Source organism: Theropithecus gelada, chromosome X, assembly GCF_003255815.1.
Source record: "Theropithecus gelada isolate Dixy chromosome X, Tgel_1.0, whole genome shotgun sequence".
Classification (NCBI taxonomy): domain Eukaryota; kingdom Metazoa; phylum Chordata; class Mammalia; order Primates; family Cercopithecidae; genus Theropithecus; species Theropithecus gelada.
The window spans coordinates 18,544,601-18,832,958 of NC_037689.1; the positions used below are offsets into that span (position 1 = coordinate 18,544,601).

Here is a 288,358-nt window from a genome sequence, read left to right on the forward strand (position 1 = left end):
CCACGCCTAACTATTTTTTTGTATTTTTAGTAGAAACAGGGTTTCACCGTGATGGCTAGGCTGGTCTCGAACTCCTGACTTCAGGCGATCCATCCGCCTCGGCCTCCCAAAGTGCTATGATTACAGGCATGAGTCATCACGCCCAGCCCAAGAAACACTTTTTAGATAAGTGGCACTGGAACAACTTGATAGCCATATGGAAAAAGATAAGATCCAATTTATTTCTTACACTGATAAATTCCAGATAGAGAAGAATTCTCAGTGTGAAAAATGAAACTACACAAATAATAAGAGAAAATATGGGTGAATCCCTTGACGTCTGGGAGAGGGAAAACATTACTAACTATGATTCAAACTCCAGAAGCAATAAGGAAAAAGATAAATTTGATCACATAAAAATAAAAACATTTTGCATGTCAGAAAACATTATACAAAAGTGAGAAGACAAATGACCAATTGGAAAAAAATATTTGCAACTTACATAATAATCAAGAAGCAAACGTCTTTAACATATAATGAACTTCTTAAATTGAGAAGAAAAGACTAACAACCCAATAGAAAAAGTTGTAAGAGAAATGTATAGATCATTCACAGAAAAAGAAATGAAAACAGCCTTTAAACATGTGAAAAGATATTCAACTTTACTTACAGTAAGAGAAATGCGAATTAAAATGATACAGAGATAACGTTTCTCACTTACGAGACTGACAAAAATTCAAAAGTTTGACAACATATGCTGTTGGCTGGCTGATCTCCCAGAGCAATCGTCCATTTTGAGGGCTCAGCATTGGTACCTACTGCTGGAAGGTTGGGCATTTAGCAGAGACAGTAGTTAGATCAGCCATGATGAAAGGGAGTACATGTTGTTGGGCCCATACACAGCTTCCATCACTGCCACCATGACTACTCTGTTCACAGGAACTAGGGTGGCCGAGGAAAGAGGTTGGCTGACATACACAAGATGGATCATGCTGTGCACCTATGTGGATGCTCTCTGGTGGTCATTAATACGAAACACAAAAGTCCCCATGCTCTGTATCCTCTCCTATAGGTTCATCCATATTCCTGTTCCTCAGACGAGTGTGTGTATCTTTTGCAACCTTTTCCTAAGCTGGTATTTACAATTCTCTTACAATTCTCTTCTCTACTTAGTTATGGACAACAGGTTCATTCCAGCTAGTTTAAGCAGAAAGAGATTGGATATGACTCAGCCAGAAATGCAGCCAGGAAAATGTAGTAGTAAAAATACACAATCACCCCACGGGAAAGTTTCACCTGAAATATCACCAACGTTAGAATAGGAGTTAAGTGAGCCATTTTACAGTGTTTGCCTAACAGTCATGATTTCCTTTTTAGTATATTTAAAGAACATAATTAAGTATATACATCCCACTGAAGTTTCTAAATTAATGTATCATAGTTACCAACTACTCATATAAAAATTTTAATACTTATAATGTGATATCCACTACCTAGCATCTTGCCTGGCATTTAATAAACAATGAATACTTGTTGAGTGACTGAATACGGATCTTTTAAGAAAAAAAAAAAAAAAAACTGCCTAGGAATTTCTCCACTGAAACATAGAAGATGGGTGACACAGGTGGGACCAATTCCTAGTGAGCTATAAGTTCACATCTTGTCTCAGTGAGGGAGAATGGCACTGTTCACAGGGTAACTTTGGATTTACTCTAACTCATACTTACAAAGGAAATCATTCACATATTTCAGTATTTTTAACATACTTCCTGACTGATCTTGACATCTCAGGGTAAAGTAGAAACCTTGGCCTAGGCAGAAGTTGTGAGTTCTGGCCTTTAGAGAGACAAGGTAGTGTTGTAGTCAGCCAAGTTTCCTTATGCAGATCTTGAGACAAAGTTTTGGAAACAAGTAGTTTATTTAGGAGGTGATCCCAGGAAGCACAGTGACAGAGTGAGGAAGTGAGACAAGGAAAGGAGGGAAGCTTGTAAAGGGTGTGTCAGTGGGCAAGTTATTACTCTGGGCAACTGAGGCTCAATTCCAGCAGGAGTCCTCTGAGACAGGGAGTACAAGATGTCTCAGAACTGTGCCACTGGGGGTCAAAGAAGCTGGCGTACAGTAGGTTCTCCAATAACACTGTTTCATTCAACGCTGTTTTGTTAAAAGGTTGATGAGAAAAAGTAAAATCGATCCCTGGGTGGGGCCAGGATCTGTGTGGAGTCTGTGTGGGTTTCTTCCAGGTACTCCAGTGTTCTCCCACATCCCAAAGCTGTGCACATGAGTTGAACTGACTTGTCTACATGGCCCCAGTCTGAGTGAGTATGGGTGTGTGAGTGCCGCTCATGATGAGATGGCTTCCTGGTCAGGATGGGTTCCTACCTGGTGCCCTGAGTTGCTGTGATAGGCGCTGGCCACCCGTGACCCTGAACTGGAATAAACAGATTGGAAAATGAATGAGTGAGTACAAATTATTGTCAAATAAATATTCATAAAGTCCACAACAATCAATAAAAGATGTGGTACAAAAGCGCTCAGTGAGCCTGCTCTATTTATGAGTGGTTTTGAACTGCGTGGTGGTAGGAGACGCTCCTTACAATGTTTGCTTTGCAAACATTTATTCCTTGATTTAACCCACCACCACCACAACTGTCATCGCTCGCTAATGCGCCAAAAATTGGGTAAATAATTATCTTACTGTTTTTTGTTAATCTTTGTTAAATGTATGTATGGTTCATATTTATTTCAATGTTTAATATTACAAGTGTTTTGGGTCTTTATTTAGAAGTTTGGTCATGTTTCGAAGACCAGAAATATGCTACAGGAACTTAACTCTTGTTTATATCAATTAGCCTATGGGAAAATCAGTTTTGTTATATGTTGCTTGCTTACAGTGGCAGTTTCTAAGAACCTGTTGATGACATTAAGTGAGGATTTATGTATTTATTTATTCTTATCCCTCATAAGTGGAGGTCCTGAGTATTCTTCCCGAGGTTGTTAATTCCCAGACATTTTCAGCATGCTTAGTCATCCAGAAAGCACAGAGAGATGCAGGAAGCCACCAGTGTGCATGGGGAGTGTCCACAGTAACCTCTGGGCTGGAAAAAGGGATTAATTGTGAGACTGCAATATTATCTGCTATAGTAGTCCAGTTGAAGAGGTTAACGAGGCCGGGTGCAGTGGCTCATGCCTGTAATTCCAGAACTTTGGGAGGCTGAGGCGATCAGATCACCTGAGGTCAGGACTTTGAGACCAGCCTGGCCAACATGGTGAAAACCCACCTCTACTAAAAATAGAAAAATTAGCCAGGCATGGTGGTGCATGCCTGTAATCCCAGCTCGGGATTACTCAGGAGGCTGAGGTGGGAGAATCTTTTGAACCCGGGAGGTGGAGGTTGCAGTGAGTGGAGATCGTAGCACTGCACTCCAGCCTGGGTGACAGAGCCAGATTCTGTCTCAAAAAAAAAAAAAAAAAAAAAAAAAAGGAAAAAAGAAAAGAAAAGGTTAACAAGATGGTGGGAGGTGGGGAAACTAAGAAGAGTACATTGGAAAAGCGCCTCTTCCTGCTTGAGCTATACTTGGGACACTGTGTCTTGGAATTTTCTTTCTTTTCCTTCTTCAACCTTTACAGCAAAAGGAAGCAGTTGTCAAGAGCCAGGGAGATTGAGGGCTCTCTTGCCCTCTCAATGATCAACTCGAACTACTCATCCAAGAAGGAAGAACCATTTGAGGCAGAAGAAGGAGAGATAAGGGAGTTTTCACTCTGAGCAAAATGTGGAAGACAAACTTCAATATTTCAACATTTAAGAGAACAAATTTTTACTTTCCTTTGGGGACTTGGAGTTAGTTAATAAAGGTAAAGCTTGACATTAGTGACAAAGTTGCCATATGAAACCTAGATGTTGAATGCTTTCATACCTTTATATAGGAAAAGTCTGGAAGCATATGAATCAAACTGACAATAGCTGTCACAGCTGAGGTATGGAGAAGATATTACATATATTTAATATATTTAGTAGATATATATAACATACGCATGCTTGATATATTACTTTTATAATTTATATATTATATAAATGTATTAGTCTGTTCTCACACTGCTAATAAAGACATATCCAAGACTGGGTAATGTGTAAAGGAAAGAGGTTTAATTGACTCACAGTTTCACATGGCCGGGGAGGTCTCACAATCATGGCAGAGGCAAAGGAGTAGCAAAGGCACCTCTTACATGGCAGCAGGCAAAGACAGCATGTGCTCTCATGAGACTTAATCGCTATCACGAGAACAACATGGGAAAGATCCTCCTCCCATGATTCAATTACCTCCCACTGGGTCCTTCCCATTACACATGGGAATTATGGGAGCTACAATTCAAGATGAGATTTGGGTGGAGACACAGCCAAACCATAGCAATATACATAATATATACTTGATTTTTGGTAGATGTATATACATGTATATATAGTTAATATACATCTACTTAGTTTAGCTTAAAATGTTACTTATAGTGAACAGATATGAAAAACCAGGAGAGGCTGATTATAACGAGTGAGGTAGCAAACAAGCCCTGAATCTTAGTGGCCTGATATAGTACAACGAAAGTCTGTTTCAGTCACCCAGGTACCTATACTGTCAGAGGCTTCAACACCTTGTAACTATACTGTCTGGAACATGCAGCCTCTTTAGTCCCCCAGCAGAGGAAGTGACAGAATCACACATGAACTTTCCACCACCTCAGTCCAGGAATGACTCCTCCCTTCACAGAACATTGACCAGAACAAATCACATGGCTCTGCCTATCTACAAGGGGGCGAGGTGGGGTTGCCATGGAGATTCTGAAGTATAAAGATGGGATTTGCAATTGTTATTTATACTCTCTGATTACAAACATGTGGGTATCTCCATAGAAAGATACAGTTACATTTGACAGAGCTTGTTTAAAAGCAGTGATCACAAATATAATAAAATCTTTCTTTTTCATAAGAAGGAAAACCCATTCCTTGGAAAGTACCAGAAAGTCAGACTTCCATAGGAGATTTTCAAAACGCTTTTCAGAGAAGCAAGATGACTGAATAGAAGCCTCCACTGATCATCTTCCCTGTAGGAGCACCAAATTGAACAACTATCCACACACAAAAGCACTTTCATAAGAACCTGTATTAGTATTAGTCTGTATTAGTCTGTTCTCATACAGACTAATACAGACTAATACTGTGTTCTCACAGTACCTGGCTTTAACTTCCTATCACTGAAAGAGGCACTGAAGAGGGTAGGAAAGACAGTCTTGAATTGCTGACACCACTTCTTTTCCATCCCCCAGCAGCAGCTGCACGGTATGGAAAAAAGAATCTGTGGGCTTGGGAGAAGGAGAGCACAGTGATTGTGGGACTTTGCATTGGAACTCAGTGCTGCCCTGTCACAGGGGAAAGCAGTACCAGGCAGAACTCAGCTGGTGCCCATGGCGGGAGCATTTAGATCAGCCCTAGCCGGAAGGGAATCACCCATCTCAGCAGTCAGAATCTGAGTTCTTTCAAGCCTTGCCGCCATGCATTAAAGTGCTCTGTGGTCCTACATAAATTTGAAGGGCAGTCTAGGCCACAAGAACTGCAATTCCTGGGCAAGTGTTGGTGCTGTGCTGGGCTTGGAGCCAGTAGGCTTGGGAGGCATGCGACCTAGTGAGACACCAGCCGGAACAGCCAAGGGTATGCTTGTGCCACCCTTCCCCTAACCCCAGGCTGCACAGCTTGCAGCTCTGGGAGAGACTCCTTCCTTTTGCTTAAGAAAGGACAGGGAAGAATAAAGAGGACATTTATTGCCACTTGGATACCAGTTCAACCACAGTAGGAGAGGCCATGAGGCAGAGTCCTGGGGCCCCCATTCAAGGCCCCGGCTCCTGGATGACATTTCTAGACACACCCTGAGCCAGAAGGGAACCTGCTGCCTTGCAGGGAAGAACCCAGTCCTGGCAGGATGAATCACTTGCTGACTAAAGAACCCTTGGGCCCTAAATAATCAGCAGTGGCAGTACTTGCCGTGGGCCTTGGGTGAGACTCAGAGACATGCTGGCTTCAGATATGGCCCAGCACATTCCCAGCTGTGGTGGCTACAGGGAGAGCCTTCTTCTGCTTGAGAAAAAGAGAGGAAAGAGTAAAGAGGACTTTGTCTTGCACCTGAGGTACCAGCTTGGCCAAAGCACCAAATGGGCTCTGGGGGTCCCTGATTCTAGGCCTTGGCTCTTAGACAGCATTTCTGGACCTGCCTTGGGCCAGAGGGGAGTCCACTGACCTAAAGGGAGGGTCCCAGGCTTGGCAGCATTCACCACAAACTGACTGAAGAGATCTTGGCCCTTAAGTGAACATTGACTTTGGCCAGGTAGTACCTGCCATGGTCCTGGGGTGGTGGTGGCTACAGGGAGAGACTCCTCTGCTTGTGGAAAGTGGAGGGAAGAGTGGGAAGGACTTTGTCTTGTGACTCAGCTGCCACCTCAGCTGCAGTAGAATAGAGCACCAGGTAGATTCCTAAGGTTTCTGGCTCCAGGCCCTGGCTCCCAAACAGCATCTCTGGACCTGCCCAGGGCTGGTGGGAACATGCCACTCTGAAGAGAAGGACAGAAACCTGACTGGCTCCACCAGCTGCTGATTGTAGAACCCTAGGTCTCTGAACAAACATAGGCAGTAGTTACAGCAGGCCTTGGGTGAGACCCAGTGCTGTTCTGGCTTTGGGTCTGACCCAGCACAGTCCCAGTAGTAGTGGCCACAGGGGTGCTTGTGTCACGCCTCTCCCAGTTCCGGGCAGCTCAGCACAGAGAGAGAGAGGCTCCATTTGTTTGGGAAAAAATAAGGGAAGAGAACAAGAATCTTTGCCTGGTAATACAGGGAATTCTTCCACATCTTATCCAAGAACACCAAGGTGACACCTCTATGAGTCTATAAGAGCCACAGTGTTACTGGACTTGGGTTACCATAATACTGGCTGCAGTGACCAAAAACTTAGATCATAACACTCAAGTCCTTTAAATACATGGTGTATTAGTCCATTTTCACACTGCTATAAAGATATTACCTGAGACTGGGTAATTTATAATAAAAGGAGGTTTCATTGACTCACAGTTCTGCATGTCTGGGGAAGTCTCAGGAAAATTACAATCATGGCAAAAGGCAAAGGGGAAGCAAGGCACATTTTATATGGCAGCAGGAGAGAGAGAAAGTGAAGGGGGAAGCACCAGACATTTATCAAAAGACCAGATCTCTTGCGAACTCACTCACTATTATGAGAACATCATGGGGAAAACCACCCCTGTGATCCAATCATGTCACACCAGGTCCCTTCCTCAATACATGGGGATTACAATTCAGATTAAAATTCGCGATGAAACTTGGGTGGGGACAAAACCAAATCATATCATTTCACCCTGGCCCCTCCCAAATATCATGTCCTTTTCACATTTCAAAACGAATCATGCCTCCCCAACAGTACCCCAGAGTCTTCACTCATTTCAGCATTAACTCAAAAGTCCAAGTCTGAAGTCTCATTTGAGAAGAGGCAAATCCCTTCTGCCTATGAGCCTATAAAATAAAAAACAAATCAGTTACTTCCACGTGAATATATGTCACTATACATTTGTCCAAATCCATAGAATATACATTAGAGGCAGCTCTAAGGTAAACTATGATCTGTGCATGATAATCATGTGTCAAGTGTAAGTTCATCAATTGTAGCAAATATACCACTCTGGTGGGGGATGTTGATAATGTGGGAGTCTATGCATGTATGGGGAAAGGGAGTATGGGAAATATTTGTACCTCCCCCTACATTTGCTCTGAATCTAAAACTGCTTTAAAAAAATAAAGTCTGTTTTAAAAAGGGCAGGGGATACTAGAAGAAAAGAAATGAGAAGATCTGGAAGGTAATAAAGGAGGCAGAAAAAGAAGACAGCTAGCTCTAAATGAGTTTTGGAGACAGGATGGAGGGTTTTGGATAGAGGATTTCTGCCACGTGCATAAGATGTTGAAGTTAGGGATGGGAAGAGAGGGAGAAATGGTGGGGGAAAGATTTATACAAGTTTTCCCATGTAATATAAATAGAACCTCCCTTTGGAATTTAAAAAATGTTTTACCAAAAATAAAAGAAAATTAAGATGATTTATTAAAATTTAAATTACTTTTGAATTTGTTTCTTGAATGTTGAACTGTTTTCTTCGAAAACAGCACTATGTTATGACTGGGCCATGGTACAGCTCAGCTCTATGTGGGTTACATATACAATAATCATTTAAAAAATAATTTATGAAGATTCCTACTTTGCTCCATTCTAGAGGAGTGGGCAGTATTGGATAGTTAATAGCCTGTGCCACACAGCTTCCCTGAGAATTAAGGAAATCTCTTTATAAACCTATAAACCTATGCTTTATGTCAATACTCATTCAGATGATAGATTCAACTACCAGTGAATCTACCAGTGGTTTTTTCTAATTAAAGTACCTTGTGTTTCCTTTCTCTTTCTTCATTTGTCTTTTCTCCTCCTCTTCTCAAATAAAATCCCAAAATAGTTGTAAGTGTGAATAAGGTTGCAAACCTAGGAAGAACATTTCACTATAAATAAATGTGGGGTTAAAATTTGTGTTAAATCGAGCCAGGTGCGGTGGCTCATGCCTGTAATCCCAGCACTTTGGGAGGCCAAGGCAGGTGGATCACCTGAGGTCAGGAGCTCAAGACCAGTCTGGCCAACACGGTGAAACCCCAATACTAAAAATACAAAAATTAGCTGGGCATGGTGGCACATGCCTGTAATCCCAGCTACTTGGGAGGCTGAGGCAGGAGAATTGCTTGAACCCAGGAGGCGGAGGTTGCAGTGAGTCGAGATCGTGCCATTGCACTCCAGCCTGGGCAACAGAGCGAGACTCCATCTCAAAAAAAAAAAAAATTATGTTAAATGATGCAAATTACGTTCTAGATTATATATGGAAAATGTATATTACCATGCTGATGAGAGCATGGCATGTTCAATATGGCTTTTAATACGAGAGTCAATTTTGACATTACCAGGTGTCATGCACTTAGTTCATCTTACACAAATGAAAACCATTATCAAAAATATTACCTACCTTCTAAAATTCTTCTTATACTTTCTACATTCTTGTCTAATTCAGCCTTACACAGCCCACCGGAAATGACTGTTCTCGATGATATTTCTTTTCTGTTTAAAATATCTGTGAATAGGTCAGGTGTGGTGGCTCACTCCTGTAATCCCAGCACTTTGGGAGGCTGAGGCAGGTGGATCACCTGAGGTCGGGAGTTCGAGACCAGCCTGAACAACATGGAGAAACCCCATTTCTACTGAAAATACAAAATTAGTCGGGCGTGGTGGCGAATGCCTTTAATCCCAGCTACTCGGGAGGCTGAGGCAGGAGAATCGCTTGAACCTGGGAGGCAGAGGTTGCAGTGAGCCGAGATCATGCCATGGCACTCCAGCTTGGGCAACAAGAGCGAAACTCCGTCTCAAAATAAAATAAAGTAAAAATCTGTGGAAAATACCTTGATAACAATGAGCATATCTAGTGCCCAGATCTTAGTCTGTAGAGATTATTTCCCACTATAAAGAACCAAGGCTTCTTGGAGAAATAGATGATTCTAGGCTGGAGTGGGGAAAGTATAAAGGGAACTTGGAATATCTTGTGGGACAGAAATATGGAAGTGCAGTAAGTACTCACTTAATCTCATTGATATGTTCTTGGAAACTGCAACTTCAAGCGAAATGGTGTACAGCAGGTCCTTGAATAACATTGTTTCATCATAACACTGATAAGGAAGGAATCTGGGTTTTTAAATACTTTTTAATACTTTGTTTCACTTAAAGTCACAGTTTCCAAGCATCTATTGAAGACCTTAAGTGAGGACTTACTGAACAAAAACAAAACTGATAAAGTCATGCCAAAAAAAGGCAGAAGCCAGCTTAAAAGGGCTCTCACTTGCTAAATATGGGACAGTTTTGAGTATTAAAATAAGGACTGGAACAGATCGTAACACATTAAATAAAGAATTCAAACCAACCCTATTCTTAAAAAAATTAAGAGGTAGGGAGGAGGAGAAGGGAAAGTTGTTTACAGAAGAAGACCAACTAATTAATGTAGGATTGTTAGAATTAGAAAACCAAAATTGTGCAATCACCATTGTAATAATTGATTCAGGCAAGAATCATCAATAGATGTAAAATCATTAAGTAAAATGTTACAGAATAATATATTCACAGTCTCAAAGTACCACTAGTTGTAATCATGAATTATAAAGGGGAAAAGGTACCTCTATAATGGAGAGGTCTGGTGGACACCACTTAAACCAAATGATCAAATTTAATGTCACCAATAATGGGAAAAATTGACATCACGTGCCCTCTGATGTGATGCACTAAGGACACAGATCACACATTAAGTATTCCTGCCCCCTCCTCCCAAAAAAGATTCTAATCATTAGGAAATAATCAAACCAAATTCAGGAACATTATGCAAAACAGCTGACCTGGACTATTACAAAATGTCAATGCTATGAAAGGTTAAAAAAAAAAAAAAGCTCAGGATAATCTTTAAAAGAAAGGAAAGAGGGCCAGGCATGGTGGCTCACCCTGTAATCCCAGAACTTTGGGAGGCCGAGGCGGGCAGATCACCTGAGGTCAGGAGTTCAAGACCAGCCTGGCCAACATGGTGAAATCCCGTCTCTACTAAAAATACAAAAATTAGCCGTGGCGAATCTAGGTAAAGGGTATGTGGGTGTTTATTTTACTAGTTTTACACTTTTCTATAGGATTAAAAATTTTCAATATAAAGAAGTAGGATAAAGAAAATGACGCGAAAAATAAAAGTTTCTTAAAAGATGCTGAGCCAAAAATGTAGGAGGCAAAGTTGAAATGGGCAAAGTTAGAAGTAGAATATGGACAGGAAGTCCAAGTCTATGACTTCTCACGGCCTTATTCCTGCAAGTCCACCCTGTTGTCTGTCGCTGAACATTCTATCATATGCCATATATTTTTCAAATCAGGAGCTAAACACTCTTCCATAATGTTAGGGTCAGAAGCTCCTGATCTCAGGTCACAAGAAAAGATGTATGAGAAATTCATCGCTCTATAGCTTAAACTGTTTCATGTCTTCTTCCTTACAGACATGGTCTCCAGACACTTCTTGCTGAAGGGCTGACTACATTTTATTTTCCTTGCATGTAGGTTTGTCATAGGGATAACACAGTTTCCACAGTCTGAAAGGAGAGCTAGATGCCAGCCCCTCCAGGCATTTAAAAATGCATTTTTGAAGGTCAGAAGACAAAATTTCCAATCTGGTTTGTAATGCTTCCTTCCTCTAATATTTATGTGAACCTTCCTTTTCCCGGGCATATTCTGCGTGACTCCTCTCTCCTTCCTGGTGATTTTCCTCTATCCTGGTGACCCAGCCGAATGCCACTGCTGGTTCTTTATGTGTGTGACTCATGAGCATGTGTGTGTACTCCCTTATCCTTCCTTTATTATTTATTCATCCCTGGCAATTACTTATTTATGTAGGTCACTTTATTTTAAAATGATAGTTTTACAAATGCTGAAGCAGACAAGCATTTATAGTCTAAAGGACAGGAGAGATGAACAAGAGACACAAAATATACCACAGAGAGATGGATTAGGAAAGAAAAAGAAATGCAGGTCTGGAATCTCATCTTTTATTTTTTATTGTATATATTTAAGATGTACAACATGTTTTGATACACATATACATATACATATAGTGAAATGATGACTACAGTCAAACAAATTTACATGTCCATTACCTTCCATAGTTACTTTTTGGTGTGTGGTGTTAAAAGAAAAACCTTAGACAAATTAAGCTTAACAGAGTTTAATTGATCAAAGAACTGTTCACAGTTCAGGAAGCCAGAATAGGTTCAGAGAGTCTGCGATGCTGCGAACGTGTGGAAGAAGATTTACAGGCAGCAAAAAGAAAGTGAGGTACAGAAACAGCCAGATTGGTTACACACACGGTTTGAACAGTTGGCTGCCTGTGATTAGCCAAAACTCAGTGGTTGGCACCAGAGTAGGTTATAGTTTGTTTACACATCCAGTTGGGTTACAGGTCACTCTGTGAGGAGATGCCTTTAGGCTGAACTTAAAATATATCAGGAGGCAGCTTTAGGCTAAACTTAACAGCAATAATTTCTTCTCTATCATCATCTGCCTTTTTTTTTCATTTTAGGAGTTGTCTTATTCTCATGTTTTCGTTGGCTCTTTATTAAATACATTTGTGATGGTATTGGACTCTACTACCTTCAAACTGAAGTAAAGTTTGTTTACTGTGTTCAAGGAACCACAATGGCTATAGTCTTCAATTTAGCTAGCCTGGCCAAATTGAAGACTAGGGTGCGAGAGTTAGTATGGCTCAAGACTTAGCCAGGCTCATGACTGGTCAATCCATTTTAACTGAGCACCTACTATTTATCAGGCACTATGTTTGGAAGTGGAGGGAGAGATTGACTGAGACGCAATGCCCTACCTCAGTGGTTCAAAATATTCCATGTAAGGTTTACACTAGCGTCATCTGAAGAAGGGTATTGAAGATAAGATGATGCCACCACATGGATGTTAGTGCATGCTTTAGGAATTGTGTTCAGCTGCTAGCAATCGACACTAAATAAAGAGTGGTTTAAATAAATTGGGAGGTTATTTTCTATCTTTTGCAGGCAGAGGTAGACAATCCAGTGGTGGCATGCCAAGCCCATGAAGTCATCCAAGTCCCTTGCTCCTTCTATCTCTCTGCTTTGTCCTTCTTAGCACACATTTTCCACTCTAAAGTTTGCCTCCTGGTTGCCAGATGACCACTGCAACTCCAGCCATCATGTCTGTATTCCAGGCTGAAGGAAAGAGGAAGACTGAAGAGAGAAGAGGCAAAAGGACGCTTGCCAGGTGAGTCAACCTCGTTTTAAAAGAGCTTTCCCAGAACCTCCACCCAAAACTTCTGCTTACATCCCATTAAGTAGCACTTAGTCATACAGCCATCCATAACTGTAGGAGAAGATCTCAACAAAATAAGAACCTCACAAGTACTTAGTCATTTGCAAGTACAAGTTCAGGTACTTATTATATTGGCTTACCTGTCTTCTCATTTGGTCCCTGGTACTTTTAAAGTTAACTTTGCTGGTTTCTTTTTTATCACCCAATTGTCTAAAACAATCATCATCTTACACTTAAAATGCATAATTGTTAAAATTCTGACCAAAGAAGAGGGATAGTTCAGCAGACACATCGAATAAGAGGGGTGAATTAATGCTAGGGCAAGGAGAAGAAAATCTCATAGACTTCTGCCGCCCCCACTCAATGGTAGAAAAGATTCTTAGGTTTGTTTGTTTTTTTTAAAAAAATATTGATATACATTAACAAATTGCTTTGCATAAATGTTATGTCAATGTATACTGCTACCAGCACTCTATGAGTAATAGGCTCGGGTCATTTTAAAGAACTTTATGTTCAAAGCTCATTCAACACTTCATAAACTCACTACATTGCTTTTTTTTTTTTTTTTTTTTTTTTTGAGATGGAATCTCACTCTGTCGCCCAGGCTGGAGTGCAGTGGCACGATCTCGGCTCACGGCAACCTTCACCTCCCAGGTTCAAGTGATTCTCCCACCTCAGCCTCCCAAGTAGTTGGGATTACATGCTCCCACCACCATGCCCGGCTAATTTATATATTTTTAGTAGAGACGGGATTTCACCATGTTAGCCAGGCTAGTCTCGAACTCCTGACCTCAGGTGATCTACCCGCCTCGGGCTCCCAAAGTACTGGGATTACAGACGTGAGTCACTGCGCTTGGCCTACTACATTGCTTTCTGAGCACCTCTTACTAATATTATTGCTCTACAATTGTCCAAAACTATTTACCTCTTGCTCAGTTATCCTAATTTTTGCTTGTTGCTATGCTCTGTCATTGATTGATTCATAAACATTCTTCCTTCTTTTTAAAAAAATTTTGATTGATTGAGCCCAGGAGGTCAAGGCTGCAGTGAGCCATGATTGTGCCACTGCACTCCAGCCTCAGTGGCAGAGCAAGACACTTTCCTCTTCCCTTCTCCCCCGCAAACATTTACAATGGCTTTATTGAAATATAATTCACAGGCCATACAATTTCACCCATTTAAAGTGTACAATTTGTTGGCTTTTAGTATATTAAAAGTTTTGCAACCATCACCACAATTTTAGAACATTTTTATCACAGCAGAAAGAAACTGTACTAATTAGCAGTCACTCCTCATTTACCCTCCAAAACCACAAGCCCTAGGCGATCACTAATCTACTTTCTGTCTCTATAGATTTGCCTATTCAGGACATTTTATATAAATGGAATCAATACAGTATGTGATCTTCTGTGATCTGGCTTCTTTCACTTAGCATAATCTTTTCTTTTTTTTTTTTTTTGAGACGGAGTCTCGCTCTGTCACCCAGGCTGGAGTGCAGTGGCCGGATCTCAGCTCACTGCAAGCTCCGCCTCCCGGGTTAACGCCATTCTCCTGCCTCAGCCTCCCGAGTAGCTGGGACTACAGGCGCCTGCCACCTCGCCCGGCTAAGTTTTTGTATTTTTAGTAGAGATGGGGTTTCACTGTGTTAGCCAGAATGGTCTCGATCTCCTGACCTCGTGATCCGCCCGTCTCGGCCTCCCAAAGTGCTGGGATTACAGGCTTGAGCCACCGCGCCCGGCCTAGCATAATCTTTTCAAGGTTCATCCATGTTGTAGCATGTATGAGTACTTCATTCCTTTTTTAATTCCTAATAACATTCCATTGTATGGTATATTAATATTAATACCACATTTGGCAATTCAATGGAGAAAGAAGACTATTCAACAAATGGTATTAAAATAATTGTACATCCCTAAACAAAAAAAGTCAATTTGGGCCTAAACCTCATCTCTTTTCCAAAAATTAACTTGAAATTGATTCCATATCTAAATGTAAAACATAAAACTATAAACCTTTTAGAAAGAAGCACAGGAGAAAATCATCATCATCAGTGGTTAGGCAAAGATTTCTTAGACACAACACCAAAAGTACGATCCATTTTAAAAAAAGAACTTGTATGTCCAGTCCAGGATATACAAAGAACCCTCAAAACCAAACAGTTAGAAAACAAACAGTCCAATTTTTAAAAGGGGCAAAAACTAAAAATACAACCCAGCAATCACACTCCTGGGTATATATCCCAGAGAAATAACAATTTATGTGCATACAAACCTGTACACAGATGATCATAGCAACATTATTTGCAATGTTCAAAACCTTGAAATAATCAAAATGTTTCTCTATAGTTGACTAGTTAAACATACTGTGGTACATCCATACCACAGATTACTCAGCAGTAAAAAGCAATGAACTATTAATATATGCAACAACTTGGATGGTTCTCAAGGGTATTCTGCTGTACACTGAGTCAAAAAAAGCCAACTTCAAAATGTCGCATACTATATGATTCCGTTTATATAATATTCTCAAAGTGACAAAAGAATAGAGATGGAGGCCAGGCGCGGTGGCTCACGCCTATAATCCCAGCACTTTGGGAGGCCGAGGTGGGCAGATCACTTAAGGCCAGGAGTTCGTGACCAGCCTGGCCAACATGGTGAAACCCCGTCTCTTTTAAAAATAAAAAAAAACTGCTGGGCGCAGTGACTCATGCTGGTAATCCCAGGACTTTGGGAGGCTGAGGCGGGCGGATCATGAGGTCAGGAGTTTGAGACCAGCCTGACCAATATGGTGAAACTCCATCTCTACTAAAAAAAAAAAAAAAATTAGCCAGGTACGGTGGTGTGTGCCTGTAATCCCAGCTACTCAGTAGGCTGAGGCAGGAGAACTGCTTCAATCTGGGAGGCTGAGGTTGCAGTGAGCCGAGATCATACCACCGCACTGCAGCCTAGGCGACAAAAAATAAAATAAAATTGTTTTTTAGCTGGGCGTGGTGGCACATGCGTGTAATCCTAGCTACTCAGGAGGCTGAGGCAGGAGAATCACTTGAATCCGGGAGGCAGAGGTTGCAGTGAGCCAAGATCTCTCCACTGCACTCCAGCCTGGGCGACAGAGTGAGACTCCGTGTCAAAAACAACAACAACAACAACAACAACAACGACTCAAAAGGCTACCTACTGTATGATTCTAGTTATAAATGGAATATATATGCTATGTTTGAAAAGACAAAACTACAGTGACAGAAAAACAGATCAGTGATTTCCAAGGATTAGTAGTTGGAGGAAGGTGTGATTCTAAAGCAGGAGACAGCAAACTTTTTCTGTGGAGGGCCAGATAGTAAATAGTTTAGGCTTTGTGTCACATATTCTTTACTTTTGTCTCTGGTTTTTGTTCTTTTTACAAAACTTTAAAAATGTAAAAATGATTCTTAGCTTCTGGGCCCTGAGAAAACAGGCCATGGACCAGATTTGACTCAGGTGTAGTTTGCCAACTCTTGTGACAATGACAGAGTTTAAGGGAGTTGGCAGGGTGGGGAATGAGAGATATAATTGTTCTGTATCCAACTGTGGCATGGTTACAGGAATCTATAAATGTGTTAAAATTCACAGAAGTATATGCACACAGAAAAGTCAATAATACTGTATGTTGATTAGAAAGAAAAACCCAGTAACCTATCAGATCAGTTCATCTCTGTCACAAGATATATCAAAATTGCCTTTTCCCTAAGATACAAGGATCAAGAAATCTTTTAAAAGATATGGTTTCTAACCAGGTGTGGTGGTACGTGCCTATAGTCCCAGCTACTCTGGAGGCTGAGGTAGGAGGATCACTTGAGGCCAGGACTTTAAGGCTACAGTGGGGCATGATGAGACCTGGGAATACCCACTGCATTCCAGCCTGAGCAACATAGTGAGACCCCATCTCTAAAAAAATAAATTTGTAAAATAAATGAAAGATATGGCTTCTATCCATTCTATTTATGAAGTTGTTTACTGCAGTAATTCCCTTGTTTAAAATGGCAGGCTTGTGTGAATGAGATGATGAACTCAGTTGTAACTTATTAGGTTACGATGATGACAACCGTTTCTTCAAGGACAGGAAAAGCAAGTGTTATTCTCTATAAAAAGAGATAAATGTATTTGTCACTTACAATAATGTCCAATTTATTTGCTGAGCAACGATCATTTAAGCTCAAAGCAATATGTGAGTTTCAGCCTTGAAATAGCAATTCAATCTGAATTATTTTCAAATAAGTTACCTTTAAGCATTAGAAATTATAGCTTATGTTATAGAGAATATGCCCTTTCTTACGTTTTGCAAACTACAGGAGAGAATCTGACATTTATTTTATGCTCTGGATAAGAGGGTCACTGTGTCACAGCAGATTCACTTTCCCTCAGGCCTTGGTAACTGTCAGAGAGAATTGTATAACTGTCAGCATATTGTATAAGAATGTCAAGAGAACTGACTTTTGTTGTCTGATCAAGTGAATATGTAATGCTTCCCTAAAAATATCCTTTAAGAAATTAAAAATATTTCATCTTTTGTAGTGATTGTCAGTGCTGGGTGTGTGTATTTCAGGAATAGGGATGCTTTAGGAGATTTACATGGCCTAACCCCAGAATCACTGACCTGGTGAGCCCTGTGGAAAACAGTGTAGAACCCTCCATCTAGGCAGCCTTTCAAACTACTATATTTATCAAGCATATACTTCAGGTAAACACGTGACAGATGATGACACTCTTTCCCTACATTTTACTCTGGATACAAAGGGATTTCAAAAATAAGCATAAAACATGAAGGATAAAAAGACAATGTATTTCCTGTGTCCCCATGGAATGGTGGCTTGCCAATGACTAGTTTAGCATTTCTCTCTGTATTTCTTTAGGCACCATCTCTTTTCATCATCCCCAAGTGCTGCCCCACACTCCAAACTAAGTGGTTGTACTTATATGACAGACTGTTTTTTCTCTTTATGCCCATAAAATATGCTCGTGCAGCAAACGTTTATTGAGCACCTGCTATGTGCTGGGTAACAGCTTGTGCTTGGGATAGATAAGCAAATGAAACAAACAGAAGTCCCTGCCTTCATAGAGCTTGCATTCTAGTGGGGGTAGATAGACGATGAACAATGAATATGATAAATAAGTAAATTATATAGTATGTTAGATACATTTGGATTGCCTAATGTATTAGGCTGTTTTTGTGTCACTATAAGGACACACCAGAGGCTGGATAATTTATAAAGAAAAGAGGTTTAATTGGCTCATGGTTCTGCAGGCTGTTCAAGGAGCATGGTGCCAAGATCTGCTCTGGGTGAGGGCCCCAGGGAGCTTACAATCATGGCCGAAGGTGAAGGGGGAGCCAGCATCATACGACAAGAGCAGGAGTGGTGGTGGGGAGGTGTCACACACTTTTAGACAACCAGATCTCACATGAACTGAGTGAGAACTCACTTACCACCAAGGGGATGGAGCTAAGCCGTAAATAAGGGATCCACTCCCATGATCCAATCATCTCCCACCAGGCCCCACCTCCAACATTGGAAATTACATTTCAACATGAGATTTGGAGGGGACAAACATCCAAACCATGTCACCTAAGGTACTGGTTAGCTGTCTTTGCTAAATTGCCGATAAGTTATAAGTTATTATGTATCCCCTCTCTCTTTTGCATCATCAGTTTTACCCTCTCTACTGGACTATTCCATCAGTGTACCCACAAAGAAGCTATTATATCTCTAATCTTAAAAGGATGCTGATATGGTTTGGCTGTGCCCTACCCAAATTTCATCTTCAATTGTAGTTTCCATAATCCCCACATGTCTTGGGAAGGACCCAGTGGGAGGTAATGGAATCATGGGGGTGGTTACCCTCATGCTGTTCTTGTGATAGTGAGTTCTCACGAGTTCTGATGGTTTTATAAGGGGTTTTTCTCCCTTTTGCTCGGCACTTCTCCTTCCTGCCACCATGTGAAGAAGGATGTTTTTGCTTTCCCTTCTGACATGATTGTGAGTTTTCTGAGGCCTCCCCAGCCATGCTGAACTGTGAGTCAATTAAATCTCTTTCCTTTATAAATTACCCAGTCTCGGGTATGTCTTTATTAGTAGCATGAGAACAGACTAATACAAACGCCCTCTCTTGATTCACTCTGTTCTCATCACAGTAGTCAGGGTGATCCTCTTAAAATCATAAGTCAGATGATGTATTAATATCCATACCACCACCACTGCCACTCCTGCCCAAACATCCTATATCCCTTCCTGGTTTTATTGTTTTCTCTTTAGTACTTAACATTATTGACATAACTCTTTTTTTATCTATATCTGTATTCCATAACTTTACTTATTTATCCTGTTTCAATTGGCTTTTCCTACCAGAATATAATCTTATGCAGGTAGGAATTTTTACCTATTTTATTTAGTCTCAGTATTTAGAATCATTCCTGGCATATAGTAGGTGCTAAGTAAGTATTTTAAATGAATCATGTTGCCTACTCTAATTGTGTTTGAACAGGGAGCTGTTGGCTGAATATTATGCTTTAAGGACTATAATGGTCACTGGGCAAATTTGTTTTGATTTATTTATTTATTTATTTATTTATCTTTTAAGTTCTGGGGTACATGTGCAGGATGTGCAGGTTTGTCACATAGGTAAACGTGTGCCATGATGGTTTGCTGCACCTATCAACTGATCACGTAGGTATTAAGCCCAGCATGCATTAGTTATTTTTTCTAATGCTCTCCCTCTCCCCAACCCAACCCTGATAGGCCCCCAGAGTATTGTTCCCCTCCCTGTGTCCATGTGTTCTCATTGTTCAGTTCCCAGTTATAAGTGAGAACATGTGGTATTTTGTTTTTGTTTTTGTTTTTGTTTTGAGATAGTCGCCCAGGCTGGAATGTAGTGGCACAATTTCAGCTCACAGCAAACTCCGCCTGCCACGTCCAAGTGATTCTCCTGCCTCAGCCTCCCAAGTAGCTGAGACTACAGACGCCCGCCATCACGCCCAGCTAATTTTTGTATTTTTAGTAGAGACGGGGTTTCACCATGTTGGCCAGACTAGTCTCCGACTCCTGACCTTAGGTCATCCGCCTGCCTCAACCTCCTAAAGTGCTGGTATTATAGGCATGAGCCACTGTGCCTGGCCAGCAAATATTTTTGACAAGTTATTTCTTCCACATCCTTCAATCCCAACCTTTGAACAGTATCAATAGGTATAACTCTAAACAATAAAATACAACATTGTCAGATCCTCATTCAATGTGTTTATAGGAGTTGTGAATGTGGGCTCCTCCTTCTTCAGACTGCAGAATTTGATAACGTTGGGTTTTGTATGTTTTGTTCTTAGGTATGTATTATTCTTTCTCCCGTCAGTAATTCCTTTGTGATCTGTTTCTTTTCTTATTTCATTCATCTCCTTTCCCGGTTCTCCACCCTAGAAATTTGAGAGACAGACTGATATCCAGAAAAACAAATCTTTCACTGTAATCTCCTTTTCAGTGTTATCTCAATTTTGAATAGATTTAAGTAAAATAAGTTAAGTATTTCTTAGATACAGATATTAGTAAGCATACAATTTTATTCATCAAACTCTGCTTACTATAAATCTCTATTGACAACATGTACAAATTAAGTTGGAAGGATAAAGAAAGAAGCAGGGGAGGCTTCTGGAACTAGCATCTGTGTTCCTCAAATATTAGAATTGCTTGATGGTGTTAATGAGGCACTTGCCTATTAATTTTAAGTTTGATTTTCAATTTATTTGGCAACATCATCGCTCTGCAATGTATTTTTAATTTTCCTTATTAAAACTTTTAATTAGTCTTCCCAAAATTTTAAAGCAAAACCAGCTATTATGCCATTTAATTGGAATATTACAGACAGTCAGAAAGGTATTTGAAACTAAGTTGATTCAAAAATGAAGATTTAGCTGGAAACATTAGCTCATACATGTAATCCCTCCCTGCTACTTAGGAGGCTGAGGCAGGAGGATCACTTGAGGCCAGGAGTTCAAGACCAGCCTGGGCAACATAGTGAGACCCCATCTCTAATTTTTTCTCTTTTTTTATTAGCTAAGTGTGGTGCCATATGCCTGTAGTCCCAGCTACTCAGGAGGCTGGGGTGGGAGGATTGATTGAGCCCAGGAGTTCCAGGCTGCAGTGAGCTGTAGTTGTGCCACTACACCCCGGCCTGGGCAACATAGTGCAACCCTGTCTCTAAATAGATATGTAAATAAATAAAAGTAAATATTTGCTTTCTAATGCATTTACATTAAAATATTTGATAAGTATGTGAGTTTGCTTCTATGTGTCCTTAATAAAATATAATGACTTGAGAAGTATATCTACTACTTTTTATCATGGAAGCTCAGTATTCAACACAAATGCTTTCTGTTAATCCTTATTGTTTTAGTTACTGCAATTTTTAAAAAGTTATTCTCAGCTAATGAATTGAAGTTACACTTCCACATTTGGACACCATTAAATTACTAAGAGTACTAGGACTTTTAAAAGGTTTAAAATGCATGATTTTAAACATTTGGGGATTTTAAGATAAAAGTGTAAAGTTATTTGTGGAGAAATTTAAGATGTTACATGATGGCTGAAATAAAAGTCTTGGGATAAGAATAGTGTGTGTGGAGGAGGGCTTGAAATATCCAAAAGACCAACATTTTACTTTTTAAAATGGAAATTTCCTGATTTAGTGACTGAGGATTCTAATCACATGGCATGCCAGATTTTAAAATATTTATTTTTAAAATCAATGACCGGGCGCCGTGGCTCACACTTGTAATCTCAGCACTTTGGGAGGCCGAGGCAGGTGACTCACTTGAGGTCAGGAGTTCGAGACCAGCCTTGCCAACATAGTGAAACCCGTCTGTACTAAAAACACAAAACTTAGCCAGGCATGGTGGCACATGCCTGTAGTCCCAGCTACTCCAGAGGCTGAGACAGGAGAATCGCTTGAAACCGGGAGGCGGAGGTTTCAGTGAGCCAAGATTGCACCATTACACTCCAGTCTGGGCGACAGAGCAAGACTCCCTCTCAAAATAAAATAAAATAAAAAGTATCCACCGAGACCCTCTAGATGACTTTTACTGGTTTCAAATTTGTTAGACTTCATTAATCTTGTTGAGTAACACTTGTACTTAGGTCATGAACATTCACTTATTTTATTTGTCTACTGATGGCAGTTGTGAGTAAAATCCACTCTCAAGGTCTCCCTCCTTGAAGAGAGAATCTGCTATAATAACAGGTCTCATTATCTCACCATGATAAAAATGTCAAGCATTTTTTTTGAAGGACTCAAATTACATCTGTTGCAACACCAGTGCGTCAGCTCATTAGTCTCCTTTCTTCCCCACCCATAACTACCTGCATGCAATATGATTCCAGCTTCCCTAATGTAACTCAATTTTTATTAAATTTAAAAAACACAAATTAGTAAGTTAAAGTAGTAGTTGAAGTAATAGAGGTGAAGTGTCACCTTTGTTGTTGTTGTTTTTGTTGTTTGTTTACTCCTTTCCATTCCCAATTATTTCTGCCACCTGGTGCAAAGATGTGATCTAACAAAAATGATTCCCCCTCCCCCGACACACACCTGTCATAGTCCCAGGGGTTGCCATACCTCACTTTCGTTCTTTGGTTTCCCATTTTCATGTTCAAGTTATCCAGCTGCTAGCTTTCTTTTAAAGTAAGAGTTATTTGTACAACAAAGCTAGACAATAAATTGTTTTCCTCAAAACACAAAATATGGGCCTGTTCCCTCTGCTGTGAGACTATCACTCCACCAGAGGGGTCAATTTGTGTGTACTTCAGGTGACAAGATTTGCGGTCACCTGGCCAAAAACTTCTTTGTCTCTTTGGATGACTTAAAAACTCTACCCCAAGATGTCTTTCATGGGGATGCCCCAAAGTTTTATTTGTTTTACTGTAGGGTTGCCTGCCCAGCACCCCCAATTTTTTCTGAGAGTAGAAATGGCCAATTTGGGCCTGCAATTGCTGAACTTTTCCATGACTCTGCTGGGCTGGGTAGGCCTTGTGGCCTGCACCACCATCCTGCAGCGGCAGATGAGCTCATGTGTGGGCAACAGCATCATCACAAGGGACTGTGAATGGACTACATCACGCAGAGCATGGGCTTGATGAGCTGTGAAATGTATGACTTGGTGCTCGCCCTGCCAGCAGCCATGCAGGTCCTTCGAGGCCTTAATGGTGGCATACCTGGTGCTGGGCTTCCTGACCATATGTGTGTGGCCACGATGGGCATGAAGTGCATGTGTTGTGGGGGAAATGATAAAGTGAAGAAGGCCTGTATAGCTGATATGGCTTGGCTCTGTGTCCCCACCCAAATCTCATCTTGAATTGTAATCCTCACATGTCAAGGGAGGGAAATGACTGGATTATGGGGGCAGTTTCCCCCATACTGTTCTCATGATAGTGAGTGAATTCTCAGGAGATCTGACAGTTTTTTGTTTGTTTGTTTTTTGAAATGGAGTTTCACTCTTGTTGCCCAGGCTGGAGTGCAATGGCATAGTCTCAGCTCACTGCAACCTCTGCCTCCCAGGTTCAAGCGATTCTCCTGCCTCTGCCTCCCACGTAGTTGGTATTACAGGCATCCCCCACCACACTCAGCTAAGTTTTGTATTTTTAGTAGACACGGGGTTTCACCATGTTGGCCAAGCTGGTCTCAAACTCCTGAACTCAGGTGATCTGCCCACCTCAGCCTCCCAAAGTACTGGGATTACAGGGGTGAGCCACTGTGCCCGGCCCTGATGGTTTTATAAACGGTAGTTTTTCCTGCTCTCTCACATGCTTTCTCTCTCCTGCTGCCATGTGAAGAAGGTCCTTGCTTCCCCTTCCGCCATGATTGTAAGTTTCCTGAGGCCTCCCCAGTCATGCTAAACTGTGAGTCAATTAAACCTCTCTCCTTTATAAATTACCCAGTCTTGGATATTTCTTTATAGCAGTGTGAAAACAGACTAATACAATAGGCATGGTTAGAGGCGTCATTTTCATCATGGCAGGTCTTGCTGACTTGGTAGCTTTCTTCTGGTATGGCCATCAGATTGTCACGGACTTTTACAACCCCTTGATCCCCTTGAATATTAGGTATGAGTTTGGTCCTGCTATCTTTATTGGCTGGGCAGGGTCTTCTCCGGCCCTCCTAGGAGGTGTACTATTCTCTTGCTCTTGTCCTGGGAATAAGACCCAAACTGGGTACCATGTACCTCACTCTTACTCTAAGTCCAACTCTGCCAAGGAGTACATGTGAGTTGGGACCCCTTTGCCCCAGCCTGACAGGCTATGGGTGTATCTAGATGCCTGAAAAGACCTGGGGCAGAGCTCAATCTGTGGGCAGGGCGCAGGACAAAGGCCTCCTGGTCACGCCATCCCTGCACACCATGTACTGTTCTCTGGGGGGTGGGGTGGGAGACACAAAAAGAGAGGAGAGTGCACATTTTGTATAGTAATAAAAAATAAGTTTTGGAAAGTAAAAAGATATATATGAGCAAGTAGGGATAGACCAGTGATAGCTACAATACCTATAGTACTGACATCTGTACAGAAACATGCTTAGGGAAGCAACAGGGCATCTCACTGACCTGGGAACAACAAAATAACCAAAAGGCACTAACTGAAAGTTTAGAGAGCCAAAGCGAGAACAGGAACTAAAACTGTAGAGGTAAACCTCCATGACAATGGTCTGCAATAAGATATAAGAGATCTAAAATACTCTGGATCATACAAGCTCTTAGAACTAACTAGCCAAAGCATCCTTTGAGGATAAAGATCCACACTGAGGAGACTTGCTGATCAATCTAAATTGAACAGGATAGTGACAATACAGACAAAAGAAAGAACAGGGCCAGAAAAAGTAGGGAGGGGAACAGACTCTGGAGATCTCAGAAATTAAGCCACCATATTTTTTGACACTTCACAAAAACAACAGGAGAGTTCTAGTCATAAAGTTATAAAATCTATATTTCCCTTGTAGAAGTTCAGGAAAATGAAATTCACGTGGAAATGAACATAATAGAATGAAGGGCAAAAACCATGTGATCATTTCAATGGACACAGAAAAATACAAATTCATAATACAAATTCTCAACAAACTTAGAATAGAAGGGAACTTCTTCAACCTTCAACCTGATGAAGAGTATCCACAAAAACCACCAGTGTTTTGTTTTTACAATATGTAATTTTTTGTATTTAGCATCTCTCTCAACTTTGTAGAGATGAACAGGAAGAAGAACTAGAATTGAAGCATGGAGAACAAACTTGGGATTCCCAAATGGGCTAGAGGCAGTATATGTTAGGATTTTGGCAGCAGCCAAAATGGACTATTTTTTGGCCAGGGAAGTCATTTGTAGGGACCTTAAGGTTGGGGTACAGAATGAGTAGGAATGAGGGTGCCCGAAGATTCATATACACCAGGCTGATAGGATGAGCAGCATTGGGGAATCTGAGTAGCGTGTCTGTATTTCTCAGGCCAGCACTGGTCTTGACTTCGCCCTCTGGTATTGATGGTTGTTGAGTTTCTTGTTTTTGCTGAACATGCTCGCATTTTGCTTTCTTAAGTTTTGCTCTGTGGTTCTCGAACCAGACCTCCAGTACTGTTGGATGTATTTCGATTTTCGAAGCCCACTGAAGGCTGGGGTTTGGGTATAGGTTCTCATTGAAAAAGCTGTTCAAATCTTCCAGTAGTTTCTCAGTGAACATGGTTCATTTCCTGTGTGAATGCACCTGGTGCTTGCCTTTGGGAAGATCCTCTGAGTCTGGCATCTTCTAATGCAGATGTGCTCCTGTGTTCAGATCCAATGATAAGAACTAGTAGAGATTGAATCCAGACTTAAATAGCTTACTCCATAGCCACACCTGATTCCCAACCCCTTCCAACTGTTTCTGCCCTATCTGCTTCCAATGTGATTCCTGGATCCTCCAGAGCCCCCTGGATTTCACCTAATTCTGTCTCACGTCATACCTAATCATAAAAGACTGCATGTTTGCCTCCAAGACTAGGAAGAAGGCAAGACTACCCACTCTTGCCACTTCTATTCAACATTGTACTGGAGGTTCTAGTGCAATCAAGTAAAACAAAATTAAAAAGCATCTAGGTTGTAAAAAAGTAAAACTGTCTTTATTTGCTAATGACATGATCATCATGTAGAAAATCCTAAGGAATTTATACACACGCACACACACACACAACTATTAGAACAAATAAGTTCACCAAAGTGATGGGATACTAAGTCAGTATACAAAAATCAATTGTATTACTATGTACGAGCAATGAAAATTCCAAAAGTGAAATTAAAAAATAACTCCATTTATGATTGTATTAAAAAGAATAAAACACTTAAGAATAATTTTAACAAAATAAGTGTAAGACATGTACAGTGAAAATTTAAAAATACTGATGAGGGAAATTAAAGAAGACCTAAATATATGGAGAGACATCCATCCCATGATCATGGAAAACTCAGTAATATGGCAATTCTCTCAAAATTGATTTGTAGATTAACACAATCTCTATCAAAATTCCAACAGTTTTTTTTTTTTTTTTTTTTTTTTAGGAAATTGACAAATTGATTGCTGGGAGACAATTCTCCATGAATATTTCACAGCTCCACACAGTCCAGGTCTTCTGAACAAAGAGCTTGTTTGAATGGCAAAGGCCTTGGAAGCTAGAGATTTCGAGCTGTGTCTCCCCAGTAGACATTTGCTTACATTTCAAGATAATAAACCTAGAGGCCTTCCACTCCCCTTTCCAGTGAAGATCTGTTTACATTCAAGAGAAAAGATGAAGTCATTATCTCTCCCTTCCTAAAGGGGAGGATGGGCAGATGTGCCAGCAAACCTTGTATAAACTTCAGAGCCTCCTAATTTGGGGGGTTTTCTCCTGTGATGAAACCCATTGCGTACACAGGTAAACATCTGGCTCTCATTTGTGTTGCCCTGTGGAGAACTGGGGCATGAGGAAGGAGGCACTAGTGAGATGGTACTCTGGATGCTGCTTTTGCCATGACTTATAAACCATCTGTCCTTGACATAGGGGTCTGATATCTTCTGTCAGCATATATACGTGAAACTGTCGCAAACTAATTTGTTAGTTTGCAAGTAGGGTAAAATCTCAGATCCTTCACAGTTTTTGACTTCATACTGATCCTGAAATTAAATGAAATAGATCCAGTATATCCAAAACAATTTTGAAAATGAAGAACAAAGTTGGAGGACTTTTACCTCTCAATTTCAAAACTTATTACAAAGCTCAGTTACCAATACAGTGTGGTGCTGGCATAAAGACAGACATACAGACCAAAGGTACAGAATTGAGAATCTAGAACTAAACCTTTACATTAATGGTCAATTGACTTTTGACAAAAGTGCAAGGCATTTCAATGGGGAAAGGACAGATAGTCTTTTCAACGAATAGTGCTGAGAAAATTGGATATCTACATGCACACCATACTCAAAAATTGACTCAAAATGGAACAGAGACCTAAATATAAAAGGTTAAGCTAAAAAACTTGTAACAGGAAACAGGAGAGAACAACATGGCAGAATAGGAGGTTCCCTCACTCATATCCCCCCACAACAAGAATTCGGCACCCATCCACAGACAAAAGTGTCTTTGTGGGATCCTTGGGATACAGATAGGAAGTTGTGAAACCCAGTGGAGCCCAAGACCTAGGAGGGTCATTTTGAGAGTGCAGACCCACACCTAGGTGGCAGACCAGCTGACTGCTATCCTGGCTTCATACCTGGAAATAGCCCTGTTCTTCTAAGGGTTTGGCTACGACCCCATTTGGCCTTGAGCCTGCTATCAAAACCATTTGCCAAGGGTCCGGGAGGAATCAGGCACACTAGTGCCTCAACAGACAGGTCTGCCAACATTGGTCTAGGTAGTAAACCCAAAAGCTATTCTGTAACTTGGCCCCAGACCCTCTCAATAATGGTCCCAGATTAGTACTACTTGCACAAGGACCCAGAGGGAAATTTGCCCATATGTGCCACTGGGACAGGCTTGCTGGCCTCCATCCCACAGTAGATCCTGAAGGGGCCCTGTCTCAGTTCCAGCTCCTCTCTGCCACAGCCCAGGAGTATTCCCACCCACGCAGAGAACTGCTGGGAGACTAGTCTGTCTGAGCCACTGTGACAGGCTTGCCAGCTTCCTTCCTACAGCAGATCCTGAAGGGGCCCGGAAGCTTGACTCCAGCCCAGTCTGGGAACAAACCCAAAAGCACAGAGAACTGCTGTGAGACATGCCTGTCTATGTCACCAGGACAGGCTTGCCAGCCTACATTCCACAGCAGACCCTGAAGAGGCTCTGTCTCAGCTTCAGTCCAGAGCTATTCCCCCTATGCAGGAAACTACTGGGAGATGCACTGGGACAGACTTGCCAACCTCTGTCTCCTAGTGGTTCTTAAAGGAGCCCTGAATCTCAGTTCCAGCCCTTCTCAGTTGCAGTCCTGGAGCAATCCTTCTCACATAGGGAACTGTTGGGAGTCTTGCCTGATGGTGCCACCCAGGTTGGGCTTGCCAATATCAGTCACACAGCAGTTTCTGAAATAGCACTGAAGCTCAGTTTCAGCCCCTCCCAGCTGTGGTCTGAGAGCAGTTCTGCCCAGCTAGGATCCCGCCAGGAGACATGCCCTTCTGAGTTCCTGGATCTTGGTCCTGGAGGGAGGCATGTCTGGCAGTGTCCCTGAAGGCTGACTCCTTGACCTCGGTCTCATTGTGGATCTTGAAACAGCCCTATAAATAGACTCCAACCCTACTCAATTGCAGCCTGATAGCAGGCCTGCTCACTCAGAAGCCCACCGGGAGACACACCAACCCCGACCCTGGAGACAGGACTGAAGATCTCAGTCTCAGCTGCGGACCCTGAAACAATCCTGTGTCTCTGTTCTAGCCCCTCTCAGCCATGGACCAGAGCAATATGGCCAGCCTAGGGGCTTATCCAGTGATCCAGCAGCAACTCTCTCAGAATCATGGAGGAAGCCATACCCATCAGTACACCTGTTAATGGGCCTGCCATCTGTGAATCCTGAAGTGGATCCTCATCCTAGCACCAGCCCCACAGACCAAGATCCTGGAAATACTCCAGTCCACTAGCGGACCATATAGGACCCATACTCACTAACTTTGGTCTCCACTGCAGACCCGGCACCAGCAACATGATCTAGATTCAACCCTACTCAACTGGGATCCTGGAGGCAATCTCATCAATCCAGATACCTGATATGGTTTGGATTTGTACCCCCACCAAATCTCATGTCAAATTGTAATCCCCAGTGTTGGAGGTGGGGCCTGGTGGGAGGTGGTTGTATTACGGGTGTGGATTTCTCATGAATGGTTTAGTATATCCCCCTTTGTACTGTCCTCATGGTCATGGTAGAGTTCTCCTGAGATCTGGTTGTTGAAAGTGCACAGCACCTCCCCCCTCTCTCTATTGCTCCTTGCTCCCACCATGTGAGACACCTCATAACCCCTTTGCCTTCTGCCATGATTGGAAGCTTCCTGAGGCCTGCCCAGAATCAGTAGCCACTATGCTTCCTATACAGCCTGCAGAACTGTGAGCCAACTACACCTCTTTTCTTTATAAATTACCCAGTCTCAGATATTTCTTTATAGCAATGTGAGAATGGACTAATACAATACCTAACAGGAGAACACTTTAACTTGCCAAAATTTATCTGTAAAGACTGAAAGAGGGGTTTGTTCCTTCAAATGCAAGCCTACACATACATCACCAAAGGAAGTTATAACAACAAATGCCTACATAAAAAAAAAATAATTAAAAAAGAAATCTCAAATAAACAGCCTAACCTTATGCCTCAAGGAACTAGAAAAAGAAGAACAAACTAAGCCCAAAATCAGTAGAAGGAAAGAAAGAATAAAGATCAGAGCAGAAATACATGAAGTAGGGGCTAAAAAGATGATAGAAAACATCAACAAAACTAAAAGTTGGTTCTTTGAAAATGTAAACAAAATTGACAAACCTTTAGCCAGAACAACTAAGCAAAAAAGAGAGAAGACTCAAATAAAGACAATCAGAAATAAGAGAGGAGATACTACCGATGTCACAGAAATATAAACGACCATAAGAGACTGCTGTGGGCAATTATATGCCAAAAATTTGGTTAACCTAGAAGAAATGGATAAATTCCTAGAAACATAAAACCTAACAAGACTGAATCAAGAAGAAACAGAAAATATGAACAAACCAATAATGAGCAATGAGATTGACTCAATAATAAGACATCTCCCATCAAAGAAAAGCCCAGGACCAGATGGCCTTACAGTGGAATTCTACCAAATATTTAAATAACTAATACAAATCCTCCTCACACTTTTTCCCAAAAAAATGAAGAAGAGGAAATACTTCTAAACTGATTCTATGAGGCCAGCATTACCCTGATGCCAAAGCCAGGCAATAGCACCACCAAAAAAGAAAATTCCAGGCCAATATCCCTGATAAACATAGACGCAAAAATCCTAAACAAAATACTAGCAAACCAAATTCAACAGCATATTAAAAGGATAATTCACCGTGATCAAATGATATTTATCCCTGGGATTCAAGGATGGTTCAACATTTGCAAATCAATGAATGTGATAAACCATAACAGAATGAAGGACAAAAACTATACAATCATCTCAATAGATGCAGAAAGAAAAAACATTTGAGAAAACTCAACATCCTTTCATGATAAAAACTCTCAACAAATTAGGCATAGAAGGAACATACCTAAACACAATAAAGGCTATATATGAAAAGCCCACAACTAACATACTCAACAGTGAAAAGTTGAAAGTTTTTCCTCTAAGATCAGGAACAAGACAAGGATGTCCACTCTCACCACTTCTATTCAATATAGTACTGGAAATCCTAGCTTGAGCGATGAGGCAAGAGAAAGAAATAAAAGACAGCCAAATTGGAAAGGAAGAAGTTAAATTGCCCCTGTTTGCAGACAACATAATCTTACATATAGAAAACCCAAAAAACTCTTGCCAAAACTGTTAGAACTAATAAATGAATTCAGTAAAGTTGCAGTATACAAAATCAACATGCAAAAATCAGTAGCCTTTCCTAACACTAAACGTGAACTATATGAAAAAGAAATTAAGAAAACAGTCCTATCCACAATAGCATCAAAAAATTGAATATTTAGGAATAAATTTAACCAAGGAGGTGAAAGGTCTGTGCACTAAAGACTATAAAACATTGATGAAAGAAATAGAAAAGATACAAATAAATGAAAAAGTATCCCATGTTCATGTATTGGAAGAATTAATATTGTTAAAACATTTCCATACTTCCCAAAGCAATCTACAGGTTCAATGAAATCTCTATCAAAATTCCAATGTCATTTTTCACAGAACTAGAAAAAATCCTAAAATTTGTATGGAACCACAAAAGACCCTGCATAGCCAAAGCAATCTTGAGCAAAAAAACTGGAGCCCAAAGCTCAGAAACAAAAGCTGAAGACATCATACTACCTGGCTTCAAAATCTATTACAAAGCTGTAGTAATCAAAACAGCATGGTACTGGCATTTAAAAAGATGCATTGACCAACAGAACAGAATAGAGCCCAAAAATAACCCCAAGCACTTACAATCAATTAATTTTTGACAAAGGTGCCAAGAACACACAATGAGAAAGGACAATCTCTTCAATAAAGGGTGCTGGGAAAACTGGACATCCACATGCAAAATGAACTTGGACTCTTATACCATGTACAAAAATCAACTCAAAATGGATTAAAGACTTAAACATAAAGCTTGAAACTGTAAAACTACTGGAAGAAAACATGGGGGAAAATGCTCCACAACATGGGGGAAATGCTCCACAATAGCCCCAAAAGCAAAGGCAACAAAAGCAAAAATAAACAAATGGGATTGCATCAAATTAAAAAGCTTCTGCACAGCAAAGGAAACCATTAATAGAATGAAGAGACAACTCAAGGATTGGGAGAAAATATTTGCAAACCATACATCTGACAAGAAACTAATATCCAAAATAATGAACTCAAACAACTCAATAGCAAGAGAAAAAAAAAACCTAGTTAAAAAACGGACCAATGACTTGACATTTCTCAAAAATAGATATACAAATGTTCAACAGATATATGAAAAATACTTACCATCCCTAATCCTCAGGGAAATGTTAATTAAAAGCACAATGGAAATATCATGTTACACCCAAATGTGAGGTGATATGATAGAATATAATGAAATCTATAATAGAATAGAATAGGTGATAATAGAATTACTATCAGAAAACCAAAAGATAACAAGTGTTAACAAGGGTGTAGAGAAAAGGGAATGCTTGTACACTGTTGGTGGAAATATAAATTAATATAGCAATTAGGAAAAATATTATGAATTTCCTCAAAAAGCCCCACAATAAATAGAACTACCATATGATCCAGCAATCCCACTACTGGAATTAAAAGGAATCCAAAGGAATTAAAATCAATATGTCAAAGTGATATCTGTACTCCCATGTTCATTGCAGCATTATTCACAGACGGTAAGATTCCATCAATGGATGAATGGATTTTTAAAAATGTGGTCTATATACACAATGGAATACTATGCAGCCTTTAAAAAGAATAAAATTCTGTCACATGTGACAACATGGATGAACATGGAGGACATTATGTTAAGTGAAATAAGCCAGGCACAGAAAGACAAATATCATACCATCTCACTTACATGTGAAATTTTAAAAAGTCAAATTCATACAAGTAGAGAGTACAATGGCAATTCCCAGAGGAGTAGAGGGGTAGACATGGAAAGGGGAGATGTTTAAGTATTTGAAGTGGTGAATTTGTTAATTTGCTTGATTTAATCTTTCCACAATGTAAACATGTATCAAACATCAAGGTCAGGCAAGGCGGCTCACGCCTGTAATCCCAATACTACGAGAAGTTGAAGCAAGAGGATCACTTGAGGCCAGGAGTTCGAGACTAGCCTGGTCAACATAGGGAGACCCTTGTTTCTACCATTTTTTAAAAAAAAATTAGCCAGGTGTATTGATGCATGCCTGCAGTCCCAACTACTCAGAAGGCTGAGGAGGGAGGATCACTTGAACCCAGGAGTTCAAGGTTGCAGTGAGCTATGATCACACCACTGCACTCCAGTCTAGGTGACCCAGCAAGACCCTGTCTCAAAAGAAAAATAAAAAAAATAAAAAAGAACAATTCTGTTTACCACAGTCTGCCCTCTGGCCCCCAATGATTCATGATTCATATGTCTCCTAAATGCAAAATACATTCACCTTCTCCTAAATTTCCCAAGGGTGTCAATCCCATTACAGCTTAAACTCAAAGTTCAAACTCTCATCTAAATCTCATCAATTCAAAAATCCAACATCTCATCATCAAATCACTTAGATTAGGTGTGGGTGAGACACCTGGCACAATTTCTCTCCATCTGTGGACCTATGAAACTGTAGAAACAAGTTTTCTATCGCCAACACATGATGATGGAACAGGCATAGGATAAGAGTTACAGACATTCCAGTTCAAAAGGGAGAAAAATGGAAGGTAAAAAAGATCGCCAGTCCAAAGCAGTTTTAAAAGCTGGGAAACTCCCTTGGGTTTCAAGACTTGGAAATATTCCCACGTGCCTTTCAGTTCTGCCCTCTGGCTCTCGCCTGTGCCCCCTGGGCTTTCAGTTCCTCTCTCTGAGCCATCCTTTTTTCATGAAAGGTAGAATGTGTTTACAGCTGAGTAGTTTTGTCAACCTCCTTTCTGCCAGAGGAATTCTGGGAGTTTGACAGCTTCCTTTCACTTCAAACTCTGTCACTTTCAGTCCAAGCTGGCAGTATTTCTGCTGATATAAATTTCTCAAGAACCTTGTCTGCTTTGAGTGGATGTCATGGGAATTCACTACATTGAACAGAAGCCATGTCCACAAATCTGGTAGAGATCATTCCTTCTCCAGCTTTGGCTGCTGCTGAGATGGCTCAGGGACACCCTTAAGCTTCTTAGAAGCCACTGATTTGAATGAGATCTATGAGGCACAGCATAAACCTCTTGTGATCAAATACTCTAACCTTTTGTCTCTTAATTTTAGTGTCTTTGTCAATCTTGATATGCTGAGAATTACCCAATTCCTTTGTGTTTACCAGTCCTTTCCTCAGTTTGTCTCTCTCTTCTTGGGTTTTACTAAAATCAGCAAGAAGAAACTAGATGGCACCTTTAACACTTTACTTGACCAATCCAGCGAGACCCCATCTCTATAAAAATAAAAATAAATTAGCCAGGTGTTGTGGCACATGCCTGTAGTCCCGGTTACTTGAGAGGCTGAGGCAGGAGGATCATTTTAGCCCAGGAGTTTGAGGCTGCAGTGAGCCATAATTGTACCACTGCACTCCTTCCTGGGCAACAGGGGAGACCCTGTCTCTAAAATAAAACAAAACAAAACAAAAAAAACAAGCAAAAACAATAACCCACTTTACTTGGAAATCTTTTCAGCTAAATATGCGAGTTAATTGCTTTCAAATTCTACCTTCCAAATAACTACAGGACACAAGTTTCAGTTTTGCTAAGCTTGCTGCCAATATATAACAAGGATCTCACTTCCTCCAGATTCTAATAACATGAGCCTCACTTCCTTCTGAGGCCTCACCAGCAGCCTTCCCACAGTCCATATTTCTACTAACAAGGAAACTTAGGCTGTTGTCATGCTCCACAAAATCCTCTTCAAACTTGGTTCCAAAGACACTTTCACATTTTTAAATATTTCTTATAGCAGCACCACACTTTCAGGTACTAAAATCCATATTAGTTTTCTATTGTTGCATAACAAACTACCATAAACTTACCATATCCTGACCTATATATTATATATTTTGGCATTTATCTTATCTGGCTTTCTCTTTCTAAGGGTTATTTTGTCTGTGCCTTATCCAAGTCCTCTATGCCCCGCTATATTTTTTCATGGCATTTCTTTATGCCTCTTCTCCTCTGCACTCTGCACCCACAGGCTTGCAGCAGAAGACAGATGGCAGGAGCTCTATTAGAATTTGGTTTATTTCTTTACTTACAAGTAATTTGAACATCAGAATATTCTCTTTTAAAAAATACTGATGAAGGTATAAGTCACTGTATTAGACCATTTTCATGATGCTGATAAAGATATACCTAAGACTTGGTAATTTATAAAGAAAAAGAGGTTTAATGGACTCAACAGTTCCACGTGGCTGGGGAGGCCTCACAATCATGGTGGAAGGTGAAAGGCACATCTTACATGGCAGCAGATGAGAGAGAACTTGTGCAGGGAAACTCCGCCTTATAAAACCATCAGATCTCGTGAGATTTATTCACTATCATGAGAACAGCACAAGAAAGACCCACCCCCATGATTCAATTACCTCCCACCAGGTCCCTCCCACAACACATGGGAATTGTGGGAGCTACAATTCAAGATGAGATTTGGGTGTGGACACAGCCAAACTATATCAGTCATATGTTGCTTTATTTTATGAGGTTTATTTGTGGAGAGAGGGGTGAGTAGGGAGATTCAGAATGAGGCAGTATTGCCACTGTCCTCCAAACCCAGAAGGCCAGTTTTTCACAATGGTATAGATTATCTATTCTGAAACGACTTTCTGTGTATTCTAGGATTGAGCAAATAAATATGTTGAGCCAGATTGTTCACTGTCAGAAAAGGTAGTTACAAATATGGAAAGGGGGAAAACTAGAACGAACCTGTGGTGTTGGATTGAAATATGAGGTATCAGTATGAACTTATGGCATATATATATATATATATATATATATATATACACACACACACACATATATATATATATATATATAGAGAGAGAGAGAGACAGATGTGGAAACAAATATGTGTGTAAATGTACACATGTGTGTACACATGCCCATGCATGCACATACACATATTTGCAAGAAGGAAATAGTTAAAGGAACTGACCTGCAATTTATCTGGTCTCTTTACAAGGGGGATATCCCTAGTGCAAAGAAAATAATCCATAGTTATAGTGATTACTGACATATTGGTATTTATTTTTTTCTTAATTTATGCTTTCTATTTCCCATTCTTTTGCTTTATTTTTTCCTCCTCATTTTATTCCAACTATGGATTCACCATGCTTCATTTTTTCCCTTCTTTGTCCTCTTCTGGCTTGGAAGTCATATAATCCATTTGTACTTTTGTAGTAGTTTCTCTTAAATTTGGCATACTTGGTTTGAAATCTAAAGTTAATCTATATTGGCCAGGCTCTGTGGCTCACATCTGTAATCCCAGCACTTTGGGAGGCCGGGGCCAGAGGATTGCTTGAGCCCCGGAATTTGAGAGACCAGCCTGGGCAACATAGTGAGACCCTCGTCGCTGCAAAAAATACAAAAAAATTAGTGGTACGTGCTGGTGCGTGCCTGTAGTCCCAGCTACTTGAAAGGCTGAGGCAGGAGGATCATTTGAGCCCAGGAGGCTGAGACTGCAGTGAGCCGTGATAGTGCCACTACATTCCAGCCTGGGTGACACAGTGAGAACTTGACTCCAAAAAAAAAAAACCAAAAAAAAAATAAATAAATAAAGTTAATCTATATCTTTACTGTCCCCCTGACTAAGGCATGGACCTTGAAATACTCTACCTCCAATTTCTCCTTCCAATTTTTCATGTTATTGCTAATATTTTAATTCCATCTTGTTTTTAATATACTCAATTTAATCATTATTGCCATTTTTCTTGCTTTTTTCCATTTTCTTAGTTTTTTTTTTTAATAGTCAATGTCTATTTAGATTTATCTGCATATTTACTAACTTCTTTCCCACAGGTTTACCAATTTATTTGCTCACCATTGCTTCTTGCATCCTACACTATCCTTCAGGATTCAAAACAGTTCTTTCTAAAGTGAATCCTTTAGAGGTTCTCAGGGTGACAGTCTGTGAATGATAAGCTCCTTTAATCTTTGTCTGAAAATGTCTTTATTTTGCTCTTCTTTGAATACAAAATGTAGTCCCATGGTGTGGCCGCTATGAAAATATGCCACTCAGATCTCTTGCTACAGGAAGCATAATTGACAGATGGCCTCAGCTGCTGCACTACAAATCTACCGCCCGTTAGCATGGAGACCACACTTCACACAGGCTGCTTTCAGTCAATGATTCCACATGGCAGGGATAATAAGGTAGACCCATTCCTATAAGACATGTGACTCCTCTGACAGGCTACTTTGGCTTCAGGATGCCTCATCAACCTGGCGGAACCTTTCTTAGAATCTCGCTGCAGTCTTAGACTCTGCCTATCCAACGCTTCTTTCATTGGTGTCAGACCTGCAGAGTGGCCTGAAGGCTCTTCCCACCTCCTGGGGATCCCTCCCTCCCCTTTTACCCTCAGAGGATTTCTCCAATCAATCCTTGCATATCCAATCCCATGTTGGCTTCTGCTTCTCAGAGGACTCAGACATGGTTTGTGAATTAAACCAATATAAAATGTATACAGTAATACAAGTCTCATTCCCACCCTTGCCCAAATCTACTATTTCCCTCACCACAACCACATTCAAACAGATGTACTACTTGTGTATCCTCTGAATTTGTTATGGGAATATAATAACATATGAATACATATTATTATTTTCCTTTTTCTTACGCCAAAGATAGCATTCTATAAACACTGCTCTGAATCTTACACATGTTATCTTCTAGGTCTTTTTAACTTGTTTAATATTTTCAGTCTTTGGGTAACTCTGTGTCACAGCATTCTGAAAAATTTCCTTAAATCTATTGTAGAGTTTATTTCTTCTCTTTTTAGCTGTCTAATCTGCTTTCTAACTTATTCACTAAATTGCTTTTCAGAAGCAACTCCGAATTTTCTAATCTTTACATTTTAATGGTTATTTTTCCCTAGCCTGTCTTTTCTTTTTTTCATAATGTCTTGCTCTTTTCTTAGCATTTCAATTCTTCTTTTAGGTTTCTAATTGTCTAAAATATACTGATTTTATATTTTCTTTCAAATTTTAGCCTATTATCTCTGGTTTGGAGGGCTCTAATCACTTTCCTCTTATTTTTTTTTTAATGCAGACCTAAATGTTTTCACATTTTATTTATGCCTTTTGATAACATCCAGAGGAAGTAATTTTGGCATGTTTCATAAATATCAAAGTAAAACTAAAATTATAATCCATATTTTCTTCAGGAGCATTGTTTTCTCTCTAAGCTTTACTTTTATCTTAGAATTTGAAGTTTCCTTCCTTTTTGGCTCAATTCTATCTTCTTCAAAAATCATTAGAAATAATGGGCTAATTTTTTTGGAAGTAAAAGTGAATTCTGTACAAATCTTTCCACTGGTTTACAGGTGAGGTAGTCCACCATAGGTCTCAAAGATCTTTGCACAGTCTTGCTAAGTGTGCCACACTAAGGCCTAACCATCCCCTGATACTGAACTGTGCAGCTGACTTTATCTGTGTATTATTCCAGTCTAATGAATGGCTGGACAGATTTCTGTAACACTTTTTCACTCTGAGCTAGGTTGTACTTTCTTAGTCCTTTCTTTTGGCCAAGGGCTATTAAATTCGGACCATAGGACATTATTTTGTGAAATCCAGATGTGCACCACTGTCTGAGTTCCATTGATAGGAAGTCTATTTGGATAGTTGGATTAAAATCAATCCTTCATGTTTCTTTCACTGTAAGATGAACTTTTGAGTCAATTTATGTGACAATGACTGAATAATAGCATTTAAGACTCTGAAGATCACACATATGAACACTGTAACCCAGACAAATACTAACAGAATATTTTATAATCAGACTTTATAGTATACTTTTAGGAAACAAGTGTGTCCAAAATTAAACTAAGACTATAGATCCTATCCCCCAATCTGAAGGGTCTATAGAACTAGCTATCAGAAGAGGGCCGCTGTTCTCCAGCCTCCAGGATGGTAGATCCACCAAAAGCTTGCACCATGAACCTGGAAAAGCCTCAGATACTCAATGTCAGCCTGCGCAGGAGCTGCCGCCCAAGGCTATGGGAGCCCACTTCTTGCATCAGCATCCTCCAGATGTAAGACATGGAGTCAAAGGAGATCATTTCGGAGTTTTAAGATTTAATGACTGCCCCACCGGGTTTCGGATTTGCATGGGGCCTGTGGCCCCTTTGTTTTGGTCAATTTCTCCCATTTGGAATGGGAACATTTACTCAATGCTTGTACCCCCACTGTATCTTGGAAGTAACTAATTTGTTTTTTATTTTACAGGTTCATAGGCAGAAAGGATTTGCCTTGTCTCAAATGAGACTTGGACTTTTGTATTAATGCTGAAATGAGTGAAGACTTTGGGGGACTGTTGGGAAGGCATGATTGGTTTTGAAATGTGAAAAGGACATGACATTTGGGAGGGGCTGGGGACAGAATAATACAGTTTGGCTCTGTGTCCCCACTCAAATCTCATCTCGAATTGTAATCCCCATAATCCCCACATGTCCAAGGAGGAATCCAGTTGGGGGTGATTGCATCATAGGAACAGTTTCCTCCATGCTGTTCTCGTGATAGTGAGTGAGTTTTCACAAGATCTGTTGGTTATGAGGGGCTCTTCCCTCTTCGTTCCTCACTGGATGTAACTATAGTAACAAAGGCTATTATTTAAACTTACTTGTCTCTATATTTTTAAGTGAAATAAATATTAAATTTTTTCTTTCTCATAGACATGTGTTACAATTTACCTACACTAGATATTCCTAGAATATGCACATGACTGAATGAGTTTTCTGATCAATTATATTCAAAATTTCCCATTGCCTAGGGAAGGCCAGGATGGAAGGGGTAGGAGGAATGGGAGACTGGTGCTATGTATCTGTGACAGAATCCTGACAATCTTCAGCCACCCCTAGTCTTTTTTTCTGCTAGCCCTTAGTGCCTGGTAAGCCTGACTGGTTTCATCCTAAGGTTAGGCAACAGGAAGAAGGTGACTGCAACCTTTTGCTTCTGCTATGACTCGGTTTCAGTTGTTGGACATAGAAGAGTACAGGCCATGAGGATAATAGTTGGTGAAATTCATGGGCCCTAGAGTACCCCTACAGTGGCCTACTTGGGCAATGTTAGAGGATGTCATGGGCTGTTGCAAGTTCTACCCATTGTGCCCAGTTCCCATGAGCCTTCATCCATCTGGGTAGAGGTGGTGGATGGCTGGGGGAAAGGAGAAATAGTGGCTACTGATTTAAAACAAATGGACTATATGGAAAGAGCAATAAACCTGGGACCTGGGGAAGGAATACCTTAGTCCCCAGGAGGTGTGGGAAGGGGGAAAACATTTAATGCTTTCTTTGTCCCTAGATGTAGCACTGCAGCATGGCAAAACAATCACTTGGCCCACCCGAGTCAGGCGGCAGCTGCAATTGGCAACACAACGCTGCTGCTGGGTTTACCATCCCCATCCTCATGCTATAAAAACAGAACACCCATGTAGGTATGGCAGGATCTGAACTATTTCACTGCACATGACACTCTCACAATAGCAGCACTGTTTAGCCATACCTGACACCCTCACAATAACATGACTATTTGGCTGTGTCTGACACCTCAGCTCCTTCCTCATATGTGCACCAAGGCAACTTTGATTCAATCTGATGGTAAGAATTAAGGCATGGAGCCCTCAGCCCTGGGTTCCATTAGCTATGGCACAACTCACTGTGCATATAGTCTCCATGCTCATCACAACATTCTGTGAGACTTGGAGGCATTGGAACCAGAGCTACCATGCTCATGCCCCTGCTGTTTGCCATGGTGTCTTACTCTGATTTCATTGTTTATTTTGAGCAGCTATGGATGGCAGGTTTACTCCCTTGCCCCTTCCAGAGGTGGGGGGCTCTTCTCCAACAAACAGAACAAGGCAAGACAAGATTTTTATCTCTTAATGAAGAATATAATAATTCTAAATGGACTCCTTCCCTCCTTCTCCTTTCTATTTGTAGTAATGCCCTTCTTTTTCTTTTTCTTTTGTTCACCCATTATAAATCATTTATTCAAAAGATACTGAATTTTAGCATAGTTAGAAAATTTTAAGATTATAAAATCGTATAAGTTTTTTTAAGAGTTCCTCGGAAACATTCTTTTCAAGGCCTGAAACCAAAACTGTTAAAATATTTGACACTTTTATCTCTTTTATAGGCAATTATAATTGACGTTTCCATGTCGTTTTCTTTTTTATGTTAGACACTCTGTATATTATAATTTTTTAAAACTGAAAACGAATACATATATATTAAAGGCTGCTCATTAGGAAAGAGAAAAGATCTGAGCCTTTAGTTGACTATCCATTTCCAGTCTTTTTTTTTTTTTGAACTTTTTATCATGTATATTCTGAAACACAGAAAACAAGACTATAATGAACGCCCATATATTCATCATCAGCTTTAACAACTGTTAACATTCTGCTAATCTTATTTCATCTAACTCCCCAACATTTTTTTCTGAAGTTTTTTTTTTTTTTTTTTTGAGACGGAGTCTGCACTGTTGCCCAGACTGGAGTGCAGTGGCGCAATCTCGGCTCACTGCAAGCTCCGCCTCCTGGGTTCACACCATTCTCCTGCCTCAGCCTCCCGCGTAGCTGGAACTACAGGCACCCGCCACCATGCCCGGCTATTTTTTTTTTGTATGTTTAGTAGAGATGGGGTTTCATCGTGTTAGCCAGGATGGTCTCGATCTTCTGACCTTGTGATCCACCTGCACTGGCCTCCCAAAGTGCTGAGATTACAGGTGTGAGCCACCGCGTCTGGCTTTCTGAAGCATTTTTAAAAAAATTCCTGAGGCCAGGCATGGAGGCTCACATGTGTAATTCTAACACTTTGGGAGGCCAAGGCAGAAGGATCCCTTAAGGCCAGTTTGAGGCCAGGTGTTCGAGATCAGCTGGGGCAATATAGCAAGACCTCCTTTTTACAAAAAAAATTAAAAATCAGCTGGGTGCAGTAATGTGTGGCTGTAGTCTCCGCTGAGGCAGGAAGATCCCTTGAGCCCAGAAGATAGAGGTTACAGTGAGCTGTGATTGTGTCACTGCACTCCAGCCTGGGCAATAGAGTGAGACCCTGTCCCCCTCCTTCCCCCCAAAAAATCCTGACACTTTATTTCACATAAATATATGTAAGTCAACATTTGGTTGGTTGGTTGGTTTTTTTTTTTTTTTTTTTTTAGACAGAGTCTTGCTCTTGTCGCCCAGGCTGGGGTGCAATGGCACAATCTCGGCTCACTACAACCTCTGCCTCCTGGGTTCAATCAATTCTCCTGCCTCAGCCTCCCAAGTAGCTGGGATTACAGGTGCCCACCATCACATCTGGCTAATTTTGTATTTTTTTTTAGTAGAGACGGGGTTTCTCCCTGTTGGCCAGGCTGGTCTCGAACTCCTGACCTCCTGATCTGCCCGCCTTGGCCTCCCAAAGTGCTGGGATTACAGGTGTGAGCCCATGACCAGCCTGTAAGTCAATCTTAATCCTACAGAAGTAAATGTAATACAAATAGAACTATAGCATATAAATGAAGAAATATTAGGTTGGTGCAAAAATATATTCATCCCATTCATTCATTAAAGCCAGGCAGCTAGGCACTGTGGTAGGTGGGGAGATCAGAAAGATAGCCACATGAGGACAGGAGAAGAAAGTTCATAGGTTATTAGGTGAATAAGCAAATACAAGACTTATTGATCCTAAATGATGATGATCACTTACTGTTTGATCACCAAAGGATAAAGATCACTTACTGTTTTAAGCCCTCTGCAAATGTCAATTCATTCATTCTTCACAATCATCCTTTGAGGTAAGCAGTATTATTACAGATGAAGAAACTGAGATCATGCAAAGTAAAGTAACTTGCTGGAGAGCGTTCAGATAGTGTGTGGTAGAGCTAGGATTTGAATCTAAGCAATCTGATTTCAGAGGCTGTGCCCTAAAGGGAAATAAAAGAGGAGACTACTTTAATATTGTGGTAAAAACAATGCTATCTGTTCATCATACTATTTCATTTCTTCCCTAAGCACACAAGAAGACCATATTTTCCAGGTCCCTAGACTTTAAATGGGCTGTATGACTAATTCTGGCTAATGGAACATGGGTGGACGTAAAAAAAAAATCTCATACAGTGATGGCTTCCCAAAATGGAAGGAGCTTGGGTCTCTGAGTTACTACTTAGAGGACAGTCCCCATCAGGTACATCTTTATTGAGATTCGTGAGCATGAGAAATAAACTCTTACTCCGTTAAGTTACCAAGATTTTGGAGTTTTAATGGCAGCTAGTGTAAATTATACTAATAGAAACACTTTAATTTAAATGTTTTAAAATTATGAAATATTTAAAAATATTGAAAAGTACAGAATGTATTAACAATCAGATCTCTATCCCCCGATTTAATAGATATTAATACTGTCACACTTCCTTTATGTTTTTCTTCCAGAAATCCGTAAGATAAAATAGCTAGTAACCAACAAAGCATCATCTTATCCTTTAGCCCTCCCTAGAAGTAACTACTATCCTGCAGGTGGTATATATCATCCGCATTTATATTTTTTACTTTTACTACAATATACTGAATTATAGAGTATTATTTTGTGTGTTTTTCTTTTTCTTTCTTTTTTTTTTTTTTTTTTTTTTGAGATAAGGTCTCGCTCTATTGCCCAGGCTGGCATGCAGTGGTGTGATCTCAGCTCTCTGCAACCTCTGACTTCCAGGCCCCAGCAATCCTCCCACCTCAGCCTCCCGAGTAGTTGGGACTACAGGTGCATGCCATCACCCCTAGCCAATTTCTTGTATTTTTTTGTAGAGAGAGAGTGTTGTCGTGTTGACCAGGCTGGTCTTGAACTCCTGGGCTCAGGTGATCTGCCCGCTTTGGCCTCCCAAAGTGCTGGGATTACAGGCATCAGCTACTGTGTCTGGCTTTTGTATGCTTTTAAAATGGACACAAATAGTATCAAAAAGTTCGCTTTTTTTCATTCAGTATTGTTTTTAAGATGTATCCATGTTGGTTTACATAGCTGTAATACATTTGAACAGTTACATAAAAATATAGTTATTTATTTATTTATTTATTTAATTTTTGAGACAGAGTCCTGCTCTGTCACTCAGGCTGGAGTACAGTGGTGGATCTTGGCTCACTGCAACCTGCGCCTCCCGGGTTCAAGCAATTCTCGTGCCTCAGTCTCCCAAGCAGCTGGGATTACAGGCTTGCACCACCACGCTCAGCTAGATTTTTTTTTTTTTTTTTGTATTTTTAGTAGAGACAGAGTTTTCATCATGTTGGCCAGGCTGGTCTGGAACTCCTGGCCTCAAGCAATTCGCTTGCCTCAGCCTCCCAAAGTGCCTGGATTACAGGTATGAGCCACCATGCCTGGGCAAAAATATAGTAGCTTACTTATCTATTCTCCTACTGAGAGACAGTTAAGATCATTCATATTTTCTTGCTTCTACAAATAAAGCTGCAATGAAGTTCCTTGTACATGCCTAATGTAAGATAGTCAGGAAGGTGTCTCTGAGGATTTTATCATTAAAACTGATTCTTGAAGGATGAAAAGCGAGCCAGGAAACAATATTTCAAGTATCTGCAACATAATGCAAGATATCTTCAGTGGGAGGGAATGGCATGTACTATGTAACCAGTGAAGTTACAGTGTAGTAAGGGAATAAGCGGCAGGAGATGGGGAGTTTATTGAAATTTCTGTGAGTTGAATAGATATCTTTAAAAATAGAAAAGTATTATTTATGAAAAATAATATTCTAAAGAAAAATAGGGTGAAAATTCAGCAATAGGACTATGAAACTTACTGTGCTTGAATTATTGGAGACCAGAGAGGTAAACAAAAGCTCCTGAGTGCAGTGATATCCCACCTCCCAACCAGATAGTGTTACCAAAATGCCAGGGGTTTGGTCTAGGTCCCATTGCTCCCTGCACAGAAAGCCAATCACTGAGACAACGACTATTGTCAGGGAAGTAATCATTCCATCTCTCTGACTGACTAAAATTGGGGGTTTATATAGTGGGAAAGGAATATAACTACATGTGGGTAAACAGGAATTAGGGAGAGGTAAGGAAATCATGAAGGATGAGGGACCTGGCTTCTCATTGTCTAGATATGGTGACCTGGTTTCGGTTTCTTGAAACTATCTGGGAGGCGTGAGGGTTATTTTCCTGAGAAAGGAACTCAGTTAAGACAAATATAAGTTTCAAGCTTTAAAACTGGAAGGGTTAATATCTATGTTTATTTTAAAAGACTGTAAACATCGGTTCTATGGGACAATTGGGCTGATTCCAGTAATATAGCCACTTGGCAAACATAGGAAGGGCTAGTAGAATAAATTAATGGGGAAAGAACGAAAATGTTAGTATGTTTGGCTGAGTTACTAAAGAAATGACCCATATTTAAAGCACTTTTGGAAAGTTTCCAATTTATCATTTTAAAGCTTACAGTAAAATATTTGACACTATAGTATAGGTACATACTTCTTTCATTCACATTTTTCAGTTGTTCCTCTATTTGGTGATCACATGATTCACACTTCAGATCGTTTCAGAACTAGCAGCATGATATTTTCTCAGCTCTTAAATTGACTGAAATGCTTCAGATGTTTCATGAGATTAATCTGATTTTAACAAAAGGAACAAAAAAGATTGCAAAACATGGAGAAAAAGGGGAATTTCCTTTAAAGCCTTTTTGATGGAAAAATGAAATTATGATACATATGGTTTCATTTAATGTACAGCTGCCCCTCAGACTCAAAAGGGTTGAAAAGGAATTGAAAAGTATTTTTTTCATTATTTCGATAAGATTTGCAATCACTTCTATCCAAAATGGAAAGCAACAGCAGAAACTGCATTCATTCAACAGATGCGGCATTCATAGTCAAGTCGAGGAGGAACCATGGGCATGGTCTGACCAACCTAGAAAAAAATGAGAACATTGTAATGACTTTGCATTTAGAATAAAACCTAAACTTCTTACTGTGGCCTCTAAAGCCATTAGCAGAGTAGCCTTTGCCTGCCTCTCTATGCAAATTAAAACCACACAATTAATTTGTGTAGGGAGCAAACAAATTTTGTTAGAATGTCTATAATCAAAAAGATGAAAGATAACAAGTGTTGGTGAAGGTGTGGAGAAAAGGGAACCCTTGTACACTATTTGATATGAATGTAAATTCGTAGTACACCCATTTTGGAAATCAGTATGGAGGTTCCTTAAGAAACTAAAAATAGAATTACTACAGGATGCAGCAATCTCACTTCTGGGTATATATCCAAAGGAACTGAAATCAGCATGTTGAAGAGATGTCTGCACTCCCATGTTCACTGCACCATTATTCATAATAGCTAAGATGCGGCATCAAAGTGTCCATCAACCAATGAATGAATTTAAAAATGTGGTATAAATACACAACAGAATACTATTCCGCTTTAAAAAAGAATTAAATTCAGGCTGGGCATGGTGGCTCACGCCTGTAATCCCAGCACTTTGGGAGGCCAACGTGGGTGGATCACCTGAGGTCAGGAGTTTGAGACCAGCCTGGCCAACATGGCCATCTCTATTAAAAATACAAAAAAAAAAAAAAAAAAAATTAGCTAGGCGTGGTGGCACGCGCCTGTAATACCAGCTACTCAGGAGGCTGAGGCAGGAGAATCGCTTGAACCCGGGAGGCGAGGTTGCAGTGAGCCAAGATCGTGCCACTGCACTCCAGCTTGGGCGACAGAGCAAGACTCTGTCCCCCCCCAAAAAAAAAGAAGTAGACAAGTAGAGAGTAGAATGGTGGTTACCACCAGAGGCTGGGTAGGGCAGTGGATGGGGAAAGGGGTAATATTAGTCAAAGGGTACAAAGTTTCAGTTAGACAGGAGGAATAAGTTCTGGTGATCTATTGCACAGCAATGTGACTACAATTAACAATAACCTTTTGTATCTTCCTAAATTGCTAAAAGTGGATTTTAAATGTTCTCACCAAAAGAAGTATGTATATCATTTGATAGATATGTTAATAGCCTGATTTGCTCATTCCACAAAGGTTGCATGTTTCAAAACATCACATTGTATGCCATAAGTATATACTATCAACCATTAAAAATAAAAATAACATTTAAAAATGAGGTAGCTGCCTTCCAGCAACTGTATCTGTAGGGGGTATAAATAATCCCAATGCATTTTAATAACTAGCACAATGATATTCTGTTCCAATGTGCTTTAGGACCACAAAGGGAGGGAACAAGTGAGGTTACACCTTCAGAAGCAGATGAGCCGCTTTCAACAATGATAAAGAATTACTCAAGTGATGACAGCAAGAGTATTCTAACCTTAGGGAACATCATGAACATCCCTTACACCTAAGAGGAGATGAAACTGCAAAAAGATGTTTGAAAGGGGTCGCAGCAACGAATGCTTCTAATGGTGAATCTCTACGTTAGCTGCATACTAGAATCTCCTTGGGAAAGTCAAAAAATCCCCAAGCCCAGACCTCACGCCAGACCAATTAAATCTGAATCTATAGGGGTGGAACCCCATAGACCTAAGTATTTAAACAAACAAACAAACAAAACTCAGATAATTCCAAAGTGCAGCCGAGGTTGAGAATTGCTGTTTTAAAGCAGGTGCAAAAAATTAAACGTGGACTTTGATAGGGGGACGGTGGTAGGCATGGATGAACTGAAAAGCCCTTCAGAATAGAGCGGTGACTGCGAGAGCAAGGACAAAAACTGTATGAGAGCCCGTGGCAGGAGATTTAAGGGCCGTTCTTGTGTGGGACTGACAGGATTTGGGGGACGGTGACGCCCTCAGCATACACCCGACTCTATTAAAGTTGAGTTATTCTGCCAGCGGCCCTGTCCCTACCCGCAATCATATTTTCTAGCACCTTTTCCCACAGTTTGAAAAAAAAAAAAAAAAAGGGCGAAAACGTTCTCCCACGTAACGCGCCGTGGACGTGTATGGGAGGAGCAAAGGCCTGAGAATCACAAGCGCGCGGCCGCTACCATTTCTTCGCGATTCCAGAACCAGAATTCACGAACATTTAGAGGAGGCCTCCCTCGGCTGTGTTTGTGCCCCACTTACGGAGCGATGGTGGATTTCTCTGGGCAAATTGTCGCCTTTACAACGCCAGGGGGCGGAGGCGGGAGGGAGAGCGGCAAGGGTAAGGGCGGGGCAACTGCTGACGTTCCCGCTGACGACTCCGACTCAGCCCTCACCCTGGTTTCCGGCGGCGCGCGGCTCCCTTTTCCGCTCTCCCGCGCGCGCACAGGTACCGCCTCACTCCCACGCGCCCCCCAGCGCTGCCGCGCTAGACAGCTGAGAGAACAGACACAGACTTGTCGGAAGGTCCTCTGCAGGTCCCCCTTCCGCTCTGCCGATCGACTTCCGCCTCGGGCAGTCAACATGTACGTTGCGGCTGTCTGGCGAAGCTGCTTCTGAGCGTTTGCGGAGGCGCAGCTTCCCCTCTGCGGGGCCGCCCTGCTTCCCCCCGATCCCCGCCTCCCCCCGCCCCTCGCTCCCGTCCCTGGGGTCGGCGGACTTCTCGCTACATGGGGGCGGGCTTCCGCGGTCGGCGCACGGCTTCCTGTTCTGAGGCGGCCCGGCGGTAGGCGGTGGCGACTCTGCCCGCTCCCGTTTCGGCGCGGTGACCGAGCGCCCGGGAGGCTCGAGGACCGCATCGTGTGCCGTTGCGCCAAGCCCGGTCCTGCGCCGCCATGGCCCCAGTGCAGCTGGAGAACCACCAGCTGGTCCCGCCCGGAGGCGGCGGCGGGGGCAGCGGCGGACCCCCGTCAGCCCCAGCCCCTCCTCCCCCGGGAGCCGCCGTGGCGGCGGCCGCTGCAGCTGCGGCTAGCCCGGGCTACCGGCTGAGCACCCTCATTGAATTTCTGCTGCACCGGGCCTACTCGGAGCTTATGGTGTTGACGGACCTGTAAGTGCCCCGAAACCCCTGCCTGTTCCCCAGCCCCCCCTTCCCGCCCAACCGGCTGAGACGTTTGCACCTCCCTCTCCCCGAGAGGCTGCTGTGTTCTCCGCTGGACTGCTTAGTCTAGAATTTTTGAACTCCTGGGGTTCAGCGGAGGTGGAGAAGCAGCTTTGTATCTGGGGTCTTCCTGGCAACGATGCAACCGAGACTTGTTAATTTTGCGTGTTGTTACACTTCCACTGAAAATTGTATGAAATTTTTGTCCGAGTTCCCAACAGAACTCTCTTGATTTCTTGGCTGGAATACATAATATTCGAGCTTTCAGAAAAAACTCCATAGACGGGAAATTTGTATTACAGCCTCTTGACGATACGTTTTAAATGTAAGCTGTTATTGCTTCTAAGTTAATAGAGGAGCTACATGCGTTGTGTATAAAATACAAATTTGAATTCAAAGTACTTTTTTCTGGAACTTTTGAGTGTTTGAGGTCTTAATGAAGTTAGTGTGAGTAAAATTTTTTTTGTATGTAGTCTGTTATTTCTTGGAGTATGAAGGGGGTTTATAAATCACCTAGTTACCCATGAAATGCCTTGGGGCATGATTAAGTTGTTAATCCCTTCAGAATAGGATCAGAATATACTAATGAATTTCAGTGTGTGAAGAAAAGGCACCGTAACATTTTGGGACTCAGTTGTACATCTTATAACCCAGGTTCAGAAAAAGTTAATCAGAATTTTATTTTTTATCTATTGCAAGACTTCAGATCAGGGTTATCAGTTGAGATACATTAGTATGCAGATATTAGGCTGTAAAGCGTCACAGTAATTCGTTTTTAGAGATTGATAACAGATACTTGTTTGCAGATGGCTGAAAGAATAGGCTCCACTTACTCCTGTAAAACGTCATTCTCAGTTTTGATGTACTGTACTTTTTTGAATGGGACAGAAAAAAGTAGAGTTAAAGAAGCCTGCCCATGGCTAATGAGAAATTTAAATAGCTGTCAGGATTAGGGACTATTGTAATGACATACCTCTCTGCACCATTTATTGTTGGATTTCATAAAAATCCAAGAATATCCATGAGAAAGTTTAACGTATGTGAAGGTCGCTATCCTATATAGAGCTATGGAAAAAAAATGTTGAAAACTGATGCTATCGGTGGTGTAGTTTGCTTTTCCATAGGGGATTTGTAGAAATTCCTTGAATTGTGGTTTTTTGTCTTTTTACTATTTTAGGAGTTGGTGTATGAAGAGAGGAACATCTGTTTTATTGCTGTAGAATAAGTATGTAGTTATAGTCCCACACCCTTTATATGATGATTCCCATATTTGTATCTCCAGCACAGACCTCTCTGATGAACTCCAGACTCTATATCCAGATGCCTACATTTCAGTATCTTGATAGGCGTTTCAACATAGCAACTCCAGGACCAAACTCCTGATTCCACTGTCCTCCCTCCTGCAAAACCTTCTTTGCTATCTCACTAAATAGTATCTCCATTCTTCCTGTTGTTGCTCAGGCCAAAAATTTTGGAGTAACTCCTAGCTCCTCTTTCTTCACATCCTACATACATCAGCAAGTCCTGTTATCTTTGTCTTCAGAGTCTGACCATTTCTCAACACTTCCACCAAGTGTTGGTCCAAGCCACCTAATCCTTCACCTGTGTACTGCAGTAGTTAGCTCACTGGTATCTCTGTAGTTCCCTTGCCCCTTCTATAGTTTCTTCTCCACAAAATAGCCAGAATGATTCTTTTAAAATTTCTCTACTCAGAACCCTTCGATGGTTCTCCATCTCACTGAGATTAAAAAGTTTTGATAATTGCCAGGTGTGGTGGCTCATACCTGTAATCCCAGCACTTTGGGAGGCTGAGGCGGTATCACTTGAGCCCAGGAGTTCGAGACTCCTGTCTCTACCAAAAATAAAAAATTAGCTGGGTGTGGTGGCCCAAGTCTGTAGTTCTAGCTACTTGGGAGGCGGAGGTGGGAGGATTGCTTGGGCCCAGGAGGTTCGCTTGAGCCCAGGAGGTTGAGGCTGCAGTGAGCATGATCGCACCACTGCACTCCAGCCTGGGTGACAGTGAGATCCTTTCTCAAAAAAAAAAAAAAAAAAAAAAGTGTTGATAATCACCTGTATAGTGATCATAAAATTTATGGTCCAAACCGGGACACTTTTGAGCATAGTGGGGCTGATGATAATAATGTCAGAACAAGAGGCATAAACCAGGACTGTCTTGGGCAAACCAGAAAACCAGAACATGTGGTCATCTTACCTTTAAGGCCTTACATGATGTGCCTTCTCTTTTCCTTACCTCTTTTTTTTTTTTTTTTTGTTTCCAACCTCTTTACCACTTTTGGTTTGTCCCTTACCTCTTTAACTGCATGTCCTGAAACTCTCCTCTTTGCTTATCCTGTTCTGACCACATTACCCTTCCTGATGTTTCTTTTTTGAGACAGGGTCTTGCTCTGTTGCCCAGGCTGGAGTGCAGTGGCACAGTCATGCTCACTGCAGCCTCTTGACCTGGGCTCAACTGCTCCTCTTGCCTCAGCCTCCCAAATAGCTGGAACTACAGGCATGTGCCACCACGCCCAGCTAATTTTTTTATTTTTGATAGAGACAAGAGTCTCACTATGTTGCCCAGGCTGATCTTGAACTCTGGGCTTTAAGCAATCCTCCCATCTCTGCCTCCCAGACTTTTTTTTTTTGAGACAGAGTCTCACTGTTGCCCAGGCTGGAGTGCAGTGGTGTGATCTCGGCTTGCTGCAGCCTCCGCCTCCCGGGTTCCAGTGATTCTTGTGCCTCAGCCTCCTGAGTAGCTGCGATTGCAGGCATGCCCCACCACACCTGGTTAATTTTTGTATTTTTAGTAGAGATGGGATTTCACCATGTTGACCAGTCTGGTCTCAAACTCCCAACTTCAGGTAATCTAATCTCCTTGGCCTCCCAAAATGCTGGGATTACAGGTGTGAGCCATCCCGCCCAGCCTCCAAACCTTCTTGATGTTTCTTGTTAGTGCCTAGCACGGTGCCATCTTCAAGCCCTTGCTTTTTCCCTAGAAATCTGTGTGGATTGCTTTCTCATTAGTCCTTTAGGTCCTTGTTTACATACAATTTATCAGAAAGATTTTCTCTGACCACCTATAAAATAGTACTCTGCCCCTTCACTCTATCCTTCTTACTTGCTGCTCTATTTTTCTTTACAGCACTTATTGCCACCTGACATTATTAGTTTGTTGTTCGTTCCCACCCCATAAGGACAGAGATTTTGATTTGTTTATGACTTTCCCTGGGGCCTAGAACAATGCCTGGCACACAGGACTTAACTAAGTATTTATTGATTTAATACATGAATGTTTAGAATTGTCATAAATCAATATATGGTTTGATAGAAGAAATAACTAGTGTTTGATAAATCAGTAGGGTGACTAGTTTGCAAGAATCTGTTGTACACTTCAAAATAGCTAGAAGAGAATAATTCAGATGTTTCCAGCATAAAGAAAAATATTTAAGGTGATAGATATCACAAGTACACTGATTTGATCTTTACAAATTGTATAAATGTATGAAATTATATGTACTGTGAAACCATACGTCTTTAATGCATCAATAAAAATATTGTTCAAAAAGAATTGTAAATCATGGGAAATTTAATAGGAAAAGTTATTTTTGCTCTTGATACACAGGTATACTAAAAAACTTTTTTCACTTTTGATTGTGGTAATTATTAATAAAATTAGTTTGGAAACTTACCATGGAAGTTCCTAAATAGTATATTTTCCCTAAAAACTGTCAGGATTAATATGTTAATGTAGAGCCCCTGTTCTAGCTATACTTTATGAGTCTTTAGGGAAACAGTTACTCATTTCAGTAACAAGTGATGCTTGTGTGTGAACTATCGAAGGTAAAAAGGACAACCTTGGCAACTTAGGTGGTTTTGTTTTGGTCTCAGATTTCTGGGTTTTTCTGCTTGTCCACCTCCCTTCCCCCTCAACATACACGCTCTCATCCTAGAGTTTACTCTCTGCCTTGACTTTTTAGAGACCTAGGTTCTACTCTTTATTATTTTTTGAGATAGGGTCTTGCTCTGTCACCCAGGCTGGAATGCAGTGGCACAATCATGGCTCACTGCAGCCTGAACTTCAGGGCTCAGGTGATTCTCCCACTTCAGCCTTCCAAGTAGCTGGACTACTTGCCACCACACTTGGCTAATATGTATTATTTGTAGAGATGGGGTTGCCGTGTTGCTTAGGCTGGTCCCGAACTCCCGAACTCAAGTGATCTGCAGCCCAACCCCCGCCCCCCGCCAAGCCTCCCAAAGCGCTGGGATTACAGGTATGAGCCATGTACCTGCCCCCCCCCCCTTTTTTTTTTTAACTTCTTTTAATTAAAATCAGAAAATGCCAGGATCTCAGTCATGGCATCTTGTCTTATTGTGCTTTGGTGTAAATAAATTTCTATGCCTTACCTCCCAACATTTGCATTTTAGAGCTTTTACCCTATGTGGTAACTTTCTTATCCATAAAAGAATTTCAAACAGATTAGGAGGAATAGGGGAAAGGGGAGGCAGGCAGCAAAGCCTGTCTTTTGTCCCTGAACTGATGCTGCCTCTGACATGAGATGGTCCTTTTAGGGTCTCTGAGGCAGGTAGGAGGAGTGGAAACAATGATTGCTGTTCTTTCTACCCCCGAGGCTCTACTCCCCTTCTCCCCTTATAGATACCCATCGTTCTCATTCTCCCCCTCCCTTGAGGTGAAGACAGGGGAAGGGCTGTGGATTCTCAAGGAGTGTTCTCAGGAGGTTTGGCATGTAGAGGAACTTGCCAGTAGCTGCCTTTATTTGCAGTCTTCTAACAGGACCTTAATTTCTGCTTCATCCCTCTGGTCTTCATCCCACCTAGCTCTCTTTATCATTCTGACCATAACTTTTAACTTCCATCTCACTGTCTACCCTAAGAATAGCAGGTAACTATAAGCCAGAGCTCATTTTAATATTTTCTCCTCCTTGTACTTTGAACCTCTGGAAGTAGTTTTAGTTTTTCTGTTCCTGTGGCACATGGGTGGGAGACAATCTAAATGGCTGGGTGTGTATACTTCAAGAACTGATTAGCTATGAAAGAGGCATGAGAGTTGTTTAGGCCGTTGAATCTTGGACTGTGGGATAGAGGTTAACAGAATGTGGCAATTCAGGAGGCATTAAGGATCTTTCTAGACATCAGTGGATGTGAATGTTAAATGGTATAACTTCTCTGGGAAGAAGCTGACATTGGTTGCTCGCTATCAATATTGGAGGACTAGCAAAAAGAAATTTAAAACTCCTATTGGAGCTGTTTAAAAGCAATAAAACATTTTTCATCTAACCACCATGCAACATAATTACTGTAAAACCCTTGACATACACTGGCCCTTTTGTATGCTTAGCTTCCAGTTTTGTCTACCATAAGACAACATGGAGGGATTATTGCTTGGAAACAGGTATCCATTGGATACAGGGAGGCTGGCAACAAAGTAGTAAGTTCTGCATCTGTGACCATTTTGGTTTTAAAATAATCTTTTCTCTGTTACCCTATGATATAGTGTGCTAATGTGGGACTTGGGCTTTTTAAATGTTTGAGGTTCATGCAATACGTTTTGAAGTATTTTGAATGGAGAGAAATGTTCTTTGGTTGGTTTTTGCCTTACAACCATGCTGCTGGAAACTCATAAATCTAAAAAAGCGTAGGTAGCCACATGATCCTGTAGTAGCTGTTTACCCAGTTTTTCTGAAACATTAATGTATTTAATAGAGTCAAAGTAAAGACTATTATCACATTAGAATGAAGGTATACATGTATTTAATCAATTTGTTTTTTGTTTTTTGTTGTTTTTTTTGTCTTAGACTGCCAAGGAAATCTGATGTGGAAAGGTGAGTATGAAAACAAACAAACGAACAAACAAACAAACCCTTAAAGTCTCTTTATTGATCAATCTATGAGTGTTGGTGTGTGGGTATGGGTGGTGTAGGGCTGTGGATTGGAAACCTAGGCCCAAAGAGTCTAGAATGATTTTTCACACCATGGGTTTAGGGAGTCCTGGGAAATGTAATTTCCTAACCCTTAACAATAGTTGGTGTGAGACCAGTTCTACATCTTCTATTCTACAAACCTTTATTGAGTGACTGACCTGGTCAAGTCCCTAAGGGTGATATTAAGATGTAGAAGGTATAGTCTGTAAAGGAAGACGCCGAGGAGCAGCAGACTGGCTTTAGAAAGTTGACTGCCACAGGCATGGTGGCATGCGCCTGTAGTCCCAGCTACTCAGGAGGTTGAGGCAGAAGAATTGTTTGAACCCAGGAGGCAGAGGTTGCAGTGAGCGGAGGTCAGGCCACTGCACTCTAGCCTGGGCGACAGAGCGAAACTTTGTCTCAAAAAAAAAAAAAAAAAAGTTGGCTGCTAATTTATCACTTGCAACAATGATGCTATTAAGTATCTTTAGAGAATTGACATTTGCCTGCTGCTCCTACTGTTACATAGTTAACATTTTGGTTCAGTTGGAGCTTGGAGCTTAAGATTTAACTTAAGGCTAAAATGTTTCCAGAGGCCAAAGGAACAAGCTAAACTAAAGTTTCAAAAAAATCATTTGATGGAGATTTAAATTGTAACTACAGTATACGGTACTTGACCATATCTTTGGCACTACTTATGCTCCTTGGTTGATTTTTTTTTTTTTTTAAATACCAAATCACTTGGCAACTTTTTAGCATTTCTTAGTTGCAACACTCCATTGCCAACCCCAGCTTAACTTTTTGATCGACTTAGAGATCAAAAAGGTAGAAGGAAAAGAGACAATTAAGGAAACCTGTGTTATGGTTTGGCTGGTCAGTATTAAAGGGGGAAAACATTAAGTCAAGGATTTGTTCTGTCTCCTGTGGGGTATGAAGGGAAACTGGGCCTTTGGAAAACTCATGTTCCCTATCACTTGGGACGACATGGTGTCAGAAAACCATGTTACTGTAGTTTACAAGGGGGACATCTCCATTCTAGTAGAGGACTGCATTTGGGAAACTGAATTAATAATAGACAAGTGTGTTTGCTCTGTGAGAGGAGCAGAAACATTGCATCCTCTATAAGCCATTGCTGAGTTAGAGTGAAGGTACTGAGGTTCCCAGCCCTGAGATCTGCTGGATCTTAATGTGTGTTTAACATTTCTGCTGTGTCTCAGTCTTGTCTCATGATCCTTCATAGACACTGGCAAAGAGTTATAATTATGCCCTTGATTCTTCTCTTTATAGTACCACTAATCATTGCTGGCCTATCTTTAAGAGAGCCTTTTAGGGTGCTTGTGGGCTATGTGTGCTCTCAGTAGGAGCTAGCCTCTAGCCTTCAGTCAGGATTGTACTTCAGCAAGAACTTTTACTTTGGTGCATTGTGTTATGGTGGTGGTATTGGCAAGATGCAGAGATGTGGATTGGATCTGTAGGTCATTGAACAGCTGTACTAAGATTAATAGGTCAGAGCCTACTTGGAGGGAGGTTGGTGTCCTGCTGGGTCCTGTCATCAGTCCTGGCTTGTTGAATATTTTTTTCAGTGTCTTAGACCATGAAAGATATGATTATCAGTTTTATAGCTGCTATGAAGTTGAGAGATGTAGCTAACACGTTGATTGACATTAGTAAAGCTTTTGGGGCTTTAGGATGAGATAAAAGTACTAATGAGTATTGGGGGAAAAGGAATAATAGTGAGTATAGGATAAAACTAGATATGGACAGACCTTTTATTTTTAGTACTCAAAGTAATTTCTTTAGCTTTGCTTGGATATTTTTTAATGTATCCAAGTTTGTCACTGAAATTAGTTTGGTAAAGAGTTACATAGTTAAGTTCTTTAATTATTCAATTTTTTTTTTTTTTTTGAGATGGAGTCTCGCTCTGTCGCCCAGGCTAGAGGGCAGTGGCCAGATCTCAGCTCAGCTCACTGCAAGCTCTGCCTCCCGGGTTTACGCCATTCTCCTGCCTCAGCCTCCCGAGTAGCTGGGACTGCAGGCGCCCGCCACCTTGCCCGGCTAGTTTTTTTGTAGTTTTTAGTAGAGACGGGGTTTCACCATGTTAGCCAGGATGGTCTCGATCTCCTGACCTCGTGATCCGCCTGTCTCGGCCTCCCAAAGTGCTGGGATTACAGGTTTGAGCCACCGCGCCCGGCCTGATTATTCAATCTTTCATGCTGGTGCAGGATGGGAAATGGTGCCCTTTTGTAGAATGAATACAGTTTCAGGCTTTGGTAATTATCAGTTTCAATTCCTTTCACTTACCAAAAGGGTTACTAATTACTTACTAATTAAATTACTCCTAATTTCAGTTATGAGTTGATAATTCATAACTCTTCATTTAATCCCTTCTGTGAACCAGTTTACTTCTACTGCCATATACTGAATTTAGTATATTTTTGTAAACAACTTTTATTACAATATAAAATCAATTTAAAAATGTGACTTACTGCTAAAACATTCTATTTGGTGTATTGCTCTGAGGTGAAAAAGCATATGCAGATAGTATACAAAATGTGACAATAGTTCATATTTAGATAAATACTTTAGGTGGCTCATTTTGTAGTGGTTTTAAGCAAAGGCTGATTTATTTATATATTTATTTATTTTTTGCTCAGCTGAAATAAATTGTGAAATACTTTTTCTAATATGTTGGTTCTTTAAGAGTTGTTTTATTTTATAGGAAAATAGAAATAGTGCAGTTTGCTAGCCGGACACGCCAACTCTTCGTTCGATTATTAGCTTTAGTGAAATGGGCTAATAATGCTGGCAAAGTGGAAAAATGTGCGGTGAGTTAAACTTTTTATTTTACTTTGTATAAAATAAGTTTTCGGATGTTATGATAGACATTTTAACCTTAACTATCCTTGCCGATTTGAGTGACGTGAATAATCATATTTCTGAATGATAATGTATATTTCTGCAGAAACTTAGTATTTGTTTATGGACACCTGATCAGAAAGAAGAGGAGGTAGCTGGAGACATCATTACATGAGGAGACTTTAAATATGAGACTGGGGAAAAAGGGGGAAAATTGTTAGTTTATATTTGTACGATTCCTTAGAATTTGCAAGGTTCTCCCTTACATTTTGCTTATTAATTCTTGACAATCCTGTGAGAATGGCAGAGTTGGTAATTTTTTTTTCCACTTTTACAGATGATGAAACGATAAGGTTCCTAGAAGTTATATGGCTTCTTCAAGGTCACAGAGGCTGATAACAACATTTTTCTGTTTATCTACTGATTCTCCAAACCTCTAATAAGCACAGGGTATAGGGGACAGAGGATGGAATCTTCAATAAGGAATAGCCCCTGCCTTCGAGAACCTCATGGTCTTTTGACTATTGAATCACTCTTTGGAATGCAAAGTGACATGCAGTGCAGTGTACCAAAGATGCTAAAATCTACCAGAAATAAAGTTTTATGCTATGTTCAAGAAGCGTTAAGGAATAAAAACTTGAGTTTTTTTTTCAGATTGTTCACTGTTGGCATATAGAAATACTACTGATATTTTGTATGTTGATTTTGTATTCTGCAACTTCACTGAATTTATCAGTTCTAATAGATTTTGGTGGGGTCTTTAGGTTTTTCCAAATATAAGATCATATCATCTGCAAACAAGGATAATTTGACTTCTTCCTTTCCAATTTGGATGCCCTTTCTTTCTTTCTTTTGTCTGATTGCTCTAGCTAGGAGTTCCAGTACTGTGTTGAATAATAGTGGTGAAAATGGGCATCCTTGTCGTGTTCCAGGTCTGAGAGGAAGGGCTTTCAGTTTTTCTCCATTCAGCATGATAATTAGCTGTGGGTCTGTCAAATATGACTTTTATTATGTTGAGGTATGTTCCTTCTATACCCAGTTTTTTGAGGGTTTTTATCATGAAGGGATGTTGAATGCTATTACATGTGTTTTCAGCATCAGTTGAAATGATCACATGGTTTTTATTTTTCATTCTATAGATATGATATATCACATTGATTGATTTGTATATTTTGAACCATCCTTGCATCCCAGGGATAAATCCCACTTGGTCATGACGAACGATCTTTTTAATGTTTTGTTGAATTTGGTTTGCTAGTATTTTGTTGAGAGGATTTTTGTATCAGCATTCATCAGATATATTGGTCTGTAATTTTCTTTTTTTGATTTGTCTTTGTCTGGTTTTGGTATTAGGGTAATACTGGCCTTGTAGAATGAGTTTGGAAGTTTTCCCTCTTCCACTATTTTTTGGAATAGTTTAAGTAGGATTGTTATTAGTTCGTCTTTAAATGTTTGGTAGAATTCAGTAGTGAAGCCATAAGGTCCTGGGCTTTTCTTTGCTGGGAGACAAATTATAATTAATATAATGAATTATAGCTTCAATCTTGTTACTTGTTATTAGTGTGTTTGGGTTTTGAATTTCTTCATGGTTCAATCTTCACAGGTTGTATGTGTCTAGGAATTTATCTATTTCCTCTAGATTTTCCAATTTATTGGCATGTAGTTGCTTACAGTAGCCACTAATGATCCTTTGAATTTCTGTGGTATTAGTTGTAATGTTTCCTTTTCATCCCTGATTTTATTCATTTGGGTCTTCTCTCTTTTTTTCTTTGTGAGTCTGGTTAAAGGTTTGTCAATTTTGTTCATTGTTTCAAAAAATCAACTTCTTGTTTCATTGATCTTTTGCATTGTTTTCTTCATTTCAAATTCATTTATTTCTGCCCTGATCTTTAGGTTTCGGGTTTCTCTTGCTTTTATAGTCTTTAAGATGCATCCTTAGGTTATTTATTTGAAGTTTTTCTTCTTTTCTGATGTAGGCACTTATAACTATAACTTTCTTTCTTAGTGCTGCATCCCATAGGTTTTGGTGTGTTGTGTTTCCATTATCATTTATTACAAGAAATTTGTAAATTTTCTTCTTAATTTGTTCATTGACCCACTGTTCATTTGGGAGCATATTGTTTCCGTGTGTTTGTATAGTTTCCAAAATTCCTCTTAATGTTTTCTAGTTTTATTCCATTGTGGTCAGAGAAGATGCTTGATATTATTTCAGTTTTTCTAAATGTTTTAAGATTTGCTTTGTGGCCTAACATATGGTCTATCCTTGAGAATGATCTATATGCTGAGGAGAAGAATGTGTATCCTGCAGCCTTTGGATAAAATGTTCTGTAAATATCTATTAGGTTTATTTGTTCCATAGTGCAGATTAAGTTCCATGTTTCTCTGTTGAGTTTCTGTCTGGGAGATCCGTCCAGTGCTGAAAGTGGGGTGTTGAAGTCTGCAGCTATTATTGTATTGACATCTTGCTCTTTAATAATATTAGTATTTGGTTTATGTATCTGGGTGCTCCAGTGTTGGATACATATATGTTTACAATCATATCCTTTTTCTGAATTGACTCCTTTATCATTAATGACCTCGTTTGTCTCTTTTCATAGTTTTTGTCTTGAAATCTATTTTGTCTAAGTATAGCTACTCCTACTCCTTTTTGGTTTCCATTGACATATAAATCTTTTTCCATCCCTTTATTTTCAGTCTGTGTATGTGTGTCTTTATAGGTGAAGTATGTTTCTTATAGGCAACAGATCATTGAGTCTTGTTTTTTTAAATCCATTCAGCCACTCTGTGCCTTTTTATTAGAGAGTTTAGTTCATTTACATTTAGTGTTATTATTGATAAGTAGAGATTTACCCTTGCCGTTTTGTTGTTTTCTAGTTGTTTTGTGGTCTTCTCTTCCTTTTTCCCTTCCTTCTTATCTTCCTTTTAGTGAAGGTGATTTTCTCTGGTGACATGATGTAATTTCTTGTTTTTTATTTTTTATATCCGTTGTATTTTATTTTATTTTTTTTCTGAGACGGAGTCTTGCTTTGTTGCCCAGGTTGGAGTGCAGTGGCGCAATCTTGGCCCACTGTAACCTCTGACTCCCAGATTCAAGCGGTTCTACTGCCTCAGCCTCCTGAGTAGCTGGGATTACAGGCGCATGCCACCACGCCTGGTTAATTTTTATATTTTTAGTAGAGACGGGGTTTTGCCTCATTGGCCAGGCTGGTCTTGAACTCCGGACCTCAGGTGATCCACCTGCCTCGGTTTCCCAAAGTGCTGGGATTACAGGCGTGAGCCACTGCACCTGGCGCATTGTGTGTTTTTTGATTTGAGGTTACTGTGAGGCTTGCAAATACTGTCTTATAACCCATTATTTTAAACTGATGACAACTTGACACTGATTGCATAAACAGACACGCAAAAAGAAAACTAATGAAAACTCTGCAATTTAACTTTATCTCCCTCCTTTTTAACTTTTTTGTTTCTCTTTAGTTCTTATTGTCTTGAAAAGTTCTGTATCTTCAAAAGTTGTTGTAGTTATGATTTCCTGTTGGTTTATCATTTAGTCTTTCTATTTAAGATAAGAGTAGTTTACATAGTACAATTACAGTGTTATAATATTCTGTATTTTTCTGTGTGCTAACTGTTACCAGTGAGTTTGTACCTTTAGATGATTTCTTCTTGCTTATTAATATACTTTTCTTTCAGATTAAAGAACTCCCTTTAGCTTTTCTTGTAGGACAGGTCTGATGTTGATGAAATCTCTCAGCTTGTTTGTCAGAGAAAGTCTTTATTTCTCCTTCATGTTTGAAGGATATTTCCACCGGATATGCTATCCTCGGGTAAAAGTTTTTTTTCCTTCAGCACTTTAAATATGTCATGCCACTCTCTCCTGGCCTGTAAGATTTCCACTGAAAAGTCTCCTGCCAAACGTATTAGAGAGCTCTGTTGTATGTTATTTGTTTCTTTTCTCTTGCTGCTTTTAGGATCCTTTCTTTATCCTTGACCTTTGGGAGTTTGATTATTAGATGCCTTGAGGTAGTCGTGTGGGTGCTAAATCTGCTTGGTGTTCTATAATCTTCTTGTACTTGAGTGTTGATATCTTTCTCTAGGTTTGGGAAGTTCTCTGTTGTTATCCTTTTCAATAAACTTACTACCCCTATCTCTCTTTTTCTGCCTCCTCTCTAAGGCCAATAATTTTGAGATTTGTCCTTTTGAGGCTATTTTCTAAATTTTGTAGGTGTGCTTCATTCTTTTTTGTTCTTTTGTCTCTTCTGACTGTGTATTTTCAAATAGCCTGTCTTCAAGCTCACTAATTCTTTCTTCTGGTTGATCAACTCTGTTATTAAGAGATTCTGATACATTCTTCAGTATGCCAATTGCATTTTTCAACTCCAGAGTTTCTGCTTGATTTTTAAAGCAATTATTTCAATCTCTGTTAAATTTATCTGATAGAATTCTGAATTCATTCTTTGTGTTATCTTGAATTTCTTTGAGTTTCCTCAAAACAGCTATTTTGAATTTTCTGTCGGAAAGGTCTCATATCTCTGTTTCTCCAGGATTGGTTCCTGGTACCTTCTTTTGTTCATGTGGTGAGGTCCTGTTTTCCTGGATGATCTTGATGCTTTTAGATCTGGGCCTCAAAGAGTTAGGTATTTATTGTAGTCTTTGCAGTCTGGGCTTGTTTATGCCTGTCCTTCTTGAGGAGGCTTTCCAGATATTTGAAGGTACTTAGGCCCCAAGCTCAATAATGCTGTGGTTTTTGCTGACTCATAGAGGTACTGCCTTGATGGTCTTGGATAAGATCTGGAAGATTTCTCTGGATTACCAACCAAAGGCTCTTGTTCTTTTTCCTTAGTTTCTTCCAAACAAAGTCTTGCTCTTTGTGCTGAGCCACCTGGAACTGGGGGTATGGTGATGTAAGCACCCATATGGCCACCACCACTAGGACTGCACCAGCTCAGACCTGAAGTCAGCACAGCACTGGGTCTTGCCCAAGGCCCAGTGTAACCACTACCTGGCTACCACTTACCTTCACTCCAGGCCCTAGGGCTCTATGATCAGTAGGTGGCAAAGCCAGTCAGGTTTGTGTTTTTCAGGGTGGCAAGTTTCCCCAGGCTTTGGGTGAGCCCAGAGATGCTGTCTGGTGGCAGAGATTAGAGTCAAAAACCTTAGTAATTTGCCTGATATTCTTTTCTTACTGTGGCTAAGCTGACATTCAAACCACAATACAATTTCCTTCCTGCTTTTCCCTCCCCTTTCCACAGGCAGAGGAGCCTCCCGCTTTGGCCATCACCGGCCCATGGGAGGGGTTCTGCTAGGCCACCACTGATGTTCGCTTAAAATCGAAGGATTCTTCAGTTAGCTTGTGGTGAATACTGCCAGGCCTGGGACTCATCCTTCAGGGCAGTGGGCTTCCCTCTGGCCCTGGGGAGGTCCAAAAATGCTGTCCAAGAGCCTAGGCCTGGACTTGGGGACCCCAAGAGCCTGCTTATGCTGTACCCCACTTTGGCTGAGCTGGTACCTAAGGTGCAAAACAAAGTCCCCTTTACTTTTCCCCCTGCTTTTCTCAAACAGGAGTCTTTCACCATAGCCACTATAGCTCTGAATGTGCTTGGTCACACCTGAAGTCAACACATCTCAGAACCCAAGGTCCATGGCATACTACCTGGGTATCACTGCTGGTTATTCAGGGCCCAAGGGCTCTTTTATTCAGCGGGTGATGAATCCTGCCAGGACTGGGTCCTTTCCTTTAAGGCAGCAGGTTCCCTGCTGGCCCAGGATGTGTCTTTGTCATCTGTGAGCTAAAGCCTGGAATAGGGGCCTCACTACTCTGCCTGGTGCCCTGTCCTACTGTGGCTGAGCTGGTATCCAAGATGCAAGACGAAGTCCTTTTTACTCTTTGCTCTCTTCCTCAAGCAGAAGAAAGGAGTCTCTTTTATTGTCACAAGCTGCGCTGCCTGGGGTTTGTGGAAGGGTGGTGCAAGCACTCCCTTAGGCCCCCAGCTGGTGTATCCCTAGGTCATGTACCACCTAGTCCTCTGGCTCTGAGCCCAGCCTAGCACTAGGAGTTGCCTAGGAATTGCAGTATTTGTGTCCTAGACTGCCTTTCATGTTTACCTAGGACTCCAGAGTACTTTGGCCCATATTAGCAAGGCTTGCGGAGAAACTCAAGTTCTGACCGCTGCGATGGGCAATTCTCTGGCCAAGGCTGGTTCAAATGCTCCTTCTGGCCAAGTACAACTTTGCTTTCCACTATGACAGGGCAGCACTGAGTTCAGTGTAAAGTCCCCCAATCACTGTTCTCTCCCTCCCTTAAGTGCAGGGCCTCTGCTGGAGTAGCGGGGGAGGGGCAGTGTCAGCGATTCAAGACTGCCTCTCCTGCCCTTCTCAATGCCTCTTTCAGTGATATGAAGTTAAAACCAAGTACTGTGATGGCTTACCTGATTTTTGGTTTTTGTAACAGTGCTTTTCTGCGTGCAGACAGTAAAAATTTCATGTTCCTGGAGAGGGGGTGACTAGTGTTGGCTTGTATTCCACTATCTTGCTCTGACCCTCTCAGCATTTTTGTTTTCTGAATGTAGATACAGATGTGTTTATGTCAGGGATACAGTCCGTCAATGAGAATTAGAGGGATTGTTCATGTTTCAACCTAATGATTATTTAACTAGTTTTATTAGAGATTCTTGATAATGATCTTTAGCCATGCCAGATGTGTTATGAGTATATAGATCCATAGTTTATAGAACTCTGACTAATGGTAAAACAACCTGGATAATGTTTTGCCTAAGAAAAAGAGAAAATATCTCTCATTCTCCTGGAGATTTTTTTCAGTAGCTTTATCGAGCTATCATTTACATACCATACTATTCACCCACTTAAAGTATACAATTCAGTGGTTTTTGTTAATTCACAGATATGTGCAACCTTCATCACAGTCAATTTTAGAACATTTTAATCACCTCAGAAAGAAAACCTGTGCCCTTTAGTTGTCACCCCCAGCTCTCCTCTAGCCCTAAGCAGCCGCTAATCTACTTCGTCTCAATAGATGTGCCTGTTCTGAACATTTCATATAAATGGAATCAAATGTGTTGTGTTGTGATTGGCTTCTTTAACTTAGCATTTTTTTTTTAGTGTAGTATTTTCAAGATTGATTCATGTGGTAGCATGTGTCACTACTTCATTCCTTTTTATGGCTGAATTGCATGGATATACTACATGTTTGTTTATCTGTTCAGTTAATAGGCATTTGGGTTGTTTCCAGTTTTGGATTATTATGACTAATGCTGTTGTAAATAGTCATGTCCAACTGTCTGGATGTATGCTTTTATTTATCTTGAGTGTATACCTAGGAGTGGGATGGCTAGGTCATATGGTAACTCTTTGTTGAACTTTTTGTGGAACTGCCAGACTTTTACAAAGTGGCCACACCATTTTACGTTTTCACCAGCAATGTATGGAAGTTTAGTTTCTCCACATCCATGCCAACACTTGTTGTTACTTGACTTTTTGAGTCTAGCCATCCTAATAGGTATGAAGTGGCATCTCATTAAAGTTTTAATTTGTATTTTCCTAATGACCAGTGATGTTGAACATGTTTTCATGTGCTTATTGGCCATTTGTGTGTCTTGTTTAGAGAAACATTTATTCAGTGTTAAATTCTAAAGGAGATTATTATTAAACATATTCACAGCTGGTGTGTGAATACTTAAAAATAACATGGATTAGTTCTTGTGAACTAAGACTGTCTATGTGAATGGATTCACTAATCAGTTACTCAAAACTCAAGTTTTATCTTTTTTTTTTTTTTTTAAGACATGGAGTCTCACTCTGTCATCCAGGCTGGAGTGCAGTGGTGTAATCACAGCTCACTGCAACCTCGAACTTCTGGGCTCAAGCAGCCCTCCCACCTCAGCCTCCCTGAGTAGCTGAGACCACAGGCACACACTACTGTGCCCATCTAATTTTTAAAAAGTTTTTGTAGAGTTGGGGTCTTACTTGGTTGCCTAGTTTCGAACTCCTGGCTTCAAGCAATCTTCCCGCCTCCACCTCCCAAACTGCTGGGGATTACAGGTGTCAGCCACCACACCCAGCCACGTTTTATCTTGATTAATTATATTTCTAAGTTCAAGAAATGTAGCTGAAGCTAGTGTATTTTGAGTTCAGTGAAGTAGTTTAGATAGTGTTTCATTCATTGTTTATATTTAAGTGGAGCGATAGGGGCTGGATAACTGTGGCATCCCAGTAGGGTTGATGCATGTCTTTCTGCTGGGGAGGTCTTTGGTACTCTTTGAGCTTGACTTTGGTCTGATAAGCATTTTTATAGTGACCTGAGTTAAGGGAGATATGAGATGGCCTAAATCTGAGTAAAAGCCTGTTAAAAATTTGAGAATGTATTAGCAGTGTCATGACTGTTGATAAGAAGTTAATGTTGGTGGCATTGATAGAAATTCATTGTACTAGTCATAGAAGGTAGCATTTTTACTGGACCGTGCTGTATATTGGGTCTAACTAAGAATTAGAAGAAATATTTTTGTTGTTGTTGTTTCACTTCTTCTGATTATTGACCTTTTGGGCAAGTGTCTTAACCTAAGCCTCAATTTTCTCATCTCTAAGCTCATAGTAATTATCTGATTGTACTTCCTAGAGTTGCAAAAATCAAATAAAGTGTTTGAAAACACTAAGAAATTGTAGAGCACTGTGTTTTTGTGATGTTGGTATTAATTCTGGGTACTATGTTTTAAGTTGGCCACTGACAGCCTGTTCGAAGGACATGAGAGAGAAAACTTTAAGTATTGTTCTAGAATAGAACTAGAAGATGGCCGGGTGCAGTGACTCACACCTGTAATACCAGCACTTTGGGAGGCTGAGGCGGGTGGATCACCTGAGGTCAGGAGTTCAAGACCAGCCTGGCCAGCATGGTGAAACCCCGTCTTTACTAAAAATACAAAAATTAGCTGGGGGTGGTGGTTCACCCCTGTAATCCCACCTACTGAGGAGGCTGAGCCAGGAGAATTGCTTGAACCCGGGAGGCGGAGGTCACAGTGAGCAGAGATTGTGCCACTGCACTCCAGCCTGGGGGACAGAGCGAGACTCTGTCTCCAAAACAAAACAACAACAACAACAACAACAAACAAACCATGAACTAGAAGATAAACGTTTTAGTGAGGTATTTTTTAGCTCTGTGATGAGCTCTACTAGTTTAGGTATCCTCATGAAATGCATTGGGTAGAAAACTGATGGAAAGGATTTCTGTATTGGGCATGAAGTTGACCTGTATCTCATAATGGGTGTTTTGGAGTGTTTTCTATGTTCTTTCTAGGCACTGTTCTAAAGGTTTTTTATGTGTTAACTCTTTTTTTTTCAGTTGATATATCATAGTTGTACATATTTTGGGGGTACATGTGATATTTTGATACATGTACATAGTGATCAAGGCAGGATAATTGGGATATTCATTACCTCAGACATTCTTCTTTGTGTTGGGAATGTTACAGTTCTTGTTGTTTTGAATATATAATAAATTACTGTTAATTATCATTTCCCTACTCTACTATCAAATACTAGAACTTATTCCTTTTAACTGTATTTTTGTACCAACTTTTCTTCATACCTCCTCCCCCGTTCCCAGCTTATCCTAACCAGCATTCTACTCTCTACTTCCATGATATCCACTTTTTTAACTCTCACGTATGAGACAGAATGTGCAATATTTGTCTTTCTGTGCCTGGCTTATTTCATTTAACATAGTGACCTTCACTTCACAGTGAACACACTGCCATGCTGTTGCAAATGGCAGGCTTTCATTCTTTTTTATGGCTGAATGGTATTCCATTGTGTATATGTACTGTATTTTCTGTATTCATCTGTTTATGCACCCTTGGGTTGATTCTGTATCTTGGCTATTGTGAATAGTGCTGCAGTAAACCTGGGAGTGCAGGTGTCTTTTTGGTATGCTGATTTCCTTTCTCTTGGATATATACTCAGCAGTGGAATTGCTGGATCTTATGGTAATTCTATTTTTAGTGTTTTGTAGTTGTTGTTTGTTTGTTTTTTGAGACAGGGTCTCATTCTGTCACCCAAACTGGAGTGCAGTGGCACAGTCATGGCTCTTTGCAGCATCAACCTCCTGGGCTCAAGTGATCCTCCCTAGTAGCTGTGACCACAGGCATACACCTCTATGCCAGGCTAATTTGTTTGTTTTTTAATTTTTTGTAGAGACAGGGTCTCCCTATGTTGTCCAGGTTGGTCTGCAAGTCCTGGGCTCAAGCAGTCTTCCTGCCTTTGCCTCCCCAAACGCTGGGATTACATATGTGAGCCACCACACACAGCCTATTTTTAGTTTTTTTTTTTTTTTTTTGAGGAACCTCCATAGTGTTCTCTGTAGTGGCTGTAGTACTTCACATTCCCACCAACAGCATGAGGATTCCCTTTCCTCCACATCTCCACATCCTCACAAGCATCTGTTGCATCTGTTATTTTTTGTCTTTTTGATAATAGTCATTTTAACTGGGATGAGATGATATCTCATTGTGGTTTTTATTTACATTTCCTTGATGATTAGTAATGTTGCATTTTTTTCGTAATACCTTTTGGCCATTTGTATGTCTTCTTTTGAGAAATGTTTATTCAGGTATTTTGCTCATTTTAAAAATGGAGTTATTTGGCTTTATTTTGCTATTGAGTTGAGTTCCTTATGTATTTTGGATATTAATCCCTTGTCAGATGGATATTTTGCAAGCGTTTTTTCCTGTTCTGTGGGTTGTCTCTTCATACTGTTGATTATTTCTTTTGCTGTGCAGAAGCTTTTTAGCTTGATATAATCTCTTTTGTCTATTTTTGCTTTTGTTGCTTGTCTTTTTTTGTTTGTTTTTGAGATGGAGTCTCGCTCTGTTGCCCAGGCTGGAGTGCCGTGGCGTGATCTCGACTCACTGCAAGCTCCACCTCCTGGGTTCACGCCATTCTGCTGCCTCAGTCTCCCGAGTAGCTGGGACTACAGGCGCATGCCACCACGCCCCACTAACTTTTTTGTATTTTTAGTAGAGATGGGGTTTCACTGTGTTAGCCAAGATGGTCTCGATCTCCTGACCTCGTGATCTGCCTGCCTCGGCCTCCCAAAGTGCTGGGATTACAGGCGTGAGCCACCGCGCCCAGCCCAGGCTAATGTCTTAGAGCATTTTCCCAATGCTTTTTTCTAGTAGTTTCATAGTCTCAGGTCTCACGCTTAAGCCTTTAATTCATTTTCAGTTGATTTTTGTATAGCGTGAGAGATGGGGGTCTAGTTTCATTCTTTTGCATATGGTTATCGAGTTTTCCCATCACCATTTATTAAAGAAACTGCCCTTTCCCCAGTGTATGTTCTTGGTGCTTTTTTGGAAAATGAGTTGGCTATGTGTGGATTTCTGTGTTCTCTATTTTGCATTAACTCTTAATCCTGAGAACAACTTTATGTGATTGGTAATCATGATCACCTCCATTTTACAGCTGAAAAAACTGAGGCACAAAGAGGTTAAGTTACTCGCCCAAGGTTACAGGGCTAGTAAGTAGTAGAATTAAAATGGAGAACAAGGCAGTCTGGGTCTAGGAGTACATGCTTTTAACTCCTTCATTACCAACCAACTCTGGAAGTCTGTAAGAAGAAAAAACCATTTTATTCTACTTATTTTTCCTAACATTGATATTATGTATGTGTTATGTTAAGAATGGATAAATGAATTAGAAAGCTTTTACTTAAAGTGACAGAAAATTATTGCTCTTAATATCAAATACAAATGTATTAAATATTTCTTCTTCAAATTACTGGAGAATGTTTGAAGAACTACTTTGAAATAGGGAAAACTTATTATATTAATTCCCCTTGAAGTTTACTTTGGAATGATTTAACAATATTTAGTGTGAAAAGGAGATAGTTTTCAGGGATGCTTAATACATTTACCCTTTACTTTAAAGATGATTTCAAGCTTTTTAGATCAGCAAGCCATCCTGTTTGTGGACACTGCTGATCGCCTGGCCTCGTTAGCTAGAGATGCTCTGGTCCATGCACGCCTGCCTAGTTTTGCCATCCCATATGCCATTGATGTACTGACTACTGGCTCTTACCCACGGCTGCCAACCTGCATTAGGGTAAGTGCTTTGCCCCCATGTTCCTAAAAACTAAAGGTTTTGCCATTGGGTTGGATTGTATTATTAAGTAGCCCAGCAAAAAACATTGTTAAAACAAACAGTATATATAGTTTGCTTTTTTCTCTATAACTAAAGTTGTACTTTTTTGAAATAAGTTGGGGCCAGATGTGAGTAGATATCAAAATGGGTGAAGGTTTTTTTTTTTCCCCAGGGGAGCGCGGATGTGCAGACATAACATCTATTTCAGATGTGAAAATGCTGCATGCTAGTTGCTTTTTGAAAGTGTTTTAAACTTTTATTGTTTTGGTAGTTTACTGACTTGGTGCCATATTGTATTTTATACTTGTAAGAACTTGTGGAAGTTATCAAGTGATATTTAGTTGCTTTGTAAATAGAGCATAAAGGAGGTCATGTTGTATTATGATCTTAGCTAAATGACCGGAATCATTGTTGCTCTTATGCATGATAGTTATGGCCATTATTTTTGGATGTAGACTGCAGAAATGTGTGTTGAGATTCTCCTAGGTAAAATATGAAAACACTGTATAAAAACAGGAAAAGATTTTTTTTAAAATCCCTTTTCGTACATTATTTACAAATCACTTAAATTTTTTTGCAGGATAAAATTATTCCTCCAGACCCAATTACCAAAATTGAAAAACAAGCCACACTCCATCAGCTGAATCAGATTCTTAGACATCGGCTTGTAACCACAGATCTTCCTCCTCAGTTAGCAAATCTTACAGTTGGTATGTATCTGAAATTTATTTTTTTTTAAGACTTGATGGCCAGGTGCAGTGGCTCATGCCTGTAATCTTAGCACTTTGGGAGGCTGAGGCAGACAGATCACTTGAGGTCAGGAGTTTGAGACCAGCCTGGCCAACATGGTGAAACCCCATCTCTACTAAAAATACAAAAATTAGCTGGGTGTGGTGGCACGCACCTGTAATCCCAGCTATTTGGGTGACTGAGGCAAGATAATTGCTTGAACCTGGGAGGCAGAGGTTGCAGTGAGCCAAGATTGTACCACTGTACTCCAGCCTGGGCGACAGAATTTGCATGTTAGAATATTTTCCTGAACAGCTTTTTGGGTTTTATTCAAAGAAATAGCATTGTGAAGATTTGACTGACAGTTTTATGGTGTTTGATTCTATGACTTGTCAGCCATATCATTTCTCTTTAGTACCCAGAAATACAGTGCTGGTATTTGCAGCTTGGGAGTGGGGCTGGAAAGAGAGAAGGCTCCCCAGAGTTGAGCCTCAAGAAAATATTGTTCATTTATGTTAGAAGAGTTGCCTTTCATTTCTTGACCTGGAAGCTGGCTACTTCTTATTCAGGAACCATTGAATTGTTGGAACCTTATGAAAGAACCTTCAATCTATTTAAAAATTTTTATAAGTAAGACTCAAAGTTCTAGGTCAGGGGGAAGATTCTCATTTTCTAGCAAAGTATACTTCTTTTTCTTCATCTTTTTCTTCTAAAAGCAAATGGCCGGGTGAAGTTTCGTGTTGAAGGAGAATTTGAAGCCACCTTGACTGTGATGGGCGATGACCCTGATGTTCCATGGCGTCTTCTCAAGCTAGAAATTCTAGTTGAGGATAAGGAAACAGGAGGTAAATCATAAGTAGTGATTTAAATCATAAGTATTAATTTAAATGTTTGATATTTTTATATTATTGAAATATTCCCAGCTGGGGATGATGGCTCATGCTTGTAATCACACTACTTTGGGAGGCCGAGGCAGGTGGATTGCTTGAGCTCAGGAGTTTGAGACCAGCCTGGACAATATAGCAAGACCCCATTTTAAAAAAAATTTAAAAATTAACCAGGTGTGGTGTTGTGCTCCTATAGTCCCAGCTACTTGGGAGGCTGGGGTTGGGAGGTGGGAGGATCACCTGAGCCCAGGGAGGTTGAGGCTGCAGTGAGCCATGATCATGCCAGTGCACTCTAGCCTGGGTGACAGAGCAAGATCCTGTCTCTAAAATATATATATATATTCCTGCAAAATAATAAATGTGTGTAGCAATTTATCCTGTAATTTGAAGCAAGTTTTGTAATTGTATCTACCTATTGACCGTGGAAGTTTCAGTGTTTCTCAGAGTACAATGTCAAGTTTCTGTAGATAATTTCAGTGCTTCTTAAAAAAATTCATTGTTATTATGTGCTTCCTTAGTTGGTATAGTGACACATTTGTACACCTATTTGATTAACTACCTTCTTTTCTTCTGCCAATGGAAGATGGGCGAGCTTTGGTTCATAGCATGCAAATCAGCTTCATCCATCAGCTGGTGCAGTCTAGGCTCTTTGCTGATGAGAAACCTCTTCAGGATATGTACAACTGCCTACGTATCCTTCTGATATTTGAGACATGTATTTGTAAGGATTTTGTGGTACCTCTCCCACATTTTTCATTTGTCCTTAGTCTTGTACTGTAGCAGTCTACATTCCTTGCCCCCATCTCCCCCACCCTTTTTAGGGTGCAAATAGAGCCGGAGAACTGGCCACTGTGAAGAATAGTGATATGTTTATAATAAACCAAATTTAAAATTTTACTGTTGACTTTGCAGGTAAAAGCAAAAAGTGATTAGTTAAAAATAGTGTTGTTTGAGGTTGGGCATGGTGGCTCACGCCTGTAATCCCAGCACTTCGGGAGGCTGAGGCGGGTGTATCACTTGAGGTCAGGAGTTCAAGACCTGCCTGGCCACCATGGTGAAACCCTGTCTCTACTTAAAAAAAAAAAAAAAAAAAGCCTGTTGTGGTGGTGAGCACCTGTAATCCCAGCTACTAGGGAGCCTGAGACGGGAGAGTCGCTTGAACCCAGGAAGCAGAGGTTGCAATGAGCTGAGATTGTGCCACCGCACTACAGCCTGGATGACAGAGCAAGACTCTGTCACACACAAGCAAAAAATAATAATAATAAAAAAGTACTGTTTGGTGAAAAAAATAGTACTCTTTGGTCAATCCGTGTTCTCTAAACTATGATAAATTAAGACACAACCCACACTTTATGGTTTTATATTGGTTTAAAATTAAATATAAAACCTTTTTCTGAAATTATGCTATAAATTATAACACTTTTTAGGGTGAGCCATTGGAGAAATAATCATTTCAGAAATTTTCTTCAGAAATTTTTCTCCAGTTTTTCAATAAGAGAGCCTTTCTTAAATGAAGTTTGCCTGTATTTGATTGACTGTTGGTGTAACATATTAATTTTACTTAACAACATCTATCAGATTCTTTCTGTTTATCACTTCAGTTAGAAGTGTTACATTCCCAAACTCTAATGTTAATCCGAGAACGGTGGGGAGACCTTGTACAGGTGGAAAGGTATCATGCTGGAAAGTGCCTCTCCCTCTCAGTTTGGAAGTAAGTAAAATCAGTTCTGGTGGGTTCGTGCTATGACTGTAAATACTCTTTTATTTCTGTTTTTCTCTCATACATCTGATTTAATATACTGTTGACCCCTTGGATAACACAAGCTTGAATTGTGTGGGTCCACTTATATGCAGATCAATTTGCAAGATGCGAAACCTGCGTATAGGGCCAACCTTCCCTATACGTGGGTTCTGCTGGCTGACTGCAGAACTGATTGCAAGACATGAGTTTGCATGGATTTTGGTATTGGGACAGGAATCCTGGAGCCAGTCTTCCAAGTATACCAAGGAATGACTGTATACCAATAGCTATGCACCTCTAGTAAGATGCTTTTGTTTAGTAAGGCCCCATGGTATTATGTAGACCACCTAGGACATCCATAGTTGACACCTGTCGTAGAACATGTTTTAAATCCATAGACATTTACCTATTTGTACTAAGACTTACTATTCTTGAAAAGTTTGAGAGGTTAGTTTACTCTGGACTTATACCAAATTGCTAAAAGACCATTAGGTTAGATTGTTGGATATCATTTTTAAAAACATACATGCTTACCACAGTTTTCTACTTTGAATTGTGCCTGTTAAAAACTTTTCTTTGGGAGAAAATCGGTATTGGACTGTTTACAACTCTCAATTCCCTCTTTGAACTTTATTTGATTCCTGTTTTTCTCCTCACCCCCGAATCTTATTATCCCAAATGACCACCATTTTCTGTAAAGGAGTCAGAGGTGAGTAGATGCCACTTTGAAGACAGGTAGTTTTTGTTTTGGGGTTCTTTTTCGTGTGTGTATATGTTTTATTTTTAAATTATATATCTTAATGCAATAAATCAAATATTGTATTGGATTACAGAATAGCTATCTTCCCATTATTATTCCCTCCACAAACACTGAGGGCCTGCCATATTCCAGGCTCTGGCTAAACTGCACAATGGATTGTCTCTGTTTTATTCTAGAAGTTAACAGACTGTGTTGAAAAAAATTCTTCATTTTTTTTCTTTAGTCAACAGGTTCTTGGGAGAAAAACTGGAACAGCATCTGTTCACAAAGTTACAATTAAAATTGATGAGAATGATGTCTCCAAGCCTTTACAGATTTTTCATGATCCTCCTTTGCCAGCTTCTGATTCCAAATTAGTAGAAAGAGCCATGAAGGTAAAAGATCTCAATATATTTTAATATTGGTTTAAATGAATGTAACTTGCCATTTATCCTTAAACTCTTAGCATAAATTTTTAAAAATATCTAATTCTTCCTAAAACCTTTTATGAAACTTATTTTAAGTAAATGTTACATTTCTTACATTTGTTGTTTTTTTAAAAACATCTGATACTATAATATATAATTTTTAAGATATTCTTTCATATTTTATAATTTAGATCAGATACCATTTTAATTTTAAGGTCTGGCATTAGGGCACCATAACTAATTTGTAATATCTTTGCCTATACTTACCAAAATGTTAACTATAGTTTTTAAGCTATCAATACCATGTAAGTTAATTTTTAACTCAATACCATGTTAGTTAATTTTTAACTTTAAGTTTGCTTTCTATTAGTGGTTAACATTTAATCAATGTGATTCCAAAAGGAAATATTTTGAAGCACAGTAATCTACTGTTGGGCTTTTAAAGTAAAAATATTTAAATTGCATGTATGAATTTGTTGTTCTTATTTATGCAGATTGACCACTTATCAATAGAAAAACTCCTGATTGACAGTGTCCATGCAAGAGCTCATCAGAAGCTCCAAGAACTGAAGGCCATTCTTAGAGGCTTCAATGCCAATGAAAACTGTAGGTTCTTTTAAACTGACATTTGGTTTTCTTTGGTTTAAACTAGTATCCAGTTTTATTTGATGGGAATCTTAATATGTCTTTTTCCTGATATTTTGCTTTTATTGTGGAAGCTGGTATTTCTGCATTTAACTTGTGATCTGCCAAACTTGTCCTAATTTTTCCCTTATTACTTATTTAGCTTGGCCTCATTTTTGAAATATTTGTGTATTGGATTTCCTTAAAACTTTATGAAATGGGGCTGGGCATGGCGGCTCATGCCTGTAATACCAGCACTTTGGGAGGCCGAGATGTAAGGATCACTTGAGGCCAGGAGTTCTAGACAAGCCTGGGCAAAAAATGAGACCCCGTGTCTATTTATAAAATTTTTTAAATAAAAAAGAAAAACTTTATGAAACATGAGCTAACAATTTAATATGAATGATTTAAAAACTTTTTTCTAGTGATAAAACAACAGTCCAAATATTTATAATATACTTGTAAAATATGCCCCTTTGAGTGAAGCAGAATTCATCCCTTGTCTTTTTTTAAAAGTTTTAAAAATTATTAACAGAGTTCAAATAAGAAATGCAGGTACATGGACATAGTGAAAAATCTTCCAAGTTTAATTACCTAGTAAGTATATTCAGAGCTTTGAGGGACAGTCATTTAGAAAGTGAACCCTTTCATTCTAGGAATATAGGTTCACAACATCATAATGAGCATATTTACTATCCCTGCCCCAATTGTTTTTGGCCGTAATTACCTTGTGCCTGCAGTGCACAGTCTTTAATTAAGTTAGATGACGTAAGTGAAGTGCCTTATAAGTAGGAAGTCTTAATAGTACTAGTAACGAAGGTACTTCCTTTTGTCATCACAGAGCCCAGCTCAACCCATTATACTTAAAAAAGCTGCTTCTTAGGTATGTACTAGTAACTCTGAATTAAAGCCACTTTGACAGAAATAGATTTTTAAAAAATTGCCTGAAGGAAAGACAGAAAGTTAGAAAACGAAATGTGCATTTAGAATACATACTCATTCAAAGAAAGTGAAAAGATAGAGGTGAAAAAGGGGATCTAACATAAACCAAAGCATTAGCTTATATTTTTAAAGAGACTAAGGAGAGGGGCAGCCTAACTTAACAAAAATGCAAATATGGGCCTTGTAAAAGAAATAAAGAATCTGCCAGAAATTTGGTGAATGTATTGGTTAGATGTATCTTGGGGGTGCCTGTCCATTAGCCCTATCAGGGTTTAACATTAGCTTCATCAGTACTTCATTATCTTAATTTAATTAAAAGCTTCATTAGAAGGCCCTCCCCTTTAATCCCTCAAGCAAAGATGTTAAATACAGACCTAAAAATTATGATTGGAAAGTATAATTGAAACTCTCACTGGAGTTAGAAAAGCTACTAACCACTGCCCCCTTTTGGTGTTTTTTTCTTAATAGCTTTATTGAGATATAATTCACATATAATTACCTCATTCAGTGGTTTTTACGGAAAGAGTTGTGCAACTATCACTGCAATTTGACTTTAGAACTTTTTTTTTTTTTTTTTGGAGACGGAGTCTTGCCCTGTCGCCCAGGCTGGAGTGCAGTGGCGCGATCTCAGCTCACTGCAGGCTCCGCCTCCCGGGTTCACACCATTCTCCTGGCTCAGCCTCCCTAGTAGCTGGGACTACAGGCACCCGCCACCGTGCCTGGCTAATTGTTTGTATTTTTAGTAGAGACGGGGTTTCACCACGTTAGCCAGGATGGTCTCGATCGCCTGACCTCATGATCCGCCTGCCTCGGCCTCCCAAAGTGCTGGGATTACAGGCGTGAGCCACTGCGCCTGGCCGATTTTAGAACATTTTAATCATCCCAGAAAGAAACTGTGTACCCATTAGCAGTCACAACCCAGTCACCCCTCTCCTTCTCTGTCTCCCTTCTGGCAATCATTAATCTACTTTCTACCTCTATAGATTTGCCTATTTGGACATTTCATATAAATGGAATCATAATGTGTGGTCTCTTACATACTGTTTTTAACACAATTTTTTTGAGGTTCACAGTATGTTTCAACACTTCATTCACTTTTATTGTCAAATAATCCATTGTATGGCTATACCATCTTTTGTTTATCCATTCATCATTGTTGAACATTGGGGTTGTTTTTCTTTTTTGGCTATTGTGGATAATGCTGCTATGAACATTCATGCCCAAGTTTTTGTGTGGACATAAGTTTTCATTTCTCTTGGCTGTACACCTAGGAGTGTAATGGCCGGGTCTTGTGGTAACTCTGTTTAACCTTTTGACGTGTTTAACACCACTTTACAATCTAACCAGCAATGTGGGAAAGTTTCATTTTGTCCACATCCTCACCAATACTTGTTATTGTTTACATTCTTTTATGTGAGGATGCAGTTATCTCAGTAACATTTGTTGAAGACTGTTTTTTCCTATTTAATTGTCTTGTCACCCTTGTTGAAATTCCCCTTTTGTTCTCTCTTTTTTAAGAAATGGGGTCTCACTGTGTTGCCCAGGCTGGTCTTTATCTGTCTGTCTGTCTATCTATCTATCTATCTATCTATCTATCTATCTATCTATTTATCTATCTATGTATCTATTTTAAGTCCATGGCCTGCTGAACAGGCTGGTCTTATGCTCCTGGGCTCAAGCAATCCTTCCACATTGGCCTCCCAAAGTGCTGGGATTACAAGTGTGAACCACCATGTCCACCTCTTTTGTTCTTAAGGAAGAGTTTAAGTATTTTGCAGTCTTAATTTTTGTAATTTTTCAAAACTTCAGTTGTTGAGATTCCAGAAAATAGGGGGTGTGTAATCTTTTGATAGGCTTTAGTTTACTTTAGTATCATCTGTAAACAAGGCTTAGTAAAAAAACGGAGCAAAAACTTGTAAGTTAAAAAATAGAAACCAAAAACTATGATTGCCAAGGGATAAATTACTTTGAAAAATAAACTCAAAGCATATGTTTACATAGGAATGGTTTTGTGTACTGTTCACCTAGGTTCTGAAGATTTCTAAAGAGAAGTCTTCAGAACTCAGGTGTAAAATTCCTTTTTGTAGAAATGTTAGAGATCTGAGTTCAGCTGTCTGCTCTTAAACAAGTCATTTACACTATTTGGGCCATTCTCCTCATCTGAAATTTGAGGATATTATAATAGTCCAGGGTCTTCCTAGATCTTAAACTCTAGTAGGAATGTGCTACACCAGTGGTTTTCAAGCCCTAGGTGTTTTGTAGAGTCCTAGGTGTTAGAGAAGGGTGCCTTAGGGACTATAATTTGGAAGGAAGGGGGAAGCTTGCATGCGGGGTTGATCTCCTCAGTTCTGCTTTAATCAGGACAGTTCTAGAAATGAGGACTGCTAGAGGAAAGGGTCTGCCGATGCACCATTTTAGAGCGTGTGCTTTAACTTGTTTTTAAAATTCACATGCATGCATTTATACTCTCCATGTAGTCTTACTTGATCCTTTTTTGATGGGTGAGCATGCTTTATTAAGATCCCTACTGGAACCAGGGACTACATAGTCTATTCTTAGAATCCCTTAGTGCAGTCACCCTTAAATCAGCTGGCTTTTCTTTTAACACCTAACTGGAATAACCCAAGGAAATGAGTAGCTCAGAGAATGGAGCATTTCAAGGGAAGGCTAGGGGAAGGCATAGACTTCAGATTTTGAGCAGCTCAGGTATGTGGTTTCGTGGGGGTAGAAATGGTTTAGGGGAGAGGAGGCAGGACTTTGGAGATAAGTTCCAGAAAGGCAGTGCAAGGCACTAAAGGTAACTTGAGATATGGCCCAGTTGGCAGCATTGCCTAACTCTTGAAAGCCAGGGTGCTGCTCCCTTGTGTTGTACTCTACCCTTCAGCGCTTGTAATCAGGGCATCCTGATCAGTTTGGAAGCTATGAACCACACACAGCCATTCCTAATTGAGCTTAGTTGCTGCTCTTCACTCTTCACACTTTATATTACTGTCTGTTCATCCATTCCTCATCTTGTTCTCAATAAATGATAGAAATAAAAGGAGATACGTATGTGTTCTTGCGGGACGAAATAGCAGCAAGTCCTGTCATCTTACACTGCTTTTAATTCCCTCTTCTTTATTTTTTGCAAGTTTCCCCATTTTTGTTTACCTAAAACCTGTTGCCTTTAAATGCTTTAGGGCATTATGTATTTTATTTTCTGTAAAGAAAACTGTGGGCATTGGTGGTTAAAAAATATGTACATCAATTTATGTCTAAGTATTTCTTGTCTTTTGAACTGTGTTCTCTGTATTCTTTGATGCCCTATTTTTCTAAGAATACTCAATTGTGGTAATTACATTGAAATTATAATTGTTACCCCAATTCCCAGAACTAGTTTTGCTCCGTTGCCACACTTTAGAAATGGTTTTGCTTTAGAGAATCCACTCCTACCCTGTCAGGAATTGTAACAGTATGGAAATGTTTCAAAAATCAGTAACTCTGTTTCACATTTGTAATAACTTTTTATTATGTTAACATAGTAAGTTCAGCAAAACATCACTGATTTGAACTAATTTGTCACATTGGTCTGAATTATATGGTAAAAGAAATTTTTGTTTTTGCCCTTTTTGTTCTGTTTTTTTCAGGTCAGAGTTCTGCTGGATTTGCATGTTAAACATTTTGTATACAAATATGTATTAGATGTACAGGTTGAGTATCCCTTATCTGAAATGCTTGAGACCAGAAGTATTTCAGATCTCGGATGTTTTTTTCAGGTTTGGAATATTTGCATTTATACTTACAGGTTGAGCATCCCAAATCTGAAAATCCGAAATCCAAAATGCTTCATTAAGCATTTCCTTTGAGCATCATGTCAGCACTCAAAAAGTTTTGGATTTTGAAGCATTTCAAATTTTGGAGTTGAGGATGCTCACCCTGTGCTTTAAAGCAATTTATTTTTCTCTAATTAAATATATCTTCTGCAATCTTTTACTTCATTAATTTGTTTGATAATTTGTTTGTGTAGACAGTACCAATGGTAATGTCACCCATTTGAATTATTGAAAATTTATAGTAAGAGGTTTTGGTTTGTTTCTTTGATTCAAAACGAATATAGATAATATACATTTGTCGAACACTTTGCTTTTTAAAGCACTTTTACAGCCTTGTCATTTCTTGATCCTAACAACCTGTGGCATAGAGGGGAAGATGTTATTGTCCTTGTTTGACAAAGTAGCAGGCAGAAGCCACGCCTGGTGAAAAGCCTGCATCGCCACTCCCCTCTGCGCCTGCCACGTTACCTCTCCTTCCTGCACCTGTATCGCCATTCCCCTCTGTATCTGCCTTTCTTTTTCTGTGCTGTAGCTTCAGAGGAACTTGGTAACAAGAAGAGCATATTCCTTTTACAACCCCTCAATCTGATCAGCACTTAGTGTGTTTTCAATGTTTTGCTTGTTTACTGGATTTCATTATGTCACTTGCAGAATTAAGAGAAAAGTTAATTGGGCCTGGTGGAAATACTATGAAACTCTAGATCAGGTATATTGTCAGCTTTGGGGATTTGTGTTTAGCAGTTGCCTATGTTCTTAATTCATCTGGGACTTGAAATGGAGTACACAAATGACTTGAAAAAAATTTTTCTTCCTGAGTAATCAATAATGTTTATTAGTTTTCAAGTGTTTCTTTAAACACATGGGCTCTAATTGCCAGAATACCTCTTTTTTATGAAGAATGGCATTGAAAATCATGCGGCCATAAAAGATATTTATTCTGTTTACAAACAACCAGTTTTCTTTCCATTATATAGGAGAGAAAATCCTTAAAAATTAATTAACTTATTAGTAATTACCAAGTGAAAGTAAAACTAGAACTCAGCTCACTGATGAAATTGAATTTTCACTATTTCAACCCTCTTAAAGAAATTTTGGATTTTTTTTGCTGTAGTATTTGAGATGGGCATGTTTGTTTCAAGTCACCTTGAAAATCACTTTCTTTTCTTTTTGAACTACTAACTGACATAATAATACGATTGCAAATTTTGCAAAATCATGTTTTTCCTCTAACATTTAGGATCCTTCAATAGTTGGTTTGTTTGTACTCATTGATTGAGAAATAATTTTTCTGGAAAATATTCAGATGGAAAAGTAATTTTTAATTCTTGATTGTTCAGCTTCCATAGAGACTGCACTCCCAGCTCTTGTTGTTCCCATCTTGGAGCCCTGTGGTAATTCAGAGTGTCTGCACATTTTTGTAGATTTGCATTCTGGAATGTTTCAATTGATGCTTTATGGACTTGGTAAGTTACTAAATGATATAATCATTCAATGTAAGAAAAATTATTTTTAACAAAAAAAAAATAAACATTTTCTGTCATTAGGTATTAGAAAGAATGGTGTATGATGTTCCCCTTCCCGAGTCCAAGTGATCTCATCATGGGGGGGGGGGGGAGGGATTGCATTGGGAGTTATACCTGATGTAAATGACGAGTTGATGGGTGCAGCACACCAATATGGCACAAGTATACATATGTAACAAACCTGCACGTTATGCACATGTACCCTAGAACTTGAAGTATAATAATAATAATAATAAAAAAAGAAAATGTGGCACACATACACCATGGAATACTATGCAGCCGTAAAAAAGGATGAGTTCATGTCCTTTGTAGGGACATGAATAAAGCTAGAAACCATCATTCTGAGCAAACTATCACAAGGACAGAAAACCAAACACCGTATGTTCTCCCTCACAGGTGGGAATTGAACAATGAGAACACTTGGACACAGGGTGGGGAACATCACACACTGGGGCCTGTTTTGGGGTCTGGGGAGAGGGGAGGGATGGCGTTAAGAGAAATACCCAATGTAAATGATGAGTTAATGGGTGCAGCACACCCATAGTACATGTATACATATGCAACAAACCTGCACATTGTGCACATGTACCCTAGAACTTAAAGTATTATAAAATAAATAAAAATTGAAAAAAAAAAAAAAAGAAAGAATGGTGTATGTAGTGTCGAAAGTGGGTATGGAAACAATAACTCTGGCTGATGTCAGTTCCTCAGGGCCGTTTTAACTCTACTTTGGATTTTCTTGTAGCAGATGTTGAACTTTCCAGTATAAAGCATATTCATGTTTGCTTATGTAAAATAATGTTGATGGCCGCTGTTTTTTTAGGTTAACTTATCTGTCCCAGTAGCTCAGTTTCTGTTTTACCACTGGGTGACGTGGAAATTACAACAAGGAATTCTAATGTCATTTGTGGCTGAAGAACATTTTTATTACAGTAGAAACATCTAAGATGACTTGAGGTACAGAATCCTGGAGGAAAGGATTTTTTTTTTCTGGGCTAAACACAGTAGAAATTAAAGTTTGATTTCTTACTTGTTCTGCTACTGAGTTGGTGTTCTGAAATGATGAAATAAGAATTTAGTGTTTTTGTATTGCTACTGGACAATGTTCTTGAATATATTAGGACATCTGCTATTTGAAATTAATATTCAGCTAGAAAGGTTGAAAATAAAGGACTTTCTGGTTATATTTTATAGCCATAGATTTTTTCTATGGGCTGCTCATGGAAAACTGAACTAATTACTTTGAATGACATCACATTTATGATGGCTAAATGCCGCATTTATGAATTACTTTAACTGTGGGTTCCAAATAAGGCAAATGTTATTTGTTATTAAAAACTTATATTTAACTGTCTTCCTGATTATTAACATAGTACATACTCATAAATAAAAAACTTAAACGCACAAAAATTAGAAAAGCAACAGAAAATAGTCTTTTAGGGATGTATGCTTGTCTTAGCAGCTCAGGCTGCCATAACAAAATATCATAGACTAGGTGACTTAACAGAAATTTATTTTATCATAGTTCTGGAGGCCAGAAATTCAAGATCAAGGTGTCAGCGTGGTTGATTTCTGATGAGAGCTCTCTTTCTAGCTTGTATGTAGACAGCTGCCTTCTTGCTGTGTCTTCACATGGCTGAGAGAGCAACTTCTCTGGCCTCCGTTCTTATAAGTCTACTACTGATCCTTCATAAAGTCCCTACCTTCATGACCTCATTTAAACCTAATTGCCTCCCAAAGACCCCTTCTCCAAATACCATCACACTGAGGATTAGGGGTTCAACATATGGATCTTGGAGGGGACATAGTTGACCCCATAGCAGTGCTTTTCTAATTTTTTCTATACTTTGTCCCCATTAATCAAAATCATTTTGTGTCTTGCTTTTTTTGCTCATTATTTACTAGCATTTTCTACTGTCATTAAAAATTCTAACTGACTTAATTTGCAAGCTGATCTTCAGCCAACAGCTCTTGCATATGCCAGAGATCATTTGTGTTTCATAAGTAAACATTTCAGTGGAGTTTTTGATTTTATGATTTTTAAGGTTCTAAGTCTAGTAATACTGTGAGTTTTAAATACTTATAATTTAAAAATACTGATTAAGTAGACTAAGAGTTTGGGGAATTAAAATATAGGCAAAAAATGGATTCATGTATTTGTTACTTGTTCTTGCTGCCAGTGTACATTTGCTATTAATTAGTTGTCGTATCTATAATGCTGCCTAAATGTTAAAGAGGGAAAACAAACTAGGTTGGCTTATTTCTCATGATACATTTAGTTTAATTTTTATCTGACTCAAAAACAACATAATTTTCTGCCTTAAACAATAATTTTCATTTGTTTTACACTACTTAGATAAAGGTTTTGTTTCCCATGTAAGCAGTTAATTAATTAGGTGCTTTATTCTGTAGACCAGGCCACTCTGGATGACATGGAGAAGTCTGTGAATGATGATATGAAACGAATCATACCCTGGATTCAGCAACTTAAGTAAGCTTATTTATATAGCTCAAGACTAAAAATGGAAACTTATTTTGACAAGATGTTTTCTTCTCCATCATTACTTTTGGTCAGTCACTGTCCTTAAGGTTTATGACATGAAACTTAAGTGCCTTTTGGTACCTTAGAATCTAAATTATCTTGAAATAGTTCCAAGATGTCAGTTTCTCATATCAAATTCTCCTCTAGAGCAAATATAGGTGTGAACGGCATAACACTCAACTTTCATCCCTTACCACATTTTCTTCTGTACAAGCACTTTACAAATCACTTAAACAATGAATTTTATTGTATCAAGTGTTCTCTGTAATAAAGTCCTATTTGTTCTTATCCAGGGTAATCATCGTGGTTGACTACCAACTGACACTTTCAAAAGTCATTTCTGCTTCTCGAACACTGTCATTCAATTTGGCTCAAAAATCCTTTAAATGCTTCACACTGTTAAAGTAAACAAAATTGAAAATGGAGCTAGATATGATTCTGTGGAGTTTCATTACCACTCTGGTACACAAAGGTACCCTTATAGCAACTCTAACAAACTCTTTCTTAAAATTAATAAAACAAAATTCCAAAGGATAAAAAAAAATTCAGAGACTAAAACCAAAACTGGCAAATGGGGAAGGCAGTACGGGGGGCAGGTGGGGCTTGTCTAAAGAAAAGACTATAAAGTGGGATCTATTGTTCTTATAATCTTTTAGCCTCTGCCCTTCCCTTTAGCCAATATTTGAAAAATTCAATATAATCAAGTAATGTTTTCATTAACAGGGTATGATTTTTTTTTTTTTTTTGAGACAGGGTTTTGCTTTGTTGCCACCCAGGCTGGAGTAGAGTACAATAGCGTGATCTCAGCTCACTGCAACCTCTGCCTTCCAGGCTTAAGTGATTCTTCTACCTCAGCCTCCTAAGTAGCTGGGACCACAGGCGCATACCACCATGCCCAGCCAATTTTTGTTTTCAGGGAATTTTTTTTTTTTTTTTTTCTTTTTTTTTGAGACAGTCTCACTCTGTTGCCCAGGCTGGAGTGCAGTGGCGTTATCTCAGCTTACTGCAACCTCTGCCTCCCGGGTTCAAGGGATTCTCCTGCCTCAGCCTCCCGAATGACTGGGATTACAGGTGTGTGCCACCATGCCAAACTAATTTTTTGTATTTTTAGTAGAGACGGAGTTTCACCATGTTGGCCAGGCTGGTCTCAAAATCCTGACCTCAGGTGTGATGTGCCTGCCTTGGCCTCCCAAAGTGCTGGGATTACAGGCATGAGCCACTGTGCCCAGCCCAGGGAATGATTTTTAAAGCCAGTAGATAGATAATATTATGTGAGCCTTTATTTTTGAGCAGCTATTTAGTTTATCTGTATGTGAAAAAAAAAATCAGTCATTAATCTGGGTAGCGATTTCTAAAACTTTTAGTGTTTTAGCATCATTGTGCATTTTGGCTAAATAAGCAAGGTTTAAATATCCTAACATGCTTAATAATTCACATCTTGCATAACTTGAGGTTGTTTATCTGGCAGTTCTAGCTGCCCAAAATATAAACTAAAACCAGAAAGCTAAGTCCCAGAAGCCTTTAACTCACCAAATGTGTGCCTGTACGTAAACTTACATAATTTATTTATAAGAAAAGTCCCCTGATTGTCATTTATAATAGTGTTTCTCAAATGATCTGTGGTGAATGACCAGTTTGTCACTGATCTATCATGGGACACTGATTTTTCGAAATAACTTTATTGAGGTATAATTTACATACCATAAAAATGCACCCATTTTAAGTGTACAATTCAATTATTTGTTGTAAATTTACTGACTTTTGCAACCATCACCACAATCCACTTTTAGAACATGTAAGACATTTCCATCACCCCAAAGAAATGTCCATTTATAGTTAACCATTCCCAACCTCAGAAAACTCTGAATCCACTTTCTATTTGCCTTTTCTGGTCATTTCATATAAAGTAGAATCAAAATATGCTGTCTTTTGTGACTGGCTTCTTTCACTTAGCATAATGTTTTCAAGGTTCATCCATATTGTAGCATATATCAGTACTTCATTCCTTTTTATGACTGAATAATATTTCACTGTATGGATATACCACATTTGGTTTATCCATTCATCAATTGATGAACATTTGGATTGTTTCCACTTTTTGGTTATTATGCATAATGATGCCATGAACATTCATGTGTAAGTCTATATGTGGACTTATGTTTTCTTTTCTCTTAGAGTGGCACCAAGGAGTGGAACTGCTAGGGCGTACAGTAATTTGTTTAGCTTTTAAAAGAAAATGCCAAACTGTTTTCCAGAATGACTGTGCCATTTTACAACCCTATCAGTAATGTTGCGAGAATTTCCATTTCTCTACATCCTTGCCAACAATTGTTACTGTCTTTGAATATAGACATCCTAATGAGTATGAAGAAGTATCTCATTGTAATTTTGATTTGTATTTCCCTAATAATGATGTTGAGCATCTGTCTATTCATGTGATTACTTTTTTAAATAATGTGCAATAAAAATGCATTCCAGGAAAAAAGAAATGAAAGAACATGTATAAGATATAAGCCCCAGTGTTTTTTTATTAGAATCAACAGATAAAGTTACACTTCACTAAATATAATCAGAACAAACATAGGAAAAAAGAAAATTATAGAAACTGTGTACATTTTTCATTGAAAGTGTACACACACGCAATTAATATAGAAAGTCACTTAGACTCAAGTTTTTTGTCCCACAGAATCATAACAAATAGTGAAGAGTGAGATAGCAATTTCAGATCGACTTTGAAAAGACCACCTGGTATATCAGTAGTTAGAATTTTTAATGTGACACATGAGCTTGTTTCTTGTTTGTAATAACTTGTCTGTGTTAGATTGATGATCATGCTAATCATGAGAGATGTTTCTCATGTTTTCCTTTTAATAACATACATAGTAGAGATATCATTCTCACAAAGCTATGTTGATGGGAATCAAAGTAGAGATTTGAAAGAAATTTTAGCAAGTTCAGGATATTAATTTTTAATTTTTATTCAAAATGAAGCAAGTGATGGTATATTTTCAAAATTTATCTTCATTCCTTCATCAGTAACCAATTCTTGCATTAGATCGTAAAGTTGTAGTTAAATTTTTCTTTCAATGAAAAAAACAAAACGGTTTCCAGAACAGTTGACAAACTACCCTTAAAATGTCATATATTATAACGTGGTTTTACTGCACATGACTGGTATACAGTTTGTACCACATGCAACTTGCCACACAAATGTATCAGCACCCAAACTGGTCTTTGCCCTATTCATCAAGGCAAGGCTGCTGATAGGAGCTGGGATGTTGTGGCATTGTTATGCTGCTGTGAAAATTCTTGTTTTCTGTAGTTTCATTATGCACCAGTGGAGTTTGTGAACCAGCCATTTTATCCCTTTTTTACATATTATATGGTATCCTAGTTTCAAGGATAGATAATCACATACAAGGAATAAGAGGAGTACTATATTAAAAACATCAGTGAAATCTGGCAGCTTACCTTTGTGGGAACAAAGGTAGTTAATACTACTGGGACCTGCTAGGTATACTACACACTTCACACATACACAATTTAAAAACTGGGGCTATATAAAGAATATTGAGATTAGTTGATGCTGTCTTTAAACTATAGGAAATCTGTCACTCCTTATAATAAACTAATATAGTATCTCATCCTTATAGTTAATTCTACCTTATAACTAAGATCATTCACATTGTGGTTTAAACTTCTTAAACTAAAACTAGAATTGACGGTCTAATGCAAAACTATGAAGAAATGATTTGTCATTATGGCCATGTGTCCTTTTATTAGTTCAGTTAAATTTCAATTGTTTTTTTTAATGGTCTTTAATCATTCGTAAATCGATAGCACACAGATAATCAGAAAAGTCTGAGATTTGATGTGGATTATCACTTTTAAATTCAGGTTTTGGCTTGGACAGCAGCGTTGCAAGCAGTCTATAAAACATCTGCCTACGATAAGCAGTGAAACATTGCAGCTTTCCAATTACTCAACTCATCCTATTGGAAACCTTTCTAAGAATAAACTGTTCATTAAACTTACCCGCCTTCCACAATACTACATTGTAAGTATGCAAAGGAGTGATTTGGAGTGATCAAGTTTAGTAATTTTGTTAGTATCTTAAATGACTTATTGTTTAACTTGCCAATGAATTTTATTGAATATTTGACTTTCATATAGTGATTCTCAACCCAGGGGGTTAGAATGGGGGAGAGAGGAATGTCATGTCTCAGTTGGGGAACATAAGGTATAACCCCATCCCTCACTCTAGGGTCTGTCCTATCATGAGGCCTAGTCTTTGATTGCAATGAGACATCTCTGTAAGAATAAAAAATTTGAGAGCAATTCCTGTAAAGGTCTGGTGATGTTTTGATGTCAGATAAAGTTGTTTGACTTGAATATTAACTTGTATAGTGAAACCTTTCAAATATAGACTGGCTGAATTGGCTTTATTTTTTCATCCTTCGTTGATTGAAGGCATCTTTCTTTTTATTGAGTATGTGTTCCTTTTAGTGCACAGTGAGGTCTTCTCTTATTCCTTTTTCACTGTTTCTGTATGTTTTCTAGTTTCTTTATTTTTGAATTAGTTAAAATTTGCAATAATTTGAAATATGAGCTCATTCTGAATATATTTTCCTGCTTGTTGAAATTTCTGGCCGGGCATGGTGGCTCACACCTGTAATCCCAGCACTTGGGAGGCCGAGGCAGGCAGATCACGAGGTCAGGAGATGGAGACCATCCTGGCTAACACGATGAAACCCCATCTCTACTGAAAATACAAAAACAAAAAATTAGCCAGGCATGGTGGCGGGTGCCTGTAGTCCCAGCTACTTGGGAGGCTGAGGCAGGAGAATGGCGTGAACCCAGGAGGTGGAACTTGCAGTGAGCTGAGATGGCGCCACTGCACTCCAACCTGGGTGACTCTGTCTCAGAAAAAAAAAAAAAAAGAAAGAAATTTCTGTATATATACCAAGTATACCAAGTAGATGTGTTGGCTAAGAATCTATGTTTTACAAATATTAATTCAGGCCAGGTGTGGTGGCTCACACCTGTAAAACTAACACTTTGGGAGGCTGAGGCAGGAGGATCACTTGAGCCCAGACGTTTGAGATCAGCTTAAGCAATATAGTGAGACCTCGTCTCTTACAAAAATAAAATAAAAATAAAAATTTTAATTCAAGATTGTTGGTTGAAAGTAATAGGAGTGAACTTTTTAAGGTTTTGACCTGTACTTTTAAAAGATATTATTTTAAAAGGACACCATGTGTAGGCTAACATATCTTAAGCTCGGGATACTTATGTAGACTAATGAGTCTGTCATTGATCTGAATTTTACTTTTTTCTGAATTTTAAAACAGCAGCTGTAGAACTAGATTTGGCCCACAACAAAAGACTATTGTTTCAGTTCTCAGTGAGCTTGCTTGGTCTACATGTGAAATGATAATACAGAATACATGCATCATAGCGAAACCCATGAACATACAAAGATCTCTTATAATCAGCCATGCACAAAATAAAGTAAAAATGGTTATGATTTATTATTTTCTGACATTTAGCATCAACAAACAACCAGGCTTTAATGTCAGTGACCAGTGATCTATTATAAAGCAATAATTTGTTTCACATGGTTTAGACCAAAACTGAATGTAGATTACTCCTCGTCCTCTAGATTTATCACTTAGGGGAGATATGTTCATGGAAGTGGAAAGAACTACTACCATGGACATTAAGAAGAACAGAGGAAAGTCTTGCTGCAATTGATCTCCCTTTAAATGTGTTTCTGCCGTTTTACCTTTCTTTTTTGGTTAGCTTTATTAAGATATAATTTACATAAAGTAAAAATACAAACTTTTTAGCCTGAGTTCTGATAAATGCATACAGTTGTGTAGCCTCCATCTGAGGACACAGAACAGATCCATTATACCCCAAAATTCCCTCACAATACCCCTTATGATCAGTCCCCTCCAACTAGTAATCACTGGCCTGTTTTCTGTCTCTATAGGTTTGCCTTTTCTGTCCAGTTTCTTTGACTCAGCATAATGCCTTTGACATTCATCTGTGTTGTTGTGTGTATAATAGTTTCTTCCTTTTGTTGCAGAGTAGCATTCCATGGTGTGGGAGTACCACAGTTTGTGTTTAATGAGTCACTCATTGAAGGACATTGGGGTTGTTTCCAGTTTGGGGCAATTGTGACTAAAGCTGTTAAACATTTGCATATAGATTTTTGTGTGTGCATAAGTTGTCATTTTTTATTTCATCTTGGATAAGTAACTAGGAGTGGGATTATTGGGTCATACGGTAAATGTGTGTTTAACTTTGTAGAAAACTGCAAGCTGTTTTCCAAAGTGATGTACTATTTTGCATTCCAGCCAGCAATGTATGAGAGTTCTAGTTGCTCCTCATTCTTACCAACGGTTAGTCATTAGAATTTTTAAAAAATATTAACCATTCTGATAGGTATGTAGTGGTGTCTTATTGTAGGCCTAATTTACACTGCCCTAATGGCTGAAGATGTTGAGCATATTTTCATGTGCTCATCCTATCTTCTTTGGTGAAATGGCCATTTGACTTTTAATTTTAACATTTCCTGAGGTACCTCATCAGTGTGATGCTTTCCTGAAGAGTATGTGTGGGGAGGAGGGGTAGCAAGGGAGAAAGGAAGCAGGAAGAGAGATGGGAAAGAATGTGTGTTGGTCAGGAGCCTTTCCTAATGGCATTTATTTTTGTCACTAAAGTATTTAGGGACTTTTCTTAAATTTTAGCTACACTTTGGAAACAGTAAGCAGGTATAGTAGGAAGAGCAAGGCCTCTGGAGCCAAACTTCTGGAATCAAAGCATGAGTCTGTCACTTATTACATGTGTGACCTTGGGCAAGTAACTTTCTTTTTTTGTGCCTTAGTTTCCTCATCGCAAAAATAAAGATAGGCTGGTTGCGGTGGCTCATGCCTGTAATCCTAGTACTCTGGGAGGCCTAGGCAGGCGGATCACCCGAGGTCAGCAGTTCGAGACCAGCTTGGGCAACATGGCAAAACCCCTCCTCTAATAAAAATACAAAAAATTAGCCTAGTGTAGTGGCACACGCCTGTAATCCCAGCTACTTGGGAGGCTGAGGCATAAGAATCGCTTGAACCTGGGAGGCGGAGGTTGCAGTGAGCTGACATTGTGCCACTGCACTCCAGCCTGGTTGACAGAGTGAGACTCTGTCTCAAAACAAATAAACGAAAAAACCTACTTCACAGGTATGTTAGCATCTGTGAAGTATTGGGACAATACTTGGCACATATTAAGCTTTGTATCAGTGTTAACTGTCAGTATTGTTACCCTCACAGTGACCATATTTTTCAGTTGAAAAATTAGGGTTTGTTTTTACATATTTCCAAGTATGAGGGTTGGTTGTCATTTTTCTCTGCCTTAATAATGGAATTTTTAGGATGTTTGAGTGGTTAAGGGAGGCAGCAGAGCAATTTAAAATAGATACCATTCTAGAAAATCTAGCAGACTGTATTAGTCTGTTTTCGCGCTGCTGATAAAGAAATGCCTGAGACTGGACAATTTACAAAAGAAAGAGGTTTAATTGGACCCACAGTTCCATGTGACTGGGAAGGCCTCACAATCACAGTGGAAGGCAAGGAGGAGCAAGTCACAGCTTACGTGGATGGTGGCAGGTAAAGAGAGAGCTTGTGCAAAGAAACTCCCATTTTTAAAACCATCAAATTTCGTGAGACCCATTCACTATCATGAGAACATCACAGGAAAGACCCGCCCCGTGATTCAGTCATCTCCCACTGAGTCCCTCCCACAACACATGGGAATTATGGGAGCTACAAGATGAGATTTGGGTGGGGACACAAAGTCAAACCATATCACAGACCTATTGGATTTAGGCATAATTTTTTATTTTCAATTTAAAAACTGAGGTATGAATATCAAGAACACCTAACACATAATAGTTTAAATGCCCCATTATAATTTATGGTTGCTTTTGCTTTTATCATTCTTCTTTGGTCTCATCTACTTTTTGAAAAACAAATTATGTATTTACTAGGAATGCTCTTTTTTGATACGGTTGATTTAACCTCTTTTTTTCTTTTTTTTTTTTTTAAGACATCTACATTAGATTTATAATTCTGAGCCTTACTTGATGATGTACAGAGGAAAATATCTGACACTTCTTATTTCTCTGAGTCTTACTTCTTTTTGGGATTTTTAGGTTGTGGAGATGTTGGAGGTTCCCAATAAACCCACACAACTGTCATACAAGTACTACTTTATGTCTGTGAATGCTGCAGATCGTGAAGACAGTCCTGCAATGGCATTGCTGCTACAGCAGTTCAAGGAAAACATCCAGGACTTGGTTTTTCGTACAAAAACCGGGAAACAGACCAGAACCAATGCCAAGCGCAAGGTATGATTCCATATGAAAATGAGCACAGAATTTGTGTGTGTTAACTTGGTTGTGTTCTTTACTCATTTTTAATATGAGAAAGAACTAAGATACGGTTTTTAAGAGACGAGGCAGCAATAAGGCTTAAGTAACAATTGTCTACATTTTCTTGAAAATGCTTCTGTTTTAATTAAATAATTGTCCACCATTTTCCATGAGATAACTTGTTAAACACAAAATATTTACTAATAAATTACCAGTGTTTAGGTCAGTATTTACTCAGTAAATACAATAACATTTGTTTTGGTTAACCCTGAGCTTTCTTCCAGTATTTTAACTATCTTAATGAATTGTATCACATGTACTTTTTTTTTTTTTTTTTTTTTAACCTGTTTGTGTTCTTTACTTAAATTCTAGTTGTCTGATGATCCATGTCCAGTAGAATCCAAGAAAACAAAACGATCAGGAGAAATGTGTGCCTTCAATAAAGTTTTAGCTCACTTTGTCGCTATGTGTGATACAAATATGCCATTTGTAGGACTTCGGTTGGAGGTAATTTTTTTGGAACAGTTCTGAATACCCCAAATGAAAGAGTAGTTTTTAAAATGTGTTGCTCAGGGTATATATAGATTCCACTAGGAAAAGCAGAATGTTTGTGATCCTGTTCAGAGTGGTAGGGTTACAATCATAGCATCTTACAGTATACATGTAAAACATGGCTTGAATTATTTCATCTCTCTGATTCCAGATTCTGGGTCTTCTGCTCTTTATGGAAATTGAATGTAAATTTTTCCCAGTTAAAAAAAGTGGACAGGGCTGGGCACGGTGGCTCACACCGAGCGCTTTGGGAGGCCGAGGCGGGTGGATCACTTGAGGTCAGGAGTTTGAGTCCAGACTGGCCAACATGGTAAAACCCTGTCTCTACTAAAAATACAAAAATAATTGGGGCATGGTGGCACATGCCTGTAATCCCAGCTACTTGGGAGGCTGAAGCAGGAGAACTGCTTGAACCCGGGAGGTATAGGTTGCAGTGAGCCAAGATTGCACCACTGTATTCCAGCCTGGGCAACAGAGCAAGACTCTGTCTCAAAAAAAAAAAAAAAGGATAAAAGAAAAAGTGGACAGGCTGAGTGCAGTGGCTGATGCCTATAATCCCAGCACTTTGAGAGGCCAAGGTGGAAGGATTGCTTGAGCTCAGGAGTTCAAGACCAGCCTGGGCAACATAGCAAGACCTCGTCTCTATTTAAAAAGTTAAAGAAAGAAAAACAAGTGGACAGTTTTTAAGAATTAACATTTTACTTTTATACCTCTTAGTAGGAGCATTGTTTAAGGCTGTTAGAGACGGTTAGTTGATAGCTGGGTGGCTTATTTTTGAGTTGGTAAAGCCATGTATATTGCTTAAGCCCTAGTAAAACTGGGATCCTTTCTAAGAAGCAGATCAGAAAGAATATTAAACTAAATTTTTACTTTTCTCACATGGGAGAAGCAATAGATTTATGCAGAATTAGTGCCTTTAAAGAATATGCAGTTGTGATATCCAATATAATCCTCAAATGTGAAAGGGAGGTAACAGACCTGCATTTTTTGTATTTCCAAAAAGGAGTTTGGCCAAGGATGGGTAGCCGCTCAAAAGTGATACACTAAAACCCCAGTTATTTCCCTGTAGTTTAAAGTTTTATGTTTTGTAAGAATCCCCTCCTCTGTAAGTTATTGTGAATGAAGGAGAGACCTAGAAATGTGGAAATGGACTTTTTCAGCTGGGCTGATGATGATGGCCTTGGGAAGATTTGTTGAAAATAGCTTTCATGCTTTAGAACAGGGATTGGGAAACTTTTTCTGTAAAGAGCCAAATATAAATATTTTAGACTTTGTGGGTCAAGTGGTCTCTGTTATAGCTACTCAAATCTGCTGTTGTAGTGTGAACCAGCCAGAGCTGATATTTAAACAAATGAGCATGGCTGTGTTATGGTAAAACTTCATTTACAAAAACAGGCAGTGGGCCAGGCGCTGTGGCTCATGCCTGTAGTCCCAGCACTTTGGGAGGCCGAGGTGTGCAGATCACCTGAGGTCAGGAATTTGAGACCAACCTGGCCAACATGGTGAAACCCCGTCTCTACTAAAAATACAGAACTTAGTTGGGCATGGTAGCGGGGGCCTGTAATCCCAGCTACTCGGGAGGCTGAGGCAGGAGAATCGCTTGAACCTGGGAGGCGGAGGTTGCAGTGAGCCGAGATCACGCCACTGCACTCTAGCCTGGGCGACAGAGCGAGACTCCTTCTCAAAGCAAACAAACAAACAGAAAATCCAGGCAGTGGGCTGGATTTGGCTCATGAGTTGTTGTTTGCCAACCCCTGCTTTACAGGACTTTGGGATCTGCAGGCAGAGGATAAGGTGTGAAATTGTAAAGAGCCCAGAGAGAAACCCAAGCCTAGAAACAGGCACCTAAAATAAATACTCTTGTCCTTGATGACCCAGCTCCTAGAACTGTGAGCTTGATGAATGTCCTCTTATCTGGATACTGGCCTTAGCTCCTAAACTGTAGTGTGTCCATGTTTCCTATGTAATTGACTGTATTCTTGGACTCTTTTATTGTGTTATTTGGATTGATTATATGAATGTCATTCAGTTAACTACCTTTGCAGTGGGAAGGGAAGATGGATATATGGTGCTGGGGCAAAGCAGTGCATTTATATCCTCTCTTCCCTACCCACAGGCCAGAATTTGCAAAAATGTACATCTTTGTAGGCTTACGAAGGTTAATGACTGTAGACATACGTCCTCTCTTTCCACCTTCTCTGTATTCTTATACTTGCTGCACATATGGGACACAGATGAACATTCTGTAGTGCTCTATTGAACTCAAACTCTTAAAAACTTACCTACTTTTTATTCTCAGTGAACATTCTAGCTATGTTAAACATAAAAGCAAGCACATTTTCTACTTAAAGTAATTTAGGCTGAGATGTGACTAACTAAAACTAAATCTAATCTTATAAGAGATGTTTATATATCTTTTTTTTTTTTTTAAATGGAGTTTCACTCTTGTCACTCAGGCTGGAGTGCAATGGTGCGATCTCGACTCATTGCAACCTCAGTCTCCCCGATTCAAGCAATTCTCCTGCCTCAGCCTCCCAAGTAGCTGGGATTACAGGCATGTGCCACCACACCTGGCTAATTTTTGTATTAGTAGAGATGGGGTTTCACCATGTTGGCTAGGCTCGTCTTGAACTCCTGACCTCAGGTGATCCGACCGCCTTGGCCTCACAAAGTGCTGGAATTACAGGTGTGAACCACCGCACCTGGCCGGATGTTTATATATCTGATTGGTAGAATAGCAGCAACATTTTTGAGCTGGCCCACACTTCATTTCCTTTTGAATCTGAACCCCTACTTCCTATCTGGTAGCAGCTATTTTTCTAAACCTTTCCCTTTCCCAGGCCCAAAGAGCGGGGCTCACTTAAATACTTGGAACTTCCTTAAATCCTTTCCAGAACATGGTAGATATAAATAGTCTGTCATGCAAGACCTGGGAATATCTGCCAAAGGCAAGCATTTCTTTAGATCAGATGACTTTCTGGCATACTGTAATTACTTGCAGTCCCATGGATAGGGTTTCAGGCACTATCTCTGCATTTATCTTTTTAATTTGCTTTCTGAATCCTTTAATTGGGAAAGAGATGTCATTGGGTAAATGCACAAATTGGAAATCTTTTCTTGGATTTCACATAGGAAGTAGTTTAATTCTTAAAAATATATTTCAGAAGAGTTGTAAACTAAAAAATATTGTTTAGAAATAAGCTATGACAGTGACTCAAACATTGTTTTGAACAAACAGTATAGAACTACACGAGAAAACCATTCTTATTTTGTAGTGGCCTCTTGAACTACTAAAATTGATTCTAGATTACTTTTGGCTCACTGCAAAAATTAGACTAATCTCCTGAATTTTGAATATTTGCCACTTGTGGAGGTATTTCTTAAACTAGATGCGCTGGGACAGCTTTGAGTTCCACTGGACTTCGTATAGTTTCCCAGGAAATCTAATGATGGGGATAATACTCATGCCTAATATGTTGTAATTTGGGGAAAGAATGGCCCTATAACGTGCCACAAGAATAGAGACTGTAGTACTTAGAAATGGTAGTTGTTTTTGTAAAATTGGTGGTCTGATATAATTCTGTTTTTCTCTTTCTAGTTGTCCAATCTGGAGATTCCACATCAAGGAGTGCAAGTGGAAGGTGATGGCTTCAGCCATGCAATTCGCTTATTAAAGTAAGCCCCTGTCATGTGTTTCACTTGGTGCCATATGTTGCAGTCACACTCTGAAAGCTGCTTCTCTTCCATGAGACAACATAAAGCAGTGTTCAGAACCTGTGGGTGTTGTGGATTTCTGCATAGAGTTACTAGGGTCTGGGGGAAAATTCCCTTTAATCTATGGAGTGGCAATCCAGCATCACTTGGTTTTTTTGTTTTGTTTTGTTTTGTTTGTTTGTTTGTTTTGAGACAGAGTCTCGTTCTTTTGCTCAGGTTGACTGGAGTGCAGTGACACAATCTTGGCTCACTGCAACCTCCCAACCTCCGCCTCCTAGGTTCAAGCAATTCTTGTGCCTCAATCTCCCAAGTAGCTGGGACTACAGGCACACACCACCATGCCCGGCTAGTTTTTGTGTATTTTTAGTAGAGACAGGGTTTTGCCATGTTGGCCAGGCTGGTCTCGAACTCCTGGCCTCAAGTGATCTACCTGCCTCGGCCTCCCAAAGTGCTGGGATTACAGGCATAAGCCACCGCACCTGGCCTCACTTGGTATTTTTGGATGTCTTTTCATTCAGCAGATATATATTGAGTGTGACTGTGTGTCAGGCTTGAATTCTGACATCCCCTCAGAATGCTGTCGGTTCATAAAGCAGAGGAGTATGGGCTAGTTCAGAAGTCAGGAAGGGTATCCCTGAGGAGGTACCAGTTGTACTCGGACTGAAGGAGAGGTGAGAATAAGAGGAAAGTGGGGCAGAGGTAGTGGAGGTCCTAACCAGAGGGGTAACTGCTAATGTGAAGGCTTAGAGGGAAGAGAGAGCTTGGCATTTTTGTGCTGAAAGGAGTTCGGCATGGCAGGAGATGGGAGAAATGAGGCTGGAAATGTAAGCAGGAATTGGTCAGATCCTTTAGGCCTATGTAAATGTCCTTCAACAATTTAGGTTTTATCCTAATGGCACTAAGAAGCTATCAGATGATTTTAAGCTAAAACTGACATCATTAGATAGGTGTTTTTGAAAGCTCAACCTGATAGCAATATGGAGAATAAATTGAAGGGGAACAAGACTAAAGTAATGAAGTTGGTGAAATGGTTCACATTAGAGTTGTTGGTAGCTCAGAGCAGAGTACGTTCCACAAGGAGTTAGGAGAGAAAGTATTCACGAGTTGTGATTAGATTGGTGTTGAAGGTGAGAAAGAGGGGAAAGTGGCAAAGATGATTCTTGGTTTTATCTTGGGCAAATGATGGATGGTGGCAGTGCTTTCTGAGATAAGGGACACCAAAGATGTGAGTTTGAATGGACTTTGCTAAGTTTAAGGTGCCTGAATACCCTTTGGGCATGTGTTTCAAGCTCAGGTAACAGATCTGGGAAGGAGAAGTAGATAAAGTCATCACCATGGTGATAGTAATTGAGCTGGGGTAGTAAATTATATCACCAGGAAAGAATATGCAGGAAATGGGCATAGGGCTTAGTTCTAATGGACAAAGGACGAGGAGCCAAAGGATGCTTAGAAGTAAAGCTAATGTGGTACATGTGCTTTATAAAGTGACCCAGTATGGACTTGCAAAGCCAGAATACCATCTAAGAGATCAACCTTTTTGGTCCAGGAGACAGATTTCTTTGCAAAGGAGAGGTACACTTTATTGTTTCCCAGGTGTTGCTTAATGATATAAATTATATAAGCAATTTTTATTTATTGAATTCCTCTGTCTGCTAAGACATAGCAGCTCTGCAATTTGAGCAATGGGGCTTTACCATTTGTTATATAGGAATCTGTTTCTGTGGAAGGTAGAGCTAGCAAATAGTGTCACATGACCCATGTGTCATTAGTGCTCCCTTTAGATACCACAGAATTGAAGAACTAGAGTAGTTCCTCTTCCAGGCTATCTTAACACCATTTCTACAAAAACATTTTCAGGAGAGAGAGAACTAGTCTTATAATGGAAATCAGTAGGAAAATGCAATACTTTCAATTGCGTTTGGTTTTGAATTGCTTTGCCTTGAATATAGGTTATTTTTTTTTCTTTTTACTCTTCTTGGCACCTGTAGATAAGTTGATAATTTGCATAATATCTTGTTCTCGGCATTTTTACAAGAGAAATTTCAGTCTCCTTTCTTCTTGAACTCAAGGGAATGCGTAAGAGTCCTACCTAGGAAGGAAGTACTTTATATTTTTTTAGCTTCATTTTATAATAACTCTTAAAGTCTTTAATCCTGGCTTTTGTTTTCTTTATTTTAAAATGTAAAGGAAAATATACATAAATGGATATGTTAAAGATAACTGTTTGTCCAGTAAGTGCTGTCCATTGTTGGAGTAGGGTATAGAAGTGAAGAAGGAAAAAGTAAATAATAAATGTCTCAACATGATTTTATTAAAATCCTATATAGACCTAATTAGTATGGAATTGGACTCATGCATTTATTTTCAGAAACTCTTGTAACAAACTTTTAGTCCTGGATATATTAATATTGAATATGAATATGAGTTGATACTTCAAAGCTTTAAAATTGGCACACTTTCCTTCTCTTTGCCAAAAATACATTCTGTTCTTGTTCTACTTTATCTCCTTGAAAATGTATTGAGCAGGCCTCCTTGATGCATCTCTGCAATCATATTATCAAATGTATCATGGTAAACTTCTTCAGTTGCTATGGTTCATGGACCTGTTGCCTTGTGCAAATTCAAGAACCTTGATCCTATAACCCAAATCAGGCTTGGGACACAAGTTTTGAGAGCGGCATGCTCATGGTGCCTAGTTTTGAACACTTCAGCAAACTTCCTACCTTCTGGTTGAACTCATGTCACAGTCATGCGCAGTAGTAAAGGTCCTCTGGCCACACCCACGAGGGTTTTTCATTTCCTCCATTGTGTTTCTTTGCCTCCTATAGCTTATGCTGATAATGCACAGGCACAGCTCTGTTTTTGCAAGTTGTGCGGCCCAGCTTGTCCTTCACACACGTGTACAGTCTTTATAAAAACCTCTTCACTTTCCTTTTAGGCACACTCATGCTGCTTTTGCTAGTACTTTCAGTGATCTCCCTGCTTTTGCACTGCAGGGCCATAGTGGGGTTAATGATGTTTGTAAAAGCCCTCACAACAAAGCTAATACACATCTGCCAGACCATAAAAGACCATAACCTGGCTCCTCAATTTGTTTAATACTGAGAAGTACAGGAGAAAAGTTGGTTAGGAGCAGCCGTGTAAAGCAAACATTTTTGAATTGGTAAAAATTTTCAGATAGGTTAATCCATTGTCCAGAAAATATCTTCCACGGTTCTTAATTTTTGGCTACTATAGTACTATTTTGCAGTATTTTAAGTTTGTAACAATTTTGTCAGGTTTCCTTTTGGGGAACCTGGTTTTGGGTTGTTGTTTTTTTCCCCCTCATATGATCATGCTGGGAAGATAAAAGTTACAGTTTATTTTTATTCATTCTGTTCCATTCATAACCTTAAAAGCAAGTAACTATTTTACGGGTGCCTTGAGGTAGAGCTCATTGTATCTGCATCACAGATTAAAGTGATATACAATGCACTTTCAGGGTTCCGCTGTCCCTAAGAGCATAAATGGAAAAGAGGCTTACACTAATGTTAGTTCTCACTTGAACACATACTGGCTTCTGTGCTTTCCTTTTCTAACTAGATAGATTTTGTGAAAAACCTGTTTTATTTGAAAGGAAGATAATGTACTGCATTTATATTTTCAAACTTGAGATTTAAAAATCTGTCTGAATTGGCTGCTTTATAACTCCTATGGGGAGGGCTATGTTGTGAGGGGTAAGGGCAGGCAAGTCGTCAGTATACCTGTCAAGTTGAAAAACAGATAAGTGTATGCAATTTCTGTAATAACTATCCAAAATATAGTTGCACAAAATCTTTCTGGTAGTGATAAAAACTATATAGTGTGAAAGATTAACTTTTGAAAAACTTCAAAAGCTGTATATTGAAGAGGAGCTGTGATAGAAGTTTTAATTAGCACATGCAATCTGTTTTTTACTCTCAAGTTGTTTATTCCAGGTCAGTGGTTCTCCACCCCAGGGCAGTTTTGCCCTGCAGGGGACTTTTGGCAATGTCTGCAGATGTTTTTGATCATTTACTGAGAAGAGGGAGTAGGAAGTGCTACTGGCACCTAGTTGGTAGAGACCTGGGCTGCAAAAAACAGCCCCCTCACCCCACAACAAAGGATTTTCCAGCCCCAAATGCCAATCCTGCCAAGACTGAGAAACTTTGTTCTAGGTGTTATATTCTGAATTAAGGGGTCTGAACCAAGATTCCATAATTCCAATTATATTTGTTGGTTTTTTTTTGCCTCAATATAGATATTTATTATACCAAATCTGAGAATTAACCACCTTCTGTATGAGGTAAAGGTTATATATAATTAAATAATATCTCTCTTTTTTTTTTTTTTTTTTTTTTTTTTTTGAGACGGAGTGTCACTCTGTTGCCCAGGTTGGAGTGCAGTGGCCGGATCTCAGCTCACTGCAAGCTCTGCCTCCCGGGTTTACGCCATTCTCCTGCCTCAGCCTCCGGAGTAGCTGGGACTACAGGCGCCCGCCACCTCGCCTGGCTAGTTTTTTGTATTTTTTAGTAGAGACAGGGTTTCACCGTGTTAGCCAGGATGGTCTCGATCTCCTGACCTCGTGATCCGCCCATCTCGACCTCCCAGAGTGCTGGGATTACAGGTGTGAGCCACCGCGCCCGGCCTATAATATCTCGTTATTTTATCTCTTACTGAAATTAACTCATAAATAGCTAAAATATATTACCTCATAATGTTTTATGACCAATGAGATAGTTTGTAAAGCTGTAGAAAGAACATGGATAGGTAGATATTTTAAGAAACCAAGCTACTACATTCCTCTTGTGTATGTGATGTATGTGTGACAATATGTATGTTAAACGAGTTAATACATGTAAAGGTCTATGAAAATAAGGGTTACCTCTACAGAGGAGGAGGTGGCAAAGTGGGGATAATGAACCTGGGATTTTATCATGGTTATTCAGTCAGTGACCAAGATTTGGTTTTACTGCAAGGGAGAATTAACATACATGGGGCCAGGCTTGGTGGTGTGCATCTGTAATTCCAGCTACTTGGGAGGCTGAGGTGGGAGGATCGCTCAGGAGTTCAGGGCTAGCCTGGGCAACACAGCAAGACTCCATCTCTTAAAAAACAAAACATACGAATACCTGCTGTGTCAGCCACCATAAGCACTTTCATTTTCTTCATCAATGACACATAAAGTAATTCTTCATCTCTATTTTGTAATTGGGAAATTCAGAGACATTAAATGTGGCGAGTCAGAGTTAGAATGTGGGTCTCTGACTCCAAGGCCCTTATTGTTTGTACTGTATCATCCTGTCTTCAAAGAGTGGTTTTATAAGGATTTGTTCCCCTTAGCTTTTCCTTGAGGATGTTCTAGATAGATTTTGTAGAAAACCAGTGTTCTTGATTTTCATTCTGTAGAATTGTAGTCTTTTTTAAAGAACAAAATTATGAATAAAGACAAACATCACTGTTAAAATGAGAGTTCTAATCCATATTGATGTGAATGGAAATGGATTAAATACTATTAATTGCTGTGAATTGCTTCCTGCCTTGGCAGAAGGTATCTAGAAGTGGAGTTTGAACTGAAGCTCTAATGTCATACCCTGTCTGTCATTGTGTACATTGCGCTTTGTCTGTGTAAAGTGTATTTCATATGCTGTCTTTTATCACCAGAATTCCTCCCTGTAAGGGTATAAGTGAGGAAACCCAAAAGGCTCTGGACCGCGCTCTTCTTGATTGCACTTTCCGATTACAAGGTAGAAATAACCGCACTTGGGTAGCAGAGTTAGTGTTTGCAAATTGTCCACTTAATGGCACTTCTACCAGGGAGCAAGGTGAGATGTTTCACACATTTTGTCTTTGCATATTTCTGGATTTTTTTAGTATCGGTTACTATTAATATTCTCTTTTAATCCTGTAGGCCCATCCCGGCACGTTTACCTGACATATGAAAATCTGTTGTCTGAGCCTGTTGGTGGTAGAAAAGTGGTTGAAATGTTTCTTAATGACTGGAATAGCATTGCACGATTATATGAGTGTGTGTTGGAATTTGCACGTTCTCTACCAGGTACATGTAGAGATAATCTCCTTTTTAAATAAATAATAATAAAAAAAAAAGTCCATACCCTTTTTTTTTAACTGAAGAAGTAAAACATGCACAGTGTTCAAAGCAAAAAAAATCAAAAGTATATCTAATAAAACTTAAGTGTTCCTTTCACTTCAGACTTCAATTTCCTTCCCCTAAGGACAACCACTGTTAAGTTTCTTTTGTTTGCAAAAATTTTACACACAGGTATACTGTATCATAATAATAGTGCTTATTTACTGTGTGCCATACAATATTATAAACAGTTTGCTTGTGTTAACAAATGAGTTATCTTCACAGTCTTCACAATCACAATCATGAGGTGAGTATTATTCCTCATTTTACAGAAGAAAACAAGTTGCAAAGACTGAGAACTTTGTATAAAGTCCCATAGCTAGTGAGTGGCAGAGTTGGAATTGGAACCCTTTAACCACTATGCTAGACTGCTTCAGTGTATCTCACCTGCCCTTGTCCCCTTTTGTAGAAATGGAAGCATATTATTTATTATGCTGTTGCTTTTTTTTAAACTAAGTTACTTAACTAGAGACCTGTCTGGGCATATAATATTGCCAAAATGCCGTCTTATTCAAATTTATATTTTAAAATTTTACATGTATAATATTAATCTCCTTTTTGTTTCCTTTGGTTTAGACATACCCGCTCATCTAAATATTTTCTCAGAAGTTCGTGTTTATAATTACCGCAAACTTATCTTGTGTTATGGAACCACCAAGGGAAGCTCAGTAAGTCTGATTGAAATGCTGAAGTTCCTGTCTTACGAATTTTTTAAAAATCAAGAATTAAAAAAACATGAAAATTGCCTTAATATAAGTAAGAGCTCAAGTAAAAGTTAGGGATAAAATGGTAAATTTTAAATGCTTGTGGCTATAAATATAGTATACTATAATGCTTAACTCTTTAAAATTGAAAACAAAAATAATAACCCTGTGATGGGGTATATGATGTTGAAGCAATTTGGATAAGGTAATGTACTGATGGTGTTTGTATTTTTTTCTTCACTGATTACAGATTTGCTTGGCAATGTGATTATTGTAAGGAAAATTATGTATGAGTGGTTATAACAATATGGGATGCTTTTGCTTTTGGGCACATGAATGTTAACATTGTTTCATCTTAATCTTGAAGTATTTCCTGTAATCTGTAGTTCTTTATTTTTTTCCCACCTCACATGTAAAGTCCTAGAAATGTAGTATAAAAATGCAGCCAACTGGTTTCTCTCTAGACTTCTACGTCAAGTAATGTCAGGTTACTTGAGCTTTTTAATATCTATTAACCAAATGTATCTGTGTTCAGAGTGGCACCCTTCCCCTTTATGACAGTGCTCCTTAGTTGATGGTACCAAGAGTGTGACTCTTCTTTAGTTCAAGAGAAAAATGAAAAGAAAAACTAATGATAATTTTCAAATAAAGTTTAATAAAGTTGTTTTAGCGCCTTTCTGTTTTATTTAGTAAAAGAGGACTAACACATGGTCAGGGAATGTACTTTCAATATTAACACATATTAGCACATCTGGAGTTCGAATCCAGTCTTATTTTATTGCTTGTTTTCCAAAAAAAAAAAAAAATCTCCTTTAGATTTTTGGCATTTTGCCTTACTTTTAACATTTTTTCCCCCTACTTGAATCTGTTACTTTCTCAGTTTCTGAAACATGTAATCTTTTTCATTTAGATTAGTATCCAATGGAATTCAGTCCATCAAAAATTCCACATTTCTTTGGGAACTGTTGGCCCAAACTCAGGTTGCAGTAACTGTCACAATACCATTCTCCATCAGCTTCAAGAAATGTTCAACAAAACACCAAATGTGGTTCAGTTATTACAGGTAATTAAGTTTATTTTCTGTCTAAAAATAAGACTTAGTATGCCAGCCGTGCTGGTTCACACCTGTAATTCCAACACTTTGGGAGGCCAAGGCGAAAGGATTGCTTGTTCTCAGGAGTTCAAGACCAGCTTGGGCAATGTGGCAAAACCCTGTCTCTATAAAAATACAAAAATTAGCCAGGTGTGGCGATGCATGCCTGTAGTCCCAGCTATCTGGGAGGCTGAAGTGGGAGGGTCACCTGAGCCTGGGGAAGTCAAGGCTGCAGTGAGCCGTGATTGTGCCACTGCACTCCAGCCTGGGTGGCAGAATGAGACCCTGTCTTAAAAAACAAACAAACAAACAAACAAAAACAGCATTTAGTGTCTCAGGCAAAACTCTTCAAAAGATCATGGAGACTTGTCTTTAATGACTAAGGCTGATAACTTTTGTCTTCTATATCTTGAACACTTCTTTGAGAATTTTCTTTGATTCAATGTGGACCCAGTGATCTAGTTTGCATTCTCTTCAAGGGGAAGTTTTATGGAATCTGCCAGAAGGACGTTGTCTTGTTTTTGACATTTATACACTGAAAATTCTGAGGTTTTAACGTTTGTACAGAAACTGGCTGCTCTCACTGTGTTTGTTCCTTTTAGGTACTGTTTGATACTCAGGCTCCATTAAATGCCATCAACAAACTCCCCACTGTGCCCATGTTGGGCTTGACCCAGAGAACCAACACTGCCTACCAGTGCTTCTCCATTCTACCACAGTCATCCACCCACATCAGACTGGCCTTCAGGAACATGTATTGCATCGATATATACTGCCGGAGTCGAGGTGTTGTGGCAATACGGGATGGTGCCTATAGTCTTTTTGATAACAGCAAATTAGTTGAAGGTTTCTATCCTGCACCAGGACTAAAGGTAACAGACTTTAGTGTTATAACATGAGTAAACATAAAAATTATCTCTAAAATAGTTTCTTTGATGGGGAAATAATGGGGAAAAGCAACAAATTCCTGTTTAAATTTAATATAAGTAGCAGTGTTAATTCATCATCTCTATAACTTCATTCTGAAGCAGCTAGAAGTTCTCATAAAATGCCGTGCTTATGTGTATGAGATGATTAAAATATTTTTCTTTACATTCTTACCTTCTGATTAGTAGGGTGAAGATACTAAAGAGAGTTGTATTTGGTCTTTGGAACTTTAAAAGTAGTTTTTATCATTGATTTTTGAAAAGATTTGGTCATCAATTATACTGTGATGCTTATTTATTTATTTATTTATTTATGAGACAGAGTCTCACTTTGTCACCCAGGCTGGAGTATAGTGGCACGATCTTGGCTCACTGCAACCTCAGCCATGTGGGTTCAAGTGACTCTCCTGCCTCAGCCTCCCCAGTAGCTGAGATTATAGGCATGTGCCACCACACCCGGCTAATTTTTGCATTTTTAGTAGGGATGGGATTTCACTATGTTGGCCAGGCTGGTCTCAAACTCCTGACCTCAAGTAATCCACCTGCCTCAGCCTCCCAAAGTGCTGGGATTACAGGTGTGATGTAATCTGTGCCTGGCCTGATGCATTTTAAAAATGTAAGGTCCTGGACCCTCGCAAAGTGCCAGGATCACAGTAACCTGTGCCTGGCCTGATGCTTTTTAAAAATGTAAGGTCCTGGACTACAACTGCCAGAGTGGTTAACTGATGTGATAGCTCAGTTGTATGTGTTTTTTGTCTGGAGTCAAATAAATCTAAAAGGCTTGATTTGAAAAATAGTCTCCTGCAATTCACTCTTGTCATTTTCTTGCTCCCCAGATGCCCTGTTTTCAATTCTTATATAGCTGATTATCTTGGTATTTATATCTTTATCTCTAAGTAGAATGCCTACATTGCTATTTGTTTACTTTTTGGTTGAGGGCATTATCTGATTCTCACAATGGAAGATGAGCATTCTTTTTTTTTTTTTTTTTTTTTTTGGAGACAGGATCTCGTTCTGTCCTCCAAGCTGGAGTGCAGTGGCATGATCATGGCTCACTGCAGCCTCAACCACCAGGGCTAAATCCGTCCTCCCACCATACCACTTCAACTTCCCCAGTAGCAGGGACCACACCCGGATAATTTTTGTATTTTTTGTAGAGATGGGATTTTGTCATGTTGCCCAGGCTTTAGTTGTTATTAAATTCTTTTTTATGTGTGCCTTCCTCCTTCTAGGCTGCTCTCAGTACATAAACACATTTGTCTTTCCTCCTATCTTGGTAACATGGTTAGGTAGCAATTTTGATTAGATTATTTTTCAGCATTTGCACTGTTATGAATATGTAAGCATTGCTGCAACCAAGCTTACTATGATTATTTTTCCTGTCTTGCTCAACATTTTATTTTATTGGGAATATTAATTGGGTCTTTTTTGGTTTCACTTTCTCTATAGTACCTATCACTAATTAACCTTAAACTCTCTCCTATTTATATAACTACTTTTAGTATGTTCAAACATATCAAGATACCTTATTGATTTAATCTTGAAGAAATCTCTTCAATAGGCCTCTGACCTGCTCCAATTTGAACTGATAGCAGTCTGGGCCTTCTACACAGTTTTCACTTAGGAATCTGCAAAAGGATGAAAGGGGAGATTCCTCTATTTCTCTTTTATGTTGCATGTTGCATGCCTTGTGTCGTGGGCCCCTTGTTTTTTTTTCTTAGTTTATTTCATTGTTTTGATTACTGGGAGAAGGTACATGGTGGGTGGAGAGTTAATTTGAAATCATGTATGCCTGAAAGCATCTTTAGTTTACCCTCATCTAACTGAAGTGGCTAGGTAAAGAACTCTAGGTTGCAATCATTTTCTGTAAAAATTTTGAAGATACTACTTCATTGTCTCCTAGCTTGCATTGTGACTATTGAGATGTGTAATGAGTTCACACTGTTGAACATTATGTGACTTGACTGGGCTCTTTCAGTCTGAAAACTTACATCGTTTTGCTTTGGGAAATTTCCTTGCACTATTTCTTTGTTCATCTCCGTTGTTTTCTCTGTTAGCTCGTTTGGGTACTCCCAGTGTTCTGATGCTAGGCATTGTGGACTTGTCCTCTAGTTTTCTTATTTCTTCTGTTGTTTGTTTTTTTTTTTTTTTTTTGGTCTCTTGTTTCTGGGAGATACCTCACTTTTTTCCTCTTATCCCTCTATTTTTTATTTCTATCAATATTTTATTTTGGCCATTCTTTAAAAATTTTTTTCAAAAGGTCTTTTTTTGTTTCAAAATGTTTATTTTAAACATTCTATTATATGACAACATTACTTTTTCTTCTTTTTATCCTACATAATCTCTATTTTATTTACCTTGCTTTTGTGTATGTGGGGGTGTGGTATTGATTTCTTTTATATTAGTGTCTTTCCTCAAATGTTAAGCGATTCTTAACTCCCTGCTCTTATTTAAAGGTAAGACTTATTGACTGTGGTCTTCATTGCAGGATGATCTCCTTGTGCCATTTCTTTGGGAAACTCCTGATATCAGTAGCTTTAGGTCTTTTTGTTGGACTGGTGTGAGTACCAAGACAGAAGTATCCAAATCTTCTGCATAGATGGTATGCATCTGGCTCTCAATATTGGGAAAGTCAAATGAGAAAACGAGTATTCTCAAATTTATGTAGACTTTGATCCCCATTTTTTATATGGTAGTCCTTCTCTCAATTGATCTTGGCGTCCCTCAAGTCAGAGATCCTCCTCCAGGGTGGAAGAGATCAACCCAGCTCAGTGAGAATAGCAGAGGATCTGGGAGGGTCTAAATGTCTCTTAGACTTTCACTTAGTCCTTCTGTTATTAGTCCCACTTTTATCCCCACTTCCAAAGGTACCCATATTAGTCCGTTTTCACACTGCCGTAAAGATACTACCCAAGACTGGGTAATTTATAAAGGAAAGAGGTTTAATTGACTCACAGTTCCACAAGCTTAACAGAAAGAATGGCTAGGAGGCCTCAGGAAATGTACAATTGTAGTGGAAGGTAAAGGGGAAGCGCAAGAACAGGGGAAACTTCTACTTATAAAACCATTAGATCTCATGAGAACTCACTATCACAACAGCCTAGGGGGAACTGTCCCCATAATCCAATCAATCAGTCCCTCTGTCAACACATGGGGATTATAATTCGATTACAATTCAAGATGAGATTTGGGTGGGGACACAGAGCCAAACCATATCAGTGCCTGATACTGCCAGTTCCAAAGTGTCTCGGGGATATGGATGGAAATAGTTTGCTTCTTGGCTTTCCCCACAGCTTACTTAGGATACAGCTTTCTCACATTGGATGGTTCTAGTTGCTACTAAACCATCTGCTTTGCAGCCTCCAGGATGTATTGCTGTTTTTTCTGTTCTCCCATTCTTTTTGTCTTTGTTACTTATTGCTTCAAAATTTTTTTTCCAGTAGTTTTAGTGGGGAAAGAATGCAGTGTGTGTTGTGAGCCCATCATCTTTAATTAAAAGTAGACTGTCGACTTTTTTTTTTGAGATAGGGTCTCACTCTGTTGCCCAGGCTGGAGCACAGTGGTGGGATCACGGCTCACTGCAGCCTCAACTTCCCAGGCTCAAGCAGTCCTCCCATCTCAGCCTCCCTAGTAGCTGGATCCACAGGTGTGCACTGTCATGCCTGGCTGATTTTTGTATTTTTTGTAGAGATGAGGTTTTGCCATTGTTGCCCAGGTTGGTCTCGCAAGGGATCCTCCCACCTCAGCCTCCCAAAGTGCTAGGATTATAAGCATGAGCCACTGTGTTCAGCCCACTTTGGACTTTTAATAGCTCTCTAGTGATTCTGATAAGCTTATGATAGAATACTGGGGATGTAAGGAGTGTTAAAGAGAATCTGTGCTTGAAACATAAACTCTGATAGCCTTGCTCAGTTTTGACAATATATAAAAACAAGGCTGTCCCACTCTTAATGGTTCAAGATTAAATCATGTAATATAAAAAAGGAAAAAATTGGATCGTTTCTTACTCAGTTTTCCTTTCATATTTTCTAGTTTAAAAAGTGAGAGCGCTCACTAGCTGGGGAATTTTCCAAGTTATGGCCAATATGCTTTTCATTTTTTACCCTCATTTCTGGATTAGAAGTTAATAAGAAAATATTATGATCTGATGGTAAGAGGTGCCAGGATGTACTTCTTTCTTCAACTTTTTGCTCACACAATATTTCTTAGTTGATATGACCTTTTTTTAGATGCTGTTTTTGTTAACTGTTTTCCTTAGTTTCCAGCTTCAAAATTAACAATATTTCTTCTAGGTTGTCCTAGTAATGATCTTCAAGGATCAACATACTATGTTTCTGTTTAAATATTCTAAATAATTTAAAATGTTTTGCTAATAATGTTAGGTAAAATAATCTAATTTTTACCTGTTTATATCCGTAGACGTTCCTGAATATGTTTGTTGACAGCAATCAGGATGCTCGAAGAAGGTCTGTAAATGAGGACGATAATCCCCCTTCTCCTATAGGAGGAGATATGATGGATTCTTTAATATCGCAGCTCCAGCCACCACCCCAGCAACAGGTAATATCTAGCCAAAATTCCAAGTGGTATCACATTTCTGTAACTTCACAGGTTCTATAGGCATCAAAGACAAGGAGGTCCTTGGTGGGCCCGAGATGCCCAGGAAATACTTATGAAATAATGAGTTACAGAAGGAGGTGAGGAGGAGACTTCCAGTGACAAGAAATGAATAGTGTTGGAAACAGCATTCATCTCAGATCATTCACGCACTTAAAATGATGTTATATGATTCCAGGGATGGAAATATCATCCGCAGGATGTGAGATCTTTGAGAGAGTTTCCTCACCTTGTCTTGAAGGACAGATGCTATTAAAGTAGAGCACAGTGGACTAAATGTCTAGCGATGTTCAGTAGGGACTGCTACAGAGAACAGGTGGACAAATTTTCAGGGTTCTGTCCTCAGACCATTTGGATAAGCCACATCATAGAACCATAAGAGCTTTCAGTTCTGTCCTGTCACCTTCACATGTCTGAGAGTTGAACAGGCCCCTAGGCCAGCCATTGTTTTCTCACAGACCCTCCTGAAATAGAAGGTGAACAGTGATCATTTAGCCCTTCAACAGTCCTGTGTGACTCCCTAGTCTGAAAAATCCTCATGGAGGCTGTAGACTCTGGGCTGGAGTCTTCAGGGGCTCCATTTTTAGTTGTATATGAGCACACAGCCTCTAGGCAAGGCTCTTTGGCACATCCTTTAGTTTTGGTTTACAAAATAGCTCACTGCTTCTCACCCAGAAGCTTTCATGAATAGCATTGCTTGAAACCAGCATTGTGCAGAGAATCCTCTTAGCTTATTTTATTGCTTAGCTTCTGGTCTGGCTACTTAGTGACTACAACTTTCCAGTGCTTAAATCTTTGAAAAAATACTAGATTCTTACTAGAAGGAGGGTTTTTTGGAAGCTCTATTGTTCCTGACAGCTATTTAGGGTTACTTGCCTTCTCGCTGTTTCCCTTCTTGGCCTTCATGTAGAACAGGGAAGCTCAGTAAAGGCCTATGCGAATGTCTCTGTGTAGCCAAGGTGCTGCACTCTTGTGACAGACACTGACTCAGATGAGATACTAGCCCTCTGAGGATGCTGGGCCACCATGGGAGAGAAGTACCTTGGCCCAGCGGATATCAGAGCAGCTTTTTCCTTGTGGAAGCCACTTTCTTGCATTTTTTATTTTTCCTGTACCTGATATGGAGCAGGGAATGAGCCACATCCTTTGGGGGAAAGAAGTAACTGAGATGGGCTGTCTCATGACCATGGCCGTAGCAGGGCCAATGTTATAGGGGGGATGGAGGGAGAATGTGGTCCATTATTCTCTCTGTCTCCCAAGATAAGTTGTTCATTGGCCCCTCTATAATGATTTTTTTTTTTTTTTTGAGATGAACTTTTGTTCTTGTTGCCCAGGCTGGAGTGCAGTGGTGTGATCTCAGCTCACCGCAACCTCCGCCTCCCAGGTTCAAGTGATTCTCCTGCCTCAGCCTCCCGAGTAGCTGGCACTACAGGCACGCACCACCATACCCGGCTGATATTGTATTTTTAGTAGAGAGGGGGTTTCTCCATGTTGGTCAGTCTGGTCTCAAACTCTCGACCTCAGGTGATCTGCCTGCCTTGGCCTCCCAAAGTGCTGTTGTTACTGAAAAAAATCATAATTTGACACAGTGAGAGCCTGCAGCGCTAGTTTATTAGATACTCTGATTTGGCTAAGAGCTCTATACACCCAGTAGCATTTCATACTGAACATGAGATTTCTAACTAGGAAAATAGTTGCAAGCTAAGGCAGAAGGATTAGATGTGGGTAGATTGGCCAAAGGTTAGGATATTCTAGAAAAGTTAGAATGATTTGTCACTTTGGGAAAACTTGAGGAATTTTCTGCTTTTTCTTGCTCTGTATTCAACCTGTAGGTAGAGCCTTTTTGTTTGTTTTGTTTTTAAGTTAAAAAGTTTGACACTTAATACCAAGTCAGAATCCTTTTAAAAGAATATTCATCTGCCATGGTTAAATGTCTTTAGTCAGTGGCTTTGGCTTTATGTACTCCTAAAGATTGAGCCTTTTATTGAGCAGTTTCAGTTTTCAGTTTTTTCTGCTTATCAGATATCTGTGCAATGCTTCTATTTGTAAACTGTTCATCTCCCTGATAAGACAGTTGTGAGAAAAAATGTTCATAAAGGGATTCATGTACATTTTACTTGATGTTAGCAGGTAGCTTTTCTTCTTTTATGTAAAATGCTGTTTTAGTGTATAAGCTAGTCCATGAGAAAGGAAAGGAAGAAAGTATAAAAGTTTATGAATATCATAGTTTTAATTAACAAGTTAGTATGGCTTACATTTCCAAACATAAAGGTACATTCTACATTATTGGATAAAACAGTATGGGCAAATACATGATTTTGTAGCTTATGAGTTAGCCTGAATTCTATAATTTCTTTAAGATAGCTTAGAAAGAATCAATAAAAAAAAAAAAGTAGACAATCTGGTTTTAAAAATAGGTAAAAGATTCAAGTCATTTCACATAATAGGATGTCCAAGTGGCCGATAAGCACAGAAAAGGTATTCAAACATTATTTGCCATCACAGAAATACAAATTAAAGCTACAATGAGGTAACACTCCACACCCACAAAAATGACTTTAAGAAAAAAATTGATAATTATTTCCAACATTTGATGTTAGGAACAACTGAAACTCTTGTGTGGCACTAGAAAATATGTAAAATGTTACAACTACCTTGTGAAAGTGATAAAGATGAGTAAAGGTCAGGCTGAGCTACCATATTTCATTGATACTAAACGCCACCAAATGTAAGATGCATCAGTTTTTATCTACTGCTCAGAAAGAAAAAGCACTGCCAGTTAAACTAACATCCCATAAATGGAAAGAGACACCCTGATGTTAGAGATATTAAAGTGTGGGGGGAAAATGTCTTAGAATCAATGAAATGGTAGATAAATAATAGAGATAAATCAGTTATATGCTAGATATAAAATGAGCAAAAAACATCTTGAGGGATAGAAAGCATTGCAAGATCGGGAAAGAGGATGTTGCTATTTTAAAACATTTCGAAAGTCAGGGTTGTGTTGTTGATGTGTATTTATTTTGCATGCTTTTATACCTCATGTTTCCTATTTGGTAACCAACAAAGTGTGTAAATATTAACACTGTTGCTATAATTAGTGAAAGCCACACTCTTATGCTCCATGCAGTTGGCCATTTTACCAACATTTAATTTTCTTCTTTTCAGCCATTTCCAAAGCAGCCAGGAACATCAGGTGCTTATCCTCTTACTTCACCCCCTACATCTTATCATAGCACAGTCAATCAGTCTCCCTCTATGATGCACACACAGTCTCCAGGTAAGATATCACTTACTTTCTTGTCATGTTCAACTTTCAAATCCAAAATACACCCACCCCCCCCCCCCACATTGAGAAGCACTGTGCATCTAGCCTCAGGCTTCAGAGAGAATTCCCTTTCTAGTCTATGGCTAGATAGTTGTCACTCATTTATTATGGAAGGTTTGTGAAGTCTGTGTCCAGGCTCAGGAGCACTTTAAAAGGTTTAAATTAATGTCACCCAGAGCCAGACTCACAGCACAACTCCAGGGGGTGCTAATCACAACATGATCTGTATTACAGATCGACAGACTCTAAGGCCTATAGAGCCAAATCCTGCCTGTCATCTGTTTTTGTAAATAAAGTTTCATTGGAATGAAGCCACACTTGTTTATGTGATGTCTATGGCTGCTTTCCCACTATGACAGCCCTTTACAGAAAAAGTTTGCTAAGCCATGGAATAGGTGGAAGGGTGGCCTGCCCCCAGGCTCCGAGTCAGGCAGTGCACAGTCTGTTTGTCCAGACATAATGACTTTGTTGGCAGCCCTATGAAGTGTGCCATAAAAGTGCTTGAGAATGCCAAATTTTTGCTTTTAACTGAATGATTCAGTGGTATCTCTTGAGCACTTGCTCTGTGCCAAATGCTGCCTGGTGCTGGGGATTTAACAGTGAACCAGATATCAGCCCTGCTCTTGAGCTTATCATCTAGCAAGGAAGCTAGGTCATCAGATTTATTGGGGAGAATGACCCCTTGCCTACTAGGTCCTGGTAATATGTCCAGAGCATAATGATGGTTTTTTCAAAGAAAGTTTTAGCATAAAAGATGTGATATGTAATATAGGATGTAAAATATAAGAAATTAAATGATTTTTAAAAGCATGCATAATAAAACCTTTTATCTACTGTAAATATATCAGTCCACTCAACTAAAGAATACATTAAGTAGTTTAGTACCAATTAAAGGCATTCGGGCTTATCAGAAAACAGGACAAACAAAACTACATTAAATCCTGATTTTTAAGTAACAAACCCAACAAATACATCTGCTTTTAAGTTTTCACTTTGAAAAGCAGAATTTGCGGTGCATACTTTTCTCCTTTATAAAATACAAAAATTCTTATAGATATGTATATGTGTGTCTGTATATGAGAAATTTGTATTGACCAGAAAATCCTTTAATCTGCAGGTGGGAGATGTAATGACATAACTTATTCAATAGCTAATTCCATTTGTAAAATGAGAATAATATAAAACCTTTTCCATAGGGATGTTGTAAGAATTGAATGCAATAGTTCACATAAAGTGTTTAGCCTGGGGTGTGGTACATGACAAATGCCTCTTTGACCAGTCCATTGTAATCTGTCTTGTTGCCCAGATTGGGCTGCTCGACATCCCGCACTGCCTAGGCACTCGCACCCTGGCAGATCCCACCCCCACCATGTCTCACACGTAGCCATTCATATTGCTCTTCACATTACTTCAGTGGTGTCGTTTTAAAAAAATAGATCCTCATTTCTTAAATCTTTAAATTCACTTTTATTTGGGGGGTGGGGTGTGCTTCCTCTGCTTAGATTCCTAGATAAACAGTCTTCATCTGTAATGCCAAGTATGATGAGTGTTACAAAAAGGGTCACTTGGGCTTCCGAAAGAGCGTTCGATAAGGAGGGGTTCAATTGTTTGTTTCTTGGGGATGCCTTGTTTGCCTCCCGCCTTTCAACACTATTTAAGCCGAGACGTGAAGGGTGGGTCAGTTACCCAGGTGCAGGGACATGGACAAGGAGGATATCTCAGGCAGACTGTGCAGGGTGTGTGGAGTCTGAACTCCCAGAAGATGGTAGACTCTTCCAAATGGCTGGTGTGTGGAGAGACAGGGCTCTGTTCAAAATTTTGGCCTTTATTGTATGGGTAAATAGGAAGCCATTGTTGGATTTTAGTCTGGGTTAAATTTATACAACTGAAAGTGACAAGAGTGGTGGATGGGCAGATTTTACAGAGAAAGGAGCAGGGCGTTCTCTTGAACCTGTTGATTTTGCAAGTCCCCAGAGATTCCTAAGTCAAGATGTCCAGTAGGCAGTTGGCTGTATGAGCCTATGGTTCATCAGAGATGGTTGAGCCACAGATGAAGACTTGGAAGTTGTTGTTGTCATGTCTAGGGTCATTGAAGCCCAAGTGGGTAGTTGAGTCCACCCCTAGGAATACCAGTGGTCAGTAGGGAAGTAGCAGCTAGGGAGGAAGTAGGCAAAACAGGAGAAACAGGATTGTAGAACCCCAGGGGAGTGTGTTTCTAGGATAGGAGTTGACATTGTTTTTATACAGTAGGAAGGGAAAAATATTTTGAAATACTTATAGTAGTAGACAAGCATATATAGTGCTTACTGTGTGCCAAGCCCTAGTCTAAGCACTTTACCCATTTAATCCTCACAGCAAACCTGTGGTGTAGGTCCTATTATTATTGCCGTTTTATGGAGGAAAACTGAGACATGGAGAAGTTAGGTCGCTTGTCCAGATCATACAGCTAAATAAGTAAACATAAACACTTAAAAGTTGGTCAAGTTGATCAACATACTGACTGAAAGTAAGGCAGTGCTTTAGGTATTACAGAACACAAAAATATGAAATTATCTCACATAGTACAGTTCCCCTCGCCTTATCGCTCTCCGAGGTTTTAGTTGCCTGAGATCAACTGAGGACCAAAAATGGGCAAGTATAGTACAATAAGATATTTAGAGACAGAGAGGTACCATATTCACATAACTTTTATGATAATATACTGCTAAGAGTGTTCTATTTTACTGTTGTTAATTTTTTACTGTACTTAATTTGTTAATTAAACTTTATCATATATGTGTGTAGGATAAAAACAGGTTTCAATACTATCTGAGGTTTCAGGCATCCACTGGGGGTCTTGGAACATATCCCCTGTGGATAAGGCGGGGACTGCTATAGTAGAGAATTTGAAACATGCTGATATTAAAGGTAATTATGATAATGTAGCAAGTGTTTAAATGTTGCATTTATTCATAGTTTTGGTAGCCATAGTTCACCCTTTCATAATCCTAAATTAAAACTAGTCCTGTGGCTTTAAATAAGTTAACGTTTGCCTGTTTTTTATATCTCCAATCTCAGTCTCTCCGTAAGTCTAGTATTGTATTTTCTTTTTTCTTTCTTTTTTTTTTTGGAGACAGAGTCTTGCTCTGTCATTCAGGCTAGAGTACAATGGAGCAATCTCATCTTGCTGCAACCTCCACCTTCTGGGTTCGAGTAATTCTCCCACCTCACCCTCCTGAGTAGCTGGGATTACAGGCACGCGCCACTGTGCCTGGCTAATGATTGTATTTTTAGTAGAGACGGGGTTTCGCCATGTTGACCAGGATGGTCTCAAACTCCTGACCTCAGGTGATCTGCCCGCGTCGCCCTCCCAAAGTGCTGGGATTACAGGCGTGAGCCACCACACCCGGCCTTGTATTGTATTTTCTAACTGTCTATTCGGCATAATTTCCATGTAATGTCTGGTAGATACCTGAAACTCAGCATGGCTGAAACTAAACTCCGGATCTCTTCACTGCCCCAGTGCTCCTCTTCCCACAGACACCCCAGCTCAGTAAATGGCAGGCCCTTCCTTCCTGCTACTTGGGCTGAAGCTCTTCGAGTCATGCTGGACGTCTCTTTCATACCCATGTTCAGTCATTTACCAAATACTGTCAGCTTGATTTTCAGAATTTACCCAGAATCCAACCACTTTTCACTACCATAGTCTGTCACCTTTACCCAAGCCACTAGTCCTCTCTCACCTGAATTATTGCAGTCATTTCTAACTGGTTTTCCTGTCCCTACCCCTACCCTTGCTCTATAGTCTGTCCCACAGCAGCTAGAGTGATCCTTCTGGGACAGAAGTTCGTCCATGATTTCCGCTCCAAACTCTGCATTGGATTCCCACTCATTCAGGGTAAACCCTAAGTCCTTAGAGTGGCCCACAAGTCCCCATGTGATCTGGGACCCACCCCTCTTCCTCCAGCCTCTCTGGTGTCCTCTCTTCCCACTGCCCACCTCGTTCACTCTGTTCTTGCCACACTGGCTTCCTCCCTGTTATTTATAACTGCTTCCACCTTTGGGGCATTTGCACTAGCTCTCTGTTTGGCTGGAATATCTCATCCCCTGGGTATCCTCATGCCTAATCCTTTCTTCACGTGTCAGCTCACATGCCCCTTTCCTTAGAGAGGTCTTTTCTGATTGCTATATATAAGGAACAATACCCACCTCCTTCACTACACGATATTGTCCCCTTACCCTGTTGTATTTTTTTCCATAGCACTTACCTGACAGATACTTGTCTTTCTCATTCTATTAGAATATAAGCTTTGTTAGGGCAGGAATTTTTATCTCTTTCGTTAACTGCTGCATCCCCAGTGCCTAAAACAGTGCTTGGCATGAAGTCGGCATTCAGGCCTTCTTGTTGAATGAATAACTGAATAAAAAGTACACCGGATTTTTAATCAGTCAATATAAGAGCTAGAATTTGGGCCCATGGAATTGAACACTTTCTTTCGATAATGAAATCTTGCCAGTTTTTCTCTGTGTTATATATATGGGAGCTATACTACTCGTTTCTTTAGTTTGTAGAGAGATTTTTAACTTGGGGTCCTTGGACAGGACATAAAATGTGTCCTGCAAGATTATCTATAATTATTTTCCTTTATTAGGAAATCTGCACGCTGCCAGCTCCCCAAGTGGGGCTTTGAGAGCCCCATCACCAGCGTCATTTGTTCCAACTCCTCCCCCATCCTCGCATGGAATCTCAATAGGACCAGGGGCCAGTTTTGCTAGTCCACATGGTGAGTCCATACATGGAAATCGATACAGCGTAAGAGCTTGATGTGAAAATAATTTTTGTTGAGTAAATTTTTTCATTGCAAAATTAATACTTGTTTATTGAGGAAGTAGCAAAAATATTGCTCAAGCAAAAAGAATCAAATTTATCTAATTCCACCACACAGAGGTAATGACCAGTGAGTTTGTCTCTGCCTTGGACTCTCCCTTGCTGTTGCTCTGCCTTGCCCTTCCTGTCACATGCCCTGCTTGCCTGCCCTCTCACGTTTCTGTTATTCTCGCTTGCTCTCTACCCAGCTGCTTGTCTCCCCCTTCAAATACCTGCCCTTGCCCCCCTACAGTGGGTACCCTAACATAGGAATTGTTTTGAGACTTGAATTTTTTAACTTTTTAACTAAAAAATTTTATTTTGAATTGATTCAACTAGATAAAAATTAGAACCAGAACCAGAAGTCAGTGAAATGTTTCCTTTTTATTCCACCAACCACCAGTTCCTCTTCCCAGAAACATGTAGATATTCTTGCAGAGCTGTTTCATGCATACACAAGCAAATACATGCAAGTGTTCTTTCCCCTCTCCTTTACACACACGACAGCATACTTTACAGTGTTCAGTGCCTTTTTTCACTTAATATATCATGAGTATGATACCATAGAACATAAACAGGTTCCTCAGTTTTTAAGTTGTATAGCACCTGGGATTTTAGTTTTTACTATTAATATTTGTGGGAACATTTCTGTCACATCATCATACCATATGGCGTAATAATATCCCCTTGTCAGGGTGTACCATGACTTAACTGCTCTCCTATTGTTATATGTTTAGAATGTTGCCATTTTTTTCACAATTAAAAGTGGTGCCATCTGTGCTCATATCCATGATTGTTTCCTTAAGTTCCAAAAATGGAATTGTTGTATCAAGGGTTTTGAGAAATTCTAAAGCTTTCGAAACATATTGCTAACTGCTCATCTGAAAGGCTGTACCAGTTTCCCATACCATCATACAAGAATGTCTGTTATCCTGCATCATTGCCAGCAGGGAGTATTACATATTTTAAAGACCTTGGCCATTTTGATAGGTGAAAAATGGTATCTTATTGTTTAATGTGTTTCTTTTTTTCCTTTTTTTTTTTTTTTTTTGAGACAGGGTCTCTCTCTGTTACCCAGGCTGGACTGCAGTGGTGCAATCTCAGCACACTGCAACCTCGGCTTCTCAAGTTCAGGTGATCCTCCTGCCTCAATCCCCTCCCCAGCAAAGTAGCTTGGACTACAGATGTGCACCACCACGCCTGGCTAGTTTTTGTGGGGTTTTTTTTTTGTAGAGATGGGGTTTTGCCGTGTTGCCCAGGCTGGTCTCGAACTCCTGGACTCAAGCAATCCACCCACCTCAGCCTTCCAAAGTGCTGGGATTACAAGTGTGAGCCACCATGCCTGGCCGGTCTTTGGTGTTTCTTATTTTATACCTCCCAGTTATATATGCTTTACCTATGTTCTTGTGTTTTTTCTTACCCATTTGTAAGACTTAAGTAAAGACAATTTAGTCTCTGACATATACATGGTAAAAGTATTTTTTCAGTTTGTCATTTGGTTATAGAGGGATATAAAAAATATGTTGAAGGTATCTGGAGGATGAAATTTATTTATTTATTTTTTATTTTTGAATATTTTCTTGGATACCAATGGAGGATGAAATTTAAATATCAGATTGTTCAGGAAGTCACTGCTTTCAAAACTTGAGTCTTGGTTCATTTCTTAGTCAACGTAGCCTAAATAAAGAATATGGAAAATTTCCTTCTCCTCATTTGTCGAAGTTGGTTTAAAAATATATTTCTGCCTTTAAAGGAACTCTGAGATTGTTTGCTTAATATTTTCATGCATATAGTAGCATACACTGTTACATATTACACACATTGAAGCTTGTGTGAAGGTAAATTTTATCCTCTATCTTTATATTTTTCTAATTTTTGTATCATGTTAAAAAGTACCTTACACAAAATAGAGATTCAGTCATGACATGTTAACACACATCAAGCTTCAGTGAAACATCTTATTGGAAGAAAAAATAAAATTATTACTATGTAAAGATTTGAATGCTGTCAAGTAATTTTCAGTTATTAAAATATAGGTTTTGAGAATCATTTGTTTACCTTTTTTATAGGGACTCTTGACCCTAGTTCCCCATACACTATGGTGTCACCAAGTGGACGAGCAGGGAACTGGCCAGGATCTCCTCAAGTGTCCGGCCCCTCACCAGCAGCACGCATGCCTGGAATGTCACCAGCCAACCCTTCACTACATTCTCCGGTTCCAGATGCTTCTCATTCCCCTCGAGCTGGAACAAGTGAGTATCATCAACATTTTTATGTTCTTTTTTAGTATAACTCAAAGTGACGTATTTTGTTGCATCCTCACATTTGAAAGTCATGATCTACTTTTTGAGAGAGGATACTTAAAGGATATTACATAGGATCCTGATGAAGAGATGCATAAGGAGAGTGGAGTTTCCATGTCCTCTGTGAGCCTCCACATGTTTGGCTATCTGGAAGTTCTCCAAACTCTGTCCTTTTGGGTTTTTATGGAAGTTTCATCACGTAGGCATTATTGATTAAATCACTGGCCACTGGTGATCAACTTTGGGGATGGGGCTGAAACTACCAACCTTCTAATCGTGCCTTGTCTTTCCTATGATCAGCCCCCTTCCTGAAGCTACCCAGGGGCTGCCAGCCATCAGCCATCTCATTAGCATACAAAAGGACACTTAACCACTTTGAAGATTCCAAAAATTTTAGGATTTGTATGCCAGGAGCTAGGACAAAGACCAAATATATATTTCACAATATCACACATATTAACACAGAAGAGAATTATATACATTTATTGGTTAGCTTTTGCTACATAACATTTAGTGGCTTAAAACAATATATGATTGTTATATATTGGTTCACAATTCTGCAGGTTGGCAGTTTAGGCTGAGCACAGCTGAGTGATTCTTTCAGGCTCTGCTGGGCAGCTCACTTATGTGTCTGTAGTCAGCTGCTGGGTTTGTTTGGGACTAGGTGATCTAAGATGGCCTCAGATGGCAAGGTTTCGCTCTGCTTTGTGTGGTTTCGCACTTGATCTGAGGCTTGTTCACATGGTGGCTCAACAGGATTTTAAGGCAGGGAGTAGAAGCTGAGGCCTACAACTAGCCCAGTGTCACTTCCACCACATTCTGTTGGTCAGAAGCAAGTCACTAGGCCAGCCAGGTTTCAGGTGGAGAAATAGAGTTCACCCCTTAAAGGAGTTGCTGCAAAGTCATATTGCAAGGGGCCTGGACACAAGAAGGAGAAAAATAGTGGCCATTTTTGCTAACAGGTTGTTAATATACGATTGTTACACCACAAGGAGTAACTGCAACAGTACAGAATGATTTAGAACATCAAAGATTTGTGATGAAGGCAAAACAGGAAGCAGTGAGATAGTATGTATTTGTAAATGACATAACATGTTTTCCTTCCCAAAAGGTTCTCAAACAATGCCAACAAACATGCCTCCACCTCGTAAACTACCTCAGCGCTCTTGGGCGGCATCCATACCTACCATCCTCACTCACAGTGCCTTGAACATTTTACTGCTGCCCTCTCCAACGCCAGGCCTTGTGCCTGGTCTGGCAGGTAGTTACCTTTGTTCTCCACTTGAGAGATTCCTTGGATCAGTCATCATGAGACGACATCTTCAAAGAATTATTCAACAAGAAACGGTATGGGTACCTAGTGACCTTCTAAGTGGTGATTGTTAAGGGTAAAATGCTCAGTTGTCCTGCAGGATAGGATCTGAACTAACGTGACATTCCTTCACCTTCCCTCCTTTAACAAGCTCGTTAGAATTATGCTTTTCACCCTAAACTGGCATTAAAAATGGACTCCATTATTTTCTTTTCCATTCTTACGTTAACATAGTTCTGCATTATACAATTTGCTGTGCTGTGGCTTCTATGTTATGTGGCTAACATGAACCTGGAGATAGGTCTCTGCAGCACATAGGACCAGTGCGCACAGGATCTGGCCTTGCAGAGAATAGCATACCAGTAATTATTTGCCTTCTGGAGTGCCCGTGCAGGCAGACTGATTTTTTGAATCTGAGTCTTTATGGAAATAAAATAATTGGCTGGATGTGGTGGCTTAGACCTATAATCCCAGCACCTTGGAATGCTGAGGCAGGAGGATCACTGAGCCCAAGAGTTCCAGACCACCCTAGGCAATATAGCAAGACCCTCTCTCTACAAAAAATTAAAAAAATCATCAGGCATGCACCTGTAGTCCTAGCTACTTGGGAGGTGTAGGCAGGAGGATTGCTTGAGACCAGGAGTTCCAGGTTACACTGAGCTGTGATCATGCTGCTGCACTCTATCCTGGGTGATCAAGTAAGACCCTGTCTCTAAAAAAATAAAAATAGAAAAAAAATTTAAAGAAAATTATTTATGGTTACAAGGACAAAAGCTTCTTTTAAAATACATGAACAGGACAGGCACGGTGGCTCATGCCTGTAATCCCAGCACTTTGAGAGGCTGAGGTGGGCAGATCTCTTGAGGTCAGGAGTTCAAGACCAGCCTGGGCAACATGATGAAATCCCGTCTCTTCTAAAACATACAAAAATTAGCCAGGCATGGTGGTGTGCACCTGTAATCCCAGCTATATGGGAGGCTGAGGCAGAATTGCTTGAACCCGGGAGGCGGAGGTTGCGGTGAGCCGAGATCACGCCAGTGCACTCCAGCCTGGGCAATAGAGCGAGACTCTGTCTCATAAATAAATAAATAAATAAACAATTGAATTTTTAAAAACTCTTGTAGAAAAAAGACTTCTAAAAAAAAAAAAGAAAGAAGACTTCTAACTTATCCTATGGTGATAAAGCCTTAGGAGATAATTTATAATTGAGAGCACCAGTTCTAGAGTCAGGCTGCCTGGGTTTGTAGCCAGCCATACTACCTGCTAATGTGTGTTTGGGCAAATTACTTCAGATAATAGTATTTACCTAACTGATAACAGTTGTGGGGATTTGAGATATTTCATGTAAAGCCCTTAATATAATGTCTTGGCATTTTCATTATTTATAATTACTGTTATTATTGGTAGATGCATGTATTAATGAGGTAGTCAAAATGGTGAATGTTTAGGCTGGGCACCGTGGCTCATGCCTGTAATCCCAGCACTTTGGGAGACCGAGGCAAGCAGATCACTTGAGGTCAGGAGTTTGAGACCAGCCTGGCCAGCATGGCGACACCCCACCTCTACTGAAAATACAAGACCAGGCACGGTGACTCATGCCTGTAATCCCAGCACTTTGGGAGGCCAAGGCAGGTGGATTACTTGAGCCCAGGAGTTCGAGACCAGCCTGGCCAACATGGTGAAACCCCATCTCTACTAGAAATACAAAAATTAGCCGGGTGTGGTGGCACACGCCTGTAATCCCAGCTACTTGGGTGGCTGAGTCATGAGAATCATTTGAACCTGGGAGGCAGAGGTTGCACTGAGCTGAGATCGTGCCACTGCACTCCAGCCTGAGCAGACAGAGAGAGACTCTCTCTCAAAACAAACAAACAAAAACAAAAATTATCTGGGCGTGGTGGCACATGCCTGTAATTCCTGCTACTTGGGAGACTGAGGCAGGAGAATCGCTTGAACCTGGGAGGCAGAGGTTGCAGTGAGCCGAGATCGTGACACTGCACTCCAGCCTGGGCAACAGAGCAAGACTCCATCTCAAAAAATAAAAAAAGAATTAAAAATGATGAATGTTTAAAATATTCACTCCATGCTTAGTGTGAAGCCATTTTGCAACCTTCACACTAAGAGTTGGTACGGAAACGTTTTTGAATAAATTAGCATTCAAAAGAAAAAAGAGAAAAATAATAAAATAAACTAAAATCAGCACTCAAAATGGTTATCATCAGACCTGGGATCTAGCCTCAGCTATGCCACTTACTATCTATGTAAGCTTTCAGCTCTTTGACCTCATTTTGCTCAGCTGCATAATCAACATACTCTGCCAAAACAGGGGTCAGTAAACTATGGCCCCTGGTTGCTATGTCCTTCTCACCACCTGTTTTTGTAAATAAAGTTTTATTGGAACACAGCCACACCTGTTCATTTATGTATTGTCTATAGCTGCTTTCAGCTGTGATGACAACATTGAATAGTTGTGACAGAGACCATATAGTGCATAAAACCTGCAACTTTTTCTATATAACACTTTACAGAAAAAGTTTGTCAACCCCTGGGCTAAAATAAGAGCCTAATCCAGATCTAACCTTTTGTAATTGTACTCTGTATTTTTTTCTAATGTGCCACTTTAAAAAAATATATATATATAGTGGAAAATGTTCAGCATATACAGAAGTAGAATAGTATAATGAACTTCTGTACTCTCATCACCCACCTCCAACAGTTAACTAGTATCAGTATTGTTTCATCTAGAACTCCTCCCCTCAGATTTTCACAGCAAATCTCAGACATAATTTCTTCCATAAAAATTTTTGCATGTGTCTCTAAAAGGTATGGACTCTTAAAAAAAAGTGCACCATTCTCTACCTAAAAAAAAAATTTCTTTATCACCACATATCTAGTTAATATCCAGATTTCCCAGGTTGTCTCATTTTTTACACTTTGAATCAGAACTCAAATAAGTTTTTCTAAGTCCCGTTCAAAGTTTTGGTTCCCCCCTCTAGTTCTCCTTCTTCATCCTTATACAATTTGGAATCATTGAATATTTTTTTGATCCCTATGTTTTCTATCACATTGGTCAGTCCTCTGGATCAAGCTACTGAATGTATTCAGGCTCAAGTTTTTTGATGTTGTTTTGCAAGAATACTTCATAGGTAGAATTATGTTCTTCCATCAAAAGGCACATAATGTCTGATTGCATTTCTTTTTGCAATGTTGACAGCAGTTGATGCTGAATGCTGTAGGTGCCTTTGTTTTGGAATAGGTATCAACTTAGTGGTTTTGCTTTTGGAACAGTTCTCTCAGTAACATCTTCATTTTCTCTTTGATTTACATGTTAATTTGATGTGTCCTTATTTTGCAGCTGCAGCTGATAAATTCCAATGAACCCGGAGTGATCATGTTTAAGACTGATGCACTGAAATGCAGAGTTGCCCTTAGTCCCAAAACCAACCAAACGCTTCAGCTAAAAGTGACACCTGAAAATGCAGGACAGTGGAAACCTGATGAACTTCAAGTTTTAGAGAAATTCTTTGAAACAAGAGTATGTGTTTAATAATGCATAATTTGAATATAATTAATGAAACAGAAGCATTAATGTAGAATGAAGAATAACTTGCTTTATTTATCCCTGTAGGTTGCAGGACCACCATTTAAAGCTAATACGTTAATAGCCTTCACCAAGCTATTAGGAGCTCCTACACACATCCTGAGGGATTGTGTGCACATTATGAAGCTGGAGCTGGTAAGTTACAGAGATATACATTTCCAGCAAGGTTTGTTTGAGGAGGTTAGACTTGGTGGGAGCAGTGTTTATTGGTTTTCACCCATCTATATAGTTTCTTCTATTTTTCTCTTAAATTCTTAAATATTTTTAACTTAAATTTTATTTATCTTTGAATGGGTAACACAATTCTGTTTTATCTTTTGAATTTAAAACAAGATAATATAGTGAGAAATTTCCCATCAGTTCCTGTCTAGCTATCCCTGTCCCCTCCATCCCTGTCCAACTGTCTTCTGGCCAACCAGAGTTACCATGGCTTGCCTCTCCTTCCAGAGATGGTCCATTCATAAAAGCAAATAGCATTGCTCTCATAAACTTTTGATTGATTGAGACAGGGTCTCATTCCGATGCCCAGGCTGGAGTGCAGTGATGCGATCTCGGCTCACTGCAGCCTCAATCTCTGGGGCTCAGGTGATTCTCCCACCTCAGCCTCCTGAATAGCTAGGACTACAGATGCACGCCACCATGCCTGGCTTTTGTTGTTGTTGTTGTTTTTGTAGAGACGGGGTTTCACCATGTTGCTCAGGCTGGTCTTAGACTTCAGGTCTCAAGTGATCCACCCACCTTGGCCTCCCAAAGTGCTGGGATTACAGGTGTAAGCCACCGTGCGTGGCCTTCTTGTAAATATTTTAAATGAAATGATATTTACACATCCTGTTTTATACTTTTTTCCATTTTTATTATGAGCTAGTTTATAAATTTATAACATGTAATTTTAAAAAATCTGACTCCTCACCTTTGTTGGTCCTAGACTTTATGTCCTGAATAGCTGTTAAAACTGAAGTGTAGGCCGGACGCGGTGGCTCACACCTATAATCCTAGCACTTTGAGGGGCTGAGGCAGGCAGATTGCCTGAGCTCAGGAGCTCGAGACCAGCCTGGGCAATGTGAAACCCTGTCTCTACTAAAAATACAAAAAAATTAGCTAGGCATGGTGGCATGGCCTATAGTCCCAGCTACTTGGGAGGCTGAGGCAGAAAAATCGCTTGAATCTGGGAGGTGGAGGTTGCAGTGAGCTGAGATCTCGCCACTGCACTCCAGCTTGGGTGATGGAGTGAGACTGTCTCAAAAAAAAAAAAAAAAAAAATGGCCGGGCACGGTGGCTTACGCCTGTAATCCTAGCACTTTGGGAGGCCAGGGCGGGCTGATTGCCTGAGCTCAGGAGTTCCAGACCAGCTTGGGCAACATGGTGAAACCTCGTCTCTACTAAAAATGCAAAAAAATTAGCCAGGCATGGTGGCACATGCCTGTAGTCCCAGCTACTTGGGAGGCTGAGGTGAGAGAATCGCTTGAACCCAGGAGGCAGAGGTTGCAGTGAGCCGAGATCATGCCACTGCACTCCAACCTGGATGACCGAGTGAGACTCCATCTCCAAAAAAATCAATCAATCAGTCAATCTGAAGTGCAAAGTAAGAGACAGCAGGATGCTCCATGGGCAGCAGCTGCCTTCAGAGCACGGAATATCTGTTCTTGGTTTGTTGTTGGCCCTTTGGGGATTTCCCCTAGTTTCTGCATAGCTCAGTCTGCATTCGTGTTAGTTTTCTAGGGCTGCCACAACAAATTACCACAAGCTGAGTGGCTTAAAACAATAGGAATTTATTATCTCACAGTTCTGGAGGCCATAAATCCTAAATCAAGGGGTCAGCGGGGCCATGCTCTCTGAAGACTCTAGGGTTGAATCTATTCCATGCGTTTCTCTTAGCTTCAGGTGGTTCCAGCAGTCTTTGGTATTCCTTAGCTATAGACTCATCACTGCAACCTCTGCCTCTGTCATCACATGGTGTTCTCTCTGTGTGTGTCTCTGCCTGTGTCTCTTCTGTTCTTATAAAGGACAACAGTCATATTGAATTAAGGACCATTCTAATGACCTCATCTTAATTTGATTACATCTACAAAGAGACCTGGTTTTCAGATAAGATCATATTCATGGGTGCTGGGGGTTAGGAATTCGTGTCTTTTTCAGGTGTGCAATTCAATGCATAACAGCATTTAAAAACATGCCTTTTGGCTGGGTGTGGTGGCTCATGCCTGTAATCCCAGCACTTTGGGAGGCCAAGGTGGGTGGATCATCTGAGGTCGGGAGTTCGAGACCAGCCTGGCCAACATGGTGAAACTCCATCTCTACTAAAAATACAAAGAATTAGCCAGGCGTGGTGATGGGCACCTGTAATCCCAGCTACTCAGGAGGCTGAGGCAGGAGAATCGCTTGAACCCAGAAGGTAGAGGCTGCAGTGAGTCGAGATCACACCATTGCACTCCAGCCCGGGTGACAGAGCAAGACTCTGTCTCAAAAAATAAAAAATAAAATAAAAAGATACCTTTCCACCCTCAATATTTTTAGTGTTTGTGGTGGATGTGATGTCCAGGATATCAAACCTGGCGTATTGCTTGAAATGGAGGAGCATCTTGCTTTATTCACTGAACAAATCTTGGAGATCTTTCCATATCAGTATATAAAGGATGTCTTTGTTTTGTGTTGTTTAACAAAGCTTAGTATTTCATTAGGTGAATGTATTAAAATTTCTAAGTACTCCCAACTTGTTGGCCATTTTGGTTTCTTCTGATATTTTGCTGTTACAAACAGTGCCACAATAAAGAGCCTTTTTATGGATGTGCCAGTATACCTGTAGAATTGCTGGGTCGAAGGATATATATAATTGTAAGTTTGGTAGATTTTGCCAAATTGTTCTCCACAGAGGTTATGCCAGTTTATATTCCCACCACCAATGAGAGTACTGGCTTTTTCCCACATCCTTGTCAACAGTTTTATCAGTCTTTAGACTTTGGGTCTTTCTGATTTGTAGATTTTTAGGTCTTTTGATTTGTAGGGATTGGGTATGTACATTAGCGAAGTTAGCCCCTTGGGATATTCATTGTAAATATTTTTTCCTCGTTTTTCATTTGTGTTTTGACTTGACTTTTGGTAGGTTTAGCTATGCAAAATTTTCTTTTAAATAGTATAAATGTAGCAATATTGGTTTTTAAGTTTTCCTGATTTTGTATCATTGTTAGATTCTTCTCACTCTCAGATTTTGAAATAATCCTCCCAAAGTTTTTTTCTAATACCATTTGGATTCATTTTTTTAATTATTTAAATTTTTAAATCTATTTTTATTTATTTATTTTGAGACAGGGTCTCACTTTGTTTTGGTGTCAAATGTGAGGAGGTATGGATCCAACTTTTTCAGATGCTAATTTATCATATAATCAATCTTCTCTGTATGGGGAGATTTTGAATTCTTTCCTGTGAAAGTATGTAGTTATATAGATGGAATCAAGATGGCAGCTGATATATTTTTTCAATCTTACAGTGGTCTTTTCATTTTAATGTTTCTAGTGCTGATTTGAGTAACTTCAATTACCTCACTGGTTTTTTAGTTAGCGTTTTACTATACATATTGGGGCAATAGTATTCTTTTGCTAATAGTCTCAACATTTGGCTTCTGATCTAATAGGCTGTAGGAAACATTATTTATGTCAAAAAGAAATCCATTTGAATTTTTAAAGGAGTAAATATTTATGTGGCTAAAAAAGCACCAATGGATATAATTTAAAAGTCTTTCACACAGTTTGACTAGTTTGTTTAGGGTAAGAGTTGGAAACAGGACTGGGAAGTCTAGATTGGCACAGTTAAGAAGGGCCTCGAATGCTAGGTGTTGGTCCTCAGTTGTGGGTGGTAGGGGGACAGCATATGTCACTAAATGTCACTGAGCATTTGTGAGCTTGAGTAGAACCATGTTGTAGGACCTATGTCTGATGGTGGTATAAGGATGGACTGGAAGACGCAGCCACTGGAAAGAGCTGTTAGGGGAGCACAGGAGAAGTAATAAAGCCCTGCACATGGTGGCCTCAATGAATATCGATAGGAGGGAACAGATGTCAGAGACACTGCAGAAGCTGAATCCATAGGCCTTAGGAATTAACGAAGTGGGAGGGAAGGAAGGGGGAAATCTTACATAAATCCACACTTGACTTTTCTGTTAGCAACTTCATGTATATATTTGTTTTGAAAAAGTGTAGATTATCAACTTTATGTTCTGTTAATAATTGGGTATGAAACAAAATTCTAACCTCTCAGACTTTCGTAGTAGAATATGATTTTAAATGTTTATATGCCTTTATCTTGATTTTTTTCCCCCTCAAAACAGTTCCCTGACCAGGCAACACAGCTGAAATGGAATGTTCAGTTTTGCCTAACGATCCCTCCCAGCGCACCACCAATTGCACCTCCTGGGACACCTGCTGTGGTGCTGAAATCAAAAATGCTATTTTTTGTAAGTACCACCCAGCATCTGTGCATGTACAGAGCTTCTGAGGAGAAAGCCACGTGATAATAGAGCAACTTTTGGATAACTGCATAAATTATCTTTTGTTGCCAAATAGAGCCCAAGATTCCTTAATTGTCAGCGTAGATGTCATGACATCCTGGTTCCTTTAGTAATAAACAGAAATTTATTGAACCAGGTAATTGTGTAGCACAGTTGCATCTTAACCATAATATTCAGTTGTTTGTCACTTGTCATGTGTAACTTTCTTTTGCTTGCTTATCTTAATCTGAAAGTATAGTAAATGATAGTACCTTTGATACATTTAGACAGATGTTTTATGATGTTTTTATTCTCTTTGTGTGTGTTGTGTGTATACAGCTTCAACTAACTCAGAAAACATCGGTCCCTCCCCAAGAACCTGTTAGTATTATAGTTCCAATCATTTATGACATGGCTTCAGGTACAACCCAGCAGGCAGACATTCCCAGACAGCAGAACTCTTCTGTTGCTGCTCCCATGATGGTCAGCAACATACTGAAGAGGTTTGCAGAGATGAATCCACCACGACAAGGTACATGACCAGTAGAAAATATTTTATTGCATAGATGTTATAAAAGTGCGTTTGAGAGACACCCCTTTCTCCTCTTCTTTTCTCCCTCCTTACCTACTCTACCACCCAGTCATAGCAGTAGAGGTCTGGTTGCTGTGGCCCTCTTAATGTCTGCCTGTCGCTTTCTTCCTTTCTCACTGGTTCTTCATTTTTGTCCATTTCTCTGCTGCCTGGACTTTTTGTTAGTGATTTACTTACTATTGGGACTGACCCAGTTGCTAATGCCAGAAGCTTGTATTTATAGCACACATTGCCACAAAGACCTAGGTTAGGATGATAGAACTTTCCATGGCTGTGAATTCCTGCCCTACCATCAATACCTGCCACTCTGTACATCACAAAGTTGAAATGCATGTTGGTTTCTCATATTTCATGGTTCAATCATGAATAGAAGAATATTATTAAAAGTTCTGTATCTTCTAAATGTTTTGTGAAGAATAAAAGCTGATACAAATGGCATTACTGCTTTTTTGGGCTTCTTATATAAGTGTCAGGTGGGTGCAAGTGAAGCTTTTCACCATGTGCACAATGAAGCTCTCAAACTGAACATTTCCGAGGAAACCAGAATGTTTCTAGAAAGATAAACAAGGTCCCTGCAATACTGGAGTAGCCTTCACTTAACACGTAACTCCTGGCAGTGCTAAATTTGGGGTTGCGAAATACAAAGCTCAGCCAAGAGAACTTTTCTTCCATTTTGCTCATTTCTAATATTAAGGAAATTTAAATTTAAAATTTGCTTATTTGTAATATTAAGGAAGTTCTCTGTATCTCTCTGTTTAGAATAGTTAAATAACAACTATGTTTTTAAATGAGGGAAAGTTGTTCTCTGAAACATTTTTAGGTACTACAGTGTCCAAAGTTTTCTAGAACTAGGAATCAGGAAAGAAATGATATATTTAACTATTTGTTTCCCCACATTGGATATGCAGGCGAGTTCTCACTTTAGTGTATAAGGAATACACTGGGCAGTAGAGAAGGGTGTGCTTCTTTTGTTGTAATACTTCTTCTACTTCTTAAAATTTTCTGCTTTCATCCTTTGACTTCTCTCTTCTTTCAGCTAAAAATAGGTCCTCAAGAATCAAAGTTTAAAGCTATCAGAATTCTCAAAGTAACAGTCCAGTAGAACCTTGATAATAAACACTATTCCTTCACAAGAAGATGGCTATCATTATCTTATGTGTTTTTATGTATTATGTCTTGTGGAATTTAAAATTAAAAGGAAAATGTTTTGATCCAATTGGGATCAAGCAAGTTTTCCTGCCTATCAATAATGAAAATGTGTTTTTTAAAAAACAATATCACTTCTCCTTTTAAGAAATTGTTGAGATATTTTGGAAGTGTTTTCCTTTTTTATCCCCCTTGGACTGGGCAGACCTTTGGATTTCCTTTTCTTTCTGTACCTTCTCATGTGCACAGGATCACTGCACATCCTGCCCTTTGCTGAAAGGCGATGGTTCACATGAGGTCTTCAGTTCTCCCACTTTCAGCCACTGTATATAGTGTTAGACCATGCTCTAGAGGAAGGGATCCAGCTTTTGGTTTATAATATTTAAATACTTGTAATATTTACAAGAAGCAGAGTATTTGGTTTCTTTGAGCAAAGGGGAAGTTGAGGGGATGAATTGCCAGCACCCTCCCCACCCACAAATCTTGTTTTTGGATTGTTGGTGCACCATACTTCAGTCTCCCACCCTACCTCCCACACCCATCACTTCTCTTCTGATGAAGTGCTTTTAAGAAAAATCATTTTTGTATATAATTGATTTTAATGTTGAACTCTGGAAGTTGACCATTTCCTTGAATTTTGGGAGAAAACTCCAATAGATGTCAGAGACTTGCACTGTCCAGTATAACTGCCACTAGCCAGCATGTGGCTACTTAAATTTAATTAAAATTAAATAAAACTTTAAATTCAGTTCCTCAGTCACAATAGCTATATTACAAGTGCTTAGTAGTCATAGCACACTTATACAACATTTCCATCATCACAAAAAGTTCTATTGGACAGCGCTGTCATAAAAATTTTTTATCTGGCCTTTAATGCAATGTTTGAAAGATACCACCAAAGTTGTAACTAATGCATAAATATAAACTAGATGTTTTTATGATATCCAAAATGCCCATAAGCACTCAGTAGCCTTAAAGCCCAACTTCAAAGGCTTAGCTAATGCTACACTGTTTCTAAACAGAAACTCTAGGCATATCTTCCTAAATTCAGACCTAACTGGGACTTGCTCAAAGTTTCCTCCTGAGAAAAAAAATCCAAACAAATATAATCTGATAACACCACAGCTTAATCCCCAATAATCTGGGCAGTTAAAATTGTCTTTTATTTTGATCTTTAAAGTTCTTACTAATTTTAGATTTAATTACCCCTTCCCCCACCGGTGTGTTAACATCATCTTACCTGTATTGCGAATAGCTAATGACCATTTTTCTCTGTTGCAGGTGAATGCACAATATTTGCAGCTGTTCGTGATTTAATGGCTAATCTTACACTGCCCCCTGGTGGGCGTCCATAGACACTATTGTTTTTAAACCAGGAAGGCTGACAGATGAGACAACAAAAAAAATCTGAATTCAGCCTTCAGTTTAAAAAAGGAAAAGGACTTTTTTTAAAAACTTTAAGAGCTAAATATTCTAAACTGGCAAAAATTTTCAGGGTGCACTTCTTTCATCAAAATGATCATCAATCTTTTGTATAATGAACTTGTATAGTGTGTTTAAATGGGACACATTTCAAAGGAAATAAATCAGTGTCCGTTTGCCAGTAATAAATTTAATATTCTGTTTTATACTATAAAGTTATGAAAATGCCAAACTTGTTTATTTAATTGTTTTCTTATGTTTTGGGTGTAATAGTCCTTTTTTGGTTTTTGTTTTGTTTTTTAAGGCAGGTCTGTCATTTTTGAATACTGTAAAACTGTGATAAACTTTATATTGAAGCTGTATTTTAATATGACCGCTTTGAATCCTTACATGAAATGTTCTGGGAGTTGTTATAAACACACCCCAAGGAAGCAATATTTAATAAAACTAGGTCAAAAACAAAACAAAACAGTGACACTCACTTGTGTGTATATAAACTCTAAGAGACATCTTAGGCCCTCCTTCATCTTTAACCTGGTGGATGGAGCCAGTTATTAATTTATAATAATACATGTCTGAAATTTGACCGAAAACATCATCTTTATGTCAAGGTTAATATATTTTCTTCAGACATTCCTAACTTGACTAGTGGTTAACATTTAGCACCTCAGTTGTCTTTCAATATATAGGATTTGGGTGAAAAATAAGGAACTTAGTCTTTGAGAAGGGACAGTACGTGGTTCATATTGATCAAGGATCCCAAATAATGCAATCATTCTCATTTGTTGAGGATGTGGGAACTTTTCTATCAGGAAAATTTAGTTTACAGAATACTTCTGCATACAACATTAATTAGGAAACAAAGAACTTTAATGCTGTACCCCTGCATGAAGTTTCTGTGAGCTTTCTTTATCTTGCTTAACTTATCTTCCTTGCCTTCCCCACCAAAATTGGGATTGTTCTAAACAATTTCAATTTAATTCATTGTCGACAAAACGATAGAATGTTTTGCTTGGAAGAAACCTGGTCCATTCCCCTCATTTTGAAGAATCCCAAATCCTGGGCCTGTCCAGGGTCAAATGGAGTTTTTGGTGTTGATACATCTCTGCAGGTTTCTTTTTGGAGCACTGTGCTGTCTTTCCTAGTCAGTCAGGGACTTTTTTCAGCTTCAAAGAACATGATCTGATGCAAAGGTCTTCTACCGACTTCATGGTATTTAGGAAAAATTTTTAAATGATAATACCATGCCGAGTTATCTGGTCACTGTAAGACTGGTTCTCCATTAAAATGTAGATGCTTTGTCTAATTCTACTTTAAGATGATTTAATTGAGCTTCTATAACTATCAACTACCAAATTCTAGTTTGAAGTGTCTCACTGCACCTATATCATATCTGTTCTCAACTTTGCTTGATTCTCCACTCATTTTCAATCAGAGTTGAGGCCTTCTTTGCCTTTCTTCTTTGTCTTATTTCTGCCTTCATCTCCCACTTCTCACCCAACTCTGCCACTGTTCAGGAGCAGTTGACTAAACTTTTATCCTTCCTTTAACTTAACCTTTTTATCCTTCTGTTTTTAGTTCTTACAGTGGTAATCACATCAGTTTGGCAATCTAAGATGTCTTTTTCAAGGGTCAGCCCTTTTCTATTTGGAGCTGAATCTTTTCTTTCATGTAGAAATCTACATGTATATACAAGAAATGTATTTTTATCTGCAGGATAATATTGTTTCAAATAATTTTATTAAGAGTTAACTTTTTAGGTATTTTCCCTTTTAATGTGGTTTTGAAATGTTAATTGCATTTTTACACATGATGCATTCAGTGGACGCTCTTTTTTCCTAATTATAACTCATCTCTGAATGCATTGTGCCAATCAAAAGATAGGATTCAGTGAACAGAATTTGCTTTTGATGCTTATTAAGAGTAAACCCATGAATTTGAATTTTTATATTATGCTTGGTACTTGGAATTGATATATACCTTATTAAAGCTTGAAAACATTTAGCATTTGAATAGTAAGTTTCATCACAAATCATGTCTTTTGCCTCTTTTGTTACCCAGGTTCAATCAAAGGGACTGGATGCCCAAGTGATTTTCTCTAATAATCGGGTTGGGACTTAACTTTAAGGTGTTTTCAATGTGATTTTAGTATTTTCCAGTAATAAATAAAATTTATACAAAGTTTCAGAGAACTACCAACTCTCTCTAGTTAATTTTGATGAAGATGTTTTCGTTAATAGTCTGGTTTAGTATTAATTTAACCTTGAAATAAGAAATTGGTCCTGATTTGCCATCTTCATTTTTCCATCTGCTGAAATGCCACTTCAGAATGTATAAAAGTACTTTCAGAATTAGAAGAAAAGTGAGAGCTTCAACAGAACATGTCAAGTTGTTAATAACAGGAGCTGAACCTTATGTTTGAAAATTAACTGAGTGAGTTAAGTGCAAGCATAAACTGAAATATATATGACTTTGAATTTAAGAGCCACTAATAACTGTGTTCTAATTAATACAGTAATCTGTTCAGCCAAAGGATACTAACAGCCATTCTTTCGGCTGTGGTTAATTTGATAACTTGAAGAAGTTATAACTTTGCTACCCTGGATTCTGATCCAATTTCAATATAAAAAGTTGTTCCTTTCATAGTTTATTTCCCCCCAAAAGAAATGTCTGTTACATTTTACCTTAATATTTATTTATCATCCAAGTGTTCTTGATATAAAATCAGTATACAGAAAATTTTAAGAGAACTTACATTCAAGGGACATAGAGGGAAAATGTTAATGTATATTTCATTGTTTCTTGTGGAATTTTTTTTTTTTTTCATTTGGTTTGAGAATGGACACTGTGTCTAAGGATGTGATTTAAATTTACTTAGGATGGATTTAGCATTGAGGTTATTAAGACAAAGTTAGCAGTGGCCAACCAACACTGTGCTGCACAACTCCAGGAACTCCATGATATGCTCACAATTTTCTGTAAGTTGCCTCCACTTCCAAGTGACCAGTGATTTGTTAAAATACCTTGCCCAAGAATATAACTGATTGGTGAAAGGGCATATTTAGGTCAATATAAAATAATAGCAAGTATTTATTGAGAGCTTACTATGTGCTAGGCATTTTCTTAATATTTCAATGTGTGTTTAATCCTCACAACAACCCAGTGTGGTAGGTTATTGATATCCTCCTCTTAAAAATGACTAAATGGAGGCTGAGAGAAATGTAATTTGCCTGAGATCAAATTAAGGTTGCTTAAGATCGAACTGCTAAGAAGGGGCAGTTTGAGTCTGAGCTAGTGCTTCTAAACACTGGGCATTTTTGCTGTGAACCACAGTCAGGGGAAGGTTTAATGTTTTGGACTCTTTCCTCAGAGGCTTTTAACTACACACAATTTTGACATGTTTTCCAAGCTCAGAAAGCTCACTAAAAACAACTAAAACTGACTTGACTTGTCACTTGGAGTTGACAATCCCAATGCCTTCTGACCTTTGTGGCACTTCTTTGGAACTTAAATCAGACTTCCATGTGCAAGGAGCACTAATTATCATATAACCAAGAATACTAGATAGTTATCGTCTAACCTTTGCTAGGTGCTTCAGGATGTCCTTATCTGGCTCAGATGTGCAGCCTTCTAGAATCCAAATGATGTGTTGCCCTAAACAGGCAAATGCCCCCTTCTAGGTGGTCCAGTGGCGGGGGATTTTGAGTTTTGGGTCAGCTTGGCACACCGCCGGCAGCCAGCGGTCACGGTTCACTAATACCTCAATTTGCTACAGCTGGTGTGTGGGCTTAGGCGCCAGTAACTCTAGAATTGTATAATGCAAAGAACACACACGATTCAAGTAATGTGCCCTAAGCATCTTGTACATCTGTACAATAAAAAAAAGTTAAAACAGAAGTGCCCCACATTAGGAGAGGAAGTCGAATTGGATGCTGACAGGGTCTCTGGGGGACGAAGAAGGCCTAAGGGTTTCAAATAGCGGCTGCTTCCCCAAGCACCAAAGTTCTTAGACGTCAGACGTCACCCAAGTGGGGTGGAGCCGACGTGCCCCGGAAGTCAAGACGCCCCGCCCCGGGATCGGTGGCGCCGCGCCGCGCAGGCGCAGGCGCCGCTGCCCCGGGCACCTCCCAGGCTCCGCGCCTGCGCACTGCCGTCCGCCGCGCCTGCGCACTGCTGTCCGCCACGCCCCGCAGTCTCCTGGGTACAAGCGGGGAGACATGGTGCTGTCGGAGCTAGCGGCGCGCCTCAACTGCGCTGAGTACAAGAACTGGGTGAAGGCGGGCCACTGCCTGCTGCTGCTGCGCAGCTGCCTGCAGGGTTTCGTCGGCCGTGAGGTGCTCTCCTTCCACCACGGCCTACTCGCCGCAGCCCCCGGCCTGGGGCCACGCGCCGTCTGCCGCGGCGGCTCACGGTGCAGCCCGCGCGCCCGTCAGGTGAGCACCTGGCTCGGGGCCTTGACCACCGTGCCCACCCCACCCCTCCTCATCCCCGTTCCTGTCCCAGACCCAGAGCGCAAGTGTCCTGTTCCTTCCGCGAGGCAGGGCCAACCGCGACGCCCCTCCCTCCTGGGCCCCTGCTCACCGCCGCCTCCTGTAGTTTCAGCCTCAGTGTCAGGTGTGCGCTGAATGGAAACAGGAGATTTTGAGACATCACGTCAACAGAAATGGAGACGTGCACTGGGGAAACTGCCGGCCGGGCCGCTGGCCCGTGGACGCCTGGGAGGTGGCCAAGGTAAGCGCCTGAGGCTGGGACAGAAGGAGGAGGCGGCGGGTCACCCAGCACTCGGGGTGGCTGTCTGGTCCTGTGGTCGCCGGGGCCTCATAAACAGATGCGGAGAGAGAGATTGATCAAGGATCTAGGCGGTTCAAGGGTGGTGTGGGGGACCCAACCCAGCTTAGTGAAGTAGAAGCTTTCTTCTACTCGTCTGCTTCCTGACGACATTTGAGTTTGTTACCCCTGCTTGGAAAGTTATAGGAAAGATTTCTACAAGAGATGTAGGGGCAAGATGTAGAGCGAGCATCATGAGCACAGGCAGGGAGGGAGGGAGACTCATGTGTGGCCTGTTTGAGGGTAGACTCACTGAACAGCTCATCAGCTCTTTTTGGCTATAGGAAGCTATAAGGATGACAGAGTAAGCCAAGGGAAGTTAGAGCTAAAATAGAAAGCACCTTAAGTGCCCAGGTAAAGGCACTTTGGGGAGCTGGGGATGGGGTAGGCAGCCGGATCTGTCTTCAGATCTTGGCAATGTCACTTACTAAGTAGACCGAGTGGGAAATTTTTTTGCCCAATAAGGGACGGAGAGGGACAGCCAGAAGTGGCTTCCTAACACAAATTGACTTTAGCAGTCAGTCTACATGCCAGTGGTTATCAGCAGGCACAGAGTGGGCACTGGAAAGGAGCAGTGCCTGGGAAGCAGGTGATCTGAGTCCTGGCTCAGCTGCTGTGGTGTGACACTGGGCCAGCTTGTGCTCCCCAATCTCAAAAATGAAAGGAATTGGGGCTGGGCGCGGTGGCTCATGCCTGTAATCCCAGCACTTTGGGAGGCCAAGGTGGGAGGATGGCTTGAGCTCAGGAGTTCAAGACCACCCTGGATAACATGGCAAAACTCCCTCTCTACAAAAAATACAAAAATTAGCTTGGTGTGGTAGTGCGTGCCTGTAGTCCCAGCTACTCAAGAGGCTGAGGTAAGAGGATCGCTGGAGCCCGGGAAGTCTAGGCTGCAGGGAGCTGTGATCACACCACTGCATTCCAGCCTGGGTGACAAAGCAAGACCCTGTCTTAAAAAATTGAACTATATCAGGGGTCCCCAGACTTTTGGGTATCACGAGCCGGCAAACCCACCACACCTACACATTCTTCCCCATTTTTTTGCCACTGCAGCCATAGAGTTGCTGACTTCTACTTTTACCTAGAAAAGAGAAAAAAACGGAAAGAAAGAAAACTCTGCCCTTTGCAATGCCTGTCCCTCATCTGTTTGGTCTCCGTTGCTGCTTTCACACCGTTGGAATCCTCTTGTAGCCTATGCTACCTCCTTATACCCCTCTTTGCTCCTCTTGATTGCTGTCATTTACAGACCTTCTAGTCCAACCCCATCCTCTCAGTTTCTGGGCTCCTGATTCTAGCATCCTCTGCTGTACTCCCACTCAGCCTCCCGCTTGCATGCCCACACCCTGGACCTTAGCACAGGAAGTCTCAGTGTCTAACATCCTGCTGGCCTTTGGCACACTGATTCACACACCCCTGCCCCCAACCCTGTGCCCCATACTACTTCCGCTTCTTTGAGGCTTCCACTGCTTCCTGAATACCCAGCGCCCTCTGCCCTCCTGCCTGCCTTTGTCACCTCAGCTAGCCCAGATTCCATGGCCTATCAGTATAATCAGTCCCTTGCTGTTATCTCCGCTTTTTTTTTTTTTTCCTCCTTTCTCTGAACTTGCCTGGCCCAACTCCAGTCCTGATGACAACATTTTCTACTTCTGATTAGTGGGAAAGAATCTCACAAGGGAGCTGACTAGTTTCACTTTCATTCTTGATCATGAGCCCCAGTGGTCTGGCCACATCTCTCTCTAGGCTTCTGTTTCTGGAGACTACTACTTTTCCTCAGCAAATCCCCACTCCCGTTCCTCCGCCCTTGCTCACGCTTCACGGAATTGATGGAGGCCCCTGGACATATATAGTTGTCTCTCCTTATCCATGGGGTATTGCTTCCAGGACCCCCAAGGATACCAAAATCCACAGATGCTCAAGTCCCTGATACAAAATGATGTATGTGGCATTTGCATGTTACTTACATACATTCTCCTATATACTTTAAATCATCTCTAGATTACTTATAATACCTGATACAATGTAAGTGCTATGTAAATAGTTATGCTATTTTTTTTTAAATTTCTATTACTTTTTACTATTGTATTATTTTATTTTTCTGAGAATTTTTCATCCACAGTTGGTTGATCCTATGAATGTGGAACCCATAGATATGGAGGGCTGACTATACTTCCTCTTCTTTTTGCCAACACCAACTAATCTCCATGTGCACCATCTATTTCCTTCTGCTACAGAGGAGGAAGGGTGTCTCTCCTCTTATTGCCTCATACCTCCACTCATGTATTGGATCTTATCCCTTTTCTCTTGCTCAAGGCCTTTGAGGCTTCAGTTGTTCACTCTCTCTCTTGCAGCTCATTCCCATCTCCATAGAAAAAGCTTTAATATAGCCATGGTTTATTTAAATTTTTTAAAAGAAAGAATTAAACAGTTACCACATGACCCAGCAGTTCCCTTCCTAGGTATATTCCCAAGAGAAATGAAAACATACATTCATACAAAAAAGTGTACACAGATGTTTATAGCAGCTCCATTCACTATAGCCAAAAGGTAGAAACAACCCAAATACCCATCAGCTGATGAATGGAATTTTTAAAATGCAGTATCTCTGTACAATGGAATATTGTTTTGCTGTAACAGTGTAACAAAGGAATGAAGTACTGATACATGTTACAATGTGGATAAATCTTGAAAACAGTATGCTGAGTGAAAGAAGCCAATCACATGTTATATTTATATGACATGTCCATTTTATATAAATTCCATTTAGACTCCATTTATAAGAAATATCCGCACGGTGGCTCACGCCTGTAATCCCAGCACTTTGGGAGGCCGAGACGGGCGTATCACCTGAGGTCAGGAGTTTGAGACCAGCCTGACCAACAAGGAGAAACCCTGTCTCTACTAAAAATACAAAAAATTAGCCGGGCGTGTTGGCGCATGCCTGTAATCCCAGCTACTCAGCGACTGAGGCAGGAGAATCGCTTGAACCTGGGAGGTGGAGGTTGCCGTGAGCCAAGATTGTGCTATTGCACTCCAGCCTGGGCAATAAGAGCGAAACTCCGTCTCAGAAAAGAAAAGAAAAGAAATGTCCAGAATAGGCAAATCCACAGAAGCAGAAGTAGATTAGTGGTTGCCAGGGCTTTGGGGAATGAGGGATGATAGCTAATGGGTATGGGGTTTCTTTTCGTGGCAATGAAAAGGTTCTAAAGTTGACTGTAGTGATGGTTTCTTTAAATATGCTGGAAACCACTGAATTGTAATGTGTAGATGGGTGAATTATATCTCAAGAAAGCTGTTTTTTAAAAAACACTTGAATAAATACTTGGAAAATAAGATTTCAAGAGGCCAGATGTGGTGGCTCATTCCTGTTATCACAGCACTTTGGGAGGCAGAGGTGAGAAGATTGCTTGAGCTCAGGAGTTCGAGACCAGCCTGGGCAACATGGCGAAACCCTGTAACTGTCTCCACAAAAAAATACAAAAATTAGCCGGGCGTGGCTGGGCACGGTGGTTCACACCTGTAATCCCAGCACTTTGGGAGGCCGAGGCGAGTGGATCACTTGAGTTCAGGAGTTCAAGACCAGCCTGGCCAGCATGGTGAAACCCCTAAATATACAAAAAAATACCTAAAGAAATTAGCCAGCTGTGGTGGTGTGTGCTACCAAAAAATACAAAAAAAATTACCCAGCTGTGGTGGTGTGTGCTTGTAATCCCAGCTACTTGGGGGGCTGGGATGGGTGGATTGCTTGAGCCCAGGAGGTCAAGGTTGCAGTGAACTGTGGTGGCACCACTGTACTCCAGCCTGGGTGACAGAGTAAGACCCTGTCTCAGAAAAAAAAAGACAAAAAGAAAAATGTCCCTTGATCCATTCTCTCCTGCTGTCTCCCCATTTCTCTATCTGCCTCCTATACACATATCCAGCAAAGCATCTCAAAAAAGAGGTTTCATGCCTGTTCTCTTCTTCTCTGCCCTCACTTCCTCTTCAACCCACTCTGCCTCGGCTTCTGCCCCCGTCACTCCACTGCATCTATGACCTCATCTCTCTTACCTCCCAGAGCCATTTGGCACTACTGGCTGTTCTTGAAACCCTCTTGGCTTTCCTTCCATCTCCCTGGCTCTTTCTGCTCAGCCTCCTTCTGAATGTCTTTTGGCCTTCCCCGGGACTCGGGGCCGGGCCTCTTCTGTTCCCTTCTTCTCTGGTGACATTGCCCAGGCCTGTGGTGTTAAATGGTAACTGGCTCCCAAATTGGTGGCTCTAGCCCTGCCCTCTCTTCTGAGTTCTAGACGCACACATCCAACTGCTTACTTGCCCCCTCCACTCCATCGCCTATGGAGCACATTTTATTTAGTTTGAAAGTAGAACAGTTTGTCTTTGCCCCCTACCCTATGCCCATTCCCCATTACCAACTTTCTAGAATCACTCGTTTCATCTCTTTCCCTCTCAGTACCCCCTCTCTCCTTGTTTGTACCTGCAAAATACTTTTGGAATCCTCTTTTCCATCTCCACGTCACAACTCTCACCCTCCTACCAGGCCTCTACCTGGCCTCCTACCAGGCCTCTGCTGCTCTGAGCATCCGGTCCTTCACACAGCAGCATGTACAGTCTTCAAATGGGAATCAGATAATCCTAAAACCCTTGGATGGCTTCCTGATGGCCTTAGAATAAACCCCACACCTTTCCAGAGCCGATAAGGCCTGGCACGATTGGGCCTCTGTTTATTTTCCAGCCCCATCTCCTACTCAGCAAAGAGACAGTGGAGGATAGAGGCAATAACATGTTTCTCACTGCTGTGCGTTTGGCGTGTGGAACACGGTGGTATGCAGTACAATTTTAAGACACTGCTTTCACTGCAAGGATGCCGCAGAGCCTCCCTGTTGGCTTCCAGTTCTGAAGAAAGGGAATAATTACTAAAATAAAATTTTAACAAGGCCAGGCACAGTGGCTCACGCTTGTAATCCCAGCACTTTGGGAGGCCGAAGCAGGTGGATCACTTGACTCCAGGAGTTTAAGACCAGCCTGGGCAACATGGTGAAACCCCATGTCTACAAAAAATACAAAAAATTAGCCAAGCATGGTGGTGCATGCCTGTAATCCTCCCAGGTACTTGGGAGGTTGAGTTGGGAGGATCGCTTGAGCTTGGGAGTTTGAGGCTGCAGTGGGCTGTGATTGTGCCAGTGTACTCCAGTCTGGGCAACAGAGCAAGACCCTGTCTCTAAAAAACAAAACAAAAACTTTAACGTGGAAGAGATTGGCTTATATTGGTGAGAAAAATGCCAGACAGGACCTACCTTATAATGGAAAAGAAAAACTACTACACCTGATTTGGAGGTGACTAAGACCCCACTAACTTTGCATTTTCTTCCCAGCAACAGCTGAATTCAGCAGTTTCTTTTTTTTCCTTTTTGAGACAGGGTCTTGCGCTGTCGCCCAGGCTTGAGTGCAGTTGCACAGTCTCAATTCACTGCAAACTCCACCTCCTGGGCTCAAGTGATCTTCCCATTTCAGCCTCCGAAGTAGCTGGTACTACAGGTGTATGCCACTATGCCTGACTAATTTTTTTTTTTTTGTATTTTTCAGAGCTTCTTTTCCTCAGTTTCATGGCATTAGTTTGCCTGTGGTAAGTTAGTTAGCTTCTTCGTTAACCTTTGTAGCATTCATAATAGACTTCTTTTTTTTTTTTTTTTTTTTAGACAGAGTCTCACTCTGTTGCCCAGGCTGGAGAGTAGTGGAGCAATCTTGGCTCACTGCAACCTCTGCCTCCTGAGTTCAAGCGATTCTCCTGCCTTAGCTTCCCAAGTAGCTGGGATTACAGGCACGTGCCGCCACACCCGGCTGGTTTTTGTATTTTTAGTAGAGATGGGGTTTCACCGTGTTGGCCAGGCTGGTCTTGAACTCCTGACCTCAGGTGATCCACCCGCCTTGGCCTCCCAAAGTGCTGGGATTACAGATGTGCGCCCGGCCCATAATAGATTTCTTTCAGAGGGTCAGCATGTCTGTGGCTATTAAGGCACAGAAAGATAGTGATGGTACTGGCTACTGTACCTGTTGATAGGGGCCAGCCAGGGTTTACAAAATTCTGAATTATGTGGGACTCAGGTGTATGATTTCGCCACCATCAGGAACGTAGCGCTGACTCTCCTTGGCATACATGAACACTTACCCCAGCCTTTTCAGAATGCTTTCATGAGCAGCCCTGTAGGAGGCATTGTAGTTGCTTGCCTGTTGAGATGTGTTTTCAATGGAACAGGTCTCTTAAATAAAATAGGTCTTTTTTGTTGTTTTTTGTTTTTGTTTCTGTTTTGAAACAGGGTCTTGCTCTCTTGTCCAGGCTGGAGTGCAGTGGTGTAATCAGAGCTTATTGCAACCTTGAACTCCTGGGCTCAAGCAATCCTCTTGCCTCAGCCTCTTGAGTACCTGGGACTATAGCACACACCACCATGCATGGCTAATTTTTTTTTTTTTTTTTTTTTTCTGTTTAATAGAGATGGGAGTCTTGCTTTGTTGCCCAGGCTGGCCTCAAACTCCTGGGCTCAAGCGATCCTCCTGCTTTTGCCTCCCAAAGTGCTGGGATTACAGGAATGAGCCACTGTACCCAGCCTATTTAGAGTTTATTGTGAGTAACTTTTTGTTACTTCCTTGGCAGGAGAGTACCCTTGTGATTCTTAGCCTAGTAAAGTTGTTGCATCCCGATATAAGTTGAGAAATATTTCAGGAAAGAAATACGCCCAAGCTTTCCTGTAACACCATTTTGGGAGTCTGTGCCATAAAATCCTACTAAAGGCAAGATCCTGCTAGCTTGAGGCCCTTCTGGTATATCTAGTATCTCCCATCCCCGGATTCTATCTGTAACTCCTATGTGGGTCCTACTCGCCTTGCACCATCTACATAATAATTGCCTGCATTGATGTCCTGGTTACTGGCATGTACCGAGCACTGTGCTAGTGCTATACCTGCATTCTCTTATTTCATTCTCACAATATCCTTTGAAGTAGATAAGGACAGTTATCCCCCATTTACTGATAAGGAATCTGAGGGTGACTTGACCAAGGTCACAGTTGGCAAATGACAGAGCTGGCGTTTGAACCCAGTTTTCACTCCAAAGCCCAGACTCTTAATGTATTACTTCCATACCGAACTTCCTCAAGTCGTTTAGAATCTGTCCACTTTTATTTTATTTTTAAATCTTTTTATTTAACAACTCAACCACTGAAATTTCAGTAAGGAAAAGAAAAAAGGTGCCTTCTACTCATGCTTTATGTTTATATGCCATTAAGACAGAATGGAAAGCCAGTTATATCATATGTATCTAATAGCAGGGATAGTACAACCCTTCAGTTATTGCCCTTGACCAAGGTTTAGCTGTGACACTGTTTCCCTACTTGCATTTTGGGCCCATGAGGCTCTAAGTTGAAACCTCAGTGCGTAAGAGAATTTCAGTCATTTGGAAAACAGACAAGTAACCATCGCCTTTCCATCTCCTAGAGTTGGAAGAGGCTCAGGTCCCCCTCCTCCCTCCCTTGCTATAGGCCTTCATGCCCCGAGGACTAGCAGACAAACGAGGACCTGAGGAATGTGATGCGGTTGCTCTTTTAAGTCTCATCAACTCCTGCGATCACTTCGTGGTTGATCGAAAGAAAGTCACAGAGGTAAGAGCTTTCAGATTCAAAAGCATACCCTGAGTCTGTTGGGTCTATGCTGTGAGAGCCAGTCATGAGATACACCTGTGATGCTAAGCCAGCCATGCAGGTATAGCACGTAGTAGTTCCCCGGAACAGTGGTGTACAAAGAAAGTTAGACTTGGGTTCAAAGTTGGCATCACTAAGCAAGCTAGTGTGACTCATATCATGTCTTCTGTGATGTCCAAGAACCCCAGTGCAAATGCAGTCAAGAGTAGTTCTCCTGAATTAGTTTCCTAACAACTCATTGTGCCGTTTGCCGCTGAAGTAGATGAACCTAAAAGTCTCTTCCCTGTTCTGCCATAAACAGAACCAAAATAATTTTCCTTATTAAAAAAAATACAGAACATTGCATCATTCTGCCTGTTGTATGCCAGTGTTGGAATCCTACCCTTCTGAATCTCATTGGCTAAGCAGCTGCAAGACCAAATGATATGGAACTGAAGAAAACTTGAATACTGATGGTAACAGTGTCAGAATAGATCACTGTGCTTGTTAGATTTCCTCTGGGAAATTTAAATTTTTCTCTAGTTCACCAGAGAACAATTCATACATTTATTACCCTGAAGGTCATTGGAAAGAGTATATAGCTATACCTGGATTATTTATAATAGGTAGAGAAAATGCATGTATCTTTTGTCTGCATACCAGCAACTACCAGGATTGAGACTCTTTTATGATATCAGCAGAAACAAAGAACTATCATAGTAGTTGAATCCTTTGATATCTTTTAACCAAACTGTGGAAGACTATATGAATTATATATTAATACATGATTAGACAAGACCATTTTTCTAAAGATAGTGGCCAAAGTTTATTTTCTTTTCATCATGGTTTCCACATCAGGAAACTCCCTAGACCCAGCTTCCTGGTGCTCCAACAGTATTTAAAAGACTTTTGTGTTGGCTGCTTCATCCTGTGGGTATACCCAGAGCCAATGAGCTTGTTCTTTGGCAGGTTGTTTTAAGTTAAGGGATTTTGGGGGAATGTGGAATATCCAGCTGGCCACAAGACTTCAAGGGCTAAGGATAGTTGTAGGCTTATTTGTATTTCTTACACTGACTAATGTATTATTTGTGTGACTGGGGATTGAACAATCCCTCACGCCTCAGCGGCACCAACAGGTACCTACAGGTTATGTTAGGAATTTCGGGATTGCTTGGAAATCAGCTCCAGAGACTCAAGGAGGGAGAAAAGGCTGAACTGTTACCCGGGAGCCATCTTTTTATTCCTAGAATCCTGTGGCCATAATCTGACTTATTGTCATGTCTTATGTGTCCTGCATGATTTTTTAAAATTTCAAATTAGTTGTCATAAAAATCTAAATTTCCAGTTTCTCATGAAAAATCAGAAGATCTGGGAACATAGGCTCATACAACTCCCATGGCAACAAGCCGCATGTTAAGTAGAGGCTGCCCCTTCAGATAGGGCCTCTGCTGTCCAGTTAGCTCTGAACCAGTCTTTTAGTAGGGAGATGACTTCTTACCATTACACATGGCCAGCTTCCCTTAGGCTACCTGCCTGACCCTTGAAGACAGAAGGAGAACTTCACTTCTTGGTGTCTGCCCTCTAGACAGGATGGAACTAAATATGGATCTGACTTACGGGGCTGGAGGGCTGAAGTGTCCTCCACTCTGATACAGGTACATGCCAGCTTATGCCCATGATCCCAAGAAAGTTCCAGGCCTTCTCTTCTGACGACTGCTTTTGTTAATTTGTAATTAACAAAGCCTTTCTATGATTTTTCTTTGGGGTCAAAGATCTCAGTTTACCCCATTGTTTGATTTTGAAGCCTTTTATCTTTTTGTCTTTCTGCAGGTAATTAAATGTCGTAATGAGATCATGCACTCTTCAGAGATGAAAGTATCTTCTGCGTGGCTTCGAGATTTTCAGATGAAGATCCAAAATTTTCTGAATGAATTCAGGAACATCCCAGAGATTGTGGCAGTATACTCCAGAATAGAACAGGTAAAAATCATGTTTAATAGTTCTGGCATACAGAATGAAGGGACAGAAAACAACAACAGCCACACATTTAGAATTTGAAGTTTATTAGATTTAACCTAAATGTTAGAATGTAAGCAGGGGAAAGAATGCTGATATGAAATGTGCAATTATACTGGGCTGAGAAACTTTTCTGTGGTCACGGTGCACTATTAATATGGATCCAGTTCATTATGTTTAATTACAAATTATTTGAGTAATTCAGTGGAATGCATTTTACATGAAATCAGTTCATATATGTGTGTGGCAATCCCTCAGCTGTTGACATCTGACTGGGCTGTTCACATCCCTGAGGAAGATCAGCGAGATGGGTGTGAATGTGAAACGGGAACTTACCTGAGTGAGAGCCAAGTCAATGAAATAGAAATGCAGTTACTAAAGGAGAAACTTCAAGAGATATATCTTCAAGCAGAAGAACAAGAGGTGTTGCCTGAAGAGGTAAAAGAAAAGTGTTATAGGCTCCGTGTGAGTAAACAACACAAAGAAAGATTCTGGGGAGGAAGAGTAGCTCATCTTAACAAATAATTAATGGTGGTTTTGATTTATAAGTCAAATAATTTCCAGAAGTGTGAATATGCTTTTGGCACAAATTAATATTACCTCTTAACAAATATTTTCACTTTCACATCAGCAAACATTTGAGTGCCTAATCTGTGCCACAAAGTGGAAAAATCTGGTAAGGGCTACAATAGAATTCTGAAAAAAATGCTCCAGACGTTCTCTGCTGGCCAGGGGGATTGCCAAAAAAAAGATTTTGCTAAGAAGATGCTGTTGAGCTGTGACTCACAGAATCAAATAAGAGTCTGACAAATTGGCAAGAGAAAAAGATGATTCTTGACAGAGAGCACAGTACTTGCAAAAGCAGGGAAGGATAGTCTAAGCCTGGGCAAGGACAAGTGAGCACAGGAGCCATGGCCAGGTTTGAGGATGGTAAAGTGGGCTGGAGCCACATGCCGAAAGGTTTTCTAGGCCATGCCACGGGGTTTTGGCTTCATTCCCAAAAAGCAGTCAAGAAAGGGTAATAGGATCAGATACAGCTTTTAGAAAGTTAATTCTTGTGGTAGCTGGAGGTTGGATGAGTGGCTAGCAACTACCCAGAAGGCTCTTGCAGTCGTGTGAAGGCGAAAGAGAACAGAAACCAGGGGCTGTGGAGGAACTGGATTCTGGAGGCAGTACCTGGGCAGAACTGATGGATCTTGGTGGCCAGGGAGATTACTTGGAGCATGGCATGGGGCTGGAAAAGGGTGGAGAAGGTAGGGAGGGGAGTGTTTAAAGAATCATCAATGTTTCTAGTTTAGGACCTGCAGGCTAATGATGGTCTAAACTCCCAGGTACAGGAGGAACAAATTTCCTTTGTCACATGCAAGGTATAAAATAAATTAACAGTAGTCGAATTATATTCCAGCAAGGTTCAGAAATATTCCAGCACTGGCTGGATTAGACTTCTAGATCACCAGGAGATCTTGGAAAAATCATTTCACCTCTCCATTCCTCCTTGTCCAAGGAAAGTAGTTTTGCTGGTTACCTCATTAAACATAGGGAGGGTTTATTAAATGCAAATTCACGGAACCATGCTCCTTGCAGGTAACTATGCCTGTATTAACCATTCCAGCTTTGATCCAGGTGCTTCATTCAGCATGGTGAGCCCCTTTAGCACAAGGACTTGGTACCCCTGGTTTTTTGGGTGTGCCTACCATGGTACACCATAGGTATTTAAAATGATGTATTAGAATGTTTAATCTTCTCTTTTCTAAATCCGTGTGTTTCGGTTCCTGTCTTTATTTTATAATGCCATTAGAGCCCCAGTTTTCTTTCTGCTGCTGTTTTCAGAAGCTAGAGCCAGGAGTTTGTGTCAGTTGAGAGCTGGAAGGGAACCTGGCAGTCATCTTATATCCCCTGCTTTGCATGTGAGGCAAGGGCCCCAAAGAGCTTGCACTGGGGCTGAGGGCTGGCCCGCAGGTCTCCCCCTTCTGATCCTGTGGCTTCCTGCCTGCTGTGCTGCAGATCTTATATACTGAGGAGCTGGCAGCTGTAAGTTTTGAACCCCCATTATCTCTGTTTTACAGAAAGGAAATAGGGATTAATTGGCTTGTTCTCTGGGTGGAGTCTCTAGGTGGAGTTAATAAATTCTCATTTTTCATGCTTTCTCTTCAGCACACCATGGCATTTCTCATAATATTTCAATTGATCAAAATGTGAGGATTGATTGGCATGTTATCTCAAAAAAGTTGGAAGTCAGGTTTCTGTGTATATGAAATTTGACATCTTCTGAAAGTTCAGTACCCTATATGATTATCCATGTTCTTTCGGGTTAGTTGCCAAAGTCAGAGGATTTGTTAAGACCAGATTTCAATGAATCTAAAATGCTGTCAATTGTAAAATATACCATTATTTCAGTTACTTCTAAGAAAGAAAAAACAATGCTGCCCGTTTATTATGAGACACTATCAATGGTAAGATGCATTCTCATTTGAGATGTTAGAATAGGAAAAAATGTGCATCCTGGGATCAGGAAATACAGTGATTGTATTATGACCCCAGGGCTTTTATTATAAATGTTATCAAGAACTATTTCTTGTTTTTGTTAAAACAGTAGGGGTAAAGGCGAGGTGCGATGGCTCTGACCTATAATCCCGGCACTTTTGGAGGCCAAGGTGAAAGGATCACTTGAGCCCAGGAGTTTGGGACCAGCCTGAGCAACATAGGGAGACCCCATCTCTTGAAACAAACTAACAAACCAAAAGAAGTAGGGGTAGGGTTAGAAAGCTAAGTTGAGAAAAATGATTGATGGTAGTAATTCAGTGTGACACCTCCTGCAAACACATCATGGAGTGCCACAGAGAGCTTACCATCTCCACAGTTTTCTATTAGTTTGGTGAACCTTAAAGGTATAAAACAGTAGAAAAAGTGGGCTCACGTTAAAATACACTGTGCATGTATTGCTGTGATTGTGAGATTTTACTCTGCTGTGGAGCCAAATGGCAGTAGCAGCTGCTCAGCCCCTTGTAACATGGAGTTTGTGTCGGCCATGGGCTCATCTGCCCCAGGATTCGGCTGCCACCTAAGTGCCCTTCACATAGTCCTGCCAGCCCTCATTGCTCTGTTAGGATCTGGGAGTTAAAAAAAAAAATCCAACTAAAGTACATTGAGCACAGTTAGTGGCTAAAAAACATGAAAATAATTTTCACAGACTTTAAAATCAAGACTGATTTCTTAAACCCTGGTGAGGGAGCCACCTTCACAGAGACCTGCAGGGAAGCTTAGGGATAAGGGACGATGACAGCGTGTACTCAAGGTCACTGGGGAAAGGATAGAAAATGGCACTTCATTCGTTATATTCAAGAAATTTTTATTGAGCACCTACTGTGTGCCAGGCACAGTTCTAGAAGCTTGGTATGCATCAGTGAGTGAAACAGACAAAGATCTCCAGAGTGGGAGACAGATACTAAACAGTAAACATAATAAGGTCATGATGTGGGGCAGTAGAAGGAGAAATCCAGTGTAGAGCAGAGGGAGGGTGATCAGGATTGGCAGAGTGGGGACGAATGTCAGGTTGCAGTAGAGTAATTAGGGTGGCCTCTTTGAGAAGGTGAGACTTAGCAGTACCTTGAAGGAGGTGAGGATTAACCATGCGTGTATCTGGGGGAAGAGGATTTGAAAGAATAGTGGGTGAAGAGGTCAGAGAAGTGAAGGGAGAAGAAGCAGGTCCTACTGGGCCTTGTGAGCCATTGGGATGACAAAAGGAGCCCCTGGCTGCAGTGGTGAGGGTACCCTGGGGTACTGGAGGGGAGGGGCCAAGATAGAAGCAGGGCGACTGGTAGGAGGCTACTGCAGTGGACCAGGTAAAGGATGGTGGTAGCCAGGCTGAGGGTAGAAGTGTAGAGGTGATGTGAAGGTGTGCCAGTGTGGCATGTGAGAGAAAGAAAGAGATCAAAGCAAGGCCAAGAGTTTTGGCTTAGGTGACTGGAAGAGTGAAGTTGCCGAGCGTCTTTTGCCTCCAACAGTAGACCAGCACGTAGTAGACTGTGAGTAAATTGGACATTTATTAAATGAATGTAGTTAGGGAGGAGGGAATGGACCAAAGCTGCTAAGTGCTTTTAGTAGTTTATTTCTGATCCTCACCAGAATCCTAGGTGGTGTTGGTATCATCATCCTTAATTTGTGTACCTAGAAGTAAGCTCAGAGAGGTCAAATGTCTTGGCCAAAGTCACACAGCTAATTAAGTGACAAAGCTGGGCTTCAGTGTCCAAGTCTGAATATTCTACATTCCAAATTTTTCTAGTACTTTCAGTTTTTCCATCTCTACTTTCTCCTCCCCCTTTACATATAAACATACAAAGCCTTCTCTGTTCTTAATACTTTTTTTAAAGCCTCCTTTTGATTCATCCTGCCAACCCCAAGCTAAAATAATCACCCCATCCAGAACACCTCTTAAGCACATTTCAAGAGTAAATGCATTTGTTGCATTTCACAAAGGAGAAAACAAGTCCAAGAAATGTCAGCTATGGGACACTCATGTTGAAGATAATGGAAAAGAAAGGCAATTTGGGATGGAAAAGAGAACTGAAACCTTGAACAAAAGAAAAGAAACTAAGTAGAACAGAGCACATCAGTCCTGAGAGTCTGCAGGGGGGGTCAGGAGGTGGCAGCAGAAGGACCACTGTTCCCAGGTTATCATGTGAGAAAGTCTCCGCACAAGTGGAGGGGCACCCCACTGAGGGCAAAAGTCTATCTGGGAGTATGCTTGTGGTGCCCAGGCCCTGCTGGTGCCATCACGGACATCTGATCAGAGCCTCAGGAGGACCCTGGGGTGTGTCTAGGGCAACGGGCACGGTCACTGAGAGCTAACGATGCAGTGCCCACAGTTCCTAACGCATGCTGTGAACCATGTCATCCGTGTGATCTTCATTTCACATGTCTGTGGCTTTCAGATTTATTATTTAAAGCCCAAGCATCTTGCAGGAGCTCTAGGCTAGTTTCCAGCTGTGTATTAACCAGCTCCTGAAGGGCACATTCCCGGTCTACTTACTGACCAATCGGAAACCCTCTGATCATCTGCAGCTCCTCCCTGTCCCTCCCCACTCCCTGTGCGTCCTGGCCACAGCCTTAGCCAGTCATTCACCTCCCTCCCATCCCCAGCGTCCATCATCTGGCATCCGGCTCTTTCATTTGCTTACTTCACAATAACGTGAGTATTTGCTGGGGTTCCACACCAGACCTACTGCATGGGAATCAGTGACGTACACTCTGCAGTTTAAGAACTACTGCTCTCTTAGGGCAGAGTGCTCCGTTACTTTTCTTCATTAGATTTATATAACCCTGACTTGACTTGCAGTTGAGGGTTCCCCATTTAAAAGCATTCATCGCTGGGCATCGTGGCTCATGCCTGTAATCCCAGCACTTTGGGAGGCCGAAGTGGGCAAATCACCTGAGGTCAGGAGTTTGAGACCAGCCTGGCCAACATGGCGAAACCCCGTCTCTACTAAAAACAAAAATTAGCCGGGTGTGGTAGCAGGCTCCTGTAATCCCAGTTAGGAGGCTGAGGCAAGAGAATCACTTGATCCCAGGAGGCGGAGGTTGCAGTGAGCCAAGATCACACCATTGCACTCCAGCCTGGGCGACAGAGTGAGATACTGTCTCAAAAAAACAAAAAATACACACACACACACACACACACACACACGTATATATGTATATATCCATATGTATAATAATTCAGGTACAGAATTCAAAAGAAAAGGGCATTTTATTTATTTATACACATACACGTGTGTGTATGCATAAAATGATGCCCTTTCATGTAAAGACAGAAAGTTTTAAAGCAAAAAAATGGAAGGAGACAAGCAAATACTCCCTTGTGTACCCCCAGAACCACTTATCCTGGGGCACTATTTTTTGAGTGGAGGATGCTTTGTTTTAAAGGGTTTGTTTTGTTTTTGTTTTTCAAACTTTAACCTGTCTGTGGACAGATACCTGTAGCCAAGATTTCTGTCTCTTGGGCATATGAGTAGGAGCCAGTCTGGGAGCTAGTGGGTTTTTCATTTGAATTACAAATCTGCTATAAAATCGTCTAAGCTGTACATTGCATGGTTTCCTCTTGCAGCTCTCAAATCGACTAGAAGTGGTGAAGGAATTTCTGAGAAACAATGAGGATCTTAGAAGTGGCCTTACAGAAGATATGCAGAAGCTAGACAGCCTCCGTCTACATCAGAAACTGGATTCACAGGAACCTGGGAGACAGACACCTGACAGGAAGGCCTGAGGTGAGTTCAGGCAGATGATGGTGTTAAAGAAGGACAGAATCGCCCCATCTCTTTCATGTCTGTTCTCTCATGTGAGGCCATCATGAACACACAACAGTCTAATCTGAAGTTTGTCCTTATTGTTTCAAAGAGAGGACACTGAGGTTTGTGTTCTTTCTCTACTTAACGGTTCTTAAGTCTGTGAAGTAATTCAACATCAACTCCCTGTTTAGCCAAATATACCTGAAGTCATTGGTCTAGAATTAAATGAATCAGCTTTATAACATAATCAAAAAGCATTTCTGCCTTAAAATGACACCATTGATGCCTGGCTCTTACCATGGCATTAATAGCAATTGATTAGTTTCCATAAGGAGAACTTCTTAAAATGAGTAACTATCTTCAGCATTTTACTTTTTTCCCCTCAAATAAAAAAAAAAATCAAAACATTCTCTTTCATTTTAGGTTGCCTGTCAACAAAAATCAGGCATGTTCTGTGAAAGTCAGCATGGCTTCCTTCTCAGACATCCTTTTCTGTGCAAAAGGAAAAAGTTACCAGACTATTGTACCCAAACAAAAAGGAATTTTTGTTGTTTTGTCCTGGACTTTCCTCTCTTTGGAACTATTTTAATATTTGTAAACTTGGGGTTGTATAATCTATTGCAATAAAAAATATTAGATACTCTTTGCCAAAACTTGATACCAGGCCAGGCGTGATGGCTCACACCTGTAATCCCCAGCACTTTGGGAGCCCAGGCGGGTGGATCACCTGAGGCAAGGAGTTCGAGACCAGCCTGGCCAACATAGTGAAACCCCATCTGTACTGAAAAAAAAAATACAAAAATTAGCCGGGCATGGTGACATGTGCCTATAATCCCAGCTACTCAGGAGGCTGAGGCAGGAGAATCGCTTGAACCTGGGAGGCAGAGGTTGCAGTGAGCTGAGACCATGCCACTGTACTCCAGCCTGGGCAATAGAGCGAGATTCTGTCTCCCAAAAAAACAAAAAACAGCAACAAAACTTACTACCATCCAGGGATTTTTTTGCTATTTAAAAGGTGAATTTCTTTTCTGGTCCTAAACTGTAACTGCTTAACTTAGTAAAGGCTGTGTTTGGCCAGGCCTGTGCCAGAGGCTTACCTGGAGTGCTCCACCCACTGGCAGGCAAGTCCTATTCCTATTCACCCAGGATGCCCAAGGCTGGGCTGGGATATAAATGCTGGGATAGGAAAGAAATATTTCCTTTTTAGAGGAAAGCAAGAAGAAACATTGCCTGAAAGGCGATTTTTCTAGTCGTTTCCAATTAGTACAGAAATGTTACCGCCTCTGGGTACAGTGGCTCACGCCTGTAATCCCAGCATTGGTGGGCGGATCACTTGAGCCCAGGAGTGTAGTACCAACCTGGGCAAGTTGGCAAGACCCCATCTCTACAAAAAAGTTAAAAATTACCTGGGCATGGTGGCACACACCTTTAGTCTCAGCTACTCAGGTGGCTGAGGTGGGAGGATCCCTTGAGCCCAGGTGGTCAAGGCTGTGGTGAGCTATGATCATGCCACTGCACTCCAGCCTGGGTAACAGAACAAGACCCTGTCTCAAAAAAACCCCAAAAAACTGTTACTACTAGGTTGGAGTAGCCTAAGGCAGTAGGGCAAGGAGGTGGGCCCAGGCTGGTCTGTGGGGAGCTGGAGAATGGTGACTTGAGTGACCAGTAGACTGACAGGACCCAGGCCAGCATCACAAGCAGGGATGTCAGGCAGGAGCAGGGGAGCTTCTCGCTTGGCAGCTGGTTTATGGTACACATTTGAAAAGTAAGCTCCTGGGGCCTGGCCTCACATGCTCAGTGAACATTTGACTGAAGGGCCCCTCTTAGCTTGGGAGTATTCCCAGGCGTAAATGTTAGTTATGCTATTAACTAAGCCTGGTCCTTCATTACAAAATTTAAAAATGAAATTGCATCATTCTTGTGGAAATTCAAAGACAAACATTTTCTTTCAACAAATTCACACATTCGTTCATGCTTTTTCTATACCTTTTACCCCTAAAGTCATCCACTCCTGACTTCCTCCTGCTGGTTTCCCAAACTGCGCAATGACTGCCCCATCGTAGGCAGTGGTCTGCGGAGTCGGCCTCACTTTCACCTTTCCCCGCATCTACTTGTTTCCAAGGCCAGCGGTACTTAACTGGGTCAAGTTGCCTGTGGACCTTCAGGAACAGAATTGCCATGTTCCTCGCTGCCTGCAGGAAAGGCTCCATTCCAAGCCCAGTGAAGATGTGTGCCTATCCAGCCGCCTACCAAGGATGTCATCTGTAGAATGGGTGGAGGGCAGGGGTTTATTTGGTGTACATTTTTATGTTAAAATGCACTTAATATCACTCTGGAAAGCCCAGATGAGTGCAGATGTGCCTGTAACTTCCTCCTTTAATCTGTCCAGGTAGTATTTAATCTTTAGTCTTACATTTTCTTTCTCCCTTCATTTCATGGAATTCCTTGAGAAAACTTCAACAGTAAAGAAAGAAATTTCATTCATCTCACAACTCTTCCAAATGAAGAAACTTAGCGAAATATTTCCAAGCTTCTAGATGTGCAATACAAAACTTGGGATCAAATGGAATCTTGATTCATTAACCAATTTAAGATCTGACTTCTGATTTTAGGAACTTTGGGTTATGAACGCTTCCATTTTATACCTGTGTCTAGTTAGTTTGCCCACAAGCTTTTATCAGGGGTCCACCATGTGCCAGCCCCTGAAGTAGATATAAATACAAGGATGTGTAAGGTATGGATGATGGTATACGAGCTGTCATCTTACTGGATTTGTCCGCTCTGATAAAGATACGGTTCTGAAAACTTTTTAAAACCCCAGAGAGGACTTTAAGGCAATGTAGCATCATCTATAGAGACATCAACCTGTTGATATCTTTCTATTTAACGGAACTGTGCACCTGGGCACAAGGGTGTGCACAACAGGATGTGTACAGCAGCACTGTTAAAGTGTAGCGCATTATACTACAGGATCTTATGCAACTGTTGGAAAGAATGAAGCGACGCCGCACTGTGGTCATGCAGTGGTCTCAGACATACTAACTAGAAAAGCAAAAGGCTTAACAATGCATAGCAGTCGCGCGCGGTACCTCACGCCTGTAATCCTAGCACTTTGGGAGGCTGAGTGGGGCGGATCACCTGAGGTCAAGAGTTTGAGACCAACCTGGCCAACATGGTGAAACCCTGTCTCTACTAAAAACACAAAAAAGCCGGGCATGGTGGCACGTGCCTGTAATCCCAGCTATTCCGCAGGCTGAGGCAGGAGAATCGCTTGAACTGGGGAGGTGGAGGTTGCAGTGAGCCGAGATCACACCACTGCACTCCAGCCTGGGTGACAGAGGGAGACTCCGTCTCTAAAAAACAACCAAAAAAACAAACACAAGAAAACAATGCATAGCAAGCTATAATGTTGTTTGTGTTTTAGAATAGTAGAGGTCTGGAAAGTTGTTTGCTTTTCCCCAGTTTTTTTTTTTGCTGTGTTACCTCTGTAGGAAATTGAGGTAGAGGGGAGAGTTAGGAGGAATATTTGGCTTTTCTGTTTTATATCCTCCTGGGTGAAATTTTTATAACAAACATGTACTGGTGTATTTTGAATGTTTTTAAAATTTTATATTTCAGAATAATAAAATATAAATTCAAACTGCAAGCTGGCTGTGTCGCATTTCCTGGGCTATGTTGTAGCCTCCATTCCTCCATTTTGTAGCTCCACCTTCAGGGTCACCTGCAAATTGTCAGGGCAGTGGGAAGAAGCCCAGCACATGGATCACTTTCTGCATAGGGCTGTCTGTTTCATTGTGAAGCGCCTTGTCTTCTTCGTCCAGCAATATGATTTGTTGTCAGCCTCTCCCTGGGACACAATATGTGGTTCATAGTTTTGAAAGAATTAGAGGAAAAAAATGGTATTAGCATTACAGTTGCAAAGATAAAGCAGTTCTTTGGATTTATCCTGTTCTTCACCAGGGAGCTCAGAGTACCTAAGGAGGAAGACATTACATATTCAACTCAGAGTAAAACACCTGATTCTGGGAAATGACTAAAGTGCGTTGGTGACAAAAACTGGAAAACTAGCTCTGCCAATTCAAAACATGTTACTGGCTTTATAAAGTTGTGGAGATCTGTAGACAGTTTAAATTGCCAAGGTTAGAAAGGATTACGTTTGAGAGTTTGGGAAGATTATGAAATGATTGTTACCCTAATGATTTAAAAGGTTCATTTTTATTAAAGTATGAATTACCTATTTGGCTTTAAACACTAATATCCTAGGCAACAAAGGGTTAGCTCACTTAGTTGGGTGGGCATATTGTGAATTAGATGCCTTAAGTGGAACATTGCATTATTGTGGAAGTGTTGCAATCTTTTGGACATTTCCTTGAATTGTTTTGACCTCTAAATTGTAAGTATAGAGTAATAGGAAATTAGCAGCAGAGATTACCTCCTTTTCCCTCACGAGGTTAATTAGAAACCTACCTGCTCTGAAATGTCTTCAACAGACAGTGGCCTTTCATTGAAATAGACTCAAATTACAAAATGCATATTGGAAGACAACCTAAAAATATATTAATTTCTACTTATGAAATTGTTAGTGAAGTGGATATAAAGTTATTCATTTCATAACTTTAAGAACTGGTTTTTAATACTGCATTGTAGTCTGAATTATCTAAAACATTAAGACCCACTGTTATCTTCCAGAGATTTCTGCTTCTCAAACCCATGCTTTATATGTGCATGTTAGCAATGACCACAAAACCGTAAACTGAGCATTTTGTGACCTCTCTTTGGGAAGGTAGGCAACAAATTTACATGCTTTACTTTCCTACTGACTACCAGAAAGGCATGAGAATTATTTTAGCACCACGTGTGGTAGCCAGCATCCAGGATGGCCCCTAACAATGCCTGCTTCCCATCCTCATATTGTCCTCCCATAGTGTACCAGAGTTGTTTTGTGTGAACACAGCAGAAGTGATGGTATGTAACTTCTAAGATGAAGCTGTAAAAGGCTAGAACCTCCATCTTGGGCTGTCTCTTGGAACACCACTCTGGGGGAAGCCATGTCACAAGCAGCCGTATGGCGAGGCCCAGATGACAAGGAACTGAAGCCTCCTGCAAACAACTATGAATGAGCTTGAAAGTGGATCTTCCAGCTCCAGTCAAATCTTCAGAGACTGCAGCCCCAGCTGACAGCTGAGAATCCCTGAGCCAGAAGTCCCCCACTAAATCACTCCCAGATTCCTGACCTTCAGAAATTAAGTGAGGTAACTGTTTTAAACTAAGTGTTGGGGGTGATTACATGGCCATAGATAATTCACTACTTCCCCATAGTTCGTTTCCCACCCACCCCCCACCCCCGTCCCCACATGCAGAATTTCGTGAAACACAGAGACTGCCCACAAAGAGGACTACTGCTTTAATGCCAGAGAAGATAAAGGGGAATCTTCTAGAATTCCACAAATGTGCCCGTTTTGTCCAAGAACTGATGTCTTCAGAATCTTTGATAGTGCTTTTAAATTTCTTTGCATTTGAAAACTCTATCTAAAGCAGGGTCGAATACTTCTAAACACCTACTTTGGGGTTCACCAGTAAACACTCTGGAACTTTCCGCATCCTTCAGAGGCAGGGGCAGGGAAAATTTTTGGGTCAAATCGTAGAGGGCAGCCTCTCCTATGTAGGTAATCGCCTTAGCCTACTGCCCCACTACCCCACCCTTCTCGTTTCCCTTTTCTCGGCTCTGTGATTTAAGAGTCCGTAAGAACCCCCCAAGATTCCTAGGGGAATACTCCGAGCTGCCGCTGTTGACCACTGACCCCTCACCCCCAGCTCTAGCTAGCATTCGACAGAGTGATAGGTAACCAGTTCTGCAAACTGCCATTTCCCCCGTTTTTAAGGATAAGAAAAGGAGGAAAGAATGATTTTGTCCTTTTACCTATTTACCTAGAATCCCAGGGTTGATGGCAATTGTCCCCAGAATTGTTTATCCTGTCTCCATGGCTAATTCTATAATTGCTCTCCGTCACCAAGAGATCCTAGGTTCTCTTGAGGACTCCTTAAGGCTACACTGTACCTCACGACATTCATTTAAAACCCACTTCGAAACATTTCCCTCAGTAGAAAGAGCCCCCAGACTTTTTTTGACGTACAGATTTGTGACTGCACCAAGTTGTGAGTCATGTGTGATACTAAGCAACCCTGTTTGCCCTGGACATCCAAAACAAGTAACAAAAATATGTTCCCAAGAGAGCTTTAAGAAAAAACAAAAAAGCTGTGAAGTGCTTCACATTCAAAGTCTTCCTCCCCCATATTAAACTATCTTGAGTTGCAGGTCCTGTGAAGAGAAAGACCAGCTAATCCATCCTCCCCTTCTAAAAAACATTTCCAGTTTACAAAAGAGGCAACACTCAACTTCAGTTCAATGTTACTTTGTATTTCTTTATTAATCAAACTGCAGGTTTAAGTCAGATTCGCACTGTTTTAGAGTCAAAACCGAGGTCTTCATTGGCCTTTTTTCAGGAGGAATGACAGTTCAGTGCTTGTGACCTGCAGAGATGAGATCAGGCCCTCTCAGTTCTTAAGAAGCTTGTTTCGGGGGCTGGGAACCCCGGCTGGTGGCGGCCGCGACGGCGGAGTGTCGCGGGCTTTAGCCTCGGTGCCGCCGCCGTAGTAGAGTAGGTAGCGACTGGCCTGCACACTCTGCGCCATCACGTTGGTACAGTGGCACGTCATCAGCAGCAGGTTTCGAGGCTGTACGCTGTAGGCGAAGCGCATGAAGATCGCCGAGTACAAGATGAACGCTGTCGTCATGCGGCCACTGATGATCTCCAGCGATGCCTTCATGTCTTTATTTTTATTTTATTTATTTATTTATTTTTTTGAGACTGAGTTTCACTCTTGTTGCCCAGGCTGGAGTGCAATGGCACGATCTCGGCTCACCGCAACCTCTGCCTCCCAGGTTCAAGCAATTCTGCCTCAGCCTCCCTAGTAGCTGGGATTATAGGCATGTGCCACCAGGCCCAGCTAATTTTGTATTTTTAGTAGAGACGGGGTTTCTCCATGTTGGTCAGGCTGGTCTCCAACTCCCGACCTCAGGTGATCCACCCGCCTCGGCCTCCCAAAGTGCTGGGATTACAGGCGTGAGCCACTGCGCCCGGCCTGCCTTCATGTCTTTAAAGGAAGCCAGCGGAAGGCCCCAGTCGAACACAGGACCCCAGAAGTGAGTGCTGCTCACGTATCCCCGGAACTCCTTGCTCTGGAAGTGATCTCTCATCGTTCACCACGGTACCGCCACCCTCGCCATGATGGAATAGCCGTAGGTGTGCCTACGGAACGACAGCCAGACCACAACGAAATAGAGCGCAAAGCCCAGTATCCGCAGCTGACCCTGACTGGGCGCACGCCAGCGACCTCGAGTCTTCGCGTGGCTGCCATAAAGTGCGCCGACAGCACGTGCAGCTGTTCTGTCGGAATGAAAGGGCATGGTTTCACACTGGCGCCTTCGCGTTGACTGCCGTAAAGTGCGCCGGACCGCACGTGCCGCTGTTCTGTTGGGGCAAAAGGGAGTGGCCTCACCCACGCGCCTCTGCCTGAATGCCGTTAAAGTGCCGCGGACAGCACGTGCTCCTGCTCTACGGGGGTGCAAGGCCGTGGCTTTGCCGTCGAACCTTCAAGTAACTGCTGTAAAGTGCTCCAGACTACATGCCGCTGTTCTGTGGGGATGAAAGGGCGTAGCTTTGCCCTCGCGCCTCTGCATGAGTGCTGTAAAGTGCTCCACAAGCACGTGCAGCGGTTCTGCCAGGGTGAAGGGGCCTGGCCTCATCCTCGCACGTTTGCCTGACTGCCCTAAAGCGCTCCAGACAGCACCTGCCGCTGTTCTGTGGGGGTGAAAGGGTGTGGTTTCACCCTCGGGCGGACGTGACTACTGTAAAGTGCTCTAGACAGCCAGTGCTACTGTCATATGTTCCTATGGAGGTTAGGGGAGGGGCGCAGCCTCACCCTTGCACTTTTGTGCCTTCCATGGACTGCCATAAAGTGCATACAGCATGCGTGCATGTGTGTGTCCTCTGGCAGAAGTGGAACCACAGCCTCAGCCTTCGTTCCCCACAGGGCTGCAGCCGCTTTTAAGTGCTGAGGGTTACTCGTACCACCCTGAGAGGAGTGGGTCAGGCTGCCTGCTTCTCAGCCATGCGAAGGGAAACTACTTGTTCTGACTAGTCCCTGGACAGTGTTGACTAGATGTTGATACAAAATTCCTCAACCAGGTTCAGAATTTTAGCCCTTACATAATTTGCCTGAGTGTTACTTGCAGACACGGTGACATTTCACCTTAAGATTTTAGCATCTGTCTCTTAAAAACAAGGATGGACCCCTACTTAACCACAACGCGGTAATCCACACTATAATATGCAGAGCATATTTAAATTTTATAGCTTTACGGCTTTTTTTTTTTTTCCTTCTTGTTGGAGGGGGAAATCAGGATTCAATCAAAATTCAAGTTTAGTTAACTCCTTTGATTAATATTTAATCTAGAAGAGTTCCCTGGCTTTTTGTGTTTCATGACATGGACATTTTTGGAGTCCAAGCTTGTCGCTTTTCAGAATGTCTTTAAGTTGGATTTGTCTGTTTTCTTACTAGATTTAGGTTAAACATTTTTTGATAAAACAACTTCACAAGAGATGTTGTATTCTTAGTGCATCACAATGCGAGGCACATGACGTCACTTTCTTCCAGCATTGGTGGTACTAAGTTCGGCCACTTGGTTAAGAAGTTATCCGCGGAGAAGCTGCGAAGATGGCGGAGTGAGGCGTGCAGCTATAAACTGGCCTCTGGGCCGGGACCCCGGGAGGCTGAGTGCGTCTGTTGTACAGTGCGAGGAGAAGAAAAAAAGAGATCGGCCAGAGGAAAGGAACTAACCGAACATTCTTCCTCCCTACCTTACAGAAGGGAGTGGTCATCTACACTAAAGCAAAGGTTCCTTATCACAGGAAGAAAAGTTTCCTTGACCATTAAGTGCTTTTATATTCATCTCAGAAACAAAATTCTGAACTCAGGACTTGGCAAATTCAATACAGAGGAGCTCCTAGGATTCCAGTTATCCTGCCAACTTCTCCAGGAAGAAAGAAACAACTCGCATGGGTCTTCCGCTGTTTGCTTAATTATAAAGAGATCATTTTGCAAGCTGAAGGCTGAGTTGCATTTGAAACAGGTGCTTAGCTGGTGGTATTGGTGAATACTTTTCATTCCAAGCAAGAAGACTAAATAAGTAGCAAGTATGGATGACTTCAGGGTTTAAAAAAAAAAGTCTTTCAGTTTCAACCACTACCATGATAAGCACAGTAGAGACTGCAGCAGTAGGTTCCAAATATGTGTTTCTAATTTGACGTGAAAGATACTAAAAAATTATATGTATATATTTAAGTCCTGGCTCATCCTGTGACATAGATTTACTGAATAAGAACAAAGGCCCAATTTTGAACAAAAACCTAGGTCGGATGCGATGGCTCACGCCTGTAATTCCAGCACTTTGGGAGGCTGAGGTGGGCGGATCACCTGAGGTTGGGAGTTTGAGACCAGCCTGACCAACATGGAGAAACCCTGTCTCTACTAAAAATACAAAATTAGCCGGGTGTGGTGGTGCATGCCTGTAATCCCAGCTACTCGGGAGGCTGAGGGAGGAGAATCGCTTGAATGCAGAGGGGGCAGAGGTTGCAGTGAACCGAGATTGCACCACTGCACTCCAGCCTGGGCAACAGAGTGAGACTCTCTCGCGCGGGGGGGTGGAGGGAGGAAAAAACCTTTGGACATAGAGGAGTCGGTGGCGGAGAGAGGAGGATGAGAGAATTTTCCACAGAACTCCTTTTCCCTAAGAAAAAGAAGCAAAAATGCCTCGTGCAGTGCCATCTGACTTTATGGTGTTTCACATTATATAGTTACATTTTTTAAAACGCATAATATTAACTATTTTCCTGCAACCCAAGGTGGATACTTGGATGTTTTATTTTATTTATTTATTTATTTTTTGAGGTGGAGTCTCGCTGTGTTGCCCAGGCTGGAGTGACTGGTGCAATCTCTGCTCACTGCAATCTCTGCCACCGGGGTTCAGGCGATTCTCCTGCCTCAGCCTCCCAAGTGGCTGGGATTACAGGCGCACACCACCACACTTAGCCTGATTTCTTACTCTAGATATTAGGCATAATGTTAGGCTGAAAAGGCTGGGACTCGGGTACTTTCCCCAGGTGGGACTGAACTTTCTAATCAGAGAATGGGCCTCAGAAGCAATGTTCCCAAACTTGTGGTTGGGTCAGTGTAGATTCAGGGTGTGGAAAAGAAACCTCAAACAAGAAAAATAATTACAATAAGAAATTGATTTTCTTTTTTTTCCACAATAGTTATAGGTTATAAAGAACAGACTATCGTAGAAAACTGTCCTTGCTTCCACATCAGCAGAGGATCAGTATGTTTTGTCAGGTCTTTACATAAGAGTGAAACCTTTATTTATGCTTCTTTGTGAGTAGAGAATAAATTTTAAAACTAATTAGATGAAATTAAGAACAGAGAGTATTGGAACATCTCTGTGTTTTCTGGAATGTTTACTCAGATCCACGAATGCTGTGATGCTGGGAACTTAGGGCAGATTCACCAAAATTTGAGAGTGATAGAAATGGCCCAAAATGGGAAATGTTGAGCACTCTTACTATTAGTGAGACTGGTCAATCAACCCATTTGAGATGGGTAAAAAATACTTTTAGTAAAATACATATTATATATAAAATATTTCTTTGTTTTGAGAGCAGCTACTGAGTGAGTGATAAAGCATAGTAGAAATAACTTTGGTTAAAAGTAACTCAAATTTTTCTCTAAGTAATCTACCTACTTCCTGATGTTTTTCTTTAATATTTTGGAATTGTTCAAGACAGAATGGAGCCTACATATGTGGGTTCCACTGGTATGTTGAAAATGTCATATCAGGGAGAATTTGTACCTTCCAAGTGTCTGTTAACCATCTTCTCTGTGTACTTCTGGCATCTTTTTTGGTAGGATCATTTGGCAGGAGGTAGAGTACCTGTACTTTTGGCACCATTGAAACCAGCTCTGGCCCACTTGTTTGAACAGCTGTCAGACTCAGCGTCTCCATATGCTTTATATTTTTTCAGTCCACAGTTGAGAGAACCAGTGTTTAATGCTCTTTGAAATTGTTTCTGTATCTTCCATGGCTCAGACAAGATGCATTTAACAAAATGGATATATTCCCCCCCCAAAAAAAGAAGTTATCTGCCGGGTTTCTCCATTGTAAAGTTACCTTTTCCCTTCAAATAATCCGGGGAGAACTGCCTTGAGAGTGTATGGATATTCTATTCTCCAACAATTTTTTTTTTTTTTTTTTTTTTTTTGAGACAGAGTCTTGCTCTTTTGCCCAGGCTGGAGTGCAGTGGCACGATCTTGGCTCACTGCAACCTCCACCTCCCAGGTTCAAGCAATTCTCCTGCCTCAGCTTCCCTAGTAGCTGGGATAACACGTGTGTGCCACTATTCCCAGCTAATTTTTGTATTTTTCATAGAGATGGGGTTTTGCCATGTTGGCCAGGCTGGTCTTGAACTCCTGACCTCAGGTGATCTGCCTGCCTTGGCCTCCCAAAGTGCTGGAATTATAGGCATGAGCCACCGCTCCTGGCCTCTCCAACAGTTTTTCACCTAATAGTTTTGATATCTGTGGATGAAAAATCTTTAATGACAAAACTGGTGATTATTTTTCCAGTGCTTTCTGTTTTTTCCAATAAAAACAGCAACTGTTGGCCAGGTGCAGTGGCTCATGCCTGTAATCCCAGCAGTTTGGGAGGCCGAGGTGGGAGGATCACCTGAGGTCAGGAGTTCAAGACCAGTCTGGCCAATATGGTAAAACCGCATCTCTACTAAAAATATAAAAATTAGCCAGGTGTGATGGCACGTGCCTGTAGTCCCAGCTACTCGGGAGGCTGAGGCAGAAGAATCGCTTGAACCCCAGAGGCAGAGGTTGCAGTGAGCCGAGATTGCACCACTGCACTCCAGCCTGGGAGACACAGCAAGATTCCGTCTAATAAATAAATAACAACAACAAAAAAATAAAAACAGCAACTGTTGAAAAACGATTGAATATGCATTGAAATACTAATGCTTTATGTAGTGATTTACACACAAGCCCATTGTACCTTTAAAATTAATATTCATTATCTGTGTTCATTTACACCCCAAACATTTTACAAATGTGGCTTAAAAATATATAGTATAGCCATTCCTCCAAAAGAAAGTGGCATAATTTTTAGATAACTATTTTAAAATGCGGAGCTTCCAAATATGGATGAATGGTATACTGTTATAAATCAGGTCAGTATAAGTTTGAACTAATAAATCAGCAAGCATGTGTTGAATGACATTTTAGGCCTACACTGCCAGATGCTCCAATGTCTTAAAAGAAATAGAAGCTACCGCTCCTTGTCCACAGAAGCTTTCAGTACTTACAGACTGTCTCACATAAGTTACTTGGTTTTGATCACCTATTGCTGTATAACAAATCACCCCAAAACTTAGTGGCTTAGAACAAAATCTTTTATTTTACTCCCAAATTTACCATTTGGGCAGGACTTAATAGGGACAGCTCATCTGTCCCATGCATCACCAGTGGGGATATTTCAGCCTGCGGCTTGGAGGATCCACTTTGAAAATGGCTCACTCACATAGCACGCTGATGCTGGTTACTGGCTGGGAGCTCAGCTGGGGCTGTTAACTGGGGCCAGTTTCTTTCCATGTGGACCATTCCACAGGGTGCTTAGGCTTCCTCACAGTATGGTGGCTGAGTTCCAGGAGTAAACGTAACAAGAGAATCAAGTAGAAGCTATCGCGTAGGCAGAATTATAAGATGGCCCCAGTGACCCTCACCCTTGTGTAATCTGCACTTGAGTGTGAGCGGAACCTATGAATATCATTAGATATTATTCCCATGATTACATGACAAAAGAGATTTGGCAGATGTAATTGAGGTTTTGAATCAGTTGATCTTAAGACAGAGAGATTCCCCAAGTGAGCCTCCCCTAACCACAGCAACCATTTAAATCTGAGTCTAGAGGTCAGAGACCAGAATTCAGAGATTCAAAACATGAGAGGGATTTGACGTGAAGGATATTCTCCATAGCCGGCTCTGAAGGTGGAGGTGACCACATGGCGAAAAATGCACGCAGCTCCCAGCTGACCAAAGAAACAGAGATCTCAGTCTTATGACCATAAAGAACTGAATTCAACCAACAATGTAGTGAGCTTGGAAGCGGGTCCCCACCTCAACTCTGATCCTCCAGGAACTCAGCCCAGCTAACGCCTTCATTTCAGCTGTGTGACACCCTGAGCAGAGAAGCAAGTCATGCTGTGCCCAGAATTCTGACCTACAAAACCATGAGCTAATAAACAGGTATTGTTTTCAGCCACTAAGTTTTGGGTAATTTGTTGCATAGCAATAGAAAACTAACATAAGCTATATTGGTTTTTATGGACTTAGCCTCAGAAGTCAACATGACATCACTTTTTTCATAGCCACAAGGCCACCCAAATTCAATGGAGGGTAGATAGACCCACTTCTCAAAGTTATACTTCAAGAAGAGCATAGGAGCTGGGTGCAGTGGCACACACCTATAGTTCCAGCTACTCAGGAGGCTGAGGTAAGAGGATTGCCTGAGCCCAGGAGTTTGAGACCAGCCTGAGCAACAGAGCGAGATCCCATCTCTAAAAATACTTGATTGATTGATTGATTGATTGATTGATTGAGATCTGCTCTCACTCTGTCGCCCAGGCTGGAGTGCAGTGGCACAATCACAGCTCACTGCAGCCTCGACTTCCTGGGCTCAAGTGATCCTCCCACCTCAGCCACCCAAAGCATTGGGATTACAGGTGTCAGCCACTGTGCCCAGCCAAAAAAAAAATATGTATATATGTGTGTATATACATATGTGTATATACATATATGTATGTGTATACATATGTGTATACACATGTATGTATGTGTGTATACATATATGTATATGTGTGCATATACATATGTGTGTACATGTGTGTACATATGTGTATGTGTGTACATATATGTATGTGTGTACATTGTGTGTAATGTGTATATTATATATGTATATGTGTGTATATATGTATGTATGTGTATATATGTATATATGTCTGTATATATGTATACATATATGTGTATATACATTCATGTATGTGTATATGCATGTATGTTTATACATATATGTGTATGTACATATATGTATTTATGTATTATGTATATATGTGTATATATGTATGTGTATATTATATGTATATATGTATGTGTATATTATATATGTATATATGTGTATATATGTATATGTGTGCATATACATATATGCATGTGTATATTATATGTACATATGTGTATAATATATGTACACATGTGTATATACTATATACATATATACACATATATGTGTGTGTGTATATATAGAGAGAGCAAGCATATAAGATAGGAAATATTGTGTCCACCTCTGGAAAATGCAGTCTACCATATTACTTAACTTGAAGTCACATAATTATAGAAATAAGGATCTCATGGATTATCTGTAAAATGAGGATGATAGTGGTACCCACCTCACAGCAGTGTTGCAAGGTTTCAGCATGTTAATCCACAGTAAATGCTTACTATAGGGCTTGATATATAGTAAGTGCTCAGTGTATTTTAGCTGTTGTCATTATTATCATCCAGTCCATCCATCTCATTTTACAAAGGAGGCATGAGGCCTTGAGATCATGTCATCTGTCATGGTGACAGCGAATTCATGGGAAACCAGGATTAAGGTTTCCTATTTCTCACCTCACTCCTCTACACAAATTACTGTAACTTGTGATGTGTTTATGTCTTTCCAACTATGTCGTTAAATTCCTTTAGGCCAGGGAAGAAATCACCAAATGAAATATTCCTTCTCCCTCCAAACCTTTCTAACATGTTGACTGGATGTGGCCCAAATTTAATAAGACAAGGCCTGCCCACCCAGAGGAGCACTTTAACAGAAATTTTAGAGAAATGGAGGTACAGACGATGTGCATGTAACTTTCCTGGTAGACGCTTGGCTGTGCCTTTGTATAACATATGTGTCTACTAGACATTTGTTGATTGTTATAATCATGACAAATGGGCCAGACTTACACTAGAAATAGAAGGTAAGATATTATCTTGGAACTTTGCCAGCAGTTGAAGGGATACTTAGAGGTAAAAGGGTCTCCAAGGTGGATTGAGAAGATTCAGGGCTAGGATTGAGCAAAACTGTAGAGAATTTTACGTGTCTGAAACAAAGGTAGTGATGAAACAGCTTTAGGATTAGAGAACATCAGTAATGTTGTCCAGCGATTACCTCTTCTCACAGCTAAATTAGTTCTGCTGTACAGTTTGCTGTGCTTAATAGATGAGACTGAACAGCTAAAGATTTTTCATTATTTCAAATAATATTTATCTGCTGTTAATGCTTTTGGCATTTCTACTCTTAGTGCTGCCTCACAAACGTGAAGCTGTCAGGTCCTATGTGACTCAATCACGAGACATGGCTGGCAAGTTTACTGTTATCTTTCAAAGGAAAACGCCGGGAGAAGACAAGCAAATACAACGATAGATTCATCCCTTTTCCCAGTTGTGAAAAATGTGCATCGCACTCTTTCTTCTAACCAAGGTTCTCGGTCACAGCTCCTACGAAATCCTGCTTGATGGGCATGACCCTGGACCTACACAAATCTTCAGTGAGGTCCAGTGCAGCAGACCATAGAGGTGGCATTACTTAATTTTAATTGTTCTTTTTAACTCTTCATTTTGAAATAATTTCAAGCTGAGAAAACTTAGAAAAATCTAAAACAGGTATAACAGAGAAACAAATGCTCAAAAGAGCTCCCATATGCCCTTTACCTAGATGTACCAACTGTTAACATTTTGCGATATTTGCTTTACTCTTCTCTCTAGCCTAAGGGTATTGGTTTTTTGTTTTGTTTTTTTTTTTTTTTCTTTGAGACAGGGTCTCTCTGTGTCACCCAAGCTGGAGTACAGTGATGCAATCATGGCTTACAGCAGATTCAACTTCCTAGGCACAAGTGATCCTCCCATCTCAGCCTCCCAAGTAGCTGGGACTACACGTGTGCCACCATGCCTGGCGAATTTTTGTATTTTTTGTAGAGATGGGTTTTGCCATGTTGCTCAGGCTGGTCTTGAACTCCTGGGCTTAAGCCATCTGCCTGCTTTGGCAAAGTGCTGGGATTACAGGTGTGAACCACCACACCTGGCCCTTAACAGTATTTCTTAAGAGCATCAGTGTGTATTTTCTTTTTTTTCTTTTTTTTTTTTTTGAGATGGAGTCTCTCTATGTCACCCAGGCTGGGGTGCAATGGCACGATCTTGGCTCACTGCAACCTCCACCTCCCAGGTTCAAGGCGATTCTCCTGCCTCAGCCTCCCAAATCTCCAGCTGGGATTACAGGTGCCTGCCACCATGCCCGGCTAATTTTTGTATTTTTAGTAGAGATGGGGTTTCACCATGTTGGCCAGGCTGGTCTCGAACTCCTGACTTCAGGTAGTCCGCCCGCCTCGGCCTCCCAAAGTACTGGGATTACAGGCATGAGCCACCGCGCCCAGCCTCAGTATGTATTTTCTAAGCATATAGACTTTTGTAAACTTTCTTTTATATTATCACAATACACCCATCAAAATCAAGACATTCAACATTGATATAATACTATAATCTACAATCAGTATTCTTATTTGGCTAATTGTCTCAATAACGTCCAATATAACAATTTTGTTTTTCTAGTCTAGGATCCAGACCAGGATTACACATGGCACTTAATTGTAATGTCACTTTAGTCTCCTTTAATCTAGACCAGATCCTCTACCTTTCTTTGGCATTCATGACCTTGACATTTGTTTTATGTTTTTGACAGTCTCGCTCTGTTGCCAAGGCTGGAATGCAGTGATGCGATGTCGGCTCACTGCAACCTCCACCTCCCAGATTCAAGTGATTCTCCTGAGTAGCTGGGATTACGGGTGTGTGCCACCAAGCCCAGCTGATTTTTGTATTTTTAGTAGAGATGGGGTTTCACCATGTTGGCCAGGCTGGTCTCGAACTCCTGACTTCAGGTGATCCGCCTGCCTTGGCCTCCCAAAGTGCTAGGATTACAGGCGTGAGCCACGGCGCCTGGCCGACCTTGACATTTTAGAAGAGTTCAAGCCTGCAATTTGGTAAAATGCCCCTCAACTGGGGTTCATTCAATGTTTCCTCATGACTGCTTCTATGATCTGGGTGTGTATGCCTTCCCCCAAAATTCGTAGGTTGGAACTTAACCAACCATCAAGGTGATATTAAGAGGTGGGGCCTTTGGGGAAGTGATGAAGCCATGAGGGCACCACCCTCATGGATGGAATTAGTGCCCTTATAAAAGAGCCCGAAGGAGCTTGTTCATCCCTTCTGCCATGTGATGACGCAGAAAGAAGGAGCCATCTATGAAGCAGACAATGAGCCCTCACCAGACACTAAATCTGCCGGCACCTTGATCTTGGACTTCCTGGCCTCCGGAACTGTGAGTAGTACATTTCTGTTGTTTATAAATTACCCAGTCTAAGGTATTTTGTAATTGCAGCCCAAATGGACTAAGACAGCTACCTTCAGGGTGTTCATTTTTGGCATGAACACCACAGCAACGACATGTCCCCAGTGCCTCACACTGGGAGGCATGTGATATCTGGTTATTAGTGATGTTAAGGTAGTGTTCACCAGGTTTCTCTACTGCTAAGTTAGTATTTTTCCCTTTATAATTAATAAGTAATTTGTGCAGAGATACTTTGAGACTATGTAAATATCTATTTCCTCATTAAATATTTAACCCGCTAGTTTTAGCATACATCGATGATTCTTGTCTGAGTCAGTATCAGTCTAATGATTGCAACATTATATTTTGTAAGTGATTTTCTGTCTGTGGTTTAAAACAATAAAAATCAGAAATGTATTTCATTAAATTTGCCATGGAATGCTGGCCCACATTTACAAAAACATACCTGCTCTTGAATTATGGCTGTGAAACAAAACACTTAGGATTTGAGTATTTTATGAAACTTTTTTTTTTTTTTTTTTTTTTTGCCATATCCTGTACTGACTTCCTGGAATATTTGCTGTTAAATTCTACCAAAGGGAATAAATAGCATTGTGCCTCAAGAGAAGCTGAATGAATAAAACAATAGGCAGATACATTGGCTCGCTATTTTCAGATACTGCTGAAAGTAATTTTAGAGCGATCTGCGGCCCTGATTCTAATCTTTTGCCTTTTTCATTGTTTTTCTCATGTGAATACAATGGCTGAAGGCTGTATGGTTATCCAGCATCTTCCAGTAGCTATAAGAATGTTAGATTAAGTGTATTGTGTACCTCAGTTTCTCTAGCTATAAAATGCCCCTTGTCATTGTAGTCTGGTCTCGGTCCCCCAGTACAATGAACTGACAGGAGGGAATGGGTTTTGTTCAGCCCCCATTGAACCACGGTTTCCTCCAATCTTTTGTTTTGTTTCTCTGTCTTATTCTAGATTAAAGGGGACTACTGGCTGGGCGCGGTGGCCCAGGCCTGTAATCCCAGCATTTTGGGAGGCTGAGTGGCGAGGATTGGTTGAGCCCAGGGGTTCAAGACCAGCTTGGGTAACAAAGCGTGACCCCATCTCTACAAAAAATACAAAATTTAGGCCAGGCATGGTGCCTCACTCCTGTAATCTCAGTACTTTGGGAGGCTGAGGCAAGTGGATTACTTGCTCAGGAGTTTGAGACCAGCCTGGGCAACATGGTGAAAACCCTGTCTCTACCAAAAATACAAAAGAATTAGCTGGGCATGGTGGCACGGGCCTGTGGTCCCAGCTACTGGGAGGCTGAGGTTGGAGGATCACTTGAGCCTGGGAGGCAGAGATCACAGTAAGCTGAGATCATGCTACTGCACTCCAGCCTGGGTGACAGAGCAAGAACCTGTTTCAAAAGAATAAAATAAAATAATAAATAAAAAGATTTTTTTAAAAAAACAACAAAAATTAGCTGGGCATGGTGGCACACGCCTGTAGTCCCAGGTACCTGGGAGGCTGAGGTGGGAGGATCACTTGAGCCTGGGAAGTGGAGGCTGCAGTGAGCCATGATTGTGTCACTGCACTCCAGCCTGGGTGGCATATATGTATATGTGTGATATATACATATATGTGTATATGCATACATATGTGTATATGGATATATACATATACATATATCAGTCAGCATTCTAATATAAGGAATACCCTTCCTTCTCTCCCCATTTATTTACTTATCTACTTATTATCAATATGGTCTCATGGATTTCATTTTATTTAGTGGGTTATAATCTATTCATTTTATTTCATTTTATTCAGTGGGTTATAATCTATTACTGTCCTCTTAATTTTGATGCTGAAATTGGCCCAACTTTGGACAGTGGGAGCCCCTTGAAGCTGCCTCCTTTGACCTTCTGGCATTAAAACTATACAAAAAGGTCTACTCTTTGTAGTCGTGCTGTTTCCTCCCTTATTTGTTCCATTCTGTCTACTCCTACAGCTTATAATTAACTTTATTGTTTTCTGGCTTATATTTCCCATGTTTCTCTTTACAAAAGTAAGAAGATACAGGTTGAGCATCCCAAATCTAAAGGCTGAAATCCAAAATGCTCCAAAATCCAAAACTTCTTGAGACATGACACATGAAGGAAATGCTTATTGAAGCAGTTCTGATTGTGGAATTTTAGATTGGGGATGCTCAACCAGATTCCAAAGTCCAAGAAAATCTGAAATATGGAACACATCTGGTCCCGAGCATTTCAGATAAGGGGTAGTCAACCTGTATATGCATGTTTCCTTATTTCCTGTCTTACACAAACAGTAAGAACAGAATACTACTACTTTTTTTTCTTTCTTTTTTTTTTTTTTTTGAGACAGAGTGTCACTCCAGACAGGGTTGCCCAGGCTGGAGTGCAGTGGCATGATCTTGGCTCACTGCAGCCTCAACCTCCCGGGATCAAGTGATCCTCCCACCTCAGTCTCCTGGGTAGCTGGGACCACAGGCATGCACCATCACGCCCGGCTAATTTTTGTAGAGACGGGGTCTCCCAATGTTGTTCAGGTTGGTGTTGAACTCCTGGACTCAAGTGATCCTCCTGCCTCAGCCTCCCAAAGTGCTGAGATTACAGGCATGAGCCACCACGCCTAGCCAGTGGTATTCCTTCTAAAAATACATAACCTGAATTTAATCATGAGCAAACATCAAACAAACCAAAACTGAGGGACGTCCTATAAAATAACTGGCCAATACTTTTCAAAGGTAGACTGTGTCAGATGAAAGGAGACTAAGGAAACATGATATTACAATGAGTGCTCCTGGACTGGACCCTGGTCTAGTAAAAGGGCATTAGCAAGACAACTAGCAAAATTTAACCAAAGTTTGTTCCTGTTGCTTGCAAGAAACTGGCTAGCACATATCAATGGCGCAATGCTGGGTCCAAGCAGAGTTCCTTGAGTTTAGTACTAAGATTGTAGTTTATATTTATTAAGCATTCACAAACTTTATTGTGTTCTCCTACTGAATGCTAATTTTTATAGACCTGGGGTATTACTACCCCCATTATATAGATTAAAAATGCTGATTCAGAGAGATTAAGGGATTTGCCCTAGATTGTTCAACTTGTAAGTGGTAAAGCAGTGAACTGAATTCACCTGTATGACTCTTAATGTATTTTACTCACAATGCTTTTTACTGATGGCCTTCCCCAACAACTGTATTTTCCAAAGAAACCACAGAATAGTCAGTCATTCTGTCATGAAAAGGCTAGAAAAAAACCACCTGTGCCCAAAAGTTAGAAGGCTTGATGCCACTGTATAACTCAGTTGGCATGATCATTGACCCTGGTTCCTACATGCAAAATTGTTGGTTTGCTTGTCCATTAAAAAGTTAAATTTAGGCCAGGCGCGGTGGCTTATGCCTGTAATCCCAGCACTTTGGGAGGCTGAGGCAGGCAGATCACTTGAGGTCAGGAGTTCAAGACCAGCCTAGCCAAAAGGGCAAAACCCTGTCTCTATCAAAAAATACAAAAATTAGCCAGGCGTGGTGATGCACGCCTATAGTCCCAACTACTCGTGGAGGCTGAGGCACAACAATCACTTGAGCCCAGGAGGTAGAGGCGGCAGTGAGCCAAGATTGTGCCACTGCACTCCAGCCTGAGCGACAGAGCAAGACTGTGTCTCAAAAATAATAAAATAAAATAAAAATGTTTAGAGTGAGGCGTGATGGCTCACACCTGTAATCCCAGCAGTTTGGGAGGCTGAGGCAGGCAGATCACTTGAGACCAGGAGGAGTTCGAGATCAGCCTGGCCAACATGGTGAAACCCTGTCTCTACTAAAAATACAAAAATTAGCCAGGCATCGTGGCAGGTGCCTGTAATCCCAGCTAGTTGGGAGGCTGAGGCAGGAGAATCACTTGAACCTGGGAGGCGGAGGTTGCAGTAGCCGAGATCGCGCCACTGCACTCCAGCCTGGGCGACAGAGTGAGACTCTATCCCCCTAACAAAGTTAAGTTTAGGCTGGGTGCGCAGTGGCTCATGCCTGTAATCCCAACACTTTGGGAGGCTGAGGCTGGAGGATTGCTTGAGCCCAGGAATTCAAGACTAGCCTGGGCAACATAGAGACCCCATCTCTACAAGAAATAAGCCAGGTGTGGTGGTACACGCCTGTGGTCCCATCTACTTGGGAGGCTGAGGTGGGAGGATAGTTTGAGCCCAGGAGGTTGATGCTGTAGAGCTGTGATTGTGTCACTGCACTCCAGCCAGGGCAACACAGTGAGATTACAGTCTCAAAAAAAAAAAAAAAAAAAAAGTACATTTACAGTTTCCGTATTACTTGGTATCAGTGAAAATGGATTCAGATTATTCCTTCAAAAAAACACATAACCAAAGAAAATAAAAATCAATTGTATATTATTCCTAATAGAATTAGGCCATAAGCAATATCTGCATATGTAGAATCTCAGATATTTTATAAACCCGGAACAGTCCACCAATGAGATTTAAAGTGATTGGGTTTTCTCTTTGTCAGTGGAATCATCTGCCATGAGTCTGCCTTTTCTGCCTCTCACACAAATCGACGCTGTGATTTATGTTCCTGAACAAATTAGACTTAATTTAAGAGCAAATCATCAGCAACAGGTATAATAATCTTGGCAGAACATTTATTTTAATGAATTGCTCTCTGCCTAACATAGATGCTGATGCCATTTACCCTATACAGATTAGTGCTGTCATGTAATTAATTTTTTTTTCTTCCCTTAGAACTTAAAAGTCTCATCAGTTTTAAATTACAAAGGCATTGGTTTATTTCATAATCATAACAATCTAACATCTCTGGCAATGTTTATATAAGAAAGTTGTGAAAGACAAGTGGATTCTAACCACCCTGCAGCATGATAGGTTCCTGCTCCCTACACTTAGGCCGTGTTGCGTTCCATGGGGTCAGAGTGGGAACTGTTTTGGTGATAAACAGCTGAAAAACCCTCACCCCCATCACTCTGGTAGGAAGTAGGGATGGAAGAGTGATTTTAGAACAACGCAGTTTTTCTTCCCTGTGAAGCTGAGTATCAGTTTCCCTACAACTATTTATATTTCAATGAGAGGCAAAAAGAAAACCAACATTTCCTCCACTCTATGGAGGTTTGAAACTGTAATTGTCAAGGGCATCTTGCAGTAAGTGACAACTAAATATACCCTACCTTCTCAAACCTGCCAAACTCAATGCTATTTATAAATAATTTGATGATCTTTGCAAAGAAGATGCAGAAACAGCTAATACTAAATACAAGGAAGGATCCCAGGGTCAGGGCTACAATGCTCGTACTAAAATAATCTTGCTATATAATTATGAAGTTAAAGATTCTGTTTTTTGAAAAAGAAAACAAATTGTTACCTTAAACCTTTACCTGAAACAGTCCTTCATATTCTAACCAATTAGTTGCTTATTCATCTTTAAAAACGCTACAGAGCCGGGTGCAGTGGTGCACACCTGTAATCCCAGCTACTGGGGAGGCTGAGGTGGGAGGATCACTGGAGGCCAGGAGTTCGGCCTGGCAACATAGCAAGACTGGTCTCTAAAATGTTTTTAATTAAAAAAAAAAAAAAAAAGCTATAGAAAAATGTAACCCTTTCCTACATAAAGTATGAACTTCTCATATATTTTATATAAATTCAGTAACAAGAATGGTAATTAAAATGCCTTCCTTACATTAGTACTAAATCTCAAGAGGCAGTGAGAATAAACAAATGTAAAAGAAACAGCATGAAATCATCTGTACAACAAAACAGCCAATCCTGATGAAAGAAAAGCCTATTTTGTTAGGTTTTTACGATATAAAATAGATTTAGTACTGCAATGACACAAATTTGGAATCATTATTAACTTTATTTGTCACTCTTGATAGACATTGGTCCACTCCAACATAAAAAGTAGAATTCACCCACTTCCACTTAATATTCTATAGAATGAAGTTGTACCACAAACTACAGTAACTTACATAGGGGGAAAAGTTACTGAAATAAAAATGTTTTATATTCATGCCTCAAAATGCCCCTTGGGGATTTTTGTGTGTATAATGAAAAGCATCTGTATTCTCCACAAGGCTAGTTTCTTCTTAGATCAATGTAGTATTTTTAGTATCCATACTAGACCATGTAGGTCAACAAACTTGCAGAAGAGGGTTAAAAAACAGCTGTCCTCTGTCACTCAGATACAGTTCCAAAACTAAGTGATTATATAAGCACATCCATATTTTAGGGCCACTCTAAGTTAAAAACCTTTTCCCGTTTCAGAGTTATTTACATCAAATTAAGACATTTACAAATCGTTCATAGTATACAATAGCCCAAATATGATTTTCACCTATGCTGTGTAAAGAAGTTAAGCATTCGTAAGTTTATCTAATAAATTCAGTGCACTTTTTTCCATAATAACATGAGCTATTTTAAATGTTTTACATTTCTTTCAGTACATATTTCCAAATTCATTAAACATAATGAAATCATGTTATTAAATAGCTATATCATAGTATTCAAGCATATTATGGAATCTATACCACAGTGGGACTCACATCAATACTATAATTCACTCTAGAAAAACATCACAGGCACACACAAAATAGAGAACAAAATTTGATTTTTTTTGTAAGTGTAAAGTATACTATCTACTTTAAAGCACACCAAAAGACATATTTTAACAAAACAGCCAATTTCCAACCCTCTTTTCTAATTCTGGCACAGGGAACGTTCAATCCATTCGAATCTTCTGGTTTGTCATCCTATAAATGATGCTATCATATCCAGGATCCATGTTCCAAATATTGTAAGAGGTGATAATCACAGCCAAGGCCAAGGCGATCATTATCCAAAGTACCATGTTGAAAACCACAGAATATTCAAAATTATACTTATATGCAAGGTTATAGGGACTTGCTGGGTTCTTCTACAATATAGAAAAGAAAGAAAAATCAAGAGGGAAGAATTTTAAGATAGGAAATTATCCCAGTCTAGTGGCTGTGATTCATTTGTCTAACAAACATTTCTTCATAAGTGGCATAACAGCTACTTATACTAAGAGGAAGCAAGAAGGAGCGCCTTCGTGGACAAGACACTTGCACTGATGGTGGAAGTATAAACCAGTCCAAATGCTTGGGAAATTTTGACAATACCTAATAAAGTTGAAGGTGTGCATATCCTGTGATCCAGTAAGTCCATACGCTAGGGAAAATTTCTATATGTGTACCAACAGACATGTATAAGAATATCATCAAAAAGGCCGGGCACAGTGGCTCACGCCTGTAATCTCAGTACTTCGGGAGGCCAAGGCGGGCAGATCACCTGAGGTCAGGAGTTCCAGACCAGCCTGGCCAACATGGTGAAAACCCGTCTCTACTAAAAATATGAAATTAGCCAGGCATGGCAGGTGCCTGTAATCCCAGCTACTCAGGAGGCTGAGGCAGGAGAATTGCTTGAACCCGGCAGGTGGAGGTTGCAGTGAGCCAAGACCGTGCCATTGCACTCCAGCCTGGGCAACAAGAACAAAACTCTGTCTCAAAAAAAAAAAAAAAAAAAGTCATCAACAGAATGGATAATTGTGGTATATCCCTACAGCAGAATATGTAACAGTAAAATGACTGAACTACAGCTACATTTGTCCGCCTGAGTGAATCTTAAAAAGAATACTGAACAAAGAACACAGAAAAATACATGTAGTATGATTCCATTTATATAAAATTCAAATACAGGCAAAACCAAACAACACTGTTTAAGGACAAATACATATGCAGTCAATCTGTAAAGAAAAGCAAGGGATTCACATGATATCCAGGACAGCAGTTACCTCTGGATGAGGGAGGGTAGAGGGAGAAAATAGGGAGCTTCAAAGGAGCAAGCATTCTCTTAAGCTATTGATATGGTTTGGTTCTGTGTCCCCACCCAAATCTCATCTTGATTTGTAATCCCCATGTGTCGAGAGAGGGACCTGGTGGGAGGTGATTGGATCATGGGGGCAGTTTCTCCCATACTGTTCTCATGATAGTGAGTTCTCATGAGATCTGATGGTTTAAAAGTGTGGCACTTTCTCTTTTGCCACCTTGTGAAAAAGGTGCTTGCCTCCCCTTCCCCTTCTGCCATGATTGCAAGTTTCCTGAGGCCTCCCCAGCCATGTGGAACTGTGAGTCAAGTAAACCTCTTTCCTTTATAAATTACCAAGTGTCAGGTAGTTCTTTATAGCCATGTGAAAATGGAGCTATAAAGTGTTATTATTTTTATTATTTAAATAACTAGTATTAAATATGTTATATACTTATGTATGTATGATCTACTTAACACTTTTTTTAAAATACAGAGCTGTGTAAAAACATTGTTTGGGAAACTGAATTCATTCTGACAAAGGCACAGTTTGGGAAATATTCATTCTGGCTAGAGAATTTTAAAAGTAGGAACACAGCAGGAGATGAAGCTAGAAGCAGGGAAGCTACAGAAAATCTGACATGAGCCTCTGGGCAATAAGGAGTCATTGACAAGCTTTAGGCAGAAAGTGAGTGACATGATCAGGTTTGTCTTAAAAAGATAACATTAAAATAAAAAATTAGCTGAGTGTGGTGGCTCAAGCCTATAGAACTGGCTACTCAGGAGGCTGAGGCAGGTGGATCACCTGAGCCCAGGAGTTTGAGGCTACAATGAGCTATGATTGTGCCACTGCACTCCGGCCTGGGACAGGGCGAGACCCTGTCTCAAAAAAAGAAAAGAAAAAAAGATAACTTTGATAACAATGTGTTGGATGGATTTGGGAGGAGCCAGCTGGGACAGAGAGAGACAGATGAGTCCAGACAAGTTAGGAGGCAGCAGCCAAATGAGGTGGGAGAAATGAGGGCAGGGTGCCTGGCAGTAAGAATGAAAAAGAAAATGTAACTGAGATCTATTTGTCCCTACAGCCCCAGCACCTGGCACGTTGTGAGTACTCAGTAAATGTTCCTTAAACTCCCAACTGTCTCCTTAAACTAATGGAAGAGAGTGATTTCAACTGTAGGAGAGAATGGGTACACAGACATGCATATTTACCTGCGGGGAGCTCAGAGCTGAGGCAAACATTAAAGGATTTCATGCCCATGAAGACCTCTTTGTTTCTTTCCTTTTTTTTTTTTTTTTTTTTTTTTGATAAACAGGTTCTTTTTCCTACCCATTTTAAGTGTACAAGTCAAGGAATTTTAGTGGTTTCATAGTCATCGCCACAATCTAATTCTAGAACATTTCTATCACCCTAAAAAGAAATCTCATAGGCTGGGCAAGGTAACACACCTGTAATCCCAGCACTTTGGAGGCTGAGGTGAACAGATCACTTGAGGCCAGGAGTTCAAGACCAGCCTGGCCAACATGGTGAAACCCCATCTCTACTAAAAGTACAAAAATTAGCCAGGCATGGTGGTGCACGCCTGTGATTCCAGCTACTCGGGAGGCTGAGGCAGGAGAATCACTTGAACCTGGGAGGTGGAGGTTGTGGTAAGCTGAGATTGTGCTACTGCACTCCAGTCTAGGTGACAGAGTAAGATCCTATCTCCAAAAAAAAAAAAAGAATTATCTGGGAGGCATCCCTACTCTCAACACATGTGCTCACCACCCAGAGCCCAGGTGCCTTTCTGCTTGCCTTTGCTGGTGGGCAAAAATTTCCAGTCTGCCCTCTCACTGAGGGCACAGCTCTTTCAGGGTCAGGGTCCCCAGCTTTATCTGGAGGTGTCCATTCCCATCCCCAACACACAAGGCACCAAAGGACTCTTGGTGACCCAGCTGGCAAATATCCTTAGGGCAGCCTGCTTACCACATTCGGGTTCCTCTTCTTTTTTTTTTTTTTTTTTTTTGAGACGGAGTCTCACTCTGTCACCCAGGCTGGAGTACAGTGGCACAATCTCGGCTCACTGCAACCTCCGCCTCCCGGGTTCAAGTGATTTGTCTGCCTCAGACTCCTAAGTAGCTGGGACTACAGGTATGCGCCACCACGCCCGGCTAATTTTGTGTATTTTAAGTAGAGACGGGGTTTCACCATGTTGGCCAGGCTGGTCTCGAACTCCTAACCTCATGATCTGCCCGCCTCAGCCTCCCAAAGTGCTGGGATTACAGGCGGGAGCCACTGCGCCCAGCCTCCTCTTTATTTACTCTGTAAGAGAATTTCCTTTCTTGTGAGCTGAACTACGTACTTTTTATTTTTATAATTTCTTTTTTCTTTTTTTTTTTTTTAATTTGAGACAGAGTCTCGCTGTGTCTCCCAGGCTAGAGTGCAGTGGTGCAATCTCGGCTCACTGCAACCTCCGCCTGCTGGGTACAAGCGATTCTCCTGCCTCAGTCTTCCAACTAGCTGGGATTACAGGTGCCCGCCACCACACCCGGCTAATTTTTGTATTTTTAGTAGAGACAGGGTTTGTTTCACCATGTTGCCCAGGCTGGTCTAGAACTCCTGACCTCAGGTGTTCTGCCCGCCTCAGCCTCCCAAAGTGCTGGGATAACAGGCGTGAGCCACCGCACCCGGCCCAAACTATGTACTTTTTAAAAGGTCTTTATTTTTATCCAGCATTTCTAGATGTTGTATGGTGGAAAATTTGGGGTGGTTGTCTAGACTGACATGCTGTCTGAAACAGAGTCCTTCCATCCCCAATTTAATTTAGAAAGAAACAATCTCAAACCAGTAATCGCTAGACTATCTCAAACAGGCACTGGCTTCAACCTTCTGACTCCAAGTCCCACACTGAGGTCAGTAAAACTGAGCAAGGTGGGGGCTGCAAATGGTTCTGAAGTGGAGGTGTATGTGACTGACTGGATATCTATCTGCTGCAAGTGATGCAGCCAGCCCTAAGCAATGTTCTCGACCGTAGGATGTTAGGGAGTATCTACACTACTCTTTCTCATCACCCTCCCTAGGTTCTGCTGCAGCTGTAAGTATATATGTATGTATGTAAATGTGCACATACATATACACACACACAGGTATGTGTTTTACCATGGCCAGCAACCATGGTAATGCTTAATCCTGACCCTCTAAATGCTTAAAATCGAAGCAAGATCCATACCCAAAAAACTGTTGAAGTAAATCAAAATCATAAAGAGGTATACACAGAGGATCTCAGCAAGTAAGGGACTATGCCACAAAGACAATGTGCCTGCTAGAAAAGCAGAGCCCATAGGATGTGGGCACCACACCACTCCCGCACACATTCACTTCTTTTTTTTTTTTTCAAAACAGGGTCTTGCTATGTTTGCTCAGACTGGCCTCAAACTCCTCCCAAGCTAAAGCAATCCTCCCACCTCGGCCTCCTGAGGAGCTGCGATCACAGGTGTGCGCCACTGCACCTGGCGCCACATTAACTTCTGATGTCTCCTTGTGTGTACTGATATTTGAATTATAATCTTGGACAGATTTACTTTGATCCCTAAAATTCTTGCATTATCTGATTATAACCCCAAAGAATTGATTATCACTGGCAAAACACACATACGTATGTGAACAAGAAGCTTATGTTTTAACTGAAATTGTTTTTCAGATTTACTGACTGCTCATTCATGTCACCCATAAGTGATATAGGACTTTGTATGTTTTTGTTTTTATAAAAAGTTAATTTTACAGTTTTAAAGCAGGATCTCAAAATATACTCACCGCTTGTTTTGCCTCAAGGATAGTCCTTGTCTTCCTAACAAGGGAGGTGTCAAATGACTTGACAGTGACTAACTCTACCACTGCATTCCCACCATAAAGATTGTACATGTCATCTGCAAACTGAAAGTTAGTTATTAACGTTATTGGGAATCTCAGATATGTACTTTTCTCATTTTTAATTAACAAATTAAAATCATATATATTTATCACATCAAATTGTTTTGAAATATGTACACATTGTGAAATGGCTTAAGTACACATTGGCTAATTAACATATGCATTACCTCACTACTTATCATTTTATGCAATGAGTCAAACACATACTTATTAAAATGATTTTTAAAGCTTTTGTGCAGCTACAAGAACAATGTACACTTACCTCCTGGCTCATGAAATATACTACATCTTAAAATAAGCAAGTATTAAAGGTTTTGATTATGCTCAACTATACAGAAAAGTGTTGAGCTTTAACATATATGCAAATGTTCAGAATAAAATTACTTTAAGAGACTGAAATTTGTCAGCATATAAATTGGAGGAGGGAAAGTTGGAAAGAGAAATGAAGAAATCTTCCTAAGTGGTCTCTGGTTAATCACAAACATCTATAAAAATTAAAATATGAAGCCTCACTGAAAGGATGCAGGTGAAGAACTTCAAGGGCAGAGGGGAACTAGCATTTATTATGCATCTACTAAGTGTCTGGTACTGTGCTGGGTGTTCTACTTCAGTTATCTCATAGTGTTTAAGCGGTACAGAGTTTCAGTTGGGGAAGATGAAAAAGTTCTAGAAATAAAAGATAGTGATGGTTGTACAACATGTGAATGTACTGGTACTTAATAACACTGAACTGGACAATTAAAAGTGGTTAAAATGGTAATTTTATGTTATATATGTTTTACCACAAAAATTTTGTAAAGCTTTGTGTGAGATAACTTTTCCTAATGCTGTTCTTTCTAGCATTAGGAAGAAATATATCAATATACATTTTTGACCCTACTCCATCCTTGGCCAATATAATTAGAGGAACCCCAAAGAAGGCAAGTAAGAGCTCAGTCAACAGTGTTTGAAACAGCAGATTTTTCTATTAAGAGGCTAAAAGTGAAATGGTCATACTCCAGCCTCTCATGTCTCATTGATATTTACCTTTTGCAAAGCGTCAACAAGGATCTTAGAAGCATCTCTGAATTGTTCAGAGTCTTCCCCATAACGCTTCCCAATTTCATCCAAACCTGCCAGCTCCAGTGAATACAAATCAGGAGAATGATCCTTGGCTAGATGCTTATGACGAGACAGCTTAGGAGAACAAACAAACAAAAAAAGGTAGTGGATAAAGTAAGATGAAAGACGTCAAACACAGCCAGTTAAAGTTTTATGCCCAAACTAGGCTAAACTAAACCATACCAGTGTACTACAACATGCAAACAGTCTAAAATGGTGGCAAAAGAAACTGGTTTGAATAAGCGTTTCTGATAAATCCAACACGAATCTCATGTTTAGGAGCAGTACAAGACTCCTTGGATATTTAATAAAAGCTTTCAACAAAATTCCTCAGTTTTAAAAACTCAGGTATGGGCCTTGGTATGACAGAACAGATGGCTGGACCAGTTTGATCCCAGGAATGCACTACACTTCCAGACTCCCCAAACCAACATCTGTTGAAAAAGTTTGGAAAACAACCTCAGAAGACAACAAACAGGTAAGAATTTCTATTTCAGTAACAAGGATGATTTTTTAAAAATCATTCACCAAAAAAATACCCTTCAGACGGATTTTGTCCCTTCTTGACTTGACTGACAGCATTATTAGTCCAAACTATTATTTCTATTTTAGGCCCAAAGATATAGATAGGAATTAAGTCTGACAAGAAATCAACAGCCAAGTTAGGACTATGGCCAGGGTGTTCTTACGCCCAGGCTTGTGTTCTTGGAAGATATGCTGTCTCTCCCTAAAAAGCCGAAATGCAAAATAATTTGACTATAACATGGATATATTCAAAATTCCCAATACTGCCACTAAGTTTTCAATTTTCATGGGACCATAAATCTAAGGCATATTTAATCAAACTTTTCAACTGCTTTTACTATCATTCAAGGATTCTCTAGAAACCAAAATAAATGGAACTGAAAAATTAGAGCAGCCTACTTACCAAGCTTGAAATATCATGTAGCACTTGCAGTTCAGAAAGAAAGAGCAGGTCAACCTTCAGAGAGCCCAAAAAAAAGAGCATTCTTTTAAATGTGCACCAGAGATCCTTATTTGCCATTTATCAAGTAAGGCACGGGATATTACAAATGTTGATGATATAACTGAATTTATATAATTATCTTCCATTTGGTATGTTTGCTTCAATTGAAAATGCACATAAAACATTATTTCCTAACAAAAAGGTGATGGCCATTCCCTAGTACAGTGACCGCCACTCAATAGCTATATTTTTGACAAAACCATGATAAAGCATTCAAGTTCTCCAGTGGTTTTCCTTCAAAGCATCGGGATATCCTGGCACTCTGCAATGAGATCCTACCATTGGCCCAGTTTGCTTACTTCCCTTGAATAGTTTCCACATCAGAGAATAAAAGATGATGGCCCTGGTCATCCACAGCAAATAAAGAGGGGAGGTCACCACAAAAGTGGCATGCCACATGGTTAAGAGGGCGCATGAGCAGATGGAGAAGCTGAAGGACAGGAGTCAAAAGCAGAGGTGGCTCCCTCCACTGCAATGTCCAGAATGAATGAGAAAAATGTGGCAGCACATCAGCAGAAGCAGTGAACAATGGCTCCCAAGTTACCAGATCCACACAGCTCCACCAGTCACCAAGTAGATCTATGACCTCTGGCTTGTTTGAATTAATAGGTGGCAACCCTCGTGCTAAAATGTGATGTTATTTACCATAGCTCCCCTCACAAAAAAGGATCAGTTTATTCATGAGAGTCATAAGAAAATTACATTAAAGAAGAATCTACCCCAGCAGTAAATGTGCACAATTTTTCATTTTCTAAAATATCAAAATTTCCAAAATTTCAAGTAGTATAAGGAATGGGAGGGCCAGACGCAGTGGCTCATGCCTGTGATCCCAGCACTTTGGGAGGCCGAGACAGGACTGCTTGAGGCCAGGAGTTCGCCTGGACTCAACAGAGTAAGACCCTGTCTCTATTTTTTAAAAAGAGGGAAATTAATGATATTCATATATTCATTGAATAACTGCACTTACTTCATTGTTCCTACTCAGAGAATTGAGGGGGAGTGAACTTAGAACAGAGTTTTCTTGAAATAGGCGATTACGGAGCTGGCGTAAGGTGACTGAAAGGTCTTCAAACACTGAGTTTGCCTTCCCTACCATATACACTCTCTGTAAGAAGAATAGAAAATTTTAAGTTGCTCACATTCTACAGATTAGTTCCAATACACAGAGGTATGACAACATTGTTCATAAATTAGTTTTAAATTTTCATAATAAAATACATTTCATAATTTCCAAATAATAAAAGCTTATTTTTTAAAATGTCTTAAATAAAAACATTATCACTTACTTCCTCACTGGGAGCCAACTGCAAAACAACAGGAGTTTCCTCAGAAAATAAGGAGTGAATGGAATTTGCAACACTGTCAAGACTAAAAGGAACTGCCTGAAATTTAAGAGTAAGAACGCAATTATTATGTGAACCAAAGTGGGAATAAAAATCATTCATCTGAATGGTATTTAAAAAGAAGGCTTAAACTTTTTTCCAGCACTTTCTATGGAAATTTAGAAACCCAAAATCATTTCCAAACAAGCTCTTTTGAGGGCACAGAAGATTAAACAGCCCCCTGGTAGGCCGAGTCTGTGTCTCCCAATGTGCCTCAGAGGAAAATAACTTAAACCTGATGGACACAACACTATATCTAGCACAAACCATTTTCTGGTGATCACTCATGTATTTGAAGTAGCAAGACATTTGGTTTCAATATTGACTAAATGTGCCACGATTAATGCGTATCCCACAATAAAGTATTTAACTTGCATTTAAGAGAAGGTTAGAGGAATCTGAGTATTGAATTTAATTGAAATAAAAATGGAATTCATCTTTCATTTCAAAATTTTAAAAATGTTTAATGAGATTTAACATTTGTCTTCAGATAGCCTGAAGACTCTTGGATAACATGTTAAGTACGTCACAAGGTTTTTGAAGCCTTTATCTTAGGACATGTTGATATTATTAGATTGAAATAACCAATTGTGATAAGACCTACTTTTTTTCTTCAATTTTTTTATTAAAGTGCAAAATACATATAATATAGTATACAAATCTTGGGGTAACAGCTCAACAAATGTTTACAAATGCATGCACTCAGGTAGCACAGCCAGACCGACACAGAACACTATCAGTGCCCTCGAAGTACTACCTCCACCCTCAAGGGTAATGAAAATTCTGACTTCTATTTCCATTAGATTTGTTTTGCACTACATGTGAAACTAGGCCTCACAAAACCTAAAAAGTTAGCACCAGGTGGCCCTAGATAGGGTCCCACCCTGCCTCGATAGGGTCCCACCCTGCCTCGATAGGGTCCCACCCTGATAGGGTCCCACCCTGCCAATTCCGGGAAACAACCTCATGAGGTCCCACCCTGCCAATTCCAGGGGTCTCACCCTGCCTCGAAGTTCCCGGAATCAACAACTCCAGGAAAGAACCTCATAAGGTCCTGCTCTAACCAATTAAACCAAGACCCCTTGCTCAGGCTATAGCTAGACCCAATCATTTTACGCCTTAAGCTTTGTTTGAATTTCGCGCCATAAGCTGTGTTTGAACTTGTGTTTGCCTATATAAACAGCCTGTAACAAGCAGTCGGGGTCCCAGGGCCAACTTAGAGCTTGGGACCCTAGCGCGCTAGCAATAAATAACTCTCTGCTGTGAACCTCGTGTCGGTGATCCTTCGCGGCGACCCCTACCCAGGAGGGAATCGAGAGTTCGGTTCCAACACATGATTTTAAAAAATAAATTAGTTATTTTTCCCCTCAAAAAATTATTTCATTCCCAGTATTACTGTATTAAAACAAGGAATACAGTCATGTTTTTGTTTTAATGGAGATTTCTTACGTTGATCTTTCGTTCAGTAGTTCCCTTACTACTTAAAGATTCATGTTTACAAGTAGCAAAGTAACGCTAATGTGGTACAGGCAGAAATCAATGTGATTATGTCTTACTGATAAAATCCCAGCATCACTTATTTTTTATTTATTTATTTATTTATTTTGAGACAGAGTCTTGCTCTGTCGCCCAGGCTGGAGTACAGTGGCGTGATCTCGGCTCACTGCAGCCTCCGCCTCCTAGGTACAAGTGATTTTCCTGCCTCAGCCTCCTGAGTAGCTGGGATTACAGGCACGCACCACCACACCTAGCTAATTTTTGTATTTTTAGTAGAGATGGGGTTTCACCAAGTTGGCCAGGCTAGTCTCAAACTCCTAGCCTCATGTGATCTGCCTGCCTTGACCTCTCAAAGTGCTGGGATTACAGGCATGAGCCACCACGCCCGGCCCCAACATCAATATTAAGTGACCAATTTTATGATTCTGTGAAATGAAATAATTTTTTTCTCTTACTCAAGATGCTTATTAACTCTTCCCCAAATTCTCTTAAAATGAGTTAATGAGTAAGCGAAGAGGGGGAAGAGAGTTCAAAGTTGCAAAAGCATACTGTTAGCAGCCGCCCTGAATCAGCTAGAGGTGCTTTCCTTTAGTAATCATACAGTTTACCTCCTCAGGCTGTGAGGGGAATACATGAGTAAATCATGCAAACTTTCCAGCCTCACTTCACTTAGTGAAATGGCGCTTGGTTCAGGAAAGTTGAAGATTAGGTACCATGTCCATAGAGATCAAATTGAAGCAGCTCATGAATCAGATGAACACCAATGAAGGAAAATAAATAATTATATAGGCAGCTAAGCTCAAAAAGTAAAAAGCTTGGTTGCTTATAATAACGAATGATGGTTTTCTCTCACTGTATTATAAGGAGATGCATATCTCTTCTCATATTTCTGTACCTGTATGACTTGAAATTCTAACTAAAACAGCTAGCTAATCAAATGGAAGCTACGTTAAATGGAATTCTAAGATACTCTGATTTTTATGTTTTGTGGGGTTTGCCCCTGAATCTTTTCTCTCATTTACCATCTTCTGCTAGGAAAAGTATTGAGCAGCCAACCAGGGCCAAACAATAAAATGAGCTCCTCGCACAGCACAGCTTCTTCTCATGTAAAATGAGGCTAGTCTGTTGTTAAATCTTTATTTTTGGATTACATGCTAATAAAAATCTCAAAATGGCATTTTGGATTTTTATATATTTATTTTGAAGAAAATCTTCTGCAATGATTTTCACAGAAATCACATAATAAACAACTTAAATGCTCCCTGTGAAATAATCTGCCTTTTGATCTGTATTGTTCCCTTCCTTCTACTTTATGTGTATTTACTCTGAAGTTCTTCTGCTTTCTTTAGCTCATTAATTTCCATTCTTAGACAAGCTAAATTGTCTAAAACATGAATTTAAGGCTATAAACTTCTCTTTTCTTACCACGTTAGCTGCACCTCCCAATTTTGTAAATAAATGGTACATTCATTGTTACTCAGTTCCAAATAATTTAGAAAGTTCCAGTGATCTCCTCCTCAACCCATGAATTATTTAGGAGTGCATCTATTCCAACTATCTTTTCTTGTTGACTTTTTTTGTTTTTACCATCTCTAAATAAGACACTTAAATTAAATCTCCTGATTTTTCAATTTCAGGCCTTGTCTATTTACTACCCATTATAGAAAACAAGGCTTTAGCTCTCTCACATCACCAACCACACTGCCCCACCCCCTGAGCCATCCATGCGCTCCACTTCTGTTTCTATCTCCCCACTCTCCCAACAGTTACATCAAAATTTTCACCGGATCAATATCATTTTATTATTATGACAATGTAAATAATACTCAACTTAGCTCATACTACACAATCACTGCATTTTCCTTGCTTTCCTTCTACTCTCATTCCTTTGTACTGACAGTGTCTTTTTTCTCCCTGATAGCTTTTAAGACTTTCCATTTCCTTGATGACTCTTCAATTTCACTGTATCCAGGTGTGGATCTGGCTTTTGCCTACTGGATGTTCCATATGCTTTAAATCTGAGGAGTCGTATCTTTTGTTTGTTACTATTTCCAAATACTTTTCATTTTATTTTTAACTGACAAACAGTAACTGTATATATTTATGGGGTACAACGTCATGTTTTGTCGTAAGTTTACAAAGTAGACTGATTAAATCAGGCTAATGAACAAATCCATCACCTCACATACTTATCATTTTTTGTGGTAAAAGTATCTAAAATCTACTCCTTTAGCAGTTTTGAAATATACACCGCATTATTATTTAATATAGTCACCATTCTTGCAACAGATCACTAAAGCATGATCCAGCAAGCCCACTTCTGGGTATATATATCCAAAGCAATTGAAGTCAGTATGCTGAAGAGGTAACTGCACTCCCATGTTCACTGCAGCACTATTTACAATTTCTAAGATATGGATGGAAGCAACGTCGGTGTCCATAATCAAACGAATGGATAAAAGAAAATGTGCAACTGGATGCAGTGGCTCATGCCTGTAATTCCAGCACTTTGGGAGGCTGAGGTGGGTGGATCACCTGAACTCAGGAGTTTGAGACCAGCCTGGCCAACATGATGAAACTTCATCTCTACTAAAAATACAAAAAATTAGCCGGACGTGGTGGCATGCACCTGTAATCCCAGCTACTCAGGAGGCTGAGGCACCAGAATCCCTTGAACTCAGGAGGCAGAAGTTGCAGTGAGATGATATCGCACCACTGCACTCCAGCCTGAGCGACAGAGCAAGATTCTGTCTCAAAAAAAAGAAAAAAGCAGAAAGAAGAAAATGTGTGTTGGGAACAAGCCCCCCAAAATCTGGCCATAAACTGGCCCCAAAACTGGCTATAAACAAAATCTCTGCAGCACTGTGACATGTTCATAATGGCCCTAACGCCCAAGCTGGAAGGTTGTGGGTTTACAGGAATGAGGGCAAGGAACACCTGGCCCGCCCAGGGCGGAAAACCGCTTAAAGCCATTCTTAAGCCACAAACAATAGCATGAGCGATCTGTGTCTTAAGGGCATGTTCCTGCTGCAGTTAACTAGCCCAACCTATTCCTTTAATTCTGTCCATCCTTCATTTTCCATAAGGGACACTTTTAGTTAATTTAATATCTATAGAAACAACACTAATGACTGGTTTGCTGTTAATAAATATGTGGGTAAATCTCTGTTCGGGGCTCTCAGCTCTGAAGACTGTGAGACCCCGATTACCCACTTCACACCTCTATATTTCTGTGTGTGTGTCTTTAATTCCTCTAGCGCCGCTGGTCTCCCCAACCCAGCTGGTCTCGGCAGAAGAAAATGTGGTATATAAACATAATGGAATACTATACAGCCTTTAAAGTGGGGGAAACTGTCATTTGCAACATGGATAAACCTGGAGGACATCATGTTAAGTGAAATAAGCCAGGCATAGAAGGACAAATACTACATGACCTCACTTGTAAGTTGAACTCATAGAAGTAGAGAGCAGAATGATGGTTAGAAGAGGCTGGGGAAGACAGGTGGATGGGGAAAGGAGAAATGTTGATCCAAATAGCTTTTTCTTTTTTTTTTTTTCAGATAGAGTCTCGCTCTGTCACCCAGGCTGGAGTGCAGTGGCGCAATCCCAGCTCACTGCAACCTCCACCTCCTGGGTTCAAGTAATTCTTGTGCCTCAGCCACCAAGTAGCTGGGACTACAGACGTGTGCCACCACGCCTGGCTAATTTTTGTATTTTCAGTAGAGACAGGGTTTAGCCATGTTGGCCAGGTTGGTCTCGGATTCCTGGCCTCAAGTGATTCACCCGCCTCGGCCTCTCAAAGTGTTGGGATTACAGGCATGAGGCATGGTGTCGGGCTCCAAATACCCTTTTAAGATATTGTTTTATTATTATTTTCAGATTTAACTGCAGGCCGGGCGCGGTGGCTCAAGCCTGTAATCCCAGCACTTTGGGAGGCCGAGACGGGCGGATCACGAGGTCAGGAGATCGAGACCATCCTGGCTAACACGGTGAAACCCCGTCTCTACTAAAAAATACAAAAAACTAGCCGGGCGAGGTGGCGGGCGCCTGTAGTCCCAGCTACTCGGGAGGCTGAGGCAGGAGAATGGTCTAAACCCGGGAGGCGGAGCTTGCAGTGAGCTGAGATCCGGCCACTGCACCCCAGCCTGGGCGACAGAGCAAGACTCTGTCTCAAAAAAAAAAAAAAAAAAAAAAAAAAAAAAGATTTAACTGCATTGTGGTCAGAGAAGGTAGTTTATATGATACTGATTCTTTATTGTTTGTTGAGATTTGCCTTGTGGATTAGTGCATAGTAATTTTTTCTAAGTATGCCATGTGTGCTTGGAAATAATCTATACTAGACCACAGGAAAGTCTGAAAAAAAAAAATTCCCAAAACTTCAGCATCACATAGACCACAGTATTACAATGCAGTGAACTTAGAAATTTAAAAATTAGAAATTATGTTTTTAAAACTCATGCATTTGGAAAAAATACTTCTACATAACTCATGGGTTAAAGAATCACAATACAAATTATGAAATATTTTGAAGTATCAACTAAAGCACCATATATCAAAAATATCTTATAACTTCCTCATAGTTTCTGTTCCTTCCTTTTTTTCACAAATTTTTTCTCTTTCTTTCTTCTTCTCCCCTCCCCAGAGATAGGGTCTTGCTATGTTGACCAAGCTGGTCTTGAACTCCTGGCCTCAAGCAATCCTCCCATCTTGGCCTCCCAAAGTGCTGGGATTACAGGTGTGAGCCACCATGTCTGGCCCTTTTTTTTTTTTTTCACAATTTTAATGTATGTATTTTTAGGTCTCTTGGAAATTGGCCTATTCTCTGTAGTTCTAAGGAGATGAATTCTGTTTGTTGCACCTAGTTTCTCGTGGCATTTTTTTTCCTTCAGGTGCTTTGTAAATTCTACTCATCTTCCATATTTGACCAAAGGAGCCCTTGGCTGTGGAGGTGTCCCTATGGGGCAGGTCATGTGAATTTGGAAAGAACCACTCTACACAGCATAAGCCTATAATTCTAATTCTAATTTATCTCAGGGGACTCTTTGGGTCCAACAGCCAAGGGCAGCAAGCCAGCTTTACTAGTTTTACCAGTCCTCTTTTCAAGAACAAGTTGACAGCATTTTCTAGTCCCTGGATTTCTGCAGGAAACACAGTTTCAGCATCAGCTCCTGCTCACCACTATGGCTTTTGAGTTTTCTATCCATATGTAACACCTGTGTATATCGCCCCCTCTTGCATTCAAATTTACTTATGCTAGTAAAAATGTTTTTGTGACATTCTTTCAAGCACTTCTCTATGCTTATAATGGAAGGAGGGCCTCTCAGATCAGCACAGTCACCCACATTGCCTGAATGGCCAGTGAAGGAGTAAGTGAGCCAGCAAGCAGCCTCCAGTGTCCTTACACACAAAAAGAGGTAAAATCCTGCAGGGAAGATGACAAGACAATGGCCAAGAAAATGGCAGCAGGATACACCCCCAACTGGTTTCTCCTTTGGTGGCTCTCTTTTTCGAGCCTCTGGCTATTCTGAGTGGGGCAATTTCTCTATCTCTTATCTTAAACAGTACTCTCATCCACAGAGAACAGCCAAGCCTCAATCAATTACAATCATCATGTAATTTTCTTAAAAAGAAATTGTGTTTGTAAAAGAATTTCAAAAGAAACCGTGCATCAGAAACAGATAAGAGAAGTATGTTTAGAATGCAATTCATAATGGCAGCTGACAAGGGAAAATGTAAAACACATCCCTTTAATATTTGTATAATAAATACTCACATTCTCCAAAGGGTACGAAATGACACTGCCTGGGGGTAGAGCCAGTTTGTCCACTCCCTTCACCATCACCATGACAGTAGCCCGAGGACGATGAAACAGGTTACCCACTGCGAGTCCTGGCCAAGAAAGGTCCTAAACATTGAAAAGCACAAAACGGTGCTTAATTATCAACTCAGGAACCCACCTCCCCAATAACATCTAATAAGCAGAGTTAAGGGGTTCTGGGATGACACTGACAAGGAAAATTCACAGGGAAAGTAAACATTTTATTTGTGGCAGTCGCTGCAATCTCCTAATTAAGAATGCTGATTTCTACCCTCTTCATTTTCTTAAAATTCTACAGATTTGAAACAAAGTCTAATAGTAAGTTATCTCACACCTTTTGTGGAAAAAAGCAAGTAAACAAAACATAGGTACCTTTCAAATAACAGATCACAAAATAATTCTTTTCTTCATGTAGCCACGGAAATTTTCTTCCCCCACATCATTTTTTGCCCTTATATACAGCATCACTTTTATCTTTCACAGCGACATAGCAAGATGGTCATTAAAACATCTTCTTTAGACTAAGCTCTTTATAAATAAAACAATTCCTACTAAAAGTAACTATCATTAGTTTACTAATAATTCTTTCTCAAAGTTATTTTAACAGCCATCTGTAATCAAGTTTAAGGTTGTAAAGAACTAGATGGTCGGGTATGGTCTTCACGCCTATAATCTCAGCACTTTGGGAGGCTGAAGCAGGTAGATTCCTTGTGCCCAGGAGTTCAAGACCAGCCTGGGCAACATGGCAAAATCCTGTCTCTACAAAAAATATAAAAATGATCTGGGCATGGTGTTGTGCACCTGTGGTCCCAGCTACTGGGGAGGCTGAGGTGGGAGAATCTCTTGAACCTAGGAGGTGGAGGTTGCAGTGAGCCGAGATCAGGCCACTGCACTCTAGCTTGGGTGACAGAGCGGGACCCTGTTGCAAACAAAACAAAACAAAGAAAAGAATTAGGTACAGGCTGGGTGTGGTGGCTCGTGCCTGTAATCCAGCGCTTTAGAAGGCTGAGGCAGAAAGGATTGCTTGAGGCCAGGAGTTAAAGACCTACTAGCCTGGACAACATAGTGAGACCCTGTCTCTATGAAAAATTTAAAAATCAGCCAGGCATGATGGCATGCACCTGTAGTCCTAGCTACTCAGAAGGCTGAGGCAGGAGGCTGAGGCAGGAAGATCACTTGGGCCCTGGAGTTTGAGGCTGCAGTGAGTCATGCAGACTCAAACTCAGCTTGGGCGACACAGTCAGACCCTGTCTCTAAAAAAAAGAACTAGGTAAAAATTTCATCCTTAAATGTAAACAACCAATCGTGTTGACTTTGGTTGCCCAAAGACTACAAAAAGCTCAGAGGCTCTGCCCTTAGGCCTGGCAGTGAAGCAGTTCCCAGGCAGAGTTTCTGTTTTCAGGGGTGCTCAGGATTTGGAGAAAAGTTCCTTTCAGTGACTGATGATATATATCTAGAGACCACATCAAAAGCAGCAGACTTACAAAGAGAAGGAGATGATAGCACAGAGCAAGCTGCATTTCCTTTCTTCTGAGCCCTTAGCTTCTGATCTCTCATACTGACTGGATCTAGACCCTCCCACCCCCTACAATCACATAAGCAACCAATTACTACAACAGGTCACAGCTTCATTCTAGGAAACCAAGGTCCTTGGCTGCCCCATGGCTACTGACTACACTATTTTCCTAACCTCAGGCATAATGCATATATATTTTATCATTCATAGTGAATCTATCGCCTATTCTAAAAGAAAAAAAAAAAAAAAAAGTAGATATCCTATTAGCAGTAGGACAGATGCATTCTCTAATATATAAAGAATTTCACTACAATGAATAAACAATTATATAGTTAATGATTTCTAATAATTTGTTTCAGAAGCCAAGCTTGAAGCACTTATCCAAAATCTTCCCAACTCAAATGGGCTTTTAAAAAATTAATTCATTTATTTTTAATTGAGATGGGAGTCTCACTATGTTGCCCAGGCTGGTCTCAAATTCCTGGGTTCAACTGATCCTCTCACCTTGGCCTACTAGAATGCCGGGATTACAGGCGTGAGCCACTGCGCCTGGTCCAGATGAGCTTTTTAACTTTTGTAATCTGTACCAAATGTACCTACGTTTGTTTGATGCTTTCTTGGGCTATTAGCAGAAATCAGTAAAAATGTTCTTAGAAGCAGCTCCAAACATTTAAAAAAATATATACATACTTCTTTCACAGAGAAGCCCATGGACAATGCAGCCACGTCTGGGATCCGCTCTCCTGGTATAGGCCAATTTCCATTTCGGAAAACAACAGACCCCGGTGATCTTAATATACTAAACTCGTTCCCCAAAACACCTGAAAAGAAAACAGATTAGTAAATGAATTATCAACACCATAAATCATTTACCTTGACAATTATTAAATATAATACATGTTTCCCCATTCACCACTGACTTAGCATATTAAATTATGACTGGTCAAAATGCTGAGTCCTAAACAATAACAAATTCTTTTTCAAAGTATCACTCTAAGGATTTAAGTCCACACATTCTGCTGGAACAAAAGTACAACTATCAGAGCCTCTCTGAACCTATTCTGGTTCAGGGACTGCCTGATAAAAACAAGAAACAAACAAACAAAATCTCAAAAAGAGATCAACAAAGGTACGACTATAAAACAGGGTTTCCTAATGATATAGACACCTTTCTACTGATGGCTCTTAATAGAGGCATGTAGCAATTTGGCAGGAATTAGAAATCAGTGGCATATCTCCAAAATTTAAAAAACAAAGCCCAGGCACAGACTAAAAAGGAAGAAAAGCTTGAAATCTCTAAATTATTTCTACCATCAATCCTCTCTACACAATACAAATTCATAAAGTTCCTAGTATTTCACTATAAGATTTTAGCAGGTTAGTATGTCTTAGGATAGGTAACATCTTCCCCTATGTCCCACAGGCAACCCTAGTGAAATAAGGACTCTCAAATGTTGGGGGGATGGGGCATACATGTCACAAGGAGAAACACAAAAACACTTCAGACTTTAGAAACAAAGTCCAGGAAATTGTAGTTGACATGTCAAGAGGGTAAGAAAAGGTATTCTGTAATGATAAAGTCAACTAGTCTAAGGTTTTGGGATTAAAAGATAAAGATGAGAAAGGGACTATTTTATAAGCCCTCCACAGCCAAGGATGACGTATTTGGCCTCTTCATCCATTATCTATTAACCTAGTGATGTCTAGCTTACACGGGGACAAGTAGCTAATTTCAGTCACTGAAAGGAACTTTTCTCCATATCCTGAGCACCCCTGAAAACAGAAACTCTGCCTGGGAACTGCTTCACTGCCAGGCCTAAGGGCAGAGCCCCTGAGCTTTTTGTAGTCTTTGGGCAACCAAAGTGAACACAATTGGTTGTTTACATTTAAGGATGAAATTTGTACCTAGTTCTTTTTTTAGAGGCAGGGTCTGACTGTGTCGCCCAAGCTGAGTTTGAGTCTGCATGACTCACTGCAGCCTCAAACTCCAGGGCCCAAGTGATCTTCCTGCCTCAGCTTCCTGCCTCAGCCTTCTGAGTAGCTAGGACTACAGGTGCATGCCATCATGCCTGGCTGATTTTTAAATTTTGCATTCCTATGAAAAAAATTAGCTCTAAGTCTAGAACAAATGTTAGCCACATCTAGTATGGGAAAATTAGACTTTAGTAAAGCATCAGTGTTATTCTCTTGACCTAAGGAAAGTACCACTAACAGGGTATGGAAATAAAGTTGGAAGCAACAGTAAATGTTTTGGTGTTGCAGTATTGACAGTAAATAAAAGGTTTCAGGATGGTGCTGATACATAGTGTTACAAATTTCAATCCAGCACAGCCGTCAGAACAGGAACTTCCAAACTGCTCTAGCTGAAGATAGACGAAAAAAATTTAGCAGAATGGAATGGTCTTTTGTAACTGATAGATATCTTGGTTCACTAAAGTAGTAGTACTGCAAACACTAAAAAAATGAGTAACCAAGAGACCTATGCTTCCCAAGAACCATACACATATTTAGTTTGTTTGTTTGTTTTGAGACAGAGTCTCGCAGTGTTGCCAAGGCTGGAGTGCAGTGGCACAATATTGGCTCACTGCAACCTCCGCCTCCCAGGTTCAAGCAATTCTCCTGCCTCAGCCTCCCGAGTAGCTGGAATTACAGGTGTGTGCCACCATGCCTGGCTAAATTTTGTATTTTTAGTAGAGACGGGGTTTCACCATATCAGCCAGGCTGGTCTCAAACTCCTGACCTCAAGTGATCAGCCTGCCTCGGCCTCCCTATGTGTTGGGATTACAGGCGTGAGCCACCACACCCAGCCCCAGGTACCATACACATTTAAAAAACCATATTTTGATTTGGAGATACCCTTGTTTTGAGACATGGCCCTACTCATTCAATTCCAGCAAACCTATACCAAATAACTTTGCCCCAACTTCGTAGTTTCAACTTCCATGCTTGTACAACAGTCCTTTAGAAGCCCAGAGCTTTAGAAAACCTAGAGTCAGGGACTCCTATAAAGAGAAAGGTCATTTGTCCAAACTTCTGCTTATTGTAAGTATAAGCATGTCTCAGGGATACCTGGCAGAAAGTCACCCCTCCTCTATTTCAATACTGCCAGTGATGGGGACACCACCTCAATATACGAACTACATTTGCCAGCAACTGGCTTCATTTTCCCAACATTCTAATCCTTTGAAAAGTTTTTCCTTGTACTGAACTGAAATGGGCTTCCTAACTTTCAACTTCCTATGCTATCACTCCCTGACTCAGTCTCACCAGATAACCTCATCTCCAGCTTCAGAGAAAACAGAGGAATTTCTTGAGCTACCTGCTTCCTCTCCCCACCACAAATTTATCTGCACAAGCCCCTATCTATATCTCCTCTCCCTCCAGACATGAGGGCAGGGATGTCCCTCCTCCAGTCTAAGACAATCCTGTGTTCAGCCTTCTCAGGGACCTTCGCTCCTTCACTGTTTATTAAGTAAGCCACTCATCTAGGACAGACAACATATCAGGAGCTAGGTGGCTATATGGTAACAGCCATCAAAAGATGGTCCTATAGAATACAAGCTCCATGAAGGCGGGGATTTCAGTGCAGTCTTGTTCACACACTATCCCCAGGGCTGAGAAGAGAGCCCGACACATTGCTGCTCAATAAGTACTTGTTGAGTTAATGAATGAATGAAGTCACACCTCAAACCACCAATTTTCTCCCTCTCCACTGGCCCTTTCACTTCAGCATAAAAATAAACTCAGGGCACTCCCATTCTATAACTAAAACCATAAAAAACCTCCTTTGGTCCTACCAGTCTCCACCAGCTACCAGCCTTGCTCCCCTTCAGAGGAAGAATCCAGGAAGAGCCGTCAACCACCGTTTGCTTCTAGACTTCATTTTACATTTACTACTTAACCCACACAATTTTTTAAAACTTTTAATTTTTTTTTTTTTTTTTTTTTTGAGACAGGGTCTTGCTCTGTCACCCAGGTTGGAGTGCAGTGGTAAGGATCTCAGCTCACCGCAACCTCCACCTCCCAGGTTCAAGAGATTCTACTGCCTCAGACTCCTGAGTGGCTGGGACTACGGGCACGCGTCACCCCATGTGGCTAACTTGTGTATTTTTTTGGTAGAGACGGGGTTTCACTATGTTGGCCAGACTGGTCTCAAACTCCTGACCTCAAACAACCCGCCTGCCTTGGCCTCCCAAAGTGCTGGGATTACAGACGTGAGCCACCGCACCTGGCCGCCCACACCTTCCAAGCCCACCATGCCACTGAAACGACTCCCCAAACTCAAAAGGCAATTTCCATCCCTTAATTTTATCTAACTTACCAAAGCATTTGATACTGCCAACTCCGTCCTTGAAAAGCCCCTGCTTTGGTCTTCATGCAGCCACAGCCCCTGGTTTTCCTTGCAATCCCTTTGACTGCTTCTCCTCTGTTTCTTTCCCTTCCTGTCCTTTAAAGCACTGGCGGCCAAACTTTTTAGATTTCAACCCTATCAGCACAAAATTGGAAAGTAGCCTTTCTCTCTTCTCTCTGTCCCTCTCATCCTCTCCATGTAAAGTATACACTTCTACTATAGTAATAGATTATGTATTTGATTTGTGCTATATTACAAAGCACAAAAAACCAAAAATTTTAAAAAGGATGAGATACCTGTGTATATTTTTCCCAATCTAATAATGAGAAAACATCAGATAAACCCAAATCGAGGGACAGTCTACAAAATACCTGACCATTATTACTTAAAAAGAGATAAGATAAAAACAGATAGGCCAGGCATGATGGCTCACAGCTGTAATCCCAGCACTTTGGGAGGCTGAGACAGGCAGATCACTTGAGGTCAAGAGTTCAAGACCAGCCTGGCCATCATGGCGAAACCCCATCTCTACTGAAAATATAAAAATTAGGCCAGGTGTGGTGGCTCATGCCTGTAATCCCAGCACTTTTGGAGGCTGAGGCGGGTGGATCATTTGAGGTCAGGAGTTCGAGACCAGTCTGGCGAACATAGTGAAACTCGTCTGTACCAAAAAAAATACACAAGTTAGCCGGATGTGGTGGTGCATGCCTGTAGTCCCAGCTACTCAGGAGGCAGATCACCTGAGGTTGAGAGTTCAAGACCAGCCTGACCAACATGGAGAAACCCCGTCTCTACTAAAAAAATACAAAATTAGCCAGGCGTGGTGGCGCATGGCTGTAATCCCAGCTACTTGGAAGACTGAGGCAGGAGAATCACTTGAACCCAGGAGGTGGAGCTTGAGGTGAGCCAAGATCGTGCCATTGCACTCCAGCCTGGGCAACAAGAGTAGTCCCAGCTACTTGGGAGGCTGAGGGACAAGAATCACTTGAACCCAGGAGGCGGAGGTTGTAGTGAGCCAAGATTGTGCCACTGCACTTCAGTCTGGGTGACAGAGCAAGACTGTCTCAAAAAAGAAAAAAAAAAAAATGATCGCTAGATAGACAGATAGATAGATAGAGGCCAGGTGCGATGGCTCACACCTGCATGTAATTCCAGCACTTTGGGAGGCTGAGGAGGAGGATCACTTGGGCCCAGGAGTTCAAGACCTCATCGCTACAAAAACAAACAAAAAATTAGCTGGGTATAGTGGCATGCACCTGCGGTCCCAGCTACTAGGGAGGCTGAGGTGGGAGAATCGCTTGAGCCTGGGTAGTCGAGGCTGCAGTGAGCTGTGATCACACCAGTGCACTCCAGCCTGGGCGACAGAGTGAGACTCTGTCTCAAAAACAAAAACAAAAAAGATATAAATGGAAGTTCTAGTACATTCTTCTGGCATCCAAATGGATCACCTAGCATATTCCACTTTGGAGATCTGAGGGCTCCATTCTTGACTTTTATTATTTTCCTATTCTACATCTCTCCGAGGCTGAGCCCAACTACTCCTAAGGCTGCAAACACCAAAAACACCCAATTCACCATCTTTCCACATGCTTCTCCTGTATTCTCTATCTTGATGGATGATACCACCTTCCAACCAGTGGCTGGAATCAGTTGTCTTTAAATCCTTCCTCAGCAACACAGCTAATTAGCCACTGAATTTCATCTTTCTTTCTTATCTCACAAATCCTTTCCCTCAATGTCCAGGCCACACTCTTCAGGCCCTCACCAGGTGTGCTAGAATTGGTTGCCTTATGACCCTTGTCATGCCACTCTCCAATCCAGATTTTCCCATAACTGCTTCAAAATATAGATCTGACCATTCACCCTTCTGCTTAAATGCCTCCTCTCACTGCCCAGAGACTCTGAGGCAAAACCCAAAGCATTAACACCCAAGTAACCTCATCAACATTATTTCTGGGATCTCCCCAACTTAATCGCTGTACATTTTAGCCCCACCAAACTAATTGCCCCTTTACTCTCACATCGCTCTGCTTTTACACATGCTGTTCTGTTTCAAATACCTTTTCTTCCCACCCCAACTTTTCAACACATTAGCCCTGGGAGGCACCTCCCATGGGAAATTTTTCTCAGCCTCCCCGATCTGGGATAAGTGTCCTTCCCTCTAGGAACTCCACTATACTGTGCTATGATCATCTATGAATGGTGGATGGAATCAATTAATATAAAATGGGTCCTATCTCTCTTCTCTTCTACATGACATCACTTCAAATTCCATGTGTTCACCCTTGGCCATTCTTCTCCAGGCTAAATATCTGAATTTTTTCAAATACTCCTCATGATTTGGTATTCAAAACCCTAGTTCCCTTCCTCTCTCTCTAGGTCCCTAGTTCTCTCTCTAGTTTGGCAACACTGTTTTAAAGGATTTCTATTTTTGTTTCTGCCTGGAATATAGAAGTCAGAGCTCTTAAAGATATTTTCCATTACATCACATTTAGTCATTGTGGAAAATAATAATTGAGCCTCATCTGACAAGACTGAGCAATTCAGAAGCTGACAGGATCAGGTTCTTGTTCTGTATGAACTCGGCTATGCTAGTAAGGAAAGCATGTTCAAACCGTGTGCAGAAGCAATTATTTTATCTCAGACCCAAAACAAAAAACCCTACACCTCACTGAATCAAAATAATATCAGTCAAAACATTAAAACATGGAATCTCAATAGATGTTCAGTTAAACCATAGGATCAAAGGGAATGTTTTTAAAATTTCAAAAACTGAATTAAAATTAATTCCCTCAAAATATCTCAGTAGATCAGAATGACCTTTCCGGAGCCAGAAACAGAAGAAACAAAAAACTTGAAAATGTTTGGGGCATGGATACAACGTAACTATCATTAACACACAAAAACCCCCGCACCTCTAGGGACAGAGGAGATCTGCAGATTTCAAGAGCATACTGGTGCAGAATTAAATCGCCATTCCAAAAGCAGGACCTCCCAACACCTCACATAGGTTTTTGGTTTGTTTGTCTGTCTGTTTGTTTTTGCTTTTGAGACAAAGTCTGGCTCTGTCGCTCAGGCTGGAGTGCAGTGGCGCGATCTCGGCTCACTGCAACCTCCGCCTCCCGGGTTCAAGCGATTCCTGTACCTCAGCCTCCTGAGTAGCTGGGATTTACAGGCGTGCCCCATCACGCCCGGGTAATTTTTGTATTTGCAGTAGAGATGGCGTTTTGCCATGTTGGCCAGGCTGGTCTCAAACTCCTGACCTCAGGTGATCCGCCTGCCTCAATCTCCCTAAGTGCTGGGATTACAGGCGTGAGCCACCGCGCCCGGCCTCCCACAGGTTTTAAACTGACACACTGAGGATCAGAGCACCCATTCCTCCAAACTGTTCTCAACTTGGCCTCTTGTTCACTACTGTGTGTGCCTCCAGTCTCGGCCCCCATTACTCCCACATTCTCATACAGTAATAGCGTTACCTGTGCAACACAACATATATAATGGAAAAGGCCCATGCGCTGGTACCACCTCATCTGAAATCAAATTCAGCTTTGCTACTACCTGTTTAGCATTGGGTAATTTATTTAGGTTGATCACCCTGCAAAACGAAGAAGATACCCACTTCTAAGGACTGCTGTCAAATGAAATACATTACCACATGATATGCAATAAGAGGCCACGTATTAGCTGATTTCTTCTCCTCTTGCTGAATGCTTAGGAACCTAGGTTCTACTCAGAAAGCTACCATGTATTGACATGTGACCCTAAAAATGTGACTCACATCCTAGTTTCCAAATCCTTAAAATTTGGAACTGTGACAAACCACTGAGAGGTGCTTTGTATTCGCCTTAAGAAATAATCACATAAAAATAATGACTCCATCTCAACTTTTGTATCCTGAAATATACATAAGGGAGGGGAGGGGAGGAGATTTCAGCAATTACTGATGACAACCACTAGAAATGAAGACACCGTACAAACGCAAAAACATCGTGGCAGCTAAAAAGTCTGCCTTCCCTTCTTCGGCAGCGGGCTGCGACTCAATGAATCCCACTTCATTGAGAAATGTATCTCCGTACTCTGAAGGGCCTCTCCAGGCGGAAGAGGCCTGCCGGACGCGCCTTCCTCAAAGTGGAGGGTGGAGGCCGGCTCAAGGGTCCCCTACGCAGCCCAGCCCCGGCCCCGGCGGCCCGTGAGGCCGCGCCGCCACCGCCGATCCGGAGAAGATGCTGACAGGGAGGCGGCTGAGGCGAGGCCGCCGCTGACGGACCGCACTGCGGCACCTGCCTCGCAGTCACTCGCCCGCGGCCGCCCCGGACCCCCAAGCCCCGCGGCGCAGGGCCTTCCCAGGCACGTCCTGCCCGCCCCCGGCTCCTCACCCGCCACCAACGCCAGGAGCACGACAAACACAGCCATGGTGCCGCGCCGGCCGCAGCAGTGCAGGGCGACACGGAGCGAGCCGGCGGGACACGAGCGACAACCGCAGCGTGAGGGGGCGACGCGCTCGGACTCTTCCAGACTCCCGGGGCCCGTCCCTTCGTCGCGTCCGCTGGGACAGCTGCCGCTTTCGCCACCAATCACCAGCTACGTCGCGGCCTACGGAAGAGACGCAACTTGGGAAGCGTCAGTCTGATAGGCGGGGCTTAAAGTAACGGATGGAGAGTTTTGCCAATGGTAGGCAGCGACTGAAAAGTCGGGCAGTCCCGCCCCCCGATCGGGGATGACTGGTCACCAGGTGGGGCGTAGGGCGGGTGGTCAGAGTGGGTGATGGAGCCAGTCGAGAAGTCCCGGAGCCCACGGGTTGAGGCTGCCTCCCGAGTGCAGACCTTTCTGCCAGTCTCGAGCGATGGTCTCCAACCCGGATGTCTGGCTTTCCTGGTCGTGTGCCTCCGCCCGGCTAAGGACGCCAGCTATGAAAGGCGGGGCTGGTTAGGATTTCGCTCTAACAGGTACACAGACACCGAGCACCTGCTGGGAAGAAGCCAGGCGCAAAAGGGAACCCCTGCCCTCCACATCGTGGTGCCAGATAAAATACAGGACGCCCAGTTAAATTTGAATTTCATGTAAACAACGATTATTTGTTATGATGTCGCAATTAATTTATGGGACATACTTATATTAAAAGAAGTATTACTGGTTATCTGAAATGCAGATATAACTGGGTAGCCTATATTTTGATTCGCTAAATCTGGCAACTCTACCTCCAAAGGCTTTCCAATCTACAAGGAGTCATGGGACAGAAAGTTAATTAATTACTTAATTTGTCCATTCACTCAGTTTCCAATCTGGGCAAGGTGTTCCATGAGGATGTATGAAGGCTAGACATAGTAATTAGACCAGGATCCTCCCCTTCCGCAGTTCATAGTCTTTTGCCTATGATGTGAGGCAAGAAGGGGCACACTATAGCGTCTCTAGGTAGAAAATGACGCCCCAGCTGGTGACCTTGAAAGGTGGAAATGATTTCATATCCAAGGATAGGAGATGGGGAGATTTTTTCAGTGAAAACTGTAGGTAAGGTGGGGAGAAAGCCCAGTCAGGTTGAGCATCAGTAATCAAATAAAGAGATTATATGAGAGAGGAGGCACAGAGCTAAAACTTTCAGTTAGAGACATTGAGGATTTTAAATTGCACATAAGAGACCTACACTAAGGCATTTGAGCGTGATTTAGTGCACAAATGTAAAACAGATTTATTGGGGGGGGGCGGGGAAGCCTTACTGTTTCTTCAGTTCCCAGTCTCCATTTTCTTCTTGGAGTTTCCTGAGGGTGAAAAAATGAGAGTGAGTTAAAAGCAGTGACCCCAGGAGTTCCCCAGGTAGCAGACTCACCCTAGGAAAACCTTGCCCAACTGAAAACTGAATCAGAAAGACACTCTCAAAGCCAGGTGTGGTGGCTCACTCCTGTAATCCCAGCCCTTTGAGAGGCCAAGGTGGGAAGATCCTTTGACGCCAGGAGTTGAAAACCAGCCTGGATAACATAGCGAGGCCCTGTCTCTTTATTATTAAAAAAGAAAGAAAGCAAAAAAAGAAAAACACTCCCTAAAAAGTTTGAACTTTCTAGAACACACTATGCTTACCAAAGCCACTCCCAATTTAGGGAATAGAGTCGATTTCCTCACCTATCATCAAGAAACAGGAAACTCTCAAACTTGCTTTGCCTCTAGAAAATTTATACAAATGGGACTTTAGAGAACTCTGAAAGGAAGAAGAGAGATTTTTCCATTAGGAATGTGAAATTATTAGCACCAAAATGTCTAAAGCACCCTTCTAAAACGTCCACTCTAATGTGACTGACTCGAAAAAAATTAATCACTTGTGTTGTTGTTGGTGTTGTTGTTGAGACAGAGTTTCCCTCTTGTTGCCCAGGCTGGAGTGCAGTGGTGAGATCTCGGCTCACTGCAACCTCCAACTCCCGAATTCAAGCAATTCTGCCTCAGCTTCCCAAGTAGTTGGGATTACATGTGCGCACCACCACGCCCGGCTAATTTTTGTATTTTTGGTAGAGACGGGGTTTTCACCATGTTGGCCAGGCTGGTCTCAAACTCCTGACCTCAGGCGACCCGCCCACCTCAGCCTCCCAAAGTGCCAGGATTACAGGCGTGAGCCACCACGCCCCGCTGAAAAAAATTAATCACTTTTAAAAATTCATTTTTAAGCATGATAAATTCACAATCTCTTCACACCAACTAAAGTTTCATTCTTTGTCCATCTTTCTGCATGTCTTAGAACAGGTTTTGAATCACAGGCCCTGCAAGAGCTTATCTAAACCTTATTTAGGGACATAATCAGCTAAAAGTGGAGCAGACCTCCTGCGGTTTCATCCAGCTTGAGGAAACAGAGAAAGGAGTGAATGTCGCTGTTCTTAAAGGAGTTCTAGTACATTCTTATTTCTTTGAATTTAAGGAAGATGAAAAATTTTGTAAATGGACTGGAATATAAAATAAATCCCCACCCCCATCCCCATTTCCCCAGAAAACCTCGCAATCTTTCACACTCCATTTATATCTTGAGAAATAACATCCCTTTTTGAGCTAAGGGCGAATAACTTATTCTTTACATCTAAGGACCCTTTTCACCTGAGGTCGCAAAGACGCATTGTTGTTCCTTACAGCCTTGGAATTTAGCAAGATAAACATTGTCGGAAGCCCTCTCCTTGTTTCATGGATTGAGAGATTGAAGCCTAGGGAAGGGCATATGTACTCAAGGTCATATTCTGAATCGTCAGCAGTTCTGCTTGGTGAATGCAGCCCTGCTGATTCAATCTTTAGCGCTCAGTAAACAACTGGTGATGTACGGTTAACTTTTCCACTGAAGCATTTAGAGATGGATATGTGTGTGGCAGGGTAATACAATATTTGAAGTTATGACCCCATTTGTTAGCCTAAAAGAAGCCTTTTTCCCCTCTCGCCCCAGGCCAAATAGGCAAGACTGCAGCCATCCGTTGCCCTGAGGGGAGGACTCTCAGGAGAACCAGAAAACAAATGTCAAATTCTTGGCTCTTGAGTTTCAAAACTAGAGGTCCCGATGCAAGATTTGAAAGAATACGTAATTCCATTTGCTCCCTAGGTCCCGCCCTCACCCCCCAATTAAGTCCAGCAGTGAGTTCTGAGTGATCCCAGAGTGAGCTCAGTAACATGAGCTGATCTCTGCAAATGAGACATCCCATCCAGGAGCCCTGTGGAGGCGAAGATCATGCCCCTCTCACAGACCATGCAGTTAAAATTAAGAATTTCTGTTCTTCAAAAGGTACTGTATACAGTATGGAAAGGTGTGGGGGAGGGCAGAGCAGCTTGACAGTGCAAAAACCCAACTAATACTATCTAGGTGAGGTGATCAAGGTCAACACCAACAGTGATCGGTCATGTTGACAGTGTGTGCCCTTGATGTGATACAATGATAATGGCAGGCACTTCACCTCTATGATCTTCCTCCCCCAAACCCATCACCCCAGTCAAATCGTGAGAAAAACATCAGACAAATGCCAATAGAGGGGCATTCTACAAAATATCTGACCGCTGCTCCTCAGAGGTAATCAAAAACAAGGAAAGTCTGGGCCGGGTGCAGTGGCTCACGCCTGTAATCCCAGCACTTTGGCAGACCTAGGCGAGTGGATCACTTGAGGTCAGGAGTTCAAGACCAGCCTAGCCAAAATGGTGAAACCCCATCACTACCAAAAAATACAAAAATTAGCCAGGTATGGTGGTACGTGCCTGTAGTCCTAGCTACTCAGGAGGCCAAGGTGGGAGAATTGCTTGAACCTGGGAGGCGGAGGTTGCAGTGAGCCAAGCTTGTGCCACTGTAATTTAGCCTGGGTAACAGAGTGAGACCCTGCTTCAAAAGAAAAAAAAAAATTAGCCAGGCATGGTAGCACACACCTATAGTCCCAGCTACTGGGAAGGCTGAGACAGGAGGATCACGTGAACCCAGGAGGTTGAGACTGCAGTAAGTCAAGATCTCATCACTGCACTCCAGCCTGGGCAACAGAGGGAAACCCTCTCAAAAAAAAAAAAAAAACCAAAAAAACAAAAAAACAAAAAAAAAAAACAACACAACAACCAGAAACTATATTTTTAAAGAATCCAGCATAGGTGACAAAAGTTTAAAGAAAAGCAAGGAAACGGTTACCATAAAAAATTCGAATAGTGATTACCTCCACGGTGGAGGGGAGGAAGATGTGTCTGAAAGAGACATGCAGAAGTATTTGGGCATGCTGGTCGTTTCTGAGTGGTCGTGGTGGTTTTTACACTAGTGTTCATTTTGTGATTATCCATATTCTGAGCATTGAAATTGTATGTTCACTTGTGTGCTGTATTTTCCCGTAGAAAGGTTTTAAAAATCTAGTTTGCTTTTTTTGAGTCTTGAGAAGGCGCACTTCTTTTTCACTTGGTAGAAATTATTTGTATGTGGTTTCAATTTGTGTTTGCAGAATCTTGTGTTTACAAAACATGTCTTCAGTGAGTGTGGAAGTTTCCAAAGAAAGGCCAGTGTTGTGCTTGGCATGCTAACGGCTGTCTTCGAAGAGATAGTAGAGATGCTATCTCCTGTGGGAATTCACTATGAGGCAAAAGCCAGGCCTTGGCCTTCCAGCCTGAGAATCCTAATTCTATCAGCATCCCAGAGTTAATCCAACTGGGTGACATCAACCCAAAATAATAAGCTCATAAGATTTTAATGTTGCGAATAGCAATTTGTTCATTTACAGTGAGATATATAAGTATGTAGTAGTCTGCATATTCATGTCAACCTGGCTAGTGTATTCTCTCCAAAAATGCAAGTGACATAGGACTCTTTGAGTTACTCAGAATAGACTTGGTGAGTATACAATCAGAGCAAATATTTAACGCGTTAAACTCTGTTGTATCCATGTCCACATCTGGAACATACACACCAAGCAGACTGAATATTGTTTCAGACTGACAGGGCACTATGATAAACCATATATTGGGGATGACTGCAAGGACCACACCTTGCCATTTATGATAGCTTCCCACTGTTTCCATGACCTCTACAGTCCTATCTGTACTTTTTTTTTTTTTTTTTTTTCTGAGGCAGACTTGCTCTGTCGCCCAGGCTGGAGTGCAGTGGTGCAATCTCAGTTCACTGCAACCTCCGCCTCCCGAGTTCAAGCGATTCTCCTGCCTCAGCCTCCTGAGTAGCTGGGATTACAGGTAGGCACCACCACACCCAGCTAATTTTTGTACTTTTGGTAGAGATGGGATTTTACCATGTTGGCCAGGATGGTCTCAAACTCCTGGCCTCAAGTGATCCACCCGCCTTGGCCTCCCAAAGTGCTGGGATTACAGGCATGAGCCACTGTGCCTGGCCCTGTCTGTACTTTATGAGTCCATATGCCTGGCAGACTAAAGCAGAAGTGGTCACATGACCCAGACTAGGCCAATGGGCTTCTCTATCCTAGAATTCTGGGATTGAGGCCAAAAGATGCTAGTGATTCTTGTATGACAGTTGAACAGGGAGACCTGTGAATTACCATCTTTTGCCACATACTCAGAGGTGGAGAAGCTGGGCTGCAGAAAGAGAGGAGCAAAGCAAACATCCAGAGACAAGTAGACAGGAAAGACCAAATGTGCCTGCAATTCCTGCCAGCTCTAAAATTATTTTCTCATCCGTGAGGAGACTCAGCTGCATCCCCTGACTTAGAACTATATGTGTTGGCCCAGAATTCTTATAACTCAACCTCCTCTTCTTTAAACATTATTATTATTATTATTATATTTTGAGACGGAGTTTCGCTCTGTTGCCCAGGCTGGAGTGCAATGGCACTATCTCAGCTCACTGCAACCCCCGCCTCTTGATTCTCCTGCCTCAACCTCCCGAGTAGCTGGGATTATAGGCACGTGCCACCATGCCCAGCTAATTTTTGTATTTTTAGTAGAGATGGGGTTTCACCATGTTGGCCAGACTGGTCTCGAACTCCTGACCCCAGGTGATCCACCACCTCTGTAAAAATTATTTTTAATTGTAATAAAATACAGGTAACATAAAATTGACCATCTTCACCATTTTAACTGTACAGTTCAGTGGCATTAAGTACATTCACATTGTTGTGCAGCCATCACCACAGTCTATCCCCAGAACTCTTTCATCTTGCAAATCTGAAACTCTGTACCCATTAAACAAGAATTCCCCATTCCTTCATTACCCTACACCCTGGTAACCACTGATCTACTTTCTGTCTCTATAAATTTGACTACTCTAGACACCTTGTGTAAGTGGAATCATACAGTATTTATCTTTGTGTGACTGGCTTATTCCACTTAGGAAAAAAAAAAAAAATTCCTCAAGGTTCTTTCCTGTTGTGGCATGTGTCAGAATTGTCTTCCTTCTTCAGACTGAATAGTATTCTGTTGTAGGGATACAACACATTTTGTTTATCCATTCATCCGTGGATGGGCACCCTCCACCTTTTTGTATTGTGAATAATGCTGCTATGAACATGGGTGTACCAATATCTCTTTGAGGCTGGACGTTGTGGCTCACACCCGTAATCCCAGCACTTTGAAAAGCCGAGGTGGGCAGATCACTTGGACCCAGGAGCTCGAGACCAGCCTGGGCAACATGGTAAAACCCTGTTTCTACCAAAAATGCAAAAACAACAGCAACAACAACATTAGCTGGGCGTGGTGGCGGGCACCTGTATTCTCAGCTACTTGGGAGGCTGAGGTGGGAGAATCGCTTGAACCTGGGAGGCGGAGGTTGCAGTGAGCCGAGGTTGCACCATTGCACTCCAGCCTGGGTGACAGAGTGAGATCCTGTCTCAAAAAAAAAAAAAGAAAGAAAGAAAGAAAGAAAAAAAAAAAAAGAAAGAAATCTCTTTGAGATCCTGCTTTCAATTATTTTGAGTATTTACCCAGGAGTGGAATTGCTGGGTCATATGGTGTCTGGAGCTGCCATTTCGTGTTGCTATAATAGAATACCACAGACTGGGTAATTTATGAAGAAAAGTATTTCTTTCTTACAGTGCTGGAGGCTGGGAAGTCCAATATCAAGGTGCTGGCATCTAGCGAGGGTCTTTTTGCTGTGCTATCCCATGGCAGAAGGCAAGAGGGAGACAGAGAGCAAGAGAGCAAAAGAGGTCCAAACTCGCTTTTTAAAACAAGCCCACTCTTGAAATAATTAACTCACTCCCTCAATAACAACATTAATCCATTCATGAAGGCAGAGTTCTCATGACCTACTCACCTCTTAAAGGACCCACCTCTCAACACTGTTGCATTGGGGATTAAGTTTCCAACGCATCAACTTTAGGGGACACATTTAAACCATAGCATGTGGTAAGTCTGTTTTTAATTGTTTGAGGAACTGCCATATTATTTTCCTTAGAGGCTGCACCATTTTACAATCCCATCAGCAGTGCACAAGGGTTTCATTTCCATTTCTTCACATCCTCAGCAACACTTGTTATTTTCTGGGGCTTTTTGTTTTCTTTTTCTTTTTTTTGATAGTAGCCATCCTAATGGATGTGACATCAACCTTCTCTTTTGCATCAGCTGGTTTGATTGGGTGTCTGGGGGCTTGTAACCAAAATATTTTTGGCTAAAATGAGCATGTTCTCATCTGGACACTGCTTGCTTATTCTTATTCTTATCCTTATCCTTATTCTGTTCTCAGGCTCCTTATATACTTCCACTGACAAACCTCACCTTCTGATGAGTACAAACTTTTCTTAAGATCTGTCAGCATTTTTTTTTTTTTTTTTTTTTTTTTTGAGACAGTCTTGCTCTGTTACCCAGGCTGGTGTGCAGTGGCGTGATCCTGGCTCACTGCAGCCTCCACCTCCCCAGTAGCTGGGATTACAGGCATGTGCCACCACGTCCAGCTGATTTTTGTATGTTATAGTAGAGACAGAGTTTCTGCCATGCTGGCCAGGCTGGTCTCAAACTCTTGGCCTCAAGTGGTCTACCCGCCTTGGCCTCCCAAAGTGCTGGGATTACAGGTGTGAACCGCTGCGCCTGGCCTGAATTTTTTTTTTTTTGAGACAGAGTTTCACTCTTATTGCCCAGGCTGGAGTGCAATGGTGTGATCTTGGCTCACTGCAACCTCCACCTCCCGGGTTCAAGCCATTCTCCTGCCTCAGCTGCCGGGCTAATTTTTGTATTTTTACTAGAGGCGGGGTTTCACCATGTTGACCAGGCTGGCCTTGAACTTCTGACCTCAGGTGATCCACCTGCCTCAGCTTCCCAAAGTACTGGGATTACAGGTGTGAGCCACGCGCCTGGCCTGAGATTTTTTTTAAATTAGAGATGGAGTCTCACTTTGTTGCCAAGGCTGGTCTCAAACTCTCGGGCTCTAGCAATCCACCCTTCTTGGCCTCCTAAAGTTCTGGGATTACAGGTGTGAGCCACCGAGCCTGGCCTTACTTGATATATCTTGTTTTCCTGACTAAACCCTGACCGAGGCAGAGGACAAACCTATTTCCAAGTTTTAGTGGGCACTTCATCTCATTGAGCCACTGGGTACTGACTTCAGTGACTCTGGGATAGTTCTTCCCAACTCCCCTGAAAAAACCTAATCGAATGCAGTGTGTCTTCTGACTCTGTGATAATAGAAGTCAGAATATTCCGTATCTCTGAAGGTGAGGGAGGCCGACTTGAAGGGCATAAGGGAACTGTCTGGGGTTCCGGAAATGTTCTGTGTCTTGATCTAGGTGGTGGTTACATGAGGGATAGACATAGGTGAAAATGCAACAAGTTGTCCACTTAAGACTCATGCAGGTTGGAGTTGTTAGCTGTGTGAAAGGGAAAAAAAAGATGTAAGCATGTTACCATATCAAATTGTATCTAAAAAGTTTCAGAAGTAGGGTATTCTCAGTTTGCCCCTAGGGGATGAGTGTATTTAAACTCACATGAATAGGAGACATTATTTGTGAATTTGTTCATCCACCTATTCATTCATCCCTTTATTTAATGTTGTGTGTTTACAATGCACTGTGTGAACACTGGGCCCTGCTAACTTCAGAGCTGAATCTTAGGGAAAAAACTGAGAATGTATGTCCCATCGGAAGGGGTAAAGAAGAAAAAGCTTATTTCCACATGGTTCAGCTCCAAGTTAGCAGGGCCCAATGTACACAGAGCACATAAGCACACAGCAATGGATGAAGGAATGAATGAATGAGTGAATGAATAAATTAACGAATAATGGTTTCTATTATCAGTAAGTATGAAATGGAGGGAACTTTCTGGGAGTAAAGGGATCACAGTAAGTTCAATTTCCAGATGTCAGAGGCATTTGAACTAGAGTGACTCCATCTTGAATGGGGCTGGGTAAAATAAGCCTGAGACCTACTGGGCTGCCTTCCCAGAGGATTAGGCATTCTCAGTTACAGGATGAGATAGGAGATCCGCACAGGATACAGGTCATAAAGACCTTGCTGATGAAGCATGCGGTAAAGAAGCCTGCCAAAACCAAGATGGCGATGAAAGTGACCTCTGGCCATCCTCACTGCTCGTTACATGTTAATTATAATGCATTAGCATGCTAAAAGACACTCCCACCGGCACCATGACAGTTTACAGATGCCATGGCAATGTCAGGAAGTTACCCTATATGGTCTAAAAGGGGAAGGAACCCTCAGTTCCAGGAATTGCCCACCTCTTTCCTGGAAAACTCATGGATAATCCACCCCTTGTTTAGCATGTAATCAAGAAATAACTATAAGTACTATCAGTTGGGCACCCCAAGCTGTTGCTCTGCCTATGGAGTAGCCATTCTTTATTTCTTTACTTTCTTAACAAACTTGCTTTCACTTTATGGACTCGCCCCAAAGTCTTTCTTGCGCGAGATCTAAGAACTCTCTCTTGGGGTCTGGATCTGGACCCCTTTCCGGTAGCACAGATAAGTAAAAAACCAAAGACAGGGCAAGATTTCATCTCTGCTACAACTCTTTTTAAGACAGAATCTCTGGAGCTGACAGGAGCTGGTTGGGGTGCTTGATGTCCTGAGCAGTTCCTCTATTTCCTCCCACCAGTTCCCCTTCTGTCTCTTTTGCCTTCCCCATTCCGCTTTTAACCCATGATTCAAAAAACCACAGCCTGATTCCCTTTCCTTCCAGCATGTTGCTGCTCACCTTCCTTTTCTATAATGGGCTGCTGATTACTGCTGTGGAAATTCCCCTACCCCTGGGAAGTGGCTGTCATATGGGCTCTCAAACCTGCCTGACCACCCTTTCTCCTGCCCCACTCACTGCTTCCTCCCTTCCTCCCCATCCCTGCAGCTGTTTAAAGCTTCCAGCAATGTCTTCAAGCCTCTCCCTCCTCTAGGGAGACCACACTCCAGCTTCCCCCAATTATTGAGCATCGTCCTTCTGACCATAGGGGAAAGAGTCTAGACTCGGGAGTGTGAATTGGTCATTACGGATCCATTACCAGCCTCAGGAAAACAACCGTGCTCCCTCTTCTTTCATCACCTCTGGCAGCTACTTCCCCTTCTTTATGAATGCGATGACTTATTAATGAAAAATCTCCAGTCTCTAGATACCCTTCCTCATCCCCAGGAGGGCCATTCCAGGAACCCTGCACCTAGTGGCCTGCGGGAGCACCTTGCACTGACCCGCTCTTGGGTATTAGGGAGAGCCTCCAGAGGAGCATGGAAGCCTGGCTTCACATTGTTATTGGCCTCACCCATTTCTTCTGCACAGATCTTGAGTTCCGTGTGCACTAGGTGTGGCGCTGGGGATGAGGAGAGAAGAGTGCCTCAGACTGAGCCTTCGTCCTGGAGAAGCTTACAGCCCCATGTTCCTAACTCTCCTGGTGTTCAGACTTCTCATCCTGCATTTGCTGTCTTCTTCATCCACAGTTCAGCTTTCCACTTGGTGCCTGGTTCAACTTTCCAGGTAGAATTTGTTTGAATGAGCTTTTTATTTTAGAATAGGTCTCAATTTATAGACAAGCCACAAAGATAGTGCAGAGAATTCTCATATACTCTACATCCAACTTTCCCCTATTGTTAACATGATGCATTAGTGTGGTATATTTGTCAGAACCAATATTAATGTGTTAATAATCAAGTCCATACTTTATTTATTTATTTATCTATTTATTTATTTATTTGAGACGGAGTCTCGCTCTGTCTCCCAGGCTGGAGTGCAGTGGCCCGACCTCGGCTCACTGCAAACTCTGCCTCCTGGATTCCAGCGATCCTCCCACCTCAGCCTCCTGAGTAGCTGGGATTGCAAGTGCCTGCCACCACGCCCAGCTAATTTTTGTATTTTTAGTAGAGACGGGGTTTCACCATGTTGGCCAGGCTGGTCTCAAACTCCTGACCTGAAGTGATCCACCCACCTCGATCTCCCATAGTGCTGGGATTATAGGCGTGACCCACCGTGCCCAGTCACCCAAGTCCATACTTTATTTAGATTTCCTCAGTTTTTACCTAATCCAGCTGGAGTTTTGATTCATTTCCTTCCTCTCTTCTCCTGAACTGCCTTGACTTGGGCATGGATGTTCCCCACCTAATGGCCCCCTGCCCTCCTCCACTCCTTCCTATCCACAGTTCTTTCTGCCCCAGCTCTATCGCTGGCAGTTACCACACCAGCAGATGAGTCTCAATTCTGGAAGCCCCAGTGACCTGAAGTGACACTTGTACCTGAACCCATCACAGTGTTTCCTGCAACCATTGCATTTTCCCCTCTTGTATTAATGTTAAATTTAGTTGTATTAAATTTTACCAAATTGGAATGGTCTTATACACACTTGGCTTCATCAGAAATGATTTGGTTGCAAGTGACTCATTCGGTCCCCTTGAGACCTCAACAAAAAGTGGGTCCTTTACTGGCAGGATACCAGGGTATCTAACAACAGTGTGGGGTAAAGAGCTGGTAAGACAGGGACTCTGTTATCCAACTGCCTGTGTGACCTTGGATCAGTTACTTTACCTTTCAGTGCTCAGTTGCCTCATCTGTAAAATGGGGTTGATAATGATATTGACCCCATAGGTCGTGTGAGGATTACATGAGTTAACATGGGCAGAGTGCTTAGGACGGTACTTGGCTAGAGAACACCCCATCATCCTGACCTATAATAATGATGAAGATGGGTCAGGCATGGTGGCTCACGCCTGTAATCCCAGCAATTTGAGAGGCCGAGGCGGGCGGATAGCTTGAGCTTAGGAGTTCGAGACCAACCTGGGCAACATGGTGGAACCTCGTCTCTACAAAGACACAAAAAAAATCCAGGCATGGTGTGCACACTTGTAGTCCCAGCTATCAGGGAGGCTGAAGTGGGAGAATCACCTGAGCCCTGGAGGTCAAGGCTACAGTGAGTCATGATCATGCTACTGCACTCCAGCCTGGCAGACAGAGTGAGACTCTGTCTCAAAAGAAACAAAAAAGGAAAGAAAGAAAGAAAGAGAGAGAGAGAAAGAAAGAAACAAACAAACAAACAACAACAATAACAACAAAAATCTTAGTGGCTTCAAGCAACAATATCCATTTGTTATCTCTCAGGGTCTGTGTGATCAGGAATTTGAGAGCAGCTTGGCTGGGTGGCACCTGGCTTGGGGTCTCTCAGTGCCCCTGCAGTCAGATGGTGGCTGGAGGTGGTGTCATCTTTAAGGTTTCCTCACTCACATGCCTGGCACCTGTTCTAGAAAGACTCAAACATCTGGGGGCTGGAAGTGTCGGGGCATATTGGGCAACTCTGTCTCTATTTCTACAGGACCTCTCCACACGTGGACATTCTAGCAGGTGGCTTCAGGGTAATCAGATGGATTCCATGGAAACTCTGGACTCCAAAGGCTCAGGTGTGTGTCCCCAAAAGGAGAAAAGCAGGTGGAAGCACCTTTTATGACCTAGCTTTAGAAAGTCACTGAGCATCACTTCCTCTGTATTCTACTGGTCAAGGCAGATATAAGGGGCTGCCCAGGTTCAAGGGGAGGGAACACGGACCCCCCCACCCATCAGCAGAGGCTTGTCAAAGTCACATTGTAAGAAGAGCCTGTGGGTTAGGATATTTATTGGTGTGGCCATCTTTGGAAAATACAATCTGCCGTAGGGGTTTGCATATAGGTAGGGAGACAATGGCTGTCATAGCTAACGGAATACTATTTTACCCAACAATATATTATCAGCATCTCATCACATAATTATTCTGCAACATCACTTTATAAAAAGTTTTTATTTTTAAAATTTATGTTACCAAAGTAATGTGTAGTTGTGAAAACAAACCTCAAAATACAGAAATGCATAAAGAAAAACGTGGGCCAGGTGCAGTGGCTCATGCCTGTAATCTCAGCACTTTGGGAGCCCAAGGTGGGCGGCTCTCTTGAGGTCAGGAGTTCAAGACCAGCCTGGCCAACATGGTGAAAATACATCTCTACTAAGAATACAAAAATTAGCCAAGTGTGGTGGTGCATGCCTGTAATCCCAGCTACTAGGGAGGCTGAAGCAGGAGAATTGCTTGAACCTGGGAAGTGGGCAGAGGTGGCAGTGAGCCGAGATCATGCCACTGCACTCCAGCCTGGGCGGCAGAGCAAGACTCCATCTCAAAAAAAAAAAAAAAAAAAAAAAAAAAAGAAAGAAAGAAAGAAAGAAAAAAAAAAGGAAAACATGGAGGGATTCTGTTATCTCTTCCCTCTCTAGAGGTAAAAATAAGTTCTATATTGGTCTATACTTTCTGCTATACCTATTCAGTCATATATATAATTTTTAATTTTTTTACGAAAAATATCACATTACACATTCTTGCTTATTTTACTTTAAAATGTCTCAGCAGCTGGATAAGGTGGCTCATGCCTGTAATCCCAGCACTTCGAGAGCCTAGGGCAGGAAGACTGCTTGAGGCCAGGAGTTCAAGACCACCCTGGTCAACATAGTGAGATCCTGTCTCTCTCTAAAAAAAAAGATAAAATATCTCAGCTACCATGCCATGTCAGGAAGTATATAGGTGCATCGTATTCTATTGTCTGTGTAATGGTGTCTGTAATATACAGATAGTGTATTAGCAATGTGTGTTACTCTAGTTACCTTAAGCTACCCTCTTGGAACAGTCAGTTGCCCTTTACAGGTGTTGCCAGATATGTTGCTAATGAGCATAATGAATGTTCAAGTCAATCTGCACAATGGCTATTAGAAATAGGCTCTTATTGTTGAATTAAGAAGTATTCAAGGTATATGGATTGGCTGTGCGCTATGTTAGAGATCCTCCTCACCCTTGCACAACCAAGGTGATTGAATCTAGATGGGCATGTGGCCCATGCTCAGTATCACCTAAGGCTAGATGTCCAATAAGGCCTTTGTCCAGCCATGAATTTGGACGTTCTGGTTGCCTGATTCCACCTACAAGGCTAAAGGAATCCTGTTTTCAGAACACTGTAGCCTTCGCCGCAAATGAACCTTGCACAAAGGACCAAGAGCTGGGTTTGAGTCCATCAAAGAGGTTGTACAATTGTTGTGCCTGCTTGTTAATATATTTGGCCAATTTGGGCCTGAAACTTGCTTTTGTTCTAACCCACTAGAAAGGTGGGGAATAAGTAGGCTCCACTTACTTTGGACTATTGGTGGCTGCAGAGAGCTTCCATGTGTGCCTGACCAAACTGGCCTAAGTCACTTCACAACATAATCAGCGTATCATAACTTATTTTTCCAAACCCATTCCAACAGACATTTAAATTGCTTCCAGTGTTTTGTCTTTACATAAAATGCTGCAGTACTATCCGTTTCACAAAATGTCTGCAAAAATCTTTTTAATACTTGCAAAATATTTTTGTATTTTAGGGTTTTTTTTCTTTTTTTGAGATGGAGTCTTGTTCTGTCACCCAGGCTGGAGTGCAGTGGCACAATCTCAGCTCACTGCAACCTCTGCCTCCCAGGTTCAAGAGATTCTCCTGCCTCAGCCTCCCAAGTAGCTGGGACTACAGGTGTCTGCCACCACACCCGGCTGATTTTTGTATTTTTAGTAGAGGCAGGATTTCCCCATATTGACCAGACTGGTCTCGAACTCCTGACCTCAAATGATCCACTCACCTCTGCCTCCCAAAGTGCTGGGATTACAGGTGTGAGCCACTGCACCTGGCCGTATTTTAGATTTTGGCAGAATCTAGATTTGAACTCAGATCTGATTGATGTCTTTTCCAATACTTCCAGACAGAATTTTCTGGAAGATTGAACCTGGGGGTGCCAGGGGTTAATTGTGGATGTTCCTGTTTGGGGATTCTATCCCAGACCTCAACTGACTTTTCACTTCTCTAGGTTAGTTTAAAATGATTTCCCACCCTTGTTACAAGAATGTTTTTCTGAACAAACACACAAGAAATCTTGTTACAAATTAATTTTCAAACCCAGGAAGGTAGAAAGCTTAGATTGTTCAGTACATGGAGTTAAATATAACCTCATGCACCAAGCAATACATATAACGCCCTAATTAATAATTCAGAGCATCAAGTGCATTGTGGGAAGATGTCATGTCTGCAGTGCCTGTTTGTGGGAAAATTTGCCACCTTAACTGCATTACTCTCACTTTCTACCCACCAACCAAAAAGAAACCAAAGACATTTGCCAAGAAGTGGCAAGCATATGTTAATGACAAAAGGCAAGAATAGTATTATTCTAATTTACCAGTTGTAGTGTCACTGAATAGAGAAGGGCTTCTCTAAATCCAGTCTTCTGAGACAATGGAGATTTTGATGTGGATTTTTGCCTCCATTACAGTGTTTTATAGTCTGCGTTCCTAAGAACTGGGTCAGATTTTGCAGTAGGTCTGTGATTTATTTGAACAGCCTGATACTTGCATTCCTAGGCAAGCAATATATATAATGCCATTTTAATACTGGAGTTTTTAAGTTAGAGTTTGTTTTTTTTTTAAGTTGAGCTAACAACTCACCCCCCAATACTGTGCATTCTATACATAGCTCAATGTAACTTAATTTTTTTCTAAATGAATCCATCTGTGATTTCCCCTCTTGCAGACTCAGTCTTTTTCTTTTCTTTTCTTTTTTGTTTTGAGACAGAGTTTCACTCTTGTTGCCCGGGCCAAAGTGCCATGGCGCGATCTCAGCTCACTGCAACCTCTGCCTCCCGGGTTCAAGCAATTCTCCTGCCTCAGCCTCCCGAGTAGCTGGGATTACAGGCATCCACCACCAAGCCCAGCTAATGTTTTGTATTTTAAGTAGAGAGGGAGTTTTACCATGTTGGCCAGGCTGGTCTTGAACGTCTGACCTCAGGTGATCCACCTGCCTCAGCCTCCCAAAGTGCTGGGATTACAGGCGTGAGCCACCATGCCCGGCTAGACTCAGTCTTTTTCACTCCACACATATCGTCTCCCTCATCCTGAGCCAGCCAAAAGTAAGTTGTATCTTTTCTGATCCTTTGGGGTATTTTATCATTCTTTATCTTACACAGCAGGATGCCTCCTTTAGTTGGAACTTTAATTTATTTCTAAGCAAAAGAATTTACTTGTTAAAAGCTGTCTGGGTCCTGTTCATAAGTTTATTCAGTACGGTTACAGTCATGCACCACATAATGATGTTTTAATCCACAATCCAGACCGTATATATGAAGTTGGTCCCATAAAATCATACCATTTACTGTGCCTTTTCTATGTTTAAATACACAAATACTTACCATTGTGTTACAGTTGCCTACAGTATTCAATACAGTCACATGCTGTATAGGTTAGTAGCCTAGAAGCAATAGGCTACACCATACAGTCTAGGTCTGTAGTAGGCTATCTAGGTTTGTGTAAGCACACTCCATGATTTTGCAGAATGATAAAATCGCGTAACCATACATTTCTCAGAACGTATCCCCATTGTTATGTGAGGCATGACTGTATTTGTAAGTGGCATGTAAACCAACCAGAGTCCACCAACAAAATACTTTCAGTTAAGTAGCTTAGAATACATTTATACTTCGGAATACACTGTACTTTGAAGCTATAATAAGAACAGAAAGCTCTATGGATCAATTGTAGATATATTGTTAAGTGAAAAAAAAAGTAGCACAACATTTTGTATTGCATAACACCATTTATGTAAAAAGGGGTGGAATATATAGAGATATGTGTATATTTGCTAGTATATACATAAAATAACTCTGAAGGAAACACACAAAAAACTGATCGAATTGGTTGCTTCTGGGAAGAAGATATGGGTGGCTGAGGGCGGGAGTGGGGAGACTATATATCTTTTGTTACTTTGTGAATTTTGAACCATGCAAATGTACTACCAGTTCAAAAAATAAAGGAACATGGCTGGGCACGGTGGCTCATGCCTATAATCCCAGTACTTTGGGAGGCCAAGGGGGTGGATCACTTGAGGCCAGGAGTTTGAAACCAGCCTGGGCAACATGGTGAAATCCTGTCTCTACCAAATATACAAAAATTAGTTGGGCATGGTGGCACGTACCTGTAATCCCAGCTACTCTGGAGGCCGAGGCAGGAGAATCGCTTGAACCCAGGAGGCGGAGGTTGTGGAGAGCTGAGATTGTGCCACTGCACTCTAACCTGGGCAGTAGAGTGAGACTAAGTAGCAAACAAAAGGAAGGCAAAACAACAACACAGGCTGTCTAGGAGGAGGTAGCAGATCACCTTGGAGCTGACCTTGGTCCACCCCTCTTACGGCTGTAAATCTTACTGGCAACAGACAACCGTTGGCCCCGGGGAGGGGTAGAGCAAGATCTTTCTTTGTGTCTCGATATAACCTGTTTCTCCTAGTAACCGTTGGTACACAAAGACTATCCCAGAGCAAGTTTTTGTGAGGGGTCAAAGAGATTCCTGAGATTAGAGAATTCAGGGTCTGACCCTCTCTGATGGGTGGAGAAGGGTCTTGGTGGGCTCAGCTGCCAGACAGGGGACATGGGAACCCTTGGGGAACTCATCAAGCAGGAAGAAGCTGGACGAAGCTCAACATCGGGGTACGGATTGTTGTTGGGAAAGGCAGGTTTTGAGACAGAGTTTCGCTCTTGTCACCCAGGCTGGAGTGGAGTGCAATGGTGTGATCTCGGCTCACTGCAACCTCCACCTCCTGGGTTCAGGCGATTCTCCTGCCTCAGCCTCCTCAATAGCTGGGACTACAGATGTATGCCACCATGCTGGCTAATTTTGTATTTTGAGTGGAAATGGGGTTTCATGTCGTTGGCCAGGGTGGTCTTGAACTTCTGTCCTCAGGTCATCCACCCACCTCGGCCTCCCAAAGTGTTGGTATTACAGGCGTGAGCCACTGCGCCCGGCCAGGAAAGGCAGATTCTTATCGAGGGTGTGGTTGGGGCTGCTGCTGCAACCCCTCAGACGTGTTGTGGAAACAAGAGCTGAGTGTTTCAGGGAAAAGCAAGGAGCCATACACTTGGGATCCCAGCTCTTGGTGCCTCATCCCAGGGGTCCCCCAAGGGAGGAGTCAGCCTTCCTTGGAGAGCTTTTAGGGCCTGGACAGGTGCTGGGCTGCAGTGAAGTAGGATGGCTGGACAGAAAAAGACTACTGGTTTTTATCAACAAAACTCAGGGACAGTCCAGGTGCTGTGGCTCAGGCCTGTAATCCCAGCACTTTGGGAGGCCAAGGCAGGAGGATTGCTTGAGGCCACGAGTTCAAGATCAGCCTGGGCAACATAGCAAGACCTTGTCTCTACAAAAAATAAAAAAAAATAACTGGGCATAATAGTGTGCCTGTAGTCCCAGCTACTCAGGAGCTTGAGGCAGGAGGATCACTTATGCCCAAGAGTTCAAGGTTGCAGTGAGCCATGGTCATATCACTGCACTCCAGCCTGGGTGACAGTGAGACCTCATTCAAAAAAAAAAAGTGACAGTAACCATTAAGGTATTATTGTTAATGATTTTGGGGGCAATATTGATACTACAGTTATGTTTACAAGGATTCTTTTTTGTTTTCGAGATGGAGTCTCGCTCTGTCGCCCAGGCTGGGGTGCAGTGGCGCAATCTCAGCTCACTGCAACCTCTGCCTCCCTGGTTCAAGCGATTCTCGTCCCTCAGCCTCCTGAGTAGCTGGGATTACAGTTGTGCCCCACCATGCCCAGCTAATTTTTGTATTTTTAGTAGAGACAGGGTTTCACCATGTTGTCCAGGCTGGTCTTCAACTCCAGCCTCAGGTGATCCGCCCGCCTCAGCCTCCCAAAGTGCTGGGATTACAGACATGAGCCACGGTACCTGGTCTAAGGATTCTTTCTCTTTAAAAGACACATGCTGAAGTATTTGTGGGTTAAAAAATATGATGTCTGGGATTTGCTTCAAAACACCCAGTAGGCTAGCCAGGCATGGTGGCATGTGCCTGTAGTCCCAGCTATTCAGGAGGCTGAGGCAGGAAGATCACCTGAGCCCGGGAGGTCGAGGCTGCAGTGAGCTGAGATTGCACCACTGCACTTCAGCCTGGGCAATAGAGTGAGACCCTGTCTCAAACAAAACAAAACAAAACAATCCAGTAGAAAGTGAGGTACAGATGAAACCAGATTGGCTATAAATTGATGCTAGTTATTCTGGGTGATGGGTTCATGAGGATTCACTATACTATTTTCTCTCCTTTTGTGTAAGCTTGAAAATGTTAAATGTTGAGGCAGGGCGCGGTGTTGAAAAAACAAACGTCATGTGAACCTATTTAATCACAAACTGGTAAAATCTGTCCTATTAAGTACCCTTCTGGATTATTTGTTCCTGAGCTCTTTTGATCTTTTTTTTTTTTTTTTTTTTTTTATCTCTCTAGCTCTAGGTCAGCTCCCTGAAGTGAAGAACTTGTCTTGAACATCTTGCTCTCTCAGCACCCAAGTTTGTTGCTGGGCACACTGAGGCAGTAGAGGATAGTGATTAAGAGTTTGGGACGCTTACCACCGCTCAAATCTGAGCATGGCCACTGAATAACGGGGCAGATTCCTTAGCTTCTCTATGCCTCAGTTTCCTCACTGTAAAGAAGATAATGTACCCCAAAGGCTGTTGTAAGGATCAGATGAAATAATAGATAAAGCTTATAGCATAGTGCCTAATATAGAAAAAGACTGAAAAATGTTTATTGCCAGGCACGGTGGCTCATGCCTGTGATCCCAGCACTTTGGGAGGCTGAAGCGAGAGAATTGCTTGATGCCAGGAGCTTGAGACCAGCCTGGGCAACATAGCGAGACCTCATGTCTACTAAACATTTTTAAAAAATCAGCCAGGCGTGGTGGTGTGCACCTATAGTCCCAGCTACTCAGGAGGCTAAGGTGGGTGGATCCCTTGAGCCCAGAAGGTCGAGGTCGCAGTGAGCTATAATAGTGCCACTGCACTCCAACCTGGGCGACAGAGTGAGACTCTGTCTCAAAAAAAAAAACAAAAAACAAAAAACAAAAAACGCAACTGGGTGAGGTGGCTCACGCTTGTAATCCCAGCTCTTTGGGAAGCCAAGGCAAGTGGATGATCACTTGAGGCCAGGAGTTTGAGACAAACCTGGGCAACATGGCAAAATCCCATCTCTACTAAAAATACAAAAAAATAGGCAGGCCTGATGGCACACGCCTGTAATCCTAGCCACTTGGTAGGCCGAGGCACGAGAATAACTTGAACCCAGGAGGTGGAGGTTGCAGTGAGCTGAGATTGCACCACCGCACTCCAGCCTGGGTGACAGAGCAAGACTTAAAAAAAAAAAAAAAAAAAAAAAAATTCGCCTCTAATAGAACACAGTGGAAGTGAGGCCGTGTGATTTTCAAGGCTAGGCCACAAAAGGTATTACAAGCAATATGACTTCTGCCTGGCACTGTCCCTTTTGGAATGTCTTCAGAGCTTTGAGCCACAATATATGAAGTCTGGTTCCCCTGATGCCACCATGCAGAGAAACCACAGAGGGATGGCAAAAGCTGGAGGAGCCCCAGCTATACCAGCTCCCAGCTGTGCCGAGTCTTCCCAGCCCAGGCACTACACACAAAGGGAGCAAGACTTCAAGATGACTCCAGGCCTAGAATTCAGCGGAGATATATAAAACGCTGTACTCAACAGAGAATACATATTCTATTCAGTTGTGAAAAATTTATAAAAATTAACCAAGACTTAGCCTTCAAAGAAACTCTGAATGTATTCCAAAAGAAGTATCATATAAGCCATATTATCAGACCATAATACAACAAAATTAGAGTGTAACAAGAATGAATAACCCAAATAACTCTATCCTTTTGGAAATTTGAAAATATCCTTTCCCTCATATAAATCAACAAGAATAAGGCTGGGTGCAGTGGCTGTATTCCCAGTACTTTAGGAGGTCAAGGCAGGTGGATCGCTTGAGCCCAGGAGATGGAGACCAGCCTGGGCAACAGAGCGAGACCCTGTCTCTATTATATAAACTAAAAAATTTTTAAAAACACAACAAGAATAAACAATGTTTTATCTAGGAAAGGGAGAATGAAAGATTAATGATGACCAAAGAGGCCGGGTGTGGTGGCTGACGCCTGTAATCCCAACACTTTGGGAGGCTGAGGTGGGTGGGTCACTTGAGGTCAGGAGTTCGAGACCAGCCTGGCCAACATGGTGAAACATCATCTCTACTAAAAATACAAAAGTAGCTGGGCATGGGGGAGCACACCTGTAATCTCAGCTACTCGGGAGGCTGAGGCAGGAGAATCGCTTGAACCCAGGAGGTGGAGGTTGCAGTGAGCCTAGATCATGCCACTGCAGTCCAGTCTGGGTGACAGGGCGAGACTCTGAAAAAAAAAAAAAAGAAAGGAAGAAAGGGCCGGGTGCAGTGGCTCACACCTGTAATCCCAGCACTTTGAGAGGCCGAGGCGGGTGGATCATGAGGTCAAGAGATTGAGACCATCCTGGCTAACACGGTGAAACCCTGTCTCTACTAAAAATACAAAAAATTAGCCGGGCGTGGTGACGGGCGCCTATAGTCCCAGCTACTCAGGAGGCTGAGGCAGGAGAATGGCGTGAACCCGGGAGGCGGAGCTTGCAGTGAGCCGAGATAGCGCCACTGCCCTCTAACCTGGACCTGGACGACACAGCGAGACTCCGTCTCAAAAAAAAAAAAAAAAAAGGAAGAAAGAAGGAAAGAAAGAAAGAAGGAAGGAAGGAGAAAAGGAAAGAAAAGAAAAACAAAATTTTTCACCTGGGCCAGGTGTGGTGGCTCATGCGTGTAATGCCAGCACTTTGGGAGACCAGAAGGACCACTTGAACCCAGGAGTTTGAGACCAGCCAGGGCAACATAGTGAGACCCCTGTCTCTACAAAAAACGAACATTAGCCAGGCATGGTGGTGCTCACCTGTAGTCCCAGCTACTCGGAAGGCTGATGTGGGAGGGCCTCTTGAGCCCAGGAGGTTGAGGCTGCGCTGATTGCACCATTGCATTCCAGCCTGGGCGACAGAGCGAGACCCTGTTTCAAAAAAAAAAAAAAAATACAAAAAGAAAATACTTCAGTCTGAATGAACAAAAGTTTCTCAAATATTAAATAACACTGATCTAACAAGCTAATCTTTTAAATCCAGTGAACTTAAAGTTCTAAATATTCTGGTACAATTCAACAGTACAAATTGAACTTAAAATCCTAAAACTACAATCAGTCACATATTTGAAGTTTAGAGTCACATGGCGGTTTCTCCAACTGGCTAAATTTGTTAAACATTACAAGAACATATCATGCCCAATTTGCTCAGAATCAGTTTCTTCTTTGTTTTTTTTTTTTTTTGTGTTTTTTTTATTTTAAAGACAAAGTCTCACTCTGTCACCCAGGCTGGAGTTCTGTGGCACAATCACAGCTCATATTGCACCCTTGATCTCCAGGACTCAAGCAATCCTCCTGCCTCAGCCTCCCAAAGTGCTGGGACTGCAGGCATGAGCCTCAGTGCCCAGCCACCTCAGATTCTTTACAAGAAAATACGGGCCACTCTAAAACATTTCTAAACTTAATTAGAAATCTTACCTGGGTTGAAAGATGTTACCCGATAAGGAACATGGTTATCACTCCAGGGAAATGAAGTTACTTCTGACTGGAAATTTTGGCCACACATAAGCTCTAGAACCAGAGAGAGCTGGGGGAATTCCTCTCCTGCACACGAGGAAACTAATGGTTTATCAACATGCTTGAGGTTGCAAAAAGAATACACATTGACATTGAAAGTTGCTAAATCAATGATTCCATAACTCCAAGGGTGGTCAAAGCCCACATTAACTACTTCTTTAGTCTCCTCACTTAAATCTACAAGCCCTACCTAGGCTGAGCACGTCAACAGATTTTGCATTTCTTTGACTCTTAAAAAGTGTGTACACAGGCTGGGCACGGTGGCTCATGCCTGTAATCCCAGCACTATGGGAAGCTGAAGTGGGCATATCACCTGGGGTCAGGAGTTCGAGACCAGCCTAGTCAACATGGTGAAAGCCCATCTCTACTAAAAATACAAAAAGTAGCCGGGCGTAGTGGTGTGCGCCTGTAGTCCCAGCTACTCTGGAAGCTGAGGCAGGAAAATCGCTTGAACCCAGGAGGCAGAGGTTGCCATAAGCCGAGTTTGCGCCACTGCACTCCAGACTGGGTGACAGAGCGAGATTCCATCTCAAAATAAATAAATAAAATTAAATTTTAAAGAGTATGTACATATCTTCCTGCCTAGGTCTAAAGACCTTTGAGGTCACTGGGCACTATGGCTCAAGCCTGTAATACCAGCATTTTGGGAGACCAAGGTGGGCTGATCACTTGTGGCCAGGAGTTCAATACCAGCCTGGACAACATGGTGGAGCCCCATCTCTACAAGAAATACAAAAATTAGCTGAGCGTGGTGGTGCACGCCTGTAATCCCAGTTACTCAGGCTGAGGCAGGAGAATCGCTTGAACTGGGGAGGTGGAGGGTTGTAGTGAGCCGAGATTGTGCCACTGCCCTCCAGCCTGGGTGACAGAGTGAGTGAGGTTCCATCTCAAAATAAATAAATAAATAAATAAATAAATAAATAAATAAATAAAATAAGAAATTAGATTAAATTAAATAAATAAGAAATTAAATTAAAAAGACCTTTGAACTTTACAGGAATTCTGCATTCTTTCCTGGCTTCAGAAGCATGCAATACTTTCAGATACTAACATATTAAACTGAATTCTGGAAGTCTTAAAGGGTTTTGTCTGATTTGTTTCACAGAACATGAAGTTCATTCAACTGACATTAAGCACCCCTGAGTTTTGTGGAAAATAGTTTGGAAAAGTAACTGAATACGTTTATGAGCAATTAGAGTAGATGTGGTGGTGTTTTGTTGTGGTTTGTTTTTTAGACTGAGTTTCACTCTTGTTGCCCAGGCTGGAGTGCAGTGGCATGATCTCGGCTCACCACAACCTCCACCTCCCAGGTTCAAGCGATTCTCCTCCCTCAACCTCCCGAGTAGCTGGGATTATAGGCAAGCGCCACCACACCAGGCTAATTTTGTATTTTTAGTGGAGATGGGGTTTCTCCATGTTGGTCAGGCTGGTCTCAAACTCCTGACCTCAGGTGATTCACCCACCTCGGCCTTGCAAAATGCTGGGATTATAGGCATGAGCCACCATGCCCTGCCGAGACCCTGTCTCTTATAAATAAAATAAGACACACAATGGCAGCTTGGAGAAAGGAGAGATGGCCCACTCTTCCATGGTGATGGGCTACTGTCTCCTTACAACTAGTTAGGGCTCACAAGGGGTACTGGACAGGCCACTCACCAGTTATCTCTGATTATGGGCCACTGATGAGTCTATTTCTCTTGGCTCCCAGGAGAGAAATCCTTTGCTTGTCAGCCTTTAGCAGGTTTCCTCTGCAAACCAACCTCCTGTGATCCCTTTGCATGCCAGCCGGGGGTGTTCCAGTTTTCTGTAATTCCTGCGAATACATGCAGCCTAAAGAAGGAGCCTGTGCTTTACCACCGGGACCTTACTGGGGAAGAAGGCTGGGAAGGGTGGTGAAGCCTGGCTTCAGGATGCTGGGGCTGCTAATGTGGGTGGCTCTTTTAGCGTGATAAATAAATGCTGCCGCTGAAATCTTTCTTTCTTTCTTTCTTTCTTTCTTTCTTTCTTTCTTTCTTTCTCTTTCTTTCTTTCTTTCTTTCTTTCTCTTTCTTTCTTTCTTTCTTTCTCTTTCTTTCTTTCTTTCTTTCTCTTTCTTTCTTTCTTTCTTTCTTTCTTTCTTTCTTTCTTTCTTTCTTTCTCTCTCTCTCTTTCTTTCTTTTTTTCTTTCTTTTTCTTTTTTTTTTTGATGGAGTTTTTCTCTTTCACCCAGGCAGGCTAGAGTGCAGTGTCACAATCTCAGCTCACTGCAACCTCTGCCCCCTGGGTTTAAGTGATTCTCCTGCCTCAGCCTCCCAAGTAGCTGGGATTACAGGCACCTGCCACCACTCTTGGCTAATTTTTGTATTTTTAGTAGAGATGGGGTTTCACCGTGTTGGCCAGGCTGGTCTTGAACTCCTGACCTCAGGTGATCCACCTGCCTTGGCCTCCCAAAGTGCTAGGATTACAGGCGTAAGCCACCGCGCCCAGCCTGAAATGTTCTTTCTTGCATCTCAGACTTTCCTCCCTTCTTTCAGAAGTACATCCCTTAAAGAGTTCCTTAACTGGGAGTTAGCTGCTGGTAAAACCTCAACTAACAATCAAAATTTCCGTTGTTTTTTACCCTTCTTTTTGAAATACAGTTTACTGCAGTGTAAAATTCCAGGTTGATGGTTATTTTCTCTCAGCACTTTAAAATAGCATTTGGGCTGGGTGCAGTGGCTCACACCTGTAATCCCAGCACTTTGGGAGGCTGAAGCAGGAGGATTGCTTGCATCCGGGAGTTCCAGACCAGGCTGGGCAACATAGTGAGACCTCATTTCCACAAAAAAAAAAAAAAAAAAAAAGAGAGAGAGAGTGAGAAAGAAAAAAGAAAGAAAAATTAGCCAAGCATGGTGGTGCACACCTATAGTCCCAGCTATTTGGGAGTCTGAGACGGGATGATTGCTTGAGCCAGGGAGGTTGAGGCTGCAATGAGCTATGATTATATCACTGCACTCCTGTACTCCAGCCTGTATGACAGAATGAGATTGTCTTAAAAAAAAAAAAAAAAAAGCAAAAAGAGAAAAGAGAACCCATAGAATGGGAGAAAATATTTGAAAAACATATATTGGATAAGGATCTGGAATCAAGAATGTATAAAGGATTCTTATAACTCAGTAATAAAAAGACAACCCAATTAAAAATGGAGAAAGGATTTGGATAGACATGTCTCCATAGAAGATATACAAATGGTCAATAAGCACATGAAAAGATGCTCAGCATCATTAGCCATCAGATAAATGCAAGTCAAAGCCACCATGAGATACCACTTCATGCCCACTAAGGTAGCTATAATAAAAAAGACAGATGAGAGTAAGTGCTGACAAGGCTGTGGAGAAATTGGAATTCTCATTCATTACTGGTTCCCACCAATAATACAAAATGGTATGATATAAAATAGTACAGCTGCTCCGGAAAACAGTTTGGTAGTTCCTCAAGATGTTAAACAGAGAGTTGCCATATGACCCAGAAATTCCACTCCTAGATATATACCCAAGAAAAATGAAAACATATGTCCACACAAAGCTTGTATGTAAAAGTTTATAGCAGCATTATTTATAATAGCCAAAAGATGGAAACAACCCAAATGTCCATCAATTGACCAATGGATAAATTTAACACAGTATATCCACATAATGGCATATTATTTTGCCATAAAAAGGAATGCAGTACTGATGCATGCTACAGCATGGATGAACTTTAAAAATATGCCTAGTGAAGAAAGCCAATCATGAAGGACCACATATCATATCATTCATTTATATGAAATGTTCAAAATAGGCAAACCTATAAAGAAGGTAGATTAGTGCTTGCCAGAGGCTGGGGGAAGAGGGAAATGGGGAAGTGACTACTAATGGGTAAGGAGTTTCCTTTTTGGAGCAATAAAAATGTTCCGGAATTAGATAGTGGTGATGCTTCTACAACTTTGTGAATATACTAAAAACCACTTAATCATAACTTTGAATAAATGAGTTGTGTGGTATTTAAATTACAGTTTTAAAAAAGGACATTTGGATGTCTCCTGGTTTCCACTGTTGCTGTTGGGAGTTATGCTGACATTCTGATTCATCTTTTATAGGTAATTTTCTCCACTCTTCCCCCTAGGCTGCTTTAGAACCTTCTCTGTTTTTTTCTTTGGTTCTACAATTTCACTCTTTGTGTCTCAATATGAATTTTTTTATCCTATTTTAATTTGTTGAACTCCTTGGATCTGAGGATTCATGTCTTTCATTAATTTTGGAAACTTCTCAGCCATTATATCCCCTCAAATATTACCTTTCTTCTCTTTTTTTTTCTTCTAAGACTCCAAGCAAGCATTGATTAGACTATTTTATCCTCCATATCTATCAACTCTTCCTTTATATTTTCTCTCTCTCTCTTTTTTTTTTTTTTAGAAATGGGGTCTCATTTTGTCACCCAGGCTGGAGTGCAGTGGCATGATCATAGCTCACTACCGCCTTGACCTCCTAAGCTCAAGCAATCCTCCCGCCTCAGCCTCTGGAGTAGCTGGACCTACTGCACACCACTATGCTGGCTGATTTTTAAATTTTTCGTAGAGATAGGGTATCCATATATTGCCCAGGCTGGTCTCAAACTGCTGGCTCCAGTGATCTTCCCTCCTCAGCCTCCCAAAGTGTTGGGATTACAGGCATGAGCCACTGCACCTTGCCTATATTTTCATCTCTCTTTCTTTGCTGCATTCTGGGTGATGTCTTAGAACTTTACATTAAAATATTGAACTACTTTCTTGTTTTTTTGTTTTGTTTTGTTTTGTTTTTGAGATGGAGTCTCGCTCTGTCACCAGTCTGGAGTGCAGTGGCGCAATCTTGGCTCACTGTAATCTCCACCTCCTGAGTTCAAGCGATTTCCCTGCCTCAGCTTCCCGAGTAGCTGGGACTACACACACGCACCACCATGCCTGGCTAATTTTTTATGTTTTTAAGTAGAAACGGGGTTTCACCATGTTGGCCAGGATGGTCTTGATCTCCTGACCTTGTGATCCACCTGCCTCGACCTCCCAAAGTGCTGTGATTACAGGCATGAGCCACCGCGCCCGGCCTATTGAACTACTTTCTCCATCTCTCCACCTGGATGTCTAAAAACATCTCACATATAACACATCCAAGACTAAACTCCTTCCTACCCGAGCCTTCCCATCTTAATAAATGGTAGTTCTACTTCTCGAGTTACTCAAACCCAAAGCCTGGTGTTATCCTCACCTTCACTCTTTTCCTCACACTCTACATTCAATCTGTCAGCAAATTATGTCAGCTCTACCCTTAAAATACATCTTATATACAGAGGAGAAAATGCACCCATCTATTCCAGAAGCAAGGACATTGGCCAAAACATGAAATTAGGACCAAATTCCTTAGCAGAGCAGGAGGTAAGAGAAGTTTGTGTTTGTTATTAGACATTACTTTCTGTGTCCTGGACATGAGCCTTTGATCTGCAAAAGATATTCTTCCTGAGGGTGTATCTCCTAAGTAAACCAAACTATAGATCAGAAAGTCATTTAGGGGCCTGGTGCAGTGGCCTATGCCTGTAATCCCAGCACTCTGGGAAGCCGAGGCGGGCAGATCTCTTGGGGTCAGGAGTTCAAGACAAGGCTGGCCAAAATGGTGAAACCCCGTCTCTACTAAAAATACAAAAATTAGCCGGGCATGTTGGCAGGTGCCTGTAATCCCAGCTACTCGGGAGGCTGAGGCAGGAAAATCACTTGAACCCAGGAGGTAGAGGTTGCAGTGAACCAAGATCATACCACTGCACTCTAGCCTGGGCAACACAGTGAGACTCTGTCTCAAAAAATAAATAAATAAATAAATAAATTTTTTTAAAAAGCTATTTCGGAAGCAGATAATTAGAACAAACAAATGCTTCCATCAAGCTAAAGAGGCCTAATAGACTGGGGTTCTCCACTCTAGGCCCTGTCTAAAGGTCTCAGGCCAATCATCCAGAATTAGTCATCCTCAGGCTCCCATTCCAATATCTCATCCATTATGCCCCAGAAATTCTGTTTGAATCTGGCCTCTTGCCCCAATCCTCACCCCTGTGCCCTGGTTGGAGCCTCATTGTCACGTCCAGGACTTGTGTAGTGGCCTTCTACTTGGTCTGCCTCCAATATTTCCCCAGCCACTTCATCTTCCAACCTCTCAACAGTCATTCTCCTAGAAAGACTTCTCATCCTACTTCTCTGTTGAAAAGCCATCTTTGGTTCCCCAGGCTTCAGCATCAAATCACAACACTTTGGCATGACATTCACACTCTACACACCCTATACTCCAGCCACTGCAAACCTCTCTCCACTCCCTGTGTAATATTTGGTGTCCTCATAGGTGTGGTTTCTTCTGCCTGAGAAGTTCTTCTGTTCCCTTTCTTCTTGGCAATCATTTACTTGCCCTTCAAGAGCAAGCTCATATATTCCCCCTCTAGGAAGACTCTCTAGACTCCTCCAGACAGTGCTCCCCACTTTCATAGGAACTAACATATTACATTACCAGCTGTCTGCTCCTCCTACTCAGCAGACAGCTGCATATTCTCCTGCAGTGCCAGCCACATCCCTGAGACACCATGGTGAAAGTGAAGGCCAGAGTAAATGGGTTTGGCTGTATTGGGTGCCTGGTCACTAGAGCTGCTTTTAACTCTGGCATAGTGGATATTGTTGCCATTGATGACCCCTTCACTGACCTCAACTATATGGTCTACATGTTCTAGTATGATTCCACCCACAGCAAGTTCCACAGCACCATCAAGGCTGAGAATGGGAAGTTTGTCATCAATAGAAATCCCATCACCATCTTCCCAGGAGCGAGATCCCACCAAAGTCAAATGGGGTGATGCTGGCGCTGATTATGTTGTGGAATCCACCAGTGTCTTCACTACCATGGAGAAGGCTGGGGCTTACTTAGAGCGGGGAGACAAAAAAGTCACCATCTCTGCCCCTTCTGCTGACTTATGATGGGCAAGAACCCTGAAAAGTATGGAAACAGCCCTGAGAAGGTCAGCAATGCTTCCTGCACCACTAACTGCTTCACCCCGCTGGCCGAGGTCATTCATGACAACTTTGGTATCATGGAAGGACTCATGACCACCGTCCAAGCCATCACTGCCACTCAGAAGACCATGGATGGCCCCTTTGGGAAACTGTGGCATGACGGCCACGGGGCTCTTCAGAACGTCGTCCCTGCATCTACTGGCACTGTCGAGGCTGTGGGCAAGGTCAGCCCCTAGCTGAATGGGAAACTCACTGGCATGTCCTTCCCTGTCCCCAGCACCAATGTGTCAGTCATGGACCTGACATGTAGTCTGGAGAAACCTTCCAAATGTGATGACATCAAGAAGGTGGTGAAGCAGGCGTCGGAGGACCCCCTCAAGGGCATCCTGGGCTACACTGAGCACCATGTTGTCTCCTCTGACTTTAACAGGGATACTCACTCTTCTGCCTTTGCTGCTGGGGCTGGCATTGCCCTCGACGACCAGTTTGTCAAGCTCATTTCCTAGTATGACAATAAATTTGGCTGTAGCAACAGGGTGGTGGACCTCATGGTCCACATGGCCTCCAAGGAGTAAGACCCCTGGACCACCAGCCCCAGCGAGAGCACGAGAGGAAGAGAGGCCCTCAGCTGCTGGGGAGTCCCTGCCGCACTCAGTCCTCACCACACTGAGAATCTCCCCTCCCCAGTGTTTCCACCCAGGCTCCCGGAAATGGAGGGGCCTAGGGAGCCCCACCTTGTCACATACCATCAACTAAGTCCCCTGTACTCAGGCCGAAAATAATATTACATTACCATTATTTGCTTGCATCTACTCCCCTATGACATGTGGAGCCCCTTGAGGGCCATGACCTTGCTTAGTCATCTTTGTATTTCCAGAGCCTAGCACAGTGCTGGGCTGATAAAGGTGCTCAAAAAATTTTTGATGAGCCAATGAATGTATGAATAAATGAATGAATGAATGAATTTCTGACCATTGTGGTAGACTGCCAATTGGCATCCCCTAACAAGCCTTGGCGTCCCCTAACGAGCCTAACCCTCCAACCCCCGCATTCATGCCCTTGTGCAGTCCCACACTGACTCTGAGCTGGGAAGTGACACGTGTCATTTCAGATCACAAACCAGTGGGCAGGATCAATCATATGAACCTGCCTAGCTGCAAGATGGAGGGGAGCAGGGTGGCAGCAAGGCATGATGCAAGATCTCAAAGCCAGGACTGCTTAGATACGGACAAATTCTTTTTTTTTTTTTTTTTTTTGAGACAGACTCGCACGCTGTCACCCAGGCTGGATCTCAGCTCACTGCAACCTTGGCCTCCTGGGTTCAAATGATTCTCCTGCCTCAGTCTCCTAAGTAGGTGGAATTACAGGTGTGCGCCACCACACCCGGTTAATTTTTGTATATTTAGTAGAGACAGAGTTTCACCATGTTGGCCAGGCTAGTCTTGAACTCCTGACCACAGGTGATCGACCTGCCTTGGCCTCCCAAAGTGCTGGAATTACAGGCATGAGCCACTGCACCTGGCCTGATATGGACAAATTCTTACTCTTTGTCTCCGCTATTCCTAAATGTGTACCTTTCTAAAAATGATAAATATGTGTATAGAATATTCCTACATATTCTCACATATATGATCCTTGTAGGAATGCACTGAGAGAAATATCATTGTTGTTATTACATTTTATAGATGAGAAAACTGCAACATGCAAAACCGAATCAGTTGGTTAATGAGGAGGTTGGGGTTCAAGCTTCAACACTAGACTGCTTCCCCAGCCATAGTAACCCTGGACTTCTAAAAATCCAGGCATGTCATTGTAGAGGACTTCCCTAAGAGCAAACACTGGGAGCAGACTGAGCCTGGGTCAATTTTCAGAAACAGGCCTAGTCTCCTTCCCCATCCACACATTAGAAGTATTTAAGTAATTACAGAACCTAGAGAGACTGAGAGAGACTTTGGCCAGCTTGGGTCACGTGCCCATCCATATAATGGGAAGATGGGGTCATGTTATTGGCAGCAGTATGGAAATAAAAGATTCATTCTAAATTTGTTTTTTGTTTTTTGTTTTTGTTTTTCCTTTTTGTTGAAGAACAGGGTCTCACTATGTTGCCCAGGCAAGCCTTGAACTCCTGGGTGTAAAGTATCCTCCCGCCCTTACCTCCCTCTGTTGGGATTACAGGGGTGAGTCACTGTGCCCAGCCTGGAGGATTCATTCTAAAGGAAGAGGAGTGCTGTTACCAGAAGAAGATTGCCAGGCATGTGGTGTAGACGAAAGCCAGGGACACCCACACTCTAAGTTTGGAATCAGTAGGTGTTAATATATCCCACCAAAATATATTAGGTTGGTGCAAAGGTGCAAAAGTAATTGTGGTATTTGCCACTGAAAGTAATGGCAAAAACCACAATTAATTTTGCACCAACCTACTATGTTAGCACGCTAATCCCCAGTACCTCCGAATGTGACTGGTGTCCTTATAAGAGGGAGAAATTTGGACACAGGCATGCATATAGGGAGAACACCATGAGAAGGTGAAGGTAGAGATGGGGATGATGCTTCTGCAAGGTAAGGAACCCCCAAGACTGCCAGCAAACCACCAGAAACTAGGGAAGAGGCATGGAACAGATTCCACTCATAGCCCTCAGGAGGAACCAACCCTGCTGACACCTCGAGCTTGACTCCCAGCCTCCAGAACCGAGATAATACACTTCTGATGGTGAAGCCAGACAGTGTGTGGTCCTTTGTTCCAGCAGACTAATACACTTGGCTGGACAAGTGGGATTCTGACAAAGGCTGCTGCCATCCCTGTCCATCACTAACCCATTTCTGCCTCTTCTCCTGTTTCCTTTGTCCCTCAGCTCCTACATCAATGCCCTTCCCCCAACCCACTCATTTCTGTCCAATCTCCAGCCAGTAAGACCGCTGTTCCCAAGCCACTGCTGTGTGCATTTGGATCCCAGAATCCTACTCTCTCCATATGAAATAACAGGTCTCAGGGCCGGGTGCAGTGGCTCACACCTGTAATCCCAGCACTTTGGGAGGCTGAGGCGGGTGGATCACCTGAGGTCAGGAGTTCGAGACCAGCCTGACCAACATGGTGAAATCCCGTGTCTACTAAAAATACAAAAATTAGTTGGGCGTGGTGGCACATGCCCATAGTCCCAGCTACTTGGAAGGCTGAGGCAGGAGAATTGCTTGACCCCGGGAGGTGGAGGTTGCAGTGAGCCGAGATCACACCATTGCACTCTAGCCTGGGTAACAAGAGTGAAACTCCATCGAAAGAAAGAAAGAGAGAGAGACAGAGAGAGAGAGAAAGAAAGAGAAAAAGAAAGAAAGAACAAATGAACAGCCCTCCCCTAAGGAAGGGTGAGGGGTACGATTTGGCCTGCTGCTTGCCTGTGTGGGTTGTCTTCCGTGTCACTCACCTCTGGATAGGCTACAAGAATGAGTGGCCCACTAACTCCTGCCCTGTGTGGCTGGTGGGAGGTGAAGAGGGGGCATAAAAAGCCACGAAGTGTACCCTAGGCAACATGGTAAAACTCTGTCTATACAAAAAATGCAAAAATTACCTGGGTGTGGTGGTGCATGCCTATAGTCCCAGCTACTGGGGGGCTGAAGTGGGAGGCTCACTTGAGTCCAGGAAGTCAAGGCAGCAGTGAGCTGTGATTGTGCCGCTGCACTGCAACCTGGGTGACAGAGCGAGACCCCACCTCAAAACACACACACACACAAACCTGAGAAGTGAAAAGGGGCATCTCAGCCGGGTGCAGTGGCTCACCTTGTAATACCAACACTTTGGGAGGCTGAGGTGGGAGGATCACTTGAGCCCAGGAATTTGAGACCAGCCTGGGAAACATAGTGAGACCCCCATCTCTACAAAATATATTTTTTAAAAAATTAGCTGGGTGTGGTGGCACATACCTGTAATCCCAGCTGTTTGAGATGCTGAGGTCTATAGTCCCAGCTACCAGGGGGCTGAACTGGGGGGATCCCTTGAGCCCAGAAGGTGGAGGCTGCAGTAAGCCATAATTGGGCCACTGCACTCCAGCTTGGGTGACAGAGTGAGATCTTGTCACAAAAAAAAGAAAGAAAGAATAAAGAAAGAAAGAAAAAGAAAGAGAGAAAGAAAGAAAGAGAAAGAAAGAGAAAGAGAGAGAGAAAGGAAGAAAGGAAGAAGGAAGAAAGGAAGAAAGGAGGAAAGAAAATGAAAGAAAAGAAAGAAAGAAAAAAGAAACAAAGAAAGAAAGAAAGAAAAAGAAAGAAAAGAAAGAAAGAAAAAAGAAACAAAGAAAGAAAGAAAGAAAGGAAAGAAAGAAAAAGAGAGAGAGACAAGGGAGCCAGGCACAGTGGCTCATGCCTGTAATCCCAGCACTTTGGGAGGCTAAGGCACGTGGATCACTTGGAGGTCAGGAGTTCAAGACCATCCTGGCCAACATGGTGAAGTCCTGTGTCTACTAAAAATATAAAAATTAGCCAGTCGTGATGGTGCATGCCTGTAGTCCCATCTACTCAGGAGGCTGACACATGAGAATAGCTTGAACCCGAGAGGTGGAGGTTGCAGTGAGCCGAGATCGCACCACTGCACTCCAGCCTGGGTGACAGTGAGACCTCGTCCAAAAAAAAAAAAAAAAAAAAGTGACGACGACCCGCTGGAGGCTCGCTCTGCACATTCAGTGAGATGCTATATGCTTCAGGTGAGCCGCGGGTACCTGGGAGTGATGCTCATTAGCATGTTCAGAGAGCTTGCTGACTGGAAATGGCAGCTAGTTGCTGCAAGAGATTGCTTCACGCTTTCAACCTGCACCTAACTGAGTGTTTTGAGGCTCTGCTTGTTCCTCTGAAAGGTGTCCTTTGTTTACTGAAGTCTATCCTGCTGTGTAGTTCAGCTGTAGTTCAGCTCTAGTTCAGCTGTGCTAGCTCCGTGTGTGGCATGGCAATCGATGGGATGGTGACAGAAGCCCCCAGGGGAAGGGATGAGGTAGCTGGGTCCCCAGAATGGGAAGCTATCCCTGCGGGAGATGTTTCTCGTATTTTTTGAACCCCAGGGGGTAGTGGCATCGGGTTAGGGCAGGGGAGCTGCTGTCTTCAGGGGGCCACAGCAGGACTGCAGTTTCTGAAAGCACCAGCACCATCTTTGATGCCTCCCAAGTCCCTTTGGCTGTGATGGTAAATAGAATGTACCCTGGGCTTACAGGAGAGAACACACCATTTTCCTTTTTTAGGAGGCCCTGGGGGGATCCAGAGGAACCTGTAACCCTTCTGGCCTTGGTGGGCTACCTTGTGGGGGGTAAGCACTGACTTAAAACAATTATTTTTATATTCCAGAAGTAAGACAAAATACACTCTCAGGCTGGTCATTGGAGAAAAATGTAAAAATACAGATAAATGTATGCACATGAAAACAAAAAGACAAAAGAAAAAATAATTTGTTAAAACACATAATGTTTGGGAGCATACCTTTCCATCTGTTTTCTTCATAGTCACAGGTCAATATGCAGCAGAGTCACATCATCTGACCCTTTAAAATATGTCATTTGCACTGTATACACTTTGCAGAGCAAGAGAAAACAGTTGAAATAATAGGGGTGATTTTGCCCACCAGTTCACTCAAGGAATGAACATGAGATGGAAGCCACAGATCTTCTATTTCCTCCGTTGCTTTCAATTCAAATGTCTCTCTCCAATCTTGCCGAGTGATACTAGTGTCTAGGGTACATACTTCTCACACAGTATGGCCCCTACATGTGAGCAAATTACTGCATCTGGGACTCACTCTGAGAAACAGTGACCTTGCTGTGTAGAATTTAGTGTTGAGTCTCTGCTATGTCGCTGTCCTGTGTATTTTCAAAGGCAGTTTTGACTATTGGTGATTTCAATCTCTGATCGCCTGTCTTTAGAAGGCACCCCCTCCAGAGGGTGCAGTTTCACTGCACATCGGTTTATGACACTCAGGATGTTTTCAGTGTTCCAGTAGGAACTAAGATGCTGAGGTGAGCATCCTTTTTCATAACATACTGGCTTCTCTTGTCGAGTCATTCTCTCTTCTTTTCTTTTCTTTTCTTTTTTAGAGACGAGGTCTCGCTATATTGCCCAGGCTGATCTCAAACTGGGCTCAAGTGATCTGCTCACATCGGCCTCCCAAAGTGCTGGAATTACAGGCGTGAGCCACTGTGCCCGGCTGATTCCTTTCTTTAGACTACATTTCTAGACATAGAATTGTGCCAATTTCCCCTCCAGAATGATGGGATCGGCACACATTCTTGCCAAGAGTGTAGGATCATGCCTGTTTTCCTATTCCTTGCCAACACTGAATATATCATTCAGAAAAAATCAGGGTGTGTGTGTGTTTTAATATGCGACCCATATACTTGGCACATAATTCAAGCGATATAAAAGCCTTTATGGTTAAAAGTAACCTTATCATCTCTTCTCCCCTAGTTTCTCTTAGTTTTCTTCCTGAGAGGCAACCTCTGTTAAAACTTTCTTGAGTCCCCTTCCAGAAAAACCCCAGGCACGTGCTATCCAATAGAGCGGCCACTAGCCACATGTGGTTATCAAGCTTTCAGCTCTTCCAAATTGAGATGTACTGTAAATATAAAATACACACTGAATTTCAAAGACAGTACAAAAAGCAGAATGTAAAATGTTTCATTAATAACAGTTCACATGGATTACGTGTTGAAATGATAATATTTTGGATGTACTGAGTTAAATAAAATATGTTATTAAAATTATTTTCACCTGTTCCTTTTTACTTTAGAAAAATATGCCAGGCATGGTGGCTCACGCCTGTAATTCCAACACTTTGGGAGGCCTAGGTGAGGAGGATCGCTTGAGCCCAGGAGTTCAAGACCAGCCTGGGCAACATAGTGAAACCCTGTCTCTACAAAAAATATTAAAACTAGTCAGCCACAGTGGCATGAGCCTGTAGTTCCAGCTACTTGGGAGGCTGAGGTGGGAGGGTTGCTTGAGGCTTGGGGGTCGAGGCTGCAGTGAGCCTTGATCACTGCACACTCCAGCCTGGGTGACAGAGGGAGACCCTGTATCCAAAAAAAAAAAGGCTACTAGAAAATTTCGAATCACACCTGTGGCTTGCAGTATATTTCTATTGGCCAGAGCCAGTCTGTGCATACTGAAGTATTTGCTCCTAGGTCTTCCCCACCAACCTCCCTTTTTTTTTCTGAGACCAAGTCTCATTCTGTTGCCTGAGGCTAGAGTGCAGTGGTGCGATCTCAGCTCACTGCAACCTCCGCCTCCCGGGTTCAAGTGATTTTCCTGCCTCAGCCTCCTGAGTAGCTGAGATTACAGGCGTGCACCACCACGCCCAGCTAATTTTTGTATTTTTATTAAAGACGGGGTTTCACCATGTTGGCCAGGCTGGTCCTGACCTCAGGTGATCTGCCTCCCTCTGCCTCCCAAAGTGCTGGGATTACAGGCGTGAGTCACCGTGCCCAGCCCTTCCTCCCCTTTTATTTACTCTAACGCTGGCATCTCAGGCACACAGCAGAAGGAGTGCCCAACCAAGGCTGTGATTTGCACATTGCTAGGTGCTGCTGGGCAGCCTCGCTAGCCAAAGCTAAACCTGCATGAAGCTGGGTTGCAGGCAGAGATCAGCCGGCCCAGGCACTGGGGGAGGTGCCCTGCTCTCCCCGGGCCAGGTCACCAGAGCTATTTGTCTCTTCCCAAGCTGGAACCTCAGGGTAGTCGTGCTGTTTTGCCTTTGGAACATCTGTAACATCTGAAGGCATGTAACATCATGCCTTTTCTTTTTCTTTTTCTCTTTTTGAGACAGAGTTTCACTCTTGTTGCCCAGGCTGGAGTGCAATGGCACAATCTCAGCTCACCGAAACCTCCACCTCCTGGGTTCAAGCGATTCTCCTGCCTCAGCCTCCCAAGTAGCTGGGATTACAGGCTCGTGCCACCACACCTGGCTAATTTTTTTGTATTTTTAGTAGAGACGGGGTTTCTCCATGTTGGTGGGGCTGGTCTTGAACACTTGACCTCAGGTGATCCTCCCACCTTAGCCTCCCAAAGTGCTGGGATTACAGGCATGAGCCACCACTCCCGGTCCCATGCCTTTTCTATAAAAACAAAACTTTTCAATCCATATTGATCTCTGGGCCACTGCAAAGGAAAGGATAGGCCTTCCTATTTCTCTCTCACCCTGAAAGGTTTCGTTAGGCCGAGCCTCCTGCCTCCAGGGAGGTGAAGGTCGGTTTGGTCTAGGGATGTGAGGTGAGCTGTATGTCACGACCCATGAAATGGAAAAACAAATGATTTTTTTCACAATTGTCTTTGCTTTGCTGTGAGGTTACATTTTGTCCTCGAAAATACGAGCTATTGATTTTTCCCTCTGTATATACAAATCCATTTGTAATCCTACTATTGCAGAAAAGTAAAAACTTTAGAAAAAAAGAAGAAAGAAAAACAATTTGGCTACCGGGGAAAACATACAGGAAACTAGAACATGTGAGGATTCCATTAAGTTCTAGGATTAAGCTGGGCTGGTTTGGAGTGTTAATGCAGAAAAGACTAGCAAGGAAAGATCAATGGAAACCATCTGCTTCTGCGAGAGGGCCAGGTGCCACCCTGACAGACGGGCCTGAGTGTGGGCCTGGCGCGGGGCCAGCTGATGCGCGGCCGAATGGCAGAGAGCAGAATCTCTCCCCAGCATGCGTGGCAGCCGCCCAAACACAGCCAAGGCGTGGCTACTGAGGCCTGCAACTCCTGACCTCCTGCTTTCTGAGGCTGAATTCTGCAGGGTGCTTAGGGTTTTAAGTGGAGGCCACTCCAAGGAGGCAGGCAGGAGGTGGCTGTGGGCTAGTGTTGTTTAGGAAGGGGCTCACTTGAAAAGCATTCTTGGTTAGGCATGGTGGCTCACACCTATAATCCTAGCACTTTGGGAGGCTGAGGCAAGTGGATGGCTTGAGGCCAGGAGTTTGAGACCAGCCTGGGCAACACAGTGAGACCCCTGTCTACAATTTTTTTTGTTTTTGTTTTTGTTTTTTTTGAGATGGAGTCTTGCTCTGTTGCTCAGGCTGGAGTGCAGTGGTGTGATCTTGGCTCACTGCTACCTCCACCTCCCAGGTTCAAGCGATTCTCCTGCCTCAGCCTCCCGAGTAGCTCGGATTACAAGCACGTGCCACCACGCCCGGCTAATTTTTTGTATTTTTAGAAGAGACAGGGTTTCACCATGTTAGCCAGAATGGTCTCGAACTTCTGACCTCAGGAGATCTGCCCTCCTCAGCCTCCCAAAGTGCTGGGATTACAGGTATGAGCCACTGTGCCCGGCCACTAATAGAGATCTTTTAAGTGTTTTCACAAAAAAGGGTAAATATGTGAGGTAATGAATAGAGCTTGATTAGGGAGATCATTTCACAATGTATACTTACATCAAAACATCATGTTGGCCGGGTGTGGTGGCTCATACCTGTAATCCCAGCACTTTGGAAGGCCGAGATGGGTGGATCACAAGGTCAGGAGATCAAGACCATCCTGGTTGATATGGTGAAGCCCCATCTCTACTAAAAATACAAAAAATTAGCTGGGCGTGGTGGCGGGTGCCTGTAGTCCCAGCTACTCGGGAGACTGAGGCTGAGGCAGGAGAATGGTGTGATCCTGGGAGGTGAAGCTTACAACAGTGAGCCGAGATCACGCTACTGCACTGCAGCCTGGGCGACAGAGAGAGACTCCGTCTCAAAAAAATAAAAATAAAAAACAACAACAACAACAACAACAAAAACATGTTGTACACCTTAAATAAATACAAGGTTTATTTGTCAATCATACTTTGATAAAGCTGGGGAAAAGTTTCCCTTGATCTTTGGCCTATTAACTGTTTTGAGAGGTGAGGGCAGAGAGTAGTGGCTTGGCTTTGGCTTGGTGTTACCAGGGAACCTTTTCTCTCAGTCAAAATGGATGCACATGTCGATAATGCATCTTTCCTTTTCAAGAAAAGGATTCTTTTTTTTTTTGGAGATGGGGTCTCACTCTGTCACCCAGGCTAAAGTGCAGTCGCACAATCATGGCTCACTACACCCTCGACGTCCCGAGAGCCGTGATCCTCCTGCTTCAGCCTCCCCAGTAGCTGGGACTACAGGCATGCAACACCATGACTGGCTAGTTTTTGTAATTTTTTTAGAGACGGGGGTTTTGCTGTGCTGCCCAGGCTGATCTTGAACTCCTGGACTCAAACGATCTACCCACTCTCTTCTTCCAAAATGCTGGGATTACAGGCGTGAGCCACTGTGCCTGGTGAAAATGATTCTAATTTATCCCGACCCACGGCAGTATGTGTGGATGACCATGAGTCTCACCCCTCCTTTCATCTGTGCCCTTTGTCACGTGACTCTGCAGTGCCTTCCCACAGCAGACGCGTTGATCTAACCCAGCTCTGGACATTGTCTCAGGCACGTGTTTTGCTTTGGCCAATGGGCTATCAGCAGGCATGACCCAGAGGCTCAAAGTGGCTCATACATTGGAGCTTGCTCTCTCTTAGGCCCCTGCCATCTCAACGATATTTTTAAATTTTTTATCTATTGATTTAAAGAGACAGGATCTTGCTCTGTCTTCCAGGGCTGGAGTGCAGTGGCACGATCACGGCTCACCGCAGCCTCAACATCCTGGCCTCAAGGATCCTCCTGCCTCAGCCTCTGGAGTAGGTGGGACTACAGGCGTGCACCACCATACCCGGCTCCATCTCCATAAGAGTATGTCCTGGCTAGCCTGCTGGATGATGAGAAACATTTAGGGCAAAGCTGAGTTGAAGCTTGATTAGCCATCCATCAGCTGCCGCCCAAACATGTGAGCAAGTTCAGCCGAGATCAGGAGAGCCACCTAACCAACCATCCAGATCCACCAACACTCACTGTTGTATGCTCTGAGTTGAGTCATAGCAGAAGCTAATTGATACATCCAACAGGCTAGAGGCCCTGAATTCGCCTTGGGTATACAGGGGAAGGAGAAATTGGCTTTTCACATGCTTTCCAGCCAACGCTGCCCCACTGATAATATGTATAGAGGAATTGGTACAAATTTGTCTCCCATTGCAGAAGGCCCAACAGCAGAATCCTGGGAGATTTCGGTGACCCAGAGCCACAAATTATGCCATTTTGGAACTATGTATGACTTTTTAATATGATCACCTATAAAACCTTAAGGGCCCCTTTAGAAAAATGTTCAAAAATCACATGTGGGCAAAAAGCTCTGTATATGTAACTAGAGCCAGCTAATGTTTGTTTTAGAAACTTTCCTATTTCCTGACTTGCAAAAGTTCGCCCTTGCAGACTCAGCAGGGTAATAACACTGGTACCTGCATTAATGTCCTATGTCTATAACTAGAATCTCTTGTATCCACGTAGAAGTAATTTTAGTTGTTCTCACAGCAGGGTCGTAATTCTTAAATACTTAAAATATTATGTATGTTGTCTCTCCTGATGAATGGAACATTTTTTCATCTCGCTGTTAACAAACTTAGATTCTCTCAAGTGATTGAAAAGCACTTTGCAAGCCTAAAGTTCTATAAAAACTCTAAGTAATAGCAACAATAAAACCTTATTAGCCATTTCGGGCTCTGAATCAAGATTTTCAATTCTTGGCATCTAATTAAACGTTTTACATTCTAAAAGAACACGTAGCATTATACCTCGCTCCAAACGCTTCCTTTCCTGGTCGGGATTAGAAAATTGGTCACGACTTTGCAAGAGGCACACAAATGCAACTCAAAATAAACGTGTCTTTGGTATTGCTTTCAAACATTACAAGCCTCAGTGCTGGCTAATGTTGCTAGCTGCTGGTAGGCCTTGGGGTTGCGGGAAGTCAGTACGAAAGCCATTGTTTTTGGATAACCTATGATGTCATTGTTGCTTTAGGGGCATTATCTTCTTAGATATATCTTCACACCTATATTATGAGGCAGGTAGAATATTATCCTTATATTATCCTTTTTTTTTTTTTTGAGATAGGGTCTTGCTCTGTTGCCCAGGCTGGAGTGCAGTAGCACAATCACAACTCTGCAGCCTTAACCTCTTGGGCTCAAAGCGATCCTCCCACCTCAGCTTTCCTAGCAGCTGGGACTATAGGCATGCACCACCACACTTGGCTAATTTTTGAATTTTTTGTAGAGATGGAGTTTTGCCAGGTTGCCCAGGTTGGTCTCGAACTCCTGGGCTCAAGTGATCTGCCTGCCTTGGCCTCCCAAATGGCTGGGATTACAGGGTTGAGTCACTGCACCTGGCCCATCCTTAATTTATGGAAAAATGAGATACAAGGGTCAGCAAAAACTTATGAGTTGAGGCTTCAAACTCATCAGCCTTAGAAACCAAAGCACTCTGCTACAAAATCCTAGATTCTCATTTGCCCGGTTCTGCAACTCTCTTGATGTATAATCTATGCAAGCTCTGTCCAATACCGTCACCTAAACTGTATTGTGATTAGTCCAATAGAATGTGCAATGTGACTAGTTCAATCTGAGAAGTACTATGTCAGACACACCAGATGTTAAAGACAGTATGAACAAAAAGAATTAAAAATACCTTATTTTCATGCTGATCACATATTGAAATGATCCTATTTTGGACACATTGGGTTAAGTAAAGTATATTGTTTTGGTCAATTTCACCTGTTTCTTTTTATTTTTGTGTATATGGCTATTAGTATTGGAGATTACATATGTGGCTTGAATTCTATGTCTATTGGGCAGCGCTGCTCTATAGGAAGAGAGGTAGAAAAGGCCAATGCTGGGGTAAAGCAGCCCAGTGGACAACCTCCCAGGCCTGTCTCCAGGTTGAAGGAACTGAGTGAGGAAATTATTCCTTAGAATTAAGCAGCAAATGGGCTTGAAAACCAAATACAGCCATGCTGTTTGGATTGGAGTCGAGAACTACAGACCGTGTCCCAGCACCACCTGCTAGCCTGCCATGGTGAGCAGCCACTTCCGGCTTGCATACATCTTTGTGACTGGGTTCTCGGGTCTTTTTGGGTTCCTTGGTGGGTCTAGTTGCCAAGAGCTGGTGGAATTTATAGTGAGCAGCTGAGAGAAAATGACCACAAAGAGGGGTAGCACAAAACATAGCTCTGTGGCTCTTGGACAACCTCCTGACAGTTCAGAAAAGGTACTGAACTTTCTCAGGGTCCCTGTTGCACACTGGGCTTTCCGGGAAGCAGGACTCTGAGGTGGACTTTAGTGTGCGGGAGGTTTATTAGGGAGCGCCTGTGGGATCCATGACTGAGGAAGGGAAGAGAAGAAAGCAAGAGTGGGCAGAAGGAGAACTTGAGCTATGATGCAGTCTTTAGGGAAGTCTTAGCTCACTCTATCGGGAGGTTGAAAGATTGAATGACCCTTGGAGCCGTCCCAAGATGGGATAAGAGGGCTGAGCCTTAATTCCCCCTTGTCAATCAGTCATCAGACATGGGCTATCCTGGGAAAAGATGTGGCCGTGGCCATGGCCATAGCTAAGGGCCTGATGGGGATGGGGGAAGGGTGTCTTCTGGTGGCATTCTTTGAAGCTAAGGGAAGAAGTCCTTCATTCCAAAAGAAGGGACACAGCTGGCATCTGAATCTGGGTCCCCTAACTCCTTGTCCAGCACTGATTCTCCCATTCTGCCCAACCAGAGGATCCAAGCTGTTGTTCAGAGCAGGACATTTATACAAAGACAAACCAGAATAATCAGGATCTGGAGCCAGGAGGGCACTTTGCAAAGGAAACAGACTGTGAGCTTTCTAATTCTGCTCCTCTTTGCAAAAGTGCCCATTGTCTCACTGGACGTGTCAATCCTGGAGCAGTCAAGGATCATGGGAAGCTTACTAAGGATGCAGCCAAGATCTGCTGTGTGGGCCAGTGAGCTTTGCTATGTCCTCTTATGCAGATGGCTCTCTAACCTCAGCCAGCAGTGTCATCAATCTAAGATGGCAAACACGACTCCTCAAAACAAACATGGTCGTCTCAACTGCTGGAGAGGCAGGAGCTCCTGTGCCTGTACACTCAGCAAAGCAGCATGGTTGCTCTTGTGTCCTTTGCCTCTCATTTTTGGCATGGTTTCCCAGCAAGAGGCCCTGCTTATATGCCAAGTACATGTTCAGGTCAAGGGCCCTCAGTGACGGCAACACTCTCAAAAGAGGTTAGGAAGGTGATCAGTTGTGGTGGCTGCCCCATGCTTTCTGGGGGATGTGCTCTGAATGAGCGAATAGTGTTGGACTACAGGGCCGTCAAAATCTTGGGAGGCGGGTGGGAGAGAAGGGGACAATAGTGTCCAAAACCAGCTTGGAAAATGAAGGATGGGATCCAGCAAGGCTGACTCTTCTACTTCTGTCATTGTTTTTCTTAGGCAAGTTGCCCTTTTTTGTTATGGTTAACATAGGAGTAATTCAGCCTTCTCAGGGCCCCAGCAAAACCAGATGGAACCATATCTCTCCCGGACAGATAGGGGTCGAGGCTGGTTTTTCAGATAAAGCTGTGTACAGAGCCCTGAGGGAGGGGGTATGGAGAAACACACGCGAAATAGAAGCCGGGTAATGAAAGCTCCAAGCAGAGCAGCACATAATCAGGCAATTATTGAACTAAGACTATAGCTTTAAGTCCTGAAACTTCTGAGTCAGAAAATTCTTCTAATAATAGTTAATAAGAACATAATCCTTAACTGTAAGAAGCAAGGAAAGTTGTCTAGAAGACGAACTGCAGGCTACAGCTGAGTTAACAAACAAAAACGCAGATTTGTGATGACTTTAACCAAAAAGAATGGAACAATAGTAAATGCACTGAGGCTTGGAAAAGGGGAGAAGGCACCGGCAGGAAACAGGAAAAACCCGCTTTGCTTTGATTAGCTGTTAATGAGTTTTTGACTGAAAGTGGAGCACACTCTTTTACTGCCATCTTGTGGCCAAATACAGAACTGCAACCTACTTAGAAGGGTCTTTTTCTCCCCTTCCTCTTTTTCTTTTCTTTTTTTCTTTAAAGAGACCATGGATGCTGCTAACCCCCCTCCTCTTTTTCTATTTGCCATTCTTGTGCCTCAGTCCCAAAGTGGAAGCCAAGTGATTGGATTTGCCCCACCGTTTCACCTCTGTGGATTCCAAGTCCCAGCTCTATTACATGATAGAACCATGTTATAGCCTTTTTTACCTCCATCGAGGCCCTTGGCCCTTTCTTCCCTCCATCAAGAGATACACCTTCCAGCGTGACCCCCTGTTGGAAATGTGTGTGCTGTGTGGTGTGTACCACACATGTCGGGGTGACACTTGACGAGGACCCAGGTAAAGTGGGGCCAGAAACTTATACAATTTTGGGGTTCCACTTTAAGTAACAGTATATAGGATTCCAGGTATACACTTTAGTATGAAAAGAAATCACAAGAAATTCTGAATTTTGAAGAATTGACAAGTACCCTAAACCTCACAGAATTCAGACAATGTAACAGAATGTTTTTATTAATTAACTGCCTAACACACCTCTATAGTAGTTTTTAATCTTGCCATTTTCAGCTGCATACTGGTTGATCAATTTTCGGTGGGATCAATGATTCCAAAAATGTGTGTGTGTGTGTGTGTGTGTGTGTATGTATGTATATATGTACACACACCTTTAATGCATTTTATATATATATTATATAGTTAATCTGAAATTAGGGCATATAAGGGCAATTCAAATGCCTTCTTAAATTTCCTCTACATTGTGCAGGGCTACGTAATTATGTAATCGAATTACTCTTATGGGATAAAAATTGACTTGTTGATAAATATGTTTTTTTAGGGCATTTTGCTGTGTCAGTGGCAATTTGGCCTGCCGTTTCATCTGGAACTGCCAGACTTCATCAGGACAAGGGACATCAGGTACTCCAAGATGCAGTCCAATTCACTGGGCTGTTTAAAACATGGGACTTCACACACAGACCTGCTTTCTGTTTTTTATACTAATGTAAGTTTGTGCCCTATAAACCAGGAATTCTGATCCATTCTATTTCACATACATTCCATCAGAAAAGAAAAATGTATGGTACGTTCATAATTGTGTACATTGCATCACCGAATATATTCCAGACAGGGGAGAATTTCCGTTTTGTCTAGGCTTGGATGGCAACTGAATCCTCTGCTTACAAATTTTCATGTCTGAATTTTCCACAGAGTAGTTTCTGACTCCATGCTTTTCAAACCTTGTTTCTCTTCCACTGTACTTCTGGTTCTGGACACCACAAGATGGATTTACACTGAGATCTAACCTCTGGGCCTGAACCAACTGGAGAGTCAATCCAGTGGGTGGTGAGAGTTTCCTAGAAGCCATTCTGACACTGGGATGGCTAGTAATGTCTTAAAAGTACACACAAAAGGCCAGGCACGGTAGCTCACACTTGTAATCCCAGCACTTTGGGAGTCTGAGGCAGGCAGATCACCTGAGGCGGGGAGTTCGACACCAGCCTGGCCAACATGTTGGAACCCTGTCTCTACTAACAATATAAAAATTAGCCGGGCGTGGTGGCACAAGCCTGTAATCCCAGCTACTAGGGAGGCTGAGGCAGGAGAATTGCTTGAACATGGGAGTCGGAGGTTGCAGTGAGCCCAGATGGCGCCATTGCACTCTACTCTGGGTGCCAGAGTTAGACTCTACCTCAAAACAACAACAACAACAACGACAACAACAAAACAGCACACACAAAATATTCCACTAAACACAACTTAAATATATCCTCAACTGAACTTCCCCTTAGCTGGATAAATATATAATATATATAAATCCCCCAGTTACTCCAATGCAACCTGATCTAAGGGTGAGTATGGCCACCAGGAAGTAGGAGTCAAAGGCAACAGTGGCCTTAGATAGATAGACATCTAGATAGATAGATAGATGATAGATGAATGGGTAGATAAATAGATAGGTAGATAGATAGATAAGGTACCTTCTTCCTTCAAGAATCTTGCAGACATGGCTGGGCATGGTGGCTTGCACCTGTAATCTTGGCACTTTGGGAAGCTGAGGGAGGACGATCAATTGAGCCCAGGAGTTCAAGACCAGCCTGGGCAACACAAGGAGACCCTGTCTCTATTACAAAATTAAAAAAAAAAAATAGCCAGATGTGGCAGTGCGTTTGTGTGGTTCCATCTACTCAGGAGGCTGAGTCAGGAGGATTGCTTGAACCTGGGAGGTCGACGCTACAGTGAACCGTGATCACACTGCTGCACTCTGGCCTGAACAGCAGAGCAAGACCCTGTCTCAAACTAAAAAAAAAGAAAAGAAAAGAAAAGAAAGAAGAGAAAAAGAAAGAAGTTTGCAGATCAATTGAGCGTTTAAAGATGGCATGTAAGTACCTATGGTACAAGACAGAAAGTGAGAAGAGCCTTAGAAAGGATAAAGATAAACAAAAGCAGAAGCAATAATGAAAAACTACCAATCATTGAATGCTTACTGTTGTGGTCTGAATGTGTCCCCCAAAATTCACGTGTTAGAAATTTAATCCCTATGCAACAGTGTTGGGAGGTGGGGCCTTTGGGGAAATATTTAGGTCATGAGGGTTCTGCCCTCGTGAATGAATTAATGCCACTATAAAAAGGGTTAGTGGGAGTGGGTTCACTCTCTTCTGCTCTTCTGCCACGTGAGGACACAGAGCTCATTCTTTTTTGTCTTTCCATTTTCTGCCATGTGAAGACACCGTATTCCTCCTCTCTGGAAGACACAGCAACATGGCACCATCTTGGACCAGAGACTGAACCTGCCAGCACCTTGATCTCAGATGTCCCAGCCTCCAGAACTGCAACAAATCAATGTCTGTTCCTTATAAATTACCCAGTCTGTGACAATCTTTTATAGCAGCACGAAGGGGACTAAGACACTTACTGTGTGCCGTATCATTTTCTTAGCATTTGATGCCTATAGTATCTTTTAAACCTCACAGCAACTCTACCTAGTATGTACTATTATTTTTTATGTTTTCGAGAAGGAGTCTTGCTCTGTTGCCCAGGCTGGAGTGCGGTGGCACAATCTTAGCTCACTGCGACCTCCACCTCTCAGGTTCAAATGATTCTCCTGCCTCAGCCTCCTGAGTAGCTGGGATTACAAGGTGCTCGCCACTATGCCCAGCTAATTTTTGTATTTTAGTAGAGACAGGATTTCACCATGTCGGCCAGGCTGATATTGAACTCCTAACCTCAGGTGATCCACCCACCTTGGCCTCTCAAAGTGCTGGAGTTACAGGCATGAGCCCCGCGCCCAGCCTTGTACTATTGTTAACAATCCATTTTTCAGATGCAGAAACTGAGGCTAAGAGAGGTTTCATGAGTTATTCAAGGTTTCGTGGCTAGTGGATGGCACATTCTGGGAGCAGGGAGACTTACTTGTAGGAGGCTGGGTGACTCCCAGAATAGCTGGCTTTGGGGACAGTGATGCCATTTGCTGAGATGGGGAACGTAGGAGAAGAATACAGAAAGGAGTATAGCAGGAAAAGCGGCTTAGGAAAATGGTGAGGAGCTCAGTCCTGCCATGATGATTTGAAGTGTCTGTGGGACATCCACGTAGAGATGGTGGGAGACAGTTGGATATATGAGTCCAGAGTTCAGCACAGAGATAGAGAGAGAGATCTGGGTGGGAAATGGACAATGTGGGTCATTCCTGTGTAGTGGCAGTCAGCTCCAGAGGAGGTCCTCTCAGCTGTGTTGGCTGCAAGAGAAAGCCAGGCTGTCAACTCTGGGAGTGGGCAGGGGAAGAAGGAATGGCCGGAGGGGAAGCAGAAAAGTGTTTCAGGGAGTTGCGGGAAGAAAGTATTTCAAAAAACACAGTGGTACACAGTGTAGATGAAGTTTGGGTCATCTGGATTTAACAGCAAGAAAGTACTGGTGTCTCAGTCTGGGTTGTCCCAGAGGCAGATCTCAAGAGAAAGGCTTGAGAGCAAACAGATTTAGATTTTAGGAGATTCAGAGAATATGGGTTTGGGAATGGGGATGTGGGACAGGAGAGAGAAGCCAGCAATAAAGGGAGTGTCACCAAGTCAGTTCCCACTGCAGGCAACTGGCGCTCAGTCCCAAGGGGGACCTCTGAGAGACAGTGTGGAACACAGAGTTCAGTTCTGTCACAGGCTAGGTTCTCAACAGGCAGAAACTGAAATGGAGTTTGGCATGCAAGATCGTCATTAGGAACGTCTGTGGAAGGAGGAGGAGGAAGTGGGGTTGGGCAGAGGGAAGGGTTGAATTGCAAAGCTGGCCTGATGAAGCCTGGAGCGATTGTGGGGAACGCTGAAGTACGTCTGGCCTGCCAGTGCTGTCTTGGAGTGGGATGAAATGACCAGTCATTGGCTGTGGGTTACCCCGGGGGGAGGAAGTGCCTCTGGGAGAGGTGCAAACTTCATCTGCACTTAGCAGCTGGATGGAGGCTGTCTGCTCTACTGGGGCAACGAAACCTCTCCTTGGAGGGGAACCTGGGGGGCTCATCTCTGTGCCCACCACATTAGCCCACCTTGGGGGTTGAGGAAGCTGCGGTATTTATACACCTGAGAATCATCAGTTGAAGCTGGCCTTGCTGCTCTGTTGTACACACAAGCAGTAGCGCTCCACGGCTTCACGCAGATAGCAGCAATCGGAAGCCACAGGCGCACACGAAGAGGTCAGGCCTGAGCCGTGTGGGTGGGGCGCCCCCAAGATGAGAGTAGTTTCAGTGAAGCACTGCTGGTAGGGAGGAAGACAGGTGTGGTTTTGCCTCAGCTGTGTGACTTTCACTCCTGTGGCCATGGCTGATTGATCCATGAGAAGACACCTGACCCATACTGGGCCAATCAGAACCCTTCCCTGGGATTTTCAAACTGGGACTAATGAAGGTGAGCAAGTTGAACCTTCCCTGGGGGTGGGAGCCACAAGATAGACGCTCTGGAGAGGCTAGGGGTCACATGGAGGAAAGAATGCCATCACTCCAAACAGAGAAGTTCAGAGAAGAGAGTGTGGGGGCCACAAGAAAAAAGTCTCGGGGGATCCTGGTGGCCCAGCTGCATCTCTTCCTGTCTTCTCTTCCCACAGCCCAGAGAGATTCCCAGCATCCTGCCAATACAACCCCCCATTGTGCTAAGCAAAGCTGGGCTGAATCTCTGGCTTTTGGAGAGGCGAGTTGGCCAGCAGAGTTAAGGAATGAGTGGGATGGAAGAAAATATTGCAAGTTCAGATGACTTCTAAAGAACTGACAATGAAGAGGGCAGAGAGAGACAGAGAGAGAGCAGGGGAGAGAGGGAGAGAATGCAGAAACTAGATGAGAACACAGGGTCAAGGAAGGGTTTTTTATTTTATTTTATTTTTTTAAGATGTGGAAAACTTAAACATGTTTATGTGCTGAGGGTAAAGAGCCAGTAAAAGCAGCATAAATCATAACAACAGAATGCACTAAAACGAGGCCGACAGACAAAGCTATAAAAGCTTTAAAGATAAAGAAAATATGCCCTCAATAAAAATGAGGAGAAAAAGCAGAAGGGACATAACCCTGGCAGTGGAAGGCAGGCGTTGATTGTGGCCTGAGCACCCATAGTGAACACACATGGTCCCGGCAACCGCTTACTCTGGAGACAGAGGACAGTTCAAAGTCCTTAGCCTCTTGCTTCTTTCATCTCCTACAGGCTCATCCAGGGCACTCGAAAGGGGCCCTTTAGAAGCAGTTATCCGGTGATGAGGAGGTGACATGTTCATTCAATCCTGTACACATAGCCTGGGGTGCTGACTCAAGACCACAGTTGAGAAGATGCTGCTGGAGAATCTGAGATGGAAGATGTGGGAGAGAAAGGATCTGACTGCTGGGCTGAGGTCCCTACATCACGGAGGAGGTGGTGTCCAGAGCACAGGAGATTAACCGCAGATCAGAGGTTTGCCATGAGACAAGAGGGAAGGGAGAAAGCTTGTGTGTTGGTGGGGTGGAGGACAGGAAAGGGACTCCATTTGTAGAGTCAAAAGCAAGGGCATCTGGAGAGTTATCAGGAATGGGTTAGATGTATTATTTAGGAGGGATTTTGACTTCAGGTAACCAAACACCCAACTAACAGTGGCTTAAATCTCTACTGCTTAGTTAGCAAGAAGTCTGGAGGTAGACAGTTCCAGGGCTTGTCCACAGTTCATTGGTTGCATTGAGGCCTCAGCTCTGTCAGCCACTCTGCTGTGCCGTCCTTAGCTATTTCTCCCTATGCTTGTCACCTTGTGGTGTCAAGATGGCTGCTGCAGCTCCAGGCATCAAGTGCCTGTTTAGGATAGGAAGTCACGGACAGTTAGGTGGTGAGAAAACTTCTCCTCACTGCTTTTTATTTTTCCTTTTTATTATAAAGGAAGAAAAATTATCTTCAGGAGACTCCCAGGAGACTTCCCCTTATTAGCCAGAACTGGGTCACAATCCCATCACAGAGAGCATTACCTGAAGTTAAAAGATTTTTGCCTAATACCCAAACAAAATTGGGTTCTGTTAGCTGAAAAGAGGTGGAGGTATATCTTAAGCAGACAGCCCTAGGGTCTGCTGCAATGAGGTAGGGAGCTTGAGCAGAGGGAAATAGTTTTCAAATAGTCATGGAAGAGAAAGGAGAGAAAGAGATCATTGCCCAACGATGGTAAGGTCCAGCTCGGGGGTAGGGGGTGAGGACCCACTTAAGGGGGGCAGCACAGCCCTGGAAAAAGTCAGCAATGCCGATCTCTATCAGATGCCCCCCAAACCCTGCAATATTGAACGATCAAATTGCAAATAGAGTCTCATCATGTATGACCAACACTCAGGGTCCAGTTACAGGAAAAAGAAATCACTCCAGTTATTTTAAGCAGAAAGGGATTTAATTCTGGTGATCATGTTTTAGTCCGTTCAGGCTGCTATAACAAAACACCATAAACAAGATACCTTATGAACAATGGAAATTGATTTCTCACACTTCCCGAGGCTGGGAAGTCCAAGATCAAGGCTCCAGCAGAATCAGTGTCTGGTGAGGGCCCACGTCCTGGTTCATAGATGGTGTCTTCTCACTTTGTCCTCACATGGCAGAAAGGGCAAGGTAGCCCTCTGGGGTCCCTTTTAGAGGGGCACAAATCCCATTCATGAGGGTTTCACCCTCATGACCTAGTTACCTCTCAAAGGCCCTACCTCCTAATACAATCATCTTGGGGGCTAGGATTTCAACATCAGAATTTTGGGGGACAAAAACATGCAGTCTATTGCAACTAAGTATTTGCAAAATTGGTGTATAGAAGGGAAGATGAGGCTTTGGGCTGGACCCCCAGGAATGACTATCAGAGTGACAGCACAGACTACTTGCCTGCTAGGGGAGCGACTCTACCTCTACCTCAATCAGGAAGGTGGGAATTAGAAGGCTCTATGGGGACTGGTGACTTCAAGAGCACTCTGCTTTAGCGGGGACCCAGGGATCAGGAAGACACTCATGCTGTTGCTGCAACTGCCAGTTGACGCTCATTAGGCTAGTGTTGGACACTGGAAGATTACTGCAGAAACTCACTGGCCCTACAATCATGCTTGTCAATGGGACATGGCCTCCGCCTTGCCCCACCTTCCAAATCATGTGAAAGAGCATCTAGTTGGGTAGACTTGAATTCACAACCAGAACCCTAGCTCCAAGAGAGTCTTGGAGTAAGTGCAGATTTTAGCTCTCCAGGCTCTGCAGTAGAGGAAGGTGTAGAGAAAGAGGGGTGGGGGATGGATGTCAAGAGAGCAAACCCACCACATCTGCTACAACTCTACTAACTTTTCCTGATCCTGAGGCTGCTCTGAAGAGCTCTTTCATACTTCAGATCACATAAAGCTTTGATGAATGTTTCTTTTCCTTTTTTTTCCTCCCCCTTTCCCCACCTCCACCTTTTTTTGAGACAGGGTCTTGCTCTGTCACCCTGGCGGGGGTGCAGTGGTTCGATCTCAGCTCACTGCAGCCTCTGCCTCCCAGGCTCAAGCAATCCTCCCACCTTAGCCTCCCGAGTAGTTGGGACCACAGGCGTGCACTGCCACACCTGGCTACTTTTTTTGTATTTTTAATAGAGACAGGGTTTCATCATGTTGCCCAGGCTGGTTTCAAATTCCTGGGCTCAAGCAATCCACCTGCTCAGCCTCCCAAAGTGTTGAGATTATAGGTGTGAGTCACCATGTCCAGCCCCTTTTTATTTTTAACTGTGCTGAAAAAAACCCACATAACATAGTATTTACTACCTTAACCATTGTTAAGTGTATAATTTAGTAGTGTTAAGTGTATTTACATTGTCATGGAATGGGATCTCCAAAACTTTTTCATCTTGCAAATCTGAAACTCTGTATCCCTTAAACACCAACTCCCCACTCCTCCAACCAACTCCTGACAAACAACATTCTACATTTTGTTTCTATGAATTTGACTACTCTACATATCTTATATAAGTGGAATCATGCAGTGTTTGTCTTTTTGGTGACTAGTTTCTCTTTGGTGAATGATTCTTTAAAAAGAATCAGGCTAGTGTTACAGCTCTTTTAGGATTTGTCTAGCAGGTTTTTCCGTTTTTACTGGAAAGCCCCCACCTCCCCACAAATCGGGCTATCAAAATTTGCAATAAACAGATAGGACCCAGCTTATATTACAAATCTTTGCTGTGATGAGCTGAAACAGGCATATTCTACAATGTCAGTAACATAGCTACAACGCAGCAGCCCAAAGGCACCCCTTTAAGCAGATTATGTAATAATGTACATATTTTTCATAACCAAGAATGAGCATGAAGCTCTCAAAATGAGTGGTTCGGGAAGCCCTTGCTATAGCTGGGAGAATGCTACAGTCTCAGTGAATAGCATTTCTAGCATGGGGTCAGCATACATTGTGTGGTAGGTGGAATTCTGAGATGGTCCCCAGATTCCCACCCCCAGAAGCACACGCTCTAGAGATTCCCCTCTGCTTGGGTATGGGTGGGACTCATGGCTATGATGGCACATCACTCCTGTGATTAGGTTATGCCCTAATACCAGGTTGACTTTTTTTTTTTTTGGGACAGAGTCTCTTTCTGTCGCCCAGGCTGGAGTGCAGTGGTACAATCTCGGGTCACTGCAATCCCCATTTCCTGGGTTCAAGATATTCTCCTGCCTCAGCCTCCCGAGTAGCTGGAATTACAGGCACATGCCGCCATAACCGGGTAATTTTTTATTAGTAGTAGAGATGGGGGTTTTACCATGTTGGCCACGTTGGTCTCGAGCTCCTGACATCAGGTGATCCTCCTGCCTCGGCCTCCCAAAGTGATTACAGGTGTCAGCCACTGCACCTGGACAAGTTGACTTTAAGAAAGGGAGATTATGGCCAGGCTCCGTCGTGCACACCTGTACTCCCAGCACTTTAGGAATCTGAGGTGGGCAAATTGCTTGAGCCCAAGAGTTCCAGACCAGCCTGGATAATGTGGCAAAAGCCTGTCTCTACAAAAAATACAAAAATTAGCTGGGCCTTGTGGTGCGCACCTGTAGTCCCAGCTACTTGGGGGTCTGAAGTGGGAGGATCGCTTGAGCCTGGGAGGCAGAGGCTGCAGTGAACTCTGATCATGCCACCGCACTCCAGCCTGGGCAACAGTGAGACCCCGTCAAGAAAAAGAAGGAAGGAAGGAAGGAAGGAAGGAAGGAAGGAAGGAAGGAAGGAAGGAAGGAAGGAAAAGAAAAGAGAAGAGAAGAGAAAAAAGAAAAGAAAAGAAAAGAAAAGAAAAGGTTGGTTACCCTGGGTGGTGCTGACTTAATCAGGCGAATCCTTAGAAGAGGTTGGGCTCTTCCTAAAGCAAGGGATTCAACAGTTGAGAGATATTTGATCTCAAGAAGATTCTGTTAATGGCTTTGAAGGTGCTGGACCTACCTGAAAGAGGCCTCGAGAAGCTGAGAGTGACCCCCAACTGACTGCCAGAAAGAAAATGGGCACTACAATCCTACAACTGCAAGAAACTGAATTCTGCCAAACCTTTTTTTTTTTTTTTGAAATGGAATCTCACTCTTTCGCCCAGGCTGGCGTGCGGTGGTACAATCAGCTCACTGTAGCCTCCACTTCCCTGATTCAAGTGATTCTCCTGCCTCAGCCTCCCGAGTAGCTGGGACTACAGGTACGCGCCACCACACCCAGCTAATTTTTGTATTTTTAGTAGACATGGGGTTTCACCACATTGGCCAGGCTGGTCTCGAACTCCTGACCTCAAGTGATCCACCCACCTTGGCCTCCCAAAGTGCTGGGATTAGAGGTGTGAGCCACTGTGCCCGGCCTATTTTATCTAATATTGATAATATTAGAACATATTTCTAATATTAGATATTTCTAACATTAGGTAATATTAGAACATAATTCTTTTTTTAGGAAAATATTTTACTATTTATTAATTTATTTAGTTTTGTTTCAGTAGTTTTTGGGGGTACAGGTGGTTTTTGTTTACATGGATAATTTCTTTAGTGGTGATTTCTGAGATTTTGGTGCAACCATCACCCGAGCAGTGTACACTGTAACTAGTATGTAGTCTTTTATCCCCACCCCCGTCCCATCCTTCCCCCTGAGTCCCCAAAGTCCATTATATCATCCTATGCCTTTGCATCCTCGTAGCTTAGCTCCCACTTATAAGTGAGAACATATGATATTTGGTTTTCCATTTTTGTGTTACTTCACTTAGAATGGCCTCCAGCTGCATCCAACTTGCTGCAAACGCCATTATTTTGTTCCTTTTTATGGCTGAGTAGTATTCCATGGTGTATATAGACCACATTTTCTTATCCACTTGTTGGTTGATGGGCATTTAGGCTGGTTCCATATTTTTGCAATTGCGAACTGTGCTGCCATAAACATGAGTGTGTATGTGTCTTTTTCACATAATGATTTCTTTTCCTTTGGGTAGATACCCAGCACTGGTATAGGTGGATCAAATAGTAGTTCTGCTTTTAGTTCTTTAAGAAATCTCCAGCCAGGCGCAGTGCCTCATGCCTGTAATCCCAGCACTTGGGAGGCCGAAGCAATTGGATCACGAGGTCAGGAGATTGAGACCATCCTGGCTAACACGGTGAAACCCCATCTCTACCAAAAATACAAAAAATTAGCCAGGCATGGTGGTGGGCACCTGTAGTCCCAGCTACTTGGGAGGCTGAGGCAGGAGAATGGCCTGAACCTGGGAGGTGGAGTTTGCAGTGAGCCAAGATCACGTCATTGCACTCCAGCCTGGGCGACAGAACGAGACTCCTTCTCAAAAAAAAAATAATAATTAAAAAAAAGAAATCTCCACACTGTTTTCCATAGTGGTTGTACTAGGTTACATTCCCACCAGCAGTGTAGAAGTGTTCCCTTTCCATCACAACCACATCAACATCTATTTTTTTTTTTTTTATTTTTAAAAATTATGGCCATTCTAGCAGGAGTAAGGTGGTATCTCATTGTGGTTTTAATTTGCATTTCCCTGATAATTAGTGATGTTGTGAATTTTTTCATATGTTTGTTGGCTGTTTGTATATCTTCTTTTGAGAGCTGTCTATTTAGAACATAATTCCTAATCCACTAATTCATTCTTTTTTTTTTTTTTTTTTTGAGATGGAGTCTTGCTCTGTTGCCCAGGCTAGAGTGCAGTGGCTCACTGCAACCTCTGCCTCCCAGGTTCAAACAATTCTCCCACCTTAGCCTCCTGAGTAACTGGGACTACAGGCGTGTGCCACCATGTCAGGCTAATTTTTTGTATTTTTAGTAGTGACAGGGTTTCACCATGTTGGCCAGGCTGGTCTTGAACTCCTGATTTCAAGTGATCCACCTGTCTCGGCTTCCCAAAGTGCTGGGATTACAGGCATGAGCCACCGCACCTGGCCTGAATTACTTTTTATATATTAAAAAACCTAGGTGACCACCACTCAATTCAAGATATGGAACGTTTCTAACACCCCCTAGAAAGTTCTCTCGCCAGGCGCGGTGGCTCAAGCCTGTAATCCCAACACTTTGGGAGGCCGAGACGGGCGGATCACGAGGTCAGGAGATCGAGACCATCCTGGCTAATACGGTGAAACCCCGTCTCTACTAAAAAATACAAAAAACTAGCCAGGCGAGGTGGCGGGCGCCTGTAGTCCCAGCTACTCGGGAGGCTGAGACAGGAGAATGGCGTAAACCTGGGAGTCAGAGCTTGCAGTGAGCTGAGATCTGGCCACTGCACTCCAGCCTGGGCGACAGAGCGAGACTCCGTCTCAAAAAAAATAAAAAATAAAAAAAAAAGAAAGTTCTCTCATGCTCCTTTCCAGTCAATACCCATCCCCCTTTTGCCACCCAGAGGTAACCACTATTGTGACTTTTACTATCATGGATTAAATGTTGTCTCTTTTTAAGCTTCATATAAATAGAAGTGGATAGTATTGACTCTCATATGCCTGGCTTCCTTCTTTCAGTAGAATGTATGTGTGATTCGTTCATGTGGCTGCCTCTATCCACACTTTATTCTGTTATATCCCATCGTATGAATATCCATTCTGTTGATGGACATTTGGGTGGTTTGAAGCCTGTGCTGTTAACCACTGAGCTATGTATGAAATAAGTATAATATTAACCTCTCGCTGACTGGCTTTGCTTGGACTTCACTATCCCAAGGCCGGTAGAATTGCTGGAGTGGATTCGGCATCCAGGAGCAGGCAAGGGCATCTGAGGCCTCTCAGGGATCAGGGCCCTGGCCGAGGCTGGCGAGAGCAAGAGACGAAACACCCTAAGGACAGCCCAGCTGTATCCCAATCCTGGCTCACCGTTCACGGCAGCGTCAGTGTTTCCCCGAAGTGAATTGTTTTAAAATCTCCTTAGTGACCCAACCCCCTTCCCCGTCCTCCAGCAGTTCCCGGGCAGTCCCTGAACTCCCACTGATGCAGTATTCAGGGTTAGGAGGGGTTGTCTGGCCTCAAAAGCCATTTGTAAAGCTAACAAACAAATCACAAGGCAAATTGAGGCCAGTCAGTTTCTGGGTGAACCCGGCAACAGTTCCACTGTGGGCCTAAGGGTGGGATTGCTGATGCGCGGGCCTGTGGGGTCACCCACACAAAGCCTGGCGAAGTTTTATGGGCCCTTGGTGGACTTGCACGCCTGCTACAGTGAACATACCCAACAAAGGGCCCCTTTAAAGAAGAGAAGTTTTATGGCCTTCACAGCAAGCTGGGGCTTGTTCTCCAGCTTCAGGGAGGAGGCAAGGGAGAGGGTGATTTACAGCCGCTGGGGAACCTCCCTCCTATGAACTTCTCTGGGTTAAACCTGCATCTGGTGGTCTCCAGGAGCCCGCAGGCTGGGCTACAATGAGCAGCTGGGGGTGACAGCTTACAGCCGCAAAGCTGATTGAACGCCTGGAAAACAGGACTGATGGGCAGTCTTTAAAAGAACGGGGATTATTCAGCCTGGAGACGTAAACACGAACACCCATACTCAAATATATAAAAATATATAAGGGGGTCTTTCCCTGAAGTTGGTGGCCAGCTATTCTCCAGCTCTAGGAAAAAAAGAGAGAAAAAAAATCATCAAGTGAGGAAGTGGTTTTAAATTCCAGCAGGAGGGATTAAGGATGGAAAACAACAAAAAAAAGCAAAGGTCCGACAGTGAGAATTGGACATTAGACTGGATTCCCACAGAGGCTGCTGGAATCTTCTCTGCAGAGATGTGCAAACAGACTGGACTCTCCACTGTCTGGATGTCTGGAGGCTGGAAGTGCCCAAAGGTCAAGAAAACACAGGATGGCTTCTCAGGTCGCTTTATTACTGCACTGTTGTCTCAGTGTGGCCTCCCCCAGAAGCTGACCCTGAGATGAGGGTGTGGGTACAAGTGGTTCACTTGGGAAAAGATCCCAAGAAGCACAGTGGCTGCCTGGGGACGTGTGACAGGGCAGGGAGGGATGCCAACAAAGGGTGACCTAAACAGCGAGTTACTTCTTTCTTTTTCTTTTCTTTTCTTTCTTTCTTTCTTTCTTTCTTTCTTTCTTTCTTTCTTTCTTTCTTTCTTTCTTTCTTTCTTTCTTTTTGTTTTTTTTTGTGAGACAGGGTCTCACTCTGTCGCCCAGGCTGGAGTGCAGTGGCACAATCTCGGCTCACTGCAGCCTCTTGGTTTGTACACCAAACCAAGATAGTAAATCATCAACAATATCATACCCTGGAAGGATAGCAGAGATTAGGGCCATACTCAATGACATAAAGAATGCAGAGTTTGGCCGGGCGCAGTGGCTCACGCCTGTAGTCCCAGCACTTTGGGTGACCGAGGTGGGCGGATCACGAGGTCAGGAGATCAAGACCATCCTGGCTAACATGGTGAAACCCCGTCTCTACTAAAAGTACAAAAAAATTAGCCAGGCGTGGTGGTGTGCACCTGTAATCCCACCTACTCGGGAGACTGAGGCAGGATAATCGCTTGAACCCGGGAGGCGGAGATTGCAATGAGTCAAGATCATACCACTGCACTCCAGCCTGGGGGACAGAGTGAGACTCTGTCTCAAAAAAAAAAGAGAATGCAGGGTTTGTGGTCTCCAACATATCCTCATTTAATTCACCAGCTGGCCCCTAAAACAACTGGATGGATCAAGGTAGATGTGAGTGAACCACTTACTCAAGAAGTAATCCCAATTGCAACTGCTTTGCCTGACATGGTATCTTTGTTCCAGCATATCATTATATGTCTATGGTATGTGTCCACGGTATGTGTCCATGGATGGTATATGTCCGTGGTATTTGGTATGTGTCCATGGATCTGGCAAATGCATTGTTTTCTATCTGTAATGGCCTTCGTTCATGTGGGATGGACAGCGGTAGACATGGATGGTCTTGCTCTGGAGCTATGTTATCTTTGTCAACCTCTCTTATAGTATAATCCGAAGGGCTCAGGACTATCTAAGCATTCTGCAAAACACCACATGGATGCACTATGTTGATGGCATCACATTAATCAAACTAGATGAGCAAGAAGTGGAAAATATTTTGAAGTCTTGATAAAACACATGAGCTCCAGAGAGTGGGAGATAGATCCTATGAAAATTAGCGACCTATCAGATCAGTGAAGGTTTGGGGGACCCAGTGGACTAGGGCATGCTGGGCTCTCCCCTGCAAAGTAAAGGACAACAACTTACTGCGTTTCACACATCCCACCACCAAGAAAGGAGCACCATGTTTGGTAAGCCTCCTCAGAGTCTTAAGGCAGCATTTTTTTTCTAATTTTATTTTTATTGAGACAGGGTCTTGCTCTGTCGCCCAGGCTGGCGTGCAATGGTGTGATCATGGCTCACTGCAGCCTTGACCTCCTGGGTTCAAGCAATCCTCCCACTTCAGCCTTCTGGGCAGCTGGGACCACAGGTGCATGCTACCACACTTGGCTAATTTTTTGATTTTTTGTAGAGACGAGGTTTCACTTTCTTGCCTAGGCTGGATCCTTCCACCTCAGCCTCCCAAAGTGCTGGGATTGGAGGTGTGAGCCACTGCACTCAGCCTAGGCAGCATGTTCTGCACTTGGGAGTGAGTACCCATTGACTAGGTGAAACAAAAGGCTGCCAGTTTTGAGTGGAGCCCCAAGCGGGAAAGAGCTCTGCAGCATGTCCAGGCTGCAATGCAAGCAACCCTGTGGCTTGGACTATGTGACCTGGTACTCAAGATAAGTGTTGTGGGAAAAGATGTTGGATGGAGTTTATGGCAAGCCCCAATAGAAGAATCAAAATGTAGATGCCTAGGGTTCTGGAATAAGAACATGCCATTTCAGAAAGCAACTCCCTGCATGTTACCGAGCCCTGGCAGAGATGGAGCATCTAAATATAGAATATCAAGTGGCCATGTGATCAGAACTGCCGGTCATGAGCTGGGACTGTAAGACTTACCAAATCATAAATTCAAACAGGCCCAGCAGCAATCCTTTGTATGATGAGAATGGTACTCCTGGATTTTGTACATGTAGGATCAGAGGGCACAAGTAAGCTACACAAACAGGTACTATAGATGCCCATGCCATCCACCACTGTGGCACCAGCATCTTTCCCTAGCTGACCTCATCTAGCCACGTTTGGGAAGTTCTTTATGACCAGCTGATGTGTAAGGAAAATAGCTTAATTCACAGATGGGTCAACTTGGTATGCTGGTGCAAGCCAAAAATAGACAACTGCCGTGCTATACTCTACTCAATGATGGCCCTGAAAGACAGAAGTGAGGAAACATCCTCTCAGTGGGCATGTAATATGGTTTGGCTCAGTGTCCCCACCCAAATCTCACCTTGAATTGTAATAATCCCCACGTGTCGTGGGAGGGAGCCAGTGGGAGGTAATTGAATCATGAGGGTGGGTTTTTCCTGTGCTGTTCTCATGATAGTGAATAAGTCTCACAAGACCTGATGGTTTTATAACCATCAAAGGAAGAGTTCCCTTGCACAAGCTCTCCTGTCTGTCTCCATGTAAGATGTGCCTTTGTTCCTTCTTCACCTTCTGCCATGATTGTGAGGCCTCCCCAGCCATGTGGAACTGTGAGTTCATTAAATTTCTTTCCTTTCTAAATTACCCAGTGTGGGGTATGTCTTTATTGGCAGCGTGAGAACAGACTAATACAGCATAGATCTGGGTGATGCACCTGGTCATATACCTTGTGCAGAAAGAGAAGTGGTCTGAAGAAAGAAAATACACAGACTCACGGACAGTAACAAATGACCAGGCTGGTTGGTCAGGATCCTGGAAGGAGAAAGATTAGAAGATCAGGGACAAGGAGTTCTGGAGAAGAAGCATGTGGGGGAACCTATGAAGGTGGAAACAAAGTGTGAACATCTTTGTATCACACATAAATATTCACCAGAGAGCATCTATTTTAGAAGAGGCACTAAACAATTAAGTGGACAAAATGACTCTGCCGGTTGACATCAGCCATCATCTATCATTGACCACCTCAGTGATGGCACAATGCCATAATAGGTGCATGAATGAAGTAGCCATGGGGGCAGTGACAGGGGTTATTCATGGACCCAGTAGCATGGGCTCTCTCTCACTAAAGCTGATCTAACTATTGGCACTGTTGAATGTCCAACCTGTCATTAACAGAGATCAGTGCTAAACCCCAAATATGGCACTATTCCTCAAGTACACCAATCATCCACTTGGTAGCAAGTTGACCTCCACTCTGGAAAGGGCAATGATTCATTTTGACTGTGTTCAGTACATAGTTACAATACAGGTTTATCTTTCCTGCCCACTGAGGCTCAGCTAGCTCTACTGCCTGAGTGAGGGCTTATAGAGAGTTCGATCCACTAATTTAGAATCTCACATAATATCACTTCAGACAGAGGGACCCTCTTTACAGCAAATGAGACACGACAATGTCTATTTGGTCTATCACATGCTGTACCACCCAGAAGCTGTTGGCATGATAGAGAAAAGAAATGGTTTGTTAATGATGTAGCTGATACACCAGTGTGGAGGTAAGATTCTGTGGGAATCTGAGGGTGGGATGCTATCCTCCAGGGAATTGTACTTATTCTGCATCATCAATGATTATATGGTGCTATAGCCCCAATAGGTGTGATATATGGATTCAGGAACTAAGAGGTAGAAGTAGGAGTGGCCCCACTTACTATCAATCCCATTGATCCACTTGGGAGATTTGTGCTTCTGGCCCCCATAATGGATCCACAGGTCTTGGTTCTCAGAAGAGGAAATGCTCATATTAGGGCATACAGTAGGATTTTCACTAAACGTTAAGAATCTGTGGCTTCCTAGTCTCTTCGGGCTCCTTAGGCCAAGTACCCAGCAAACCAGGAGAGGAGTCACCATCTCTGATCACTAGGAGGAGACGGAGCTGCTGCCACACAGTTGGGACTGTGAGGAACATGGCTCCCAAATGATCCACTGATGGATCTCTTAGTACTCTTATGCCTGATGTTAATGGTAAATGGACAAGTTCAGCAGTCGCAGCCCAGGAAGGCCATGGTAACCCAGAGTTCAGCCCTTTCAGGTCTTTATCACCTCACCAGGAAAGGCAACTAGATATCAGGGGTGCTAGTTAAGGGGAATCTATAAAAGGTGGAGGAGGAGGAGGATCTATTATGGCTTCAAAATCTACAGCAGCAGCAGCAGGAGAGGCTACAGTTCTGCCATTAACCCTTTTCTTTGAAGTTTCCCTGAAAACAAGCCTCCAGAATCTTGGACAAGCTCTTCCCAAATGGGGTAAACTCATCATAAGAAGCAAGTGGCTGAAGTGGCGCAAGGGTGGACTATAGCAGATACTATTGTGCCCTATCCAGATCCCTATTCTGGGCCAAGGAGGCCAATCATCCACTGGATAGCAGGGCCAACCTACCTAGCCCCCAGCTGCTGAGGGCTCATAGCCATGTCCCCAATTCGGGAACTGTCCTCAGCTACAGTGAACTTCCTTGCCCAAGGACATGCTTTTTCGCTGCTGCCAATGACTGGCTGGGTGCTGCAGGAATACAAAGGCCGAGGACCTACTGCCTCAAATTGGTACACTCTGAAGAGCCATCTCAGCTCCAGAGCTCCCTATAGGATTGTCTGAGGTCTCAGTTGCAACCGCTCTGCAAGTCAGCTTCTCCTTTGGCTCAGTTCTGCCTTCTTCATTCCCTTATAGCTACATCTCCCAAGACGCTCCCTAATCAAACTTTATCTCAAAGTCTGTTTTCTGGGAATCCACCATAAGGTGGGGTAAAAGCCTAGTTTGTGAAGAAAAGGGTTAAGGAAGGTCTCAGGTCCAAGAATGCCTTTCTCTGCACTCTTTACAGTTTACTTCTTGCTATTGCTATTGTTAACTACGAGAGTAAGAATGGAGGGGACATTGAAGCCAGAAGAAGGTCACGGGGTCAGACCTGAAGGCCACAGACCTAACCTATTTGTCCTGGAAAATTTGGTGAGCAAACATAGCAGGCAAGGTCACCTACATTTGTGGAGCTCATTGCAAAATGAAAATGTGGGGACCTTTGTTTAAAAAGCAGGAAAAACTGCTGTTACAGGCATTAAAATATAAAGCTTTTTCTTTTAAAAATGTTTCACTACTTATAAAACATAATAAAACATAATAAGGGTAATAGTGATACATAAATAACAACATAAACTGATAAATTACGAAACAATAATATTTTGGTTATCATAACTTTATGTAATATAATAAATAATACTTTATTAATGTGATATCTTGATTGATCATAATATTTTTCTGGCTCACTTTTCTGAAAATTCATTTACTAGGTCATCAAAATTTATACTTTTAGCAACTTCATTTTCAATCGATATAAATTGAAAGCGACATCAGTCATTCTTGGCAAATGCGAGATTGCAGATAACTGATAATTTTTAATTTTGAAAAAGATCTTTCTGCTGATGCAACTGTTATTAGAGCCGTTAAGAGAATTTTTATAGTCTGTGACAACATTGGGATAAATTTCTGGTAACTTATTTCAAAATATATATTTCAGTACATCTAGAGTTGGTAATTCTCATGAAACAATTTTTCTAAAAAAATTTAACTCTTTATACAAATCAGCTTTGTGCAAGTCTGAATTTAATTTTAAATGTAAATTTATATAACGACATTTGAATATTTTCTCTGACATTTCCTGTAACTTGTGGAGGTCATAGAAGAAATCAAAACTGGCTTCGTGACTTCTATATAATTCAAAATGCCTGTTTGTGCATTCTGTCACTGCATATTCAATTACAAGGAAAAATTAATTTCAAAGTTGTCTTTGTTAATAATCAGTTCATCTGAAGTTTCCTAGGAAAATTGTATTCTTTTCTGTCCAAGTTGGCAATCTTTAAATTTAATTTTTATTTCTAAGCCTTTGGATATTTTTCATATAATATTGCAGTGGCTTTCAAAACCTGAGATTCTAAACTCTGAAAAATTCTAACAATTCTCTGATATGCTTTAATGCAACAACCATGTGCATACTTTTATTTTTTAATAATTTACTGACAAAATTTACTGTCTGAGCTCTGTCAATTTCTGTCCTGGTGCTCAGGCAGGAGAGTTAATATTTGTGCAGACACCACAGGGGTGGGCTCCACGGATTGAAGGGCAAGCTGGCTTCCCACCCCATGCAGAGCCCCTCCTCTCTGCTGTACCACAGCTGCCACTTCTGCTGCAGCCATTGCCACTGCCAATCTGGGCCATGAACTGCCCGACACCCTGAACTGCCCCAAGGCATGCATGTGTGTCCTGGGCTCCCAGGGCAATCTCTTGGCCATGCTGTCGGCTGTGCCTGCCGCACCACCCAGTGTATCTGCGCTGCTCACGCATGTGCTCCATCGTCCCGTCAGATGTTACTGAGGAAACACAGGTTCAAAGATAACATTATCAAGAATTTCAAGATGGTTGCCAGTGGAGCATTAAGCCAAGTACAGGGCTCTTCTGAGAGGGGAGCCTGTGCTATTTATTGCACAGGCTGCACACCCACGAAGCTGACCTTGTGAGCTGGCTTCAGGCTGTGCTTCCTGGCCGATTCACTGGTCAGCGGATGCAAAATTGCTCGTCTTTGTTTGAGTGCCCCCAAAACAGACAGGCCCTGAGACAAGGATGCAGGTGCAAGTTGTTATTTGAAAGGCAGTCCCAGGAAGTCCAGCGAGAGGGTGGGGGAATTAAGACAGGGAAGTGGGGAAAGTCAATAAAGGATTGTTAATAAGTGGATTATCCTTAGGAGCAACTGGGGTGCAATCCTGTTGAGGACGTTCTTAGGGGCTGTGTAGAACACACCCTGGAATTGTACTACTGAGAGGCCAGGAAGTTGGGCTATGTATTCTCCAACTCCAATTCCTCATGCTCCTGTGCTCCTGGGACATTAATAGCCTGTCCCCCATCCCACCTCCCAACTCCCCAACCCAAGCACGGCCCTTGGCCTTCTGGAAGGGAAACACAAGAAGTCATGGGCCATGGGGGGGCTGTCTGCAGATGACCGACCTCCTGGGTGGAGTCTGGGGAGACGGCTGCATATACACTGGCCTCAGGACCCACGAGGGACTATTAACCTGGTGCTTTTCCCCTCACCCCTCCCACCCCTGCTCCCTGCACACACATGCACACAAACCGTGTGGGCCTTTCATTCATCCTTAACGCTGTAATTACCGCTTAATTTCCTCTTTACATTAGTATTGCAAATGCCTCCAACAACTTTATTTTCTTGCTTTATTTATACCAGTGAAAAGGCACTTAGAAGCAAATTACTCTTGCCTCCATATATCTCTCTACCTGTTTATCTCTGTGTTTATGGGGTGCCTATCATCATGGTATCTGGGCATTTAGACAGTCCCATTAGATCAAATTCATTACCTAAGAAAGGAAGAAAAACATACTCCACCTCCAGCCCTCTGCAGAAGCTGCTTGGTAGCACACCGAGGGCTCAGGCTCAGGGACACCTACCAACCCAGAGGCTCTTGTTTTCCAACCCAAGGAGAGGAATATTTTTAGCAAAGACGCGAATCTCCTCCTGGAATGAGGCATGGGGAGCTTTCAAACTAATGTGGAGGATCTATCGGAGGGCGGGTCCCAATATGTTGGACATTTAAAATCTGAAATGATTTCAATTTCATTGCTCTCCAAATAGCAAATTGAGCCCATTTTTCACAAACGTGGCTTTGTGCTCTGAACAGCTTCCATCCACTGGAAGATTCTGGATGTTAACTTCTTTTTCTTACTCTGGAGTTACAGAGGATGCCAAGTTCAAATATCACTGAGCATCTCTTTATGCCCAGGCCTGCGTGGATCTTTTAAGGTTCCAGCTCCCCAGGCCGCCTGGGCACAATAATGGAGACCTCTGGCCTCTCAGTGAAGACAATCACAGCCCGAGGCACCCTGCCCTACCCCTTCCCTGAACAATTTTGATTCCTTCCAGCCCCACCTTTTGCCCTGGGGCCTCCCTCTGTGTTTATTGGCCTGGCCTTGCCCCTCAGACTATGGTGACTACAATGACTCTCCTTCACTACAACTGGGATTCTGTCTTATGGCTCCTGTGGGCCGCCCTGACCAGACACTCTGTCAAGCCAGTGCTCTCAGGATTCCATATGGTGGTGTTTCTCCCAGGGAACCTCATGTAGGCCCAAATGAAAGAGTCCAAATTCTATTATGGGTGAGAAAATATGAGCAAAGAAACCCTCGCCTTTTTTTTTTTTTTTTTTTTTTTGAGATAGAGTCTTGCTCTGTCGCCCAGGCTGGAGTGCAGTGGCGCAATCTCTGCTCACTGCAAGCTCCGTCTCCTGGGTTCACGCCATTCTCCTGCCTCAGCCTCCCGAGTAGCTGGGACTACAGGCGCCTGCCACCACGCCCGCTAATTTTTTGTATTTTTAGTAGAGATGGGGTTTCACCGTGTTAGCCAAGATGGTCTCGATCTCCTGACCTCATGATCCGCTCACCTTGGCCTCCCAAAGTGCTGGGATTACAGACATGAGCCACCGCATTGAAACCCTCACCTTTTATGTATGTATGTATGAATGTATGTATGTATGTATGTACATATGTTTCGAGACAGGATCTCACTCTATTGCCCAGGCTGGAGTGCAGTGATGTGATCATATTTCACTGCAGCCTCGACCTTCCAGGCTCAAACAATCCTCCCAGCTCAGCCTCCCAAATAGCTGGGATTACAGGTGCATGCCACAGCACCACCCTTTAATTTTTTATTTTTGTAGAGATGGGGTAACCCTATGTTGTCCAGGCTCATCTCGAACTCCTGGACTTGAGTGATCTTCCTCCTCCCGCCTTGACGCTTGCCTTTTAAAATTACAAAAGCAGTACATGTTAACTATATTTCTTTTCTTTTCTCACTCTGTTGCCCAGGCTGGAGTGCAGTGGTGTGATCTTGGCTCACTGCAACCTCCACCTCCCAGGCTCAAGTGATCCTCCCACCTCAGCCTTGAGAGTAAGCTGGGATCACAGGCGTGTGCCACCACACCTGGCTAATTTTTTTGTATTTTTTGTAGTGACAAGATTTCACCGTGTTTGCTCCGGGGCTCAAATAATTCACCTGCCTTGGCCTCCCAAAGTGCTGGGATTACAGCGTGAGCCGCTATGCCCAGTCAACTATATTTCTTTAAATGGAAAAGAAAAAACCCACCTCCAACTCAACAACACAGATAAGCAACATAGTGATAATGGAAACCATCGAAAGTTCTACCTACTGAGAGTTAACCATCCTTGCCACATGTTGGTATACATCTGATCAGATTTTTACCTATGCAGATATATACATATCAACATATTTATTTAAACAAAATTAGGAATGCCATGTGAACTAATTCAGAAACTGCTTCGTTCACTTAACAATGACTTGTATTTTTCTAAATAAAATTCGATCCACATGAATCTGTGACTGGCTGCCCTGTGTTCTGTTGTATGCATATATAACAGAACTTATAATACTGTAACTTACTAAATGTACCTCCTATGGTTCATTTAGTGCAGGTGCTCAGTGTTATGCAAACAACACTGTGATGAACTCACCTGTGTTAGTTATTTCATTACAATGACTTTCTACAATTGCGGGGTCACTTTGGAAGCCTTTAACTCATGGCTGAATTGCTCTCCAGGAAGCTTGTGCAGATTGATTGTTCCACCAGAGTGAAGAAGAACCTGGGCCCCAGGCCCGTTCTCAGCCCTCCTCTCCCTCCTCCAGTCAGTACATCTCTTTCCTGAATACCTCCATGGCTGGCCCCTGCAAACCAGACCAGCTCCAGGTGAAAAGGAGCTGCCTTTCCGGGGTGCTCTCTGCCTCCTGACACCCAGCCCTGCCACTTGCCTGTTGAGCTGCTGGCCTGTGAAGGGGCCTCACTGCCATGATGAAGCATAGTCAGGGCTTTGGGGGTGGGAAGCCAGGATTGGGGGCAGTGCTCACAAGGCTCCCCTCCCCACCCTATTCCACCAGACACATGGAAGGTCACCTGGAGGTCACCTGGGACAGTTCCTCCTGGGGCTCTGCAAATCCATTCCCACTTTAGCCTCCATTCCTGTGAAACCCTCCCAGAATCCCCATCCTGTCCTCTGCATGCCCTCAGTGTGAATGCCACTTCCTCCACGGAGCCTTCCCTGATTCCAGACAGAAGGAGTCCCTCCCACCTGTAGTTTTGGAATCCTTTTATGGAGACATTGGTGTGGTTGTCTTATCCCTGCTTGTTCGTGAAAGGGTCATATATACAAAGTGGCCCTCAAATACCAAAGGAGCCAAGAAACCAAAGAATGAGGCAGACAAATCCAGTGTGTCAGTAAAGGATGTTTTATTGTGGGAACTAATAGACAGAAGCACGGTCTTGGGCAGCGGGGACACAGCTAGATCTCCACACGGTTCCCCCCCTAGACCCAGGTTGTACACCACAGGGAAAGGGTATAAGAGCTCTGTGCAAAACAATGAGAGGCAGCCCTCCAGAGCAGGCGAGACTGCTATGTGCGTCAGAGCCTATAATTTGTGTGATAGCATCAAGGTTGACATGTTCTTACAATAGGGACAGTAAATAAAGTAGGAATCAAAGGCACTCATGGGACTAGAGCCAATCAAAATCAACATGGCGAATTGCCATCCAAGGTGGAGTCACTTTTGTCTCCACACCGCCACACTGCTTCTTGGCCAAGATATCTTTTTTTTTTTTTTTTTTTTTTTTGTTGAGACGGAGTCTCGCTCTGTCACCCAGGCTGGATTGCAGTGGTGTAATCTCTGCTCACTGCAATCTCCACCTCCCGGGTTCAAGCGATTCTCCTGCCTCAGTCTCCCAGGTAGCTGGGATTATAGGCGTGAGCCACCACACCCAGCTAATCTTTTGTATTTTTAGTAGGCACGGGAATTTTGCCATGTTGGCCAGGTTGGTCTCCAACTCCTGACCTCAAATGACCCACCCACCTCGGCCTCCCAACGTGCTGAAATTATAGGCGTGAGCCACTGCGCCTGGCCCCAAAATATCTCTTACAACTACAACTGTATTTTGTTTACCAAAGGCAAGCATTGCTGTGTAGTTTCCAAGCCCGACTCTCCAAGGGTTTCCCATCTGAGACTCCTTGGGCAGGGAGGAGGTGAGTGTCTGACCAGAGAAGGGAGGAGACGAGAGAGGGAGCAGTTTACAAGTCCATCTTGGACCTTCTATGTCCCCCTATACCACATACAGGGCTGAGGCAGGGTTTCTAGGACTCTAGGGAGCCCAGACTTTTCAGTCAGCATGGCTGCCATTCTAAGTGACTTTGGGGCCATGAGGAGGGCTTCTGAGATCGGAGGCCAAGCATCCACCAGCACATGGAAGTTCAAGGCAGGGGCACTGGTGATGGTAGAGTTATGACCATAGCAATTGTTACTAACTAGCAGTATTACCAGTACTACTGCTATAGCAACTCCTTCTTTCCCTCCCTCCCTCCCTCCATTCCTTCCTTCCTTCCTTCCTTCCTTCCTTCCTTCCTTCCTTCCTTCCTTCCTTCCTTCCTTCCTTCCTTCCTTCCTTTTTTTTTTACAAAGATGGGGTCTTGCTCTGTGGTCCAGGCTGGAGTGCAGTGGCACAATCACGGGTCACTGCAGCCTCAAACTCCTGGGCTCAAGTGATCCTCCTGCCTCAGCCTCCCGAGTAGCTGGGACCACAGGCATGCACCACCATGCCTGGCTAATTTTTTGGTATTTTTAGTAGAGACGGGGTTTCACCATGTTGGTCAGGCTGGTCTTTAACTCCTGACCTCAGGTGATTGCCTGCTGAGGCCTCCCAAAGTGCTGGGATTACAGGCGTGAGCCACTGTGCCTGACCCTATCCTTTACTTCTTCCAGCTCCTAGAGTATGCTGGTATTTCTTGCTTTGTGGCTGCATTACTTCAAACTGTTTCTGAGGTCATGTGATCTCCCACTACTCTGATCTACCTTCCTCTTAAAAGGATCCTTGTAATAATATTGGGCCCATGTGGATAAGGCAGGAGGATCTCTCCGTCTCAAAATCTTTTGCTTAATTACATCTGCAAAGTCTCTCTTGCCATGTAAAATAACACTCACAGGTTCTGAGAATTAGGATGTGGATGTCTTTGGGCCTATTACTTGGACTATCGCAGCCACTCTCTGTGCTGCCTCCTTTATAAATAGTGATTGGATGGGTTAATGAAAGAATGAGCGGTATGGAACAGTGGGCCCTTAATTTGGGTTCTCCCGAAAGCAGACAATAACTTGGGACTGGGCGCGGTGTAATCCCAACACTTTGTGGGGAAGAGGCAGGAGAATCACTTGAGTCCAGGAGTTTGAGACCAGCCTGGGCAACATAGGGAGATGCCCATCTCTACAAAAAGTAAAAATTAGCTGGGCACGGTGGTGCATAACTGTAGTCCCAGCAACTCAAGAGGCTGAGGTGGGAGGATCGCTTGAGCCCAGGAGTTTGAGGTTGCAGAGAGCCGAGACTGTGCCACTGCACTCCAGCCTGGGTGACAGAGCGAGACCCCGTCTCAAAACAAAACAAAACAAAATCCCAAGAACTTGGCTGCAGGTGGTTTACCTGAGGTGATCTTAGGAAACCCCAGTAGCACCGTAGGGAAGTGAGACAGGGAAGGGAGAAAAGCTCATCAAGGTTGTATAAACGAGCTGGTTATCCCTGTGGGCAACTGGGGGCTCTATCCCATTGGGGACCCCCTGAGGAACTGTTTTAAACATCCCTCCAAATCATCCCACTGAGGAATGCTGTAACGAAGTGTCACCGACTGGGGACTTTACAACAACAGAAATGTATTGCCGGACAGTTCTGGAGTCCAGGAGTCTGACATGGAGGTGTCGGCAGTGTCGGTTCCTTTCGGAGACTGAGGAAGAATCCATTCTATGCCCAGCTCTCAGCTTCCAGCGTTTGTCAGCCATCCTTGGTGTTCCTGGTAGATGCATCACTCCAATCTTGGCTTCCATTTTCACACGACCTTCTCCTATGTGTCTTCTCCCCTTCTCTTCTCTCCCTCTTTTTTTATTTTTTACTTTTTTGAGACGGAGTTTTGCTCTTGTCGCCCAGGGTTAGAGTGCAGTTGTGCGATCTGGGCTCACTGCGACCTTCTCCTCCCGGGTTCAAGGGATTCTCTTGCCACAGCCTCCCGAGTAGCTGGGATTACAGGCACCTGCCATCATGGCCAACTAATTTTTGTATTTTAGTAGAGACGGGATTTCACCATGTTGGCCAGGCTGGTCTTGAACTCCTGACCTCAGGTGTTCTGCCCACCTCGGCCTCCCAAAGTGCTGTGATTACGGGTGTGAGCCACCGTGCCCGGCCTCTTTTTTATTTTTTTATTTTAAAAAAACCTGGCAATCACTTTATCAAAATAGTTTACTTAAGCATCTGCAATGGTGACTTCAACCTCAACTCCTGGCTCAATACTGATAGAAGTAATTTGCTCAACAATCTCAGAAAGACTGTGCAAATCAATGAGTCCCTGTGGATTCTCATCTGGAAGGGACCCCAGGTAATATAGTTTGGCTCTGTGTCCCCACCCAAATCTCATGTTGAATTGTAATCCGCAAAGTTGGAAGACGGGCCTGGTGGGAGGTGAGTGGATCATGGGGGCAGATTACCCCCTTGCTGTTCTCATGATATCGAGTGAGTTCTCATGAGATCTGGCTGTTTAACAGTGTGTGGCACCTCCCCCTTTTTTTATTCCTCCTGCTCCGGCCAAGTAAGATGTGCCTGCTTCCCCTTCGCCTTCCATCATGATAGAAAAATTTCCTGAGGCCTCCTCAGCCATGCTTCCAGTACAGCCTGAGGAACCTAAGCCAATTAAAACTCTTTTCTTTATAAATTACTCAGTCTCAGGTATTTCTTTATAGCAGTGCAAGAATGGACTAATACACCATGTCTTAGAACCTTTACCACAAGGAGTTTTTCTTGTAGTGATTCTCAATGTCTTGGTATTTTATTTATTTATTTTATTTTTTTATGACTTTTTTTGAGATAGAGTCTCGCTCTGTTACCCAGGCTGGAGTGCAGTGGTGCGATTTCTGCTCACTGCAACTTCTGTCTCCTGGGTTAGAGCAATTCTTGTGTCTCAGCCTCCTGAGTAGCTGGGATTACAGGCTTGCGCCACCATGCCCCGCTAATTTTTGTATTTTTAGTAGAGACGGGGTTTCACCATGTTGACCAGGCTGGTCTCAAACCCCTGACCTCACGTGATCCATGACCTCCCAAAGTGCTGGGATAACAGGCGTGAGCCACCATGCCTGACCCGGTATCTTTATAAGCCTTCACTGCAGCTTGCCTTCCTGACCGACTTGTCCTTCTGCAAGAACAAACAGCAGTGAGTCAGGAGCAGGAGCGGGCGAACCACAGCTCTGCACCACCTACGACTGCACCTTTCTCCTTTTCTTCTTAGAAGGACACTTGTCATTGGCTTTAGGACCTCTTTGGGCAATCCAGGATGATTTCTTCTTGAGATACTTGATTATGTCTGCAAAGACTCTTTTTCCAAATAAGATCATGTTCGCAGCTTCCAGGTGGACGTATCTTTTGGAGGCCACCATTCAACCCACTACAGATGTGAAGCTGAAGTGTTTATCCATGGGCTTCTATCCCTCACTGGCTGGGGTTGCTCCCACTCAAGAACTGTCCCCTGCTGCTGCAGGTGAACTCAGAGGCAGGCCGAGGAAACATGGCGTGGAGCACTGCATAAGGATGTGTAGAGTTTGCCTCAGAGAGATGGGTGACAGGGAACCTGACTGCATCGTAATAGTCCCATCCCCTCCCTCCTTCACTCTACCCTGAGGTACCCTGGCCTTGCCTCAGCCCCTGGAAGAGATGAATCAGCAGAGAAAAGTATCTTGTCTGCCCAGAAAGCCAGAGAAATCTTGAGGTCTGGGGTGCTTCATTGCCCATCCTCCACAAGCGGGCTGGGGAGTTTGGCTTCAAAGTAGCCCAGCTGATGAGGCTGTACATTTTTCTGAGCAGGCCAAGCAGAAAGAGGGGCGGGGGCGGGTCTGGGGGTGTGAGAAGAAGTAATTAGTTTGATGAATCTTCTTTTTAAGTAGTTCTCTACGTGGGAATTTCTGGCGTTATAGGCTCAGTGATGCATTCCCTGGGTTTTATGAATCCTTAAACATGGGCCATTTTTCAAGAGAGAGGTGAAAGTAATCATCTGTCGGCACAAGCCCTAGGTGTCCCCAGTCTGGGACAAGGACACCCACTGAGGACTGCAGGCCACAGAGGGCTCTGGAGAGTCAGGATGGGGCTTCAGTCCTTTCGCTGCTCACCTTGCAGCCGGCAGTGACATGCTGGGACACCATGTCGCATTCAATATCCATCCACACCCTCCGTAAGCCTCTTTGACAAGCCCACCCAATGCTTGATCTGGGGCAGGGGATATGAGTCTAGCACAGGCCCCTCCTGCATAAGCCCACAGCCTGGTTAGAGGCGTGTCTTACGGCCTGCATTTCCCCTAGGAAGACAGTGTCAGTAGCTCTTCCTCACTAGGCTGAGTGACGCCAGCCCACGCTGCTCGTGAAGGTTGCAAAATTGGCTCCAATTCTTCCCCTGTCTTTGGTCGTGCCCTCCCCTGCTGACCTTGGACCTAGTCATTGACTTGCTTTGGCCAGCTGCAAATGTGAGGTAAGCAGAGGGCTCCGAAGAGCTCACACAGGGATAGATGTTTGTCCACTTGTTGATTTTGGAGTCTTTGGCCACCACGCAAACAAGCCCAGGCTGGCCTGCTGGAGGATGAGGGCCCAGTTAACCCTTCGCTCCCACCGGCAGAAGCAGAGCCTCCTGGCCCACCATGGCCTATGGGCCAGGGATGGGAAGGCAGTTAGCAAAGGAAATGTTATTGAGCCGGCTCCCACTGTGGACTGTGGGCCATGATTCTGCCCGGCACTAGACGTGGGCACCTTGCACCGAGAGTTACCCCATCTGAGGGGTGCAGGAGCCAGGTAGGTAGCCCCCGACTCCCTCAGCCCTTGATTTCAACCCTAGCATTTGACCAGCAAAATTAAACTCACTTTCCACTCCCTTTGGGCAGCGGTCCCCAACCTTTTGGGCACCAAGGACCAGTTTCATGGAAGACAGCTTTTCCACAGATGGGGTTGGGCAGGGGTATGGGAACAGTTTCGGGGTGAAACTGTTCCATCTTAGATAATCAAGCATTAGATTCTCATGAGGAGCGTGCAACCTAGATCCCTGGCATGCGCGGTTCACAGTAGGGTTCACCCTCCTATGAGAATCTAATGCCTAGGCTGATCTCAGAGGATCCGCTCAGGCGGTAATCCTCGTTCACCAGCCGCTCACCTACTGCTGTGCGGCGCGATTCCTAACAGGCCACAGACCAGCACTGGTCTGTAGCCCTGGGGTTGGGAACCCCTGCCTTTGAGTATCATTTTTTTTTTTTTTTTTTTTGAGTTGGGGTCTCACTCTGTCACCCAGGCTGGAGTGCAGTGGTATGCTCATGGCTCACTGCAGCCTTGACCTTCTGGGCTCAAGGATCCTCCCATCTCAGCCTCCTGAGTAGCTGGGACCACAGGCGTGAGCCACCAGGCTTAGCTATCCTTTACAGGTTTTTCAATGATGAGACTAATGAAAGGAACTTAAAAAGCTTTGCTCTTCTTGTTTTTAATTTGAGGTCAGCCCTTAGATTGTAAGTTTCTTTGAATGGATAGGGAGGCGTCCCCAGGGGGTAGAGTTTAATACAAGCAACTAGAGCAACCCCCTGCCCTGGGAGGCATCCAAGCACTGGATCAGTGAACAGGCTGGGCGCCTTCCTCTTTTGCCAGGCTAATGGACATTATCTTGGAGGTGCCCAATTTGGCACATTCTAGATTCTACCTCTACTCTCTGTCCACTGCAGCCATCCCATAGAAGTAAACCTAGAACAGTTGGATTCAGGAAAAAGCAACCTCTTCTATACTCATTTAAGATGGGACACCAGGCCGGGCATGGTGGCTCACGCCTGTAATCCTAACACTTGGAGAGGCCGAAGTGGGTGGATCATCTGAGGTCAGGAGTTCGAGACCAGGCTGGGCAACATGTAGAAACCCAGTCTCTACTAAAAATACAAAATATTAGCTGGCCGTGGTGACGGGCGTCTATAATCCCAGCTACTCAGGAGGCTGAGGCAGGAGAATTGCTTGAACCCGGGAGGCAGAGGTTGCAGCGAGCCACGATTGTGCCACTTTACTCCAGCATGGGTGAAAGAGCGAAACTCTGTCTTGATAAATAAATAAATAAATAAATAAATAAATAAATAAATAAAAGATGGGACACCGGCATTTGTGGTCCTAAAAGCCACAGTTCCTTTGCTTCCCTCTCTCTTTATGACCAGGCTCTGTCCCTCTCCCTTTGGCCCTTGGCTGTCAGCAGAATTGCCATCCTTCAGAATGCCCATTTCTTGACTGAAGCCAAATTGGCAACAAGGAGCTGCAGGTCCTTTCTGAGCAAGGCTGACTGGCCCATTGGATGAGGCGGGCTATGTTCGGAGGCCCTGCACCATTTGCCCGTGTTAAGGCCACAACCATGGTCTAGTAACAGGTTTGGGGTAATGCCCCAGGCAGACACATTTACCTCTTATTTTCCTAAGAGAAGTGTAGACCTGGTTGGTAAGAATTGGCCTGGAGCCTGGAGCACCAGCCCTGCCCAGGAGACGCCTGGCTGTGAGTCTTGTTCTCACCTCTCCCTCACACAGGGAGAGCACCTGAGCCAGGGAAGAGGGCTGCCCCAACTGCTGGGCCCCTAGGTTATGTTCCAGGCCCTCACTTGGGAAGCATCCTGTATTAGTCTGTTTTCACACTGCTAATAAAGACATACCCAAGATGGGGTAATTTATAAAGAAAAAAAGGTTTAATAAATTCACAGTTCCACGTGGCTGGTGAGGCCTCACAATAGTAGCGGAAGGCAAAAGGAACATCTTACATGGCGGCAGGCAAGAGAGAGAATGAGACAGCCAAGTGAAAAGGGCAACCCCTTATAACATCAACAGATCTCGTGACATTTATTCACTACAATGAGAGAAATATGGGGGAAACTGCTCCCATGATTCAATTATCTCCCACCAGGTCCCTTCCAGAACACATGGGAATTATGGGAGCTACAAATCAAGACAAGATATGGGTGGGGACACAACCAAACCGTATCACATCCTAAGCTGTGCTCATGATTGTGGGAGAAATAGCCAAAATCATGGAGGGACTATCTCCTGATTAGTTCTTGGCTTGGGGTGGGTGGGTGACGAGGGCAAGAGGCACGAGTAGAAGGGAGGGTACGAACCCTCATATGAACAAAGGCCTGATTCCTGTTGAAGAGGTCACATCCCCAGGACTGCCCTTTAAGGCACTATGCACCTGGTTGGATCCCAGGAGCCAACAGAAGAAAGCATGAAAGCATGCGTGGGAGAGCATGTGTATTCACGTTTGTGTGAGGATGTTGTGAGTGTGCATATGCATGCCAGCATGCTGTGTATGTGTGGATGTGGGTAATTTGTGTGTGTCATGTGCAGATGTATTTATACGCATACATGTGTGAGAGTGTTGTGTGTGAACATGGATGTTCACGTGTCTGCATTTGTGTATACTTGTGTGTATGCATGTGTGCCCATCTATGATGTCTACAATGTCAAGGGAAGATCTATTTTGGGCCATGGTTAGACACCTCAAGGCCTAGGAGCTAGAGGTGAAATCTGGAGTGTGGCATCCCTGAGAGTCATTTAGTATCTCTAGTTCCCCCTCAGTCACAAGCAGGGGTTCTTTCCTTCCGATCACCTCACCTTTTTCCTTCCTGTCCTCATCTTTGCTGTCACCATTGGTTGGAGGTTGGGGAAGCTCCAGTGTCAGCATCGCTACTGACATTAATATCACCTCTCTCCACCCTTACTCCCTAAGGGTGGTAGGGTGGGCAAATCCTGGGGTCACTTGTACCTGCCTACAGAATGAGGAATGAGCGAGAATTATCCTTTCCTGAGCATCTATTGCATGCCAGGCTCTGTGGCTCTTGGCCTGAGAGCTTTCTTTGGCCTCTGGAGCCTGCTCCGCCCTCCCTGGGTTAGGCTAGTGGAGGGGTGACTGTCCCCCAGGAGCAGTCCTCAATCAAGGGCTGAAGGGGGTTGGGAGATAACCAGCTGGCTCCTGCACCCCTTGAATGGGATAACTCTAGGTGCGAGGTCCTAGGCGTCTCCTAGAGGTGCCTGCAGGATTGAGCTCCCGCTGCCCACAGTGGAACCTTGCTCAATACGTTTCCTTAATTGACTGCCTACCCCTATAGGCTCTCCCCGTGTTTCCTGAGGTCCCTCCCAAACACCCCACTTCTACTCACATCCTCCTCTCAGGAGCTATTTTGGACGGACCCAAACAAAGAAAGTAACTTATCTGATTGATGAGTTGGGGAAAATAATCCCGGCCCAAGAAACTCAACCTTTTCTAGGTCCCCTTTGGGAGGAAGCCTGTCCAGAAAAGCACAACATCTCAGCTCCCTGTGGTCTTTACTCTTGCCTGTAGCTGAATGGGTTAGATCAACTCTGGAGTGAATGTTAGCAAGACAATTGTTGTGACAGATCTCAAGCCACATCTGCCAATATAGCCTTTTCTGCAACAAAGGACATTCATTTTGAGCCCCATCTTTTGGACTTCCATATCTATTTCTTGATTGCTCAGAGAAGGAGAGAAAGTAATGTTATGAATTGACTCTCACAAAACCCTGACATTTATCACTATATCCCCAGAACCTAAAAGTACCAGGACAGAATAGGGCACTCATGAATATTTGTTGAATGCAAACATGTGACAGCAAGATTCAAATCCAGGTCTGTCTTCCTCTCAGGCTGTGCCACTTTCTCTAGATCTGTTGAAGATGGGAGGGCTGGAGAGAGACTGAGGTGGCCTGGAGAGCAGTGGAGAAGCCCTCGACGCTGTCCTCCCGGCTCTTCTGCCCTTCGGCAAAGAGAACATTCTCTGTGGGCCACAGCCCAGAGGCAAGGTCAAGGTCAGCAAATTCTGCCCTGGGGAAACCAGGACTTGGCCCGAGAGGTGCAAATCCCTGCACATTATCCTGTCAGCATCATCTAATCACACTGTGTGTTTTGACTGAGCAGTGCTACCCGCCTCTCGGGATTGATGCGAAGATTAATGCCTGTTTAGCAAATTACAGCTTCCCCAGCACCTCCCGCTCCTGGGAGAGAAGGAGCCGTGGCAACGGAAAAGAAAAACAAACCTCACCTCTCGTGGCAAGGCTTGGCTACAACAATGACAGCTGGGCTCAACTCAACAAAATGTGGAGGCTTAGCAAAGCTAGGTGAGGTCTGGGGCCTGCCAAAAAGAAGGCTGGCGTAAAGCCAAGCCCACTCTCCTGCCCTGGGACAATCGGGGGCTGAGCGGGGAGGCGGGAAGAGTAAAAGACAGCAAGGGGCAGCTTGTGGCCTGGCCTTCTCCTCTCCAGGCCAGGCACAGGGAAGAGAGGAATATTTATTTTATTTTTTATTTTTTGAGATAGAATGTTGCTCTGTCGCCCAGGCTGAAATGCAGTGGCGCAATCTAGGCTCACTGCAACCTCCACCTTCCAGGTTCAAGCGAGCGCCACCACGCCCAGCTAATTTTTGTATTTTTAGTAGAGATGGGGTTTCGGCATGTTGGCCAGACTGGTCTCGAACTCCTGACCTCAAGTGATCTACCTGCCTCAGCCTCCCAAAGTGCTGGGATTACAGGTGTGAGCCACCACACCCAACAGAGAGAGGAGTCTTATCTGTTAGTTGCACAGAGGAGGGAGCAATCTGGCTGTCTCCAAGGCTGTTTTCACTCTTCTCTAAGGCAGATTGATGGCTCCCATTCCTTTTCCACAGCTTAGACGACATCTGGGGCATTATGGTTACTTTTGCCCAGTTTGTGGTCTTGCAGTTGTCCCAAGTGAATGCTCAGCTGATCATGTGTGAATCAAGAACCGAGAGACAGGTTCGAAGCAAGAGGACTTGCAGCAGGCGCAGGCGTGGCTCTGCACAGATGTCCCCCGTGCTCACTGTTTCTATGTGTGCTTGGGTGACCGCTGAGGGCTTGCTTGAGGCCTGCAGGCTCTCGGAGGAGTCCCCAGACAGATGACACAGGAGCTAGAAGATAGTCACCTCAGCTCCCTCGCCCCCAGGAGGGATTAAGCCCCAGTGACCCACAGCGGAGTGACTTTCTTGAGGAGCCCCGTGTGTGTCATCCTTCTTCTCCCCATCTCACCTCCACTTCACTCCGTTTCGTCCTTTGAGCAGAACTGGTTTATTTGGGACGAATAAATAAACCAGTTCTGCTCAAATTTAGTTCTCAGAGGCTGCTTCTGAGGGAGCCCAAACGAGGTCAGAGTTGAAAGGAGGGATTTGGGGAAGCAAGGAAAAGGGAAGCGTGGAAAACACTCGGAGGGGCGGAAACCAGCCTCATGGCTACCGCTTCCACAGAAGAAGAAAGGTGTTCTGCTGGCATCCGTCAAAATCTCTGGCTTATTTATTTATTTTTATTTATTTAGAGACAGAGTCTCACTCTGTCCCCCAGGCTGGAGTGCAATGGTGCGATCTCAGTTCACTGCAACTTCCACCTCCCGGGTTCAAGTGATTCTTCTGCCTCAGCCTCCCGAGTAGCTGGGACTACAGGCGTACGCCATCACGCCTGGGTAATTTTTGTATTTTTAGTACAGATGGGGGTTTCACCATGTTGGCCAGGCTGGTCTTGAACTGCTGACCTCAAGTAATCTGCCTGCCTCAGCCTCCCTAAGTGTTGGGATTACAGGCGTGAGCCACCATGCCTGGTCGCTGTCTTCTTTTTTAAACTCCCAACTCCCCCCTCTCTCCCTAATGAACCCTCTGTTTTTCCAGAACAGCAACAATGTGCCAACAGAACTTGCCCATCTGTGAGTGTAAAGATTTCCCGATGACAGGCCTCGGGGTGGGACCCACCCAACTCTTCCCAGCCCAATCCAGCCCAGCCCACCAAATGTCTCTGGTTGCTTTGTGTGGCTGCCCTCCTGCCCCCACACTCCCCTCTCCCCAGGGTGGGTCTGGGACAGGGTAGGCACCCCGCAGGCAGCAGAGACAGAGCTTTCCCTATGTATGGTTCAGGCCCCTCTTTTCTCCCTCCACCTCCTCCATCAAGTCAGGGATCTGGAATCCTCAGATTCCTTATGCAAGAGGGGCCCTCCTCCTATGCGTGGTCCTTGGCCATCTGGAGGATGGATTTTAAGGAACCACCACCGGCATTGGCTGTAGTCAGTTTGGAGGACTCGTGTTTGCTGTCCTTTATTTCTTGTCCTAGCCCCACGTGACAGCTCTGTTTCAGAGGTTGCCCAGGGAAGGAATGGAAAGCCCTAAGCCCAAAACATAGACTGTTGATTCTGTAAAGATGAGGCCTGTACTCCGCAGTGCTCTCTGCATAAGAGGGCACTTTGAGAGAACTGATGTGGGCTAGGGAATGAGCAAGGGGAGGCTCTGGAGCCCAGGGGAGCGCTCAGAAGAGTGTGGTCTGGGGCAACTCAGCTTCACTCTTGATGTTCCAGATAAGCATTGTCATCCTGCCTCCCCACCAAAGTCCAGGAAGTGAGGAAGGATGTGAGAAGGAGCCCAAGAGGATGGTTCCTGGCTGGAGTCCTGTGTGGTGAGGTGAGGTGGAAAGGGCCACAGAATGGGAGGGAGAGTATGGGGACGAAGGTGGCTCTGTGTGTTCCAGGGCTGTCCTGTATGCCATCTCATGGAACCCTCACATTAACCCTGTGAACGGGATCTGTTGTTCCTATTTCACAGATGAAGACACTGAGTCTCTTCATCAAAACCAGCAAAGCCAAGAGCAGAAGCCCCCTCTTAAGCCCAGGCCTTTCTGGTTTCTGAGTCCACACCAAGCTTTTTGCACAAAACCTTGCACCTCCCCTCTAGAACTCAAGAGCTAGATGCCTGGTCCTGCGGCCGTGGGCTGCAAATTGCCTTGCATCTCAGAAGCTCAGTACCCTTGTCTGGAAAGGCAGATGAATAGAATTCTCCCAGATCTTCCACTCCCAACCCTGGATATCCAGAGGGTTCTATGCGGTAGCCGATAAATGGCCTGTTGTGGGCCAGAAGGTGTTAGCCCCAAGTGCGGGCTTGATTACTCCCAGGGACTTGAGTTCCCCCACCCCCAGTTCCCAGGAGCATCTATATCAGTTGTCTGTGAAGCTGATTCTATCAAGCCAGTTCTGGGTGCCACGGCTGATCCAGTTCCTATTTCTGCATATCAAATTATTCTAATCCCAGGTGGTTAAAAATAACAATAATTTCATTGTATTTTACAATTTTGTAGGTCAAGAATTTGGGCAGGGTTTGACTACAGAACTCTTCTGCTTCGAAAGGCATTGAGGGAGGTCTCTCAGTGGTATTTGGCTAGTGAAAGGCTTGTTCTGGAGGCTTAACTTACATATCTAGAACCTAGGCAGGGATGGCTGGCAGGCTAGGCTAATCTAGTGTCATCTACCAGAGTGATCTTTGCAGCATATAATTCTCAGAGTAGCTGGACTTCTCACACGATGATCCGGGGCTCCAGCCAACCAGGAGGAAGCTGCACTGGCGTTTATGATTCAGCCTTGGAGGTTACATTGAGGCACTTCGGCCATCCTCTACTAGTTGAAGCAGTCACAAGCCCACCCAGATTCAAGGGAGAGGATATAGACCCCACCTCCAATTGGAAGGAGTGTCAGAGAATTGAGGCCTTGTTTTAAAAGCGTCATAATGGCTCAGCTGCCCAAGTTTGCCCACAGCCCTCCATGCCCCCACTCCTTCCTTTCTCTACTCCTTCCCCCCTGCCTGCAACCACACTCCTACCAGGGAGGCAGCCAGGGGCTCACCTCCTCTCTCAGAAACCGATCTGAAACACTTATTCATTGAAAGTGTCAGGGTCTCCACGTGTTAGTCCCTTGAGGGGCATTTTCACTTTAAAATTGTGGCTCAAACGGGCGGGGCATAACCAAAGGAATGCATTGCTAATGGTGGAATTTCAGGCATTTACCACAGACCAGTAGGGGATATATTTTTTGGCTAAGGGACTTTCCTGCTGCAGACAGCTGGCTGTTCAGTCTACCCTGAACCCATAAACACTAAACTGTGGCCACTGGGGCTCTACAAGCTGCTTGGACAGCAGCTTCTGCACTGTGGTTCCCCTGAAAATCCATACCCAGATGATGCAGGAGGGGAGGGAATGATGTTTCTGGGCCATGCTGGTGGCCAGCTCAGAGCTGCGCAGATTTACTGCTCCACAGTGTAAAAGCATGAGATTAAAGAGAGCCGCGTGCACAGAACTCAAGTTTGTTTGAAACTTAAAATATTTATGTAGCATAGGCCCCCTCAGAGCAGCCTACCTTCTTTTCCTTATTATTATATTTCTCAGCACTAACAAAACTGTATGTGAGAAACAAGGAACATGTCAAAAATAAATAAAATATTATGGGATAACAACCTGATCTAGAATAATGCTAATTTCAAGTAAGGGGGAAAAAACTCCCACAACTGTGTCACACACACACACACACACACACACAACATTGTTTATCTTATTTGTTTTCTTGATTTGGTTCAACCTGATGTCAGGATGAAGTGAGAAGTGGCTACGGCCAGTAAATCTGTTTTTTGGATAAATTTCAGAAATTTCTACACATATTCCTTTTAATGTTCCTCCACCCTTGACATCAACCTTTTTAAACCAAGACTTGTAGTACTTAGTTTCAAGGGGAGAGGTGGAGAGACTTCTGGGAGGTTCTGAAGGGAGATACCAAAGACATCATGGGTAACTTTTTTTTTTTTTGAGGCAAGGTCTTGCTCTTCACCCAGGCTGAAGTGCAGTGGCGCCATCATGGCTCACTACAGCCTCAACTTCCCGGGCTCGAGTGATCCTCCTGCCTCAGCCTCCCAAGTAGTTGGAACTACAGGTTTGCACCACCACACTCAGCTAATTTTTGTATTTTTTTTAAGAGACGAAATTTGGGCTGGGCTCGGTGGCTCACACTTGTAATCCCAGCACTTTGGGAGGCCGAGGTGGGTGGATCACCTGAGGTCAGGAGTTGAGACCAACCTGGTCAACATGGTGAAACCCCATCTCTACTAAAAATACAAAAATTAGCGGGTGTGATGGTGTGCACCTGTAATCCCAGCTACTCGGGAGGCTGAGGCAGGAGAATCGCTTGAACCTGGGAGGCAGAGGTTGCCGTGAGCTAAGATCACACCACTGCACTTGAGCCCGGGCGACAGAGTGAGACTCTTGTCTCAAAAAAAAAAAAAAAAAAAAAGAGAGAGATGCAGTCTCATCACTGTGTTGCCCAGGCT

The 288,358-nt window shown here is 42.2% G+C and overlaps 6 protein-coding genes, 1 non-coding gene and 2 pseudogenes across 10 annotated transcripts; 5 read left to right on the plus strand and 4 right to left on the minus strand.

The window, feature by feature from the left end:
• The first annotated feature begins 22,929 nt into the window (after positions 1 to 22,929).
• Positions 22,930 to 24,226, plus strand: LOC112616487 (annotated as a pseudogene).
• A 1,025-nt stretch (positions 24,227 to 25,251) lies between these two features.
• Positions 25,252 to 25,674, minus strand: LOC112615045 (divergent paired-related homeobox-like). The gene has a single exon (XM_025371687.1). The coding sequence runs from the start codon at positions 25,672 to 25,674 to the stop codon at positions 25,252 to 25,254; it is 423 nt and encodes a 140-aa protein (XP_025227472.1).
• A 19,669-nt stretch (positions 25,675 to 45,343) lies between these two features.
• Positions 45,344 to 48,682, minus strand: MED14OS (MED14 opposite strand). Its single transcript, XM_025372380.1, has 2 exons — positions 48,258 to 48,682; positions 45,344 to 45,853 (listed from the first exon to the last, which is right to left on the minus strand). The coding sequence occupies exons 1-2, from the start codon at positions 48,597 to 48,599 to the stop codon at positions 45,794 to 45,796; spliced, it is 402 nt and encodes a 133-aa protein (XP_025228165.1). The 5' UTR covers positions 48,600 to 48,682; the 3' UTR covers positions 45,344 to 45,793.
• Positions 48,318 to 135,184, plus strand: MED14 (mediator complex subunit 14). Its single transcript, XM_025372379.1, has 31 exons — positions 48,318 to 48,850; positions 54,715 to 54,741; positions 57,539 to 57,644; positions 69,607 to 69,780; positions 70,400 to 70,529; positions 71,265 to 71,393; positions 72,019 to 72,126; positions 73,014 to 73,146; positions 74,160 to 74,310; positions 74,838 to 74,949; positions 81,059 to 81,184; positions 83,657 to 83,735; positions 87,684 to 87,843; positions 91,990 to 92,184; positions 92,581 to 92,715; positions 96,359 to 96,435; positions 102,136 to 102,296; positions 102,383 to 102,529; positions 103,199 to 103,290; positions 104,237 to 104,389; positions 105,022 to 105,291; positions 109,765 to 109,905; positions 113,131 to 113,242; positions 117,922 to 118,053; positions 120,206 to 120,388; positions 121,551 to 121,786; positions 125,107 to 125,286; positions 125,380 to 125,487; positions 129,674 to 129,799; positions 130,172 to 130,364; positions 132,852 to 135,184. The coding sequence occupies exons 1-31, from the start codon at positions 48,636 to 48,638 to the stop codon at positions 132,923 to 132,925; spliced, it is 4,365 nt and encodes a 1,454-aa protein (XP_025228164.1). The 5' UTR covers positions 48,318 to 48,635; the 3' UTR covers positions 132,926 to 135,184.
• A 1,859-nt stretch (positions 135,185 to 137,043) lies between these two features.
• On the plus strand, positions 137,044 to 157,426 carry CXHXorf38 (chromosome X CXorf38 homolog). Of its 2 annotated transcripts, none has more exons than XM_025373605.1 (7): positions 137,044 to 137,425; positions 137,589 to 137,723; positions 145,299 to 145,462; positions 147,311 to 147,460; positions 147,755 to 147,934; positions 153,600 to 153,759; positions 155,782 to 157,426. In XM_025373605.1, the coding sequence occupies exons 3-6, from the start codon at positions 145,349 to 145,351 to the stop codon at positions 153,756 to 153,758; spliced, it is 603 nt and encodes a 200-aa protein (XP_025229390.1). In that variant the 5' UTR covers positions 137,044 to 137,425; positions 137,589 to 137,723; positions 145,299 to 145,348; the 3' UTR covers position 153,759; positions 155,782 to 157,426. The 2 variants fall into 2 exon arrangements, with proteins under 2 accessions (XP_025229390.1, XP_025229389.1); XM_025373604.1 differs by having other exon boundaries at positions 137,168 to 137,425; positions 145,343 to 145,462; positions 154,204 to 157,426.
• A 2,916-nt stretch (positions 157,427 to 160,342) lies between these two features.
• MPC1L (mitochondrial pyruvate carrier 1 like) lies at positions 160,343 to 161,068 on the minus strand. The gene is given in 3 exon segments (XM_025373591.1): positions 160,343 to 160,395; positions 160,398 to 160,602; positions 160,928 to 161,068. Coding segments are annotated over 3 exon segments (399 nt in total).
• Positions 161,069 to 177,240: 16,172 nt separating this feature from the next.
• On the minus strand, positions 177,241 to 204,416 carry ATP6AP2 (ATPase H+ transporting accessory protein 2). Of its 3 annotated transcripts, none has more exons than XM_025373593.1 (9): positions 204,203 to 204,416; positions 196,166 to 196,296; positions 193,915 to 194,046; positions 186,549 to 186,644; positions 186,230 to 186,367; positions 185,164 to 185,217; positions 184,161 to 184,310; positions 183,018 to 183,137; positions 177,241 to 178,313 (listed from the first exon to the last, which is right to left on the minus strand). In XM_025373593.1, the coding sequence occupies exons 1-9, from the start codon at positions 204,237 to 204,239 to the stop codon at positions 178,122 to 178,124; spliced, it is 1,050 nt and encodes a 349-aa protein (XP_025229378.1). In that variant the 5' UTR covers positions 204,240 to 204,416; the 3' UTR covers positions 177,241 to 178,121. The 3 variants fall into 3 exon arrangements, with proteins under 3 accessions (XP_025229378.1, XP_025229377.1, XP_025229379.1); XM_025373592.1 differs by having other exon boundaries at positions 177,241 to 178,316; XM_025373594.1 differs by lacking the exon at positions 186,549 to 186,644 and having other exon boundaries at positions 177,241 to 178,316.
• Positions 204,417 to 233,842: 29,426 nt separating this feature from the next.
• Positions 233,843 to 234,868, plus strand: LOC112615774 (annotated as a pseudogene).
• Positions 234,869 to 257,676: 22,808 nt separating this feature from the next.
• On the plus strand, positions 257,677 to 257,738 carry LOC112616710. The gene has a single exon (XR_003117740.1). It is a non-coding gene; the product is annotated as a U7 small nuclear RNA (small nuclear RNA).
• The last annotated feature ends 30,620 nt before the right edge of the window (positions 257,739 to 288,358 follow it).

Coding starts and splice junctions, on each gene's coding strand:
- LOC112615045 (XM_025371687.1), bottom strand. CDS start 25,674: ATGTTCACTGAGAAACTACTGGAAGATTTGAACAGCTTTTTCAATGAG.
- MED14OS (XM_025372380.1), bottom strand. CDS start 48,599: ATGCGGTCCTCGAGCCTCCCGGGCGCTCGGTCACCGCGCCGAAACGGG. Junction 45,854..48,257: donor TGCAGAGGACCTTCCGACAA/GTCTGTGTCTGT, acceptor ATTTTTTTCTAG/GTTGGTCAGACCATGCCCAT.
- MED14 (XM_025372379.1), top strand. CDS start 48,636: ATGGCCCCAGTGCAGCTGGAGAACCACCAGCTGGTCCCGCCCGGAGGC. Junction 96,436..102,135: donor CATGCAATTCGCTTATTAAA/GTAAGCCCCTGT, acceptor TTTTATCACCAG/AATTCCTCCCTGTAAGGGTA. Junction 102,297..102,382: donor CACTTCTACCAGGGAGCAAG/GTGAGATGTTTC, acceptor TTAATCCTGTAG/GCCCATCCCGGCACGTTTAC.
- CXHXorf38 (XM_025373604.1), top strand. CDS start 137,210: ATGGTGCTGTCGGAGCTAGCGGCGCGCCTCAACTGCGCTGAGTACAAG. Junction 145,463..147,310: donor ATCGAAAGAAAGTCACAGAG/GTAAGAGCTTTC, acceptor GTCTTTCTGCAG/GTAATTAAATGTCGTAATGA. Junction 147,935..153,599: donor AAGAGGTGTTGCCTGAAGAG/GTAAAAGAAAAG, acceptor TTCCTCTTGCAG/CTCTCAAATCGACTAGAAGT.
- ATP6AP2 (XM_025373592.1), bottom strand. CDS start 204,239: ATGGCTGTGTTTGTCGTGCTCCTGGCGTTGGTGGCGG. Junction 183,138..184,160: donor TTGTTGACGCTTTGCAAAAG/GTAAATATCAAT, acceptor ACTAACTTTCAG/TTTGCAGATGACATGTACAA. Junction 178,317..183,017: donor TCCTTGAGGCAAAACAAGCG/GTGAGTATATTT, acceptor TCTATATTGTAG/AAGAACCCAGCAAGTCCCTA.